Source organism: Somniosus microcephalus, chromosome 32 (assembly GCF_052327205.1).
Source record: "Somniosus microcephalus isolate GS21.2 chromosome 32, FLI_Smic_1.0, whole genome shotgun sequence".
Classification (NCBI taxonomy): Eukaryota; Metazoa; Chordata; class Chondrichthyes; order Squaliformes; family Somniosidae; genus Somniosus; species Somniosus microcephalus.
The window spans coordinates 8037458-8286389 of NC_141018.1; the positions used below are offsets into that span (position 1 = coordinate 8037458).

A 248932-nucleotide genomic window follows, 5' to 3' on the forward strand; every position below is an offset into this window, starting at 1 on the left:
CCTTGCAATGACTGGAGGAGGAACAGCTACCCTTGCAACATTGACCGTGCTGAGGAGGCAGCAAATGAGATTGTTGGAGGTGGCGAGGACATGGAATTGGGCGATGGAGAGACAGGCACACCAGAGGAAGCTGGTGACATAATAGATTTTCATCCCTCTCAGAAAGCAATGCAATATGTACATAGAGAATCGCTTTGTATCATCTGCTCAAAAGGATGTATCTGCTACATCAAATTCAGATGTCTAATTCAAGCCTTTACTCTCCCACAGGACCATCGTGCGCCCCCCTCCCCACGATCCAGAACGAAGACCCGGACATCTCCTCAGAGGAAGCTGAAGCCTCTGAGGGAGCAGCGTCACGAGGACTCAGCGCACCCAGCACCAGCGCTGCAACACACACCTCGGTGGTGCCAGTGTGAGTTAGAGTAGTGTTGCCACCTGGTCTATCACAGCGCACAAGTGAGCATCAGCAGATACTGGAGACAGCGACAGCTGTGGAGAGTCCTCCTCGGAGGTCGCAGGACTCTCCTAGCTCTGTTGAGCTGCATGCAGACGCTGTGCCTCTGATCCAGAAATAGAGCGGTTCGTGAAATACAGGAACAAGTGCAGGTGTCTCTGGAAGGGTTTGCCTCCAGGGTTAGTGCGAGTGTGGAGAGAATGGAGGAGTCCATCTCTAACATCAGTGCTGCCGTGGTGGAGGCAATGGCGCATGAACGCACCACCATGGATAGGATGGCAACCTCAGTGGAAAGGATGGCTACGGCCATGAAGGAAATAAGTCGCCAGAGTCAGGAAAACATGGTGACTATTCAGAATAGAATGACATCTCTGGAGGAGCGATGGGCAGCTATTGAGCAGAGAGACCAGAGCTTCATGGACGTCCTTTTGAGGACTGCCAGTGCAGATACAGGTCCTCATGGCCTACCTGAAGTGCAGCAAGGTGCTCTCCTGCCACTTGCCAGCAGTGAGGTGCGGCTGACCCACGAGAGGGATGTTGTCGGCAGGACAGGACAGAAGTGTGGGCTCCTCTCAAAGCGCTCACGCGACCATGCCACTACAGATACTCACTTTGCAGAGACAACTGAGATGGTCGTTTCAGCCCCTGCACAGTCGTAGGAAGAGCAGACTGTTGGAAGAACCCTCCCAGGCTCCCAAACTCAGAGGACGCCCGCCAAAGGCGTCTAAGCAGGCGCAGCATCCTAGTCAGCAAGGTGCCTCTACATCTGCTGAAGCCACAGGGGAAGCACCACATAGAAGCAAGTGTAAGAGAAAGATTAAGCACCAAGGGGACTCACTTGGGTGATGTTTCTTTTTTTTCCTGACTGTTGTTGGTATATTTTGTCATGTGTTAAAGATAAATTTTGTCAAACAGTCGATTATGTGGCCTGTGTGTTCTGGGAAATTGCAAAAGCGCATTGAGGGCTCAGGGCGACTTACATTTGTAATGCTGATGGTAAAAGTGATAGGAAATAAGAGGGTCTAGCAGAGATGACGTTGGACAAGTGTCGACTGCAATAACAGAGCCATATGGTGGCCACCTATGGTCGAAGAGTAAGCTTATGGTAGTGTGGCATGGCAGTGTGCATACCCTGCTTGACGGGCAGCAGTGAACTGGAGGGATGCTGCCTTGGTCACAACAGGGCATGCAAGGCTCCCCTCGTCCTCCTCCTACTCTTCTTCCCAGGAATTTATGTGGTGAGCCATGCGGCTGCTACTCCCAATTATGAGGACTAGGATGAGGGGGCATAAATGTTTCCCATCCCCTTGCTATAGATTTCATTTGCGGTAACAATCTTGCAAGCGCAGTCGAAGTGGCCTGAAATAATTCCATTCATGACACACTGCAGATGGGTGCCAGCTTGAACAGTCAGAAGGTCAGTAGATGTGCAAAATGTTATCCCATACCTACGCCAGCAAAGTTGTTGCATTTGAATGTCAGCCATGTTTCAGAGGCGCTTTTAAAGCGCTCCACCAATGCATACAAATCATGTCCTCCAGCAACTCGTCTCCTTGAACCTGGCCTGTTTCTGACTAGTCGGGAAACAGGAGCCAGAAGCAGGAAAATGGGAAACCACAATGAAAATAGGATTAGCAAGGCAGTTATCAGGCTGTTAACTGCCTTAACTACCTGTCCCACCGGTTGGAGACGGGTCAGTTCGGGAGCAGCTAAACACTCAGGAAAATCGGGTGGGAGCGGGATGGGTGTCTGAAGCCATTTTTCACAATTTTCCCAACAGAGCCGCCTCCAAAGGGCTATTAAAATCGAGCCCATGATCTTAAAAGGTATACTAGATAGTAATTGGTATGGACAAGGTTAATCTGGAATACTACTTTATGCAAGTAGGACAAGGGGACTCGCGTTCAAACTTGCAAAATGTAATTTCAGGACTGTTATCAGGTGGTTCTTTACACAGAGTGATCAACACTTGGAGTTGACTCCAGGGAGAATAGTGGAGACAAAAACCCTGGAATCATTTAAGCAACAACTAGATGCAGCAACAGAGAGTGGGGGAGTGCAGGATTGTACTGAATGGATGAATTAAGATGGGCCGAATGGCCTTCCTCCTGTGATACGATGACATTTTTGTAGACCAACAGCAGGCAGAATGCTCAGTCTGTGTGTAGAGACAGCAATGCAGGTTTCTGCTTGTTGGAAAGTACAGGCCACCCTCAAATGAATAAGATTCACAACTTTCAAATCGGAACTGTGCAGGACTGGACACATGATTGTTTCTGTTGACATTGGTGCTATAGAATCCGCCCTGCACAGTAAATATGACAGATTCCACAACACTGGAAGCTCCAGGCACAGAAAGGCTTCTTCTAGAAACCACTAGTACAGATGGAGTATCAATTATATAATATTCAAATAAATAAATAAATGCGCTTTTTAAAAACTGTTTTATAAATGTTTATGTACGCTACATATTTTATACCCACTGCACTGTATACAAAGAATGCATGACTACAATAGCTGGAAGCCTGTGGATAACCCTGTCGGCTTAGGCTGTTAACATGTTGAGGATCCTTACTGTAAAAATCAGTTAGGCCTAATTGCCAAGCCATCATTGTTTTCTTTCAACTTCCTTGAATATCCTATATCTAGACTTGACTATTCCAACGCTCCCCTGGCTGGCCGCCACGTTCTACCCTCCATAAACTTGAGGTCCTCCAAAACTCGGCTGCCTGTGTCCTAACTCACACCAAGTCCCGTTCACCCATCACCCCTGTGCTCGCTGACCTACATTGACTCCTGGTCAAGCAACGCCTCGATTTCAAAATTCTCATCCTCGTTTTCAAATCCCTCCATGGCCTTGCCCCTCCCTATCTCTGTAATCTCCTTCAGCCCCACAACCCCTCCGAGATATCTACACTCCTCAAATTCTGCCCTCTTGAGCATCGGGAGTGCGGGCCGGCTGGGGCTTGGAGAGCGCGGCTCTCGGCCGGGGGGGGGGGGGGGGGGGCTCGGAGAGCGCGGCTCTCGGCCGGGGGGGGGGGGGCGGGGCTCGGAGAGCGCGGCTCTCGGCCGGGGGGGGGGGGGGGGGGGGGGGGGGAAAGAGAGCTGGGCTCTCGGCAGTGCGGGGTGGTGCGGCAGGGTTACCACGGCAACCGGGCGTGGCCGTGCCTGTCTCTCAGCCTCAAGCCCTCCCTTCCTTCCTCCCTCCCGCCCCCGCCCTCCCTCCCCCCCCTTCCCTTCCCCCCCCGCCCTCCCTTCCACCCCCCCACGCCCTCCCCTCCCTTCCCTTCCCCCCCGCCCTCCCTTCCTTCCCCCCACCCGCGCTCTCTCTCTACCCCCCAGTCGCTCTCTCTCTTCCCCCCCCCCAGTCGCTCTCTCTCTCTTCCAACAACAACATGCCCTCGAAAAAGCCTCGGCACCGCCGGGCACTTCAGCTTATTTAATAGAAGAGTGTCATACAGGAAACTTTCTTTTATCCGGGACCGACGTGGTGCCGGTTCATCAAAAATACCAGATAACCGAAAGCTATAGTAAAAGATACGGAGAGCTGAGAGCTCCGTATAAAGCAACAAACCCTGTTGCTTAGCAACTGGTTCAGAACAATGGCCACAAGTTCCAAGCGTCTCTGTAGCTTAGCAACAGCTGTAGCCACACCCTTGCACAGCAACAGATCGAGGAAGGCAAGTAGAATATGAAGTAAAACTTACCTGAACCTACTCCTGAATTTTGCCAGTTAACCAAGATTTCCGGTTATTTAATTAATTCAACTTTATTGTCATCGCACAAGTACATGAACAACGAAATGTGATCTTGCAAGCTCCCATGACTGGGAGAAGCAAAGCCGCTGCGTCAGTGCGCGCCGCCATTCCATTTCCACCATTCCTCCTGTCCGACAATCTTTAGCCCACCGCCTGGGCCTGCTCACCAGCCGCTCCTCCCGTGGCCTTCTCACCAACCGCCCCTCCTCGGGGCTCCTTCCGTGACCTTCTGCACCTGGTCTTCCCTGATGGTCACCCCTCCAGGTACTAACCAGGCCTGGCTCTGCTTAGCTTCCAAGCCTTGCCAGTGACCCTGTCCCTAGTCCCAGGAACAGGGCTGCCGGTAAATCGAAAGTTTCCTGTATTTGTATTTCACATCTAAGTCTTTGAAGACAGAGGGCACATGTAGAAAAATAGAATTCCCCCTCCGATGCTATGAAGAAATTCTAACAGTCCTCAAACCGTAAGTTTTTCTTTACAACTGGCACAAATTGGCACTGGGAATCAACATAATAAGCAAGTGGTAAAGTGGCAGTTGTCAGGTCGTACTATTAAGCGTTTCAATGAGACCAAAAGTCAGTTACAGGGCTCATGGTCAAAGTTTTCAAAATGGTAGCCATGAATCACACCTCCTGCAACAAATCCTTGTTCAGTTTTTTTCTGGCCAGGTTACAAGTGTATTCACTGGTGACATTTCAGAACTTTAAACAGCCACATAAAAGCCCAATAAACAAGCCTATTGCGAAAAGTGTGCAGAAATAGAACAAGTGTAAAGCTACCTGTGCAAGTGTGGAACAAGAGATCGGTTTTAGTCTGCGTGGAATTTGAACTGCTCTGAAATACCAGTTGAGCTGTTAGTCAAAGAGTAAGGTGCAAAGACGTTTACAAAAACTAGGCTAAAGGGCTCAAGTGTAACAGCTGCTACACAGTGTATTTGGTGGACAAGCACGTACTTCCCCAGCCAAAAATCCCTCACGTTTAAGTCACTGGATATGCAAACTAGTTAGCAGTTGAGTCAACCACAGAGTCTTTACCACAATAAGGGAAATAACCTTACTGCATATCCAAGGGATGAACACATTTTCTGTGGAAGTATGATTTTTATTTATGGGAAGATTTCACAAGATGACAGTGTAAAGACGTGCCTGGCCTGGTTTCTGACCTGTCCTTTGATCGAGCAAACAATTAAAAGAAACTTCAAGAACACATTTGAGTTTCCAGTTGCATTGTGCAGCACAGTAGGGCACTCAAAGTTGTTAATATTTACAAATGCATGACTATGCTAATTTGGACGAGTCTATAGGGCCCAAGGAACTAAGTATTGATTGGATTAAATGGATTACTGTGGATGTAATTGCTAAATCCAAAGGGCAATCTTTTCTATCTGCTCCTTTGTTATCTTTGTGAAACTGCTAAATACCAAGTTTCTTGTATAGCTGGTACAGGAAGAACATAATAGATTAAAGGGCATTTGTAAATACTTCCAAATAAGACCATTTAAATCATGGTTGCATACAGCAAATAGCATTTTTTGTTGCTGATGCAGTATTTCATTGGATGGCTCAATCAGAAGCCATTTGCTTGTCAAACCGCATCACCAAGGCAGCAGAGGGGAGAAGAGAGCGTGCACGATCAAGAGCAAAACCTGAGCACAATACACAAACTCCTGCTGTAGGTGCGAGCCAGAGGAGGACAGGCACAGGCTAGTGGGGATGCCCACACTATAGCCTGCCAATCATAAATCATATCCACTTGGATAATGTGTTGGACAGTGACCACTGCCCACAGAAACCGTACCCAAATAAAAGGGAGTTTTTTTCTCCTGGTCTCAGTTTCACATCTCATCACCTTGAACATGCTCACAATCTCAATCTCGGTTCCCTCACTGGCTTTGCTACAGATAACCAACTGCCTGTTGTTGGCTGGTTCAGCTAGACTTCTGAAATAACTTGCAAGCTTTGTCCACAAATGACCGCCTGATCAGCACACAGGTTTTTTTTCCAAATGACCTGCAAGAAAGATAGTTACTTTTCAAAAAGTTCTAATCAAACTACAATGCAGAGGAACATTACAGAACATAGGAAGGATGTTTTCCTTTTCAGAGACCGAAAAAAGGAAATGAAACATTTTGTCCGTCACAGGACAGTTACATCTACGTAACTGGGATTCCCTGAAGATTCTTTTTTTAATTCCCCGACAGGATGACAAATTCTCATGACCACCCTTCATGACAACTCTTCAAAACACACTCTCAAAATTGTCAGACTGCTTGTCCAACATCCAGTACTGGATAAGTAGAAATTTCCTCCAACTAAATTTTGGGAAGACCAAAGCCATTGGCCCGTATTTTCCCGATCGGAGGCTTCCTGCGTGCGGAGGCCTCCGATCTGGAAAAAATCTACGAACTTACTTGAGGGCTTCCGAGGTGCATATACTTCCACTCCTGGGCCTCTCCAAACTCGAAATGCGCAGGGCCCACATATCCCAGAGGCGCAGGCGGTTCGCAAGCCTCCCTGGGATCACGTGGGCCATGGGAGCCAATAGGAGAAGGGAATCTCCCTTCATACACTTGACAGATAGACCTGTCAAATATATGAATGGAGATCACCCCAAAAACACAAACATTAAATACATTTTTTTAAACCATCACATTTTTTAAATGAGTTGAAATTACAATAAATTAAATATTTTAAACAAAAATTTAATTTTATGAAAAAAATAATTAAAGTTTTTAACAGGGCTAAAAATAAACTTACCTTCTTTTAAAAAGTATTTTAAAACTATAAATGAGTGAGAATTTTTTAAAACATTTTTTCAACTCTTACGCTGGTAAAAGCAGGCCTTACGCAGGCTTTTACCAGGCGTAAGATTTCTAAGGGTTTTCTGCGGGCGGAGGTTCTCCAGAAAGCGGAACTATCTGCCCGCAGAGGCCCTTCTCCAAGGCAGGCGCCCGATCGGGCGAGAGGATTCCTGACAGATCGGAAATACAGGTTTTCAGCGCATGCCTGAAACCGGCATTTCCAATGTCGCTACAGGTGTGTGTGTGTACACAGCCCGTACACACTGGAATATACGGCCCAATAGCTTCGGTCCGCACTCCATTGTCTTTCGGTCCCCGCCAAAAATTCTGTTCCCTAGCCAACGGCATGCCTCGCCCTGGCATCTGTGTGATGCTGAACCAGACTGTTCGCAAGTTTGGTGTCATATCTGGCCCAGAGATGAGCTGCCAACCACATATCCACGCCATCACCAAGACCACCCACTTCCACCTGCGTAATATCACCCGACTCCACCCCTGCCTCAGCTCATCCGCTGCTGAAACCCTCACCCATGCCTTTGTTACCTCCAGACTTGACTATTCCACAGCTCTCCGGGCCGGCCTCATCATCCACCCTCCATAAATTTGAGCTCATCCAAAACTCTGCTGTCCGTGTCCTAACTCGCACCAAGTCCCGTTCGCCCATCACCCCCTGTGCTCGCTGCCCCGTGTCCTAACTCGCACCGAGTCCCGTTCACACATCACCCCTGCGCTCGCTGACCTACAGTAGCTCCCGGTCCAGCAATGCCTCGATTTTAAATCCTCATCCCTCCATGGGCTCGCCCCTTCCTATCTCTGTAATCTCCTCCAGCCCTACAACCCTCAGATCTCTGTGCTTCTCCAATTCTGGCCTCGTGCATCTCCTATTTTAATCGCTTCACCGTTAACAACCATGCTTTCAGCAGCCTAGGCCCCAAGCTCTGAAATTCCCTCCCTGAGCCTCTCCACCTCTCTCTCTCCTCCTTTAAGATGCTCTTAAATCCTACCTCTATCTGTCCTAATATCTCCTTATGTGGCTCGGTGTCAAATTTTATTTGTCATCGCTCCTGTGAAGAGCCTTGAGATGTTTTACTACGTTAAAGGCACTATATAAATGCAATTTGTTGTTATCAGATCAATTGGAAATACACAAAAGATTTACCAAAAGCAGTCAATATCATAAATCCAAAAATATCAATAATTCATGAGTGTTTCAGCTACAAGTCAACAGTAATTTATTTTCACACAATTGGTTAATATTTAGCACATCTATAGCTTTATTGGAAAACATTTCCATCTGCTACGGCTGAGTCAGTGTGGATTTAATTTTGTTAGATTTCTTACAATATGACTGGATCACTTCGTGCAGTAGGCCCAACTCGCACATCTACATCATGGTGTTTCTCACTGGTGTGAAACATCAGCACTCAGGCCTGAAATTATATCATCCACCACAATATATTGAGTTACAGATACCAGAATTGCTTTCCTACTCTACTGCAGGCCAGATAAAGCATCTATAGAATGCAACTTTAAAATCTGCACCAACAGAGAGCTCAAATTTAACATCAGTTTCAACTTAGGAAACTCAGGGAGCAGGGAAAAGGTCTCAATTGAATTCCCTTCCACATTTGAGCTCTTGATCGCCAACGTTGGTCTGCACAGCTGATGAGTGGAAGTTAGGAAAATGGGAGGAGAAAACATATATAAAAATCCACATACAAGATTGTAGAGTTAGGTAGTAAGGGCATGCCCCTCATTTCAGTTACACATTTGGGAAGTGGATGTAAAATTCAATCCAAAATACACTCCAACACTTCCTGTTGAATGTTTCTCTCCCGTCTCCCCTCTTGCCCTTTCAGAGCTCATCTTGTCAATGAGACCGACCTCCTGCTCTCTCGACCCTATTCCTACTAAATTGCTGACCACCCAACTTCCCTTCCTGGCTCCCACGTTAGCGGATATCGTTAACGGTTCTCTCCCCTCAGGTATTGTCTCCTTCTCCTTCAAATCTGCCGTCATCACCTCTCCTCAAAAAAACAAGCCCTTGACCGCTCCGTCCTTGCAAACTATTGCCCCATCTCCAACCTCCCTTTCCTCTCCAAAGTCCTTGAACGTGTTGTCGCCTCCCAAATCCGTGCCCATCTTTCCCAGAACTCCTTGTTTGAATCCCTCCAAATCAGGCTTCCGCCCCGCCACAGTACCGAAACGGCTCTTACCAAGGTCACAAATGACATCCTAACTGACTGCGACAAAGGTAAACGATCCTTTCTCGACCGGTCTGCAGCCTTTGACACGGTTCAACGGCTCTCCACCACCGCCCAGCTGGGCGCGACTGCACTCGCCTGGTTCCATTCCTATCTTTCCAATATTAGCCAGAGAATCACTTGCAACAGCTTCTCTCCCCGCTCCTGCTCCATCACCTCTGGTGTCCCCCAAGGATCTATCCGTGGCCCCCTCCTATTTCTCACCTACATGCTGCCCCTTGGTGACATCATCCGGCGTCACATGAACGCTGATCATACCCAGCTCTACTTCTCCTCCACCGTCTCTATACTATCAAGACTGCTTATCCGACATCCAGCACTGGATGAATAGAAATTTCCTCCAATTAAATATCGGGAAGACCGAAGCCAGTGTCTTCCGTTCATGCCACAGATTCCATTCCCTTTCCACTGATTCAATCCCTCTCCCTGGTAACTGTCTAAGGCTGACCAAGTCTGTTCGCAACCTTGGTGTCATATTTGATCATGAAATGAGCTTCCTACCTCATATCCGTTCTATCACTAAGACCTTCCATTTCCACCTTTGTAATATTGCCAGTCTTCGCCCCTACCTCAACTTATCTGCTGCTGAAACCCTCATCCATGCCTTGATCACCTCTAGATTTGACTATTCCAACGCACTCCTGGCCGGCCTCCCTAGTCCTACCCTCCATAAACTCTGCCGCCCATGTGCTAACTCACACCAAGTCCCGTTCACCCCATCTCTCCAGTGCTTGCGGACCTACAGTCGCTCCCAGTTATGCAACGCCTCGATTTTAAAACTCTTGTTTTCAAACCCCTGCATGGCCTCGCCCCTCCTTATTTCTCGAATCTCCTCCAGCCCAATAATCCCCCTAGATCTCTGCGCTCTGCCAATTCTGGCCTTTTGAACATCCCTGATTTTCATCGCTCCACCATTGGCGGGCATGCCTTCAGCTGCCTAGGTCCTAAGCTCTGGAATTGTCTCCCTAAATCTCTCCGCCTCTCCACTTCTCTCTCCTCCTTTAAGACGTTCCTTAAAACTTACCTATTCGACCAAGCTTTTGGTCATCTGTCCCAACATCTCCTTATATGGCTTGGTGTCAAATTTGATTAACACTCTTGTGAAGCGCCGTGGGACGTTTTATTACGTTAAAGGCGCTGTATAAATACAAGTTGTTGTTGTTGTTCCCAATGAGTCTCAAAGCTAGAAATGTAAACTCAGACCACAACAAAGTTACTGAGTGTTTTGGGTATTCTGCTACCTCTAATTTATCTCCTTTATTCTCTCTGTAGATGACGACCTATATGGCAGCAAATATCCCTGGAGTGAGGTCAAGCTGCATCTTAGTCACCTGCATTAAAATCAAACATCATGTTTGTTTAAATATATACTTCACACCACAGCTGTAGTGCAAATCTTTCAGTACTAACGTGATATTCTCACGAGGGAGACAAACTAAACATTTGAGACAGTTCCTCTCTCTTCACTTGTGGATTCAGCATGTTCTGACTCCCATCTGTTTCCCATTCACAAATTCGTCAAAAATGTTTTTGGAGAATTTTCATAGTGCAAAGCAACATCCACTTGTGTGTATTTATGGCGGGCACCTAAACGTTTTACACAGTCAAACAACAAATTGGGGTCAACTTTTATTACACCCCGAAGAGAAGCAATTCAGCTACATTTACCTTTTCTCATTACCCATAAAATCAAATTAGAGCACAACGCCCATCAAGTTTCTGAACGCTACATAGTGCAGCACATTCCCTCTCCAGGGAGAGGGGAGGAAAGGGCTTTTACTTCCATAAGTTAATCAAAGTGACAGGAACTCTACTTGCTCTACTACACGAGCTAATCATATTCCGCATATTGCTGCTTTTGTAAATGGTGTTTTAATAATCAGAAAATCTCACTGTGCCAAAAGAGAATTGTCATCTTCCTGCTCAAAGACTATCACAAATAAAGCTACAATATTCTGAGGAAGATTCCCCCAGGAGCGGATTTGATAAGGGCAGCCGACATCAGAAGGATCCCAGTATGATTCCCAGAGACAGCTGATTGCGGGTAGAGTGGCAGTCAGGGTGGGGGTGTGGAACTGTCAGGTTTGCCAACTCGAGCATTATCTTGTAAGAAGGGAATCAGCCTCAGCTTTGAGGTCCCCTACAGTTGAATAGGCTGCAGACAATCACCGTCTAGGTTCTAAGTACGCAAGCGCGCCCCACAGAACTCGATGCCTTCGTGAGGGGAGAGAGATGCAGAAAATTAGTAAGTTGAAGAAAATCCTTTGAATATAAAGTTAACTTATTTCTGGGTCGTTCAAGTCGAATTGGCTCATCAATCCAAAGCCAAGAACTAATTCAGCCAGTTATTACCCTTGGGTTTTAAAAAAAACCACAAGCTTATGAATAATGTAACTTGAAATCAAGCTCCCCGAGGGCTGCATGACCTGTCTGCGTTGACTGGGGATCAAACCCTGGGCCCTTCTGATCTGCATGGCTCAGGACCACACGAGTGATTCTACAGTTGGCTCCACGCCCTGGGTTAGGACAGAAAACAAAATTGCGGACGGATCCGAGCACTACTGGAAAATGTGCGCGCGCACACGTCAAGCAAGGACAGGATTGGGCTGGGTTGCAATGCTTCCTGTGGTTAAATGGCCTGGTGTGACACACTGTCTCGGTTGATAAAACCACTGACGTGCTGCTACCTGTGGAGCCCCATCCAGAGAGTCAGTGCTTTCAGGTCAGGTGGGGAAGAGAGCTGAAAGGGCAAGAAAAACTCTTTTTAATAGACCTAAAACACTTATTAGCTGCATATTAATACTTAACATCTCTGCTTACCTTCAGAAAAGCATTAATTTATGAACGGTTTATTTTACTTATAAGCATGCACAGACCACATGCAATATTGATTTCGACTTCAAGTACAGGAAACTTTGGTTTATCCAGAGGTTGTGTGTCCGGAATACTCGATCTAACGGCAAAAATCAGGAGCCGTTTTCTATATGTTTTTTTAGTTCTCGTTGCTTTTTTTTCCCCCCCAGTCAAGCAGTGCAAGATCTGTAGCTATAGCAACAGCTTCAGCTACAGATGCTTGCAGCTGCAGCCGACTGTTTTGAAGCTGTTGCTAAGCAACAGGGTTTGTTGATTCACACGGAGCTTCTCAGTTCTGTATGTTTAAACATTAACTCTGGTATGTCCGGCACTTTTGACGTTACAGCACCAGCTCGGTCCCGTCAGTGCCGGATATCAGAGTTTCCTGTATAAACTACAATCACAACATACAAACATTTCAAATCTAAACATTACATTAGAGTCAAGATCATATACAGCAGTAATTCTAGTGACACTAGTACTGAACATCCTGTACATTGAGACATAACTACATCACAGAGCTGCTGAAGATACCGACTGCCATACAGAAAAGCACATCAGAGAAAGTGCGGTCAGGTGTTCTGGGGAATTTACACTAGCCCCATATAAGAATTCCTTAAATCACCTGCTTTTTCCATAAATTAACTTATTTCATCTAAAATCTTTCACAATTTGTCAGATTTTATCAGTCATTTAACTCGTTTATACAGAAGCCTTTGTAGATTGAGTCAAATGTACTCGCTAAAATGCGGTCACAGACAAAACACCATGGTCAAAACCAAGCTATTCTAAAAGATATTGTATAAGCTTTCCTGGACGGTGCGGAAATGGTTGCATCCTTCTGTTACTGAACACATTTCCTTTTTATAAACATTATAAACTCAAGCCAATGTTACGGACAGAACTCAATTTCTGGCCACTTTACATAAATAGGACAATAAACTGCGTGCAAATAGATGTGTTGATAAAACTATCCAAAGGTTTTACTCCCCAACAAAACTCCTAGGTTTTGGTAATGACTTCCGCCACCATGTCACACAACACAAGCAACGAAGCTCAACACTTCAGGCTCGAACTCATGCAGCTTTGTTACAATCCTGAAAGAAACTTGCACTTGTGCTGTGTCCTTATTGTAGTGAACATGGCACGGTGCTGCACAGGACAGTGCCGGGAGGTGAAGGAAGTAAAGAAAACTTTGAAGACTCAGAGGGATAGGGAAGATGGCTGAAGGCATGGTCAGAGGCAGGTTTTCAGGTGGATTTTGGAAGAGAGAAGAAATATAGCAAGACAGAGGGATTCAGGAAGAGAATCCCAGGATACAGGTCCATAATTGAAGATTTAACAGCAACTTGCATTTATATATCGCCTTTAGTAAAACGTCCCACGGCGCTTCACAGGAGCGTTATCAAACAGAATGGGACACCGAGCCGCAGAAGGAGATATTAGGACAGGTGACCAAAAGCCTGGTCAAAGAGGTAAGTTTTAAGGAGCATCTTAAAGGAGGAGAGAGGCAGAGGTTTATGGAGAAAATTCCAGAGCTCAAGGCCTAGGCAGCTGAAAGGACGGCCACCAATGATAGAGTGAAGAAAATCGGGGATGCGCAAGAGGCCAGAATTTGAGTGCAGAGATCCAAGGGTTGTAGGACTGGAGGAGGCTACATAGATAGGGAGAGGCGAGGCCATAGAGGGATTTGAAATTGGAAATGAGAATTTTTCAAGGCATTGCCAGACCAGGAGCCAAGCATAGGGGTGACGTCTGAACAGGATTTGGTGCGAGTTAGGATACGGACAGCAGAGGTTAGGATGAGTTCAAGTTTATGCAAGGTGGGAGGGCAGCCGGGAGAGCATTGAACCATCACTGATGATAGCAACAGAAGGGAGGGGTAGAACGTACAATAAGCTGCAGGTGGAGCATAGGAGGGATTGGTTGCAGAGATAGGGAGACAAGGAACAGAAGATGAGGATTCTGAAATTGATGCACTGGGAGATGAAGAGCTGGTGAAGAGGGGAACAATAGGCAAGTGGCTCTAAGCATGGGATAGAATGCTAGTAGCAAAGTTTTTGCTGCCTGTGTGTGCTATATAAATGCAAGTTGTTGTTGTTGTTGGAATCCCAGTGAGAGTGCTAGGGAAGTTGAGCAAAGCGAAGGTGGCGTAGATGAGAGTTTCAGTGGTGGCAGGGCGAGATACCGACAAGAGGCAGTGAGGTGATGTATGTGGAAATAGGCTGTTATGATAATGCAGCAATGAGGTTGTGCCGCTGTGGCTTCAGCCTCAGGGCAGGGGGGAAATGGAACCAGGCGCAAGGGTGCCGAGTTCCCAGCAGGAACTGGACAGGAGGACCTCAGTCTTCTCAGGGTTCAGCTGGAGAAAGTTTTGGCTGTTCCACAACTGTCAGACGGTAACAGTCACTGGGGTAGATGGAACTGGGTGTAACTCGCATACCTAATGGAAGCTGACCACCATACTTTCAGGGCTATTAGTAAAATATTTCTCCGACAGGAGTGGAATTTGGTACAGAGCATGTGCATCCCCTTTCTCCCTAAAAATCAGTAACTTTACGCATGTAATTTTTCAGCTTGGCTCAGTGGGAGCACTCTCACATTGGGAGTCAAAACAGAGCGGGGTCAAGCGCCACTCCAAGACTTGGTTTACTATCAGGGGCAGTACCAAGGCACTGTCAGTTGGACGAGTTGTTAAACCGAGGTCCTGTCTATCTGTTTGCGTGGATGCAAGAGATCACATGACAGTTTTTCAAAGCAGACAGGGTGCCCTGGAGGTTGAAAATAGGGCAGTAGTTGAAGCACAGAGGTTCGAGGATGGCTTGGTCAGTAATCAAAACCCGAGCAGTGGCGAAGCTGCACATGATGGTTGTGGGCATATTAAGGGAAGCTGGTGTAGAGAGACCTCGAGCGAGGTCAGAAAAGTGCAGAAGTTAACAGGACTTTAGGTAAAGCTTGAAGTCACTTAGGACGAGGAGTCACTTGGTTGAGAGGAGAAGAATAGGGAAGGTAGGGAACATAGAATGGCCATTATAACTTTGAATAGTAACAGAATTCTGGTTACAATTTAAATCCAACAAAAAGTCAGAATATCAAAATTCTACTAAATTTAGAATTTCACACTGTAATCTTAACAAAAATAGTGCCAATCGAACCATACAAAACCCATTTCTACATTACACAAAAGGAAAACAGCCCTGTGGAGCTCAGTGGGTCTGTTCACCAGGGGGGGGGGGGGGGGGGGGGGTGGCACTAATTTATGCAACTCATCTTCAATTCCTGGTCTAGTTCAAGTTAACCAAGCCCAGCTAGGGCAGAAGTTGCTCTTAGCATCTCCACATTCACATGGACAAAAGCAGACTCGGCCCACTGATCTTCATTACTCATGATCATATGAAGAAGTCACTTGGGCAAGGTTCTCCAAGGACGCCGACGCCTACACAATCAAAAGTTGTAACTTTCAGGATGATAGAGGGGGAAATCCCAAGTATATTAAATATAATGCTCTACCAGTCACTGCTATATTAGAGTTCTTTGAAGAATAAAATAAACCCAAGTCACAAGAATCACAATTGTAGTAAGTCGAGTTTGTCTTTCTTGCAACATTATCACTTAAAACAAACACATATTACAAATGAACTCAGTCTATACAGGCAACACCCCAGCAAGGAGCAGATTCTCCTGCCAGACACAACAACAGTGTTTCACGTCAGTGAAGAATATCATCTTTCTATTTGCTATGGATAACAAGAGATTGGAGGAAAGCATCATGTTCTGGCAAATAGCAAAATGTCACTACAATCAGCAATTCATTCAATATTAAATATGTGGGAATTAAAATGAATGTCAAAAAACGCATGAATCAGAAAGTGAGTCACGGTGCAGTTTTACTGCACATGGTGACGAGCAGATTGGCTGTGTGCAAGTCATACAGACAGGAGTTGCACAGCGACTTGGCTGGGTTGTTTTTGAAGCTAGTTGCAAGCCCCAGGAAGTGTAAATCCAGTCAACATCTCTTAACTCAAGTTATGAGGTTTTTTTGCATCAAAAGCAAATCTGAAACATCAAGAGTATGCGGAATGGTTGACTTGCGGACTACAAGGGGAAACAACTGCCTGTAACCATAAGTTGCTGGCACTGCTTCAACTGATCTGTATTTAGTCATGACAATATTCAATAGATGTCCTTCTGTACAACCATACTCTGAATTTGGAGACAGAGTGTAGCCTGGATTTGGAGTTTGAAACCCCAGCTTTACTGCTCCCACTCGAATGTGCCACTCTCCCTGGAGTTACACTCAGTCTATACGGGCAATACCCTAGTCACTGATGTTGCCGCCAATGAGAAAACAGAAAAGTGTCAGCATAACTGTAGCCTCATTCTATTCGCTTCTGCATCAAGATGAAGGACTGAGATTTCAAATGATAATCTGATCCACTGAACAGCTAAAATAAGCACCCAGTTAAATCCCTCCTCATGCTATGCTTGTAAAAGTATACAAGTAGAGACCGCACAAGCATACTGACCTTGACGTGAAGCTGTATTTCACTATTGTTAATACCAGACATGAAGTTACCACTTTACACAGGGTGTTACACAGGCATGGATAGTGGGAAAGGTACAAATACAGGATCAACAAGACTCTAAAGAGAAAACACGGAGCTATTATACTGCAGTATGGTGGAAGGATCTAATTTGTGTACTTGAGATAACTACAGGATCAGATATGGGCTCTTCATTCAATTTTGGTCTCCCCTCTCCTCCCACTAGCTGAGCCGTGGGCAGTCTTGGAGGTTTTAGCTATGAAGATGGACTGGTGCTTTTACCTGGCCTGTCCCTTTAACACCACTGCTCAGGTACTTTCTGTGGGGAAGCAGTTTAAATAGGTCACTTGCAGGCTGATTGCTATTGTTATGAGGAAAGTTTCTCTAGATTGGAAGCTATTTGTAAATCCCTTGATTCACCTCTTGGGAAGAGGCCAGGTTATAACGGTCAGATTGACGTTATTGCTCTCCAAAAAGATTGTTCAATTGTGATTTATGATGAATATCATTAAGGCAGTTTCAAGTGTCACACAAATTTTTCACCCATGACACACTGACACCGGAGGTACAGCAGATGCAGACTAGATTTTCATATATACAAATCAGATAGAAAGAGCCATTAGAAATTTACATACACGGTTATTCAACCCTTTGTGTTTGGGCCACAGCAATCCAAAACGAATCCCACTGCCCTGCTTGCTCTCCATAGCTCTGCATCTTCCTCTGCCTCAAGTCTATAGATCAAATTCCAACAAACCTTCAGAAATCCCCTGAACAGCTCAACAGAAACTAACCAAGCAGCACTGATCAAGATCTCTAAACCTCATGCCAAACATTTTACAAGTGTAGAAGCTGAATTCTAACATTGACAAATTCAACCTGGCTAATGTTAAAAATGCGATCGCAAAAACACTATGCTAATTCTAAAGAGAATGGATCGACATTCAACAGAGCACAACATTTTCACCCCCTTTATAAAATTTGGTGGCAAGTTTAAGATCACAAGTACTGAACTGGCATACCATTAAACTAGAATCTTTGGCCCACACTATAACTATGATGAAGGGATCACCCTCCATTGTAGAATGCATGACTAAATTGTTTGATTTACACTCACTATACCCCAACACTTGAGTGTTTTCCCCACATTGGTCTAATTTAGTTTGGGGGACGCCCATGACATCAAGTTTTCATTTTCCCAAAACAACTATTTTTAAAACGTCTCTATAACTTTAAGTAAAAGTATATATAATTTAATGCAGTGGACTTTATTTTTTGGGGTTGTATTCATATTTCTCATGTTCAGCATCACGGACCACTCTTGTAAACGAGCTTTCACTCCTTACTAACACATACAACGTCTAGTAATGTTGAACAAAATACTGTATTTAGCTTGTTGGAATTGCCATGAGCACTCAACATCCTAGACTACAATAGGAAAATAACAGACAATGGCATCGTCTGTAAACCGTGACGCAGGTTTATTAAAAGTAACAAGTAAGCAGTAGCAAAAGACAATATAACAGCTTGCATACTTTTACACTAACTTACACTTCCTCAGTAGGTGCAAACATAGCATGCATACTGATAGAAAACCTGAATCTGTGTCCACAACACAACCAGAGGGTCTAGTCAACAACTTGTATTTATGTAGCGCCTTTAACACAGTAAAACATCCCAAGGCACTTCACAGGAGCGCACCGAGCCACATGATGATGATGTTAGGGCAGATGGCCAAAAGCTTGGTCAAAGAGAGAGGTTTTAAAGGAGCATCTTAAAAGGAGGAAAGAGAGGTCATGGCAGAGCTTAGGACCTCGGCAGCTGAAGGCACGGCCGCCAATGGTGGAGCGATTATAATCGGGGATGCTCAAGAGACCAGATTTGGTGGAGCGCAGATATCTCGGAGGGTTCTAGGGCTGGAGGAGATTACAGAGATGGGGAGGGGCGATGCCTTGGAGGGATTTGAATACAAGGATGATCATTTTAAATGTCAGACTAAGGAAGTGTCTAACCCCTAGAAAAATGCAAGAAGACTGTCTATTATATAGTTTGTAACATCCAACGTTCAACCAGGTACAAAAGAAATTAAATACATCTGTCTCATCCTTGCACCAGCCTGTCAAATATCCGCAAGATTTAAAACACAGGGGATGTTTGCCTGGTGGGGTATTCTTTGGAGTTAAAACCTGGAATATATATAGGAAAACCAAAGATAACATCTCAGTAATCTGCCTGAACAAACACAGATAATTTATTGATACCGCTGGCATGAGATTTCCAAAATTGCCTCATCAAAAAACAAAACTGGCTGCAGCCCGCATACTAACTAATAGAATCAAATCTAGTCAGCTAGTCAGAAAATTTATTCAGACTCGATGGGCACTCCATAGAACAAAGGAAGCAGGTAAACCGGGTTTCAGTTAAAGCATTAGCATGGTAATGTCTTTCCGACTCATTTAACAGAATCTGAGTGGCTGCAGTGTATTCAGAATGGTTTTTGCAGTATGCAACAACAACGTGCAGTTATATAGCACCTTTAACGTAGCAAAACATCCCACAAGCACTTCACAGGAACGTTATCAAACAAAATTTGCCACATAAGGAGATATTAGGGCAGATAACCAAGAGCTTTGTCAAAAAGGTAGGTTTTAAGGAGCGTCTTAAAGGAGGAGAGAGAGGTAGAGAGGTTTAGGGAGGGAATTCCAGAGCTTAGGGCCCAGGCAGCTGAAGGCTCGGCTGCCAATGGTGGAGCGGTTAAAATCGCAAAGTTTACAAGCAACAACTCGCGATGGATGGATGCACAGCATATCTGTAGAGTAAAGCCAGGTTAACACTGCTATTAAGAAGATTTACTCAAAATGTTTGCCTGCCCTTTATTGATAACAGATTAGCTGTGTATGCTTGGCATTTGCTGTTTCAGATTTCCAGAATTTGCTTTTTTTTTTTTTAAAACTGCGAGACTTCCTTATGAACTGAAATGTGGCAAAACTCCCTTACCTATTTTGCAAAAAACATAAAAAATAACAAAGATTTTTCACTTAAATCTTTCAGTTATTAAATGTTGGGTTCTGTACAGGCCACTCGTGACTTTTGCCTGCGTATATTTTCACTTCCTGTTTTGTATGCATCACCACCATTTGTGTAGTGAAACAGACCAAGATATAATTAAATGTATAATTAAATTAACAGTCTGTGGAGAAACAATGGAAATATTCTGCAAGAGTGGAAGTAATTTACATCTTTTTAAAAAATTGGTTCAAAGCAGTGGGAATATTACAATGCTCTTTGGAATTCAATTTTCCCATTGCTGCCTCCCACCTCTATTCTCCCTCTTTCAGCCAGGAAGACAAGACTTCCCCAGCATCATCAATCCTCTGGGACAAGCCAAGCAGAGAGGACTGTTCATTGACGATAGGCCTCAATTTCTTCACTCATCCATCAAAATGCTAGTCTACCAGTTTATTTTAAAGTTGGGAGAGGATACCCAGGCTGAGAGGCAAGTCCAAATGTTAATTGGAGGTCAGCATAAAAAAAAAGTGGTAGAACGTGGGCACTCGCCTACAGGTTTCTACTAAACATGTTTCTGATCTTGTCCACAATATCTGGAGGGAAGCAGCGAGTGAAAAATAAGTTGAGCTGTCACATACAGTTCTTAAAGGCCAGCTACAAAGCACCATTGGCAGATATCTAGGGGGAGACGAGGTCACATAAGCCCTCAAAAAGCAATGCGGAGGAGGAAACAAATAAAGAACTGAAGTAAAACAGAACTTGAGTGATAATACCCAACAGACCAATCTATAGCTTTAGAATATTGGAAGGAATCAGATGGGCAAAATAAACAGAAAACACAGCTGTACGCTAGTATGAAGTAAAGAGCTGGAACACGAGAGTTTTAATATACTTCATGGCAATTTCTTTATAAAGTACCAATTAACAGACATTTTTGCATGGCCAATAATCCTTTTAGTGTTTGTTAATACAAAACAAATGGATAAAAAAAGTGCACACTCCATTACTTGAGCACTGAGTCATGTTTGCATATGACTGGATTTAATTATTTTCTCTTATGAGTGGCCAAGAGCCCAAGGAGAATAATAACTGGTGTAAACAACTGATGCATTCCTTCTCCGGACTGAGTTCTGTACAAAATGCATTGACCTAATAAACCTGGCACTTGGATACAACTCCCAAAAGGAAAGTTGCAACGGACTCCCAAAGTTGTCCAACACAAGGTGCTTGCCTGATTTAAACCGAACAGACCAAAACAAGGCCCAACCAACAACCTGATCCTTGAACAGTCCTAAGGCAAAGACAACCTACATGTAATTTAAGTTGCTGAGTGGCGTGGCTGGGTAACAGCGCTGACACAGGGCACTGACTGGCCTGACATCGATATGTGTTCGCAATCGTACATACACTGAGTAAACAATCTCAGCCCAGGCTGCTGAGCAGAGACCAGATGGTTTTTAACAGGGGAGAACAGAGAGTGGGACCCCAGGTCACTTGCACACATCATCCACCAGCTGAGAAAAATCTCAAGTGGATAGCCTCCCAGGCTGGGCATCCTCTCCCAACTTTAAAATCAACTACAAACTGGACTCTTTCAAATACCAAACAACTCTGGTTGGCCGTGATTGAAAGAGGGATACTTTAATCTTCAGAGGAGGAAAGAAAGACAAGTTTTCAGTTTAGCCAGCTTACCCGACTTAAATTACAACTTCGGACAACATTTGCAAGGAACTCCAATTATTGCTTGGCCAGCTACAGTATGTCGATTAACAATTCACAGGCGAGAGAGGAGAGATCTTGCAGATCATCATTTCCAGGTCTAAAACTGAGTATTTAGAACTTACATTAATCTAAATCTTTCACAATCAGAAGTCGCTTACTGCATGACAGTTAACATCACTAGAAGTCCCGCCTGAGTCCTCAATAGCTCAGAGCCCCCAATAGCTCAGCGAGTTATAGATACATAGAAGATAGGAGCAGGAGTAGGCCATTCGGCCCCTCGAGCCTGCTCCGCCATTCAATGAGATCATGGCTGATCATCCAAATTCAGTACCCTGTCCCTGCCTTCTCCCCATATCCCTTGATCCCTTTAGCCTTAAGAAATATATCCAACTCCTTCTTGAATATATTTAATGAATTGGCCTTCACTGCCTTCTGTGGTAGAAAATTCCACAGGTTCACCACTCTCTGGGTGAAGAAATTCCTCCTCATCTCAGTCCTAAATGGTTTACCCCTTATCCTTAGACTGTGACCCCTGGTTCTGGACTCCCCCACCATCAGGAACATCCTTCCTGCATCTAGTCTGTCTAGTCCTGTTAGAATTTTATAAGTTTCAATGAGATCCCCTCTCATTCTTCTAAACTCGAGCTAGTAAATGCCCAATCGGCCCAATCTCTCCTCATACGTCATTCCTGCCATCCCAGGTATCAGTCTGGTGAAGCTTCGCTGCACTCCCTCCATGGCAAGAACATCCTTCCTCAGATAAGGCAACCAAAACTGCACACAATACTCAAGGTGTGGTCTCACCAAGGCCCTGTACAACTGCAGCAAGACATCCTTGTTCTTTTACTCAAACCCTCTCGCTACAAAGGCCAACATACCATTTGCCTTCTTAACCGCCTGCTGCACCTGCATGCTTACCTTCAGCGATTGGTGCACAAGGACACCCAGGTCTCGTTGCACTTCCCCTTCGCCCAATCTATTGCCGTTCAGATAATAGTCTGCCTTCCTGTTTTTGCCACCAAAGTGGATAACCTCGCATTTATCCACATTATACTGCATCTGCCATGCTTCTGCCCAATCATCCAACCTGTCCAAATCATACTGGAGTTTCTCGGCATCCTCCTCACAGCACACACGCCCACCCAGCATTGTGTCGTCTGCAAACTTGGAGATATTACATCTAGTTCCCTCGTCTAGATCATTAATATATATTTTGAATAGCTGGGGTCCTAGGACCGATCCCTGCGGTACCCCACTAGTCACTGCCTGCCACTCGGAAAAAGAGCCGTTTATTCCAACTCTTTGCTTCCTGTCTGCCAACCAGTTCTTTATCCAAGTCAATACCTTGCCCCCAATCCCATGTGCCTTAACTTTACACGCCAATCTCTTATGCGAGACCTTATCGAAAGCCTTCTGAAAGTCCAAATACACCACATCCACTGGTTCTCCCTTACCTATTCTACCAGTTACATCCTCAAAACATTCCAGTAGATTAGTCAAGCAGGATTTACCTTTTGTAAATCCGTGTTGACTTTGTCCGATCCTGTCACTGTTTTCCAAGTGCTCTGCTATTACATCTTTTATAATGGACTCTAGCATTTTCCCCACTACCGATGTCAGGCTTACCGGTCTATAATTCCCCATTTTCTCTCTACCACCTTTTTTAAATAGTGGGGTTACATTAGCTACCCTCCAATCCATGGGAACTGTTCCAGAATCTATAGAATTTTGGAAGATGACCAGCAATGCATCTACTATTTCTAGGGCCACTTCCTTAAGTACCCTAGGATGTAGGTTATCAGGCCCTGGGGATTTATCGGCCTTCAATCCTGCCAATTTCCCTAACACCATTTCCCTACAAATACTGATTTCATTCAATTCCTCCCTCTCATTAAACCCTATTTTTCCCAACATCTCTGGGAGGTTATTTGTGTCCTCCTTTGTGAAGACAAAACCAAAAAGTATGTATTTAATTGGTTTGCCATTTCTTTGTTCCCCATTATAAATTCCCCTGATTCTGACTGCTGAATAACTGGTCTATGTGGCCCCACTGCCTTTAGAGAGGGAATACCCGGGGCTTCCCCTCCTGATCACTAATCTAATAACTCCTGCTGAAAACACGCCAACATCAAGTGAGAACAAGATCGGGGTCAGCTGTGATGTCCTCGTGTTCAACATAACCTGTCAGTGCCATCAAGGTTAATGTGAAGAATGCCCAGTTGGATAAAGTACCAGAGGAGGCTTGGTACCTGTAGAAACCCATTACAGTAAGGGGCCGAGTTCAGGAAGAGGGCAGAGAAATCTGGCTGGGGGAAAAAAAGCCACTCCTATAAATGGTGAATTAAGAGCATCACCCAAGAAATATATTGTGCAGCGGTGCTTATTGGCTTAACTAATTTTACCTATAGCATATTAGTACCAAAGTAAAACACTGATGCAATGTTTCATAAATATACAAACTAGCTGTAACTGACAGCATCAAGAAAAAATATACCTGTTGGAAAAAGGGGCCTAAATTTCAGAAGCATCTGCACATAATCAAAATGGGGTGGCGTCTAAATCCGGTGGAATAACAAGGAGTTTGAGTTGATAAAAATAAATTGGACAGCTTTACCATATATTACATTAAAAATCTCACATCGGCATGCATTTCCTCTGTTCACATTTGTAATGGAAACTGTCTATGTAAACTTGTCATGCTGTAATTACACCCACCCACCAGTGGTGGTGTAGTAACATCCCAGCACCTCAGTCCCGACTGCAGATAAACTCCCGTACGACAACCAACTCAATTTCTCTGGTTTCCAAAATTGCCAAGTTTTGATGCTTAACTATAAATATAAAATCAAATATTACATAAAAATAAAGACAGAAGGTGTGATTTTAAAATGGGGACTGAATCGCATCTGCTTGTTATAGTCAAATTATAGACTTCCCTCCAGCCCCACTTCATTTGAAGGCTACACTTGCTCCTCAATCCACAAGATATCAACCAGTAGTTTTTTTTAGAAATACACAGAAATACACAGAACAAGCAGATACGGTGGCATAGTGGTTAGCACTGTTGCCTCACAGCGCCAGGGACCCGGGTTCGAATCCGGCCTCGGGCGACTGTCTGTGTGGAGTTTGCACATTCTCCCCGTGTTTGCGTGGGTTTCCTCCGGGTGCTCCGGTTTCCTCCCACAATCCAAAGATGTGCGGGTTAGGTTGATTGGCTATGATAAATTGACCCTTAGTGTTAGGGGGATTAAATACGTGGGGTTACGGGGATAGGGTGGGATATGTGTTGGTGTAGGGGTTACGGGGATTGGGTGGGATATGTGTCGGTGCAGGCTCGATGGGCTGAAATGGCCTCTATCTGCACTGTGGGGTTTCTGTGATTCTGTGAAGTTCTGAATTCCACTTCCGCTTCATTTACACAGAATTACTGGTCTTAGTGTCGGCTGCAGCACGTGTGCATGACCTGCAACTCATTCTTCTGATCGTGTGGGAGCTCAGCAAGTGCATTTAGAGGGTGTGGAGAACGGTGTCTGCTTTCTCTTAACATTTTAAATTAACTGCAGGTAGTTTCAAAGGTTTTTTTTTTTTTAAATCAGCTTGATACAGCACTAGAGTTACACTACATACAACATCCAGTCAGGTCAAACCCATAAATTTACATTACAACTTTAGTGGCTGTGCAAAACCAAAACTACTTTGCATAAGCATGCTAGAGTTGAGTGTAAATGAACCGTAAAACAGATCTGTAGTGTGCAGCACATCTAGCTATAGAATCCATGGCTCAATGTTGCAGTTTAATCAGTACTCCTAACAAATATTAAATGGTGTTACAATAAACTGCAGGTGAAACTGCAGTCAAGCTAATATGCTTTAACGTATTTATTAACATTCTAAATTCATCACTTCAAAATGCTCTCACCACAATTACCTCAGGACCTCATCTCTCGACAAAGTGATGGGCATTTTTCACAGCTTAAGTGGACAAAGTATGAAAATTTTGTATATCTATTTCACTGCAATTGACTGGTAATGCACGCGCTCGCTTTGGCTTGAAGCAAGTGCTGTGTCTGTCTACAGGAAGTGCGTACTTTACATAAGACAACCAGAATCTAGTCCACTCCTGATTACCGAAGTCATTCTTGTGCTAAAAAAAATTACCAATAATTTTAATTGAGAATTGTAAATAGCCACAAAGTGGGAAATGAGTGCTAAAAATGTTTTAACAAACCAATTGAAATAAGCAACTTGGGATTAACGTAAATTCCTCTGTAGTTTGGTTTTGAGACAAACATCGTGATGAGTATAAAAGAGTATTTCCAGCATTTTCTGTTTTTATTTCATATTTCCAGCATCGGCAGTATTTTGCTTTTGTAAATTAGTGTTGTTGCTCATTTCAAGGTATTTCAAATTCTGGTCGTTACTTCTAAGTGTGTGCTCAAGTGTCAGACTTGTCTCAGTGCGAGTCTCAAGGTTGTGGGTTTACACCCCACTCGACAGACTTGAGCACATAGGACAAAACTGAAGTGTCAGCCTAGACGATCAGCGATTCTGTCTCTTGGATGGGATGTTAAACCAAGGTTTGCCCTCCAAGGTGGATGTAAAAGATCCCATGGAACTATTGTAAGAACAGATGGGGAGTTTTCCATTGTCCTTACTAACATTTATGCTTCAACCAACAACATTAATTTCTGCTGTGTGTAAATTGGCTGCCGCCTACTTTACAGCAGTGACTACCCTTCAAAATCTGCAGTTGAGGTACAAATCAGCCAGGATCTGATTGAATGGCAGAACAGTCTTGAGGACTAAATTATTTACTTCTGTGCCTATGTTGGGACGGCCTGAGGCCACGAAAGGCGCTCTATAAATGCAAGTTCACTTTAGTGTAACCATCAGGTGTAAAGAGGAGGGGATGGTCCCAATGCCACCATCAAACTGCCAGCGGCTGGGGTGGGGGGGAAACCGTGACAACAGCTGGGGTTGGGAGGGGTGGGGAACTATGAATACAGCGGGCCCTGGGGTGGGGGGGGGGGGGGGGGGGGAAGAGAGATGATAACAGGGGCCCCTGGGGTGGGGGGGGGGGGAGATGATAACAGCGGGCCCTGGGGTGGGGGGGGGATGATAACAGCGGGCCCTGGGGTGGGGGTAGGGGAGAGATGATAACAGCGGGCCCTGGGGTGGGGTGGGGAGATGATAACAGCGGGCCCTGGGGTTTTGGGGGGGGGGGGGGATGATAACAGCGGGCCCTGGGGTTTGGGGGGGGGGGGGGGGGGAGATGATAACAGCGGGTCCTGGGGTGGGGGAGATGATAACAGCGGGCCCTGGGGGGAAAGAGATGATAGCAGCGGGTCCTGGGGTGGAGGGGGGGGGGATGATAACAGCGGGCCCTGGGGTTTGGGGGGGGGGGGGGATGATAACAGCGGGTCCTGGGGTGGGGGGGGGGATGATAACAGCGGGCCCTGGGGTGGGGGGGGGGAAGAGATGATAACAGCGGGTCCTGGGGGGGGGAAAGAGAATGATAACAGCGGGCCCTGGGGGGCGATGATGATAACAGCGGGCCCTGGGGTTGGGAGGGGGATGATAACAGCGGGCCCTGGGGGGGGGGGGGGGGGGGGGGGGATGATGTTAACAGCGGGCCCTGGGGTGGGGTGGAGGGGAAACCATGACAACAGCAGGCCCCGGGCTGAATCCACTCACCTATGGTGGAGATGAAGGTGGTGTTGAAGGCGTCCTCCGAGAAGCGGAAGAGGAGGCAGGTTTTCCCGACGCCGCTGTCGCCGATCAGCAGCAGCTTGAAGAGGTAATCGTAGGTCTTGGCCATGTCGAGCCGGGCGGGCGGACTGTCGCTGCGCGGCGGCCCAACGGAAAGCCCGATCGCCCTGCGCGCGCACCCAGGGAGGAGGAGGGGGGCGGGGCGGCAGCATCGACGTCATCCCCAGTCCCCGCCACCTCTTTGGTCGGTGGCCGCCGTGACGCCAAGGCCGGGCGCTGCGCACTGCGCCTGCGTGGCTGCTGCCGCCGCTGCTGCTGCTGGGAGTTGTAGTCCTCCTCCTGCCCACCTCACTCCTTTACTCCCACCTGACCCCAGGGACCCCTTCTTGGGGGCAAAGGCTGCTTCCATTCTGTGCTTTGTTCCCCTCTGACTGCAATCAGCCCGCCTTTCGATCTATTTCGTTTCCTTTCCAGTTTTGAAAAAGGGCTTCGACCCGAAACGTCGACTAATTTCTCTCCACGGATGTTGCCTGACCTGCTGAGTTTTTCCAGCATTTTATGTTGTTATTTCGGATTTCCAGCACCTGCAGTATTTTGCTATCGCCTTTAATAAATGCTACCCAACCCTTTTAATTGAATCCATTGAATATGTAACATTTGGTTATAAAGTGGTCATTTTCTTTGCAAGAGTGGAGGCTGAGGGGAGATTTAATTGAAAGAAAGGAAGACTGGCATTTCTACAGCAGCTTTCACGACCATCGGACATCCCAAAGCGCTTGAATGAAGTACTTTTTGAAGTGTGGTCACTGTTGTAATGTGGGAAACGACAGCCAATTTGCGCACAGCAAGCTCCCACAAACAGCAATGTGATAATGACCGGATAATCTGTTTAAATGATGTTGGTTGAGGGATAAATATTGGCCAGGCAGTACTCCCCTGCTCTTTCAAATAGTGCCATGGGATCTTTTACGTCCACAAGCAGACGGGGCCCTCGGTTTAACATCTCATCCAAAAGAGTTGTATAAAATTATGAGAGGCCTAGATAGAGTGGATAGGAAGGACCTGTTTCCCTTAGCAGAGAGGTCAATAACCAGGGGGCATAGATTTAAAGTAATTAGTAGAAGGATTAGAGGGGAGTTGAGGAGAACTTTTTCACCCAGAGGGTGGAGGGGGGAACCATGACAACAGCAGGCCCTGGGGTGGGGAAACCATGACAACAGCAGGCCCTGAGGTCTGGAACTCGCTGCCTGAAAGGGTGGTAGAGGCAGAAACCCTCGTCACATTTACAAAGTACTCGGATATGCACTTGAAGTGCTGAAACCTACAGGGCTACGGACCAAGAGCTGGAAAGTGGGATTAGGCTGGATCGCTCTTTTTCGGCCAGCTCAGACACAATGGGCCGAATGGCCTCCTTCTGTGCCGTTAATCTCTTATGATTCTATGATCAGTAACCGAGTGTGTCCAGCCGTTCAGATCTCTGTTCATGTTTGCTCAGATAAGAATCAGCAAAGGCCCAGTTTCCACTTCAAGATATCCCGCAATAAGTTCCCAAACCAGAAAAAAATACTTGTTTGAGTAAAATACCTAAATATATATATATATGTCAAAACAACAGTTGTTAGATAACAGTTTAAATAAACTTTAAAAACAGATCTGAAAAACAAAAGTGTTTCTTTGAGAGAAACCGAGGTAAAATGGGCAGAGTGCAAGTTTGAACAGAGTAAACTAGATTAGGTGATGTTAAACTTATAAAAGCCTGGCCTCTGTAGGAGGAAGGAAATTCAAAGGGAGGTGAGGCATTGATTTGAGCTCTTAGGAAAGAATGAGTTGACGTAGGATTCTTGACTTATGGCCAATTAAATGACATGAGATGGTTTAATCAAAGGTCATCAAGTTACGAATATTACAAAATTAAGTTGTGAGTGAACTGAAATCATTTAGATAGTGAACCAAGGCTGCAAGCTCTGCCACGTCAAATAGATATGGAAGATGATAGCTGTTCTGTGCCACTGCACAGTGCCACAGTCTCCCTTAACCACCCCCCACTCCCCCCCCCGCCGCCCACCATGTCCCCTGTGGTTGGTTGGTTGATGTGTCTGCAGGTGAGTGAGTGAGACTGGATCTCTGCGCTCCTCCAACTCTGGCCTCTTGTCCATCCCTAACTCACTTCACTCCACCATTGGCGGCCGTGCCTTCAGCTGCCGAGGTCCCAAGCTCTGGAATTCCCTCCCTCAGCGTCTCTGCCTCCCTCTCCACCTTTAAGACTCTCCTCAAACGCTACCTCACCTTTCCTAATATCTTCTTCTTAGACTTGCAGCTGTCAATCATTCTGCCAGTGCCATTTACACTTCATCTAGAGCCATCTTTTGTTTCTTACTTGTCCCATCACCATCTCCTTTTGCCTTGCGCCATCATCCCTTTTGTCATTTAATCTCTCCTGCCTTCCATCCCATCACAGACCTTCCCTTTTGTTCTTCCCGCCCCTCCCCCTTTCCCTGCCCCTGCACTTGCTTAAAATTCTGTTCCATTTCCTGCTTTTTCCAGTTCTGACGAAGGGTCATTGACCTGAAACATTAACTCTCTTTCTCTCTCCACAGATGCTGCCTGACCTGCTGAGTATTTCCAGCATTTTCTGTTTTTATGCCATTAATTTCCGTCTGGTTACACTCCTGTGAAGCACCTTGGGACGTTTTCTTACATTAAAGGCAGTATATGAATGCAAGTTGTTGTTGGATGTATGCCAGAGTTGAGGAGGGCTGGCACTGAATGTTTCTGGCCCCTCTTCTAGATTCCTCAGCAGAACCGCATTAAGAATTCTTAGGACGCAGAGCACCAAGAATGTTCAGCCCCCCGCACCCTCCTGCCCCCCGCCCCCCACACCACACAACACAACACTCTCACCCCCCCCCCCTCACCGTTAAAGCTTTCAGCAGGTTTCGTGTCCACACTTGACAAGCTGAAATCTTGGGGAGTACCATTATCTGTTGCCAAGCTCATCCCTACGCTATCTTCAGTGACTGTTATTTTCACAGGTGAAGTGTACAGTGAAGGAGATGCCACGGTCACCTGTCCTGCTCAAAGATTCTGACCCCACCTTCCCGTCACTGGGAGCACGTGCTGGCCGCGTGGTGCAGGTTCGGCCAGTCTCCTTAGTACCAAGTTCTGGGAATTCCCTCAGGTAACTAAAAAACCAGCAGGGTACAAGGTGTTCAGGAAAGATAGGGAAGGACAAAAGGGAGGTGGGCAGTGCTGATTAAGGAAGATTTGTAGTGTTAGAAAGGGAGGATGTTCTTGAGGGGACAAGGACAGAATCCATTTGGTTAGAGTTGAGGAGCAAAAAGGGTATGATCACACTACTGGGGGTATTCTACAGGCCTCCTATAGGCTGCACTGTCGGAGGTGCCGTCTTTCGGATGAGGTGTTTAACTGAGGCCCTGTCTGCTCTCTCAGATGGACATAAAAGATCCCATGGCACTATTCGAAGAAGAGCAGGGGAGTTCTCCCCGGTGTCCTGGCCAATATTTATCCCTCAACCAACATAACAAAGACAGATTATCTGGTCATTAACACATTGCTGTTTGTGGGAGCTTGCTGTGCGCAAATGGGCTGCCACGTTTCCCACATTACAACAGTGACTACACTTCAAGTAGTACTTCGTTGGCTGTAAAGCACTTTGAGACGTCTGGTGCTCGTGAAAGGCGCTATATAAATGCAGGGGGGAAATTTGGCTGACTTGCACCTCCCATTAGAACCCTAAGAGGGCGCTAACGGGGCGCAAAGCAACCAGCGCCTGGGCGCGGCGCCGCTAATGCCTCCCACGAAATTCTGCGGGAGGTTAGTGGCGGCACTAACCGTTAGCACACCACGGCGCTGCGCCTCCGTTGATGACGTCATCGCCGTGCGCAGCGCCCCACTTGCGCCCCGGCCACGTTCTTCGGTAGCGCCCCCTGACTTTCCACCGGACGCTATGTCCAACTGGGTCATGGGGCCTACCTGCAGCCGGGGCGGCGCAAATTTAAGGGGAGGTGCCGGGCGGCCATTTTTGTTACTGGCCACCTGCCAGCACCTGCCCCCGTTGCCGTCCCTGGCCTCCTGTGCAGCCCGCCCATGGGGTACCGGCTGCACTTCGTGAGCCCGGCACTTCTCTTGAGTGCCGGGCTCTTTTGCCGGCACTCCGATCCCGAATGGCCCAGCTGGGTTCCGGGTCGCGCTGCGCTGGGCCCCTCCACTTTAATAAGGGGAGGAAGGCCTGCAGTACCACAGCGCAACGTGCCGCAGCGTGTGGCACTGCTGCACATAGCGCCGCAATATTCACTCGCAGCGCCCCAAGAAGGAGGTGGGGTGCTTCCAGTGAATTTCGGGCGCGGGGGCGCTAACTTTTTTGGGGCGCTAAACCCAGCGAAGTTAGCGACCCAATTTTGCCCCCCCAAGTCTTTCTTTGTCTTTCTCTAAATAGTGAGAGGGAGGTAGAGGAGCAAATCTGCAGGGAAATCGCAGAGACATGCAAGAGCTATAGAGTGGTGATATTGGGGGACTTTAATTACCCAAATATCAATTGGGGTAATGCTAGGGTAAAGGGAAAGGAGGGGGAGGAATTTCTGAAATGTGTTCAGGAGAATTTCCTTGACCAGCATGTTCTTGGCCCAACGAGGAAGGAGGCATTGCTGGATCTGGTGCTGGGGAATGAGGTGGGCCAGGTCGACCAAGTGTCTGTGGGAGAACACTTGGGTACGAGTGATCATCGTATCATAAGATTTAGATTAGCAATGGAGAGGAGCAAGGAACAATCTAGAGTGGAACTTCTAAACTGGAATAGGGCTAACTTCAATGGGATGCGAAAGGATCTAGCCAGGGTAAAATGGAACCAAAGTCTGACAGGAAAAACTGTAATGGAACAATGGGCGATCTTAAGGAGGAGATATTCCAAGTGCAGGCTAGGTACATTCCAACAAGAGGGAAGGGTAAGGGAACCAAAGCAAGGGTTCCTTGGATGACGAGGGAGATAGAGAAGATGATGAAACAAAAAAAGAGGGTGTATGATGCATGTCAGGTGAATTCTTCAAGGGAGAACCAGACCTAATACAATAAGTTGAGAGGGGAAGTGAAGATGAAAATAAGTTTGGCAAAGAGAGAATATGAGAGTAGAATGGTGGTTAACATAAAAGGGAACCCAAAAATCTTCTACCGGCATGTAAACAATAAGCGTGTAGTAAGAGGCGGGGTGGGGCCTATTAGGGACAAAGAATGTGATATATGCTTAGAGGCGCAGGGCAAGGCCAGAATACTCAATGAGTACTTTGTATCGGTGTTTACCAAGGAGGTGGATGCTGACAAAATATCGGTAGCAGTGGAAAAGGTAGAAGCAATGGAAGGGGTGAAAATTGATAGACAGGATGTACTAGAAAGGCTGGGTATGCTTAGAGTGGACAAGTTGCCTGGTCCAGATGGCTTGCATCCCAGGTTACTAAGGGAATTGGGGGAGGAGATAACGGAAGGGCTTGCCATAATTTTCCAATCTTCCCTAGATGCAGGGGAGGTGCCTGAGGATTGGAAAGTGGCAAATATGACACCATTGTTCAAAAAAGGGTGTAAGGACAATCCTAGTAACTACAGGCCAGTCAGTTTAACATCAGTGCTGGGTAAAGTTTTAGAAACAATAATCAAGGAAAAAATTAACGGGCACTTGGAGAGGTTTAAGCTAATTAAGGAGAGCCAACACGGATTTGTAAAAGGCAGATCATGTTTGACTAATCTAATTGAATTTTTTGATGAAGTAATAGGGAGGATTGATGAAGGGAATGCAATGGATGTTGTCTACATGGATTTTAAGAAGGCATTTGACAAAGTAACACATAGAAGGCTGGTTAATAAAATTGTGGCTCATGGAATAGGTGGGTCAGTGGCAGCTTGGATAAGGAATTGGCTCAAGGACAGAAAACAGCAAATTGTGGTAAATGGCTGTTTTTCAGACTGGAGGATGTAGACAGTGGTGTTCCCCAAGGGTCAGTGCTGGGGCCACTGCTTTTTTTGATATATAAATGACCTGGATATTGGAACACAGAGTAGAATTTCTAAATTTGCCGATGACGCCAAACTTGGGGGTGTGGCAAACAATGATGATGATACCAATCGACTGCAGCAGGACATAGAAAGGCTAGCGGAATGGGCAGACAAGTGGCAGATGGAATTTAATACAGAGAAGTCTGAGGTGATGCATTTTGGCAGAAGGAACAGGGAGAGGCAATATACACTTACTGGCACAGTTTTAAAGAGTGTGCAGGGACAGAGGGACCTGGGAGTTAATGTGCATAGGTCCCTGAAGGTGGCGGGACATAGTGAGAGAGTGGTTAGTAAAGCATATGGGGGAAAAAATTCGATTGCTTTGCGCCTCCCGTTAGTCTTAGGGCGCTAACGGGGCACAAAGCAACTAGCGCCCGGGCGTGGCGCCGCCAACACCTCCCACAAAATTCAGCGGGAGGTTAGCGGCAGCAGTAACCGTTAGTGCCCTAAGACTAACAGTTTTAAAGAGTGTGCAGGGACAGAGGGACCGAATTTTTCCCCCCCATATGCTTTGCTAACCACTCTCTCAATATGTCCTGCCACCTTCAGGGACCTAGACACATTAACTCCCAGGTCCCTCTATCCCTGCACACACCCCGGCCGCGACTTTCGGTAGCGCCCCCTGACTTACCGCCGGACGCTATGTCCGACGGGGTCAGGGGCCCTACCTGCGGCTGGGACAGCGCTAATTAAAGGCGAGGTGCCGCGCGGCCATTTTTGTTGCTGGCCGCCTACCAGCACCTGCCCCTGCTGCCGTCCCCGGCCTCCTGACCAACCCCCCGCCTTCCCCCCCCCGCGGAGTGCCGGCTGTGTTCCGTGAGCCTGGCACTCCTCTTGAGTGCCGGGCTCTTTTGCCGACACTCCGATCCTTGGTGTTCCAGCTGGGCCCCAGGTTGCGCTGCGCAAGGCCCCTTCCCTTTTAGAAGGGGAGGAAGGCCTGCAGTACCGCGGCACATAGTGCCACGATATTCACTCGCAGTGCCCCAAGAGGGAGGCGGGGCGCTTCCAGTAGTGACCCGCTTCCTCCTTGGGGCACTACCGATGAATTTCGGCAGTGGGTGTGCTAATTGTTTCGGGGAGCTAAAAGTAGCGCCCCGGCAAAGTTAGCACCCCAAAGGGGGCGCGACTCAATTTTTCCCTCATGGGATCTTGGGCTTCATAAATAGAGGTATTGAGTACAAAAGTAGAGAAGTTATGCTGAACCTTTATAAAGCGCTGGTTAGGCCACAACTGGAGTATTGCGTCCAGTTCTGGTCACCACACTTTAGGAAGGATGTGAAGGCCCTTGAGAGGGTGCAGAGGAGATTTACCAGAATGGTTCCGGGGATGGGGGATCTTAGCTACAAGGACAGGTTGGAGAAGCTGGATTTGTTTTCATTCGAGCAAAGGAGATTGAGGTGTGATTTGATAGAGGTGTACAAGATTATGATGGGTTTGGATAGACTAGACAGGGAAAGGCTGTTCCCGCTAGTTGATGGCACAAGGACTAGGGGACACAGATTTAAGCCGTAAACTCGAGGAACAGCACCTCATCTTCCGATTAGGCACTTTACAGCTTTCAATATCGATTTCAACAATTTCAGATCATAACCTCGGCCCCTATTACATTTTGACTTATATTTTTTATCCACACCTTTGTTTTGGCCCTTTCCACCCCCCCGCCTTTCTTTTTTTTCTCTCTCCCACATGGCAGCTGTCTCCCATTCTGCCAGCGCATTTCACACCTAATCTAGAGCCGTCTTTTGTCTCCACTAGTCCGATCACCATCTCGTCTCGTTTTGAATACCTCTTAATGTCTCTTCACTTCTCTTTTGTTCTCTCCCAGCCTGGCCTCTTAATCTATTTCATTTCCTGTGCTTCTTTAGTCTTGGCAAAGGGTTTTCACCCGAAACGTTGACTCTATTTTCTCTCCACGGATGTTGCCTGGCCTGCTGAGTTTTTCCAGCATTTTCTGTTGTTATTTTGACACAGGGGGGATGTGAGGAAAAACTTTTTTACGCAGCGAGTGGTGAGGACCTGGAACTCGCTGCCGACGGAAGTGGTGGAAGCGGAGACACTCAATGTTTTCAAGGGGAGGCTGGATAGGCACTTGAGGGAAATAAACTTGCAGGGCTACGGGGATAGAGCGGGGGAATGGGACTGACTGGATTGCTCTACAGAGCCGGCATGGACTCGATGGGCCGAATGGCCTCCTTCTGTGCCGTTATGACTCTAGTACATAGCCGCTCCATCATCAAGACCGCCTACTTCCACCTCCGTAACATCGCCCGTCTCCGCCCCTGCCTCAGCCCATCTGCTGCTGAAACCCTCGTCCATGCCTTTGTTACCCCTAGACTCGACTATTCCAATGCTGTCTTAGTCAGCCTCCCACCTTGCACCCTCCGTAAACTTCAGCTCATCCAGAACTCTGCCCGTATCCTGACTGCACCTTCCTGTTCGCCCATCTCCCCTGTGCTCGCTGACCTACACTGGCTCCCAGTTAATCAACGCCTCGATTTTAAAATTCTCATCCTTGTTTTCAAATCCCTCCATGGCCTCGCCCCTCCCTATCTATCTATGTAAACTACTCCAGCCCCACAACGCTCCGAGATCTCTGCGCTCCTCCAATTCTGACCTTTTGAGCATCCCTGATTTTAATCGCTCCACCATTGGTGGCCGTGCCTTCAGCCCTAAGCTCTGGAATTCCCTCCCTAAACCTCTCCGCCTCTCCGCCTCTCTTTCCTCCTTTAAGACGCTCCTTAAAACCTACCTCTTTTGGTCACCTGCCCTAATATCTCCTTTTGTGGCTCGGTGTCAAATTTTGTTTGATCATCGCCCCTGTGAAGCGCCGTGGGACGTTTTACTACGGTAAAGGCGCTGGCCCAGAGTTTCCGCTGCTTTCTGCTGGTTTTCAGCACAATCTGGGTGAAATCGGCCAAACCAGCGCAAAAAGATTGTGGAATTTTAAACACAAGTCGCGTCAAGCGTAAGTCGGGTTTCCACGATCTTTAACGCTGGTTTAAAGAAACATTGCACTCGAAGCCAGCCCTGCCCACAAAACTGGCCACGCCCAGAGATTGAAGTAATGAGCATGGCAGGTTTCCGCTGATTGCAAATGTTCAAGGAGGTTCTTCAAACTGAGCTCGTATTTTTAGGTGCACAGGCACTAGAATTCTGTCAGGACTGGACAGACTAGATGCAGGAAGGATGTTCCCGATGGTCGGGGAGTCCAGAACCAGGGGTCACAGTCTAAGGATAAGGGGTAAGCTATTTAGGACTGAAATGAGGAGGAATTTCTTCACCCAGAGAGTGGTGAACCTGTGGAATTCTCTGCCACAGAGGGCGGTGGAGGCCAGTTCATTAAATATATTCAAGAAAGAGTTGGATATATTTCTTAAGGCTAAAGGGATATGGGGAGAAGGCAGGGACAGGGTACTGAATTTGGATGATCAGCCATGATCTCATTGAATGACGGAGCAGGCTCGAAGGGCCGAATGGCCTACTCCTGCTCCTATCTTCTATGTTTCTATGTTTCTATGTTAAGGCATGTTTTAAAACTTTTAATTAACTTAGGAACGGACTAGTATACACCAATGAAACTAGTAAATGGTTCAGTATAGTCTTTTTAAGTTATTTTCAGTGATTCAAAATCAGGTTACGCACAAGTGGTGGACTAGACACACTGGGGGAAAAATTGAGTTGCACCCCCTTTGGGGCACTAACTTTGCAGGGGCGCTACATTTAACCTTAAAAAAATTATCACCCCCGCGGCCGCTACTGGAAGCGCCCCGCCTCCCCCTTGGGGCACTGCGAGGGAATATCATGTCACGGTGTGCCGCAGCGCCACGCACTGATGCACGTCACGCCATGGTACTGCAGGCCTTCCTCCCCTTCTTAAAGGGGAGGGGCCTTGTGCAGCACAACCCGGGGCCCAGCTGGGTCACCAGAGAACGGAGTGCTGGCAAAAGAGCCCGGCATTCAAGAGAAGTGCCGGGCTCACGGAGCAGGGGGGCGGTTCAGGAGGCCCATCTTCAACCTCCCTTTCCTCTCCAAAGCCCTTGAGCATGCACTCGCCTGGTTCCATTCTTATCTATCTAATCGTAGCCGGAAAATCACCTACAACAGCTTCTCTTCCCACTCATAGAAACATAGAAGATAGGAGCAGGAGTAGGCCATTCGGCCCTTCGAGCCTGCTCCGCCATTCAATGAGATCATGGCTGATCATCCAAATTCAGTATCCTGTCCCTGCCTTCTCCCCATATCCCTTGATCCCTTTAGCCTTAAGAAATATATCCAACTCTTTTTTGAATATATTTAATGAACTGGCCTCCACCGCCCTCTGTGGCAGAGAATTCCACAGGTTCACCACTCTCTGGGTGAAGAAATTCCTCCTCATTTCAGTCCTAAATGGCTTACCCCTTATCCTTAGAATATGACCCCTGGTTCTGGACTCCCCGGCCATCATAAACATCCTTCCTGCATCTAGTCTGTCCAGGCCTGACAGAATTTTATAGGTTTCGATGAGATCCCCTCTCAATCTTCTAAACTCCAGTGAGTATAATCCCAATCGACACAATCTCTCCTCATACGTCATTCCTGCCATCCCAGGTATCAGCCTGGTGAATCTTCGCTGCACTCCTTCCATGGCAAGAATGTCCTTCCTCAGGTAAGGCGACCAAAACTGCACACAATACTCAAGGTGCGGTCTCACCAAGGCCCTGTACAACTGTAGCAAGACATCCTTGTTCCTGTACTCGAACCCTCTTGCAACGAAGGCCAACATACCATTTGCCTTCTTAACCGCCTGCTGCACCTGCATGCTTACCTTCAGCGACTGGTGCACAAGAACACCCAGGTCTCTTTGCACTTCCCCTTCTCCCAATCTATTGCCATTCAAATAATAATCTGCCTTCCTGTATTTGCCACCAAAGTGGATAACCTCACATTTATCCACATTATAGTGCATTTGCCATGTTTCTGCCCAATCACCCAATCTGTCCAAATCGTACTGGAGTTTCACGACATCCTCCTCACAGCTTACCCTCCCACCCAGCTTTGTGTCGTCTGCAAATTTGGAGATATTACATCCAATTCCCTCGTCCAGATCATTAATATATATTGTTAACAGCTGGGGTCCAAGGACCGATCCTTGCGGTACCTCACTAGTCACTGCCTGCCACTCGGAAAACGACCCGTTTATTCCAACTCTTTGCTTTCTGTCCGCCAACCAGTTCTCTATCCAAGTCAATACCTTGCCCCCAATCCCATGTGCCTTAATTTTGCACGCTAATCTCTTATGTGGGACCTTATCAAAAGCCTTCTGAAAGTCCAAATACACCACATCCACTGGTTCTCCCTTATCTATTTTACCAGTTACATCCGCAAAAAATTCCAGTAGATTAGTCAAGCATGATTTACCTTTTGTAAATCCATGTTGACTTTGTCCGATCCTGTCATTGCTTACCAAGTGCTCTGCTATTACATCTATTATAATAGATTCTAGCATTTTCCCCACTACCGATGTCAGGCTTACCGGTCTATAATTCCCCGCTTTTTCTCTACCACCTTTTTTGAATAGTGGGGTAACATTAGCTACCCTCCAATCCATGGGTACTGTTCCAGAGTCTATCGAGTTCTGGAAGATGACCAGCAATGCATCTACTATTTCTGGGGCCACTTCCTTAAGTACCCTGGGATGTAGATTATCAGGCCCTGGGGATTTATCGGCCTTCAGTCCCATCAATTTTCCTAACACCATTTCCCTACAAATACTGATTTCTTTCAGTTCCACCCTTTCATCAGACCCTATGTTCCCCGCCATCTCTGGGAGGTTATTTGTGTCCTCCTTTGTGAAGACAGAACCAAAGTATGAATTTAGTTGGTCAGCCATTTCTTTGTTTCCCATTATAAATTCCCCTGATTCTGACTGTAAGGTACCTACGCTTGACTTCACCAATCTTTTTCTCTTCACATATCTATAAAAGCTTTTACAGTTAGTTTTTATGTTCCCTGAAAGCTTACTCTCATATTCTATTTTCCCTTTCTTAATTAATCCCTTTGTCCTCCTTTGTTGAATCCTAAACTGCTCCCAATCCTCAGGATTATTGCTTTTTCTGGCAAATTTATATGTCCTCTCCTTGGATCTTATGCTATCCCTAATTTCCCTTGTTAGCCACGGTTGAGTCACCTTTTTTGTTTTATTTTTATGCCAAACTGGGATGAACAAATTCTGTAGTTCATCCATTCAGTCTTTGAATGTTTGCCATTGCCTATCCACCGTCAACCCTTTGAGTGCCATTCCCCAATCAATCCTACCCAACTCGCTCCTCAGACCATCGTAGTTTCCTTTATTTAAATTGAGGACCCTAGTCTCTGAGTCAACTGCTTCATTCTCCATCTTAATGAAGAATTCGATCATATTATAATCGCTCAGACCCAAGGGGCCTTGTACAACAAGATTGCGAATTAATCCTTTCTCGTTACATAATACCCAGTCTAAGATGGCCTGATCTCTGGTTGGTTCCTCGACATATTGGTCCAGGAAACCATCCCGTACACACTCGAGGAATTCCTCCTCCACAGTGTTGTTACTAATTTGTTTGGCCCAATCTATATGTAGATTAAAGTCACCCATGATGACTGCTGTGCCCTTATTGCACGCTTCTTTAATTTCCCTTTTAATGCCATCCCCAACCTCTGCCTTACTGTTGAGAGGTCTATATACCACTCCCACTAATGTTTTTTTGCCCTTAGTATTTCTCAATTCCACCCATACAGATTCCACATCATCAGAGCTAATATCCTTCATTACAGTTGTATTAATCCCTTCTTTAACCAGTAATGCTACCCCACCTCCCTTTCCTTTTTGCCTATCTTTCCTGAATATCGAATACCCCTGGATGTTGAGTTCCCAGTCTTGGCCATCCTTGAGCCACGTTTCCGTAATCCCAACCAAATCATATTTGTTTACCTCTATTTGCGCAGCCAATTCGTCCACCTTATTACAAATGCTCCTCGCATTAAGACACAAAGGCCTAGAAATTCATTGTAGCCACTTTTGGGGCGTTAAAGTCGGGTGGCCGCTAAAGTTTGCGCCCGCCACCAAATCGAGGCCACTTCTGCGATATTCATTAGCTTCGCCCTAAGAGTTTGCTCGAGTGCTAAAACTGGTGCTGGACGCCTCTCTTTAGGCGCTAAGCCGGAGGTGCTGAGCGAGAGCGCCCAGGCCGGGCGCAGCGCAGGTGCGGCCATCTCGTGATTGACAGCAGACACCCTGGCGCCGGCCAGCTATTAAGGGGGAAGGGTCGACTTTGTCTGCTGCCACGCCCTGGATAGTGGAGCGCTCCAGCTAGGCCTGAACACTGCTGCTGGACCCAAATAGCGCCTGAAGCCATGCAGAGGGCCCGTGAACGAGCGCAGCGCTTCTCAGAGCGTGATCTGAGTGTGCTGGTTGGTGGTGTGGAGAAGAGGCGCCATATTTTGTACACGGACAATGGCAGGAAGGCGCCGGTCCGCGCCTACCGGAGAGCCTGGAGGCATGTCGCCAGCAAGGTGTCAGCCAACAGCGAGGTCCCCAGGACCGGTGTCCAATGCCGCAAAAACTTTAATGACCTCACGCGGATTGTCAGGGTGAGTACCCTTTCCAGTGACCTCCTCATCCTTGCATGTGCACCTCACATTATGGGCAAAGGGACCTGAAAGCCCTAATGGCCAGCCCTCATCCAGCAGCTATGGGACAGGCATGAACATCAATTGCACATTCTGCACTTAACACACTGGCCAAGCTATTCCACCATGGGAGGCAGTGCACACAAGATCAGGGCGACACACTGGCCAGGCTATTCCACCATGGGAGGCAGTGCACACAAGATCAGGGTGACACACTGGCCAGGCTATTCCACCATGGGAGGCAGTGCACACAAGATCAGGGCGACACACTGGCCAGGCTATTCCACCATGGGAGGCAGTGCACACAAGATCAGGGCGACACACTGGCCAGGCTATTCCACCATGGGAGGCAGTGCACACAAGATCAGGGCGACACACTGTACTTAGAGGCCGTCCTTTCTCTTGCAGGCCAAGCTGGCTAATAATAGGAAGAGCCGGACTGCGACCGGGGGAGGCCGACCCCAGATCCAGCCGCTCACCGAGCTTCAACATCGCGTGGAGCGCATCATGGGTGCCCGGGTGATTGGCCCCGTTGCATGTGGAGATGCCGACCCTGTTCTGGGCACCAATGGTAAGGACATCAACGTTTGGACCTCTCTCGTCCCACTTGCGCATCAGATCTACATCCTTTGCCACTGTCCGACCAATGCGCTGAATGCCACCACTCGTGCATCCCTCGCTGACGCCCTCTCCTCACTCTAAAGCTACTCTTGTGCCTTCCTGCTTTCAGATGGTGAGGAGGAGGTCCCTGAACTTGCCAGTGACAGCCCCTCAGAGGAGGAGGAGGAGGAGGAGCAAGAGGAAGGCGGCCCATCAGGGGAACCCTCAGCCGTGGCAACCCATGCCAATGTAGGGGACACGTCTTCCCTGGAGGGGAGCGTCGCGGAAGTGTCAGAGGGGAGGGGAGCTCATGGGACCTGCGGCCTGCAGAAACGCGGGAGGGGGGTGCCAGCTCGGCAGCATTCTCCCCAGAGGGGGAAAGGGTCGGAGGGGAGTCCAATTGCTGGGCCCAGCGGCCTCCAGCAACGCAGGAAGGGTCGGCCAGCTCGGCGGCCTTCTCCCCAGAGGGAGAGTCCGGCCTCCAGTCCGGAGATGGTCTTCGCCGAGGAGATGGAACGCCTCGAGGACTTGTCCGCGGACTTGGAGCGCCGGCACACGGAGCTCATGGGGGTAGTGGCACGGTTGCCTGAGGCCATCGAGTCCCTCTCTCAGAGTGTCACCGACGTCGGGGCCTCACAGGCCATCAGTTTGGCGGAATTCGGGGCAGAGCAGGCAGCGAGTCGGGCGGCATTCGGGGCAGATCAGGCAGCGAGTCGTGCGGCATTCGGGGCAGCTCAGGCAGCGAGTGGGCAGCTGATCAGTGGTGCCGTGCAGTCACTGGGTGCTCTGATGAGGTCACTGAACAGGTCAACACGGGCACTCACTGCTGCCACACTCGCTGTGTCAGCCAGGCATCGCCAGGGCACCCGGCGCGCTGCAGCAGCACAGCGGTCTGTCCCTCGGCAGATTGGTGCGCATGCTGCAGTGCTGGCCCGGGCGAGTGCCAGTGTCTCAGGCGACCAGCGAGCGCCTGCCATCCGCCAGCTTGCCCCCATTCCTCCAGCCGCCACTGCCACTCCCCCAGTGGAGCTGCCAGGAGCTGCTGCAGCAACTGATGCTGGCCAGCCACAGCTGCAGCAATCAACAGCCGCCCGCTCGACGGCCAGACCTCGACTAGGCCGACCCCCAAGGGCATCTGCCGTCACGACATGTGCCCCTCTGGAGCCTGCCCCCAGCCTTGCAGCAGCCAATGGCCTTACTTTGAGGAGGAGCAGCAGGGCGGGCAGGGGCCACACAAAGATGGCCAAGGCATCGCCCTAGCGGGCCAAAAAGTCGAATGTGTGGCCAGTTGTGTTTGTTTTTTGAGGCCGAGAATTGGATGTTTGTTTTTTGAGGCCGAGAATTGGATGTTTGTTTTTTGAAGGCCGAGGATGTGATGTTTGTTTTTTACGAAGTCCGAGGATGACGGCCATTTTAGTTGCACTGTTTTGTTAATCCTCTCCAGGTTGTGGGAGCGAGTAATGTGTTTGAGTGTTTTTTGGGGGTTTCGTCTGTTTTTGGTTTTCATGTGGGAAGGGCCCTGAGTTTGTACAATAAAGCATTTTATTTATTAACATTGTCCATGTTTGATCTTTGAAGTGTTTGTTGCCTTAACCGGCTGAGGGCTTGCGGAGCGGCTGCAATCATGTTCTTTCATTGGCACAAGCCATTCCCTGACAGGGGGCCTAGAAGTGACGTTCAATAAGCCGCCGACGGGCGGCCCTTGGACCTTGTGCCTCCCTCCTGGGCTGGTGCTCCTCGTCCTCCTCCTCCTCATGCTCCTCCTGCTCCTCCTCCTGAGGTGGGGGTCCAACGTGAGGTGGCAGTGCCTGAGTCCTGCGGATAGCCAGGTTGTGCAGCATGCAGCAAACAACGACGAATTGGGAGACTCGATCCTGCGAATACTGGAGGGCTCCCCCGGAGCGATCGAGACAGCGGAACCGTTGCTTGAGGACGCCGATTGTTTGTTCTATGATGTTCCTAGTCGCTTGATGGCTCTCGTTGTATGCCTCTTCAGCAGGGGTCGTGGGCGCGCGGAGCGGGGTCATGAGCCAGGTACACAAAGGATAGCCTTTGTCCCCGATAAGCCATCCTCTTGGGGGAGGCTGTGCCTGGAACATGTCAGCCACAGTTGTCTGTCGCAGGATAAAGGCATCGTGGCTGCTGCCTGGAAAGCGGGCATTGACAGCTAGGATGTGCTGCCTGTGGTCACACACCAGCTGTACGTTGAGGGAATGGTAGCCCTTCCGGTTGCGGTAATCCTCGGCATGCTCCAGAGGTGCCCGCAAAGCCACATGCGTGCAGTCAATGGCGCCCTGCACCATGGGGAAGCCCGCTATTCTTGCAAATCCCACTGCACGCTGCTGCTGCTTGTCCAGGGTCATGGGGAAGGAGATGAATTGATGTCTCCTTCTGAAAAGGGCTTCGGTCACCTGGCGGATGCAGCAATGCACGGCGAACTGGGAGATGTTAGCGATGTCCCCAGCAGCGGATTGGAAGGAGCCGGTGGCATAGAAGTTGAGAGCCACCGTCACCTTCACTGCCACCGACAGAGACGTCCTGCGCATCAGCTGTGGCTGCAGATCTCTCTGAAGCAGCTGGCAGATGTCTGCAACCACCTCCCTTCTGAATCGCAGCCTCCTTACACACATCACGGCAGACATGGTCAGATAGGAGGACTGCTGGCGGTATACCCTGGGTGGGTAAGGCCTCAGTTGGCGACGCCTGTTGCCCCCTCTGCGTCTAGCCAGGGCTGCCACTCTCTCACGGCGTCTGTAAGCCCTTCTGGCATAAGGCTGAAAGTCAGCGTTGGCACCCAATGCAGCCCCCATTATATGCTGGCAAACAATGAGCTCTCAATGAAGGCAAAGATAATTGCTAAGCTCTGGCCTGAGCCAAAAATACCTGTCCTAGTGTTGGTCCAAACCAGTAAGCTCTCCTCCTTGGTCTCTCTCCAAAAAACCGTTGCACAAGAGTGAATGCTGCAAAATGGCTGGCCTTTATAGTGCAGGGTAAGTGCCCTTTAATTAGCACTCCCCGCGGCCCGCCTCGGCTGTGTACCGTTCCACTTCACAGTCGTTAGGGCTGCCCGGCGCACAATGGGCCGGCGCGAGTGAAGTTCCGGTTTGGGGCGCACAAAGGGCGTTGCACTAGTAAATGACGTCATGATCTGCGCGCGCAGCAGGGTGCGCGCTAAGACTTTGCGCCGGCGCTAAATGTGTACTGAAGTTGGGGTGAGGCGCAGATCGCGCTGCGCCCGGGCGCTAAGCGCCTAGCGCTCGAGATCTACTCCTCCTAAGGCGCTAATGGCTGGCGCGCCCAACTGAATTTCTAGGCCAAAGCCTTCAGGCTTGTTTTTTTAACGCTCTTAGACCTATTAGAATTATTATTTACTGTGACCACATTTGATTTAAACCGTTGATTTCTCTGACTGCCACTTTTGTTTTTCTCCTTCCTATCTTTTGCTTTTATCCCTGTTTCCCTTTCTTCTGTCTCCCTGCTCAGGTTCCCAACCCCCTGCCATTTTAGTTTAAACCCCCCCGAACAGTGCTAGCAAACCTCCCCGCAAGGATATTTGTCCCGCTCTGGTTCAGGTGCAACCCGTCCGACTTGTACAAGTCCCACCTTCCCCAGAAGCAGGCCCAGTGATCCAGGAAACTAAAGCCCTCCCTCCTGCACCAACTCTTTAGCCACGCATTCATCTGCTCTATCCTCCTATTCCTATACTCACTAGAACGTGGGACCGGGAGTAATCCAGAGATTACAACCTTTGAGGTCCTGCTCTTTAATCTGCTACCTAGCTCCCTAAATTCTTGCTGCAGGACCTCATCCTCTTCCTACCCATGTCATTGGTCCCAATATGAACCACGACCTCTGACCGTTCACCCTTCCCCTTCAGAATGCCCTGCAGCCTTTCAGTGACATCCTTGACCCTGGCACCAGGGAGGCAACAAACCTCCCGCATCGTTACCTCTGGGGTCCCCCAAGGATCTATCCTTGGCCCCCTCCTATTTCTCATCTACATGTTGCCCCTTGGTGACATCATCCGAAAACACAGTGTCAGTTTTCACATGTACGCTGACGACACCCAGCTCTACATCACCACCTCTTCTCTCGATCCCTCCACGGTCTCTAAATTGTCAGACTGTTTGTTCGACATCCAGTTCTGGATGAGTAAAAGTTTTCTCCAATTAAATATTGGGAAGACTGAAGCCATTGTTTTCGGTCCCCACCACAAACTCCGTTCCCTAGCCACTGACTCCATCCCTCTCCCTAAATCTGTCTGAGGCTGAACCACACTGTTCGCAACCTTGGTGTCATATTTGACCCTGAAATGAGCTTCTGACCACATATCCGCTGCATAACAAAGGCCGCCTATTTCCACCTCCGTAACATCGCCCGTCTCCACCCTTGCCTCAGCTCATCCGCTGCTGAAACCCTCATCCATGCCTTTGTTACCTCTAGACTTGACTATTCCAACGCACTCCTGGCTGGCCTCCCACATTCTACCCTACGGAAACCTGAGCTCATCCAAAACTCGGCTGCCCGTGTCCTAACTCGCACCAAGGCCCGTTCACCCATCACCCCTGTGCTCGCTGACCTACATTGGCTCCCAGTTAAGCAGCACCTCGATTTCAAAATTCTCATCCTTGTTTTCAAATCTCTCCATGGCCTCGCCCCTCCCTATCTCTGTAACCTCCTCCAGCCCCACAACTCCCAGTGATATCTGCGCTCCTCTAATTCTGCCCTCTTGACAATCCCCGATTATAATTGCTCAACCTTTGGTGGCTGTGCCTTCTGTTGCCGAGGCCCTAAGCTCTGGAATTCCCTCCCTAAACCTCTCCACCTCTCTACTTCTCTTTCCTCCTTTAAGACACTCCTTAAAACCTACCTCATTGACCAAGCTTTTGGTCACCTGCCCTAATTTCTCTTTATTGGCTGGAACCAATGTCCTAGGGGGAGTGTTTGCTAGTGCTCTGGGGGCGGGTTTAAACTAAAATGGCAGGGGGTTGGGAACCTGAGCAGGGGGATAGAGGAAAGGGAAACAAGGATAAAAGAAAAAGATAGGAAGGAGAAAAACAAAAGTGGCAGTCAGAGAAATCAACGGTTTAAATCAAACGTGACCACAGTAAATAATACTTCTAATAGGTTTAAGAGCGTTAAAAAAACAAGCCTGAAGGCTTTGTCTCTTAATGCGAGGAGCATTCGTAATAAGGTGGATGAATTGGCTGCGCAAATAGAGGTAAACGAATATGATTTGGTTGGGATTACGGAAACGTGGCTCAAGGATGGCCAAGGCTGGGAACTCAACATCCAGGGGTATTCGATATTCAGGAAAGATAGGCAAAAAGGAAAGGGAGGCGGGGTAGCATTACTGGTTAAAGAAGGGATCAACACAATTGTAAGGAAGGATATTAGCTCTGATGATGTGGAATCTGTATGGGTAGAATGAGAAACACTAAGAGGCAGAAAACGTTAGTGGGAGTGGTATATAGACCTCCAAACAGTAATGCGGAGGTTGGGGATGGCATTAAAAGGGAAATTAAAGAAGCGTGCAATAAAGGCACAGCAGTCATCATGGGTGACTTTAATCTACATATAGATTGGGCTAACCAAATTAGTAACAATACGGTGGAGGAGGAATTCCTGGAGTGTTTACGGGATGGTTTCCTGGACCAATATGTCGAGGAACCAACCAGAGATCAGGCCATCTTAGACTGGGTATTATGTAATGAGAAAGGATTAATTAGCAATCTTGTTGTACGAGGCCCCTTGGGTCGGAGCGATCATAATATGATCGAATTCTTCATTAAGATGGAGAATGAAGTAGTTGACTCAGAGACTAGGGTCCTAAATTTAAATAAAGGTAAACTACGATGGTCTGAGGAGCGAGTTGGGTAGGATTGATTGGGGAATGGCACTCAAAGGGTTGACGGTGGATAGGCAATGGCAAACATTCAAAGGCCGAATGGATGAACTACAGAATTTGTTCATCCCAGTTTGGCATAAAAATAAAACAAAAAAGGTGACTCAACTGTGGCTAACAAGGGAAATTAGGGATAGCATAAGATCCAAGGAGACGACATATAAATTTGCCAGAAAAAGCAATAATCCTGAGGATTGGGAGCAGTTTAGGATTCAACAAAGGAGGGCAAAGGGATTAATTAAGAAGGGGAAAATAGAATATGAGAGTAAGCTTTCAGGGAACATAAAAACTGACTGTAAAAGCTTTTATAGATATGTGAAGAGAAAAAGATTGGTGAAGTCAAGCGTAGGTCCCTTGCAGTCAGAATCAGGGGAATTTATAGTGGGGAACAAAGAAATGGCTGACCAACTAAATACATATTTTGGTTCTGTCTTCACAAAGGAGGACACAAATAACCTCCCAGAGATGCCGGGGAACATAGGGTCTGATGAAAGGGTGGAACTGAATGAAATCAGTATTTGTAGGGAAATGGTGTTAGGGAAATTGATGGGACTGAAGGCCGATAAATCCCCAGGGCCTGATAATTTACATCCCAGGGTACTTAAGGAAGTGGCCCCAGAAATAGTAGATGCATTGCTGGTCATCTTCCAGAACTCGATCGACTCTGGAACGGTACCCATGGATTGGAGAGTAGCTAATGTTACCCCACTATTCAAAAAAGGTGGTAGAGAAAAAGCGGGGAATTATAAACCGGTAAGCCTGATATCGGTAGTGGGGAAAATGCTAGAGTCCATTATAAAAGATGTAATAGCAGAGCACTTGGAAAGCAGTGACAGGATCGGACAAAGTCAACATGGATTTACAAAAGGTAAATCGTGCTTGACCAACCTACTGGAATTTTTTGAAGATGTAACTGGTAAAATAGATAAGGGAGAACCAGTGGATGTGGCATATTTGGACTTTCAGAAGGTTTTTGATAAGGTCCCGCATAAGAGATTAGCGTGCAAAATTAAGGCACATGGGATTGGGGGCAAGGTATTGACTTGGATAGAGAACTGGTTGGCTGATAGAAAGCAAAGAGTTGGAATAAACGGGTCGTTTTCCGAGTGGCAGGCAGTGACTAGTGGAGTACCGCAAGGATCAGTCCTAGGACCCCAGCTGTTCACAATATATATTAATGATCTGGACGAGGGAATTGGATGTAATATCTCCAAATTTGCAGACGACACAAAGCTGGGTGGGAGGGTAAGCTGTGAGGAGGATGTCGTGAAACTCCAGTACGATTTGGACAGATTGGGTGATTGGGCAGAAACATGGCAAATGCACTATAATGTGGATAAATGTGAGGTTATCCACTTTGGTGGCAAAAACAGGAAGACAGACTATTATTTGAATGGCAATAGATTGGGAGAAGGGGAAGTGCAGAGAGACCTGGGTGTTCTTGTGCACCAGTCGCTGAAGGTAAGCATGCAGGTGCAGCAGGCGGTTAAGAAGGCAAATGGTATGTTGGCCTTTGTAGCGAGAGGGTTCGAGTACAGGAACAAGGATGTCTTGCTGCAGTTGTACAGGGCCTTGGTGAGACCGCACCTTCAGTATTGTGTGCAGTTTTGGTCGCCTTATCTGAGGAAGGACGTTCTTGCCATGGAGGGTGTGCAGCGAAGATTCACCAGGCTGATACCTGGGATGGCAGGAATGACGTATGAGGAGAGATTGTGTCGATTGGGCTTATACTCACTGGAGTTTAGAAGATTGAGAGGGGATCTCATCGAAACCTATAAAATTCTGTCAGGCCTGGACAGACTAGATGCAGGAAGGATGTTCCCGATGGTCGGGGAGTCCAGAACCAGGGGTCACAGTCTAAGGATAAGGGGTAAGCCATTTAGGAGAGAGATGAGGAGGAATTTCTTCACCCAGAGAGTGGTGAACCTGTGGAATTCTCTATCACAGAAGGCAGTAGAGGCCAATTCATTAAATATATTCAAGAAGGAGTTGGATATATTTCTTAAGGCTAAAGGGATCAAGGGATATGGGGAGAAAGCAGGGACAGGGTACTGAATTTGGATGATCAGCCATGATCTCATTGAATGGCGGAACAGGCTCGCGGGGCTGAATGGCCTACTCCTGCTCCTATCTTCTCTGTTTCTATATGGCTCGGCGTCAAATTCTTTTGTCTTATAATACTCCTGTGCAGCGTCTTGCGACATTTTACTGTGTTAAAGGCGCTATATAAATACAAGTTGTTGTTGTTGCTGTATCCCTATTCCCCAGTTGCACTGAAAATTTAAATTAGCTGCTTCGACATGCCGCAAAGGACAAGATGTGACTTGATGTCAACTTTTGACAACAGGCCTGTCCGACTGAAAGAAAGATTTACATTTCTATAGCGCCTTTCACAACCTCAGGACATCCAAAAGCGTTTTACAGCCAATGAAGTACTTTTGAAGTGTAGTCACTGTTGTAATGTAGGAAATGCGGCACCCAATCTGCGCACAGCAAGCTCCCACAAAAAGCAATGTGATAATGACCAGATCATGGGGGAAATATTGAGTTGTGCCCCCTTTGGGGTGCTAACTTCGCAGGGGCGCTACCTTTAGAGCCCCGAAAAAATTAGTGCCCCTGCAGCCAAAAGTCATCGGTAGCACCCCAAGAGGGAAGCGGGGCACTACTGGAAGCGCCCTGCCTCCCTTTTGGGGCGCTGCGAGGAAATATCGCGTTGCTACATGCTGCAGCGCCACGCTCTGCGGCACATCGCACCGTGGTACTGCAGGCCTTCCTCCCCTTCTTAAAGGTGAGGGGCCTTGCGCAGCGCGACCCGGGGCCCAGCTGGACCACTAGGGATCGGAGTGCTGGCAAAAGAGCCCGGCGCTCAAGAGAAGTGTTGGGCTCACGGAGCGCAGCCGGCACTCCGCGGGGGGGGGCAGGTCAGGAGGCCGGGGACTGAAACGAGGGCAGGTGCTGGCAGGCGGCCAGCAACAAATATGGCCGCCCGGCACCTGGCCTTTAATTAGCGGCGCCCCGGCTGCAGGTAGACGCCCTGACCCTGTTGGACATAGCGTCCGGCAGTAAGTCAGGGGGCGCTACCGAAGATCGCGGCCGGGGCGCTGCGCACAGCGATCATGTCATCGTCGGCGGTGCAGCGCCACATGGCGCTAACAGTTACCGCCGCCGCTAGCCTCCTGCTGAATTTCACAGGAGGCGTTAGTGGCGCCGCGCCCGGGCGCTAGTTGTTTTGCACCCCGTTAGCGCCCTCTTATGGCACTAATGGGAGGTGCAAAGCAACGGAATTTTCCCCCCCCCATGTGTTTTAGTGACGTTGGTTGCGGGATAAATATTGGCCCAGGACACCGGGGAGAACTCCCATGCTCTTCAATTAGTGTCAATGGCGGCCACCTGAGAGGGCAGACAGAGGCTCGGTTTAACATCTCATCCAAAGGACGATATTTCGGACAGTGCAACATTCCTTCAGTACGGCACTGGAGTGTCAGCCAAACAATCAGGGCGGCTTGTTTCATGGCAAACTTCCAACAACTGCGTATGTGGTGAGACAACAACAACTCGCATTATACAGCGCCTTTAACATAGTAAAACGTCCCAAAGCCTGTCACAGGAGCGTTATCAAACAATATTTGACACTTGACGTAAAAAGACTACTAAGCACTTGGTTTGAGTATAAAACAAGGCTTTAATCAACTGTTTCACAACCATGAGATTCTAGTTACATCACTAGTTCCTGGTTACAGAAACATCCTGAGCAAGCTGGGCCCACGCCCGAATATTTATACTCCTTGGACGGCGCCACCAGCTGGCCGCCCAGTGTTACTTCATGAGTCATGATAAGATTCATGACACCACTGAGCCACGTAAGAGATATCAGGGCAGATGACAAAAAATTTGGTCAGCGGTAGGTTTCAAAAATTGTCTGAAAGGAGGAAAGAGAGGTACCTTATATTTATGGCCCCTAGTTCTGGTTTCGCCCGCAAGTGGAAACATCTTCTCTACGTTTACCCCATCAAACCCTTTCAGAATCTAGAGCTTCGGGCCCAGGCAGCTGAAGGCACTGCCACCATTGGTGGAGCGATTGTATTGCGGATCCGCAAGAGGTCAGAATTGGAGGAGCGCAGATATTACGAAGTTACTAAGTATTACACAATATTTACAGCACAGAAACAGGCCGTTCAGCCCAACTGGTCTGTGCCGGTGTTTATGCTCCACACGAGCCTCCTCCCGCCCCTCTTCATCTCACCCTGCCAACATAAACTTCTATTCCATTCTCCCTCATTTGCTTAACCTGCTTCCCCTTCAATGAATCTATGCTATTTGCCTCAACCACTCTCTGTGGTAGCGAGTTCCACATTCTCACCATTCTCTGGGCAAAGAATTTTCTCCTGAAATGCCTATTGGATTTATTAGTGACTATTGTAAGGGGTTTTCTCCGATACTGGTCCCCCGTTACACACAGTTCTTGGACGTCAGGATTTATAAGAACAAAATACACATGGCACAGGGTTTTGGCTCAACCTTTGATTCATTCGTTTATTGAACACACACACAATTACCTCCCAAGTATAAATCCCTACAACTAATATTAGACTAACAACCCCAAAATACAAACCCCTACGCAAGGGTCATTTGCATCGACACATTAAACCTATCCGTGATTTGACTGTTACATATAAAGTTACCCAGACTCAATCACAAAACCCTTATTGTGATCTGATGGAAACTTACAAACTTGCTCAGACTCGATCACAAAAGCCCCCTCTGACTGAAACATACAATCACCACTCCCGATCGGCTGTCTCCTGGAGTTGATTGTAGGCCTGAATCCTTCTGCTCGCTGTTCTTGCTTTAGCTCCCGACGCCGTCTCTCTTCGAAGTGGCTTTTTAAAACCAAACCAACTTGCACTATCTTGAAACACATTTCCTGTCCCCTCCTGTGCACATGATGGCCGTATCAAAATTTGTGACTGTCTCTAGCAGAGAACTCTTGATGGCTAATTGTACCTCGTATTGTCCATTGATTACTTGGGCACTGACTGTCTGTATTGATTTGATTTAATTTAATTTGAATTAATTAAAGGGTAAATCATGGCAGCACAGCTCAGCCCCGTGGCATGCTCCTCCTGCACTATGTGGGAAATCAGGGACATTTCCTGTGTCCCTGACGACCATGTGTGCGGGAAGTGTATCCAGCTGCAGCTACTGGCAGACCGCATTGCGGCGCTGGAGCTGCGAATGGATATATACTGGAGCATTCGCGATGCTGAGGACATCGTGGATAGCACGTTTAGGGAGTTGGTCACACCACAGGTAAAGGCTGCACAGGCAGGAAGGGAATGGGTGACCGCCAGGCAGAGTAGTAGTGCAGGGGTCTGCTGTAGCCATCTCCCTCTCAAACAGATATACCGCTTTGGATATTGTTGGGGGAGATGGCTTATCGGGGGAAGGCAGCAGTAGCCAACTTCCTGGCACCATGGATGGTTCTGCTGTACAGGACGGGAGGAAAAAGAGCGGGAGAGCTATAGTGATAGGGGATTCTATTGTAAGGGGAATAGATAGGCGTTTCTGCGGCCGCAAACGAGACTCCAGGATGGTATGATGCCTCCCTGGTGCAAGGGTCAATGATGTCTCGGGGCAGCTGCAGGGAATTCTGGAGGGGGAGGGTGAACAACCAGCTGTCGTGGTGCATATAGGTATCAACAATATAGGTAAAAAATGGGATGAGGTCCTAAAAGCTGAATATAGGGAGTTAGGAGGTAAATTAAAAAATAGGACCTCAAAGGTAGTAATCTCAGGCTTGCTACCAATGCCACGTGCTAGTCAGAGTAGAAATAGAAGGATACTTCAGCTGAATATGTGGCTAGAGGAATGGTGCAAGGGGGAGGGATTCAAATTCCTGGGACATTGGAACCGGTTCTGGGGAGGTGGGAACAGTACAAACTGGACGGTTTGCACCTGGGCAGGACCGGGACGGATGTCCTAGGGGGGGTGTTTGCTAGTGCTGTTGGGGAGGGTTTAAACTAAAATGGCAGGGGGTTGGGAACCTGTGCAGGGAGACAGAGGAAAGGGAAGCAAGGATAGAAGCAAAAGACAGGAAGGAGAAAAGCAAAAGTGGAAGGCAGAGAAATCAAGTGTGTAAATCAAACAGGGCCACAGTAAATAATCATTCTAAAAGGACTAAGAGTGTTAAAAAAACAAGCTTGAAGGCTTTGTGTCTTAATGCGAGGAGCATTCGTAATAAGGTGGATGAATTCGCTGCACAAATAGATGTAAACGGATTTGGGATTACGGAGACATGGCTCCAGGGTGACCAAGGCTGGGAATTCAACATCCAGGGGTATTCAATATTCAGGAAGGACAGGCAAAAAGGAAAAGGAGGTGGGGTAGCATTGCTGGTTAAAGAGGAGATTAACACAATAGTAAGGAAGGATATTAGCTCTGATGATGTGGAATCTGTATGGGTAGAGCTGAGAAATACCAAGGGGCAGAAAACGTTAGTGGGAGTTGTATACAGACCCCCAAACAGTAATGCTGAGGTGGGGATGGCATTAAACAGGAAATTAGAGACACGTGCAATAAGGGCACAGCAGTTATCATGGGTGACTTCAATCTACATATAGACTGGGCTAACCAAATTAGTAACAATACTGTGGAGGAGGAATTCCTAGACTGTATACGGGATGGTTTCCTGGACCAATATGTCGAGGAACCAACGAGAGATCAGGCCATCTTAGACTGGGTATTATGTAATGAGAAAGGATTGATTAGCAATCTTGTTATGCGAGGCCCCTTGGGGAGGAGCGATCAGAATATGATAGAATTCTTCATTAAGATGGAGAGTGAAAGTTGACGCAAAGACTAGGGTCCTGAATTTAAATAAAGGAAACTACGATGGTATGAGGCGTGAGTTGGCTAGGTTGGATTGGGGAATGTTACTTAAAGGGTTGACGGTGGATAGGCAATGGCAAACATTTAAAGATCGCATGGATGAACTACAGAATTTGTTCATCCCTGTCTGGCATAAAAATAAAACAAAAAAGGTGGCGCAACCGTGGCTAACAAGGGAAATTAGGGATAGCATAAGATCCAAGGAGAGGACATATAAATTGGCCAGAAAAAGCAGTAAACCTAAGGATTGGGAGCAGATTAGGATTTAGCAAAGCAGGACAAAAGGATTAATTAAGAGGGGGAAAATAGAGTATGAGAGTAAGCTTCCAGGGAACATAAAAACTGACTGTAAAAGCTTCTATAGATATGTGAAGAGAAAAAGATTGGTGAAGTCAAACGTAGGTCCCTTGCAGTCAGAATCAGGGGAATTTATAATGGGGAACAAAGAAATGGCTGACCAATTAAATACATACTTTGGTTCAGTCTTCACAAAGGAGGACACAAATAATCTCCCAGAGATGTCGGGAAACATAAGGTCTGATGAGAGGGAGGAACTGAAATTTGTAACCAGTGTAATTGGAATATTTAGTGGAATTTGACCCCAACCAACCCAGCCATTTTCCCTCATGGAGGTATGTAGCTATCCCGTCAGTGCCCCGTGCTCTACCTCCCTGTGTTACGGTGGGCCCGGCTCCTCCCATACACCCGTAAGTACATGACATCTCGATGTCGCCTCACTCCATCTGTCCTGATCTGATCAGGATTACCGACAGGCCCAGCCACAGAGTGCATTCCATCCTGCGTCCTCCGTTCGACTCGCCTCTGCAAATAAAAGAAAAGAAAAATAGCACCGCTCTGTGAGAGGTCTTCCCGCCACAGGTCAAACTTAGGTTATATCCATATTGTACATACTGCGATTGCTGCAATCACCGCGTCCCTTTTACCTGACTGTCCGGTTGGGACCTCTTGCGGCTCGGGGTCGGTGTCCGAGGAGGGGTCCAAGGCACCCTAGGTCGGGGTGTTCGACTACTCCTCCTCACCGCTCCGCGCTCTGGGTTTTCGTCATCATCCCACAACATGGGAGGAAAACCTACATTGGTCAAACTCATGATCGTTCCCTGGGTCCTCAGGTTTGTCTGAGGCAACCGCCCCCCATAGACAGTGGTTTCTCATATCCACGATCACCTAGTGGGCCAGCATAAAATCAGCTCCGAGGACCCCCGCGCCGGGCTGATCCTATTGCATCAGTACGCATTCCCACTTACTGACAAGGGGTCCTAACCCTATAGACAAAGGTTTCGATACCGCCCCAGTCTGCTCATTCCCTGTGAAACCCACTAACTTAAACGGGACCCTGCTCGACCATGGAGAAGTGGTCTGGTTTGGCGAGTGAACCATCATGCTGGAAGCTCCGGTGTCCAGTAGATACTTTCCCTGAACGGCCTCTACCCTGATATCTACACAAGGTCTGCCCCACCTATGGGTGAGTGGGCACAGGTACTCGGGCTGGGTGGGTCCTAGTCATGGGAGAAGTGGGGGCGCACTGGGCTTTTCACTGCATACGGCAGCGTCCCGCTTTCCCTGGTCTTTGCCCATAACCTGCCGTAACGCGGTCACTAGAAGTTCCACCGGGTCGTCTACCCTCTCCTTCTCCGCCTCTACTACCCGCGGTTTTGACCCTGAGGGACGCCCGTATACTGGTTTTGCTAACTTGCACTCCCTGTCCCAGTGTCCCATTCTCCCACAGTTAAAGCACGCCAGGATCTGTCCACCTTACCCCCCTCCTGCATCCATTCTTTTCTACCATCCACACTTCCCTTCATCTCGTGCACTTTTCCCTTTTATTTATTCTCCTCCCTTCGGTCGGATTTAAAAGCCAGAGTCAGTTTCCTTAACACACCTGGCTCTGTATTATTAACATCCTTGGAGTCGAACCATGGTTCCGCCCTTGCCCTGATCCGTGGCAGGCTGTTAGTCACTAGGGCCCTCAGCCAACGATTCCTGGGAGCCCCTAACAACTCTGCTCGGGCTAGATTTCCCCCCGTCGCTTTCAGATACACGGGCCACAACCTGTCTGCGAATGCATCCGGTGCCTCGCCAGCCAGCTGTCTGGTCTGCTCGACCTGCAAGAACGGGCTGCCCTGGCTATGTCCCAGCGCCATTAACATTTTGTCCTTTACCCCGTCCAGGGTACCCCTCCTAACGTAGCGGCTGCCGACAAACCCTGGTACAGCTTCCCATCTAGATAGAACAGTATCAGCCTTTTCCGTTCGTCGCCGTCACAATTATTGATCCCTCCTATCTGCTCTACATTGGCAAAATGAACAGAGGCATCCCCTCCGTGCTTCAGTCTGGGCACACTGGCCAGCAATTCCTGCAACTGAAGGGACGTATAGGGAAGCACATAATGGGCCGGATATTCCGATCCCTATGGGTGGGTACGCGCTGTGTACCCACCCGTAGGGACATTGGAAATGCCGGTTTTAGGCATGCGCTGGAAACTGGCATTTCCAATCTGTCAAGAAAGCTCTTGATGGATCCTCCGGCTGCCCGGGAGCAGGGCCTCTGTGGGGGGAGAGTTCCGTTTGTTGGAGACCCTCCGCCCGCAGAAAACACTTACAATTCTTGCGCCTTTAAAGCAGGCGTAAGGCCTACTTTTACCAGGATAAGAGTTGAAAAAAGTTTTTAAAAATTTTTCCACTGATTTATCATTTAAAAATACTTTAAAAAAAGGTAAGTTTATTTTTAGCCCTGTAAAAAACTTTAATTATTTTTTTCAAAAATTTTAAGTTTTGTTTAAAATAATTAATTTATTGGACTTTCAAGTCATTTTAAAAATGTGATTTAAAAAAAAAATGTATTTAAAGTTTTACTATGTTTTGGGGGTGATCTCCATTCATATTTTCCTGTCAAATGTATGAAGGGAGATTCCCTTCTGTGATTGGCTCCCATGGCCCACGTGATCCCAGGGACGCTAGCGAACTACCTGCGTCTCTGGGATACGTGGGCCCTGCGCACCGGCAGTTTGGAGAGGCCCAGCACCGGAATTGTGCGCCTCCCGGTGTAATGATATCAGCAAATAGTGATGGTATTTGCCTGTTTGATTATTTATGCCTTACCAGCAGAGGGCATGTGAGAGACAGTTTAGTTTCGTTTTAGATGGATCTCTAAGATGGTGTCTCCTGTAAAACTGTTAACATGCTTGAAGACACTTTAGATTAAAAGACATATTCTTTCATCAATGTGTCGTCATTGAACCCACATAGAAAACGATACACCCGGGAGCCCTCAGGTAAGGGCGCAGATTTTTCCTCCGCCTGCGGGAGGCCTGCGATCGGAATATCTGGGCCAATCACTCTGCAATGGCCCCTGACCGCCGCCTTGTGGGGGTGGACCGAACTTGTGCTGTCGCCGGGGACACATCGGTCTCGGTGGTCCCTGTGCTTCGGGAGTCGGTCGAACCTCTCTATACTGGATCCCATCATCGGGCTCCTTTTCCTCCTCATCCCAGCCTACCCCAACTTTCCCTGGTGTCATGAGACTCACCATACCCCTGGCCCTGGATAATGCTAGGGTCAACTTACAGATTTTATCATTACAGGGCCCATGATCGGCCTCTTCATGTACCCGGTTTTTGACTACCCTGTATGCCGCCTTTATATCTTTGAACTGCTCCTCAGCCTTATCGGCTCTCTCTGAGTTCCTATTACCTTCCTCACGCTGAGCCTGACACTGCCTTCTACTTTCGGTGACCTGACATTGCAGGTACTCGAACGTGGTTCTAGCGGTTTCTTCCTGTGCTTTTCTCTTCTGCCTTTCAAAGCTCAAATCTTCTGTCAGCCGGTTCACTGCGGCCTCTCTCTCTCCTGCCCTATTTTCTGATTCCTCTTTCTCTTTTCCCAAACGATCAACTTTCTCTGTGAGCATCTGAATTTGTTTCTGCATACATATTAGCCAAATCGCCGTTTCCTTTGATTTCTTATGTACGCTACTACCCGTCCACTCTTCTGCTTTCTCATACGGACTGTCAGAGTGTAACATTTCCCACACCCAGTGCTCAGAAATGTTTACTTTCCCAAACACATACGAGGATATCCTATCCTCCATCGCGGTTTTCTTACACTTAACCCTGTCCATAATTTTGTTCTAAATCTTGAAGTCCTGCCACGGTCGCCAGATTCTGTAAGGGGTTTTCTCCAATACTGGTCCCTTGTTACACACAGTTCTTGGGCTTCAGGATCTATAAGAACAAAATACACACGGCACGGGGTTTTGGCTCAACCTTTGATTTGTTCATTTATTGAACACACACACAATTACCTCCCTAGTATAAATCCCTACGATTAATATTAGACTAACAACCGCAAAATACAAACCCCTACACAAGGGTTATTTGCATCGACACAATATGACACAGTTAAACCCGTCCGCGATTTGACTGTTACACATAAAGTTACCCAGACTCAATCACCAAACCCTTATTGTGATCTGACAGAAACTTACAAACTTGCTCAGACTCAATCACAAAAGCCCCCTCTGACTGAAACATACAATCACCACTCCCGATCGGCTGTCTCCTGGAGTTGATTGTAGGCCCGAATCCTTCTGCTTGCTGTTCTTGCTTTAGCTCCCGAAGCCGTCTCTCTTCGAAGTGGCTTTTTAAAAACCAAACCAACTTGCACTATCTTGAAACACATTTCCTGTCCCCTCCTGTGCACACGATCGGCGTATCAAAATGTGTGAATGTCTCTAGCAGAGAACTCTTGATGGCTAATTGTCCCTCGTATTGTCCATTGATTACTTGGGCACCGACTGTCTGTATTGAGGTCCTTTCTGACAATGCAACCTTCCCAAGGTGACTGCATATGCTAATTGTTGCTTTCTGTTAGCATTTGTATTCAAATGATTCAAGGCCCGTCCCATTGTCTGGGTCTGCACTGATACCAGCTGTAATGTATGTTATTAAATGAGTATTATGGTACTGTTAATCTAAAAGGGGAGGAATTGTAATGTATGTAATGTATATATACCTTAAGGGAGAGAACTATTTTTTACAGCTCCTGTATACTGTAGTACCGGCAGTGACCACACCTGTATATAAACCCTGAGTAGTGATCTGTACAGTTAGTTCTAGAGCAACCCTCATTCAGTAAACACCTGTTGAATCGTTCCCTGCAGTCTGTTGTCTGATTATTGAAGGACACAACATTAAGATACACGGATATAACATTGGTGACGAGGCAGATTCGAACCTACCTGCAACTCTGCATCACCTCCCAGGGATTCGCTCCTGGAGAACAGTGGAAGAAGGTCGAGTCCAGAAGCACGGGCGTCAACCACGGGCAACCGCCCAGTCATCCAGCGGAGATTTGAGCATCGCAGGGGAGGCTGTCGAGAGCCAGGCTTGGCTTTCCAGTCACAGTGGTCCAGCGAAACGGGCTGGCAACAGGTACTGCACAGACCCTTCCCGGACAGCGGCGGGCTAGAGCCAGACCGAGCGGCACAGAAAAAGGCCGAGCAGCGTCAACGGGGGAGAGAGACGAGAGAGAGCAGAGCGCAGCTGGTGTTCAAGGGCCGAGCAGCGTCAACGGGGGAGAGAGGCGCGCAGGAAAACGCGAGGTGCTACCATTGCCACGAGGACCACAGAGAGTGGCGTTGGCAGCAGCGCAGGAGCAGCGCGCGAAACCCACAGGGCATCGCCATTTGCCACGAGGACCGCCGAGAGCAGCGTTGGCAGCAGCGCGGGAGATGCCATTTTAAGCCGCAGCGGGGAAGAAAGGAAAGCGCGGGAGACGCCATTTTAAGCCAGTCTAACCACACCCAAAAATGCCGAAGAGTGGCAGTATCACAGCGTTCGACAATGAAGTCGAAGATTGGACGAAATATCTCGAACGCATAGAAGTATACTGCAAGGCGAATGAAGTGCCAGATGACAAGAAAGTGCTGGTATTGTTGAATTCAATGGGTGCAAAAACGTATGGCTTACTACGAAACCTAGTAACCCCAGAGAAGCCAGTAGAAAAGGATTTTGAAAACATAGTGTCAATCCTACAGGACCACTTAAACCCCACACCGCTGCTGATAGCAGAAAGATTTAAGTTTCTCAAAAGGAACCAGCATAAAGATGAAAGTAATGCTGAGTATTTAACGGAACTGCGCAAGCTATCGAAACACTGCCAGTTTGGAACGGGACTAGCAGATACTTTAAGGGACAAGTTTGTGTGTGGGCTTCAAAGTGAAGGAACCCAGAAACAGCTTCTATCAGAAAAGGATCTTACGCTGGACAAGGCTTTCAGCATTGCAGTATCACACGAAGCAGCAGCACGAGGCACTGCAGAGATACAACGGAGACGCAAGAATATGGCACAAATGAAATGTCATACGGAACAGTGAAGTGCTATCGCTGCGGCAGAACAACACACGACCATAATGATTGCTGGTTCAAGGACAAAGTGTGCAGACAGTGTGGAAAAGTAGGACACATAGCAAGAGTCTGCAGGTCGGGAAAGAAAACCAGCAGCAAGAAATCTCCACAGGAGAAGTACAAGAAGGTACATAAGGTGACAGAGAGTAGTTCAGACGAACAGAAGAGTGATACAGACTCCGGAAGAAAGGAGCTGGGTTGTCTGAAACTACATAATGTGATCAAAACAGAGGATCACCAAACTGGGTCACGCTCAAGATAGCAGGAGTCCAAGTGAAAATGGAATTGGACACAGGATCAGCCCTAACAGTCATAAACCGAAGGGACTACAAGCAGCTATTCTCACATATACCCTTAAGAGATACAGAGATTGTCTTGAAGACGTACACGGGGCAAAAAGTCTACCCCAAAGGAAAAATAAGGGTGAACGTTATATATAACGGCAAGGAAACACCAAAAATGGACCTATATGTATTGCCAGATGGAGGACCACCACTACTAGGACATGAATGGATCCGGAAGATACAGCTAGATTGGCATTCCATACAAGCACTGACTGTAGATGCCAAAAAGGATGACGACGTCACACCTGGACGACTGTCAAAAATGCTAACAAACGCACAAGAAGTGTTCCAGCAGGGACTCGGAACACTAAAAGGCATAACAGCGATGATCAAAATAGAGGAAAATGCAAGCCCAAAGTTTTTTAAGGCCAGACCGGTACCTTATGCGATCCGCCCAGCCGTCGAAGCAGAGCTGGAAGGTTTGGAACGTTCAGGGGTACTGTCCAAAGTGGACTGGAGCGAGTGGGCTACACCCATCGTTCCTGTAATGAAGAGGTCGTTGAGTAATACGCCTAGGGAACCAAAGAAGGTTCGCATCTGTGGGGACTTTAAGGTGACAGTGAACCCAATCCTTCACACTGTACAATATCCGCTTCCGCGGATTGAAGATATTTTCGCCTCGCTATCTGGAGGGAAACGCTTCACTAAGATTGATCTGGCCCAGGCGTACCTGCAAATGGAGGTAGAAGAAGCCTCGAAACAGTACCTCACGATCAACACTCATAAAGGTCTCTACCAATACAACCGGCTGGTGTTCGGGGTAGCATCAGCTCCGGCTATTTGGCAAAGGGCAATGGAACAAGTCCTGCAAGGGATTCCAGGGACCCAGTGTTATTTGGACGACATCCTGGTCACGGGCGAAAATGACAGTGATCACCTCGCCAACCTGGAGCAGGTGCTCACCAGATTGAAGGAATATGGGCTCCGAGCTAATCACCACAAATGCGAGATTTTCCAGAAGCAGATCTTGTATTGTGGCCACGTTATTGATAAAGAGGGGTTACATAAGTCCCCTGAAAAGATTGAGGCAGTAGTCAAGGCTCCAGCACCGGAAAATGTGTCACAACTGAGGTCGTTCCTCGGGCTGGTGAACTACTACCATAAGTTCTTGCCGAATTTGTCTACCGTACTACACCCACTGAACACCCTACTGCAAACGGGGGTACCATGGAAGTGGAGTGATGAATGTAAATGAGCTTTCCAGAAGAGCAAAGCATTGATCACATCAAAAGAGGTGTTGGCTCATTTCAACCCAACACTACCAATTCGGTTGGCGTGTGATGCATCACCCTATGGCATTGGAGCGGGGCTGTCGCACAAATTCCCGGACGGCTCGGAGCGGCCAGTAGCCTTTGCGTCTCGGTCACTAACCTCAGCCGAGCGTAACTACGCCCAGATTGACAGGGAGGCCCTCAGCCTAGTGTGGGGAGTGAAAAAGTTCAATCACTATCTGCACGGGCAGAAGTTCACCTTGCTGACTGACCACCAACCACTTGTCTCCATCTTTAATCCAAAGAAGGGCGTTCCGGTGATGACTGCGCAACGGCTACAAAGATGGTCCCTTTTTCTAGGGGCGCACCAATATGAAATCAAGTATAAGGGCACGAAACAGCATGGAAACGCTGATGGGCTATCACGCCTGCCACTGCCTACTGCGGATTAAGCACCAGCAGTGGATCCTGTCGAAATATTTCATTCGACTATAATTAAATGCTTGCCAGTAACTAACGCTGCTATAGAGAAGGAGACCCGAAATGACCCGACACTGTCTCGGGTATATGATTTGACGGTGAAGGGATGGCCAGCACATGGCGACTCACTGTTGCCAGCATTCTCATCCAGAAGAGAACAGCTGTCAGTATGCCAGGGGACCTTGGATGTGTGGATCCCGAGTGGTAATTCCACCCAAGTTAAGGGAGAGAGTGGTCAATGAGCTTCATGAAGGTCATCTGGGAGGGGCGAAAATGAAAAGCCTTGCTAGGGCTTATGTGTGGTGGCCGGGGATCGATCAGCAAATCGAGGACCTGACAAAGAGCTGCTCAGGATGCCAGAAGGTCCAAAATGCACCACCACATGCCCCTCTACACCCATGGGAGTGGCCCTCATCTCCATGGCAATGGGTGCATATTGATTTTGCTGGTCCATTCATGGACTCAATGTTTTTAATAGCCGTGGATGCGCACTCGAAATGGCCTGAGGTGATCAAAATGTCCTCCACCACCACCACGGAGAAAACTATTGCAGTCCTACGGACCATTTTTGCCAGGAACGGCTTGCCAGAGCAGATTTGCTCTGATAACGGACCACAGTTTGTGTCCGAACAGTTTCGAAGATTTATGAAAAGGAATGGGGTAAGGCATTACACATCCGCCCCGTATCATCCAGCCACAAATGGATTGGCTGAGAGGTTCGTACAAACCTTTAAAAAAGCAATAAAGGCCATGTGCGATGACAACATTCCATTGCAGCATAAGGTGGACAATTTCCTGTTAGCCTGCAGAAATGCGACACATGCAGTCACCAACCAGGCCCCAGCCATGATGTTCTTTAACCGAAGGTTGAGATCTCGTCTGGATTTGCTCAGACCAAATGTACGAAGAGATGTTGAGAGTAAGCAATTCCAGCACATCAATGAAAAGCCGACAAGGAGCTTCAATGTAGGGCAACCAGTCTTGGCCCGCGACTACCGAACAGAGAAATGGCAACCAGGAACGATATTGTGGTAAACCACTGTTTGTATTCCACTGTGTACATGCCTGGACATGCCTCGGCTGACTCCTCCCACAAGTCCTAGTATAAAGGTGACTGCTCCCCAGCCCTTTGTATTTCTGGACCGGTCGACCACTCGAGGCAGACCTTCATTCTTTTGTTAATAAAAGCCTTTAGTTACTCTCTTAACTCTCAGTCTTTTATGAGTAATTGATAGCGCATCAATTTTATTAACAAAATTTTTATAATGGAGAAGATCCTCACACCAGCATGCCTGGACTTAGATCATCGGGAGGCGGACTCATCCACCAAGTTTACTCACTGGCTTAAGTGTTTCGAAAAATTCCTGACCGCCTCCGCAGCAATCAAATCGGACGAGGACAAACTGGATGTCCTGACCTCCAAAGTGAACCACCGAGTGTACTCGGTCATCCAAGACGCGACCTCGTACGCAGACGCTATCAAGCTCCTCAAGGACCAGTACACGCGCCCAGTGAACGAAGTGTACGCCAGGCACCTTCTGGGGAGTCGTAAACAACAACCTGGGGAATCGACCGTGGAATACCTTCAGGCACTGTCTGTGCTTGGCCGGGCCTGTGGTTGTAAGGATGTAAAGGCCGCCGTGTACACAGAGGAACTTATCCGGGACGCTTTTGTAGCGGGCCACAGATCCAATTACACCCGACAGCGACTGTTGGAGCAGAGTGACCTCGACCTCAACAAGGCCTCTGAACTCGCACTATCATTGGATGCAGCCTACCGGGGCATGGATGCCTACTCCTCTGCACCGTGGACGCCGCGGGGAATGACAGCCTGGGACACGGTAGGACCGCCTCATAGCGCCGTGCCACACCAGCCACACCCCGCAAACGGCCCAACTACCGCAGCAGTGTCCCAAGGCCAGACAGCAGTGCCCCAAGGCCAGAAATGCTACTTCTGTGGCCAGGCAAAACACCCCAGAGCGCGCTGCCCGGCGAAAAACGCGATCTGCTCGGGCTGCGGGAAGAAGGGACACTACGCTAACGTCTGCAGGGCCAAAGCCACCCCGAACCCCAGCAGCGCCGCGTGTGGGCCATGCGGGCCGCCATCTTGGGCCTCCCCGGCCATGTGCGAACCACCGGTACAGCAGCCATTTTGGACGCCTCCAGCCACATGGGGATCATGGACGCCGCCATCTTGGACGACAGCCGGAACGCAGCAGGCCCCCAACACCGCCTCATCTGATACCCGCAGCGACACACCGACCCCTACGCTGGCATCTGTTACACTGGACCAAGCGAGACCGCACCAGCTGGCCAGTTCCACAATGGACATTAAGGTAAATGGCCACGATACAATCTGCCTTTTTGACTCTGGGAGCACGGAGAGCTTCATCCACCCCGACACGGTGCGGCGTTGCTCTCTCCCAGTCCTGCCTGCGCACCAGCGGATTTCTATGGCCTCCGAGTCCCAGTCGGCGGACATCGGCGGCTACTGCGTACTGACACTCGTAGTAGACGGGACCGTGTACAATCATTTTAAACTTCTGGTCCTGCCCGACCTCTGCGCTGCCGTCCTGCTGGGGTTAGATTTTCAGTGCCACCTTAAAAGTGTTACGATGGCGTACGGTGGACCCCTACCCCCACTCACAGTCCGCAGCCAGCAGCTCCCAAATTGCCCGCCGCGCACCAGGTGCAACCTCTCCACACTCAGAGTCACCCCCCCCCCACTGTTTGCTAACCTCACCCCCGACTGTAAGCCCATCGCCACAAAGAGCAGGCGATACAGTGCCGGGGACAGGGTTTTCATTAAAACCGAAGTGGAGCGGCTCCTGAAGGAAGGGATTATTGAGGGCAGCACCAGCCCCTGGCGAGCCCAGGTTGTGGTCGTTAAGACCGGCGAGAAGCAGCGCCTGGTCATCGACTACAGCCAGACAATAAATCGCTACACCCTGCTGGACGCCTACCCACTCCCCCGCATAGCTGATATGGTCAACCAGATCGCGCAGTACCGCGTCTTCTCGACCATTGACCTGAAATCAGCGTACCACCAGCTCCCTATCCGCCCTGAGGACCGCCAGTATACTGCCTTTGAGGCAAACGGCCGCCTCTACCACTTCCTTAGGGCTCCCTTTGGCGTCACCAACGGGGTCTCCGTCTTCCAAAGGGAGATGGACCGGATGGTAGATCAAAATGCGTTGCAGGCCACTTTTCCATATCTGGACAATGTGACCATCTGCGGCCGTGACTTGCAGGACCATGACGCAAACCTCGAAAAATTCCTCCGCACCGCCCAACTCCTGAACCTGACATATAACAAGGAGAAGTGCATATTCCGCACAAACCGCCTCGCCATCCTTGGCTGTGTTGTGGAACACGGAGTCATCGGCCCCGACCCCGACCGGATGCGTCCCCTTATGGAACTCCCACTGCCGCACTGCCTCAAGGCCCTGAAGAGGTGCCTAGGGTTTTTCTCCTATTATGCCCAGTGGGTCCCCTACTATGCGGACAAGGCCCATCCGCTGATCAAGTCCACCTCTTTTCCCTTGACGGCAGAGGCCCGCTTAGCCTTCCACCGTATCAAGGAAGACATTGCCAAAGCCACCATGCACGCAGTGGACGAATCCATCCCCTTCCAGGTGGAAAGCGACGCGTCCGACTTTGCCCTGGCCGCTACCCTCAATCAGGCGGGGAGACCCGTGGCCTTCTTTTCACGAACCCTCCAAGGCCCGGAGACCAGACACTCCGCTGTTGAGAAGGAGGCCCAGGCGATTGTGGAGGCTGTGCGTCATTGGAGGCACTACCTGGCCGGAAAACGATTTACCCTGCTCACTGACCAACGTTCAGTTGCTTTCATGTTTAACAACAAGCAGAGGGGCAAAATCAAAAATGACAAGATCTTGAGGTGGAGAATCGAACTTTCCACCTACAATTACGAGATCTTGTACCGGCCCGGGAAGCTCAATGAACCCCCGGATGCGCTATCGCGTGGCACCTGCGCCAGCGCGCAGATCGATAGACTGCGGGCCCTCCACAATGACCTCTGCCACCCGGGGGTCACCAGGTTCTTCCACTTCATCAAGGCCCGCAACCTGCCTTACTCTATTGAGGAGGTCAGGACCATGACCAGGAACTGCCAAGTCTGCGCTGAGTGCAAACCGCACTTTTATAGACCAGACAGGGCCCACCTGATAAAAGCCACTCGCCCCTTCGAGCGCCTGAGCGTTGATTTTAAAGGGCCTCTCCCCTCCTCCGACCACAATGTGTACTTCCTCAATATTATTGATGAGTACTCCCGTTTCCCGTTCGCCATCCCCTGCCCGGACATGACCAGTGCCACGGTCATTAAATGTCTGAACGACCTCTTCACCCTGTTCGGTTTCCCCAGCTATATCCATAGCGACTGGGGCTCATCGTTTATGAGCGACGAACTCCGTCAGTACCTGCTAACTAGGGGTATTGCCACAAGCAGGACCACCAGTTACAACCCCCGGGGGAACGGACAGGTGGAAAGAGAAAATGCGACAGTTTGGAAGGCCGCCCTGCTAGCCTTAAAGTCTAGGGGCCTTCCAACCTCCCGCTGGCAGGATGTGCTCCCCGATGCGCTCCACTCTATTCGGTCACTGCTCTGCACTGCCACTAACGCCACCCCTCATGAGAAAATGTTTGTCTTCCCAAGGAAGTCCACATCGGGGACATCGCTACCGCCATGGCTGACGTCCCCAGGGCCGGTCCTACTGAGAAGGCACGTGAGGACCCATAAAACGGACCCCCTGGTCGAGAGGGTCGACCTCCTCCACGCCAACCCCCAGTATGCTTACATTGCATACCCGGACGGGCGGGAGGACACAGTCTCCATAAGAGACCTTGCACCCTCGGGGGCCGCAGTAACCCACTACTCACTACCACCCCCCCCCCACGATCTGATATCCAGCCCCAGCAGACGGCAGGCCTGGGCCCCGCGACCCGCTCGACATCTACGAGGACGACACGCCTGTGCCACAGCCCACGCAGGACTCGACGCCGGAAGCTCCACTACCCCTGCCGTCGCCACGCCGATCACAGCGGCAGACAAGACCTCCGGAGAGACTCCAATACACTAACTTTTAATACACTTCACCCCGCCGGACTCAATTTTAAACAAGGGGTGAATGTGGTAAACCACTGTTTGTATTCCACTGTGTACATGCCTGGACATGCCTCGGCTGACTCCTCCCACAAGTCCTAGTATAAAGGTGACTGCTCCCCAGCCCTTTGTATTTCTGGACCGGTCGACCACTCGAGGCAGACCTTCATTCTTTTGTTAATAAAAGCCTTTAGTTACTCTCTTAACTCTCAGTCTTTTATGAGTAATTGATAGCGCATCAATTTTATTAACAAAATTTTTATAATGGAGAAGATCCTCACACCAGCATGCCTGGACTTAGATCATCGGGAGGCGGACTCATCCACCAAGTTTACTCACTGGCTTAAGTGTTTCGAAAAATTCCTGACCGCCTCCGCAGCAATCAAATCGGACGAGGACAAACTGGATGTCCTGACCTCCAAAGTGAACCACCGAGTGTACTCGGTCATCCAAGACGCGACCTCGTACGCAGACGCTATCAAGCTCCTCAAGGACCAGTACACGCGCCCAGTGAACGAAGTGTACGCCAGGCACCTTCTGGGGAGTCGTAAACAACAACCTGGGGAATCGACCGTGGAATACCTTCAGGCACTGTCTGTGCTTGGCCGGGCCTGTGGTTGTAAGGATGTAAAGGCCGCCGTGTACACAGAGGAACTTATCCGGGACGCTTTTGTAGCGGGCCACAGATCCAATTACACCCGACAGCGACTGTTGGAGCAGAGTGACCTCGACCTCAACAAGGCCTCTGAACTCGCACTATCATTGGATGCAGCCTACCGGGGCATGGATGCCTACTCCTCTGCACCGTGGACGCCGCGGGGAATGACAGCCTGGGACACGGTAGGACCGCCTCATAGCGCCGTGCCACACCAGCCACACCCCGCAAACGGCCCAACTACCGCAGCAGTGTCCCAAGGCCAGACAGCAGTGCCCCAAGGCCAGAAATGCTACTTCTGTGGCCAGGCAAAACACCCCAGAGCGCGCTGCCCGGCGAAAAACGCGATCTGCTCGGGCTGCGGGAAGAAGGGACACTACGCTAACGTCTGCAGGGCCAAAGCCACCCCGAACCCCAGCAGCGCCGCGTGTGGGCCATGCGGGCCGCCATCTTGGGCCTCCCCGGCCATGTGCGAACCACCGGTACAGCAGCCATTTTGGACGCCTCCAGCCACATGGGGATCATGGACGCCGCCATCTTGGACGACAGCCGGAACGCAGCAGGCCCCCAACACCGCCTCATCTGATACCCGCAGCGACACACCGACCCCTACGCTGGCATCTGTTACACTGGACCAAGCGAGACCGCACCAGCTGGCCAGTTCCACAATGGACATTAAGGTAAATGGCCACGATACAATCTGCCTTTTTGACTCTGGGAGCACGGAGAGCTTCATCCACCCCGACACGGTGCGGCGTTGCTCTCTCCCAGTCCTGCCTGCGCACCAGCGGATTTCTATGGCCTCCGAGTCCCAGTCGGCGGACATCGGCGGCTACTGCGTACTGACACTCGTAGTAGACGGGACCGTGTACAATCATTTTAAACTTCTGGTCCTGCCCGACCTCTGCGCTGCCGTCCTGCTGGGGTTAGATTTTCAGTGCCACCTTAAAAGTGTTACGATGGCGTACGGTGGACCCCTACCCCCACTCACAGTCCGCAGCCAGCAGCTCCCAAATTGCCCGCCGCGCACCAGGTGCAACCTCTCCACACTCAGAGTCACCCCCCCCCCACTGTTTGCTAACCTCACCCCCGACTGTAAGCCCATCGCCACAAAGAGCAGGCGATACAGTGCCGGGGACAGGGTTTTCATTAAAACCGAAGTGGAGCGGCTCCTGAAGGAAGGGATTATTGAGGGCAGCACCAGCCCCTGGCGAGCCCAGGTTGTGGTCGTTAAGACCGGCGAGAAGCAGCGCCTGGTCATCGACTACAGCCAGACAATAAATCGCTACACCCTGCTGGACGCCTACCCACTCCCCCGCATAGCTGATATGGTCAACCAGATCGCGCAGTACCGCGTCTTCTCGACCATTGACCTGAAATCAGCGTACCACCAGCTCCCTATCCGCCCTGAGGACCGCCAGTATACTGCCTTTGAGGCAAACGGCCGCCTCTACCACTTCCTTAGGGCTCCCTTTGGCGTCACCAACGGGGTCTCCGTCTTCCAAAGGGAGATGGACCGGATGGTAGATCAAAATGCGTTGCAGGCCACTTTTCCATATCTGGACAATGTGACCATCTGCGGCCGTGACTTGCAGGACCATGACGCAAACCTCGAAAAATTCCTCCGCACCGCCCAACTCCTGAACCTGACATATAACAAGGAGAAGTGCATATTCCGCACAAACCGCCTCGCCATCCTTGGCTGTGTTGTGGAACACGGAGTCATCGGCCCCGACCCCGACCGGATGCGTCCCCTTATGGAACTCCCACTGCCGCACTGCCTCAAGGCCCTGAAGAGGTGCCTAGGGTTTTTCTCCTATTATGCCCAGTGGGTCCCCTACTATGCGGACAAGGCCCATCCGCTGATCAAGTCCACCTCTTTTCCCTTGACGGCAGAGGCCCGCTTAGCCTTCCACCGTATCAAGGAAGACATTGCCAAAGCCACCATGCACGCAGTGGACGAATCCATCCCCTTCCAGGTGGAAAGCGACGCGTCCGACTTTGCCCTGGCCGCTACCCTCAATCAGGCGGGGAGACCCGTGGCCTTCTTTTCACGAACCCTCCAAGGCCCGGAGACCAGACACTCCGCTGTTGAGAAGGAGGCCCAGGCGATTGTGGAGGCTGTGCGTCATTGGAGGCACTACCTGGCCGGAAAACGATTTACCCTGCTCACTGACCAACGTTCAGTTGCTTTCATGTTTAACAACAAGCAGAGGGGCAAAATCAAAAATGACAAGATCTTGAGGTGGAGAATCGAACTTTCCACCTACAATTACGAGATCTTGTACCGGCCCGGGAAGCTCAATGAACCCCCGGATGCGCTATCGCGTGGCACCTGCGCCAGCGCGCAGATCGATAGACTGCGGGCCCTCCACAATGACCTCTGCCACCCGGGGGTCACCAGGTTCTTCCACTTCATCAAGGCCCGCAACCTGCCTTACTCTATTGAGGAGGTCAGGACCATGACCAGGAACTGCCAAGTCTGCGCTGAGTGCAAACCGCACTTTTATAGACCAGACAGGGCCCACCTGATAAAAGCCACTCGCCCCTTCGAGCGCCTGAGCGTTGATTTTAAAGGGCCTCTCCCCTCCTCCGACCACAATGTGTACTTCCTCAATATTATTGATGAGTACTCCCGTTTCCCGTTCGCCATCCCCTGCCCGGACATGACCAGTGCCACGGTCATTAAATGTCTGAACGACCTCTTCACCCTGTTCGGTTTCCCCAGCTATATCCATAGCGACTGGGGCTCATCGTTTATGAGCGACGAACTCCGTCAGTACCTGCTAACTAGGGGTATTGCCACAAGCAGGACCACCAGTTACAACCCCCGGGGGAACGGACAGGTGGAAAGAGAAAATGCGACAGTTTGGAAGGCCGCCCTGCTAGCCTTAAAGTCTAGGGGCCTTCCAACCTCCCGCTGGCAGGATGTGCTCCCCGATGCGCTCCACTCTATTCGGTCACTGCTCTGCACTGCCACTAACGCCACCCCTCATGAGAAAATGTTTGTCTTCCCAAGGAAGTCCACATCGGGGACATCGCTACCGCCATGGCTGACGTCCCCAGGGCCGGTCCTACTGAGAAGGCACGTGAGGACCCATAAAACGGACCCCCTGGTCGAGAGGGTCGACCTCCTCCACGCCAACCCCCAGTATGCTTACATTGCATACCCGGACGGGCGGGAGGACACAGTCTCCATAAGAGACCTTGCACCCTCGGGGGCCGCAGTAACCCACTACTCACTACCACCCCCCCCCCACGATCTGATATCCAGCCCCAGCAGACGGCAGGCCTGGGCCCCGCGACCCGCTCGACATCTACGAGGACGACACGCCTGTGCCACAGCCCACGCAGGACTCGACGCCGGAAGCTCCACTACCCCTGCCGTCGCCACGCCGATCACAGCGGCAGACAAGACCTCCGGAGAGACTCCAATACACTAACTTTTAATACACTTCACCCCGCCGGACTCAATTTTAAACAAGGGGTGAATGTGGTAAACCACTGTTTGTATTCCACTGTGTACATGCCTGGACATGCCTCGGCTGACTCCTCCCACAAGTCCTAGTATAAAGGTGACTGCTCCCCAGCCCTTTGTATTTCTGGACCGGTCGACCACTCGAGGCAGACCTTCATTCTTTTGTTAATAAAAGCCTTTAGTTACTCTCTTAACTCTCAGTCTTTTATGAGTAATTGATAGCGCATCAGATATGCACACGGCAGGGACCACTAATGTACACAGTGGATGTTGGGGAGAACACTGTGAGACGCCATGCTGACCAGATCCTCGAGTCACAGGAACGAGTCAACCCCATGTCTCGGCCATACGTACCTGGTGAGGAACCCGACGTACAGGTCGCATCTACCTCAGAAACAATAGTATTGGAAGCTGATGAATCAACTGACGACAGGGTGCTAGAATCGCCTCCGCACCAAGAGCGAGACACTCGGGAAAGGCGTTATCCAGAAAGAATCAGGAAACCTCCCCAGAGACTGAATATATGAATGGACTATTTTCATATAACATTGTATATTAAAAATGTTAATTGTTAAATGAGTATTATGGTACTGTTAATCTAAAAGGGGAGGAATTGTAATGTATGTAATGTATATATACCTTAAGGGAGAGAACTACTTTTTACAGCTCCTGTATACTGTAGTACTGGCAGTGACCACACCTGTATATAAACCCTGAGTAGTGATCTGTACAGTTAGTTCTAGAGTAACCCTCATTCAGTAAACACCTGTTGATCGTTCCCTGCAGTCTGTTGTCTGATTATTGAAGGACACAACATTAAGATACACGGATCTAACACCAGCTTTTCCTGGAGCCATGGTGCGCTTCTTTAACAATGTAACCCCTTAAGGTAAATGAATATGCGAATGTTCTTATATCTTCCCTAGACAAAGAACCTTCGTAAAGCAATTCGGCTGCAATGTCTGAATTAACCCTTTATTGCCCAGCTCTTTTTGCAGGCTGTACAGTTCTGAGTTTTTATATTTCATAGTCCAATATTTACCGTTGGGAGGGAGGAACGGATCCTACACTATCTTATATTTATGGCCCTTAGTCTGGTCTCTCCGCAAGTGGAAACATCTTCTCTATGTCTACTCTATCAAACCATTTCAGAGTCTTAAAAACCTCGATCAGGTCACCCCTCAGGCTTCTCTTTTCTAGAAACAAGAGACCCAGCCTGTTCAAGTTTTCCTGATGGGTGCAACCTCTCAGTTCTGGTATCATTCTAGTTAATCTTTTTTGCACCTTCTCCAGTGCCTATATATGCTTTTTATAATATGGAGACCAGAACTGCGCAGCGTGCTCCAAGTGTGGTCTAACCAAGGTTCTATACAAGTTTAACTTCTCTGCTTTTCAATTTAGAAATGAACCCCAGTGCTTGGTTTGCTTTTTGTGGCCTGCGGTCTGCACCGAGCCGGATTAAACCAAGTGGACTTCAACAGAGTGTTTTATTTGGGAATTTGGAAAGAGTGGGAATTCGGAGAAGAGGGGAAAGAAGTTGTTGCATTTTTGCCTCCACTACTTGTAGTGCTTTGTGTTACAGGTAGATATTTAATTTCGGTAACCTTAACTTAATCTAGAACAAGTAAGTAGTCAGGAAATTACACTGTAAACTAAGTTACCGAATTAAAAATTTAATTAAATTTAATTAAATAAAACAAGGTCACACAGGGATGGCAGTGCAGGTGGTGTGCCGCACCTGTAGCATGTGGGAGCTTGTGGAGAGCATTGTGATCCCGGACAACCACGTTTGCAGTAAGTGCCTGCATCTTGAGGAACTTCAGCTCAGAGTTTTTGAGCTGGAGTCTGAGGTGCAGACATTGTGGGGCATCAGGGATGGGGAGAGTTACCTGGACACTTTGATCCAGGAGGCAGTCACACCCCTTGGGTTAGGCAGTGGTACAGGTCTGGTTAGTGGTCAGGGACAGGAGGGTGTGACTGCAACTCGGGTAGGTAAGGGGACCCCAGGTGCAGTGCTGGAGGAGACTCAGCCTTTGCCCTTGTCCAACAGGTATGAGGTTCTTGCTGCCTGTGTGGATGAGGGAAAAGCCTGCAGGATGGATGAGCAAGCTGACCATGGTACAGGAGGCCATTCAAGTGGGGGGAGTGAAAGGGAATGTAGTTGTGGTGGGGGACAGTATAGTCAGGGGGATAGATACTGTTCTCTGTAGCCTCGACCGAGAGTTCTGAAGGTTGTGTTGCCTGCCCGGTGCCAGGATTAAAGACATTTCCTCGCAGCTGGAGAAGAACTTGGAGTGGGAGGGGGAGGATCCAGTTGTCATGGTCCACGTAGGAACCAACGACATAGGTAGAACTAGGAATGAGATTCTGCTGAGGGAGTTTGAGGAGCTAGGATTCAAATTAAAAAGCAGAACCTCAAAGGTAATAATCTCTGGATTGTTACTTGCCCACGTGCAAATTGGCACAAGGACAAACAGATTAGAGGTTTAAATGTGTAACATTTGCATATTGAATTATCATTGGCCCGCAGGCATCTGTAAGGAATACCTATTATATTCACATGTGATCACATGCTGAGTTGTCATTGGCCTGCAGGCATCTGTAAGGACTACTATTGTTTGGAAGACCCAAGCTAGGGGTCCTAACGCCATCTTTTCCCGATGGTGCTGTATGAATAAGATCACAGACCTAATGCTTATTAAAGAGTTCAACTGTAATACTCTGTTGTCCTGCAATTTATTAGTTTTATACTAAGTGTGTAAAACAAGACATGGCATCAGAAGTGGGATTTAAAATGGACATCGTTGGAGCTCCCTTACCTCGAATGAATTGGGAATCTTTGAATTTACATAGAGAATGGCGCAAGTTCAAGCAACACGTGGAGTTGATATTCTCGGGTCCGCTGAAAAGCAAAGGGGAGGAAGAAAGATGCAGCTACCTACTCCTGTGAATCGGAGAAAAAGGGAGAGACATTTTTAACACATGGTCTCTCACCGCGGATGAAGCAAAGGTACTGAAAAGTTATTTTGGCCGTTTTGAATCATGTGTGATGCCCAAGACAAATACGATATTCGCTAGGTACAAGTTTCAGGAGAAAGTACAAGGAGCTAGTGAGTCGTTTGAACAGTTCGTGACTGAGTTAAAACTGCTGGTAAAAGACTGTGAATATGCAGATAAAGATGAGATGGTCAGAGGCCGCATCGTGTTTGGAATACATTCAGCTAAAGTGAGAGAGAAACTTTTGAATGTTGGGTCCGGGCTAACGCTGGACAAAGCTATGGACATAGCTAGATCGCACGAGATAGCCCAAGCACAGTTGAAAACCATAACTGGCGCCACGAGCAGCTCGAGTGAACAGACAGTGCACGCAGTTAATAGACACACACCAAAGAACACCGCCCAGAGAGCGTGTTTCAGAACAGAAAGAACAAAGAGAGTTCTAAAAATGAGCGACACAGACATAAAACGCTTCAAAAACTGTGGATATTGTGGAAACAAGATGCATGGGGAAAAGGAGCATTGCCCTGCCAAAGGAAGGCAATGTGCTAAATGTGGTAAATGGAACCACTTTGCTAAAGTTTGCAGGACTGTTTTTGGAAGAGCAGTACACACAGTGAGTGACAGCCAAATGCCAGATAGAGAGCCAAATGCGGAGGAACTGTTTATTGATTCTGTGTCACAGAAAAAACAGATTTCAGAGACTGAGCAAGCCTTTGCCGATATTGAGATAGGAAAACAGGGCAAAGAGCTTAAGTTTAAACTAGACACTGGAGCTCAGGTTAATGTAATTCCTCTGAGTATCACAGCTTGAAGGATGAGTGTGAGCTACAGCCCACCTCACGCAGACTGACCAGCTATGGGGGTGAGCAGCTCATTGTAAAAGGCACATGCGTGATGAAATGCAAGTACAAAGAAAGCGACATGATGTTGGACTTTTACATCGTTGACACTCGAGCACCTCCAGTGCTAGGTCTAAAGGCATGTTTAGACATGGACCTCGTCAAGCTAGTGCTATCATTGACAGCACCAGTTGAGAAGCAGACAGTCATGGAGGAGTTTGCTGACGTTTTCAAAGGAATCGGACTATTCCCAGGTGAATGCACTATTCACCTTGACCCAGCAGCAACCCCTGTGGTTTGCCCACCGAGAAGGATACCCCTTGCTCTACGTAGTCGCCTGAAGGAGGAGCTGCAGAGCATGGAGAATACAGAAATCATCGTCCAGGAAACAGAACCGACAGAGTGGGTCAACACGTTAGTAATGGTTGAGAAACCACGTACAGGCAAGCTCAGAGTCTGTCTCGACCCTAGAGATTTGAACAAGGCTATCAAACGCCCTCACTACCCTCTACCAACGCTAGATGACATCACACCCAAGCTAGTGGGAGCACGTTACTTCAGTGTAATGGACGCACGATCAGGATACTGGACTATCAAGCTCACGGAAGAGTCATCTAAGCTAACAACGTTCAACACACCATTTGGACGCTACCAATTTCTGCGTTTACCATTTGGTCTTATCTCAGCTCAGGATGAATTCCAGCGGAAGATCGACGAAACCTATGAAGGCCTCGATGGAGTAGTCGCAATCGTAGACGACATCCTCATCTATGGCAGGAATAGAGAGGAACATGACAGGAACCTTCGTGCGATGCTACAAAGATCACGGGAGAAAGGTATCCGGCTCAACCCCGAGAAAAGCATAATCGGATCCACCGAGATCAGTTATTTCGGGCATCGCCTCTCAACTGATGGCATTAAGCCAGATCCAGAGAAAATCTCCGCCATCAAGAAGATGGAGCCGCCGAAGAATCGCGCAGAGCTAGAGACAGTACTAGGCATGGTTACCTACTTAGCCAAGTTTGCCCCGAGCATCTCCGAAATCAACGCACCCATGCGTCAGTTGCTCAAACAATCCAATGAGTTCCTGTGGGACAAACAACATGACACAGCATTTCAGAAAATGAAAGACCTAATCACCAGAGAACCAGGACCAGTTCTTGCCTACTTCGACCCCAACAAAGAGCTCAGACTACAAGTGGACACATCAAAGTATGGACTAGTCGCAGTATTACTGCAAGAAGGAAAGCCCATCAGCTACGCTTCCAGATCTCTCTCAGACAGTGAAATCAACTATGCTCAAATCGAGAAAGAGCTATATGCAATTCTGTTTGGATGTAAGCGTTTCCACCAGTACGTCTATGGCCGACAAGTCATTGTGGAATCCGACCACAAGCCCCTCGAGTCAATCATGAGGAAATCACTAGCCACAGCCCCACCAAGGCTACAGAGAATGATCCTTCAGCTACAGAAGTACGACTTCACAATAATTCACCGTCCAGGCAAAGACATTCCTGTCGCAGACACGCTCTCCAGAAAGTCTCTTAGCTACCAGGACAGCAGCCTCAGTGAAGGCATGGATGTGCAGATGCACATGGTGTACAACAGCTTACCTGTGAGTGACTCAAAACTGAAGGAGATCCGAGCAGGAACAGAGAAAGATGCACAACTCACACTGCTGAGCAAAGTCATACATGAAGGATGGCCTGAGGAAAGGAGGAAATGCCCTCAGAGCATATCTGAATTCTGGAACCATAGAGGCGAACTGTCACAAATCAACAGAATCGTCTTCAATGGGGAGAAAATCATCATTCCTACCAGTCTCAGAGAAGAGATGTTGACAAAAATTCATGCTGGACATATGGGCATGGAAAAATGCAAACAAAGAACATAAGAACATAAGAAATAGGAGCAGGAGTAGGCCAATCGGCCCCTCGAGCCTGCTCCGCCATTCAATAAGATCATGGCTGATCTGATCCTAACCGCCAATCCACTATGACAGGACTATCTCCTGAATCGAACAGCATTAGACACACGAAAACAGGAGCAGGATCAGGCTACACGGCCCCTGGGCCCGCTCCGCTACCCACAGGGCCATGACCTATCCGAACCTAGACTCATGTCCAAATTCCTGCCCGCTCCCCGTAACCCTTAATTCCCTTTTCTACTAGGAAACTGTCTATTTCTGTTTTAAATTTATGTAATGATGTAGCTTCGACAGCTTTTTGGGGCAGCATATTCCATGGACCTACCACCCTCTGAGTGAAGTAGTTCCTCCTCATCTCAGTTTTGAAAGAGCAGCCCCTTATTCTAAGACTATGCCCCCTAGTTCTAGTTTCACCCATCATCTGGAACATCCTCCCTGCATCCACCCGATCCAACCCCTTCATAATCTTATATGTTTCAATAAGATCGCCTCTCATTCTTCTGAACTCCAATGAGTAGAGTCCCAATCTACTCAACCTCTCCTCATATGTCCATCCCCTCATCCCCGGGATTAATCGAGTGAACCTTCTTTGTACTGACTCGAGAGCAAGTATGTCCTTTCTTAAGTATGGACACCAAAACTGTATGCAGTATTCCAGGTGCGGTCTCACCAATACTTTGTACAACTGAAGCAATACCTCCCTATTTTTATATTCTATCCCCCTAGCAATGAAAGCCAACATTCCATTGGCCTTCTTAATCACTTGCTGCACCTGCATACTAACCTTTTGAGTTTCGTGCACCAGGACCCCCAGGTCCCTTTGTACTTCAGTACTTTCAAGTTTCTTGCCATTAAGATAAAGAGCACGTGACATTATGTTTTGGCCCGGAATGTGCAAACACATTGAGGACATTGTCGGAAAATGTTCCATTTGTCTAGAACGCCGCCCATCAAATGTCAAAGAGCCCATGATACCTCACCATATCCCAGACAGGCCCTGGCAGGTCGCGGCAACGGATCTGTTCACGTGGAACAACGAGGACTACATAATGACTGTTGATTACTACAGCAGATTTTTTGAACTGGACAAGCTTCACAGCACCACATCTGCAACTGTGATCCACAAGCTAAAGGCAGCCTTTGCCAGGCATGGCATTGTAGAGACTTTAGTCTCAGACAATGGCCCCCAATACAAATCAAAAGAGTTCGAGTCGTTTGCCAAGGCATGGGATTTCACACGTCACATCAAGCCCACATTACCCTCAAAGTAATGGCCTTGCTGAAAAAACTGTCCAGATTGCAAAAACACTCATGGACAAAGCCAAAGCGGACAAAAGAGACCCCTACATCAGTCTCCTTGAGTACTGCAACGCTCCGGTTGACAACTTCAAGTCACCAGCACAGCTGTTGATGAGCCGCAGACTTCGCTCAATCCTTCCAAGCACCAACCAGCAGCTGCAGCCAGAGGTCATCAGCTGCAAGCAAGTGCATGCAAAACATGTACAGAGACAGCAACACCAAAAGAGATACTATGACAGGTCAGCTAGACTACTGCCGCCGCTGCACAATGGAGAATCCGTCAGAATCCAGGAGCATGACTACTGGAAGCCAGCAGTCGTCATCCAGCCAGCTGACACTGAGCGATCGTATCACGTCCGCACCCCAGAAGGACAGGTGTACCGCCGCAATCGCAGGCACCTCCTGAACACCAAAGAACAACACCGTCATTCCGACGAGAGGATCAGTTCAACAGAGTGTGATGAACAGAGCAACACACAAAACACATCATACTTACCTGAACCTAAACCTGAACTGGAATTGTTGACCGATTCAGGAGCATGCTCAGTTCCATACCACACAAGGTCGGGATGAGAGGTCAAGCCTAGAGTTATCCTTGACTTGTGAACTGTCAAAGGGTGTAGGCGGATCGCTGCCCTAAAAAAAAACTGTACATCGTTATTGAAACGTTGAGATGTTTTCAGTGCTAGTTAAATGCTGAGTTTACTTATATATTTATGCTACCAAGAACATTATGTAGAAGAAAGGTTTAAAAGTAATGCATAACATTTTTCTTTTAAAAGAAAGGGGATGTAACATTTGCATATTGAATTATCATTGGCCCGCAGGCATCTGTAAGGAATACCTATTATATTCACGTGATCACATGCTGAGTTGTCATTGGCCTGCAGGCATCTGTAAGGACTACTATTGTTTGGAAGACCCAGGCTAGGGGTCCTAACGCCATCTTTTCCCCATGGTGCTGTATGAGTAAGATCACAGACCTAATGCTTATTAAAGAGTTAAACTGTAATACTCTGTTGTCCTGCAATTTATTAGTTTTATACTAAGTGTGTAAAACAAGACAAAATGCGTGGCTCAAAGAGTGGTGTGGGAGGAAGGGGTTTCAGTTCATGGGGCACTGGCACCAGTACTGGGGAAAGAGGGAGCTGTTCCATTGGGACGGGCTCCATTAAACCAGGCTGGAACCAGTGTTCTGGCAAACCGAATAACTAGAGCAGTAGACAGGGCTTTAAACTAACGAAGGGGTGGGTGGGAGGATTCAGGAAAGAGTAAATTTAAAAGCAGTGAGAGAAATGTCAAGACTCGAGAGCAGAGTAGAGTTCTGAGTAAAAATAAGCAGAGTGGGTCAGGAAGGGACAGAGAGAGTAACAAAGGTAATAAGGCATCAGTGACTAAGGTGACATCAGGGGAAAATAGAAATAAGTCAAAGCTAAAGGCACCATATCTGAATGCATGAAGCATTCGCAAAAAATAGATGAATTAATAGCGCAGATAGAAATTAACAGGTTTGATCTAATAGCCATAATGGAGACATGGTTGCAAAGTGCCCAAGGTTGGGAACTAAATATTCCAGGATACTTAACTTTTAGAAGAGAGAGGCAAAATGGAAAAGGAGGAGGGGTAGCCCTGATAATAAAGGATGGGATAAAGACAGTAGAGAGAAAGGATCTTAGCTCTGAAAATCAAGAAGTAGAATCAGTTTGGGTGGAGCTAAGAAACAGCAAGGGGCAGAAAACATTGGTGGGAGTTGTTTATAGGCCCCAAAACAGTAGTTGTAATGTAGGGCAGAGTATAAATCAGGAAATTAGAGGCGCATGTAACAAGGGTAATACAGTGATCATGGGGGACTTTAATCTACATATAGACTGGGCAAACCAAATTTGCAGTAATAGTGTGGAGGACGAATTCATGGAATGTATGCAAGATAGCTTCCTAGATCAGTATGTTGAGGAACCATATAGGGAACAGGCTATTTTAGATTTAGTATTCTGCATTGAGAAAGGGTTAATTAATAAGAACATAAGAAATAGGAGCAGGAGTCGGCCATTTGGCCCCTCGAGCCTGCTCCGTCATTCAATAAGATCATGGCTGATCTGATCTTGGCCTCCACTCCACTTTTCTGACTATTCCCCATAACCCTCGACTCCCCTTTAGTTCAAATGTCTGTCTATCTCCACCTTGAATATATTCAGTGACTCCGCCTCCACAGCTCTCTGGGGTAGAGAATTCCAATGATTCACGACCGTCAGAGAAGAATTTCCTCCTCATCTCCGTCTTAAATGGGCGACCCCTTATTCTGAAACTATGCCCCCTAGTTCTAGATTCCCCCACAAGAAACAGTTTGGCATAAAAATAAAACAAAAAAGGTGACTCAACTGTGGCTAACAAGGGAAATTAGGGATAGCATAAGATCCAAGGAGAGGACATATAAATTGGGCAGAAAAAGCAGTAAACCTGAGGATTGGGAGCAGTTTAGGATTCAACAAAGGAGGACAAAGGGATTAATTAAGAGGGGGAAAATAGAATATGAGAGTAAGCTTTCAGGGAACATAAAAACTGACTGTAAAAGCTTTTATAGATATGTGAAGAGAAAAAGATTGGTGAAGTCAAGCGTAGGTCCCTTGCAGTCAGAATCAGGGGAATTTATAATGGGGAACAAAGAAATGGCTGACCAATTAAATACATACTTTGGTTCTGTCTTCACAAAGGAGGACACAAATAACCTCCCAGAGATGTCAGGGAACATAGGGTCTAATGAAAGGGAGGAACTGAAAGAAATCAGTATTTGTAGGGAAATGGTGTTAGGGAAATTGACGGGATTGAAGGCTGATAAATCCCCAGGGCCTGATAATCTACATCCTAGGGTACTTAAGGAAGTGGCCCTATAAATAATAGATGCATTGCTGGTCATCTTCCAAAATTCGGTAGACTCTGGAACAGTACCCATGGATTAGAGGGTAGCTAATGTTACCCCACTATTCAAAAAAGGTGGTAGAGAGAAAACAGGGAATTACAGACCGGTAAGCCTGACATCGGTAGTGGGGAAAATGCTAGAGTCTATTATAAAAGATGTAATAGCAGAGCACTTGGAAAACAGTGACCGGATCAGACAAAGTCAACATGGATTTACAAAGGGTATATCATGCTTGACTAATCTACTGGAATTTTTTGAGGATGTAACTGGTAAAATAGATAAGGGAGAACCAGTGGATGTGGTGTATTTAGACTTTCAAAAGGCGTTCGATAAGGTCCCACATAAGAGATTAGCGTGTAAAGTTAAGGCACATGGGATTGGGGGCAAGGTATTGACTTGGATAGAGAACTGGTTGACAGATAGAAAGCAAAGAGTTGGAATAGGGTCTTTTTCCAAGTGGCAGGCAGTGACTAGCGGGGTACCGCAGGGATCGGTCCTTGGACCCCAGCTATTCACAATATATATTAATGATCTAGACGAGGGAACTAGATGTAATATCTCCAAGTTTGCAGACGACACAAAGCTGGGTGGGCATGTGTGCTGTGAGGAGGATGCAGAGAAACTCCAGTATGATTTGGACAGATTGGGTGATTGGGCAGAAGCATGGCAGATGCAATATAACGTGGATAAATGCGAGGTTATCCATTTTGGTGTCAAAAACAGAAAGGCAGATTATTATCTGAATGGCAATAGATTGGGAGAAGGGGAAGTGCAACGAGACCTGGGTGTCCTTGTGCACCAGTCGCTGAAGGTAAGCATGCAGGTGCAGCAGGCGGTTAAGAAGGCAAATGGTATGTTGGCCTTTGTAGCGAGAGGGTTTGAGTACAGGAGCAAGGATGTCTTGCTGCAGTTGTACAGGGCCTTGGTGAGACCACATCTTGAGTATTGTGTGCAGTTTTGGTCGCCTTATAATAATAATAATAATAATTCAACTTTATTGTCATTGTACAATGCACAAGTACATGAACAATGAAATGTAATCTTGCAAGCTCCCATGAGTCCAGTACAAATAACATTAACATTAAATATAAATAGCACCGTCCTGGGAGAAGCAAAGCCGCTGCGTCTGTGCGCGCCGCCATTCCATTTCCACCATTCCTCCTGTCCGACAATCTTCAGCCCAACGCCCGGGCCTGCTCACCAGCCGCCCCTCCCGGGGCTCCTTTCGTGACCTTCTCACCAACCGCCCCTCCTCGGGGCTCTTTCCGTGACCTTCTGCACCTGGTCTTCCCTGATGGTCACCCCTACCAGGTACTAACCAGGCCTGGCTCTGCTTAGCTTCCAAGCCTTGCCAGTGACCCTGTCCCTAGTCCCAGGAAGTCTGAGGAAGGATGTTCTTGCCATGGAGGGAGTGCAGCGAAGATTCACCAGACTGATACCTGGGATGGCAGGAATGACGTATGAGGAGAGATTGGGTCGATTGGGCTTATACTCGCTGGAGTTTAGAAGAATGAGAGGGGATCTCATTGAAACTTATAAAATTCTAAAAGGACTAGACAGACTAGATGCGGGAAGGATGTTCCCGATGGTCGGGGAGTCCAGAACCAGGAGTCACAGTCTAAGGATAAGGGGTAAGCCATTTAGGACAGGGATGAGGAGGAATTTCTTCACCCAGAGAGTGGTGAACCTGTGGAATTCTCTGCCACAGAAGGCCGTAGAGGCCAATTCATTAAATATATTCAAGAAGGAGTTAGATATATTTCTTAAGGCTAAAGGGATCAAGGGATATGGAGAGAAGGCAGGAACAGGGTACTGAATTTGGATGATCAGCCATGGTCTCATTGAATGGCGGAGCAGGCTCGAGGGGCCGAATGGCTTACTCCTGCTCCTATCTTCTATGTTTCTATGTTAACATCCTCCCTGCATCTAGCCTGTCAATCCCCCTCAGAATCTTATACGTTTCAATAAGATCACCTCTCATTCTTTTAAACTCCAATGAGTATAGGCCCAACCTGCTCAACCTTTCTTCATAAGACAACCTCTTTGTTATAAATCTCATCATTCATCAAGAAACTACTCATGAAATAACGCTGGACGGCCAGCTGGTGGCGCCGTCCGAGGAGTATAAATACTCGGGCGTGGGCCCAGCTTCCCAGGGACATTTTGTAAGACAAGGAACTAGTGAAGTACAACTAGACCTCCATGTTCTGAAACAAGTTGATTAAAGCCTTGCTTTATACTCAAACCAAGTGTGTAGTGAGTTTTATTACGTCACCCTTCATCTCAGGAATCAACCTAGTGAACCTTCTCTGAACTGCCTCCAATGCAAGGCTATTCCTTGTTAAATAAGGTGACCAAAACTGTACGCAGTACTCCAGGTGTGGCCTCACCAGTGCCCTGTACAGTTGTAGCAAGACTTCCCTACTTTTATACTCTATCCCCCTTCCACTATGGCAGCATGGTGGCATAGTGGTTAGCACTGTTACCTCACAGTGCCAGGGACCCGGGTTCGAATCCGGCCTCGGGTGACTGTCTGTGTGGAGTTTGCACATTCTCCCCGTGTTTGCGTAGGTTTCCTCCGGGTGCTCCGGTTTCCTCCCACAGTCCAAAGATGTGCGGGTTAGGATGATTGGCTATGATAAATTGACCCTTAATGTTAGGGGGATTAAATACGTGGGGTTACGGGGATAGGGTGGGGTAGGGGTTAAGGGGATCGGATGGGATATGTGTCGGTGCAGTCTCGATGGGCCGAAATGGCCTCTATCTGCACTGTGGGGTTTCTGTGATTTCTGTGATCTGTGATAAGGAACAACATTTCATTTGCCTTCTTAATTACTTGTTGTACCTGCATGCTAACTTATTGTGTTTCATGTAAGAGGGCCCCCAGATCTCTCTGTACCACAGCATTTTGTAGTCTCCCTCCATTTAAATAATAATTTGCTTTTTTATTCTTCCTATCAAAGTGGATAACCCCACATTTTCCCACATTATACTTCATCTGCCAAATTTTTGCCAATCACTTAACCTGTCTATATCCCTTTGCAGACTCTGTGTCCTGTTCACAACTTGCTTTCCCACCTATCTTTGTATCATCAGCAAATTTGGCTACAGTACACCTTGTAGTAAAGGGGCTTTTAGGGAAGAGTGACCATAATATGATAGAATTTTATATTGAGTTTGAAAGTAATTTAATTAAATCCAAAACTAAGGTCTTAAATCTAAACAAAGCAAACTACGTAGGTATTAGGAGCGAGTTGGCTAAGGTAGATTGGGAAACTACATTAAAAGGTATGACGGTAGATAAGAAATGGCTAGCAGTTAAAGAATGAATACATAACGTACAACAAATATACATTCCTTTAAGGTACAAAAGCCCCACAGGAAAAGTGGTCCAACAGTGGCTAACAAGAGAAGTTAAAGATAGTATTAGATCAAAGGAAGAGGCTTATAATGTTGCAAAAAGAGCAGTAAGCCTGAGGATTGGGAGGATTTTAGAATTCAGCAAAGAAATTGATAAAGAAAGAGAAAATAGAATATGAGAATAAACTAGTGAAAGACATAAAACAGACTGTAAAACTTCTATAGGTAGGTAAAAAGGAAAAGATTAACAAAAGTAAATGTGGGTCCCTTACAGGCTGAGACAGGAGAAATTATAATGGGGAATAAGGAAATGGCAGAGAAATTAAATAAATATTTTGTGTCTGTCTTAACATAGATAGAAACATAGAAGATAGGAGCAGGAGTCGGCCATTCGGCCCCTCGAGCCTGCTCTGCCATTCAATGTGATCATGGCTGATCATCTAAATTCAGTACCCTGTCCCTGCCTTCTCCCCATATCCCTTGATCCCTTTAGCCTTAAGAAATATGTCCAACTCCTTCTTGAATATATTTAATGAATTGGCCTCTACTGCCTTCTGTGGTAGAGAATTCCACAGGTTCACCACTCTCTGGGTGAAGAAATTCCTCATTTCTGTCCTAAATGGCCTACCCCTTATCCTTAGACTGTGACCCCTGGTTCTGGAAGAACGGAAGAAGACACAAAAAACTTCCTGGAAAAAGCGGAGAACTGAGGCTCTAGCAAGAATGAGGAACTGAAAGAAATTAGTAAAAAAATAGTACTGGAGAAATTAATGGGACTGAAAGCCGGAAAAATCCCCTGGACCTGATGGCCTACATCCTAGGGTTTTGAAAGAGGTGGATATAGAGATAGTGGATGCATTGGTTGTCATTTTCCAAAATTCCATAGATTCTGGAATGGTTTCCACGGATTGGAAGGTAGCAAATGTAACCCCACTATTTAAGGAGGGAGAGAGAAAACGGGGAACTACAGACCAGTTACCCTGACATCAGTAGTAGGGAAAAATGCTCGAATCTATTATTAAGGATGTGGTAACAGGACACTTAGAAAATAATAATAGGATTGGGCCGAGTCAACACGGATTTATGAAAGGGAAATCGTGTTTGACAAATCTATTAGAGTTTTTTGAGGTTGTAACTAGCAGAATAGATAAGGGGGGACCAGTGGATGTGGTGTATTTGGATTTTCAGAAGGCATTCGATAAGGTGCCACACAAGAGGTTATTAAATAAAATTAGGGCTCATGGGATTGGGGGTAATATACCAGCATGGATTGAGGATTGGTTAACGGACAGAAAACAGAGAGTAGGAATAAACGGGTCATTTTCGGGTTGGCAGGCTGTAGTGAGGTACTGCAAGGATCAGTGCTTGGGCCTCAGTTATTCACAATCTACATTAATGATTTAGATGAGGGGACCAAATGCAATATATCCAAGTTTGCTGATGATCCAAAGCTGGGTGGGAATGCAAGTTGTGAGGAGGATGCAAGGAGGCTTCAAGGGGATACAGACAGGCTAAGTGAGTGGGCAAGAACATGGCCAATGGAATATAATGTGGAGAAATGTGAAGTTATCGACTTTGGTAGGAAAAATAGAAAAGCAGAGTATTTTTTAAATGGTGAGAGATTGGGAAATGTTGGTGTTCAGAGGGACCTGGGGTGTCCTTGTACACGAATCACTGAAAATTAACATGCAGGTACAGCAAGCAATTAGGAAAGCAAATGGTATGTTGGCCTTTATTACAAGAGGATTTGAGTATAAGAGTAAAGATGTCTTACTGCAATTATTTAGGGCCCTGGTGAGACCACACCTGGAGTATTGTGTACAGTTTTGGTCTCCTTACCTAAGGAAGGATATACTTGCCATAGAGGGAGTGCAACGAAGGTTCACGAGACTAGTTCCTGGGATGGGGGATTGTTCTATGAGGAGAGATTGAGTAGACTGGGCCTATATTCTCTAGAGTTTAGAAGAATGAGAGGTGATCTCATTGAAACATACAAAATTTTTACAGGGCTTGACAGGGTAGATGCAGGGAGGATGTTTCCCCTGGCTGGGAGTCTAGAACCAGGGGTCACAGTCTCAGAATAAGGGGACGGCCATTTAGGACTGAGATGAGGAGAAATTTCTTCACTCAGAGGGTGGTGAATCTTTGGAATTCTCTACCCCAGAGGGCTGTGGAGGCTCAGTCCTTGAGTATATTCAAGACAGAGAGCGATAGATTTTTGAATATTAAGGGAATCAAGGGATATGGGGATAGTGCAGGAAAGTGGAGATGAAGTCAAAGATGAACCATGATCTTATTGAATGGTGAAGCAGCCTCGAAGGGCCAAATGGCCGACTCCTGCTCCTAATTCTTATGTTCTTATTTACCTGTGTCACTACTTTTAGTGATTTGTGAGTCTGTACCCCCCGATCCCTCTGCTCCTCTACCCAATTTAGATGCTTATTTTCCAAGGAATTTGTGGCCTTCATATTCTTCCTACCAAGATGTACTACCTCACACTTATCTATATTGAAATTCATTTGCCAATTATATGCTCATTCTGCAAGTTTATTAATGTCTCCCTGTATTTTGTCGCAGTCCTCTCTATTAACTAAAACCCCCAATTTTGAAATTGTACTTCTGATTCCCGAGTCCAAATCGTTAATGTAAATGGTGAACAACAGTGTTCCCAGCGCCGATCCCTGTGGAACACCACTTCCCACCATTTGCCAATCTGAGTAACTACACTTAAGCCCTACTCTCTGTTTTCTGTTTTGTCATCAGCTTGCTGTCCATTCTGCTACTTGTCCCCTGACTTCACACATTCTGACCGTAGTCATGACTCTACTATGCAGTACCTTATCGAAGGTTTTTTAGAAATCCAAATATATTACTTCTACTGCATTACCCTTATCCACCCTTTCTGTGACTCAGATCCCAGAGGCTTGTGGGGCTGGAGGAGATTACAGAGATAGGGAGGGGTAAGGCTATGGAGGGCTTTGAAAACAAGGATGAGAATTTTAAAATCGAGGAGTTGCTGGAACAGGAGCCAATGTAGGTCAGTGACCACAGGGGTAATGGGTGAACGGGCCTTGGTGCGAGTTAGGACACGGGCAGCAGAGCTTTGGATGAGCTCTAGTTTAAGTAGGGTGGAAGATGGGAGGCTGGCCCGGTAAACATTGGAATAGTTGGTCTAAAGGTAACAGAAGCATGGATGAGGATTTCAGCAGCAAATGAGCTGAGGCAGGGGTGGAGACAGCTGATGTTACCGAGGTGGAAATAGGCGGTCTTAGTGATGGCACTGATATGGTCGGAAGCTCATCTCTGGGTCAAATAGGACACCAAGGTTGCGAACTGTCTGGTTCAGCCTCAGACAGATGCTCGGGAGAGGGATGGAGTCAGTGGCTAGGGAATGGAGTTTGTTGGCGGGGCCCGAAGGGAATGGCTTCAGTCTTCCCAATATTTAGTTGGAGGAAATTTCTACTTATCCAGAACTGGATGTCGGACAAGCAGCCTGACAATTTAGAGACTGTGTAGGGTTCGACAGAGGTAATGTCACTGGGCTAGTGGTCCAGAGGCCTGGACTAATGATCCAGAGACGTGAGTTCAAATCCCACCACGGCAGCTGGGGAATTTAAATTCAGTTAATTAAATAAATCTGGAATAAAAAACTAGCATCAGTAATGGTAACCATGAAACTGTCGGATTGTTGTAAAAACCCACCTGGTTCACTAATGTCCTTTAGGGAAGGAAATCTGCCGTCCTTACCCGGTCTGGCCGATATGTGACTCCAGACCCACAGCAATGTGGTTGACTCTTAACTGCCCTCTGAAATGGCCCAGCCAGTCACTCAGTTGTAACAAACCGCTACAAAACAAAATAGTAAGAATGAAACCGGACGGACCGCCCGGCATCGACCTCGGCACCAGTCACGGACACGGCAATGGCACACCCAGCCCAGTCAACCCTGCAAAGTCCTCTGCAACAACACCTGGGGACTTGTGCCAAAATTGGGAGAGCTGTCCCACAGACTAGTCAAGCAACAGCCTGACATAGTCATACTCACAGAATCATACCTTTCAGCCAATGTCCCGAACTCCTCCATCACCATCCCTGGGCATGTCCTGTCCCACAGGCAAGACAGACCCACCAGGGGTGGCAGCATAGTGTTATACAGTCGGGAAGGAGTGGCCCTGGGAGTCCTCAACATTGACTTCAGACCCCATGAAGTCTCATGGCTTCAGGTCAAGCATGGGCAAGGAAACCTCCTGCTGATTACCACCTACCGCCCTCCCTCAGCTGATGAATCAGTACTCCGCCATGTTGAACACCACTTGGAAGAAGCACTGAGAGTAGCAAGGGCACAGAATGTACTCTGGGTGGGGGACTTCAATGTCCATCACCAAGAGTGGTTCAGTAGCACCACTACTGACCGAGCTGGCCGAGTCCTGAAGGATATATCTGCCAGTCTGGGCCTGCGACAGGTGGTGAGAGAACCAACACGAGGGAAAAACCTACTTGACCTTGTCCTCACCAATCTACCTGTCGCAGATGCATCTGTCCATGACAGTATTGGTAGCAGTGACCACCGCACAATCATTGTGGAGACGAAGTCCTGTCTTCACACTGAGGACACCCTCCATCGTGTTGTGTGGCACTACCACCGTGCTAAATGGGATAGATTCAGAACAGATCTAGCAGCTCAAAACTGGGCATTCATGAGGCGCTGTGGGCCATCAGCAACAGCAGAATTGTATTCCACCACAATCTGTAACCTCATGGCCCGGCATATCCCTCACTCTACCATTACCACCAAGCCAGGGGACCAACCCTGGTTCAATAAGGAGTGTAGAAGACCATGCCAGGAGCAGCACCAGGCGCACCTAAAACTGAGGTGCCAACCTGGGGAAGCTGCAACGCAGGACTACATGCATGCTAAAAAGCGGAAGCAGCATGCTATAGACAGGGCTAAGTGATCCCACAATCAATGGATCAGATCAAAGCTCTGCAGTCCTGCCACATCCAGTCGTGAATGGTGGTGGACCATTAAACAACTAACGGGAGGAGGAGGCTCCATGAATATCCCCATCCTCAATGATGGTGGAGCCCAGCACGTGAGTGCAAAAGACAAGGCTGAAGCGTTTGCAACCATCTTCAGCCAGAAGTGCCGAGTGGATGATCCATATCGGCCTACTCCTGAGGTCCCCACCATCACAGAAGCCAGTCTTCAGCCAATTCAATTCACTCCACGTGATATCAAGAAACGGCTGAGCGCACTGGATACAGCAAAGGCTAGGGGCCCCGACAACATCCCGGCTATCGTGCTGATGACTTGTACTCCAGAACTAGCCGCGCCTCTAGCCAAGCTGTTCCAGTACAGCTACAACACTGGCATCTATCCGACAATGTGGAAAACTCTCCAGGTATGACCTATTCACAAAAAGCAGGACAAATCCAATCCGGCCAATTACTATCCCATCAGTCTACTCTCAATCATCAGCAAAGTGATGGAAGGTGTCATCGACAATGCTATCAAGCGGCACTTACTCACCAATAATCTGCTCACAGATGCCCAGTTTGGGTTCCGCCAAGACCACTCGGCTCCTGACCTCATTACAGCCTTGGTCCAAACATGGACAAAGGAGCTGAATTCCAGAGGTGAGGTGAGAGTGACTGCCCTTGACATCAAGGCAGCATTTGACCGAGTGTGGCATCAAGGAGCCCTAGTAAAACTGAAGTCAATGGGAATTGGGGGGGAAAATGCTCCACTGGCTGGAGTCATACCTAGCACAAAGGAAGATGGTTGTGGTGGTTGAAGGTCAATTATCACAGCCCCAGGACATCGCTGCAGGAGTTCCTCAGGGCAGTGTCCTCGGCCCAACCATCTTCAGCTGCTTCATCAATGACCTTCCCTCCAACATAAGATCAGAAATGGGGATGTTCGCTGATGACTGCACAGTGTTCAGCACCATTCACAACTCCTCAGATAATAAGCATGCAACAAGACCTGGACAACGTTCAGGCTTGGGCTGATAAGTGGCAGGTAACATTCGCGCCACAGAAGTGCCAGGCAATGACTATCTCCAGCAAGCGAGAGTCTAACCACCTCCCCTTGACATTCAACGGCATTACCATCGCTGAATCCCCCACCATCAACATCCTGGGGGGTCACCATTGACCAGAAACTTAACTGGACCAGCCACATAAATACTGTGGCAACAAGAGCAGGTCAGAGGCTAGGTATTCTGCGGCGAGTGTCTCACCTCCTGACTCCCCAAAACCTTTCCACCATATACAAGGCATAAGTCAGGAATGTGATGGAATACTCTCCACTTGCCTGGATGAGTGCAGCTCCAACAACACTCAAGAAGTTTGACTCCATCCAGGACAAAGCAGCCCGCTTGATTGACACCACATCCACCACCTTTAACATTCACTCCCTCCACCACTGGCGCACCGTGTCTGCAGTGTGTACCATCTACACGATGCACTGCAGCAACTCGCCAAGGCTTCTTCGGCAGCACCTCCCAAACCCGCGACCTCTACCACCTAGAAGGACAAGGGCAGCAGACGCGTGGGAACACCACCACCTCCAAGTTCCCCTCCAAGTCACACAACATCCTGACTTGGAAGTATATCGCCGTTCCTTCATCGTCGCTGGGTCAAAATCCTGGAACTCCCTCCCTAACAGCACTGTGGACGTACCTTCACCACACGGACTGCAGCGGTTCAAGAAGGCGGATCACCACCTTCTCAAGGGCAATTAGGGATGGGCAATAAATGCTGGCCTTGCCAGCGACGCCCACATCCCAGAAACAAATAAAAAAAAGTCGTGGTGAGGTAGAGCTGGGTGTCATCAGCGTACATGTGGAACCTGGTGTGTTTTCGGATGATGTCGCCGAGGGGCAGCATGTTGATGAGAAATAGGAGGGGGCCAAGGATAGATCCTTGGGGGGACACTAGTGCGGGAGTGGGAAGAGAAGCCATTGCTGGTGATTCTCTGGCTACGACTGGATAGATAAGAATGAATCAGGTGAGGGCAGTCCCGCCCAGCTGGATGACGGTGGAGAGGCGTTGGCGGCGGATTGTGCCAAGGCTGCAGACACGTCGAGAAGGACGAGGAGGGACAGTTTACCATGGTCACAGTCACATAGAATGATATTGGTGACTTTGATGAGGGCGGTTCCAGTACTGTGGCAGGGGCGGAAAGCTGATTGGAGGGGGATTCAAACACGGAGTTGTGGTGTAGATGGGCACGGATTTGGGAGGTTACAACACGTTCAAGGACTTTGAAGAGGAAAGGGAGGTTGGAGATGGAGACAGGAATTACTATTGGAAGAAGAGCAGGTGGAAAGATTCATATTAGGAATCAAGACAAGGAAGAGAAAGCAGAACATGAGCGGATTGGCATGTAGGGGAGACGGGCACGGCACCTCCGATATATTGCTCCCAACTCACTGTGACTGCAGCGGTCTTTCGGAATCCTGACTGATTTAGTTATTATCTAACATCCAGCTGTCTTAGTCCTGTTGTTTTCCTATCATAACATACACAGTTACTAACATGGACTGAAGCTCAACATATTGTGTTTCGGAATCTAATAAACTTGATATATTTGGCTCCCCTTTTCCAAACATATTTTAATACTTTGAAACTTTTTTGGTCCAATCATATTTTTGAAATCAACTAATAATCACAGATCAATTTTGACCGCAAGGTAATGCAATTCTTGTTACAGAGCAAGCATTAAAGTTATAAAAGGCTCTTCAAAAAAAAGGCTTCGCATTATAGTCAGGGAACTAGATGGGTCCACGTCTACACCCTCCCCTCGCTCGCCTCAGAGTCAGAAGGTTGTGGGTTCAAATCCCACTCCTGAGACTTGAGCACATAATCCAGACTGGCACTCCAGCGCAGTACTGAGGGAGTGCTGCACTGTTGGAGGTGCCGTCTTTCGGATGAGACGTTAAACTCTCAGGCGAGTGTAAAAGATCTCTCGGCACTACTTCAGAGATGGGGAGTTCTCCCCGGTGTCCTAGCCAATATTTATCCGTTAACCAACATCACTAAAACAGATTATCTGGTCATTATCACATTGCTGTTTGTGGGAGCTTGCTGTGCACAAATTGGCAGTCACGTTTCCCACATTACAACAGCGACTACACTTCAAAAAAAGTACTTCATTGGCTGTGAAGCGCTTCGGGACCTCCGGTGGTCGTGAAAGGCACTGTAACTTGTGTGTTAACCCAACTCCGAGACACCGGTGTTAGGAAAACACGCTGAAACACAAGACATTCAGTGGCCGACCAATTCTGGCCAGGAACTTTCTTCAACGAGAGGTGACGGCCCAGGAGACACTGGCATTCTCACTCCCCCCACGCACATTGCCGAGTGTGGTAGAGGAAGCGGAAGTTCCACGTGTTGTACATCCAAGTCCCTGGGTTGTGGAAGGGGGAAGGACAAGCGCTGACTGCGATCTTTCGAGAGAGAGTTTACTCGGTGCGAACGCCGTCTGCCAACATGCCTGTAAGTTGGCGCTGGGCGCCGGCACTTGTTACATTTCACTGGTTACATTTCCACTCGCTACATTTCATGTCTGTTTCAGACACACTGTAACCCGCGCCGCTCCCAAGCACCGAGTCACTCGGGGGGACATGTTGGGCCAGGCCTTGCTTTACCATCGGGGCGGAAAAAAAAGGCTTCTTGCAAAGATTCTCAATCAGCAATCTGGGGCGAAAGCTGGAACTGGTGCTTCTCCACCCCCTGTTTGTTTTTAGCGAAGTGGAAGCCGGCACAAGTTGAGGGAAATCTGGAGTTAAAGCACGTGTCAATACGAAAGTGAAATAGTTCAGCTTGTGAGCGACGCCACAAGCCGGGACTCTCTCCTCGCCTTGTTTTGTGAATGATTCTAGAAGCAACCGGGAAAGTTTGGGCTGTTGAGAGGTGACAGATTTCTAAACCCCCCAAAATTAACATCAACCAAACCCAAATGTTAATAAATTCTGTAATATCGTAAAACGTGTACTCCAGACGGTGCAACAGGCCCTCATTACTGCACAGAAGCGTCAGCCTAGATTAATGTGCTTAAATCTCAGTACATTTTCTGTGGCTCAGTCGGTAGTGCCCTTGTCTCTGAGTCAGATGGTTATGGGTTCAAGCCCCACTCCAGAGACTTGAGCACAAAATCTAGGCGGACACTCCAGTGGAGTGCTGCACTGTCGGAGGTGCCGTCTTTCGGATGAGACGTTAAACCGAGGCCCCGTCTGCCCCCTCAGGTGGACGTAAAAGATCCCCTGGCACTATTCTGATCAAGAGCAGGGGAGTTATCCCCGGTGTCCTGGACAATATTTTATCCCTCAGTCAACATAACAAAAACACATTATCTGGTCATCATCACATTGCTGTTTGTGGGAGCTTGCTGTGTGCAAATTGGCTGCCGCGTTTCCTACATTACAACAGTGACTACACTTCAAAATTGGCTGTAAAGTGCTTTGGGACGTCCTGAGGTTGTGAAAGGGGCTATATAAATGCAAGTCTTTTTACAATGTGTACTGGAGACAGTGCAGACACACCCGGCCTGACGCAGTCAATAATAGAACATGTTTTGGAAATCCCTGAAAACTCCCTCCAGGCACCGACGATGGATTGTTTACAGAAATGAGCCCGCCCAGATCGGCACATTTCCAGTTAACAGATTTTATTTCTGATCTTTTCTCAAACACAAGCTGAGTTTTAAAAAAAACATTGCATTTATTTTGCACCTTCTCTGGACATCAGGTAGCGATTTGCAACCAACGGATTGCGTTTTGAAGTGCAGTCACTGCCTGCCGCGTTTGCCCGCGTAACCACAATCTGTGTCCAGCAAGATCCCACTAAAGCAGCTAGTCTGTCTGCGGCGGTGGTGGATGAGGGGGAATGTATTTTGATGTGGTGACCACGGCTGATCGCCATTGATTATTTTCTTTAGGGAGAGCGATGCTAAACCAATGTGTGTCACCGTTGGGACTGTTGTAGTGCCCCGTGCCCCTGCCCGCCCGCCCTCATACATTGACTTTGGAGTGGGAGCAGCGCAGATTTACCAGAATGATACCGGGGCTAAAAGGGTTAAATTACGAGGACAGGTTGCACAGACTGGGCTTGTGTTCCCTCGAGTATAGACGATTCAGGGGCGATCTAATCGAGGTGTTTAAGATGATTAAAGGAGTTGACAGGGTCGATCGAGAGAAACTATTTCCTCTGGTGGGGGGAGTCCAGAACAAGGGGCAGAACCTTAAAATTAGAGTCAGGCCGTTCAGGGGCGATGTCAGGAAGCACCTCTTCACACAAAGGGGAGTGGGAATCTGGAACACTCTCCTCCAAAAAGCTGTTGAGGCTGGGGGTCAATTGAAAATTTCAAAACTGAGGTTAATAGATTTTTTTTTAATGTAAAGGTATTAAGAGTTAGGGAAACAAGGCAGAAGGATGGGGTTAAGATACAGATCAGCTGTGATCTAATTGAATGGTGGAACAGGTTCGATGGGCTGAATGGCCTCCTGTTCCTATGTAACAGGTTCGATGGACTGAATGGCCTCCTCCTGTTCCTATGTAACCGGTTTGATGGGCTGAATGGCCTCCCCCTGTTCCTATGTAACAGGTTCGATGGGCTGAATGGCCTCCTCCTGTTCCTGTGTAACAGGTTCAATGGGCTGAATGGCCTCCTCCTGTTCCTATGTAACAGGTTCGAGAGGCTGAATGGCCTCCTCCTGTTCCTGTGTAACAGGTTCGATGGGCTGAATGGCCTCCCCCTGTTCCTGTGTAACAGGTTCAATGGGCTGAATGGCCTCCTCCTGTTCCTGTGTAACAGGTTCAATGGGCTGAATGGCCTCCTCCTGTTCCTATGTATTCTCGCGCTGGTGTAAGTTACTGCGAGAACTACTGAAGGCAACTTGCAAGACAGCCACTGTGCACGTGACTGCGTGTGTGCACGGCTGCTGATTGGAAATCTACTCCCATCACTTCTATTTATATCGAGGCTGCAGCTGCCATGCCAGTGTGACGAGGTCTCGCTTCACACCCAGGCTGGGGCTGCAGTGTAAAGGTGGCCAGATTCCAGAGTCTGGGCCTGAACTGACAGCAGAACAAAGTGGAGCGAAACTCCCTATGGGATTAGGCGGCGGGAGGGGGGCGGACGCACTGGAGTCAGCTTGGGCCTTCGGCCTCGCTCTGACACTGAGTGTGGACGCACTGTCCCTCCGGCATTATTGAGTTCATATAAATAGGGTCCTTGTGTCTGTCAGGACGCCAGAGAGTCATGTATGAAATGGCCAAATCGTGACCTAAAATAACTGCTGTGCCATCTTCCCCGTTAACCCTGTTTCTGCATCGCTTTCCCTTTCACTGTAAGGCATTTTCACTTTTGAGCAGTAAGGTTAAAATGATCTTTAAAATGTCTTTTTTATTTACATCTTGCAGTTGGCCAGAGATTTGCTGAACCCGTCTCCCGAAGCAGAGCGGAGGCAGCACAAGAAAAAGCGCCTGGTACAGAGCCCCAACTCTTATTTCATGGACGTCAAGTGCCCAGGTACGGCCCCCGGGCGTTCACACTGCTCGCGGGGCGGGGGGAGGTCGAAATCATAGTCTCCTCGCTACAACCCTCCCTCTCCCCCTCCCCTTGCTACATTCTGCCCGATGTGCTCTTCTAGGTCCAGTACACAAGACAACGGGAAATAAATGCTGAAGCTCCAATTTCTTTTCACATGGAGTCGTTGAGGCGAATAGCGGGGAAGCTAAACAACAACAACAACTTGTATTTATATAGCGTCTTTAACGTAGATAAACACGAGGGAGAAAGGAATAGGTGGTTCTGCTGATAGGGTGAGATGAAGAGGGGTGGGAGGAGGCTGGTGTGGAGCAGAAACCCCGGCACGGACCAGGTGGGCCGAATGGCCTGGTTCTGTGCACTACATTCTATGTAATTGTATGCACAATACCTACACAAGGTGCATTTTCTGTTAACTGTTTTAGGCATCCTTCTGACGACTCTCGCCCTGCTTACTTTCCAATGAAGATGTCGACCAGTGTGGTGGCATTTAGATTATATTAAATAGTACAGGAAACTCTCGATTTACTGGCACCTAAATAACCGGAAATCTCCGTTAACCGGCAAAATTCAGGAGTAGGTTTAGGTAAGTTTTACCTCATATTAGTGGCAGTTCCCGGATCTGTGGCTGTGTAATCGGGGTTCCTACAGCTGTTGCTAAGCAACAGGGACGCTTGGATCTTGTGGCCGGGGTTCCTGCACCTGTTGCTAAGCAACAGGGAAGCCTAGATTTGTTGCTGTGTACGGCGCTTTCGTACCTTTTACAATACCTCTCTGTAATCCGGACTTTTTGATAAACCGGCACCACGCCGGTCCCGTCGGTGCCGGATATAAAAAAGTTTCCTGTATAAGGTATTATATTCTACTTTGCCCAAACCCAAACTCTGCTGCTGTTCCTAGGCTTTTTGTTTGATACACTGCATCGAAGAACCTGCACGTGTGTCGCTCGTTAGCACATCTCTGGACTTTCCAAAGCACTTCGCCTATATTGACTTCCAAATGCAGTGGCTGTTGCTGTCTGAGGAAACGGTTGCTTAGTTACCCTTTTTATTTGCTCTTAGGATTTGGACAACACCAGGATTTATTGGCCAACCCTCGTTGCACAGAGGGCATTTAAGCGTTAACTGCATCGTGTGGGACTGGAGTCAGACCAGGCAGGGGTGGCGGGTTCCCTTCCCTGTAGGGCCGTAGGAACAGGAGGAGGCCACTCAGCCCCTCGGGCCTGTTCTGCCATTCAGTGAGATCAGGGCTGATCGCCACCTCAACTCCATTTGCCCGCCATTGCTCCACATCCCTTACCCGACAAAAACAACCTCAGTCTTGAAAGCTCCAGTTATCCCACAGCCTGTTGGGAGGGGGCGAGAGTTCCAAGTTTCTATCATGCTTTGTGTGGAAAAAGTGCTTCCTGACTTCATAGTTCCAGCAGTGAGCCAGTTGGCGTTGTCTGACCATCCGTTCACTTTCCTGGTCTTTTTTCTGGTGTTAACCCACAAATGATCAGATTTTATTGAACTTGGATGTGAAGGCACAGCCACTTGAGTTGCTAGTCCAGCACCATAACCACAAAGCTACCAAAGTACAGGAAACTTTCTGGTATCCGGCACGGACGGGACCGACGTGGTGCCGGTCCATCAACAATGCCGGATAACCGAACGCTATAGTAAAAGATACGGAGCTCAGAGCTCCGTATAAAGCAACAAACCCGACGGCTTCAAAACAATCGGCACAAGTTGCAAGCGTCTCTGTAGCTTAGCAACAGCTTCAGCTACACCCTTGCACAGCCACAAATGGAGTAAAAAAAGTAACTAAAAGTAAAAAAAGTTACCTGAACCGACTCCTGAATTTTGCCAGTGGATAGAGCGTTCCGGTTATTTAGTGGCCGGTTAATCGAAAGTTTCCTGTATTGAGATAATAACTCGTTCAATGAAGAATGCATTGATGTGGTTTTTAAAAAGTAGTTGACAATATAACTGCGATTCTTAAGACTTGTACAGTAAAGCTGTCTGGTGGAAACCTTACCGTTGACTAATATTTTCAGGGAATGAGAGGAGCCAGGAGCGTAAAAAGTAGCTTGTAGCTAGCGGTATACGAGAGTGGTTTAGCCATGTGCTTCAATCAGTGCGCAGCCTACGTCCATTGAAACTAATCCAAAATCTTCGGTCAGAGTGGAGTTGCATAAGAACTGGAGTCGGCCATTCAGCCCCTCGAGCCTGTTCCGCCCTTCATTAGACCGTGGCTGATCTGTACCTCAACTCCATGTACCTTTGCCCCATATCCCTGGATACCCCTAACAGACAAAAATCTGTCGCTCACCCTTGACATTTTCGACTGAACCCCAGCATCCACAGCCTTTTTGGGGGGAGAGTTCCAGATTTCCACCACCCTTTGTATGAAGAAGTGCTTCCTGACATCACCCCTGAGCAGCCTGGCTCTTAATTTGAGGGTTATGTCCCCTTGTTCTTGATGTCCCCCAGTGGTGGAAATAGTTCCCCAGCATCTACCCGATCAATTCCGTTTTATCATTTTATAAACACCTCGGTCAGATCACCCCTTAGCCGTCTAAACTGAAGGGAATGCAAACCAAGGTTATGCAACCTCGTCTCATAATTCAACCCTGGCTTAGTGGTGATAAGGGACCAGCTGGGGACGGCTTTTATAGCTATGGACTTTCAACCTGGATTAAGATAAAAAGCTGCATAAATGCTCAAATGTGTCATGTGGGTATGTTTGTGTGAAAAAGTCAGTTCGTCAGGCATTGTTACAGACAACATAGCAAACCATAAACTGAAACACTCCAGGTTCACCTGAAGCACTAATCACCACTGCACATGGCCAGGTCGCGTGTGTAACAGCACTTCACGTTTCGGATAACCTTAAAATTTGCTGGATATAAGTAGAGTGACGTTATTTAAATATCACATCACCTGCTAGATGGGAATTTTTATACTGAAGTAATAATACAATTATATAGGGCCTTGGTGAGACCACACCTGGAGTATTGTGTACAGTTTTGGTCTCCTTACCTAAGGAAGGATATACTTGCCATAGAGGGGGTGCAACGAAGGTTCACCAGACTGGTTCCTGGGATGGGGGGATTGTCCTATGAGGAGAGATTGAGTAGACTAGGCCTATATTCTCTAGAGTTTAGAACAATGAGGTGATCTCATTGAAACATATAAAATTCTTACAGGGCTTGACAGGGTAGATGCAGGGAGGATGTTTCCCCTGGCTGGGGAGTCTAGAACCAGTGGTCACAATCTCAGAATAAGGGGTCGGCCATTTAGGACTGAGATGAGGAGAAATTTCTTCACTCAGAGGGTGGTGAATCTTTGGAATTCTCTACCCCAGAGGGCTGTGGAGGCTCAGTCATTGGGTATATTCAAGACAGATCAATAGATTTTTGAATATTAAAGGAATCAAGGGATATGGGGATAGTGCAGGAAAGTGGAGATGAGGTCGAAGATCAGCCATGATCTAATTAAATGGTGGAACAGGCTCGAGGGGCCGAATGGCCGACGACTCCTATTTCCTATGTTAAGTTCTTAATGTCTGCTTCAAGACCCTCAACACGGCAACTGTTAATTTGTTTTAAGCGATTGGAGTCAGTAGCCTTCTCGCTAAGTGAGCTGTCTTGGGGACCTGTAACTCCAGCCCTGATCCAGATTTTAAATAGGGAGAGAGCCTTAAACTTGAGAGAGGACACACAGCACATGGCTGTGATACACTTAAAGGATATGTGAGAACCCTACCATGTGATCTATGGGCAGTAAAATTGGGATATGACTCTTGTGGTCATTGAGGTACAAGACCCATAAACCGTTCCTGTTCTGTGGGTCTCGTACAGCTCTGTGGCAGGGGTTTATACTCCACCTACCAGACCAGCAGTATAAATGTAATATTCCCCTCCAGTCCCCGTGTGATGTGGGACAAAACCCCCTAACACATAACTGACCACACATGCGTTGCTCACAGCACAGGCAGTGAAATTCCCTGGATTCGGTTCAGGTTTTGCTGTCAACATAGGACATGTTTGGAACCGGTCCAGATTTAAAGCGGCACTGCTCCAGTACAGCTAGTTACGTACGAATGATTCAGAGGGTACGGGAGCATGGTGGTTATTTCACTGGACTAGTAATCCAGAGAGCGCAAGTTCAAATCCCACCCTGCTCGACAGAGAATTTGAATTCAGATTAAAAAATCGGTAAATTAAAAAGCTGGTATCAGTAAGAGTGACCGTGAAGCTGTCGGATTGTTGTAAAAATCTTGTTTTTTTTAAGAAAACTGAATCACTAATGTCATTTTAGGGCAGGAAATCTTGCCTGGTCTGGGCCTGTACGTGACTCCAGTCCCATGCCAACGTGCTTGACTCCTATAAGAACATAAGAAATAGGAGCAGGAATAGGCCACTTGGCCCCTCGAGCCTGCTCCGCCATTCAATAAGATCATGGCTGATCTTGGGCTCAAAGCCACTTCCCTGCCTGCTCCCTATAACCCTTCACTCCCTTATCTTGCAAAAATCTGTCTATCTCCACCTTAAATGTATTTAATGACCCAGCCTCCACGGCTCACTGGGGCAGAGAATTCCACAGATTTACGACCCTCTGAGAGAAGAAATTCCTCCTTATCTCAGTTCTAAAAGAACGACTCTTTATTCTGAAACTATGCCCTCGAGTTCTAGATTTCCCCACGAGGGGAAACATCCTCTCTGCATCTACCTTGTCGAGCCCCCTCAGTATCTTATATGTTTCAATAAGACCACCCCTCATCTAAATTCTAATTTAGGCCCAACCTTTCCTCATAAGTCAACCCCCTCATCTCTGGAATTAACCGAGTGAATCGTCTCTGAACTGCCTCCAATGCAAGTATATCCTTCCTTAAATAAGGACTCCTAACTGCCCTTTGAAGTGGCCCAGCAAACCGCTCAGTTGCAGAAGGCCCACCTCCAACCACCTTCTCTGGGATCTCCCTAACAGCACTGTGGGAGCACCTTCGCCACACGGACTGCAGCGGTTCAAGAAGGCGGCTCACCACCACCTTCTCAAGGGCAACTAGGGATGGGCAATAAATGCTGGCTTTGTCAGCGATGCCCACATCCCATAAACAAATTAAAAAAAAAACTAGGGATGGACAATAAATGCCGAGAGTGAATACAGGAAACTCTCGATTTACCGGCACCCAAACAACCGGAAATCTCTGTTAACCGGCAAAATTCAGGAGTAGGTTCAATTAAGTTTTTTTTCATATTAGTGGCCGTTTCTTGATTCTTGGCTGTGGAATCGGGGGTTCCTGCACTTGTTGCTAAGCAACAGGTACGCTTGGTCTGTGGTCGGGCTTCTTGCAGCTGTTGCTAAGCAACAGGGAAGCCTGGTTTGTTGCTGTGTACGGAACTCTCGTACCTTTTAACTATATCTCTCTGTAATCCGGACTTTTTGATAAACCGGCACCACGCCGGTCCCGTCGGTGCCGGATAATAAAGAGTTTCCTGTAGATAAATATTGGGACAAATGCAAAATACTGCGGATGCTGGAAATCTGAAATAAAAACAGAAAATGCTGGAAATACTCAGCGGGTCAGGCAGCATCTGTGGAGAGAGAAACAGAGTTAATGTTTCAGGTCGATGACCCTTCGTCAGAACTGGAAAAAGCTGGAGATGGAACAGATTTTTAAGCAAGGACAGGGAAAGGGGAGGGGGGAAAAAACAAAAGGGAAGGTCTGTGATAGGATGGAAGGCAGGAGAGATTAGGAGACAAAAGGGATGTTGGTGCAAGGCAAAAGGGGATGGTAATGGGAATAAATATTGGGCATTGATCTTTAACACCCTTGTAACTAGTTTACACCACAGAGATAATGCAGCAAACCACGTTAACATTTTATTTGGCAAATACATGAAATTCGGGATGTTTTTCTCCTCCTTATGCTTCGGCATTAGGAAACCAAGTTTTTAAAGAGATGGGTTATCAGACAGAAAACACACTGGTTTAAAAAGTGCGAGAGTTATTCAAAGCCTGAATGGAATAAAGGCTCCTTCCGCCGAGATTGAATTTCCCAGTTCGCGCTGTGTGTTGTTCAGTATCGACACAGTCTTTGCAAACTCACAGACATTCTTTAACGTCAGGTGTTTTGAGCCAATACCCACATAGCAACCAAGGAGAGATCAGCTGCCTTTAGGGGAGGGGCAAACAGCAGAATGTTTTTTTATCGAGGCCTTGGATTCAAGCGCAGAATCCAGCTGTCTAATTTTTTCGCCACTGGTCTCCAAATTGATTCATGGTCATTGACGCAACTGAATTCTGGGCAAATCCATTGCTCTGGAGTTTGATAGAGTCACTTATTGAACAGTCACTGGATTCGCCAGGAAGCTGACATCCTTTATAGTCAACAGGGGGACTTGGCTTCAAATAAATTCATGCAGGGAGTTGGCTGTTTTCCCTACTCCGATACTGTTACGTGTGAACTCGGTTTTTAAAAAAAGGCACAGGCTACAAATAGGCGTCAGTTATCGTATCAGGACAAGAAAGAAAGACTTGCATTTCACGCCCTCAGGACGTCTCAAAGCGCTTTACACCCAATGAAGTACTTTTTGAAGTATAGTCGCTGTATAGAGGGTTGTGAATCTTTGGAATTCTCTGCCCCAGAGGGCTGTGGACGCTGAGTCTTTGAGTATATTCAAGGCTGAGATTTTTGGACTCTCGGGGAATCAAGGGATATGGGGAGCAGGCGGGAAAGTGGAGTTGAGGTCAAAGATCAGCCATGATCTTATTGAATGGCGGAGCAGGCTCGAGGGGCCGAATGGCCGACTAATTCTTACGTTGTAATGTAGGAAACGCGGCAGCCAATTTGCGCACAGCAAGGTCCCGCAAACAGCAATGTGATAGTGACCAGATAATCTGTTGATTGAGGGATAAATATTGGCCAGAACACCAGGGAGAACTCCCCTGCTCTTCTTCGAAATAGTGCCGCGGGATCTATTGCATCCACCCAAGGGGGCAATCGGGGACTCGGTTTAACATCTCATCTGAAAGACGGCTCCTCCGACAGTGCAGCACACCCTCAGCACTGCACTGGAGTGTCCGCCTAGATTTTGTGCTCAAGTCTCTGGAGTGGGACTTGAACCCGCGACCTTCTGACTCAGAGGCGAGGGTGCTGCCCACTGAGCCACGACTGCGGTGTTTTCTCACTTTTTGTCGTCTGATGCCCGCTATCACCAAAACAATGACCGCATCTGTGTGTTTTCTTTTCTTTTCCCAGGCTGCTACAAGATCACGACAGTGTTCAGTCACGCTCAAACCGTGGTGCTGTGTGTCGGCTGTTCCACCGTTCTCTGCCAGCCCACCGGTGGAAAGGCCAGGCTCACAGAAGGTAGGCGGGGAAAGTTTGGGACAGGCTGCTTTTTAACGGAGCTGCTGCTCTTTCTCCCAGTCAAAGCCGCTTAGGGTTCTGAGTGAGCCTGACAACAACAACTTGTATTTATATAGCGCCTTTAATGTAGTAAAACTTCCCACGGCGCTTCACAGAAGCGTCAACCAGACAGAAATGTCACACCGAGCCGCATAAGGAGATATTAGGACAGGTGACCAAAAGCTGGGTCAGAGAGGCAGCTTTTAAGGAATGTCAAAGAAGGAGAGAGAGGTGAGCGGCAGAGAGGTTTAGGGAGAGAACTCCAGAGTCTGGGGCCCAGGCAGCTGAAGGCACGGCCACCAATGGTGGAGCGATTAAAATCAGGGATGAACAAGAGGCCAGAATTGGAGGAGCGCAGATATCTCGGAGGGGTGTAGGGCTGGAGGAGGTTACAGAGATAGGGAGGGTTGTAGGGCTGGAGGAGGCTACAGAGACGGGCAGGGTTGTAGGGCTGGAGGAGGTTACAGCGATAGGGAGGGTTGTAGGGCTGGAGGAGGTTACAGCGATAGGGAGGGTTGTAGGGACTGGAGGAGGTTACAGAGATAGGGAGGGTTGTAGGGCTGGAGGAGGTTACAGAGATAGGGAGGGTTGTAGGGGCTGGAGGAGGTTACAGAGATTGGGAGGGTTGTAGGGACTGGAGGAAGTTACAGAGATAGGGAGGGTTGTAGGGGCTGGAGGAGGTTACAGAGATAGGGAGGGTTGTAGGGACTGGAGGAGGTTACAGAGATAGGGAGGGGTGTAGGGACTGGAGGAGGTTACAGAGATAGGGAGGGTTGTAGGGGCTGGAGGAGGTTACAGAGATAGGGTTGTAGGGGCTGGAGGAGGTTACAGAGATGGGGAGGGTTGTAGGGCTGGAGGAGGTTACAGAGATGGGGAGGGTTGTAGGGGCTGGAGGATTTACAGAGATAGGGAGGGTTGTAGGGACTGGAGGAGGTTACAGAGATAGGGAGGGGTGTAGGGACTGGAGGAGGTTACAGAGATAGGGAGGGTTGTAGGGGCTGGAGGAGGTTACAGAGATAGGGAGGGTTGTAGGGGCTGGAGGAGGTTACAGAGATAGGGTTGTAGGGGCTGGAGGAGGTTACAGAGATGGGGAGGGTTGTAGGGCTGGAGGAGGTTACAGAGATGGGGAGGGTTGTAGGGACTGGAGGAGGTTACAGAGATGGGGAGGGTTGTAGGGACTGGAGGAGGTTACAGAGATAGGGAGGGTTGTAGGGCTGGAGGAGGTTACAGAGATAGGGAGGGTTGTAGGGGCTGGAGGAGGTTACAGAGATAGGGAGGCTTGTAGGGGCTGGAGGAGGTTACAGAGTAAGGGAGGGTTGGAGGAGGTTTCAGAGTAAGGGAGGGTTGGAGGAGGTTACAGAGATAGGGTGGGTTGTAGGGGCTGGAGGAGGTTACAGGGTTAGGGAGGGTGTAGGGCTGGAGGAGGTTACAGGTAAGGAGGGTTGTAGGGCTGGAGGAGGTTAAGGATAGGGAGAGTAGGGCTGGAGGAGGTTACAGAGATAGGGAGGGTTGTAGGGGCTGGAGGAGGTTACAGAGATAGGGTTGTAGGGGCTGGAGGAGGTTACAGGGTTAGGGAGGGTTGTAGGGGCTGGAGGAGGTTACAGAGATAGGGAGGGTTGTAGGGGCTGGAGGAGTTTACAGAGATAGGGAGGGTGTAGGGCTGGAGGAGGTTACAGATAGGGAGGGGTGTAGGGCTGGAGGAGGTTACAGGGTTAGGGAGGGTTTTAGGGGCTGGAGGAGGTTACAGAGATAGGGAGGGTTGTAGGGCTGCACGAGGTTAGAAATAGGGAGGGTTGTAGGGCTGGAGGAGGTTACAGAGATAGGGAGGGTTGTAGGGGCTGGAGGAGGTTACAGAGATAGGGAGGGTTGTAGGGGGTGGAGGAGGTTACAGAGATAGGGAGGGTTATAGGGGCTGGAGGAGGTTACAGAGATGGGGAGGGTGTAGGGCTAGAGGAGGTTACAGAAATAGGGTTGTAGGGCTGGAGGAGGTTACAGATAGGGAGGGTTGTAGGGCTGGAGGAGGTTACAGAGATAGGGAGGGTGCAGGGCTAGAGGAGGTTACAGAGATAGGATTGTGGGGCTGGAGGAGATTACAGAGATAGGGAGGGTTGTGGGGCTGGAGGAGGTTACAGAGATAGGGAGGGTTATTGGGCTGGAGGAGTTTACAGAGATAGGGAGGGTGTAGGGCTGGAGGAGGTTACAGATAGGGAGTAGGGAGGGATGTAGGGCTGGAGGAGGTTACAGAGGTAGGGAGGGCTGTAGGGTCTGGAGGAGGTTACAGAGCTAGGGAGGGTTGCAGGGTCTGGAGGAGGTTACAGAGATAGGGAGGGTTGTAGGACTGGAGGAGGTTACAGAGATAGGGAGGGTTGTAGGGGCTGGAGGAGGTTACAGCGATAGGGAGGGTTGTAGGGCTGGAGGAGGTTACAGAGATGGGCAGGGTTGGAGGAGATTAGAGATAGGGAGGGTGCAGGGCTCGATGAGTTTAGAGATAGGGAGGGTTGTAGGGCTGGACGAGGTTAGAAATAGGGAGGGTTGTAGGGCTGGAGGAGGTTACAGAGATAGGGTTGTAGGGGCTGGAGGAGGTTACAGTGATAGGGAGAGTTATAGTGGCTGGAGGAGGTTACAGAGATAGGGAGGGTTGTAGGGCTGGAGGAGGTTACAGTGATGGGGAGGGTTGTAGGGCTGGAGGAGGTTACAGAGATGGGGCGGGTGTAGGGCTAGAGGAGGTTACAGAGATAGGGAGGGTTGTAGGGCTGGAGGAGGTTACAGTGATGGGGAGGGTGTAGGGCTGGAGGAGGTTACAGAGATGGGGCGGGTGTAGGGCTAGAGGAGGTTACAGAGATAGGGTTGTAGGGCTGGAGGAGGTTACAGAGATAGGGAGGGTGCAGGGCTGGATGAGGTTAGAGATAGGGAGGGTTGTAGGGGCTGGAGGAGGTTACAGAGATAGGGAGGGTTGTAGGGGCTGGGGCAGGTTAAAGAGGTAGGGAGGGTTGTCGGAGGTTACAGAGATAGGAAGTCTTGTAGGGGCTGGAGGAGGTTACAGAGATAGGGAGGGTGTAGGGCTAGAGGAGGTTACAGAGATAGGGTTGTAAGGGCTGGAGGAGGTTACAGAGATAGTGAGGGTTGTGGGGCTGGAGGAGGTTACAGAGATAGGGAGGGTGTAGGGCTGGAGGAGGTTACAGGTAGGGAGGGATGTAGGGCTGGAGGAGGTTACAGAGGTAGGGAGGGTGGTAGAGGCTGGAGGAGGTTACAGAGATAGGGAGGGCTGGAGGAGGTTACAGAGATAGGAAGTCTTGTAGGGGCTAGAGGAGGTTACAGAGATAGGGTTGTAAGGGCTGGAGGAGGTTACAGAGATAGTGAGGGTTGTGGGGCTGGAGGAGGTTAGAGATAGGGAGGGTGTAGGGCTGGAGGAGGTTACAGAGATAGGGAGGGTTGGGACTGGAGGAGGTTACAGAGATAGGGAGGGCTGGAGGAGGTTACAGTTAGGGAGGGTTGTCGGGCTGGAGGAGGTTACAGAGATAGGGAGGGTTGTAGGACGAGGAGGTTACAGAGATAGGGAGGGTTATAGGGCTGGAGGAGGTTACAGAGATAGGGAGGGTTGTAGGGCTGGAGGAGGTTACAGAGATAGGGAGGGTGCAGGGCTGGATGAGGTTAGATAGGGAGGGTTGTAGGGGCTGGAGGAGGTTACAGAGATGGGGAGGGTTGTAGGGGCTAGAGGAGGTTACAGAGATAGGGTTGTAAGGGCTGGAGGAGGTTACAGAGATAGGGAGGGTTGTGGGGCTGGAGGAGGTTACAGAGATAGGGAGGGTTGTGGGGCTGGAGGAGGTTACAGAGATAGGGAGGGTTATTGGGCTGGAGGAGTTTACAGAGATAGGGAGTGTGTAGGGCTGGAGGAGGTTACAGATAGGGAGGGGTGTAGGGCTGGAGGAGGTTACAGAGGTAGGGAGGGCTGTAGGGTCTGGAGGAGGTTACAGAGATAGGGAGGGTTGCAGGGTCTGGAGGAGGTTACAGAGATAGGGAGGGTTGTAGGGGCTGGAGGAGGTTACAGGAATGGGCAGGGTTGTAGGGCTGGAGGAGGTTACAGAGATAGGGAGGGTGTAGGGCTAGAGGGGGTTACAGAGATTGGGAGAGTGTAGGGCTGGAGGAGGTTACAGAGATAGGGAGGCTTGTAGGGTCTGGAGGAGGTTACAGAGTAAGGGAGGGTTGGAGGAGGTCTCAGAGATAGGGAGGGTTGCAGGGCTCGATGAGGGTTGTAGGAGATTACAGAGATAGGGAGGGTTGTAGGGTTGGCGGAGGTTACAGAGATAGGGATGGTTGTAGGGCTCAACGAGGTTAGAGATAGGGAGGAGATCTGCAGTTACACTTGCATTCCTAATGCTGGATGAGTTTTGATCTAAGCGGTTTGGAGAAAAATTTCCAAGATTTCTTTCTCCCAAATTGGCCCTGGTTTTTATGTTTTTGTCGCCTCTCCCAGGAGATCACGTGTCTTTTGGGTGGGGTGAGGAGTGCGTGTATTGTGAGGCACAAGGTTCGTCATCGTGAGAGACAGGCTGGATGGACCAGAGGGTCTTTACCTGTCTGTCATTGTTTGTATGTCCGTATGGTCACTTTTCCTAATAGTACAAGCCTCTGGCCATAACTGATCAGAGACTTGTGCAGTGAAGGTCTCCATAGTTCCCAATGGAGCCGGCACAGATTGCTGTATCTTTTTAATGCAGAGTCTCGGAGCGACTGACTGAGCCACAGCGTGAATCGGCACCCCTGGCGCACCGTGGCTGCAGTGTGCACCATCGACAAGATGCACTGCAGCAACCGCCACCTCCAAGTTCCCCTCCAAGTCACACATCAGCCTGACTTGGAAATATATCGCCATTCCGTCATCATCGCTGGGTCAAAATCCTGGAACTCCGTAACAGCACTGTGGGAGTACCTTCATCACACGGACTGCAGCGGTTCAAGATGGAGGTTCACCACCACCTTCTCCAGGGCAATTAGGGATGGGCAATAAATGCTGGCCACATCCTGTGAATGAATTTTTAAAAAGGGATAAGCAAGAACTTCCTTTAAACTGTCTCATCCCTTTCAGCTTCCCTTTTTGTGAAGTGAACAAAGACTTGGCCCCCGTGCAATCTCTGCGCCCCCCATGCTGACCCGACCTCCGTGACCCCCCGCCCCCCGTGCTGACCCAACCTCCGTGACCCCCGCCCCCATGCTGACCCGACCTCCGTGACCCCCGCCCCCCATGCTGACCCAACCTCCGTGACCCCCGCCCCCCATGCTGACCCGACCTCCGTGACCCCCGCCCCCATGCTGACCTGACCTCCGTGACCCCGCCCCCATGCTGACCCGACCTGTGACCCCGCCCCCATGCTGACCCGACCTCCGTGACCCCCGCCCCCGTGCTGACCCGACCTCCGTGACCCCCCGCCCCCGTGCTAACCCGATCTCCGTGACCCCCGCCCCGTGCTGACCCGACCTCCGTGACCCCCGTGCTGACCCGACCTCCGTGACCCCCGCACCCCGTGCTGATCCGACCTCCGTGACCCCCACCCCCGTGCTGACCCGACCTCCGTGACCCCCGCCCCCATGCTGACCCAACCTCCGTGACCCCCGCCCCCATGCTGACCCGACCTCCGTGACCCCCGCCCCCCATGCTGACCCGACCTCCGTGACCCCCGCCCCCCATGCTGACCCGACCTCCGTGACCCCCGCCCCATGCTGACCTGACCTCCGTGACCCCGCCCCCATGCTGACCCGACCTGTGACCCCTCCCCCATGCTGACCCGACCTCCGTGACCCCCGCCCCCGTGCTGACCCGACCTCCGTGACCCCCCGCCCCCGTGCTGACCCGATCTCCGTGACCCCCGCCCCCGTGCTGACCCGACCTCCGTGACCCCCGTGCTGACCCGACCTCCGTGACCCCCGCACCCCGTGCTGATCCGACCTCCGTGACCCCCACCCCCATGCTAACCCGACCTCCGTGACCCCCGTGCTGACCCGACCTCCGTGTGTCGGCTCACTGGATTCCAGTGTCGCTGGGCCGCAGTCTGAGCTGGTGAAGCTAAGTGAAAGAAGACGGCCGGTAAAGTGTGTGAGGCTCGGCGAGAGCGAGACTGCGAGCAGCTGGTGGCTGTTCTTTCAGACAGTGTACGAGCAGAGATGGGCTGGTGTGGGCGGTGGAACAGTTGAGCTTATAATTCGATCGGTTAGGTTCAGACAAACCTTTGGTCCCTTTGATCTCATTGTTTGCAGAGCACCACAACATCTTCCCCTCGCGGGTGAAAGATTGTATCGCGCAGGCTATGTGCTGTGAGCATTGGTCTAAGTCAGTTTCGCGCGAAGGTCATGTCAGCAGCTTCCTAAACCAGAGTTAGCCACTTATATAGAACTTACAGCATAGAAACAGGCCATTCCGCCCACCTGGTCTCCCCCACCCTGCCCCCCCTCCCCCTCAGCCTATGTACAGACACGGAATTGATCTTAACCACTGTTCCCACTTTCTCGGACGGCAGGTGCTGGTAATGGAGGATTGCTGCACCAGAGCCACTGGGAGTGGAGGAGGTGTGGGTTGGTGCTTGGGGTGGGGATTCCCTATCGGTACATGGCCGGTAGGGTGGTCCGCACCCCTGGGGTCTCCCCACCGTTCTCCGCCACACTCCCGGGTCACGAGAGCCTTCTCCTCTGCCTGATTTTCTGTGCTTCCCTCTCCCTCTGCTGTCCTGCTGTCACCATTTACACCTCCTCTAGACCCATCTTTTGTTTCTGTACCTGTTCCATTACCATCTCCTTTTGCCTTGCATCAACACCCCTTTCACCATTTAATCTCTCCTCCCTCCCACCCTATCACAGATCCTTTTGTTCTTTCCTCTGGCTTAAAATTGCTTAAAACCGGTTGCATCTCTAACTTTTTCCAGTTCTGATGAAAAGTAATTGACCTGAAACGTTAACTCTGTCTCTCTCTCCACAGATGTTGCCTGGCCGGTTGAACATATCCAGCATGTTCAGTTGTATTTCCAATTCCCCGAAGTATTTTGTAATGAATCTGTATTGTGTTTTCTTTAGGCTGCTCGTTCCGGAGAAAGCAGCACTGAGCGTCGACAGGAGGGTGGTCTGGGCCACGTGACTGCATTGATTTCCAATGAACACCACCCCCGGGATACAGAGCCTGGTATTTCATTGATTGCAATGAATGTGATTGTACATTGCTGTTGATTTCAAGTGCATTTACAGTGTTTCACTGTTGTGTATCCACAATATCTAACTAATAAAATCGGAACTGTGTTCAAAATCCGGTCTGTGAGGTGGAAATCATCACTGTGCAAAGTCCTTACATTTTCAATTAAGGCTTGCCATTTCAGTCATGACTCTTACTCGTTCATGGGATGTGGGCGTCGCTGGCAAAGACAGCAACTCGCCAAGGCTTCTTCGGCAGCACCTCCCAAACCCGCGACCTCTTCCACCTAGAAGGACAAGGGCAGCAGGCGCATGGGAACACCGCCCCCTCCAAGTCACACACCATCCTGACCTGGAAGTATATCGGCCGTTCCTTCATCGTCGCTGGGTCAAAATCCTGGAACTCCCTCCCTAACAGCACTGTGGGAGCACCTTCACCACACGGACTGCAGCGGTTCAAGAAGGCGGCTCACCACCACCTTCGAGAGGGCAACTAGGGATGGGCAATCAATGCTGGCCTTGCCAGCGATGCCCACATCCCATGAAATGCCCATCCCTAGCTGCCCTGAGAAGGTGGTGGTGAGCCGCCGCCTTGAACTGCTTGTAGCGGTTCGATACACTGAGGGCTTGCTAGGCCACGTTAGAGGGCAGTTAAGAGTCAACCACGCCGATGTGGGATCTGAGTCACACAAGTGTAAGGACGGCAGGTTTCCTTCCCTAAAGGACATTAGTGAAACCGGTTAGATTTTTACAAACTCCGACGGCCTCGTGGCCACTTTTACAGATTTTTTTTAACTGCAGTCAAATTCTCGACGTGCCCGTGGTGGGATTTGAACCCACGTTCTCTGATTAATTCAGGTTTCACGGCTCACTGGTCTGGTGCCATAACCACTGTGCTGCTGTACCCGTAATGTGATGTGCTGGTCGGATTAGATTGGAACACAGCCTGTGTTGTACAAGTTCTAATACAAATCTGACCTTTCTAAATAATTCACGTATAATTACTAGAACCAAGTCCCAGCCACTGGTGAAACTTCACGGCTACTTTCAAGCTATTGAAGTCGGTGCTTTTTGTGCACATACGAGACGAGAGTAAGTCCATCTCCAGACGACGTCCCGCTCCTTCGCGCCACTTGTCAAATTCCGGCCACAGGAGCTGGCCTGAGTTCTGTCTCGATCAGCACCGTAACTCGGGAGAAGCCTCGGGCGCTGATGGGATCAGATTTCGGTCTCGTCAGCACATACAGGACAGACGGTTTCATCCCGAGGTCTATGTCTTTAAGATAAATCTTCGTGGGTCAGCCGGGGCTCGAAGGTCGTGGGCTCCAGCCCCGTTCCAGAGACTTGAGCACAGAACCCGGGCTGGCACTCCCAGTGCAGGACTGTCGGAGAAAGTGAGGCTGCGTCTGCCCTCTCGGGTGGACGTGAAAGATCCCTTTTATCATTTTAAACACCTGATCAGATCACCCCTCCACCTCCTGTATGCAATGGAATCCAAGCCTAGTTAATGTAAGGTGCGGTATCATTCGTTACACGGGACTCCTGTCTACAGCCCATGAAGATGTAAGGTGACATGAATCAGTCATTCATGAAAGAATTATGAAATAATACTGAGCGGCCTACGGGTGGCGCTGTCCAGGGAGAGTATAAATACTCGGGCACGGGCCCAGCTTGCGCAGGACATTCTTAACAAGAACTAGTGAAGGACACAACTAGACCGCCATGTTGTAAAACAGTTGATTAAAGCTTAGTTTAACGCTTAGACCAAGTGCCTAGTAGTTTTCTTACGTCATAAGGTGTGGTATCATTCGTTACACGGGGCTCCTGTCTACAGCCCATGAAGAAGTAAGGTGCGGTATCATTCGTTACACGGGGCTCCTGTCTACAGCCCATGAAGATGTAAGTGCGGTATCATTCGTTACACGGGGCTCCTGTCTACAGCCCATGAAGATGTAAGTGCGGTATCATTCGTTACACGGGGCTCCTGTCTACAGCCCATGAAGATGTACGGTGACATGAATCAGTCATTCATGAAAGAAAGAATTATGAAATAATACTGAGCGGCCTACGGGTGGCGCTGTCCAGGGAGAGTATAAATACTCGGGCACGGGCCCAGCTTGCGCAGGACATTCTTAACAAGAACTAGTGAAGGACACAACTAGACCTCCATGTTGTAAAACAGTTGATTAAAGCTTAGTTTAACGCTTAGACCAAGTGCCTAGTAGTTTTCTTACATCAAAAGGTGCAATATCATTCGTTATACGGGGCTCCTGTCTACAGCCCATGAAGATGTAAGGTGCAGTATCATTCGTTACACGGGGCTCCTGTCTACAGCCCATGAAGATGCTCCTGTAACAGTGGGAAGAGCAGAAGGAAACACTCCTTTGGTGCCTATTCTGTGCCAGAGATACTATCGGCAAAGATTAAACTCATCCTAAAGGTTGGTACCGTCACTGCCAGGGTAATTTTTCCAGGGCATTTCATTCCCTCAGAGACTGCTGGGAGTCCCAACCCAGCCGTGGAATTTTAATTGTAATAGTTGGGGCCATTAAAAAGGTGCAGCAGGCGGTTAAAAAGGCTATGTTGGCCTTCATAGCGAGAGGGTTCGAGTACAGGAACAAGGATGTCTTGCTGCAGTTGTACAGGGCCTTGGTGAGACCACACCTTGAGTATTGTGTGCAGTTTTGGTCGCCTTATATGAGGAAAGATGTTCTTGCCATGGAGGGAGTGCAGCGAAGATTCACCAGACTGATACCTGGGATGGCAGGAATGATGTATGAGGAGAGATTGGGTCGACTAGGTTTATACCCACTGGAGTTTAGAAGAATGAGGGGATCTCATTGAAACGTATAAAATTCTAACCGGACTGGACAGACTAGATGCAGGAAGGATGTTCCCAATGGTGGGGGAGTCCAGAACCAGGGGTCACAGTCTAAGGATAAGGGGTAAGCCATTTAGGACAGAGATGAGGAATTTCTTCACCCAGAGAGTGGTGAACCTGTGGAATTCTCTACCACAGAAGGCAGTTGAGGCCAATTCATTAAATATATTCAAGAAGGAGTTAGATATATTTCTTAAGGCTAAGGGGATCAAGGGGTATGGGGAGAAAGCAGGGACAGGGTACTGAATTTGGATGATCAGCCATGATCTCATTAAATGGCGGAGCAGGCTCGAAGGGCTGAATGGCCTACTCCTACTCCTATCTTCTATGTTTCTTTTAATTGGGCTCCCACTGATTCCATCAGTTCTGTCCTGCTCGGACTTGCTGTTGGCAGCGGGAACACCACCAGCCCAGGCATTAGCTTAAAATTCTCAACAGAATTGGGAAATTCCGAGAGTGACACCTGTCGAAAGAACCTGCCAATAACCAAGGCAAGAATCCAACCCTGACTTCATCGTGTATTTATTTATACTAAATATTTATATAAAATGTCACTATTTGAAGAGGAAGGACATTCTAAAAAGTAATCATCAAATCCTATGTCAGAAATGGAGATATGAATTCACCATGAAATGCTTTCTCTGGATAACTTCAAACTGTATCCAAGGGGAATACACGGTAACCAGGGGGACAGCACGGTAACCGAGGGGACAGCATGGGAACCGGGGGAACAGCACGGTAACCGGGGGGACAGCACGGTAACCGGGGGGGACAGCATGGTAACTGAGGGGATAGCACGGTAACCGGGTGAACAGCACTGTTACCGAGGGGATAGCACGGTAACCGGGTGAACAGCACTGTTACCGAGGGGATAGCACGGTAACCGGGTTAGACTTAGACACCAGGAGGTTTACAAGCATCTGTTTTTCTAACATTGTGACAATATTGTACAACACACTTCCCATTTAAGAGTGTCAGATAGTTGAAGGCTTTAATGATTGGTGAAGGTAAATGTTTTGTGGTTTAGACAGAAAAAATGATCTTAGAGTGGCATTCCCAAACGCCGGGAATCCCAGGCAATAACCGAGTATGGGGAGAGCAGGAATATGGTATGGAGATAGAGGATCAGCCACGATCATATTGAATGGCGGAGCAGGCTCGAAGGGCCGACTCCTGCCCCTATTCTATGTTTTCTATAAAAACAGAAGCTGGCGTTAACCAGCGGTTCTGGCAGTGGTGTTTCAGTAGCTGCATTTATTGTTCGGTTCCTTCATTTATTTAAAATACAGTTCACACTTGTTTTACAACACTGCTGCAAAGTGCTGAAAATCATTTTTTGCAGATTATCTGGGAAAGTTTAAAAAAGTTGCTTTGTAAAATCAGTCAACCCGATCGGGCTGAACTGGGCGTAGAAAAGTCTCATCACCTGTTGGCCGCTCGCAGGAACTGTTCCAAGTCAGTGGGGGGTTGCCAACTCTCCAGGATTGCCCTGGAGTCTCCAGGAATTAAAGGTTAATCCCCTGGACACTGCTGTGAGCAACACCCGGGAGAAAATAACGTTCGTTTAATTTTCTTTGAACATTTTACTTTATTAGTTATAAAAATTTTGGTGATGGAAAAAAGGTGGTTTGGAGGCGAGAGATCGTATGATGAAGCCTCCAGGAATAGGTCCACCAAGAGTTGGCAACCCTACAAGTCAGTGCAGGCCGCACCCCTGCCCCGGAGGTATTTGGTTGCAGGCGGAAGCTCTTGCTGTCTGAAGTGTTTCCCGAGCCCTTCGCTCGGTCAGCCGGCCGGGGTCGGGCCGTCGGGGTCAGAGGTCGGAGTGGAGGGTTCGGCTCGCCTGACCTTGTCGAACTCCAACGCGATTTTCAGAGCGGTGGCGTTGAGGCCGACGGACTGCAGGTTGCAGAGAATGGCGACCACTACTCCCCGCGGAGGGAGCCCCGCCTCCGCGGGCCCAGCGCCGACGCCCGGGGGGTCCTCGGGGAGGACCAGCAGGACGCTGCTGGCGCCCACCGACCCGCCCGTGTGGGTGAGGTAGTGCCTCCGGCGCCGGCACTGCCCGCACTCCTGCCCCTGCTCCACCACGCCCCAGCCCATGGCGTACCCGCCGTCCCTGTCCCAGCTCAGCTCGGTGTTTTCCACCGGGCTCCAGATCATCCTGATGGTGGCCGGCCTGAGGTAGCCTGGGAGCAGCGTGTGATGGTCATCCGGCAGCCGCTCGGCCTGGTAGCTGTACAACATGGCGCTGCCAAATCTCAGGAGGTCGCGCACCGTGGAGAGGAATCCCCCGCCGGCCCACTTGTACGAGCTGTCCACATACGGGCAGTTCACCAGACGCCCCTTCTTATTGTAAACGTAGTACCTGTCGTAGGGCAAAAAATGGAGAAGGTTCAATCACCTGGATAAAAAGAACTACCATTTCTACAGCCCCTTTCCCAGAGCGCTTTACAGCCAATGAAGTATATTTGAAATAACAACAGAAAATGCTGGAAAAACTCAGCAGGCCAGGCAACATCCGTGGAGAGAAAATAGAGTCAACGTTTCGGGTCAAAACCCTTTGTCAAGACTGAAAAAGCACAGGGAATGAAATAGATTGAAAGGCCAGGCTGGGAGAGAACAAAAGAGAAGTGAAGAGACATTAAGAGGTATTCAAAACGAGACGAGATGGTGATAGGACTAGTGGAGACAAAAGACGGCTCTAGATTAGGTGTGAAATGCGCTGGCAGAATGGGAGACAGCTGCCATGTGGGAGAGAGAAAAAAAAGGAAAGGGGGGGGGGGGGGGAGGGAAAAACCAAAACAAAGGGGTGGATAAAATATAAGTAAAAATGTAATAGGGGCCGAGGTTATGATCTGAAATTGTTGAACTCGATATTGAGTCCGGAAGGCTGTAAAGTGCCTAATCAGAAGATGAGGTGCTGTTCCTCGAGCTTACGCTGAGCTTCCGTGGAACAATGCAAGAGGCCGAGTACAGTGAGGTCTGAGTGGGAATGGGGCGGTGAATTAAAATGACAGGCGACCGGAAGCTCGGGGTCACCCTTACGGACAAGTATATTTGAAGTGTGGTCACTGTTGCAATGTAGGAAACACGGCAGCCAATTTGCGCACAGCAAGCTCCCACAAACAGCAATCTGATAATGACCAGATAATCTGTTTTAGTGATGTTGGTTGAGGGATAAATATTGGCCCCAGGACACCGGGGAGAACTCCCCTGGTAGGGGGAGGGGTAACAAGGCCTGGGTGGGAGCCTTGGCACCTCCGGCAGTCCCAACCACTGACCAAGGCTGATATACAATACTTGCCAGGTGGTAGGTTTTAAGTTTGATGAGGAAGCACAGAGAGTTCCAGAAGCTTCATTGCTGCTTGTTACAGTGATGAGACATTTTTGTCAGACCCATTAAGATGGCGTCAGCCGTGACTCTTGTCTCTGTGTCAGAAGGTTGTAGGTTCAAAGCCCACTTCAGCACATAATCCAGGCTGACACTCTGGTGCTGCACTGTCGGAGGTGCCATCTTTCGGATAAGACGTTAAACTGAGGCCCCGTCTGCTCTCTCAGGTGGACGTAAAAGATCCCACGGCACTATTCGAAGAAGAGCAGGGGAGTTCTCCCCGGTGTCCTGGCCAATATTTATCCCTCAACCAACATCACTGAATCAGATTATCTGGTCATTATCACATTGCTGTTTGTGGAATCTTGCTGTGTACAAATTGCCTGCTGTGTTTCCTACAACAGTGATTACACTCCAAAAAGTACTTAATTGGCTGTAAAGCACTTTGGGGCATCCTGAGGTTGCCAAAGGCGCTATATAAATGCAAGTATTTCCTTTTTACATATCAGGATTTGGAGAAGGTTACGAGGCCCCATGTGATTCTCCGTGGGGATACAGGCAGCCCCTGTATCCTCCTCCTCCCTTCCTGGGCCTTTGTTCACTGAGTCCCTGCACAGGTACCAGCTGCTGAAACATTTCTGGCCCTCGCCTTCCACCCACCATTAAACACTGGAGACCAAGGTTAAACCGAGGCCCTCGCACCCAGCGTGTGCACAGTGCGAGGGCTGGAGATACAGCACAGGCACACTGGGTGTCTACAGCCCGGCTTATCTCTCCATGACTTCCTTTGGTCAAAGGCTGGGTGTGTGTCAGGAGTGGGAATGCCTGGTGCTCCTGTGTCAGGAGTGGGAATGCCTGGTGCTCGTGTATCAGGAGTGGGAATGCCTGGTGCTCCTGTATCAGGAGTGGGAATGCCTGGTGCTCCTGTGTGAGGAGTGGGAATGCCTGGTGCTCGTGTGTCGGGAGTGGGAATGCCTGGTGCTCCTGTGTGAGGAGTGGGAATGCCTGGTGCTCCTGTATCAGGAGGGGGAATGCCTGGTGCTCCTGTATCAGGAGTGGGAATGCCTGGTGCTCCTGTGTCAGCAGTGGGAATGCCTGGTGCTCCTGTATCAGGGGTGGGAATGCCTGGTGCTCCTGTATCAGGAGTGGGAATGCCTGGTGCTCGTGTGTGAGGAGTGGGAATGCCTGGTGCTCGTGTGTCAGCAGTGGGAATGCCTGGTGCTCGTGTGTGAGGAGTGGGAATGCCTGGTGCTCGTGTGTGAGGAGTGGGAATGCCTGGTGCTCCTGTATCAGGAGTGGGAATGCCTGGTGCTCCTGTATCAGGAGTGGGAATGCCTGGTGCTCCTGTATCAGGAGTGGGAATGCCTGGTGCTCCTGTATCAGGAGTGGGAATGCCTGGTGCTCCTGTGTCAGCAGTGGGAATGCCTGGTGCTCCTGTATCAGGAGTGGGAATGCCTGGTGCTCCTGTGTCAGCAGTGGGAATGCCTGGTGCTCCTGTATCAGGAGTGGGAATGCCTGGTGCTCGTGTATCAGGAGTGGGAATGCCTGGTGCTCCTGTATCAGGAGTGGGAATGCCTGGTGCTCCTGTGTCAGCAGTGGGAATGCCTGGTGCTCCTGTGTGAGGAGTGGGAATGCCTGGTGCTCCTGTATCGGGAGTGGGAATGCCTGGTGCTCCTGTGTCAGCAGTGGGAATGCCTGGTGCTCCTGTGTGAGGAGTGGGAATGCCTGGTGCTCCTGTGTCAGGAGTGGGAATGCCTGGTGCTCCTGTATCAGGAGTGGGAATGCCTGGTGCTCCTGTATCAGGAGTGGGAATGCCTGGTGCTCGTGTATCAGGAGTGGGAATGCCTGGTGCTCCTGTATCAGGAGTGGGAATGGAATGCCTGGTGCTCCTGTATCAGGAGGGGGAATGCCTGGTGCTCGTGTGTGAGGAGTGGGAATGCCTGGTGCTCCTGTATCAGGAGTGGGAATGCCTGGTGCTCCTGTATCAGGAGTGGGAATGCCTGGTGCTCGTGTGTGAGGAGTGGGAATGCCTGGTGCTCGTGTATCAGGAGTGGGAATGCCTGGTGCTCGTGTGTCAGGAGTGGGAATGCCTGGTGCTCGTGTATCAGGAGTGGGAATGCCTGGTGCTCCTGTGTGAGGAGTGGGAATGCCTGGTGCTTCTGTATCAGGAGTGGGAATGCCTGGTGCTCCTGTATCAGGAGTGGGAATGCCTGGTGCTCCTGTGTCAGGAGGGGAATGCCTGGTGCTCCTGTATCAGGAGGGGGAATGCCTGGTGCTCCTGTATCAGGAGTGGGAATGCCTGGTGCTCCTGTGTCAGGAGTGGGAATGCCTGGTGCTCCTGTGTCAGGAGTGGGAATGCCTGGTGCTCCTGTATCAGGAGTGGGAATGCCTGGTGCTCCTGTGTCAGGCGTGGGAATGCCTGGTGCTCCTGTGTCAGGAGTGGGAATGCCTGGTGCTCGTGTGTGAGAGTGGGAATGCCTGGTGCTCCTGTATCAGGAGTGGGAATGCCTGGTGCTCGTGTATCAGGAGTGGGAATGCCTGGTGCTCGTGTGTCAGCAGTGGGAATGCCTGGTGCTCGTGTGTCAGGAGTGCGAATGCCTGGTGCTCCTGTATCAGGAGTGGGAATGCCTGGTGCTCCTGTATCAGGAGTGGGAATGCCTGGTGCTCCTGTATCAGGAGTGGGAATGCCTGGTGCTCCTGTGTCAGGAGTGGGAATGCCTGGTGCTCCTGTGTCAGGAGTGGGAATGCCTGGTGCTCGTGTGTGAGGAGTGGGAATGCCTGGTGCTCGTGTGTCGGGAGTGGGAATGCCTGGTGCTCGTGTGTCAGCAGTGGAATGCCTGGTGCTCCTGTATCAGGAGGGGGAATGCCTGGTGCTCCTGTGTCAGGAGTGGGAATGCCTGGTGCTCCTGTATCAGGAGTGGGAATGCCTGGTGCCCCTGTATCAGGAGCGGGAATGCCTGGTGCCCCTGTATCAGGAGTGGGAATGCCTGGTGCTCCTGTATCAGAGTGGGAATGCCTGGTGCCCCTGTATCAGGAGTGGGAATGCCTGGTGCCCCTGTATCAGGAGTGGGAATGCCTGGTGCTCGTGTGTGAGGAGTGGGAATGCCTGGTGCTACCTGTATCAGGAGTGGGAATGCCTGGTGCTCCTGTATCAGGAGTGGGAATGCCTGGTGCTCCTGTATCAGGAGTGGAATGCCTGGTGCTCCTGTATCAGGAGTGGGAATGCCTGGTGCTCCTGTATCAGGAGTGGGAATGCCTGGTGCTCCTGTATCAGGAGTGGGAATGCCTGGTGCTCCTGTATCAGGAGTGGGAATGCCTGGTGCTCGTGTGTGAGGAGTGGGAATGCCTGGTACTCCTGTATCAGGAGTGGGAATGCCTGGTGCTCGTGTGTCAGCAGTGGGAATGCCTGGTGCTCCTGTATCAGGAGTGGGAATGCCTGGTGCTCCTGTATCAGGAGTGGGAATGCCTGGTGCTCCTGTGTGAGGAGTGGGAATGCCTGGTGCTCCTGTGTCAGCAGTGGGAATGCCTGGTGCTCCTGTGTCAGGAGTGGGAATGCCTGGTGCTCCTGTGTCAGCAGTGGGAATGCCTGGTGCTCCTGTATCAGGAGTGGGAATGCCTGGTGCTCATGTGTCAGGAGTGGGAATGCCTGGTGCTCCTGTGTCAGCAGTGGGAATGCCTGGTGCTCGTGTGAGGGGAGTGGGAATGCCTGGTGCTCCTGTATCAGGAGTGGGAATGCCTGGTGCTCCTGTATCAGGAGTGGGAATGCTGGTGCTCGTGTGTGAGGAGTGGGAATGCCTGGTGCCCCTGTATCAGGAGTGGGAATGCCTGGTGCTCGTGTGTGAGGAGTGGGAATGCCTGGTGCTCCTGTATCAGGAGTGGGAATGCCTGGTGCTCCTGTATCAGGAGTGGGAATGCCTGGTGCTCCTGTATCAGGAGTGGGAATGCCTGGTGCCCCTGTATCAGGAGTGGGAATGCCTGGTGCTCGTGTGAGGGGAGTGGGAATGCCTGGTGCTCCTGTATCAGGAGTGGGAATGCCTGGTGCTCATGTGTGAGGAGTGGGAATGCCTGGTGCTCGTGTGTGAGGAGTGGGAATGCCTGGTGCTCGTATGTGAGGAGTGGGAATGCCTGGTGCTCCTGTATCAGGAGTGGGAATGCCTGGTGCTCGTGTGTGAGGAGTGGGAATGACTGGTGCCCCTGTATCAGGAGTGGGAATGCCTGGTGCTCGTGTGTCAGGAGGGGGAATCTCTGGTGCTCCTGTGTCGGGAGTGGGAATGCCTGGTGCTCCTGTGTCGGGAGTGGGAATGCCTGGTGCTCCTGTATCAGGAGTGGGAATGCCTGGTGCTCGTGTGTGAGGAGTGGGAATGCCTGGTGCTCGTGTGTGAGGAGTGGGAATGCCTGGTGCTCCTGTGTCAGGAGTGGGAATGCCTGGTGCTCCTGTGTCAGGAGTGGGAATGCCTGGTGCTCCTGTATCAGGAGTGGGAATGCCTGGTGCTCCTGTGTCGGGAGTGGGAATGCCTGGTGCTCCTGTGTCGGGAGTGGGAATGCCTGGTGCTCCTGTATCAGGAGTGGGAATGCCTGGTGCTCGTGTGTGAGGAGTGGGAATGCCTGGTGCTCGTGTGTCAGGAGTGGGAATGCCTGGTGCTCGTGTGTGAGGAGTGGGAATGCCTGGTGCTCCTGTATCAGGAGTGGGAATGCCTGGTGCTCCTGTGTCGGGAGTGGGAATGCCTGGTGCTCCTGTATCAGGAGTGGGAATGCCTGGTGCTCGTGTGTCAGGAGTGGGAATGCCTGGTGCTCGTGTGTCAGGAGTGGGAATGCCTGGTGCTCCTGTATCAGGAGTGGGAATGCCTGGTGCTCGTGTGTCAGGAGGGGGAATGCCTGGTGCTCCTGTATCAGGAGTGGGAATGCCTGGTGCTCATGTGTCAGGAGTGGGAATGCCTGGTGCTCCTGTGTCGGGAGTGGGAATGCCTGGTGCTCGTGTGAAACCCACTCACTCACCACCTCCAGGGCACTGAGAATATATCACATTACAGCTTTCACCCAGCAACACCAAAAACTGCCCCCCCGACCTGGTTACCCCTCCCCTCCCCTGCCCAGGCCTGGTTACCCCCCTGCCCCACCCAGGCCTGGTTACCCCTCCCCCTCCCCTGCCCAGGCCTGGTTACCCCTCCCTCCCAGGCCTGGTTACCCCTCCCCCTCCCAGGCCTGGTTACCCCTCCCTCCCCCTCCCAGGCCTGGTTACCCCTCCCCTCCCCCTCCCAGGCCTGGTTACCCCTCCCCTCCCCCTCCAGGCCTGGTTACCCCTCCCCTCCCCTCCCCCCCCCCCCCCTGCCCAGGCCTGGTTACCCCTCCCTCTCCCCCGCCCAGGCCTGGTTACCCCTCCCCTGCGCAGGCCTGGTTACCCCTCCCCCACCCAGGCCTGGTTACCCCTTCCCTCCCCCTCCCCCGCCCAGGCCTGGTTACCCTTCCCCTTCCCGCCCAGGCCTGGTTACCCCCCTCCCCCGCCCAGGCCTGGTTACCCTTCCCCTTCCCGCCCAGGCCTGGTTACCCCCTCCCCCGCCCAGGCCTGGTTACCACCCCCTCCCCTCCCCCTCCCAGGCCTGGTTACCCCTCCTCTCCCCCTCCCAGGCCTGGTTACCACTCCCCCACCCAGGCCTGGTTACCTCTCCCCCCCAGGCCTGGTTACCCCTCCCCCTCCCAGGCCTGGTTACCCCTCCCCTCCCTGCCCAGGCCTGGTTACCTCTCCCCTCCCCCTCCCTGCCCAGGCCTGGTTACCCCTCCCCCTCCCCGCCCAGGCCTGGTTACCCCTCCCTCCCCGCCCAGGCCTGGTTACCCCTCCCCCTCCCCGCCCAGGCCTGGTTACCCCTCCCCTCCCTGCCCAGGCCTGGTTACCCCTCCCCTCCCTGCCCAGGCCTGGTTACCCCTCCCCCTCCCCGCCCAGGCCTGGTTACCCCTCCCCTCCCCCTCCCTGCCCAGGCCTGGTTACCGCTCCCCCCCCCTCCCAGGCCTGGTTTACCCCTCCCCCCCCCTCCAGGCCTGGTTACCCCCTCCCCTCCCCCCCCCCTCCCAGGCCTGGTTACCCCCCCTCCCCCGCCCAGGCCTGGTTACCCCCCCCCTCCCCCGCCCAGGCCTGGTTACCCCTCCCCTCCCAGGCCTGGTTACCCCTCCCCTCCCCCTCCCCGCCCAGGCCTGGTTACCCCCCTCCCCCCGCCCAGGCCTGGTTACCCTTCCCCTTCCCGCCCAGGCCTGGTTACCCCCTCCCCCGCCCAGGCCTGGTTACCACCCCCTCCCCTCCCCCTCCCAGGCCTGGTTACCCCTCCTCTCCCCCTCCCAGGCCTGGTTACCACTCCCCCACCCAGGCCTGGTTACCTCTCCCCCCCAGGCCTGGTTACCCCTCCCCCTCCCAGGCCTGGTTACCCCTCCCCTCCCTGCCAGGCCTGGTTACCTCTCCCCTCCCCCTCCCTGCCCAGGCCTGGTTACCCCTCCCCCTCCCCGCCCAGGCCTGGTTACCCCTCCCCTCCCCGCCCAGGCCTGGTTACCCCTCCCCCTCCCCGCCCAGGCCTGGTTACCCCTCCCCTCCCTGCCAGGCCTGGTTACCCCTCCCCTCCCTGCCCAGGCCTGGTTACCCCTCCCCCTCCCCGCCCAGGCCTGGTTACCCCTCCCCTCCCCCTCCCTGCCCAGGCCTGGTTACCGCTCCCCCCCCCTCCCAGGCCTGGTTACCCCTCCCCCCCCCTCCCGGCCTGGTTACCCCTCCCCTCCCCCCCCCCTCCCAGGCCTGGTTACCCCCCCTCCCCCGCCCAGGCCTGGTTACCCCCCCCCTCCCCCGCCCAGGCCTGGTTACCCCTCCCCTCCCAGGCCTGGTTACCCCTCCCCTCCCCCTCCCCGCCCAGGCCTGGTTACCCCTCCCCTCTCCCTCCCGGGATGGTATGGCGAGGTGAGGGATGGACCAGCCAATGCCGTCCCAGCCCCTTCCCCAATCATTCACCCCAGCTCCACAGAGAAGCGGGAGGAGGCGCTATAGAAAATACAATTTCTTTCTTTCTCTTTATTGTTAATTTATTTACTCAGTCAAGTTCCCACAGTTACATAGTTCCCCCCGTCTCTGCACCTGCTCAGTATCTGTTACATCTCCAGCTTTTTCCAGTTCTGATGAAGGGTCCCAGACCTGAAACGTTAACTCTGTTTTTCTCTCCACGGATGCTGCCTGGCCTGCTGAGTTTTTCCAGAATCTTCTGTTGTTATTTCAGATTTCCAGCATCCGCAGTATTTTGCTATTGTATTAGTGTTTGGTTCACTGCCATCCCTCTTCTAGGAATGCCCACCTTGAAGAAGTTCTGCTCTTCTCTCCGACGTGATTTCCGTTTGTCTCTTCAAACTTGTTCAAACTTGTTCATCTTCATTGTTTTCAGTTTCCCTTCTCGGTTTTGATCAGGTATCTGCCAAGACTCGGTTTCACAGCCACATCTCTTTCCTCAGTAACAGTCTCCGGTTCCGAGTTATTCCACGTGGATTCCAACTAAACTTCCACCCTTCGTGTTTCGGATCCACCCAGGTTTACAAATATCTCCTCGATATTCATCGTTCCTCGAACTACTGCTCTCGCCGCATCTTGAGATCCACGCTCAACGCCATGCGCCGCCACATGAACAACCTCGACCTCTCTCTTCAGCAGCACTGACACACTCTATCTCAAAGCTGTCTGGCTCCACAGTTCCATTTCATCTGTCGATTCATCCGACGCTTCAACAAAAAACTTTTTTTCTTCCTTTCTGATGTCAAGGATCGCAAGCTTCATCAACTCGTGGACACCAACGCCCCTCCGGAACCTTCTTCCCTGTCACTTTCCTCTGATCCCATCCCTTCTTCCAATCTCACCCCCTGCCGTGTTTTCACTATCCCCTCTGACCTTCCCCTCTCTGACCCCAAACGATCAGTTCTCAGCAAAGGCCTGAACTTCATCCCCTTACGCCCCCATCTCAATGAATTTCGAGCTCGGCACGATGCTGAGTTCTTTTTCCATCGCCGTGCCCACTTCTTTGGCCAGGAGTCTTCCCCCCTGGCATGGCTGACCCTTTCTCCCGCTTTCAGAATTCCCGTTCTACCTGGACCCCTCCCCCTGGCCTCTTACACTCTCTAGATCTTTTCATTGCTAACTGCCGCCGCGACATCGGCCGTCTCCATTTCTCTGCTCCCCTCTCTCACTCCAACCTAACTCCCTCTGAACTTGCAGCACTCCATTCTCTCTGATCCAACCCTAACATTATCATTAAACCTGCTGATAAGGGTGGTGCTGTTGTTGTTTGGCGAACCGACCTCTACCATGCGGAAGCTGAATGCCAACTCTCCGACACCTCCTCCTACCTCCGCCTGGACCATGACCCCAGTAGCAAACATCAAGCCATTGTTTCCAAGACTGTCACTGACCTCATCTCCTCTGGAGATCTTCCCTCCATGGCCGCCAACCTCAGAGTCCCCCAACCCCGCACAGCCCGCTTCTACCTCCTTCCCAAGATCCACAAACAGGACTGCCCTGGTAGACCCATCGTTTCGGCCTGTTCTTGCCCCACGGAACTTATCTCTTCCTATCTCGACTCTATTTTTTCTCCCCTTGTCCAGGCTCTTCCCACCTACATTCGCGACTCTTCTGACGCCCTCCGCCACTTTAATAGTTTCCAGCTTCCTGGCCCCAACCGTCTCCTTTTCACTATGGACGTACAATCCCTCCACACCTCCATCCCCCACCAGGATGGCCTGAGGGCGCTCCGCTTCTTCCTTGAACAGAGGCCCGACCAGTCCCCATCCACCACCACCCTCCTCCGCCTGGCTGAACTTGTTCTCACATTGAACAACTTCTCCTCTGACTCCACTCATTTCCTCCAAATCAAAGGTGTTGCTATGGGTACCCGCATGGGTCCTAGCTATGCCTGCCTGTTCATGGGACATGTGGAACATTCTTTGTTCCAGTCCTACTCAGGTCCCCTCCCTCACCTCTTTTTTCGGTACATCGATGACTGTATTGGTGCCGTTTCCTGCTCTCGCCCTGAACTAGATAAATTCATTCACTTTACTTCCAATTTCCACCCTTCCCTCACCTTCACATGGTCCATCTCCGACTCTTCCCTTCCTTCCTTGACTTCTCCGTCTCCATTTCTGGCGATTGGCTTTCGACAAACATCCACTACAAGCCCACCAACTCCCACAGCTACCTGGACTACACTTCCTCCCACCCCGCTTCCTGAAAACACTCTCTTCCATTCTCCCAGTTTCTCCGTCTCCGCCGCGTCTGTTCTGACGATGCCACCTTCCATTCCAGTGCTTCCGACATGTCTTCCTTTTTCCTCAACCGAGGATTCCCCTCTACCGTGGTTGACACGGCCCTCAACCGTGTCCGTTCTATTTCCCGCACTTCTGCTCTCACCCCTCCCTCCCTCCCAGAACCACGATAGGGTTCCCCTTGTCCTCACCTTTCACCCCACCAGCCTCCACATTCAACAGATCATCCTCTGCCATTTCCGCCACCTCCAACGTGATCCCACCACCAAACACATCTTCCCCTCACCTCCCCTTTCAGCATTCCGAAGGGACCGCTCCCTCCGCGACACCCTGGTCCACTCCTCAATCACCTCTAACACCCCTTCCCCTCCCCACGGCACCTTCCCGTGTAAGCGCAGGAGATGCAACACATGCCCTTTTACCTCCTCCCTTCCCACTGTCCAGGGCCCCAAACACCCCTTCCAGGTGAAACAGCGATTTACTTGTACTTCTTGCAATTTAATATACTGTATTCGCTGCTCACGATGTGGTCTCCTCTACATTGGGGAAACCAAACGCAGATTGGGCGACCGCTTTGCGGAACACCTCCGTTCAGTCCGTACGGGTGACCCTGAGCTTCCGGTCGCCTGTCACTTTAATTCTCCGCTTCACTCCCACTCTGATCTCTCTGTCCTCGGGCTATTACATTGTTCCAATGAAGCTCAACGTAAGCTCGAGGAACAGCACCTCATCTTTCGATTGGGCACTTTGCAGCCTGCCGGACTCAACATTGAGTTCAACAATTTCAGATAATTATCCCTGCCCCCATTTTTCATGCAGTATGATTTTTGCCATTCCCATTTGCAACATTTTATCTTTCCTATCTCTTACAAAAGTACAGGATGTTCTTTCAATTCCTTCCTCCCCTCCTAAACCCCCCCCCCACCTGTCTCTGCACCTGCTTAATATCTGTTACATCTCCAGCTTTTTCCAGTTCTGATGAAGGGTCCCGGACCTGAAACGTTAACTCTGTTTCTCTCTCCACGGATGCTGCCTGGCCTGCTGAGTATTTCCAGCATTTTCTGTTGTTATTTCCCATAGTTACTGTATGTCTTTAGCCCAAACTGATTCCTTTGCTGTCCCCTAGTGGCTTCATAGAGAAACTGAGCCACTATTGATACCAATGCTGAACCCTCGTTAGGCTTGGAGCTAACGTTAGTGTTACAACAGGTTATCATTGTAAATGCCCATTACAGTGCTGCCCGCAGGGGGAAAATATAAGGGCATTCCCACGGGGATTCTCCCGATCGACTGCCATAATTTTGTTGGAAACCCCGGCGAAGCAGCAGTTACGCCAGGAGATTGACCACAGATATTTTGCCCCAAAGCGAGCAAAGCTTCACTGTGAGGATCTCCCCGTGCGATCGACGTAGACAGCTCGGAGATACAAGCCAGCGAGCATTAACCTTGGCAAACCATTGGTGGCTCCACTGGTTGTCTACTCCCATCGATTCGAGTCCATTTACCTGCAGTGTGTTTACTGCAAGGTTTAAAAATCCTCAGTTAAACTGCTGTTAAAAAGATCTTTTTTAACGTTCTATTATTGCCCAGCCTGTACTCACAGTAAACAGTGAGTTTAAACATATTGGATCCACCAGCATTTCCCATCAACTCCAAATAAATCCCAGGACTGGCGGACTAGGTGTTGATTAATCCCAGCGTGATCTTAAATCTGTTGTAACCGTTGAACCAGCCTCAGGTCTCAACCCTCTTGAAAGAATTTGATGCTGAAGATTAGGTTCCGAGTAACAGGATGTCACCCATGATGCTGTCACTTACTTGGTGAGCGTACAGCTCAGACCCGATTATCAGAGTGACGGCTAGGGCCAATTCGGCACAGGAGGAGGCCATTCGGCCCATCGTGCCTGTGCCGGCTCTTTGAACGAGCTCTCCAATTTAGCCCCACTCCCCCCTGCTCTTTCCCCACAGCCCTGCAAATTTTTCCTTTTCAAGCATTTATCCAATTCCTTTTTGAAAATTTACGATTGCTACCACAAGGAGTAGTCGAGGCCCAGGAAATGTATTAGTAATTGTAAGGTTTCATTAGTACTAGTTTACTAGCAGTAATAAATCTTATTAGGTGTAGTAGGGTTTATTAATTAAAAATTAATGAATTGAGACTCAATAAAAATGGCAGAACAGGTGATGTGTTGCGACTGCAGTATGTGAGAGTTCCTGGACGCCAGTGTGATCCAGACGAACACGTCTGTGATAAGTGTCTGTGGCTTGAGGAGCTTCAGCTCAGAGTTGATGAGCTGGAGGCCGAGCTGCGGACTCTGCGATGCATCAGGGAGGGGGGAGAGTTACCTGGACACTTTATTCCAGGAGGCAGTCACGCCCCTTAGGATAGGGTCTTCTGATTTGGTCAGTGGTCAGGGACAGGAGGATGTGACTGCGAGTGAGGCAGGTATGGGGACCCAGGAGGTGGAGGAGCCTCAGCCTTTGCAATTGTCCAACAGGTTTGAGGTTCTTGCGGCCTGTATGGATGAAAGCGGTGGCTGCAGGATGGATGAGCAAACTGACCATGGCACTGAGGTACAGGAAGCCATTCAAGCGGGGGGAGTTAATAGGAATGTAGTGGTAATTGGGGACAGCATAGTCAGGGGGATAGATACAGTCGCCACTCCCCAAGAAGTCACTTGTGAGGGTGGTGTACAGGCCCCCTAACAGTAACCACATGGTAGGATGGAGTATAAAGGAAGAAATAATGGGAGCTTGTCAGAAGGGTACGGCAATAATCATGGGGGATTTTAACCTGCATATCGACTGGAAAAATCAGATGGGCAAAGGTAGCATAGATGAGGAGTTCATGGAATGTTTTCGGGAGTTTCTTACAACAGCACGTTCTGGAGCCAACCAGAGAGCAGGCTATACTAGACCTGGTATTGTGCAATGAGATAGGATTAATTAATGACCTCATAGTGAAGGCGCCCCTAGGTAGCAGCGATCATAATATGATTGGATTTTACATTCAGTTTGAGAGAGAGAAGTGTGGGTCCAAGACTAGTATTTTAAACTTAAATAAGGGCAATTATGAGGGCATGAAAGCAGAGCTAGCTAAAGTGAACTGGCAAATTAGGTTAAGGGATAGGTCAATAGAGTTGCAGTGGCAGACATTTAAGGGGATACAGTATTTCAAAATACACAGAATATATACATTCCAACAAGAAAGAAAAATTCCAAGGGGAGGACCCACCATCCGTGGTTAACTAAAAAAGTTAAAGATAGTATTAAACTTAAAGAAAAAGCATATAATTGCACAAAGATGGGTGGCAGGTCAGAAGATTGGACAGAATATAAAAAACAGCAAAGAATGACTAAAAGATTAATAAGGAGAGAAAAATTAGAGTACGAGAGAAAGCTGGCTAGAAATATAAAAACAGATGGTAAGAGTTTCTGTAGGTATTTAAAAAAGAAAAGAGTTAACAAAGTGAGCGTTGGTCCTATAAAAAGTGAGTCTGGAGAATTAATAATGGAAAATAAGGAGATGGCAGTTGAATTGAACAGGTATTTTGCATCGGTCTTCTCTATAGAGGATACAAGTAACATCCCAGAAATAGCTGTAAATCAGGAAATGGAAGGGAGAGAGGAACTCAAGAAAATTATAATCACCAGGGAAGTGGTACTGAGCAAATTGTTGGAGCTGTGGGCTGACAAGTCCCCGGGTCCTGATGGACTTCATCCTAGGGTCTTAAAAGAAGTGACTAGTGAGGTAGTTGATGCATTCGTTTTAATTTTCCAAAATTCCCTAGATTCGGGGAAGGTTCCATTAGATTGGAAAATAGCGAATGTAACTCCTTTATTTAAAAAGGGAGGGAGACAGAAAGCAGGAAACTACAGGCCAGTTAGCTTAACATCTGTCATAGGGAAGATGTTAGAAGCTATTATTAAAGACGTTATAGCAGGGCACTTAGAAAAGTTCAAAGTAATCAGGCAGAGTCAACATGGTTTTGTGAAAGGGAAATCATGTTTAACCAATTTATTGGAGTTCTTTGAGGAAGTAACATGTGCTGTGGATAAAGGGGAACCGGTGGAAGTACAGTACTTAGATTTCCAGAAGGCATTTGATAAGGTGCCACATAAGAACATAAGAAATAGGAGCAGGAGTAGGCCAATCGGCCCCTCGAGCTTGCTCCGCCATTCAATAAGATCATGGCTGATCTGATCCTAACCGCCAATCTACTATCACAGAACCATCTCCTGAATCTAACAGAATTAGACACACGAAATAGGAGCAGGATCAGGCTACACGGCCCCTGGGCCCGCTCCGCTACCCACAGGGCCATGACCGATCCGAACCTAGACTCATGTCCAAATCAAAGGTTAATGCGGAAAATAAAAGCTCATGGTGTAGGGGGTAACATATTGGCATGGATAGAAGATTGGCTAGCTAACAGGAAACAGAGAGTAGGCATAAATGGGTCATTTTCTGATTGGCAAGATGTAACGAGTGGTGTGCCACAGGGATCAGTGCTGGGGCCTCAACTTTTTACAATTTATATAAATGACTTGGATGAAGGGACCGAAGGTATGGTTGCTAAATTTGCTGATGACACAAAGATAGGTAGGAAAGTAAATTGTGAAGAGGACATAAGGAGGCTACAAAGAGATATAGATAGGTCAAGTGAGTGGGCAAAGATCTGGCAAATGAAGTATAATGTGGGAAAATGTGAAGTTGTCCATTTTGGCAGGAAGAATAAAAAAGAAGCATATTATCTAAATGGTGAGAGATTGCAGAACTCTGAGATGCAGAGGGATCTGGGTGTCCTAGTGCATGAATCGCCAAAGGTTACTGTACAGGTACAGCAAGTAATTAGGAAAGCTAATAGAATGTTATCGTTTATTACGAGGGGAATTGAATACAAAAGTAGGGAGGTTATGCTTCAGTTATACAGGGCATTGGTGAGACCACATCTGGAGTACTGTGTACAGTATTGGTCTCCTTATTTAAGGAAGGATGTAAATGCGTTGGAAGCAGTTCAGAGAAGGTTTACTAGACTAATACCTGGAATGGACGGGTTGTCTTACGAGGAAAGGTTGGACAGGCTAGGCTTGTATCCGCTGGAGTTTAGAAGAGTAAGAGGTGACTTGATTGAAACATATAAGATCCTGAGGGGTCTGGACAGGGTGGATGTGGAGAGGATGTTTCCTCTTGTGGGAGAATCTAGAACTAGGGGTCACTGTTTAAAAATAAGGGGTCGCCCATTTAAGACAGAGATGAGGAGAAATATTTTCTCAGAGGGTGGTGAGTCTTTGGAACTCTCTTCCTCAGAGGGCGGTGGAAGCAGAGTCTTTGAATATTTTTAAGGCAGAGGTCGATAGATTCTTGGTAACCAAGGGGGTGAAAGGTTATCGGGGGTAGGCGGGAATGTGGAGTAATCGGATCAGCCATGATCTTATTGAATGGCGGAGCAGGCTCGAGGGGCCGAGTGGCCGACTCCTGCTCCTAATTCGTATGTTCGTATGAATGGCAAAAATGCGGCCAATGGCCCAACTGGTCTATCCCGGTGTTGATGCTTCATATGAGCCTCCTCCCACCCCTCTTCATCTCTCCCCATCAGCATATCCTCCTATTCCTTTCTCCCTCATGTACTTATCTAGCTTCCCTTTCAATGCATTTTTCTCAGCTTCAAATATTTATCCAATTTTCCCTTTACAGATTCAATGGGCCGGATATTCCGACCCCCACGGGTGTGTGCGAGGTGTGTGCGGGGCGTGTACGCACCCGTAGGGGCCGCGCGAGTGCCGGGTTTAGGCCTGCGAAGTGCAGGCGCTGAAACCCGGCTCTTGTGATCTGTGGAGAATCCTCTCGACAGATCATCGCCTGCCTGGGAGAAGGGCCTCCGCGGGGGGAGAGTTCCGCTTTCTGCACAACCTCCGCCCGCTGAAAACCTTTCGAAATCTTACACCCGGTAAAAGCGTAAGGCCTGCTATTACCAGCACAAGAGTTAAAAAAAAAAAAACATTTTTTTCACTCATTTATAATTAAAAAATACTTTTAAAAAAGGTAAGTTTCTTTTTAGCCCCGTAAAAAAACTTGAATTATTTTTTCCAAAAAATTAAATTTGTTTAAAATATTTAATTTAATGTAATTCTAACTAATTTTAAATATGTGATGTTTTTTAAAAATGTATTTTGCGAACCGCCTGCGCCCCTGGGGATACCTGGGCCTCTGCACATTTCGTAGAGCAGAGGCCCAGGATCGCAAGTCTCGGGACCTATGGAGCCGGCAGGTAAGTGCGTAGATTATTTCCGATCGGAGGCATCTGCCTGCAGGAAGCCTCTGATCGGAAAATCCGGCCCAATGTCTACCTCAACCACTCCCTGTGGCAAACCATTCCAGGCTTCAACAACCCACTGCATTGAAGAAATTGCTCCTAACCTCTCTCTTCACTCTCTTAGTAATCATTTCAAATTGATCACCCCCCAACCCCCAACTCATCACTGACTCCCCAAACAGAGGAAACAGTCTTTCCCTATTCATCAAAATTCTTCGTAAGTTTCAAAACCCCGACTAAATCTCCTTTAGCTTTCTCTGCGCCGGTGGAAATATTTGCAGTATTCTAAAGCTCCCATGAACTATAGCTCCCATTCCTGGTGAACCTGTAAAAGCTGTAACGACGTGAGGACCAATCTCGAACCAGCAGAGCACAGCTGCGAGGTGGAAAAGGTCAAGCAGAGAAGGCCAAAGGCCAAAGGCCAGGAAGGACCTCCCAGCGGGACCTTTTATTTTGGGGCCTAGCTTTTCAGGCCTCGGCCGCTGCCCGTGTATTTTCTGGGCAAACTGTGGAAAGTTTCAGGTCTGAATAATTTTTTGAGGGCTTGATGAGTTAGTAATAATTAATCACACAGCATGAGGCTCCAACAAACCTCAGCACCATCTGGACACTAATAAAATGCAGTCTGTGTGATCCTGGCCCCCTTTGTGCTCATCCCGGCATTCTGCCAGCAGGTCTGATCATAAAATTGCTCCAAAATATCTACAATAGTGGCGGGGCTGGAAGATGTCACTCCATCGGGGGGCCGCTGAGATTTATATAAACCATGCGAGAGAAACTTCAACAGCCGGCAGAGTCCCCCCAAAAATGGTGACGCACCCCATAACTCTCCTGAAATAACTTTACATCATCGGTTTATAGAGCCTGCAAAATGCCCCCCCCGAAGTCGTGTTCAATCTGCAGAGGCGGTGGAGTTTGTAAGTCATGTGACAAGAAAGGAAGAAAAAGAAAGAGAGAGAGAAAGAAGAGGGAAAGAAAGAAAGAGGTCAAGAAGGAAAGACCTTTCACGCGCCCAGGATGTCCCAAGATGCTTTACAGCCAATGAAGTACTTTTTGAAGTGTAGTCACTGTTGTGACACCGAACAGCGTGCTCTCTGTTACATCACCTCCAGTTCCCACGTTACTTTGGATGTTCTTCCCATTGCCTTTTTCAGTCTCCCCACTTCAAAGGCTTCCTGCCGGTGCGGCCCTGTAACTACCTGGGAGGTGGTGTCCAGGTGGAATACTGCCTGATTTTCCTCCCGTCCCTCATGTTGGACGTGTCCGAGTGTCTGCTCAGCTCTGATCGGAGTCACCACATGGGGTGATGTAGAAACAAACCTACACCCATCCCTCTGTGACACGGGGCACTGGAGTACACTGTCCCCACACAGGGACATTTTTAACCCTAACTAGTAATAACATGCAGCATATGTAACTAAATGTAAATATAAATATACCAAGACAGGCACACGCGCACGGACACAACAACAACTTGCATTTACATAGTGCCTTTGACATAGTAAATACATCCCAAGGTGCTTCACAGGAGCGTTATCAAACAAAATTTGACACCGAGCCATGTAAGGAGATATTAGGACAGGCTTGGTGAAAGAGGCAGGTTTTAAGGAGCGTCTTGAAGGAGGAGATGCTGCAATGATTAGGTCCCACCAGCAGGGGATGCTGTGTGACAGCATGGTGGGAGACGCTGATCTCCATTCGCAATACAAGCAATGTACAGGCAATTGGGTTTCATTACTAAAGGGTACATTAAAGTCATTGAAATCCCGCAAATTACTCTCGGGTTAACATTAGTTACACCTGTGCTATAATTTCAAATCGGCAGCGTGCATGAGCGCAAAGAAAGGACAAACTTGAAAGAACTAATTGGATAGCTCTTTCAGAGAGCTGGCACAGGCACGATGGGCCAAATGGCCTCCTACCCTGCTGTATGATTCTATCAACTTGCATTTCTATAGCGCCTTTCACACCCTCAGGATGTCCCAAAGCGCTTTACAGCCAATGAAGTACTTTTTGAAGTGTAGTCAGTGTTGTAATGTAGGAAACGTGGGAGCCAATTTGCGCACAGCAAGCTCCCACAAACAGCACTGTGATAATGACCAGATAATCTGTTTTTAGTGATGTTGATTGAGGGATAAACATTGACCAGGACACCGGGGAGAACGCCCCTGCTCTTCTTCGAAATAGTGCCGCGGGATCTTTTACGCCCACTTGAGAGAGCAGACGGGGCCTCGGGTTAACGTCTCATCCGAAAGACGGCACCTCCGACAGTGCAGCACTCCCTCAGCACTGCATTAAAATGTCAGTCTGGATTATGTGCTCAAGTCTCTGGAGTGGGGCTTGAACCCACAGCCTTCTGACTCAGATGCGAGAGTGCTGCCCACTGAGCCACAGCCGATACCTAAATGCTCCAAATACAGTGCCCGTGTTGCAGGCCACATTGGGGGGGTGATTACCTGGTGGATGCTCCCAGCCAGTGAGGCTCTGCACCGGGAGATCACATTCACAAGATTTGCTTGCCAATGTTAAGCTCAAAGGAATCTAAAGTAGAGTTTCCACCATGGTCCGGAAGCGGGATTTGTACCTTCAGGAAGGGAGGGCGCCGCTCCCAACCTCCTCCCCCCTTCTCCCGCTCCAAGCCCCCTCCCCCGCTCCCAGCCCCCTCCCTCAGCACCCCCTCGCTCCCAGCCCCCTCCCCCGCTCCCGGCCCCTTCCCCCGCTCCCGGCCCCTTCCCCCGCTCCCGGCCCTCTCCCCCGCTCCCTCCCCCGCTCCCAGCCCCCTCCCTCAGCACCCCCTTGCTCCCAGCCTCCTCCCCCGCTCCCAGCCCCCAGCCCCCTCCCTTGCTCCCAGCCCCCTCCCCCAGCACCCCCTCGCTCCCAGCCCTCTCCCTGCTCCCAGCCCCCTCGCTCCCAGCCCCCTCCCCCAGCCCCCTCCCTTGCTCCCAGCCCCCTCCCCCAGCACCCCCTCGCTCCCAGCCTTCTCCCTGCTCCCAGCCCCCTCGCTCCCAGCCCCCTCCCCCAGCACCCTCCCCCGCTCCCAGCACCCTCCCCCGCTCCCCTCCCTCGCTCCCAGCCCCCTCCCCCGCTCCCAGCGCCCTCCCTCAGCACCCCCTCGCTCCCAGCCCCCTCCCCCGCTCCCGGCCCCTTCCCCTGCTCCCAGCCCCCTCCCCCGCTCCCGGCCCCTTCCCCTGCTCCCGGCCCCTTCCCCCGCTCCCGGCCCCTTCCCCCGCTCCCGGCCCTCTCCCCCGCTCCCGGCCCCTTCCCCCGCTCCCGGCCCTCTCCCCCGCTCCCGGCCCTCTCCTCCGCTCCCGGCCCTCTCCTCCGCTCCCTCCCCCGCTCCCAGCCCCCTCCCCCTGCAACCCCTTGCTCCCAGCCCCCTCCCCCACTCCCAGCCCCCTCCCCCAGCACCCCCTCGCTCCCAGCCCCCTCCCTTGCTCCCAGCCCCCTCCCCAGCCCTCTCCCTGCTCCCAGCCCCCTCGCTCCCAGCCCCCTCCCCCAGCACCCTCCCCCGCTCCCAGCACCCTCCCCCGCTCCCCTCCCTCGCTCCCAGCCTCCTACTCCGCTCCCTCCCCCGCTCCCCTCCCTTGCTCCCAGCCTCCTCCTCCGCTCCCTCCCCCTCACCCAGCTGCTCGCTCAGGTTGAGCTGAATAGTGTGACACTGAGCACAATTTGAAATACTAAGGGGAAAAAAACATTAGTGGGAGTGGTATATAGACCTCCAAACAGTAAGGCGGAGGTTGGGGATGGCATTAAAAGGGAAATTAAAGAAGCGTGCAATAAGGGCACAGCAGTCATCATGGGTGACTTTAATCTACATATAGATTGGGCCAACCAAATTAGTAACAATACTGTGGAGGAGGAATTCCTGGAGTGTTTACGGGATGGTTTCCTGGACCAATATGTCGAGGAACTAACCAGAGATCAGGCCATCTTAGACTGGGTATTATGTAACGAGAAAGGATTAATTAGCAATCTTGTTGTACGAGGCCCCTTGGGTCGGAGCGAGCATAATATGCTCGAATTCTTCATTAAGATGGAGAATGAAGTAGTTGACTCAGAGACAAGGGTCCTCAATTTAAATAAAAGAAACTACGATGGTCTGAGGAGCGAGTTGGGTAGGATTGAGTGGGGAATGGCGCTCAAAGGGTTGACGGTGGATAGGCAATGGCAAACATTCAAAGACCGAATGGATGAGCTACAGAATTTGTTCATCCCAGTTTGGCATAAAAATAAAACAAAAAAGGTGACTCAACCGTGGCTAACAAGGGAAATTAGGGATAGCATAAGATCCAAGGGGAGGACATATAAATTGGCTAGAAAAAGCAATAATCCTGAGGATTGGGAGCAGTTTAGGAGTCAACAAAGGAGGACAAAGGGATTAATTAAGAAAGGGAAAATAGAATATGAGAGTAAGCTTGCAGGGAACATAAAAACTGACTGTAAAAGCTTTTATAGATATGTGAAGAGAAAAAGATTAGTGAAGTCAAGCGTAGGTCCCTTACAGTCAGAATCAGGGGAATTTATAATGGGAAACAAGGAAATGGCAGACCAACTAAATACATACTTTGGTTCTGTCTTCACAAAGGAGGACGCAAATAACCTCCCAGAGATGCCGGGGAACATAGGGTCTGATGAAAGAGAGGAACTGAAAGAAATCAGTATTTGTAGGAAAATGGTGTTCGGAAATTTGATGGGACTGAAGGCCGATAAATCCCCAGGGCCTGATGGTCTACATCCCAGGGTACTTAAGGAAGTGGCCCTAGAGATAGTAGATGCATTACTGGTCATCTTCCAGAACTCGATAGACTCTGGAACGGTACCCATGGAATGGAGGGTAGCTAATGTTACCCCACTATTCAAAAAAGGTGGTAGAGAAAAAGCGGGGAATTATAGACCGGTAAGCCTGACATCGGTAGTGGGGAAAATGCTAGAGTCTATTATAAAAGATGTAATAGCAGAGCACTTGGAAAGCAGTGACAGGATCGGACAAAGTCAACATGGATTTACAAAAAGGTAAATCATGCTTGACTAATCTACTGGAATTATTTGAGGATGTAACTGGTAAAATAGATAAGGGAGAACCAGTGGATGTGGTGTATTTGGACTTTCAGAAGGCTTTCGATAAGGTCCCACACAAGAGATTAGCGTGCAAAATTAAGGCACATGGGATTGGGGGCAAGGTATTGACTTGGATAGAGAACTGGTTGGCGGACAGAAAGCAAAGAGTTGGAATAAACGGGTCGTTTTCCGAGTGGCAGGCAGTGACTAGTGGGGTACCGCAAGGATCAGTCCTAGGACCCCAGCTGTTCACAATATATATTAATGATCTGGACGAGGGAATTGGATGTAATATCTCCAAATTTGCAGACAACACAAAGCTGGGTGGGAGGGTAAGCTGTGAGGAGGATGTCGTGAAACTCCAGCACGATTTGGACAGGTTGGGTGATTGGGCAGAAACATGGCAAATGCACTATAATGTGGATAAATGTGAGGTTATCCACTTTGGTGGCAAAAACAGGAAGGCAGATTATTATTTGAATGGCAATAGATTGGGAGAAGGGGAAGTGCAAAGAGACCTGGGTGTCCTTGTGCACCAGTCGCTGAAGGTAAGCATGCAGGTGCAGCAGGCGGTTAAGAAGGCAAATGGTATGTTGGCCTTCGTAGCAAGAGGGTTCGAGTACAGGAACAAGGATGTCTTGCTACAGTTATACAGGGCCTTGGTGAGACCGCACCTTGAGTATTGTGTGCAGTTTTGGTCACCTTACCTGAGGAAGGACGTTCTTGCCATGGAGGGAGTGCAGCGAAGATTCACCAGGCTGATACCTGGGATGGCAGGAATGACGTATGAGGAGAGATTGTGTCGATTGGGCTTATACTCACTGGAGTTTAGAAGATTGAGAGGGGATCTCATCGAAACCTATAAAATTCTGTCAGGTCTGGACAGACTAGATGCAGGAAGGATGTTTCTGATGGCCGGGGAGTCCAGAACCAGGGGTCATAGTCTAAGGATAAGGGGTAAGCCATTTAGGACTGAAATGAGGAGGAATTTCTTCACCCAGAGAGTGGTGAACCTGTGGAATTCTCTGCCACAGAGGGCGGTGGAGGCCAGTTCATTAAATATATTCAAGAAAGAGTTGGATATATTTCTTGAGGCTAAAGGGATCAAGGGATATGGGGAAAAGGCAGGGACAGGGTACTGAATTTGGATGATCAGCCATGATCACATTGAATGGCGGAGCAGGCTCGAAGGACCGAATGGCCTATCCTGCTCCTATCTTCTATGTTTCTATGTTAACCCTTACACCATATCAGCATTTTACCTTACCTCCACTGCCACTAAAACCTCATCCGCCTCTTCGTAATCTCCAGCGGTCTCCTACACCACTCCAACTCTACCCCATATCTTATCCCAATCACCTTTCATCCCATCCTCATGTCCCTCCATATGCTCAACTCCCAACACATTGAATTCAAAATTAATTGGATCTATAAATCCCAACCTGGCCTCACCCCAGCCAACTCTACAGCCCTTTGTGCCAGCCCATGCCCGCCAATCTCCAACTCTAACTTCCTTGGCATTCCACCCTCCTTCTCTTGCCCTTCCGCTGGCTGAGCCTTCAGTCTTCTTGCCCCTGCTCTCAAGGTCTATCCCTGGTGTCCCTCACATTGCCTCCTCTGTCCCCACTTTCAGAAATCTCCACCTTCCCAGCTCACCTTAAGATCACCTCCCCTAATGCTTCGCTTACTGCTCAGCATCATTCTCCTCGCTGTGTGACGCTCGCTACGCTAACAGTGCTATAACAACACAAGAGGGCACTGAGCAGGAAAAAGATAGACTCATAGAGTAGTACAGCACAGAAGGAGGCCACTCGGCCCATCGAGTCTGCGCCGGCTCTTTCGAAGAACAATCCAGTCAGTCCCACTCCCCCGCTCTTTCCCCATATCCCTGCAATTTTTTCTCCTTCAAGTATTTATCCAATTCCCTTTTGAAGGCTGCTATTGAATCTGTGCATTCAAAATCCAAACCGCTCGTTGTGTAAAAACGGTTTTTCCTCATCTCGCCTCTGGTTCTTTTGCCAATCACCTTAAATCTGTGCCCTCTGGTTATCGACTCTTCAGCCATTGCCCCCTGAACCAGCATAAACCCAGTACCTGATGGCTCGTGAGTCTGTGGGATGTAGCGACAATCGAAATATGAAATCACATCAAACCAAAATGCAGTTTTTGTTCAAAAACACTGCTGTAATGAGGTATATTAAAACCAGTCATTAACTAGATGAGCTTCTATGGTGTTGCAGGGATGAAATTTTTTTTTTTTTTTTTTTTTTTTTTTAATTGTTTCTATTGTCAAAAATTGTCTAAAAGTGCCCCTATTTCTTCCTGTACCAGTCTCTTCACTTGTCTCCCACTCTTTACTTTCCCATCTCTCTCTCTCTCTCTCTGGACATCTCTCACATTTTCTCTCAGGTTATCTCTGCGTCTCTTCACTTCTCCATGATTCTTTTCCTCACTCTCTCTCTCTCTCTGTCTCTCTGCAAGTAGATGAATGATTCCAAAAATTATAAATTTGTTACATAAATACCTGACTGATGAACAATTCCAATATTATGAACGCAAACTGATTAAGGATAAACGGCCAGAAAGCAGCCCTGAGGTTCTGGCCCATGGAGTGGAGCACAACTGGTGTGTTCAGGAGATCGAGGAGATGTGACACTGAGGCCAATAGAGAATGGGACGGTCGGGGGTTGACACTGGGAGGTTGGGGACATTTGAAATGGGTGGTAACTGGGGAGGGTGGAGCCGGTGAAGTGGGACTCAGTATTTGGGACCACTCCGAGCGGGAGTGGGATCTGGGAGCACGTTAATGCGAGTGCAAGCTGTTGGTGCAAACAGAAGATGGGATGGGTAAGTGTAGAGATACATAGTGGGCGCGTGAGGAACTGTCATGGTAGCTGTAAGCCACAGTAGTTATGACATTACATAGAATCACAGCACAGAAACAGGCCATTCAGCCCAACTGGTCTATGCCGGTGTTTCTGCTCCACACGAGCCTCCTCCCACCATAATTCATCTCACCCTATCAGCATATCCTTCTATTCCTTTCCCCATCATGTACTTGTCCAGTTTCCCCTTAAAGGATCTATGCTAATTGTGTCAACCACTCCCTGTGGTAGCGAGTCCCACATTCTCACCACTCTCTGGGTAAAGAAGTTTCTCCTGAATTCCCTATTGGATTTATTAGTGACTATCTTATATTTATGGCCCCTAGTTTTGGACTCCCCCACAAGAGGAAACATCGCTGCGTTTGCCCTATCAAACACCGTCATAATTTTAAAGGCCTCTATCAGGTCTCCCCTCAGCCTTCTCTTTTCTGGAGAAAAGAGCCCCAGCCTGTTCAATCTTTCCTGATAGTTATAACATATTGTGGTAGAATGTGAATGGTCACTTTTGTGATTCAATCAATCAATCACAAGTTACATAACTGAGATGGTGCCAAGATGTGATTGCCTGAAGGACAGTGGTCTCTGGGATATGACTATGGATCTGCCCTTACCTCAGCCTCGTCTGTATCGCCACCCCTATCCACACCTTCACTGTCTTTAAATTTGACTTGAGTTGACTTATAGGGCTAGAAATTCGTCTCCTCAGTGCCACACGTTAGCGCCATAAAATGGCACTAAAACGCCGGCCGCCGCTCTTTCGCCAACTGGTGGCGGGTCCCGCGGCGGCCACTGTTTTCGTCCCTGGAGAAAAAAAAGCGGCGTGGTGACATCAATCAGCGTGCGACGCCGACTTAACGCCACGACTCTGAACTTCGACCCTAGTGCTTAATTCAGCGCTGGGTCCTAAGCACGCCAGGTAAACCTGACATGGAAGCAGGCTGACAGTGGCAATATTAGCACCTCTTAAAGTGACGCACAAATCATTCAGCTAAGTTTGGATTTAAGCGTTTGCACTGTTTTTTTTGTTGATTTTATTGAAGTAGTGGCTTGCTGCAATAGGTGTTAAATGTTTTTTTAAGTGTGTAGGGAGTGCTGCTAGATGCTTGCAAGGTCTCGGATGGTAAAGGAAGGCCTCTGAGAAGACAGAAAATGTTGCAAATACTCAGCAGGTCAGGCCACATCTGTGAAGAGAGAAACAGAGTTCACATCTCAGGTCGAGATGCTGCCTGAGCAGCTGAGTATTTCCAGCATTTTATGCTGGCATTTCAGATTTACAGCATCTGCTCCCAGAGGGCCGAGGAAGACACAGAAGAGGAAGAAGCTGAAGAGGAGGAAGCAGACGGAAGGATGCATCCCAGACAGCCTCTTTGTGGCTGGGATATCTGGGATGGAATCACCTGCCTGTGATCCCAGTGACCACAACCCCAATTCCCTATTCAATATTAGTCCCACACCTTACCTTCCCTCTTGTTACTGACCATCACAGCGTCCTCTTGGCCACAATGCTGAAATAAAAGCCACCACAAAGCAAACCTCCCAATCCAACTTTATATATCTATCCATCCAATGTGACATCAAGAAATCAACTCATCACCCTTATGCATTCTCTTAGTGACTGTCTTGTGTGTGCCTTTGCCTATCGTACTGATGTCACACAGCGCTACCCCAGTGGCTGCAGCATGGCTGGTGGAAGGCTGCTGACTTTCAGTGGGGGACACTGCAAATGGCCTTGCAGGATGACCTTGGAAGAGCTGGTGGCTGGGAGTGTCAAATCAAGTGACAGTGTTTCTTCTTCTTCACTTTCCTCTCCCTCTTCTTGGTCACCCACTGCCTGGGCAGGCTGCATTTCTTGGGTGTGTGAAATGAGGAAGGCACAAGGGTGGAGTTGTGTTGAGGGGAGGGCGGGAAAGCAAGAGGTGCATACCAGACGGAGGATAACGCAAGTCTTTCCTTCTTTTCACACTCAGTAATCACTGCACTTCAAAGCAATTCATTGTCTGACATATGGTGGCATGTTTCCGATAAATGTGAGTTAATTCGTTATTTCCCATTATCATTTTCTGCTCACCCCATTTTAAGCATTGTCCAAATGAGGGTGAGGGAAAGGCTTGGAGTCACACCTCCAACCACCTTACAGTGGCTCAAATCTAGACATGAAGAGTAAGAGCTGTTATACGCATATTCTACACACACCAGCAAATCCAAACAGCAGTCTTTCACACACTCTACCAACGGCTTGCTCCTGTCTAACTGTATATAATGAGGTCTGATTAAGAACTGAGGAAGGGGGAAATGATGACAGATGTCTCCTCGCAAAGGAGGAAGTATTTACAACAGGAACTCTCAGGAAATGCTTTGTCTCTTAAACAGCAGCTTGCATCTCAAGTAAGATGTTAATTACAGCGACTCTCTTCAGAGTCTACACGAATATCCGGATACTAGTAATACTAAAAGAAGAATTGGCACAAATACGGCTCCAGATCACACTCTCCCCAAGATGTTTCACAGTCAACAGTGACTACACTTCCAAAGTAATTGGCTGTAAAGCGCTTTGGGATGTCTTGAGGTTGTTAAAGGCATTAAACAAAGGCAAGTCTTTCTTTAGTCACTGTTGTTTGCAACGCCTCGATTTCAAAATTCTCATCCTTGTTTTCAAATCCCTCTATGGCCTCGCCCCTCCCTATCTCTGTAACCTCCTCCAGCCCCACAACCCTCTGAGATATCTGCACTCCTCTAATTCTGGCCTCTTGCGCATCCCCGATTTTAATCGCTCCACCATTGGCGGCCGTGCCTTCAGCTGCCGAGGCCCTAAGCTCTGGAATTCCCTCCCTAAACCGCTCCGCCTTTCTTTCCTCCTTTAAGATGCTCCTTAAAACCGACATCTGCCCTAATATCTCTTTATGTGGCTCGGTGTCAAGTTTTGTTTGATAATTGCTCCTGTGAAGCGCCTTGGGACGTTTTTCTACGTTAACGGCGCTATATAAATGCAAGTTGTTGTTATGCAGGCAAGTAATTTGCGCACAGCAAGATCTCACAAACTGCTAAATGACCAGTTAACCTACTCTCTGGCAGAAGTGTTGGCCGGGGGTGCGATGCTGCCCAGGACTCTATATACTACGTTGGTAGACACAGAGAGAAGAAAAATACTAGGTCGCCAGAGCGGTAAGTGATCTTGAATTTCACTGGCAACGATTTAGCTGTTCTATAACCTGAATTCCTGGAAAATCTTGCAAAGAAGCTTTCTCCAAACTAGTTGAAGTTGCAGGAACAGTGAATCGACCTGTACACACTGTTGGGAAACTCTGATGGGAATGAATGGAAACAGATGGAAGATATTAACTTTGAGCTGATTTATATCCAGGAATGCAAGTTCAAGGGGATGTGGATTCAGCAGCAGCTTATCAACCAAACAACTCTCTTGAACCATCACTCACATTTTACGTTGTGGCTACGTATGACATTTACGTCCGTGGCCCATTCCTAACCTCTTGCTATTTATTGTGTTGGTGACCATTATAAATTTCCGCTGTGTAGTTCTACGTGCTCCTGTCAAGGGTTCTGAAGATGCCAAGCGATGCATGTGTACAATTCAGCACATTAACTGCGGAACAATTCAGGATTTACCGAAAAGATAACACCTTCTGACAGGTTCTTGTTACTATTAAAGGGACTGACAAGTTCTGGAAACCCTTGTCGCCAAGTTAAGTGGATCGAGCTCCTCTGGGATATTTCCCAGTGTCAGGAACACATGTGCATACCAACCTGGTAAAACGTCCAAGAAAGGGTCAATGAGGGAAGGACTGGCAACAAAAGGCTACATGCAATTGTCGGGCCAGTTAGAAAACCTCCGGGAGATGGGGAACTGCAACTAAAAGTGGTCACAGCCAGGAAAATGTACGATCCCATGTTCTTACACACCAGAGGCCGAGGTGGTGTCAGGGACTGGTGTGTGCGCCGATCACCAAAGAGTCCACGCAGTGCCTTCCCTTCTAGATGATGTTCTCTACCACAAACATAACTAACATGAAGCTTAACTTACAGTAAGTTGGAAAAATGCACCATTATCTAGGCTGATACCTAGAAGTGTCAGCCTTGGCTCAGATGGTAGCACTGTTGCCTCTGAGCCAGAAGGTGGTGGGTGACAGTTGAAGAACAAAATCTAGGCCAACATTTCAATGCAGTACTGCGGGAGTGCTGCACTGTCTGAAGTGCCGTCTTTCGGATGAGACATTAAACTGTTTGGATTGGCGTAAAAGATCCCATGGCACTAGAAGAGCACGAGAGTTCTCCCGGTGTCCAGGCCAACATTTATACCTCAACCAAAATCACCAAAAACAGATTAACTGGTCACTTATCACACTGCTCTTTGCGGGACCTTGCTGTTGGCCAACAACACAACAGTGACCACGCTTCAAAAGTTCTTCATCGGCTATGAAGCGCCTTGGGACATCCCGAGGATGTGAAAGGCGCTATAGAAATGCATGTTCTTTCTTTCTTTCAGTATCTATATGAATCAATATTTGGTTGCAAAACAGAACATTCAGATGCCAGGTTACTTCCCTGCGCATCACAGACCCCCCTGCTTGTTGAGTGAATGGAAGCCACGCTATCAGGTTGCCTATTGGCATCTTTACCTCCGTGTGAGTGCAGCCAATCACACCCAAGAACCTTGGGACCCCAACAACTGCATAAAATGGTTGCGGTTTTGTATCATTCTATGATTATCTGTAGAAATCGATGAACTCGTCATCCTCCCAGGTCAAAAAAGTGCCACACTGAAGCGGATCAGTGACAACATTCCCAACTGGTTGCATATTGTCCCTTGTGGAACACCACTCACCCCACCTTTTCCCTCTGGGGATCTTGCTATTCCTCAGCTCAATCCAAAGGACTCTGATTGGAACACTTCTCTGGTGCGACCCTCACACTCCTGCGCTACCATATTATCTCTAATTAACACCACTACCTTTCCTTCCTGAACGTTTTATACCCCAGGTAATTGGTAACCTTTCTGGCTCCTTATTCCCTCTGCAGCTGTAGCGTACAGCCCCTGCTCAGTTGCCTGGTCTATTCTTGGGCCTCTCCCCTCCCCATACTATTAAACGAGGAGCCGCACTGCCCTCCCCAGAGGAGAAACAGGAGGCAGAACACAATCCGTTGGCAATATGAAAATTGCTGGAGTGTTGATTTGAAGACTGAGGAGATGACCACCTCCACTAGGGGACCTTACCTGGCTCGGTTGTATATGATTGGCTCATATTCATCCGGCACGGTTCTGAGCATGTCAAGATCCCGGAACAGTTTCGCCATCAACTGTAAGAAGTTCTGCTCAGAAGCCCTTTCCACCACAGCACTGAGAAGGGTCCAGGCATGTGTCGAATACAGGAACTGACTTCCTTTAAAACACGAGAGAGGAAAGTGACGTTAGAATTTTCAGCCAAACAATCTGCAGCAGGAACAACGTAGCTTCCAGAGACACGTCCAACACGGGGATTTCTGTGCACAAACCGGATTCATGTATTCTATTGCAAAATTAGTCCAAATTAAGGAATGTATATCTCTTACCCAGATTCCCAGATCGATTCAACAGTCTAACAAGAAAAACAAATCAAACCTAACTATACAGTGGAATACAGACCTGTCTATATACGGTGGATTACGGACCTGTCTATATATGGTGGATTACGGACCTGTCTATATACGGTGGATTACGGGCCTGTCTATATACAGTGGATTACAGACCTGTCTATATACGGTGGATTACAGACCTGTCTATATACGGTGGATTACAGACCTGTCTATATACGGCGGATTACAGACCTGTCTATATATGGTGGATGATAGGCCTGTCTATATACGGTGGATTACAGACCTGTCTATATACAGTGCATTACAGACCTGTCTATATACAGTGGATTACAGACCTGTCTATATACGGTGGATTACAGACCTGTCTATATACGATGGATTACAGACCTGTCTATATATGGTGGATTACAGACCTGTCTATATACAGTGGATTACAGACCTGTCTATATACGGTGGATGATAGACCTGTCTATATACGGTGGATTACAGACCTGTCTATATACAGTGCATTACAGACCTGTCTATATACAGTGGATTACAGACCTGTCTATATACGGTGGATTACAGACCTGTCTATATACGGTGGATTACAGACCTGTCTATATACGGTGGATTACAGACCTGTCTATATACAGTGGATTACAGACCTGTCTATATACGGTGGATTACAGACCTGTCTATATACGGTGGATTACAGACCTGTCTATATACGGTGGATTACAGACCTGTCTATATACGGTGGATTACAGACCTGTCTATATACGGTGGATTACAGACCTGTCTATATACGGTGGATTACAGACCTGTCTATATACGGTGGATTACAGACCTGTCTATATACAGTGGATTACAGACCTGTCTATATACAGTGGATTACAGACCTGTCTATATACGGTGGATTACAGACCTGTCTATATACGGTGGATTACAGACCTGTCTATATACGGTGGATTACAGACCTGTCTATATACGGTGGATTACAGACCTGTCTATATACGGTGGATTACAGACCTGTCTATATACGGTGGATTACGGGCCTGTCTATATACAGTGGATTACAGACCTGTCTATATACGGTGGATTACGGGCCTGTCTATATACAGTGGATTACAGACCTGTCTATATATGGTGGATTACGGACCTGTCTATATACGGTGGATTACGGGCCTGTCTATATACAGTGGATTACAGACCTGTCTATATACGGTGGATTACAGACCTGTCTATATACGGTGGATTACAGACCTGTCTATATACGGCGGATTACAGACCTGTCTATATATGGTGGATGATAGGCCTGTCTATATACGGTGGATTACAGACCTGTCTATATACAGTGCATTACAGACCTGTCTATATACAGTGGATTACAGACCTGTCTATATACGGTGGATTACAGACCTGTCTATATACGATGGATTACAGACCTGTCTATATATGGTGGATTACAGACCTGTCTATATACGGTGGATGATAGACCTGTCTATATACGGTGGATTACAGACCTGTCTATATACAGTGCATTACAGACCTGTCTATATACAGTGGATTACAGACCTGTCTATATACGGTGGATTACAGACCTGTCTATATACGGTGGATTACAGACCTGTCTATATACGGTGGATTACAGACCTGTCTATATACAGTGGATTACAGACCTGTCTATATACGGTGGATTACAGACCTGTCTATATACGGTGGATTACAGACCTGTCTATATACGGTGGATTACAGACCTGTCTATATACGGTGGATTACAGACCTGTCTATATACGGTGGATTACAGACCTGTCTATATACGGTGGATTACAGACCTGTCTATATACGGTGGATTACAGACCTGTCTATATACAGTGGATTACAGACCTGTCTATATACAGTGGATTACAGACCTGTCTATATAAAGTGGATTACAGACCTGTCTATATACGGTGGATTACGGACCTGTCTACATACGGTGGATTACGGACCTGTCTATATACGGTGGATTACAGACCGGTCTATATACGGCGGATTACAGACCTGTCTATATACGGTGGATAATAGACCTGTCTATATACGGTGGATTACAGACCTGTCTATATACGGTGGATTACAGACCGGTCTATATACGGTGGATTACAGACCTGTCTATATACAGTGGATTACAGACCTGTCTATATACGGTGGATTATAGACCTGTCTATATACGATGGATTACAGACCTGTCTATATATGGTGGATTACAGACCTGTCTATATACGGTGGATTATAGACCTGTCTATATACGGTGGATTATAGACCTGTCTATATACGGTGGATTATAGACCTGTCTATATACGGTGGATTATAGACCTGTCTATATACGGTGGATTACAGACCTGTCTATATACGGTGGATTATAGACCTGTCTATATACGGTGGATTATAGACCTGTCTATATACGGTGGATTATAGACCTGTCTATATACGGTGGATTATAGACCTGTCTATATACGGTGGATTATAGACCTGTCTATATACGGTGGATTATAGACCTGTCTATATACAGTGGTTTACAGACCTGTCTATATACAGTGGATTACAGACCTGTCTATATACGGTGGATTATACGGTGGATTACAGACCTGTCTATATACGGTGGATTACAGACCTGTCTATATACGGTGCATTACAGACCTGTCTATATACGGTGGATTATAGACCTGTCTATATACGGTGGATTATAGACCTGTCTATATACGGTGGATTACAGACCTGTCTATATACGGTGGATTATAGACCTGTCTATATACGGTGGATTATAGACCTGTCTATATACGGTGGATTACGGACCTGTCTATATACGGTGGATTACAGACCTGTCTATATACGGTGGATTACAGACCTGTCTATATACGGTGGATTACAGACCTGTCTATATACGGTGGATTACAGACCTGTCTATATATGGTGGATGATAGGCCTGTCTATATACGGTGGATTACAGACCTGTCTATATACAGTGCATTACAGACCTGTCTATATACAGTGGATTACAGACCTGTCTATATACGGTGGATTACAGACCTGTCTATATACGATGGATTACAGACCTGTCTATATATGGTGGATTACAGACCTGTCTATATACGGTGGATGATAGACCTGTCTATATACGGTGGATTACGGACCTGTCTATATATGGTGGATTACGGACCTGTCTATATACGGTGGATTACGGGCCTGTCTATATACGGTGGATTACGGGCTGTCTATATACAGTGGATTACAGACCTGTCTATATACGGTGGATTACAGACCTGTCTATATACGGTGGATTACAGACCTGTCTATATACGGCGGATTACAGACCTGTCTATATATGGTGGATGATAGGCCTGTCTATATACGGTGGATTACAGACCTGTCTATATACAGTGCATTACAGACCTGTCTATATACAGTGGATTACAGACCTGTCTATATACGGTGGATTACAGACCTGTCTATATACGATGGATTACAGACCTGTCTATATATGGTGGATTACAGACCTGTCTATATACGGTGGATGATAGACCTGTCTATATACGGTGGATTACAGACCTGTCTATATACAGTGCATTACAGACCTGTCTATATACAGTGGATTACAGACCTGTCTATATACGGTGGATTACAGACCTGTCTATATACGGTGGATTACAGACCTGTCTATATACGGTGGATTACAGACCTGTCTATATACAGTGGATTACAGACCTGTCTATATACGGTGGATTACAGACCTGTCTATATACGGTGGATTACAGACCTGTCTATATACGGTGGATTACAGACCTGTCTATATACGGTGGATTACAGACCTGTCTATATACGGTGGATTACAGACCTGTCTATATACGGTGGATTACAGACCTGTCTATATACGGTGGATTACAGACCTGTCTATATACAGTGGATTACAGACCTGTCTATATACAGTGGATTACAGACCTGTCTATATACGGTGGATTACAGACCTGTCTATATACGGTGGATTACAGACCTGTCTATATACGGTGGATTACAGACCTGTCTATATACGGTGGATTACAGACCTGTCTATATACGGTGGATTACAGACCTGTCTATATACGGTGGATTACGGGCCTGTCTATATACAGTGGATTACAGACCTGTCTATATACGGTGGATTACGGGCCTGTCTATATACAGTGGATTACAGACCTGTCTATATATGGTGGATTACGGACCTGTCTATATACGGTGGATTACGGGCCTGTCTATATACAGTGGATTACAGACCTGTCTATATACGGTGGATTACAGACCTGTCTATATACGAGTGGATTACAGACCTGTCTAATATACGGCGGATTACAGACCTGTCTATATATGGTGGATGATAGGCCTGTCTATATACGGTGGATTACAGACCTGTCTATATACAGTGCATTACAGACCTGTCTATATACAGTGGATTACAGACCTGTCTATATACGGTGGATTACAGACCTGTCTATATACGATGGATTACAGACCTGTCTATATATGGTGGATTACAGACCTGTCTATATACGGTGGATGATAGACCTGTCTATATACGGTGGATTACAGACCTGTCTATATACAGTGCATTACAGACCTGTCTATATACAGTGGATTACAGACCTGTCTATATACGGTGGATTACAGACCTGTCTATATACGGTGGATTACAGACCTGTCTATATACGGTGGATTACAGACCTGTCTATATACAGTGGATTACAGACCTGTCTATATACGGTGGATTACAGACCTGTCTATATACGGTGGATTACAGACCTGTCTATATACGGTGGATTACAGACCTGTCTATATACGGTGGATTACAGACCTGTCTATATACGGTGGATTACAGACCTGTCTATATACGGTGGATTACAGACCTGTCTATATACGGTGGATTACAGACCTGTCTATATACAGTGGATTACAGACCTGTCTATATACAGTGGATTACAGACCTGTCTATATAAAGTGGATTACAGACCTGTCTATATACGGTGGATTACGGACCTGTCTACATACGGTGGATTACGGACCTGTCTATATACGGTGGATTACAGACCGGTCTATATACGGCGGATTACAGACCTGTCTATATACGGTGGATAATAGACCTGTCTATATACGGTGGATTACAGACCTGTCTATATACGGTGGATTACAGACCGGTCTATATACGGTGGATTACAGACCTGTCTATATACAGTGGATTACAGACCTGTCCTATATACGGTGGATTATAGACCTGTCTATATACGATGGATACAGACCTGTCTATATATGGTGGATTACAGACCTGTCTATATACGGTGGATTATAGACCTGTCTATATACGGTGGATTATAGACCTGTCTATATACGGTGGATTATAGACCTGTCTATATACGGTGGATTATAGACCTGTCTATATACGGTGGATTACAGACCTGTCTATATACGGTGGATTATAGACCTGTCTATATACGGTGGATTATAGACCGGTCTATATACGGTGGATTATAGACCTGTCTATATACGGTGGATTATAGACCTGTCTATATACGGTGGATTATAGACCTGTCTATATACGGTGGATTATAGACCTGTCTATATACAGTGGTTTACAGACCTGTCTATATACAGTGGATTACAGACCTGTCTATATACGGTGGATTATACGGTGGATTACAGACCTGTCTATATACGGTGGATTACAGACCTGTCTATATACGGTGCATTACAGACCTGTCTATATACGGTGGATTATAGACCTGTCTATATACGGTGGATTATAGACCTGTCTATATACGGTGGATTACAGACCTGTCTATATACGGTGGATTATAGACCTGTCTATATACGGTGGATTATAGACCTGTCTATATACGGTGGATTACGGACCTGTCTATATACGGTGGATTACAGACCTGTCTATATACGGTGGATTACAGACCTGTCTATATACGGTGGATTACAGACCTGTCTATATACGGTGGATTACGGACCTGTCTATATACGGTGGATTACAGACCTGTCTATATACGGTGGATTACAGACCTGTCTATATACTGTGGATTACAGACCTGTCTATATACGGTGGATTATAGACCTGTCTATATACGGTGGATTATAGACCTGTCTATATACGGTGGATTACAGACCTGTCTATATACGGTGGATTACAGACCTGTCTATATACGGTGGATTACAGACCTGTCTATATACGGTGGATTACAGACCTGTCTATATACGGTGGATTACAGACCTGTCTATATACGGTGGATTATAGACCTGTCTATATACGGTGGATTATAGACCTGTTTATATAGGTAGGGTTACGGACCTGTCTATATACGGTGGATTATAGACCTGTCTATATACGGTGGATTACAGACCTGTCTATATACGGTGGATTACAGACCTGTCTATATACGGTGGATTACAGACCTGTCTATATACGGTGGATTATAGACCTGTCTATATACGGTGGATTATAGACCTGTCTATATACGGTGGATTATAGACCTGTCTATATACGGTGGATTACAGACCTGTCTATATACGGTGGATTACAGACCTGTCTATATACGGTGGATTATAGACCTGTCTATATACGGTGGATTATAGACCTGTCTATATACGGTGGATTATAGACCTGTTTATATAGGTAGGGTTACGGACCTGTCTATATACGGTGGATTACAGACCTGTCTATATACGGTGGATTACAGACCTGTCTATATACGGTGGATTATAGACCTGTCTATATACGGTGGATTATAGACCTGTTTATATAGGTAGGGTTACGGACCTGTCTATATACGGTGGATTATGGACCTGTCTATATACGGTGGATTATAGACCTGTCTATATACGGTGGATTATAGACCTGTCTATATACGGTGGATTATAGACCTGTCTATATACGGTGGATTATAGACCTGTCTATATACGGTGGATTACAGACCTGTCTATATACGGTGGATTATAGACCTGTCTATATACGGTGGATTATAGACCTGTCTATATACGGTGGATTACAGACCTGTCTATATACGGTGGATTATAGACCTGTCTATATACGGTGGATTATAGGCCTGTCTATATACGGTGGATTATAGACCTGTCTATATACGGTGGATTATAGACCTATTGGTTTCAACAGTCAATTAGGAACAAATATTAAATTATTATAGAATGTCTCACTGAATTTCTAAGTGATCAGTCACTGGTTACTCTTCCATACATTCCTGTTACTGTTCTGCTGTTTGTCTGCTCAGCATGATCTCATGCCCATAACTCCCCACACGGCGAGACCCCACCCTCAGCCACACAGCGAGAGGGAGACCTTTCATTTTATACAGAACGGGACTGAGAGTAGATCCAGGATGTTGAACCTGGGCACCTGCAGAGAAGTCTGAGTGGAGGCCTGGGCGCCTTTTTCCTGTCTGGGGAACATGTGCAACATCCACACTTTTGACAGTGTGCTTTAAGGAGGTTCCCTGGATAGTGTTGTGAGCAGCGCTGAGCCAGGTTCGATCCCTGGTCTCTACTCAGTCAGCTGACTTCAACCAGGGGCAGGAGTTGGGATGTTGGCCGTGGCTCAGTGGGCAGCACCCTCGCCTCTGAGTCAGAAGGTCGTGGGTTCAAGTCCCACTCCAGAGACTTGAGCACAAAATCTAGGCTGACACTCCCGGTGCAGTACTGAGGGAGGGCCGCACTGTCGGAGGTGCCGTCTTTCGGATGAGACGTTAAACCGAGGCCCCGCCTATCCTCTCAGATGGATGTGAAAGATCCCACGGCCACTATTCAAAGAGCAGGGGAGTTCTCCCCAACATTTATCCGTTAACCAACATCACTAAAGCAGATTATCTGGTCATTATCACATTGCTGTTTGTGGGAGCTTGCTGTGCACAAATTGGCTGCTGTGTTTCCCACATTACAACAGTGACTACACTTCAAAAAATACTTCATTGGCTGTAAGATGCTTTGGGACGTCCTGAGGTCGTGGAAGGCGCTACAGAAATGCAAGTCTTTCTTTTCCAATTAGTCACCGTGACCTGGGCTAGGAAGAAAGGAAGCACTACACCAGCCTGGGTTGCTGCTCCTGATCACCATCCACTGACCCCTGATGGGTACAAGAACACAAATGGACTTGGGTGCGATGCTCTCCACAGCTGAATAGCTTTCTGATGCTCACTGTTTGGGCTCACACAAGAAGAATGGCCACTTGGGCAGGAAAGGACTGGGGGGTGGGGGGGGGGAGGACGGTGGAAGGGGAGAAAATAGGAAAACAAAAGTAATAATGACAGATGCTGGGACATGATCTTAAGGCTGTAATTGTTCAAGTGGAGAATCTGGAGGGAAGGGAGGTCAAACTAAGGTTATAAAGCTGCTCATATTCTATGTTTTGATGAGGCAATCGGAACTCCTTGACCAGTTTCCAATCGGGCAATCACGCCCCAGTATTCTGTTTTTTCGGCAGTAAACATTTTAAGGATATTAAAGTATATTATTACTGTTAACACCATTTTAATTAAAGCATAGAATTCAGCTCTATACTCGGTATAAATCAAGAGCATGCTGTCATTAATTTTACCAGGTTTGAAAATCAAGGGATCATTCGCGAAGAGTTTCAGCGATTTCGAAACACTCTGAAACTTTTCTTTGATGTAGTATTCCTCGTGCTCAAACTCCCTCTTGTTCTGGAGGGCTTTGTTGCTTTTCCCTGAGGTTTCATCGTCGTTACTTCCTGATTTGGGGCTTTTGTCCCGTTTCCTGCTGTCACCCTCCCTTCTCGGCTCCGGGCCCTCCAATTTCTCTTGTTGCTTCTCCATGGGTCTCTTATCTTTAATGCCTTGATCAGAAGCTTCGGGCTCTGCCTCCTCTTTAACCAGCCTTCGTGCCTTCTTGTCTTTTTCCTTTTGTTCCTGTACCTTCTTAACATCCTTCTCGTAGTGCCGAATGCCACTCAGGTGAGACAGTAACAGCCTTGTAGTTATCGCCACCTATTGCAAGACATATAATGGTGTTGTTAAAAGGCAAACCTAGTTTTTAAACCAACTATACAATACATTAATGATCCTACATCTGAGTGCGCATACTGTTGTCACGTATTTGTATCAACATGTTCCATTAAATTTCAATGACCACATTTATAATGGAAATTGCCTATGTAAACTCGTCACGCTGTAATTACACCTTCCTGCCACTGGTAGCGCTGTTGCACCTCAATTTTGTGTCTCCCAGCTCCTCAGCCGGTACTGTAGAGAAACACCTATGTTCCAACCAGCACTACTTCCCAAATTGCCGTCAGATTTGCCATTTAAGTGTAAATAATTTCAAATCAAAGTATTATCTAAGACGAAGGGGAGAGAGGAGTGGGGAGAGGGGGAGAGGGGAGGGGGGAGAGAGGAGTGGGGAGGGGGGAGAGAGGAGTGGGGAGAGGGGGAGAGAGGAGTGGGGAGGGGGGAGTGGGGAGGGGGGGAGAGAGGAGTGGGGAGAGGGGAGTGGGGAGGGGGGAGAGAGGAGTGGGGAGAGGGGGAGAGAGGAGTGGGGAGGGGGGAGGGAGGAGTGGGGATGGGGGAGGGAGGAGTGGGGAGAGGGGGAGAGAGGAGGGGGGAGGGAGGAGTGGGGAGGGGGGAGAGAGGAGTGGGGAGGGAGGAGTGGGGAGGGGGGAGAGGAGTGGGGAGAGGGGGAGGGAGGAGTGGGGATGGGGGAAGAATGTGATCCAGATGGTAAGACCCCACTCCCTTTATACCCGCACCACGTTCTCCCTCTCCTCCCCCAAGACCTGGTTCATTTCTTGAAAAGCCCGGTGCTTGTGTGTGGCAAGTGACATCATTGGACTGGACAAAATCCGGAGGTCATGGCACTGTCACTATTCACTTCATACCCAATAAACCTGTTAACAATCCGTGACCCACACACAATGCCCCATCTATGGGGGAGAAGGCCAAGAACCTGGCTGGGGGGGGGGGGCAGAGAGGAGGTCAGGAATTGTTGGGAGGGGAAAGGTCAGAAACACGGGGGTGGGGGCGAGGGGGAAGTTTAGGAAGTTGTCGGGGGCGGGGTGGTCAAGAACTTGTTTGGGGGGTTGAAGAAGGTCTTAACCCATGAGGGTGAGTCTTGTCTGTTCTATGTGAGCTCTGTGCTCTCTGGAGCCTGGCAGTCAGAATGTCTCGAATTGCACCTTGCAAAGTACTTGATTACTTAGGCAGGCAGAATCTAATTACACGTTCCAGATAAACTGCTGGGTGTGTCGTCCTCCAAACGGACCAATCAGAAATCTGGCGTCGGGAAAAAAACACAACCCAAAAAAATGCAAGTTTATTTTTATTGCATCACAGCCGAACCACATAAGAACATAAGAAATAGGAGCAGGAGTCGGCCATTTGGCCCCTCGAGCCTGCTCCACCATTCAATAAGATCATGGCTGATCTTCTACCTCAACCCCACTTTCCCGCACTATCCCCATATCCCTTGATTCCCTTAATATCCAAAAATCTATCGATCTCTGTCTTGAATATACTCAACGACTGAGCCTCCTCAGCCCTCTGTGGTAGAGAATTCCAAAGATTCACCACCCTCTGAGTGAAGAAAGTTCTCCTCATCTCAGTCCTAAATGGCCATCCCCTTATTCTGAGACTGTGACCCCTGGTTCTAGACTCCCCAGCCAGGGGAAACATCCTCCCTGCATCTACCCTGTCAAGTCCTGTAAGAATTTTGTATGTTTCAATGAGATCACCTCTCATTCTTCTGAACTCCAGAGAGTATAGGCCACATTCTGTCCTTACACACAGACTCCCAGCAAGGGGTGCCGGACAGCGATCAGATGCAGCGATTTTCCTCTTCCCTGATCAATGGATGTTGAGGCCAACTGTGGAGATCCTGCTGCTGCCCAGGCTGGGACCAAGGAGTCAAACCTTCAGGGACTGCAGGACTCAGTTATTCACTGGATAAAGTCCCCGAGCCATCCGGGGAGCTTGTAGTAGGTTTTCAACTGAACTGAAATTGTGCAGGTGACTTTAGTAGTTTACTTGGCCTACTTAAACATACTTAAAAGGGAAATCGTGTTTGGCAAATCTGTTAGATTTTTTTGAGGATGTAACTAGCAGGGTAGATAAAGGGGAGCCAGTAGATGTAGTATATTTGGATTTCCATAAAGCATTTGATAAGGTGCCACACAAGAGGTTATTACACAAGATTAGGGCTCATGGGATTGGGGGTAATATATCAGCATGGATTGAGGATTGGTTAACGGACTGAAAATACAGAGTAGGAATAAACTGGTCATTTTCGGTTTGGCAGATTGTAACTAGTGGGGTGCCGCAAGGATCAGTGCTTGGGCCTCAGCTATTTACAATCTATATCAATGACTTCGATGAGGGGACCGAGTGTAATGTATCCAAGTTTGCTGATGATACAAAGCTAGGTGGGAAAGTGAGCTGTGAAGAGGACACAAGGAAGCTGCAAAGGGATATAGACAGGTTAAGTGAGTGGGCAAGAACGTGGCAGATGGAGCATAATGTGGGGAAATGTGAAGTTATCCACTTTGGTAGGAAAAATAGAAAAGCAGAGTGAGAGACTGGGAAATGTTGGTATTCAGAGAGACCTGGGTGTCCTTGTACACGAATCACAGAAAGTTAAGAACATAAGAAATTAACATTCAGGTAGAGCAAGCAATTAGGAAAGCAAATGTTATGTTATACTCCAATCCTTTTGTAATAAAGGCTAAGAGTAAAGACGTCTTACTGTAATTATATAGGGCCCTGGTGAGACCACACCTGGAGTATTGTGTACAGTTTTGGTCTCCTTACCTAAGGAAGGATATACTTGCCATAGAGGGAGTGCAACGAAGGTTCACCAGACTGGTTCCTGGGATGGGGGATTGTCCTATGAGGAGAGATTGAGTAGACTAGGCCTATATTCTCTAGAGTTTAGAAGAATGAGAGGTGATCTCATTGAAACGTATAAAATTCTTAAGGGGCTTGATAGGGTAGATGCAGGGAGGATGTTTCCCCTGGCTGGGGAGTTTAAAACTAGGGGTCTCAGGATAAGGGGTCAGCCATTTAGGGCTGAGATGAGGAGAAATTTCTTCACTCAGAGGGTTGTGACTCTTTGGCATTTTCTACCCCAGAGGGCTGTGGCTACTCAGTCATTGAGTATATTCAAGGCTGAGATCGATAGATTTTTAGACTCTAGGGGAATCAAGGGATATGGGGATCGGGCGGGAAGGTGGAGTTGAGGTCGATGATCAGCCATGATCTTATTGAATGGTGGAGCAGGCTCGAGGGGCCGAATGGCCTACTCCTGCTCCTAATGCTTATGTTCTTATTTGTTCCTGGGATGTAGGCGACACAAACAATGCAGTATTTATTGTTCATCCTTAGTTGCTCTGAGGATGGTTAAGGCTGGAGGAATGGGTAGGCCCGACTAGGTAAGGATGACAGATTCCCTTCACCGGTTCATTAGTGTTTGGTGAAACATCCGGCAGCTTAGACGATCATTTTCTGGTGCCAGTCCAAAAATGACCAGATTTCTTCAATTCAGTTTCACCACTTCCCGTGGTGAGACTTGACCTCACGATCTCTGGGTTGCTAATCCAGTGCCACAACAGCAACAACAACTTACATTTAAATGGCGCCTTTAACGTAGCAAAACATCCCATAGTGCTTCACAGGAGCGTTATCAAACAAAATTTGACACCGAACCACATAAGGAGATCTTAGGACAGGCGCTTGATCAACGAGATAGGGGTTTTAAGGAGCATCTTGAAGGAGGAGGTAGAGAATTCCAGAGCTTATGGCTTCGGCAGCTGAAGGCTCAGCCACCAATGGTGGAGCGATTAAAATCGGGGTTGCGCAAGAGACCAGAATTGGAGGAGGGCAGATATCTCGGCGGGGGGGGTTTGTAGGGTAGGGCTGGAGGAGGTTGCAGAGATAGGGAGAGGCGAGGCCATGAAGGCATTTGAAAACAAGGATGAGAATTTTTAGTTTGAGGCATTGCCAGATTGGGAGCCGATATAGGCCAGTGAACAGAGGGGTGCTGGGCGAACGAGACTTGGTACGGGCAGCAGAGTTTTAGTTGAGCTAAAGCTTACGGAGGGTGCATGGTGGGTGGTCGCCCAGGAGAGCATTAACCAGTATGTTGCTGTGGGAAGGAGCTGACCCTGATATTAGTCAGGATCACACGCTTTCCAACTGCAATCCTTGGACCCTAAGGGATCTATGAAAAGTTTCAGGTTTCGGTATTCTCGTCTGCATTAGCTGGCTGACTTACATGTTATCTCTGCTGCTGTCTTCCTGTGGGATGCTGACTCTATTTTGGAGGTTACACAAGGGATCCCTGGGGTTCGTCAATATTTTTAGCTCATTCCTGGGAACGTGTTAGTATTTACAGGAGTCTCTGGCAACTTGCCAGTATTTTCAGGGGCTCCATGGGAATGTGTCAATATTTACACTGGGTCCCTGGGAATATGTCAGTATTTGCAGGGAATTTCCAGAATGTGTCAATATCAGGCCATTCGGCCCAACTGGTCTATGCTGGCGTTTATTCTCCACACGAGCCTCCTCCCACTCTAATTACCTCCTCCTGCCCTCCCCCCCCCCATGCCTCTATTCCCTATGGCATGCATCAAGCCTCCCCTTCAGTGCATCAATGCTCCTCGCTTCAACCCCTCCACGTGGCAGCGAGTTCCACGTACTTCTCACCACTCTTTCTTTATTTGGTCCGTTAGTGACTATCTTATGTTTCTGCCCCCTTGTTCTGGACTCACCCACAAGTGGAAGCAGTTTCTCCACATCCACCCCTTCATTATTTTAAAGACCTCTATCAGGTCTTCCCTTTGTCTTCTCTTTTCCAGGTGAAAGATCCGCAGCCTGGTCAGTCTTCCTGCTAATTGCATCCTCTCAATTCTAGTACCATCATGTTTCAATATCCTTTTTCTAATATGTAGACCAGAACTACATACAGTACTCCAAAGGTTCTATGTACGAACAATAACGGACAGGTAAAGACCCTCTGGTCCATCCAGACTGTCTCACACAATTGCGATACCTTGTGTATCACAATATATACACTCTCCACCCCACCCCAAACCATGTGATTTCCTGGGAGAGGCAAAAACACAAAAAAAAACAGGCCAATTTGGGGGAAAGAAATCTGGGCAATTCCTCTCCGACCCATCTAGGTGATCGAAACTAGTCCAGTATGTAAATTTAACATTATCTCTCTGCTTTTGTATTCTATTCCTCTAGAAATGAACCCCAGTACTATGTTTTTAATCTTTATGGCCTTATCAACTTACGTTACTACTTTTAGTATTGTATCTGTATTTCCAGATCTCTTTGCTCCTCTACCGCATTTAGTTTTATAGAATCATAGAATGGTTACAGCAAGGAAGGCGGCCATTCGGCCCGTGCCAGCTCTCAGCTAGTCCCACTCCCCCGCCCTTTCCCCGTAGCCCTGCAAAAAATTTTCTTTCAATGGAATCTTGGCTTTTATTGCAAGGGGGATGGATGGAGTATAAAAACAGGGAAGTCTTGCTGCAGTTATACAGGGTATTGGTGAGGCCACACCTGGAATACTGCATGCAGTTTTGGTTTCCATATTTAAGAAAAGATATACTTGCTCTCGGGGCGGTTCAGAGATGGTTCACTCGGTTGATTCCAGAGATGAGGGGGTTGACGTATGAGGAAAGGTTGAGTAGGTTGGGCCTCTACTCATTGGAGTTCAGAAGAATGAGAGGCGATCTTATCGAAACATATAAGATTGTGAGGGGGCTTGATCGGGTGGATGCGGTGAGGATGTTTCCACTGATGGGTGAGATTAGAACTAGGGGGCATAATCTTAGAATAAGGGGCTGCCCTTTCAAAACTGAGATGAGGAGAAACTTCTTCACTCAGAGGGTAGTAAATCTATGGAATTTGCTACCTCAGAGAGCTGTGGAAGCTGCAACATTAAATAAATTTAAAATGGAGATAGACATTTTCCTAGCAGATAAGGGAATTAGGGGTTACGGGGAGAGGGCGGGGAAGTGGACGTGAGTCTAGGTTCAGATCAGCCATGATCCTATTGAATGGCGGAGCAGGCCCGGGGGGCCGTATGGCCTACTCCTGCTCCTACTTCTTATGTTCTTACGTTCTTATACTTATTCAACTCCCTTTTGAAAGCTGTGATTGAGTCTGCCTCCACCACCCTTTCAGGCAGTGCATTCCAGATCGTAACCACTCGCTGCGTAAAATGTTTTTTCTTGCGTCACCTTTGGTTCTTTTGCCAATCACCTCAAATCTGTGTCCTCTGGTTCTCGACCCCTCTGCCAATGGGAACAGTTTCTCTCTCTCTACTCTGTCCAGACCCCTCATGATTTTGAACACCTCGATCTAATCTCCTCTCAATCTTCTCTGCTCCAAGGAGAACAACCCCAGCTTCTCCAGTCTATCAACGTAACTGAAGTCCCTCATTCCTGGAATCATTCTCGTAAATCTTTTCTGTACCCTCTCTAAGGCCTTCACATCCTTCCGGAGTGCAACGCTCAGAATTGGACACAGTACTCTAGTTGGGGCCGAACCAGTGTTTTACACAGGTTCATCATAATTTCCACACTTTGTACTCTATACCTCTATTGATGAAACCCAGGATCCCGTGAGCCTTTTTAACTGCTTTCTCAACCTGCCTTGCCACCTTCAACGATTTGTGCACACATACCCCCAGGTCTCTCTGTTCGTGCACCCCCTTTAGTTTATATTTCCTCTCCTCATTCTTTCTACCAAAATGTATCACTTCACACTTTTCTGCGTTAAATTTCATCTGCCACGTGTCCGCCCATTTCACCAGCCTGCCTATGTCCTCCTGAAGTCTATCACTCTCCTCCTCACTGTTCACTACACTTCCAAGTTTTGTGTCATCTGCAAATTTTGAAATTGTGCCCTGTACACCCACGTCCAAGTTTCTTACCTTCCAAGCAAAAGTGGCCTCCTTATTCCTCCTACCAAAATGAACCACTTCACATTTCACTATATTGAATTTTATTTGCCATTTATCCACACGTTTTGCAAGCCTGTTTTTATGTCTTCCTTTTATGTCTTCCTGTATTTTGGCACAGTCTTGATTAACTATACCCGCCACCCCCCTACCCCCCCAGCAATTTGGTATTATCTGCAAATTTCGACATCATACCTCCAATTTCTGAGTCCAAATGATTGATGTCTATGGTGAACACCAGTGGTCCAAGCACTGACCCCTGCGGGACACCGCTTCCCACTTTCTGCCAGTCCAAGAAACTTCCCTCAACTCCCCCGCTCTGTTTTCTGTTTTGTAGCCATCTGTCAATCCATTCTGTTACCTGACCCCTGACTCCACTCCCAATTCCCCAAGGATCAGCCCTGGCCCTGTGGTCACACTCTCACCTCGGAGTCAGAAGGTTGTGGGTTCAAGCCCCAACCCAGAGACTGAAGCACCTAACCTAGGCCTAGCACTTAAATGAACTGCCGAGAGAGAGAGTGCCACATTGTCAGAGGTGCTGTCTTTTGGATGATATGTTCAACTGCGACCCCGTTCAGGTGGATGAGAAAGATCCCATGGCGCTATTCTAAGGAGAGCAGGGTAGCTCCCTCAGTGCCCTGGCCAACATTTATACCTCAATCAACACCACCAAAAAAGCGATCAGTTATCTCATTGCTATTTGTAGGATCTTGCTGTGTGCAAATTGACTGCCACGTTTCCTACATTACAGCAGTGACTACACTTCAAAAAGTACTTCCTTGGTTGTGAACCAATTTGGGACGTCCTGAGGTCGTGAATTTGCGCTATAAATGCAAGTTCTTTCTTCACACATCTGGTAGGAGGATACCTGAGTCAGGACCGATCTGCCCGAGCCACACACCACCGTTAAATCTAAAGGAAGAGCTAGCATTTATATAGCGCCTTTTGCATTCTCAGGGCGTCGCAAAGCATTGCTCAGCCAATGAGGTACCTTTACAGTGTTGTCGCTGTTGTAATGTAGAGAAATCTAGCCCACAAGGTTCAGTAAATGTGGGAGGACTGCTCCTAGTGGCAGCCTTACCCATGCCATCAACAGGAAGCCGATTGGGAGTTGCCAGGAAGCAGCGTGAAATGGGTGGAATAACCTTAACCCTGGGCTCGTTTCCTGTAGCACGGCAGTGGTGTAGGATGCACCCATCGACCTGCTATTTAGCTACCAGTTTGAACAATAGGAAACTAATAATTAGCCTAAGCTGCTTTGTGCGAGAGTCATACTCTCACTCAGGGCTCCGTGAGCATGACAAACGTTCCGTTTAAAGATTATTTAAATGGAGAGAGACTACAGAATGCGGCGGTACAGAGTGATTTGGGTGTCCTTGTACATGAGGACACAAAAAGTTAACATGCAGGTGCAGCAAGTAATTAGGAAGGCAAATGGAATGTTGGCCTTTATTTCAAGGGGGATGGAGTATAAAAGTAGGGAAGTCTTGCTACAACTGTACAGGGCACTGGTGAGACCACACCTGGAGTACTGCATACAGTTTTGGTCCCCTTATTTAAGGGGGGATATACTTGCATTGGAGGCAAGTACTTGGATGTGCACTTGGGATGCTCTAACCTGCAGGGCTACGGACCTAGAGCTGGGAAGTGGGATTAGGCTGGACAGCTCTTTGTTGGCTGGCGTGGACACAATGGGCCAAAATGGCCTCCTTCCGTGCTGTAACTTTTTAATGATTCTATGAGGCAGTTCAGAGAAGGTTCACGAAGTTGATTCCTGGAATGGAAGGGTTGTCTTATGAGGAAAGGTTGAGCAAGTTGGGCCTATACTCATTGGCGTTTAGAAGAATGAGAGGTGAACATATTGAAACATATAAGATTCTGTGGGGGTTGGATAGTGACATGAATCGGTCATTCATGAAAGAAAGACTTGTGAAGTGATGCTGAGCAGCCTGCGGGTGGTGCTGCCCAGGGAGAGTATAAATACTCGGGCACGGGCCCAGCTTGCGCAGGGACATTCTTAACAGGAACTAGTGAAGGACACAACTAGACCTCCATGTTGTAAAACAGTTGATTAAAGCTTTGTTTAACGCTTAGACCAACTGCCTAGTAGTTTTCTTACGTCAGATAGGATAGGTGCTGAGAGGATGTTACCCCTCGTGGGGGAATCTAGAACGAGGGGTCATAGTCTCAGAACAATGGGTCGCCCATTTAAGACGGAGATGAGGAGGAATTTCTTCACTCAGAGGGTCATGAATCTTTGGAATTCTTTACCCCAGAGAGCTGTGGAGGCGGAGTCATTGAATATATTCAAGGCTGAGATAGACAGATTTTTGAGCAACAGGGGAGTCAAGGGTTATGGGGAGCGGGCAGGAAAGTGGAGTTGAGGCCAAAATCGGACCAGCCGTGATCTCATTAAATGGCGGAGCAGGCTCGAGGGGCCGAATGGCCTGCTCCTGCTCCTATTTCTTATGTTCTTATTTAGGATTTACGTGATGCCGGCTAAAATGATGGGAATAATTTCTTGACCTGAATGAAACTGGGATGTGACCGAGCTCCTGGTGAGTTCTAAGAGTTGGAGCTGTCAGAATGCCAAATCAAACATGGCGGGCCTACAAAGAGGGCTTGCGGTTCACCAAACTCTGAGCCAAAACCGATTGCAAACAGCAGTGCAGCTTCCCACGTAAACAGCTTAAACTTGCACTTTCAAAGAAACGACCGCTGATAAACGAACACAAATAGGTTATGAAGCAGACCAACACAAACCCCAACATAAATAGGTTTTGTATCAACGTCACCAAATGCTGGAGATGGCGTAATTCCAGAATGTGACAGGAGAACGGGACAGGACTAACTTACCTCGTCGAACACAAACATTTTCTACTCTGTCCTGGAAGCTCTGTTCGTGGCTGTCCTACAGGAACTAATTGAAATATCCCCCATTAGGGATCTAACATTTGTTGGGGTGTTTTTTGTGTCCTTACCGCCCTGTTTGCGCTTAAAAAAAAGCATGGCAGTTTAACCAAACTAAACGGGTACAGTACAAGTGCTGACTCACCGCCGCGGTCCAGCCCCTTCTGATTTGCGGGCGGACCTCGATCCTGGCCCATTGGACACAGCCGGAGACCAAGTCAACATTTAAGAACAGGTTAGATAGACGGCTGAAGGAAAAGGGAATAAAGGGACGTGAGAACAAGGGTTTAGGACTGCTGCTCACGTGAAGGTTAAACACCAACGCGGACTGGTTGGGCCGAATGGCCTGTTTCCATGAGGTAATCCTGTCCTGCTTTCTCAAATTTGATTTGAGCGATTTCACTCGTGAATCACACTGCACGGTGCGTCAATACAAACCGAAACCCCTTCAAACCAACACAAAGTGTATAACGTAACTGGCCAAAAACTGTCAAACATGAAGACATCTGCTGGGGCTTTGGAAAGGTGTTGTGAAACGTTCTTACTTTCTCTCCTTCGTACTCTTTTTCTGGAAATTCCGGCACATATTTCTGCACAGGGGCATCGAAATCCAGCTTTCCATCTTCCCACAGCTTGGCAATGGCCGTTGTAGTAAGGGGTTTGCTGATACTGGCGATTCGCATGACTGTCTCCGGCTTACACAACACCCGGTTTTCCACATCTGCGTATCCAAGTCCTTAAAGCAAGTCAGAATGATAAATGAAAGCCTGTTCAGGAATACTTCACAACAAAGACATGGACAACATCCAGGCTTGGGCTGATAAGCGGCAGGTTACATTCACGCCACATAAGTGCCAGGCAATGACTATCTCCAACAAGAGAGATTCTAACCACCGCCCCATGACATTCAACGGCATTACCATCGCCGAATCTCCCACCATCGACATCCTGGGGTCACCACTGACCATAAACCTAACTGGACCAGCCACATAAATACAGTGGCTGCAAGAGCAGGTCAGAGGCTGGGTATTCTATAGCGAGTGTCTCACCTCCTGACTCCCCAAATCCTTTCCACCATCTACAAGGCACAAGTCAGGAGTGTGATGGGATACTCTCCTCCTGCATGGATGAGTGCAGCTCCAACAACACTCAAGAAGCTCGACACAATCCAGGAGAAAGGTGTTAGATCCATGTGTTAATGGAGACATGGAATGCAGGAGTTGATTTAACAAGTGTTTACTGAACAAAGTCTGGAGGTGAACTAACAACACAAGATGCTACACAGGCTTATATACCCGAGTGGTCACTACTGGTACTACAGTATACAAGGGCTTCAAAAACATAGTTCCTCTTAAAGGTACATACACTACAATTCCTCCCCTTTTAGATAAATAGTACATAACATTTTAAGTAATCATTAAATAACATTTTTACAAGAACAATAATACACACATTTGCTGAAGTTAATCAATTACAAATTCAGTCTCTCTGGAGGCTTCCTGACTCGGTCCGGTGGTGTAGTAGGTTCTTTTGGCAAGGTCGATTCGGCTTCAATGCTAGTGTTGGGTTCATCTGGTTCCAGTATCACCGGATCGGAGGTAGATACTATGGGTATCTCTGCTTCATCACTAGGCGTATAGAGTTGTGGTGTAGGTTGTCCTTTTTCGGATGACTATGATCTGGTCAGCATGGCGCCTTATTATGCTTTCTCCAATGTCCACGGTATACATCAGCGGTCCTAGTCGTGTGCAAATAGTTCCAGGCTGCCATTTCTCTGTACGGTAGTCCCGGGCCAAAACTGGTTGACCTATCTGGAAGGTTCTAGTTGGCCTTTCATTCATGCTTTGAAATTGCCGGTTCTCTACGTCCCTTCTGACGTTTAGCTTGACCAAATCCAGCCGGCATCTTAGTCTTCTATTGAAAAACATCATGGCGGGGGTTTGGTTTGTAACCACATGTGTTGCATTCCTGTACGCAAACAAGAAGTTATCTACCTTATGTTGTAGATTTATGTCTTCATTACCCATGGCCTTTATGGCCTTCTTGAAGGTCTGGACAAACCTTTCAGCCAATCCATTGGTGGCGGGATGGTATGGGGCGGACGTGTAGTGCTTAACCCCATTGTTTTTTAAGAACTTCCTGAATTCTTCGGATACAAATTGCGGTCCATTATCAGAACAGATCTGTTCAGGCAGCCCATTCCTGGCGAATACGGTCCTTAATACTGTGATGGTTTTTTCCGTGGTAGTGGAGGACATCTTTATTACCTCCGGCCACTTGGAGTGTGCATCCACCGCGATTAAGAACATTGAGTCCATAAATGGACCAGCAAAGTCGATATGTACCCTTTGCCATGGAGATGAGGGCCACTCCCATGGATGTAGAGGGGCTTGTGGTGGGGCGTTTTGGACCTTCTGGCATCCTAGACAGCTCTTGGTCATTTCTTCGATGTCTCCATCGATACCTGGCCACCACACAAACGCTCTGGCTAAGTTCTTCATTTTCACTCTGTGATAAAAATGATAACTTCCGGGAAGTTATGTCATCACTTCCTGTGAACTATGAACTGTGTACATACCTCACTTCCTGTCATATGTCACTTCCTGTTGGACTGGTATAAATACTGGTCTGTTCAGTATTGTAAGAGGCTTCTACCAGAGGCATGGTAAAGACCTCTCTTGTGTATATAGTGTGTTTATAAGTTACTTAAAGCTTACTTTAAAGTTACTTGATGGTAAGTCTCCTTTTTCTTACATCACACTCCACCCAGATGCCCCTTGTGAAGCTCCTTTAGCACTTTATCCTTGAGATTGGGTGGAATCACCACTCTGGATCCACACATCAAGGTTCCTCGGCACACTGACAGCTGTTCTCTTCTTTGCGAGAATGCTGGCAACAGTGGTTCGCCATGTGCTGGCCATCCCTTCACCGTTAAATCGTAGACTCGTGAGAGAGTCGGGTCATTTCGCGTTTCCTTTTCAATGGTAGAATTTGTCACCGGTAGACATTCCACTATGGTCGAGTGGAATATCTCCACTGGGTCCACTGTAGGCGCCTCTTCCACCGTTGGCAACGGTAGGCGCGATAACCCGTCAGCATTCCCATGCTGTTTTGTTCCTTTGTACTCTATGTCATATTGGTGTGCCCCTAGGAAAAGGGACCACCTCTGTAGCCTTTGCGCTGTCATAATGGGAACGCCCTTTTTAGGGTTGAATATGGAGACGAGGGGTTGATGGTCAGTCAACAAGGTAAACTTTTGTCCGTGTAGGTAATGGTTGAATTTCTTCACCCCCCACACCAGGCTGAGTGCCTCCCTGTCGATCTGGGCATAGTTACGCTCAGCTGAGTTCAATGAGCGTGACGCAAAAGCTATCAGCCGCTCCGAGCCATCAGGGAATCTATGCGATAATACCGCTCCCACGCCGTAAGGGGATGCATCGCACGCCAGTCTGATTGGCAGTGATGGGTTGTAATGAGCCAACACTTCCCTGGACGTGATCAAGCCTTTGCATTTATGGAAGGCACGTTTACAGTCTTCGCTCCATTTCCAAACTACTCCCGTTTGTAGCAGTGCGTTAAGCGGGTGCAGAACCGTCGACAAGTTTAGTAAAAATTTATGATAGTAAGACATTTTCAGGCGCTGGGGCCTTTACGACCGCTTCAATTTTTTCAGGTGACTTATGCAACCCTTCTTCGTTAATGACATGGCCACAATATGATATTTGTTTCTGGAAAAATTCGCATTTGGGGCGATTTGCTCGTAGGCCCCGTTCTCTCAGCCTCGTGAGCACCTGCTCCAAGTTGGCAAGGTGCTCGTTGTCGTTTTCTCCTGTTACAAGGATGTCGTCTAGGTAGCATTGAGTCCCCGGAATCCCTTGCAGGACTTGCTCCATAGCTCTTTGCCAGATAGCCGGAGCTGATGCCACTCCGAAAACCAGTCGATTGTACTGGTACAGGCCTTTGTGTGTGTTTATCATGAGATACTTTTTAGAGGCCTCCTCAACCTCCATCTGTAGATATGCCTGTGCTAAGTCAATTTTGGTGAAATGTTTCCCTCCGGATAGTGAGGCGAAAATATCTTCTATCCTCGGAAGAGGATACTGTACCGTGTGAAGAACCGGGTTTACAGTCACCTTGAAGTCCCCACAGATGCGAACTTTTCTCTGTTCTTCAGATTTATCATTATTCAACGTTTTCTTCATGACCGGGATGATGGGTGTTGCCCACTCGCTCCAATCTACCTTGGATAACACGCCTGCTTTTTCCAAATTCTCCAGCTCTGCCTCGACGGCTGGCCGAATTGCGTATGGCACCGGCCTTGCCTTAAAAAACTTGGGAATTGCCGCATCTTCCACTTTTATTGAGGCGGTGGCGCCTTTCAGGGTTCCTAGTTCCTGTTGAAACACTTCTTTGGCGTTAGCCAAGATTTCTTTTAATCGTCCAGGTATGACGTCATCATCGTTTTTTTTCTTACTGGTCACCGTCAGTGCCTGAATGGAGTGCCAGTCTAAACGTATCTTTCTGATCCATTCACGTCCCAACAACGGTGGACCACCATCTTGCAGAACGTATAAATACAACTTCTGTATTTCCTTGCCGTTGTATACAACAGGTACCCTTATTTTCCCTCTGGGGTATACTTTCTGCCCCGTATATGTCTTCAAGACAATGGATGTGTCTTTCAAAGGTATATGCGGAAATAGCTGCTCGTAATCCCGTCGACTCATGACGGTCAGAGCTGATCCTGTATCTAGCTCCATTTTGACTGGGGACCCCGCTATCATGAGGGTAACCCAAATGGTCTGGTAATCTTCTTTGGCAATTACATTATGTAATTTGAGACAGCTTAGTCTCTTGTTTCCGGAGTCGCTATCGCTCTTCTGGTCTTCGGAGCTACTGTCCGTCATCATTTGTACCTTTCTGTACTTTTCCTTATTGACCTTTTTACTGTCAGCGGATTTCTTTCCAGATCTGCATACACGTGCAATGTGTCCCATCTTTCCGCATTACCTGCATGCTTTGTCCTTGAACCAGCAGTCCTTCTGGTCATGGGTGGATCTGCCGCAGCGATAACATCTCTCGAAACCCCGTGTCATTTCATGGGTGCCGAAGTCCTGTGGCTTTTGCTGTATCTCTGCAGCTCCTCTTGCTGCTGCTTCGTATGATACAGCCACACTGAAAGCCTTGTCCAGTGTCAAATCTTTCTCAGAAAGTAGTCTTTTCTGTGTTCCTTCGCTTAGGAGACCGCAGACGAATTTGTCTCGTAGAGAATCGGCCAGTCCTGCCCCGAATTGGCAGTGCTTTGACAGCTTTCGTAATTCGGTGAGGTAATCAGCGTTACTTTCATTCTTGTGCTGATTCCTCCTGAAGAATTTGAATCGTTTCGCTATCAGCAGCGGTGTTGGGTTTAAGTGCTCCTGTAAGGTATCAACAATCTCCTTAAAATTCTTGTCCATCGGTTTGGCTGGAGTGATCAAGTTTCGTAACAGCCCGTATGTCCTTGCGCCCATCAGATTTAGAAGTACCGATGCCTTTTTATCATCCGCTACTTCATTCGCCTTGCAATATACCTCCACTCTTTCCACATATGTGGTCCAACCTTCTATATCACTATCGAAAGCAGTAATATTGCCAGTCTTCGGCATCTTGAAAATCTAAAATGGCGCTTCCTGCGCTTTTCTTTCTTCCCCGCCGAGTTAAGATGGCGCCTCCCGTGCTTTCCCGCCGCTGCCGCTGCTGCCAACGCTGTTCTCCGCGGTTCCCGTTGCGACCTGCAGCTTTTCGCGGTATTTCTATTTTTTTTATATATCGCTTCAATAGTTTCTCCGTTACTTGGAGAACCGTTACCGTCGTGGAGCAGACCCTCTGGGACTTTCACCTCCCTCTGCTCGGTCCGAACGCCGACCTGCTTTGCAGCACCGGCCGCGCCCTGAGTGCTCCACCCTCTCTCTCTCTTTGCTTCTGCTTCCCGACTCGCTGCCCGGCCCCGTTGCAGAGCCACCCGATCGAGCTCTAGCCCGCCGCAGCCCAGGAAGGATCAGTGCACTACCTGCCACCAGCCCGTTTAGCTGGGGAAACCACAGACTGGAGACCAAGCCTGGCCCTCGTTTTCGAGTTATTTTTTTTTTTCTTGCTTCTGGCTTCGACCTTCGTCTGAGGAATCGATCCCCTTGAGGTGCTGCCGAATTGCAGGTAAGTTCATTTCTAACTCGTCGCCACTGTTAGATCCGTGTGTTAATGGAGACACGGAATGCAGGAGTTGATTTAACAAGTATTTACTGAACAAAGTCTGGAGGTGAACTAACAACACAAGACGCTACACAGGCTTATATACCCGAGTGGTCACTACTGGTACTACAGTATACAAGGGCTTCAAAAACATAGTTCCTCTTAAAGGTACATACACTACAAAAGGAGCCTGCTTGATTGGCACCCCATCCACCACCTTAAACATTCACTCCCTCCACCACCGCCGTACCGTGGCTACAGTGTGTACCATCTACAAGATGCACTGCAGCAACTCGCCAAGGCTTCTTTGACAGCACCTCCCAAACCCGCAACCTCTACTACCTAGAAGGACAAGGGCAGCAAGCGCATGGGAACACCATCACCTGCAAGTTCCCCTCCAAGTCACACACCATCCTGACTTGGACATATATCGCTGTTCCTTCATCGTCACTGGGTCAAAATCCTGGAACTCTTTACCTAACAGCACTGTGGGAGTCTGCCCTCTCAAGTTGACGTAAAAGATCCCATGGCACTATTCGAAGAAGAGCAGGAGGGTTCTCCCGAGTATCTTGGGCAACATTCATCCCTCAACCAATACAACTAAATACAACTAAATAAGCACTCCCTCAGTACTGCACTGGCGTGTCAGCCTAGATTTTTGTGCTCAAGTCTCTGGAGTGGGACTTGAACCCACAACCTTCTGACTCGGAGCTAGAGCTGACACTCACTGACACTGAGAACATCTGACTGTGACTGTCACACATGTAATTATCAATCAGGAGGCAATACAAACCTTCAGACCATACTTCCTTTCCATCCACAGCAACACCAACTACTATCCCAGGGGCACCCACTTCATCCTACAGGATAAAACACAAAATCAACTATTATTGAGAAAAGGCCCAGGGTCATTAGTGGCTGTAATAGTAGCAAAATCTGCACCACAGTTAATCAACTACTGTAATGTGAACAATCAAAGTTCATTACATCAACAAAATTAGATCCATCCCCCATAAATAAATAATTCAGATGTGAAGTTGTATTAAACCGCCAGAGTCCCAAAAAAGTCTTGTGCTGTTGTTTCCAGAACAAGATGTCTACAATGGCTTCTTGGGAAAAGCCACCTGGTGATCTAGCTCCAAGTTATACAGACCATGAGATCCTCCGTGCCGAGCTAGCTCCTCTCATCTGGGGCATCAATTGGGTGTCAGCCTGGTCCCATGGTAACACTCTCTCCTCTGAGTCAGTAGGCCGTGGGTTCAAGCCCCCACTCCAGAGACTTGAGCACAGTCGCGGCTGACGCTTTCAGTGCAGTACTGAGGGCGTGCGGCACTTTTGGAGGTGCTGTCTTTTGGATGAGATGTTAAACCAAGGTCCCATGGGCCTGCTCAGGTGGAACATAGGAACAGGAGCAGGTCATTCAGCCCCTCGAGCTTGTTCTGCCATTCAGTTATAACATGGCTGATCTGTACCTCAACTCCATTTTCCCGCCTTTGCTCTTTACAGGTATTTACTTAGCTAAAATCTATTGATCTCGGTCTTAAAAATTTCAAATGACCCAGCATCCACAACCTTTTGGGACAGCTAGAGCCAGATTTCCACTACCCTTTGTGTGAAAAACTGCTTCCTGATTTCACTCCTAAATAGCCTAGCTCTAATTATAAGATTATGCTATCTTGTTCTGGATTCCCTCACCAGAGCAAATAGTTTCTCTGTTGATTCCCCTAGTCATTTTAAATACCTTAAATGGATCACCCCTCAATCCTCTAAACTCAACGGAATATAAACCAAGTTTATGCAACCTGTCCTCATAATTTAACCCTTTGAGCCCATTCTGGTGAATCTGCACTGTACCCCTTGCAAGGCCAATATATTTTTCTTGAGCAAAAGCAAAATACTGCGGATGCTGTGGAAGCGCAGGAGATGCAACACCTGCCCTTTTACCTCCTCCCTGAGGATATGATTGTTCTATCTTTACTATTGCTATCAGCATTACTGGGCTATAGATGGGAGGTGCCAGGGTTAAGGACATCTCCTCTGGGCTGGAGAGAAACTTGGAGTGGGAGGGGAAGGATCCAGTTGTCGTGGTCCACGTAGGCACCAATGACATAGGTAGGACAAAGAAAGAGGTTCTGCTGAGAGAGTATGACCAGCTAGGGGCTAAATTAAAGAGCAGAACCACAAAGGTAATAATCTCTGGATTACGACCTGAGCCACGAGCGAATTTGCATAGGGTAAATAAGATCAGAGAAATGAACGAGTGGCTCAAAGACTGGTGTGGGAGAAATGGGTTTCAATTTGTGGGGTACTGGGATAAGAGGGAGCTGTTCCGTTTGGACGGGCTTCACTTGAACCATGCTGGGGCTAGAGTCCTGGTGAATCGAATAACTAGGGCTGTAGAGAGGGCTTTAAACTAAATAGTGGGGGGGGAGGATCCAGGTGAGTGGGAATTTAAAAAGTCATTGAGAAATGAGAAAGCAATAGAGCAGGATAAAGATTGGGGGAAATAATAACCAGAGTGTGACAGGAAGGGACAGAATGTTTAAAAATAAGAGTGCAACAGAAAATGGGGCTAAAACAAGGAGAAATGGTAAAAAGACAAAGTTTAAAGCTCTATATCTGAATGCACGCAGCATTCGTAACAAGATAGATGAGTTGACGGCACAGATACAAATGGGTATGATCTGATAACCATTACAGAGATGTGGTTGCAAGGCGACCAGGGCTGGGAACTGAATATTCCAGGGTATTTGACAATTCAGAAGGATAGACAGAAAGGAAAGGGGGGTGGGGTGGCTTTGTTGGTAAAGGATGGGATCAGTGCAGTGGTGAGAAGTGATATTGGCTCAGAAGATCAAGATGTAGAATCGGTTTGGGTGGGGATAAAAAGTAATAAAGGGAAAATGTCTCTGGTGGGCGTAGTCTACAGGCCCCCGAAAAACAGCAATACTGTTGGACAGAGTATAAATCAACAAATAATGGAGGCCTGTAAAAAAGGTACGGTAATAATCATGGGTGATTTTAATCTCCATATTGATTGGACAAATCAAATTGGCCTTGGTAGCCTTGAGGAGGAATTCATAGAGTGCATCTGGGATGATTTCCTAGAACAGTATGTAATGGAACCAACCAGGGAGCAGGCTATCTTGGATCTGGTACTGTCTAATGAGACAGAATTAATAAATGATCTCATAGTAAAGGATCCTCTAGGAAACAGTGATCATAGCATGGTTGAATTTCAAATTCAGTTGGAGGGTGAGAAAGTCGTGTCTCAAACCAGTATCCTGATCTTAAACAAAGGCAATTACAATGGCATGAGGGCAGAACTGGCTAAAGTAGACTGCAAAAATAAATTAAAGGGTAAGACAGTTGAAATGCAGTAGTGGACATTTAAGGAGATATTTCATAACTCTCAACAAAAATATATTCCAGTGAGAAAGAAAGATTTTAAGAGAAGGGAGCATCATCCGTGGCTAACTAAGGAAGTAAAGGATGGTATCAAATTGAAAACGAAGGCATACAATATTGCCGAGATTGGTGGGAGACCAGAGGATTGGGAAACTTTTAAAAATCAGCAAAGGATGACTAAAAAAGTAATGAGAGAGAAGATGAATTATGAGAGTAAACTGGCAAGAAACATTAAAGATAGTAAGAGCTTCTACAGGTATATAAAAAGGAAGAGGGTAGCTAAAGTAAACGTTGGTCCCTTAGAGGATGAGACTGGGGAATTAATAATGGGGAACGGGGAAATGGCAGAGACTCTGAACAAATATTTCGTATCTGTCTTTACTGTAGAAGACACTAACAACATCCCAATAATGGATAATCAAGGGGTCACAGGGAGGGGAGAACTAAAGACAATCACCATCACTAAGGAAATAGTACTCGGTAAAATAATGGGACTAAAAGATGACAAGTCCCCTGGACCAGATGGCCTGCATCCCAGGGTCTGAAAAGAAGTGGCTGCAGAGATAGTGGATGCATCGGTTGTAATATGCCAAAATTCCCTGGACTCTGGAGAGGTCCCAGCGGATTGGAAAACTGCTAATGTAACACCCCTATTTAAGAAAGGAGGGAGACAGAAAGCAGGAAACTATAGACCAGTTAGCCTAACATCTGTCGTTGGGAAAATGCTGGAGTCATTAAGGAAGCAGTAGCAGGGCATTTGGAAAATCATAATGCAGTCAAGCAAAGTCAGCATAGTTTTATGAAAGGGAAATCATGTTTAACAAACTTGCTGGAGTTCTTTGAGGAGGTAACGAGCAGGGTGGACAAAGGTGAACCAGTGGATGTGGTGTATTTGGATTTCCAGAAGGCATTCGATAAGGTGCCACATAAAAGATTACTGCATAAGAGCTCACGGAATTGGGGGTAATATATTAGCATGGATAGAGAATTGGCTAACTAACAGAAAGCAGAGAGTCGGGATAAATGGGTCATTTTCCGGTTGGCAAACGGTAACTAGTGGGGTGCCACAGGGATCGGGGCTGGGGCTTCAACTATTTACAATCTATATTAATGACTTGGATGAAGGGACCGAGTGTAATGTAGCCAAGTTTGCGAATGATACAAAAATGGGTGGGAAAACAAGTTGTGCAGAGGACTCAAAGAATCTGCAAAGTGATATAGACAGGCTAAGTGAGTGGGCAAACATTTGGCAGATGGAGTATAATGTGGGAAAGTGCGAAGTTATACACTGTGGCAGGAAAAATAAAAAAGCAAATTATTTAAATGGAGAGAGATTACAAAATACTACAGTTCAGAGGGACCTGGGGGTCCCTTGTGCATGAAACACAAAAAGTTAGCATGCAGGTCCAGCAAGTACCGAAACGGCTCTCATCAAAGTCACAAATGACATGCTTTGTGACTGTGACAAAGGTAAGCTATCCCTCCTCGTCCTTCTCGACCTGTCTGCAGCCTTTGACACGGTTGACCACTCCATCCTCCTCCAACGCCTCTCCACCATCGTCCAGCTGGGCGGGACTGCACTCGCCTGGTTCATTCTTATCTATCTAATCGCAGCCAGAAAATCACCTGCAACGGCTTCTCTTCCCACTCCCGCATCGTTACCTCTGGGGTCCCCCCAGGATCTATCCTTGGCCCCCTCCTATTTCTCATCAATATGCTGCCCCTTGGCGACATCATCCAAAAACACGGCATCAATTTCCGCATGTACGCTGACGACACCCAGCTCTACCTCACTTCTTCTCTCGACCCCTCCACTGTCTCTAAATTGTCAGACTGCTTGTCCGACATCCAGTACTGGATGAGCAGAAATTTTCTCCAATTAAATATTGGGAAGACCGAAGCCATTGTCTTTGGGCCCTGCCACAAACTCCGTTCCCTAGCATCTGTCTGAGGTTGAACCACTGTTCGCAACCTTGATGTCATATTTGACCCTGAAATGAACTTCCGACATAGCCGTGGCATAATAAGACCGCCTATTTCTACCTCCGTAACATCGCCCGTCTCCACCCTTGCCTCAGCTCATCTGCTGCTGAAACCCTCATCCATACCTTTGTTACCTCTAGACTTGACTATTCCAACACACTCCTGGCCGGCCTCCCACATCCTAAGTAAACTTGAGGTGATCCAAAACTCGGCTGCCTGTGTCCTAACTCGCACCAAGTCCTGTTCACCCATCACCGCTGTGCTTGCTGACCTACATTGGCTCCCGGTTATGCAACGCCTCCATTTCAAAATTCTCATCCTTGATTTCAAATCCCTCCATGGCCTCGCCGTTCCCTATCTCTGTAATCTCCTTCAGCCCCACAACCCCCCGCCCCCAAAGATATCTGCGCTACTCAAATTCTGCCCTCTTGAGGATCCCCGATTATAATCGCTCAATCGTTGGTGGCCGTGCCTTCTGTTGCCTGGGCCCTAAGTTCTGGAACTAAACCTCTCTTTCCTCCTTTAAGCCGCTCCTTAAAACCTACCTCTTTGACCAAGCTTTTGGTCATGTGCCCTAATTTCTTATGTGGCTCGGTGTCAATTTTTTGTCCTATAACACTCCTGTGAAGCGCCTTGGGACGTTTTACTACGTTAAAGGTGCTATATAAATACAAGTTGTTGTTGTTTTTGAAACAAATCCCTCTTCCCTATAAACTTCATGCCTTTGCCACCAATTTCATCCCCATCCACAGTCTCAGCTTGAACCAAACTGCTTGCGATCTCAGCGTTCTATTTGACTCCAAGCTGAGCTTCAGATTCCATATTGTCTCCATCATAAAGCCCACCAACTGCGCGGCCCCACGCTCCAGAATTCCCTTCCTAACACCACAGCCCCTCCCCACACACACACAAACCCCATCCCTCTCCACCTTTAAAAGCTTCCTTAAAACCCACCTATTTGACTTAAGCTTCCTTTGGCTCACCATTCATTTTTCGATTACGCCTCTGTGAAGTGCCTTGAGACATTTTTCGATGTTAGCAAGTTGTTACACCTGGCTAGATGATGCTTTGCTGGAGCAGTGCTGATAGAACCAATTCAATCACTAGGATATTATAATAATTATGAATATATCATGGTGTTGAAAAAGATGGTCGATTTTTTAATTGTGTGCCAATCTTTTACTTTTTTTTATAGTTCCTGTAGAGCTGTATGAATATGGGTGTGTGGTGTGGAGCAGCTATGCAATTTGAGTAGCCATACAGCAGCACGTATAGAACTATATTCTGTTGTTCACCAGTAAAGGTTTGGCTTGCATTCTGCATGCTGGAGGTGTAGTTTGGACTGAAAACACACTATGAGCTTGAATCCGTCTTTTGGATGAGACGTTAAACCGAGGCCCTGTCTGCTCTCTCAGGTGGACACAAAACATCCCATGGCACTATTTCGAAGGAGAGCAGGGGAGTTCTCTCCTGTGTCCTGGGGCCAATATTTATCCCTCAACCAAAATCACTAAAACAGATGATCTGCTCATTATCACATTGCTGTTTGTGGGATCTTGCTGTGTGCAAATTGGCTGTCGCATTTCCTATATTACAACAGGACTACACTTCAAAAGTACTTAACTGGCTGTGAAAGGCGCTTTATAAATGCAAGTCTTTCTTTCTTTGAACTCTAATCCAGCCTTCTATCCCATTGTACTGAACTTAAAAGATGATAAACAATGGGAATAATTTGCTAGATAAGGGAGTAGAGTATTCCAAATGTTTATCACCCATTGAGTAATAACTTTTAGAATTTAAATTCATTTTTCACCATTTGAAATGTCATCTGGCCAGACTAGCTTTTAGTAATATTCTGGTTTCACTTTATCGCTACATACTTTAAGAATTTGATGACGTCTCCTCTTCACCTTCTCTCTAAACTGTATGGTTTTCAAAAAAATTCTCATCTTTCCTCTCCGCTCACCCTTTTTACACTTGTAATCTTGCTCGTTTCCGTGTAATGATACACAGGTCAGTGCTGCAGTAGATTAAATGAAGGGAGCCTTTATAGCAATTGTTACTTGGAGCTCCTGTTAGAAGGTGTCGAGGAAACCTCCTACCTATTCTCCTGTTAATCTCACTCTATTCTTAGCATTCTGTTGCCAGAATCACACAGGGAAATTGGCAAGTCTGGGAAATAGAGATACGCATGCGAAATATGAAGTCTGAGTGAAAGTAAAACTGTGTATCCAAAGCCAAAAGATATGATTTCATCTCCCCACACACTTCATTTCTCATTTCAAGTACGTTTTTAACAACTTTGGTCAATACAATTTTTTTTTGTGATTCTATTTTAGCACTGTACACTTAGTTTTAATTCACAGCTGTCGGGAGGCAAATGAAAACTACATGATAAAAGAAGCACATTTTTCCAGTGCATAAATTGACAGTGGCCTTAAGAAAAACTGGGCTGAAGCTTTTCAAAAGATGTATAGGTTTACAAAAGGAAAAATTAAACTGTCCTAACTTTAAGGCCTTTCATTTCTTTAAGTGTTATGAATCGCCCTCTATGTGCTTTTACCCATGTGATTTTCTGCAGCTTAAGCCTGAGGTCCTTGTGCACCAGTCGCTGAAGGTAAGCATGCAGGTGCAGCAGGCGGTTAAGAAGGCAAATGGTATGTTGGCCTTCATAGCGAGAGGATTCGAGCACAGGAACAAGGATGTCTTGCTGCAGTTGTACAGGGCCTTGGTGAGACCACACCTTGAGTATTATGTGCAGTTTTAGTCACCTTATCTGAGGAAGGATGTTCTTGCCATGGATGGAGTGCAGCGAAGATTCACCAGACTGATACCTGGGATGTCAGGAATGACGTATGAAGAGAGTTTGGGTCGATTGGGCTTATATTCGCGAGAGTTTAGAAGAATGAGAGGGGACCTCATTGAAACTTATAAAATTCTAACAGGACTGGACAGACTAGATGCAGGAAGGATGTTCCCGATGGCGGGTGAGTCCAGAACCAGGGGTCACAGTCTTAAGGATAAGGGGTAAGCCATTTAGGACAGAGATGAGGAGGAATTTCTTCACCCAGAGAGTGGTGAACCTGTGGAATTCTCTACATCAGAAGGCAGTTGAGGCCAACTTAAGAAATATATCTAACTCCTTGAATATATTTAATAAGGCTAAAGGGATCAAGGGATATGGGGAGAAAGCAGGGACAGGGTACTGAATTTGGATGATCAGCCATGATCTCATTAAATGGCGGAACAGGCTCGAGGGGCCGAATGGCCTACTCTTGCTCCTATCTTCTATGTTTCTTGTTGCTGAGAAAAACAGAAGTTGCCCAGGTCACTCGAGTACTGTACCTGCAGGAAAGTATAGCCCTGCAATACAGCACTGTTTCAATCAACTGGTACAACAATGAGGTATATTGCACAAATGTTTTCAAGGTCTTACTCAGGCCAATGACAGAGTGACCTCTGGCTTGGTGGCAGCGTTCCCGTCTGAGTCAGAAGGGTTGGGTTCGGACCTCACCCCAGATAGCCCCGACGAGCACCAGCTCTGAATACTGGGTTGACATCCAGCGGGGGTGCTTGCATCGATGGGTGCCCCCTCCCATCCCCATCATATAGGGTAGGTGGGGCTCTTTAGCCTTGGTTGCAGCCCACCTAGGAGGAGGTACTCCGAAGATTAAAACCGCGAGGAAGGCAACGGAAGTCACCTCAGCTCCTCTTCCCTAGTAAGTGGCTCATGAATCTCCCGTGTGAAACTGCAGTTAGGACCTGCCCTAGGGGCAGAACACAACGGACAAACTAATCCAGAACCTGTAAAGGAACATACTGTACTTTCTCGCTAAATATCTATTTTTCCCCCATTTCAATGTTATAGTAAATGTCAGTGTGGGGATCTAAACCAGTATCAAACATTTCTACATAGTGACCGACACACTTTTTGAATTTCATCATAAAATATCACTCTCGACATAGTTTATGATGTGGTTTAATGAGGAAAATAGGACTAAAGTTAACATCTGTTACACATATTTAATGATCAAACTTTACTTTTTCCACACTTGTTTGAATGAAAAGGATACCTGAAAGCCTAAAATGGTATCGTTATATGTTTGCAAACTATTACAGTATAGGCCTCTGATTGACAAAACAAATTGTACGCATGCCAAATACTCTTAGAAAAAATGAAACTAAATTAATGACACCAACTAGCTTGATGAAATTACAACTAGGAAAGCTATTTGTAACTTATTAACTGAAAGGCTGTATTTGCATATAGAGCTGTGTGACCAATAGTTCATCCATCGAGTTTGAATTGTGACTATAGTTGGGCTGGTTTGAACAAAAACAAGTCTGTTCTTACAACATGTTCCATATTACTGACATTCTAAGAATTTTTTATATCTAAATGGAGGCATCTCAATGCATCTTTACCAAGCACAAATAATTAAAAGTAAAGGTTACAATGAATTTCCAAAAATAATCAGCACATTGAATTGCTGTGCCTGATGACAGAGTTGGCAGTTATTAATGAAATACTCAGATTACTGTCATCTAATTTAAAGGGTCGTTTAAGTATTGTCTATAAAGTTCAAAATAAAATCAGTGTATAAAAGTATGCCTCATATGTTGTAACTGTGAATGTCCTTAAGTGCACTAACACCACATCTTGTTGAGCTCTTCTGCCGCAGCTTTGGAGGGAGGAGCTGTTAGGCAAGGTGGAGAGGAATAGTCCCTCGACTTCTTCTCCACTTGATTCAAAAGGCTCTTGTAGCCGGACAGCTCTTGCTCCAGCCCATTCTTAACCGTGACCAGAGTCTGAAAGTCGGCCGTGTGCGCCTCGATCTTCTTCTCCAGCGCCTTATTGTACTCCTTGATCCGGTTGATCTCCCGCTCCTTCTCCTGCAGGTGGCTCTTGTGCATCTCGTCCCGCAGCCGCAGGTCGGTCATGGTGCTGCGGTAGCACTCGGTCTCCTTCTTGATCTTCTGCAGGGGGATGCTGTTCTCCTCGAACTTGTGGCGGTAGCGCTGCAGCTCCTCCTTGTTGCGGCGGGCCATCTGCTCGTACTCCTGGCGCATGCTGCGCAGGGCCTGCTCCAGGTCCAGCGTGGTGTTCTCCACCTGGTCCAGGTTCTGCAGGTTGTCCAGCTTCTGCTGCCAGTAGATGCGCTCCTGGTCGCGCACCAGCCTGAGCTGGGCCAGCTGGGCCTCCAGCTGCCTGAACTGGCACTGGATCTTGTCCAGCACGGCGCCCGAGTCCTCGTATCGCTTCTTCAGGTCCTGGAAGTCGCGGTCGTACTCCCTCTTCAGCTGGCATTCCTTCTCCAGCCTGCACTTGAGCTTGTCCTTCTCCAGCTTGAGGAGCACCAGCTCGTTCTGGATCTCGTCCACCCTGGCCTGGAAGTCCTGGTAGTCCTTCTGGTAGACCTTCTCCACCGCGTTGAACTCCTCCTTCTCCAGCTTCTTGAGCTCGGCCAGCAGCTCCTTGTTCTTGCGCTGGAGGTTGATGACCGTGTTGTTGATGTACTTGGCGAAGCGCTCGTTCAGCTCCTTGATCTGCTCCTTGCCCTCTTGCATGCCGTCCTGCAGGTCCTTCTCCGACATCTCCGAGCTGGCCACCTCGGCCTGCCGCTCCTGACAGGGGCTGGCCGCCGCGCCCGGCGACGAGGTCCTGGAGGCCGAAAACATGTCTTCTCGGGGAGTGGTGAGGCGCCGGCGGGGATGGGATGGGGAGAGAGAGAAAGGGCCGAAGTCACACCGCAGCCCGCTGACCAGCTGACCCAGTGACCGCCGTTAGGCTGCTGCCAGAGCCGTTGGCCGGGGAACCCGCGGCGGGAAACATTCAAATCAAACCGCCCGCCCGCGCGGGGAGAGCCAACCGCCCGCCCGCCGGCCCGCGAGCTCCTCTCTCCACACACACTCTCTCCCTCCATCATCTCCACACCCGCCCGCCGGCCCGCGAGCTCCTCTCTCCACACACTCTCCCTCCATCATCTCCACACCCGCCCGCCGGCCCGCGAGCTCCTCTCTCCACACTCTCTCCCTCCATCATCTCCACACCCGCCCGCCGGCCCGCGAGCTCCTCTCTCCACACACTCTCCCTCCATCATCTCCACAACCGCCCGCGAGCTCCTCTCTCCACACACACTCTCTCCCTCCATCATCTCCACACCCGCCCGCCGGCCCGCGAGCGCCTCTCCCCGCACACTCTCCCTCCATCATCTCCACAACCGCCCGCGAGCTCCTCTCCCCGCCCGCCCTCCACTCACTCCCCCCATCATCTCCACACCCGCCCGCCGGCCCGCGAGCTCCTCTCCACTCACTCCCTCCATCATCTCCACGCCGGCCCGCGAGCTCCTCTCTCCACACACTCTCCCTCCATCATCTCCACAACCGCCCGCCAGCTCCTCTCTCCACACACACTCTCCATCCATCATCTCCACACCCGCCCTCTCTACTCTCTCCCTCCATCATCTCCACAACCGCCCGCCCGCTCCTCTCTCCACACACTCTCCGCACACACACTCTCTCCATCATCTCCACAACCGCCCTCTCACTCTCTCCACACACACTCTCCCTCCATCATCTCCACAACCGCCCTCTCACTCTCTCCACACACACTCTCCCTCCATCATCTCCACAACCGCCCTCTCACTCTCTCCACACACACTCTCCCTCCATCATCTCCACAACCGCCCTCTCACTCTCTCCACACACACTCTCCCTCCATCATCTCCACAACCGCCCTCTCACTCTCTCCACACACTCTCCCTCCATCATCTCCACAACCGCCCTCTCACTCTCTCCACACACTCTCCCTCCATCATCTCCACAACCGCCCGCCCGCCGCCCTTGGGACCGGCAACACGGCGCCCCACCCGCTCTCCACACACCCTCTCACTCACTCTCTCCCCACCCACCCTCTCACTCTCTCCCCACCCACCCTCTCACTCTCTCCCCACCCACCCTCTCACTCTCTCCCCACCCACCCTCTCACTCTCTCCCCACCCACCCTCTCACTCTCTCCCCACCCACCCTCTCACTCTCTCCCCACCCACCCTCTCACTCTCTTCCCCACCCACCCTCTCACTCTCTCCCCACCCACCCTCTCACTCTCTCCCCACCCACCCTCTCACTCTCCCTACCCACCCTCTCACTCTCCCTACCCACCCTCTCACTCTCCCTACCCACCCTCTCACTCTCCCTACCCACCCTCTCACTCTCCCTACCCACCCTCTCACTCTCCCTACCCACCCTCTCACTCTCCCTACCCACCCTCTCACTCTCCCTACCCACCCTCTCACTCTCCCTACCCACCCTCTCACTCTCCCTACCCACCCTCTCACTCTCCCTACCCACCCTCTCACTCTCCCTACCCACCCTCTCACTCTCCCTACCCACCCTCTCACTCTCCCTACCCACCCTCTCACTCTCCCTCTCTCCACACACACTCCATCCTCACTCTCTCCACACACACTCCATCCTCACTCTCTCCATCCTCTCCCCACCCGCCCTCTCACTCTCTCCACACACTCTCTCTATCCTCTCCCCACCCACCCTCTATCCTCTCCCCACCCGCCCTCTCACTCTCTCCACACACACTCTCTCCATCCTCTCCCCACCCACCCTCTCACTCTCTCCACACACTCTATCCTCTCCCCACCCGCCCTCTCACTCTCTCCACACACACTCTCTCCATCCTCTCCCCACCCACACTCTCACTCTCTCCACACACACTCTCTCTATCCTCTTCCCACCCACACTCTCACTCTCTCCACACACACTCTCTCTATCCTCTCCCCACCCACACTCTCACTCTCTCCACACACTCTCTCTATCCTCTCCCCACCCACACTCTCACTCTCTCCACACACTCTCTCTATCCTCTCCCCACCCACACTCACTCTCTCCACACACACTCTCCATCCTCTCCCCACCCACACTCTCACCACACACACTCTCTCCATCCTCTCCCCACCCGCCCTCTCACTCTCTCCACACACTCTCTCTATCCTCTCCCCACCCACACTCTCACTCTCTCCACACTCTCTCTATCCTCTCCCCACCCGCCCTCTCACTCTCTCCACACACTCTCTCTATCCTCTCCCCACCCACTCTCACTCTCTCCACACACTCTCTCTATCCTCTCCCCGCCCACACTCTCACTCTCTCCACACACACTCTCCATCCTCTCCCCACCCGCCCTCTCACTCTCTCCACACACTCTCTCCATCCTCTCCCCACCCACACTCTCACTCTCCATCCTCTCCCCACCCGCCCTCTCACTCTCTCCACACACTCTCTCTATCCTCTCCCCACCCGCCCTCTCACTCTCTCCACACACTCTCTCTATCCTCTCCCCACCCGCCCTCTCACACTCTCCACCCGCCCTCTCACTCTCTCCACACACTCTCTCTATCCTCTCCCCACCCGCCCTCTCACTCTCTCCCTCATCTCCCCAGACACTCACTCACAGTGAGTACAGGAGCAAGGATGTCTTGCTGCAGTTGTACAGGGCCTTGGTGAGACCACACCTTGAGTATTGTGTGCAGTTTTGGTCGCCTTATCTGAGGAAGGATGTTCTTGCCATGGAGGGAGTGCAACGAAGATTCACCAGATTGATACCTGGGATGGCAGGAATGACGTATGAGGAGAGATTGGGTCGATTAGGCTTATTTTCACTATAGTTTAGAAGAATGAGAGGGGATCTCATTGAAACTTATAAAATTCTAACAGGACTAGACAAACTAGATAGAGGAAGGATGTTCCCGATGGCGGGGGAGTCCAGAACCAGGGGTCACAGTCTAAGGATAAGGGGGGTAAGCCATTTAGGACAGAGATGAGGAGGAATTTCTTCACCCAGAGAGTGGTGAACCTGTGGAATTCTCTACCACAGAAGGCAGTGGAGGCCAATTCATTAAATATGTTCAAGAAGGAGTTGGATATATTTCTTAAGGCTAAAGGGATGAAGGGATATGGGGAGAAAGCAGGGACAGGGTGCTGAATTTGGATGATCAGCGATGATCTCATTAAATGGCGGAACAGGCTCGAGGGGCCGAATGGCCGACTCCTGCTCCTATCATCTATGTTTCTATGAGCCCCAGGGGTCAGACTGTGCTCTCTGTCCGTGAGCCCCAGGTGTCAAACTGTGCTCTCTGTCCGTGAGCCCCAGGGGTCAGACTGTGCTCTCTGTCCGTGAGCCCCAGGTGTCAAACTGTGCTCTCTGTCCGTGAGCCCCAGGGGTCAAACTGTGCTCTCTGTCCGGGAGCCCCAGGGGTCAGACTGTGCTCTCTGTCCGGGAGCCCCAGGGGTCAGACTGTGCTCTCTGTCCGGGAGCCCCAGGGGTCAGACTGTGCTCTCTGTCTGGGAGTCCCAGGGGTCAGACTGTGCTCTCTGTCCGGGAGCCCCAGGGGTCAGACTGTGCTCTCTGTCCATGAGCCCCAGGGGTCAGACTGTGCTCTCTGTCCGGGAGCCCCAGGGGTCAGACTGTGCTCTCTGTCCGTGAGCCCCAGGGGTCAGACTGTGCTCTCTGTCCCGAGCCCCAGGGGTCAGACTGTGCTCTCTGTCCGGGAGCCCCAGGGGTCAGACTGTGCTCTCTGTCCGGGAGCCCCAGGGGTCAGACTGTGCTCTCTGTCCGGGAGCCCCAGGGGTCAGACTGTGCTCTCTGTCCCGGAGCCCCAGGTGTCAGACTGTGCTCTCTGTCCCGGAGCCCCAGGGGTCAGACTGTGCTCTCTGTCTGGGAGACCCAGGGGTCAGACTGTGCTCTCTGTCCCGGAGACCCAGGGGTCAGACTGTGCTCTCTGTCCATGAGCCCCAGGGGTCAGACTGTGCTCTCTGTCCGTGAGCCCCAGGGGTCAAACTGTGCTCTCTGTCCGTGAGCCCCAGGGGTCAGACTGTGCTCTCTGTCCGTGAGCCCCAGGTGTCAAACTGTGCTCTCTGTCCGTGAGCCCCAGGGGTCAAACTGTGCTCTCTGTCCGGGAGCCCCAGGGGTCAGACTGTGCTCTCTGTCCGGGAGCCCCAGGGGTCAGACTGTGCTCTCTGTCCGGGAGCCCCAGGGGTCAGACTGTGCTCTCTGTCCGGGAGTCCCAGGGGTCAGACTGTGCTCTCTGTCCGGGAGCCCCAGGGGTCAGACTGTGCTCTCTGTCCATGAGCCCCAGGGGTCAGACTGTGCTCTCTGTCCGGGAGCCCCAGGGGTCAGACTGTGCTCTCTGTCCGTGAGCCCCAGGGGTCAGACTGTGCTCTCTGTCCCGAGCCCCAGGGGTCAGACTGTGCTCTCTGTCCGGGAGCCCCAGGGGTCAGACTGTGCTCTCTGTCCGGGAGCTCCAGGGGTCAGACTGTGCTCTCTGTCCCGGAGTCCCAGGGGTCACACTGTGCTCTCTGTCCCGGAGACCCAGGGGTCAGACTGTGCTCTCTGTCCGGGAGCCCCAGGGGTCAGACTGTGCTCTCTGTCCGGGGGCTCCAGGGGTCAGACTGTGCTCTCTGTCCGGGAGCCCCAGGGGTCAGACTGCGCTCTCTGTCCGGGGGCTCCAGGGGTCAGACTGTACTCTCTGTCCGGGAGCCCCAGGGGTCAGACTGTGCTCTCTGTCTGGGAGCCCCAGGGGTCAGACTGTGCTCTCTGTCCGGGAGTCCCAGGGGTCAGACTGTGCTCTCTGTCCGGGAGCCCCAGGGGTCAGACTGTGCTCTCTGTCCGGGAGCCCCATGGGTCAGACTGTGCTCTCTGTCCGGGAGACCCAGGGGTCAGACTGTGCTCTCTGTCCGTGAGTCCCAGGGGTCAGACTGTGCTCCCTGTCCGGGAGCCCCAGGGGTCAGACTGTGCTCTCTGTCCGGGAGACCCAGGGGTCAGACTGTGCTCTCTGTCCGTGAGTCCCAGGGGTCAGACTGTGCTCTCTGTCCGGGAGTCCCAGGGGTCAGACTGTGCTCTCTGTCCGGGAGACCCAGGGGTCAGACTGTGCTCTCTGTCCGTGAGTCCCAGGGGTCAGACTGTGCTCTCTGTCTGTGAGTCCCAGGGGTCAGACTGTGCTCTCTGTCCGGGAGCCCCAGGGGTCAGACTGTGCTCTCTGTCCCGGAGCCCCAGGGGTCAGACTGTGCTCTCTGTCCGGGAGCCCCAGGGGTCAGACTGTGCTCTCTGTCTGGGAGCCCCAGGGGTCAGACTGTGCTCTCTGTCCGGGAGTCCCAGGGGTCAGACTGTGCTCTCTGTCCGGGAGCCCCAGGGGTCAGACTGTGCTCTCTGTCCGGGAGCCCCATGGGTCAGACTGTGCTCTCTGTCCGGGAGACCCAGGGGTCAGACTGTGCTCTCTGTCCGTGAGTCCCAGGGGTCAGACTGTGCTCTCTGTCCGGGAGCCCCAGGGGTCAGACTGTGCTCTCTGTCCGGGAGACCCAGGGGTCAGACTGTGCTCTCTGTCCGGGAGTCCCAGGGGTCAGACTGTGCTCTCTGTCCGGGAGCCCCAGGGGTCAGACTGTGCTCTCTGTCCCGAGCCCCAGGGGTCAGACTGTGCTCTCTCTGTCTCGAGCCCCAGGGGTCAGACTGTGCTCTCTGTCCGTGAGCCCCAGAGGTCAGACTGTGCTCTCTGTCCTGAGCCCCAGGGGTCAGACTGTGCTCTCTGTCCGGGGGCCCCAGGGGTCAGACTGTGCTCTCTGTCCGGGAGCCCCAGGGGTCAGACTGTGCTCTCTGTCCGGGGGCTCCAGGGGTCAGACTGTGCTCTCTGTCCGGGAGCCCCAGGGGTCAGACTGTGCTCTCTGTCCCGAGTCCCAGGGGTCAGACTGTGCTCTCTGTCCATGAGCCCCAGGGGTCAGACTGTGCTCTCTGTCCCGGAGCCCCAGGGGTCAGACTGTGCTCTCTGTCCGGGAGCTCCAGGGGTCAGACTGTGCTCTCTGTCCGGGAGTCCCAGGGGTCAGACTGTGCTCTCTGTCCATGAGCCCCAGGGGTCAGACTGTGCTCTCTGTCCCGGAGTCCCAGGGGTCAGACTGTGCTCTCTCTGTCCGGGAGCCCCAGGGGTCAGACTGTGCTCTCTGTCCCGAGTCCCAGGGGTCAGACTGTGCTCTCTGTCCATGAGCCCCAGGGGTCAGACTGTGCTCTCTGTCCCGGAGCCCCAGGGGTCAGACTGCGCTCTCTGTCCGGGAGCTCCAGGGGTCAGACTGTGCTCTCTGTCCGGGAGTCCCAGGGGTCAGACTGTGCTCTCTGTCCGGGAGCTCCAGGGGTCAGACTGTGCTCTCTGTCCGTGAGCCCCAGGGGTCAGACTGTGCTCTCTGTCCGGGGGCTCCAGGGGTCAGACTGTGCTCTCTGTCCGGGAGCTCCAGGGGTCAGACTGTGCTCTCTGTCCCGGAGTCCCAGGGGTCAGACTGTGCTCTCTGTCCGGGAGCCCCAGGGGTCAGACTGTGCTCTCTGTCCCGGAGTCCCAGGGGTCAGACTGTGCTCTCTGTCCGGGAGCCCCAGGGGTCAGACTGTGCTCTCTGTCCGGGGGCTCCAGGGGTCAGACTGTGCTCTCTGTCCGGGGGCTCCAGGGGTCAGACTGTGCTCTCTGTCCCGGAGTCCCAGGGGTCAGACTGTGCTCTCTCTGTCCATGAGCCCCAGGGGTCAGAATGTGCTCTCTGTCCCGGAGTCCCAGGGGTCAGACTGTGCTCTCTGTCCGGGAGTCCCAGGGGTCAGAATGTGCTCTCTGTCCCGGAGTCCCAGGGGTCAGACTGTGCTCTCTGTCCGGGAGCCCCAGGGGTCAGACTGTGCTCTCTCTGTCCGGGGGCTCCAGGGGTCAGACTGTGCTCTCTGTCCGGGAGCTCCAGGGGTCAGACTGTGCTCTCTCTGTCCGGGGGCTCCAGGGGTCAGACTGTGCTCTCTGTCCGGGGGCTCCAGGGGTCAGACTGTGCTCTCTGTCCGGGGGCTCCAGGGGTCAGACTGTGCTCTCTCTGTCCCAGAGTCCCAGGGGTCAGACTGTGCGCTCTCTGTCCGGGAGCCCCAGGGGTCAGACTGTGCTCTCTGTCCCGGAGCCCCAGGGGTCAGACTGTGCGCTCTCTGTCCGGGAGCCCCAGGGGTCAGACTGTGCTCTCTGTCCGGGAGCCCCAGGTGTCAGACTGTGCTCTCTGTCCCGGAGTCCCAGGGGTCAGACTGTGCTCTCTGTCCCGAGTCCCAGGGGTCAGACTGTGCTCTCTGTCCGGGAGCCCCAGGGGTCAGACTGTGCTCTCTGTCCCGGAGCCCCAGGGGTCAGACTGTGCTCTCTGTCCCGGAGTCCCAGGGGTCAGACTGTGCTCTCTGTCCGTGAGCTCCAGGGGTCAGACTGTGCTCTCTGTCCGGGAGCCCCAGGGGTCAGACTGTGCTCTCTGTCCGGGAGCCCCAGGTGTCAGACTGTGCTCTCTGTCCCGCAGTCCCAGGGGTCAGACTGTGCTCTCTGTCCCGAGTCCCAGGGGTCAGACTGTGCTCTCTGTCCCGGAGTCACAGGGGTCAGACTGTGCTCTCTGTCCGGGAGCCCCAGGGGTCAGACTGTGCTCTCTGTCCCGGAGTCCCAGGGGTCAGACTGTGCTCTCTGTCCGGGAGCCCCAGGGGTCAGACTGTGCTCTCTGTCCGTGAGCCCCAGGGGTCAGACTGTGCTCTCTGTTCGGGAGCCCCAGGGGTCAGACTGTGCTCTCTGTCCGGGGGCTCCAGGGGTCAGACTGTGCTCTCTGCCTGTGAGCCCCAGGGGTCAGTCTGTGCTCTCTGTCCGGGGGCTCCAGGGGTCAGACTGTGCTCTCTGCCTGTGAGCCCCAGGGGTCAGTCTGTGCTCTCTGTCCGGGGGCTCCAGGGGTCAGACTGTGCTCTCTGTCCGTGAGCCCCAGGGGTCAGACTGTGCTCTCTGTCCGGGGGCTCCAGGGGTCAGACTGTGCTCTCTGTCCGGGAGCCCCAGGGGTCAGACTGTGCTCTCTGTCCGTGAGCCCCAGGGGTCAGACTGTGCTCTCTGTCCGGGGGCTCCAGGGGTCAGACTGTGCTCTCTGCCTGTGAGCCCCAGGGGTCAGTCTGTGCTCTCTGTCCGGGGGCTCCAGGGGTCAGACTGTGCTCTCTGCCTGTGAGCCCCAGGGGTCAGACTGTGCTCTCTGTCCGGGGGCTCCAGGGGTCAGACTGTGCTCTCTGTCCGGGAGCCCCAGGGGTCAGACTGTGCTCTCTGTCCGGGAGCCCCAGGGGTCAGACTGTGCTCTCTGTCCGGGAGTCCCAGGGGTCAGACTGTGCTCTCTGTCCGGGAGTCCCAGGGGTCAGACTGTGCTCTCTGTCCGGGGGCTCCAGGGGTCAGACTGTGCTCTCTGTCCCGGAGACCCAGGGTTCAGACTGTGCTCTCTGTCCCGGAGTCCCAGGGGTCAGACTGTGCTCTCTGTCCGGGAGCCCCAGGGGTCAAACTGTGCTCTCTGTCCGGGAGCCCCAGGGATCAGACTGTGCTCTCTGTCCGGGAGCCCCAGGGGTCAGACTGTGCTCTCTGTCCGGGAGCCCCAGGGGTCAGACTGTGCTCTCTGTCCGGGGGCTCCAGGGGTCAGACTGTGCTCTCTGTCCGGGAGTCCCAGGGGTCAGACTGTGCTCTCTGTCCCGGAGTCCCAGGGGTCAGACTGTGCTCTCTGTCCGGGAGCCGCAGGGGTCAGACTGTGCTCTCTGTCCGGGGGCTCCAGGGGTCAGACTGTGCTCTCTGTCCGGGGGCTCCAGGGGTCAGACTGTGCTCTCTGTCCGGGAGCCCCAGGGGTCAGACTGTGCTCTCTGTCCGGGGGCTCCAGGGGTCAGACTGTGCTCTCTGTCCCGGAGACCCAGGGGTCAGACTGTGCTCTCTGTCCCGGAGTCCCAGGGGTCAGACTGTGCTCTCTGTCCGGGAGCCCCAGGGGTCAAACTGTGCTCTCTGTCCGGGAGCCCCAGGGATCAGACTGTGCTCTCTGTCCGGGGGCTCCAGGGGTCAGACTGTGCTCTCTGTCCGGGGGCTCCAGGGGTCAGACTGTGCTCTCTGTCCGGGGGCTCCAGGGGTCAGACTGTGCTCTCTGTCCGGGGGCTCCAGGGGTCAGACTGTGCTCTCTGTCCGGGAGCCCCAGGGGGTCAGACTGTGCTCTCTGTCCGGGGGCTCCAGGGGTCAGACTGTGCTCTCTGTCCGGGAGCCCCAGGGGTCAGACTGTGCTCTCTGTCCGGGAGCCGCAGGGGTCAGACTGTGCTCTCTGTCCGGGGGCTCCAAGGGTCAGACTGTGCTCTCTGTCCGGGAGCCCCAGGGGTCAAACTGTGCTCTCTGTCCGGGAGCCCCAGGGGTCAGACTGTGCTCTCTGGCCGGGGGCTCCAGGGGTCAGACTGTTCTCGTGAATTTAGCCCATTAACATTCTTCACTCTTCTGCTCTTTTTCCCCTTGTACAGAATGAATTAATCACACAGATGGAATGCTTTTCCTGATTGAAACGGCGGCGGGGGGTGGGGGATTTCTGTGGGATCCTCCTGCGCGTCTGCTGTAACTGAAAACCTTGCGTGAACGCCACTTACCCGGTTTTCTGGGGTTTCTTCTACTCTTTTGTCGAAGTTCTAACGGATCAGCAGGCGAACACCCACGGAAACTCACCTCCAGACACTCTGACATCAGTTGAAAGGGAATTAGATGAGTGTTTGAACCCCAAAAATCCCAAGAAATTCTGGCATGGAACTGCTTAAGACCTCATTGACCAATGGCTAGGCATAGAAACTAGGGCCTCTCAGCCAACCCCTCCTACACAACCTGCTTGTTGTAGGCACCAAGGGAAAGCTGGCAGATGCCCAGAAACAACCAGTGGCAATAGTAACTGCCTGGACTGAAGTTTGCAACTCCCTGAAAATCCCTCATGGCCTATTGGTCCTTTCCCCAATCTGGTAAAAGGAAGAACTCCCAGAGGCATTTTACACCGGGCATGTCAGAGGCATCACCAGACTCGGTCAGCTCCTCGACAGGGGCCAGATTATTCCCATTCAGCCAATGGCAAGCAAATTCAACCAGCACAACCTATTCTGCCACCACCGCCAAATTAAACATTGGTTCCAAAACTCCACCACGCGTGAAAAACTCCTCGAGTTGACCCCGCTGGAATTGGATCTCCACTCCCCATAAGTGTAGCTCCACCTTCTCTACCACGAGTACGGATATAGATTTTTCTTTTACATTATTTTAATACAGAACAGCTGAAGTAGCAATTATGGTTAAACCACATGAGTAAGAATGAATTGGTTTAAACTATATGTTGCCAGATAAAATCTTTTGAACACAGTGACACCCCTGGAGAAAAGGCATAATTCACAAAGAGCAAACATAGAAAGCAAAGGTTGCTGAAGGACAAAACCTTCGACAATGTAGCCGGTTATTAAATCAGGATATTAACCAGGACATGATGCCTTTGCATTGTAGGTCTGATAACCCAAGGATAATAAAACACCCAACAAAGTTAACCTCAGCAAGAATTGGACAATGGAAGCTTGTTTTTAAAACGGTATAAAAAAGAGACACAAAGCTTCACTCAGTAGGAACGTTAACTACCTTCAAGGCAAAGTGCCATGAACAGCTTTGAATGAGCGATGCTCACGATTCCCGGGGTGGTGGCGGCAGAATAGGTCATGCTGGTTGAAGTGGAATTTTTCCTGGGAATTCTTTACACGTTACGTTTCTAGATGTAGGACTGCATGTACTGCTCTCTATGAAGTCTTAAGATTAATGAAACAATCATAAATGAATTTAATTCAGACATATTACTATCTAGCTTTTTGAATCTGTTATTAAAACGGATAAAGGAATTATCCGCCCAGCACTATGATTGGATCACTATTTCCTACATTACAACAGTGACGCCACTTCATTGGTTGTAAAGCGCTTTGAGACGTCCGGTGGTCGTGAAAGGTGCTATATAAATGCAAGTCTTTTCTTATTGCTTCTAGTTCAAAGGCGACAATACCCTGGGAGCAAGGCCTAGGTCACTGGATAACAGAGAAGTGTGGATACAAGCCCTTACAACTACTCAAAATGCTGGAAACACTCAGCAGGTCAGGCAGCGTCGAGGAGAGAGAAACAGAGTCAACGTTTCGAGTCGGGGACCCTTCGTCAGAACTGGAAACGGTTAGAGGAGAGAGATTTTTAAGCAGGGGCAGGAAGGAGTGGAGGAAAGAGCAAAGGGAAGGTCTGTGATAGGATGGAAGGCAGGAGAGATTGACTGACAAAAGGGATGATGGTGCGAGGCAAAAGGAGGTAATAGGACAAGTTAAGAAACAAAAGACGACTCTAGATGAGGTGCGAATGATGATGGAAGCATAATTAACAGCTACCATGTGAGAAAACAATAAACCATCTTGGGTGGCAGCCGTGGCTCAGTGGGCAGCACTCTCGCCTCTGAGTCAGAAGGCTGTGGGTTCAAGCCCCACTCCAGAGACGTGAGCACATAATCCAGACTGACATTTTAATGCAGTGCTGAGGGAGCGCTGCACTGTCGGAGGTGCCGTCTTTCAGATGAGACGTTAAACCGAGGCCCCGTCTGCTCTCTCAGGTGGACGTAAAAGATCCCATGGCACTATTCGAAAAAGAGCAGGGAATTCTCCCTAATAACAACAGAAAATGCTGGAAAAACTCAGCAGGTCAGGCAACATCCGTGGACAGAAATTTGAGTTGACGTTTCGGGTCGAACCTTTCTTCAAAACTGGAAAGAAAAGATGGATCGGAGGCAGGGCTGCGATCGGAGAAAACTTAATAAAAGAAACAAAAGTAAAAAAGAGACAATGAAAGGTGTTAGAAGCTAGACGAGATGGTAATAGGCTGAGATTGGGTGTAAAGTGTACTGGCAGGGCAAGGGATAGCTGCCAGGTGTGAGAGCGAAACAAAAGGAAAGGGGGGGGGGGGGAAAGGAGTGGAAAAATTACAAGAAAAAATGAAATAGGGGCCGAGGTTATGATCTGAAATTGTTGAACTCGATATTGAGTCCGGAAGGCTGCAGAGTGCCTAATCGGAAGATGAGGTGCTGTTCCTCGAGTTTACGTTGAGCTTCCATGGAACAATACAAGAGGCCAAGGATGGTGAGGTCCGAATGGGAATGGAGCGTTGAATTAAAATGACAGGCGACCGGAAGCTCGGGGTCACCCTTACGGACTGAACGGAGGTGTTCCGCAAAGCGGTCACCCAATCTGCGTTTGGTCTCCCCAATGTAGAGGAGACCGCATCGTGAGCAGCGAATACAGTATACTAGATTGCGAGAAGTACAAGTAAATCACTGTTTCACCTGGAAGGGGTGTTTGGGGCCCTGGACAGTGGGAAGGGGGGAGGTATAGGGGCAGGTGTTACATCTCCTCCGCTTGCACGGGAAGGTGCCGGGCGAAGGGGAAGGGCTGTTTGGGGTGATAGAGGAGTGGACTAGGGTGTCTCGGAGGGAGCGGTCCCTGCGGAATGCTGAAAGGGGAGGGGAAGGGAAGATACGTTTGGTGGTGGGATCACTTTGGAGGTAGCGGAAATGCCGGAGGATGATCCGTTGAATGTGGAGGCTGGTGGGGTGAAAGGTGAGGACAAGGGGAACCCTATCGTGGTTCCGGGAGGGAGGGGCAGGGGTGAGGGCAGAAGTGCGGGAGATAGAACTGACACGGTCGAGGGCAGTGTCAATCACGGTAGAGGGGAATCCTCGGTCCGGGTCCACAGTTCCATTTCATCCTTCGACTCATCCGATGCTTCAACAAAAAACTTTTCTTCTTCCTTTCCGATGTCAAGGATCGCAAGCTTCATCAACTCTTGGACACCAACGCCCCTCCGGAACCTTCTTCCCCTTCACTTTCCTCTGACCCCCCCTTCTCCCAATCTCACCCCCTGCCGTGTTTTCACTATCCCCTCTGACCTCCCACTCTCTGACCCTGAACGATCAGTCCTCAGCAAAGGCCTGAGCTTCATCCCCTTACGCCCCCACCTCAATGAATTTCGAACTCGGCACGATGTTGAGCTCTTTTTCCGCCGCCTTCGTCTCCGTGCCCACTTCTCTGGCCAGGAGTCTTCCCCCCCGCACAACTGACCCTTTCTCCCGCTTGTAGAATTCCCGTTCTACCTGGACCCCTCCCCCTGGCCTCTTACCCTCTCTAGATCTTTTCATTGCTAACTGCCGCCGTGACATTGGCCGTCTCCATTTCTCTGCTCCCCTCACTCACTCCAACCTACCTCCCTCTGAACTTGCAGCACTCCATTCTCTTAGATCCAACCCTGACATTGTCATTAAACCCGCTGACAAGGGTGGTGCTGTTGTTGTTTGGCGCACTGACCTTTACCTAGCGGAAGCTGAACGCCAACTCTCCGACACCTCCTCCTACCTCCCCCTGGACCATGACCCCACTACCGAACATCAAACCACCATTTCCAAGACTGTCACTGACCTCATCTCCTCTGGAGATCTTCCCCCCGCTGCCACCAACCTCATAGTTCCCCAACCCCGCACAGCCCGCTTCTACCTCCTTCCCAAGATCCACAAACAGGACTGCCCTGGTAGACCCATCGTTTCAGCCTGTTCTTGCCCCACGGAACTTATCTCTTCCTATCTTGACTCCATCTTTTCTCCCCTTGTCCAGTCTCTTCCCACCTACATCCGCGACTCTTTGGACGCCCTCCGCCACTTTAACAGTTTCCTGGCCCCAACCGCTTCCTTTTCACCATGGACGTACAATCCCTCTACACCTCCATCCCCCATCTGGATGGCCTGAGGGCGCTCCGCTTCTTCCTTGAAGAGAGGCCCGACCAGTCCCCATCCACCACCACCCTCCTTCGCCTGGCTGAACTTGTTCTCACATTGAACAACTTCTCCTTTAACTCCACTCATTTCCTCCAAATCAAAGGTGTTGCCATGGGTACCCACATGGGTCCTAGCTATGCCTGCCTTTTCGTGGGCTATGTGTAACAATCTTTGTTCCAGTCCTACTCGGGTCCCCTCCCTCACCTCTTTTTCCGATACATTGATGACTGTATCGGTGCCGTTTCCTGCTCTCGTCCCGAACTTGACAATTTCATTCACTTCGCCTCCAATTTCCACCCTTCCCTCACCTTCACATGGTCCATCTCTGACTCTTCCCTTCCCTTCCTCGACTTCTCCGTCTCCATCTCTGGGGATAGGTTATCGACCAATATTCACTACAAGCCAACTGACTCCCACAGCTACCTGGACTGCACTTCCTCCCACCCCGCTTCCTGTAAGGACTCTATTCCATTCTCCCAGTTTCTCCGCCTCCGCCGTATCTGCTCTGACGATGCCACCTTCCACACCAGTGCTTCAGACATGTCTTCCTTTTTCCGCAACCGAGGATTCCCCTCTACCGTGATTGACACTGCCCTCGACCGTGTCAGTTCTATCTCCTGCACTTCTGCCCTCACCCCTGCCCCTCCCTCCCGGAACCACGATAGGGTTCCCCTTATCCTCACCTTTCACCCCACCAGCCTCCACATTCAACGGATCATCCTCCGGCATTTCCGCTACCTCCAAAGTGATCCCACCACCAAACGTATCTTCCCCTCCCCTCCCCTTTCAGCATTCCGCAGGGACCGCTCCCTCCGAGACACCCTAGTCCACTCCTCTATCACCCCAAACAGCCCTTCCCCTTCGCCCGGCACCTTCCCGTGCAAGCGCAGGAGATGCAACACCTGCCCCTATACCTCCCCCCTTCCCACTGTCCAGAGCCCCAAACACCCCTTCCAGGTGAAACAGCGATTTACTTGTACTTCTCGCAATCTAGTATACTGTATTCGCTGCTCACGATGCGGTCTCCTCTACATTGGGGAGACCAAACGCAGATTGGGTGACCGCTTTGCGGAACACCTCCGTTCAGTCCGTAAGGGTGACCCCGAGCTTCCGGTCGCCTGTCATTTTAATTCACCGCTCCATTCCCACTCGGACCTCACCGTCCTTGGCCTCTTGTATTGTTCCACGGAAGCTCAACATAAACTCGAGGAACAGCACCTCATCTTCCAATTAGGCACTCTGCAGCCTTCCGGACTCAATATCGAGTTCAACAATTTCAGATCATAACCTCGGCCCCTATTTCATTTTTTCTTGTAATTTTTCCACTCCTTTCCGCACCCCCCCCCCCGGCCCCTTTCCTTTTGTTTCGCTCTCACACCTGGCAGCTATCCCTTGCCCTGCCAGTACACTTTACACCCAATCTCAGCCTATTACCATCTCGTCTAGCTTCTAACACCTTTCATTGTCTCTTTTTTACTTCTTTTGTTTCTTTTATTAAGTTTTGTCCGATCGCAGCCCTGCCTCCGATCCATCTTTTCTTTCCAGTTTTGAAGAAGGGTTCAACCCGAAACGTCAACTCAAATTTCTGTCCACGGATGTTGCCTGACCTGCTGAGTTTTTCCAGCATTTTCTGTTGTTATTTCGGATTTCCAACATCCGCAGTATTTTGCTATCGTACTAGGGAATTCTCCCTGATGTCCCGGCCAATATTTAACTCTCAATCAACATCACTAAAACAGACTAGCTGGTCATTACCTCATTGCTGTTTGTGGGACCTTGCTGTGCACAAATTGGCTGCCGCATTTCCTACATTACAACACTTCAAGTGACTACGCTTCAAAAAGTACTTAATTGGTTGTAAAGTGCTTTGGGACGTCCTGAGGTTGTGAAAGTCTCTGTATAAATGCAGGTTCTCTCTCACCTACAGCAGAACGAAGCAGAATAAACTCAGGCTGTCACAGAGCATGTTCCATCCCACACTTTGTCCACAAATTCCATGCCTCCATGGGGGGGGATAAATGTGGGAAAGGTTTGTGCCAGAGGGGTACTCTCTGCTGCATACATTCTGGTCCGACCCCACATTCAGCCTCTCCAGCAACCATCCGGTAAAATCACACAAAGCATAGCTGGACTCGCAATCCCTGCAGATCTGAGCCCATGCCGACCCACCAAAGAGCGAACTGCCCCCACCCCACAACAGACAGACCAGACTTGCCGTCACTGCTAGCTACAAGATGGCACATTCTCCTCCTTCCCGCCCCTGCACCCCCCCCATGATAAGGCATTACCCCCCCCCCCCACAACAAACATGTGGATGAAATATTTGTGAGCCAGCCAATCAAAGACGTAACCCACTTCACCCACACAGACCCAGATCAACCATTAAGAAAATCAATGGGAAACCTCTACCAGCTACCCTAGTATCCTAAATGTATATCGCCAAATACTGTGTGTGAAAAAATGTAGTCACTTCCTAAAGTATATATATATATATATATATATATTTATTAAGGAAAATAAATAAAAACAGGTATAAAAATAATGGTTTTCACAGGGAAATGGAGAGTGTCGAGGAATTCAAAACCCAAAACATGGGTCACTTCAATTATTCAATCACCATAAATATACTGTACATAACATCCCTGCTATTATAAAACAGTGTACCCTGTGACTTACTGTGATTAACACCGCTAGAGATCTACTATTGTATCTATCTATATAATGTTTTACAACTCTTTCATATACTTCTTGTACTTTCACTGAGGGACAACCTTAGGAGGTATTAGTGGTATTGATTTGAATTAAATTAATTTAAATTAATTAAAGGGTAAGTCATGGCAGGACAGCTCAGCCCCGTGGCATGCTCCTCCTGTGCTATGTGGGAAATCAGGGACACGTCCTGTGTCCCTGACGACCATGTGTGCGGGAAGTGTATCCAGCTGCAGCTACTGGCAGACCGCATTGTGGCGCTGGAGCTGCGAATGGATACATACTGGAGCATTCACGATGCTGAGGACATCATGGATAGCACATTTAGGGAGTTGGTCACACCGCAGGTAAAGGCTGCACAGGCAGGAAGGGAATGGGTGACCACCAGGCAGAGTAGTAGGCGCAGGCAGGTAGTGCCGGGGTCCCCTGTGGCCATCCCCCTCTCAAACAGATATACCACTTTGGATATTGTTGAGGGAGATGGCTTATCGGAGGAAGACAGCAGCAGCCAACTTCCTGGCACCGTGGGTGGTTCTGCTGCACAGGACAGGAGGAAAAAGAATGGGACAGCTATAGTAATAGGGGATTCTATTGTAAGGGGAATAGATAGGCGTTTCTGCGGCCGCAAACGAGACTCCAGGATGGTATGTTGCCTCCCTGGTGCAAGGGTCAAGGATGTCTCTGAGCAGCTGCAGAGCATTCTGGAGGGGGAGGGTGAGCAGCCAGTTGTCGTGGTGCATATGGGTACCAACGATATAGGTAAAAACTGGGACAAGGTCCTAAAAGCTGAATATAGGGAGTTAGGAGGTAAATTAAAAAATAGGACCTCAAAGTTAGTAATCTCAGGATTGCTACCAGTGCCACGTGCTAGTCAGAGTAGAAATAGAAGGATATTTCAGATGAATACGTGGCTGGAGGAATGGTGCAAGGGGGAGGGATTCAAATTCCTGGGACATTGGAACTGGTTCTGGGGGAGGTGGAACCGGTTCTGGGGGAGGTGGGACCAGTACAAACTGGACGGTTTGCACCTGGGCAGGACCGGGACCGATGTCCTAGGGGGAGTGTTTGCTAGTGCTGTTGGGGAGGGTTTAAACTAAAATGACAGGGGGTTGGGAACCTCTGCAGGGAGACAGAGGAAAGGGAAGCAAGGATAGAAACAAAAGACAGGAAGGAGAAAAGCAAAAGTGGAAGGCAGAGAAATCAAGGGTGTAAATCAAACAGGGCTACAGTAAATAATAATTCTAAAAGGACTAAGAGTGTTAAAAAAACAAGCCTGAAGGCTTTGTGTCTTAATGCAAGGAGCATTCGTAATAAGGTGGATGAATTAGCTGCGCAAATAGATGTAATCGGATATGATGTAATTGGAATTACGGAGACATGGCTCCAGGGTGACCAAGGCTGGCAATTCAACATCCAGGGGTATTCAATATTCAGGAAAGACAGGCAAAAAGGAAAAGGAGGTGGGGTAGCATTGCTGGTTAAAGAGGAGATTAACACAATAGTAAGGAAGGATATTAGCTCTGATGATGTGGAATCTGTATGGGTAGAGCTGAGAAGTACCATGGGGCAGAAAAAGTTAGTGGGAGTTGTATACAGACCCCCAAACAGTAATGCTGAGGTTGGGGATGGCATTAAATGGGAAATTAGAGACGCGTGCAATAAGGGTACGGCAGTTATCATGGGTGACTTTAATCTACATATAGATTGGGCTAACCAAATTAGTAACAATACTGTGGTGGAGGAATTCCTAGAGTGTATACGGGATGGTTTCCTGGACCAATATGTCGAGGAACCAACTAGAGATCAGGCCATTTTAGGACTGGGTATTATGTAATGAGAAAGGATTAATTAACAACCTTGTTGTGCAAGGCCCCTTGGGGAGGAGCGATCATAATATGATAGAATTCTTCATTAAGATGGAGAGTGAAGTAGTTGACTCAGAGACTAGGGTCCGGAATTTAAATAAAGGAAACTACGATGGTATGAGGCGGGAGTTGGCTAGGATGGATTGGGGAACGTTACTTAAAGGGTTTACGGTGGTTAGGCAATGGCAAACATTTAAAGATCGTATGGATGAACGACAGAATTTGTTCATCCCAGTTTGGCATAAAAATAAAACAAAAATGGTGACTCAACCGTGGCTAACAAGGGAAATTAGGGATAGCATAAGACCCAAGGAGAGGACATATAAATTGGCCAGAAAAAGCAGCAAAACTGAGGATTGGGAGCAGTTTAGGATTCAGCAAAGGAGGACAAAGGGATTAATTAAGAGGGGGAAAATAGAATATGAGAGTAAGCTTTCAGGGAACATAAAAACTGACTGTAAAAACTTCTATAGATATGTGAAGAGAAAAAGATTGGTGAAGTGAAGCGTAGGTCCCTTGCAGTCAGAATCAGGGGAATTTATAATGGGGAACAAAGAAATGGCTGACCAATTAAATACATATTTTGGTTCTGTCTTCACAAAGGAGGACACAAATAACCTTCCAGAGATTTCGGGCAAAATAGGGTCTAATGAGAGGGAGGAATTGAATGAAATCAGTATTTGTAGGGAAATGGTGTTAGGGAAATTGACGGGATTGAAGGCTGATAAATCCCCAGGGCCTGATAATCTACATCCTAGGGTACTTAAGGAAGTGGCCCTAGAAATAGTAGATGCATTGCTGGTCATCTTCCAAAATTCTATAGACTCTGGAATAGTTCCCATGGATTGGAGGGTAGCTAATGTAACCCCACTATTTAAAAAAGGTGGTAGAGAGAAAACGGGGAATTATAGACCAGTAAGCCTGACATTGGTAGTGGGGAAAATGCTAGAGTCCATTATAAAAGATATAATAGCAGAGCACTTGGAAAACAGTGACAGGATCGGATAAAGTCAACATGGATTTACAAAAGGTAATTCATGCTTGACTACTGATCTACTGGAATTTTATGAGGATGTAACTGGTAGAATAAATAAGGGAGAACCAGTGGATGTGGTGTATTTGGACTTTCAGAAGGCTTTCAATAAGGTCCCGCATAAGAGATTGGCGTGCAAAGTTAAGGCACATGGGATTGGGGATAAGGTACTGACTTAGATAGAGAACTGGTTGGCAGACAGGAAGCAAACAGTTGGAATAAACGGGTCTTTTTCCGAGTGGCAGGCAGTGACTAGTGGGGTACCACAGGGATCGGTGCTAGCACCCCAGCTATTCACAATATATATTAATGATCTAGACGAGGGAACTAGATGTAATATCTTCAAGTTTCCAAGTTTGCAGACGACACAAACCTGGGTGGGCATGTGTGCTGTGAGGAGGATGCAGAGAAACTCCAGTATGATTTGGACAGGTTGGGTGATTGGGCAGATGTAGTATAATGTGGATAAATGTAAGGTTATCCACTTTGGTGGCAAAAACAGGAAGGCAGATTATTATCTGAACGGCAGTAGATTGGGAGAAGGGGAAGTGCACCGAGACCTGGGTGTCCTTGTGCACCAGTCGCTGAAGGTAAGCATGCAGGTGCAGCAGGTGGTCAAGAAGGCAAATGGTATGTTGGCCTTCATAGCAAGAGGATTCGAGTACAGGAGCAAGGATGTCTTGCTGCAGTTGTATAGGGCCTCGGTGAGACCACACCTTGAGTATTGTGTGCAGTTTTGGTCACCTTATCTGAGGAAGGATGTTCTTGCCATGGAGGGAGTGCAGCGAAGATTCACCAGACTGATACCTGGGATGGCAGGAGTGACGTATGAAGAGAGATTGGGTCGATTGGGCTTATATTCACTAGCATTTAGAAGAATGAGAGGGGATCTCATTGAAACTTATAAAATTCTAACAGGACTAGACAGACTAGATGCAGGAAGGATGTTCCCGATGGCGGGATAAGGGGTAAGCCATTTAGGACGGAGATGAGGAGGAATTTCTTCACCCAGAGAGTGGTGAACCTGTGGAATTCTCTACCACAGAAGGCAGTTGAGGCCAACTTATTAAATATATTCAAGAAGGAGTTAGATATATTTCTTAACGCCAGAAGGATCAAGGGATATGGGGAGAAAGCAGGGACAGGGTACTGAATTTGGATGATCAGCCATGATCTCATTAAATGGCGGAACAGGCTCACGGGGCCGAATGGCCTACTCCTGCTCCTATCTTCTATGTGGTGGATGAGAGGATAGAGGAGAACAGCCGTAAGTAGAGGTGATGGTAATGGGACAGGGAGGTCGTGGTTGCAATAGGACCAAAGGAGTGATCAGAAAACAAAAGGAGGAAGGAATGGCAGGTGTTTAGGAGGAGGTACAACATGGGAAGCAATATAAAACGGGGTATGGGAAGGAGGGTAGCGGGGAGACAGCATAAGAGGTAAGCTCGGGGCATGCCGACTGGTGAAGTGGTTGGAAGGTGGTATGAACTGATGTTACAAGAGTGAGCTGCAAAACGATAGAGGAGACGACAACAACAATTTGCATTTATATAGCGCCTTTAATGTAGGAAAATGTCCCAAGGCGCATCACAGGAACATAGTCAGGGAACAATTGACACTGAGCCAAAGAAGGGGATATTAGGAGAAGTGGCTAAAAGCATCATCAAAGAGATGGGTTTTAAGCAGGGTCTTAAAAGGAGGAGAGAGAGAATTGGAGAGGTTTAGGGAGGAAATTCCAGAGGCTAGTGCCGAGATGGCTGAAGGCTGTCAATGGTGGGCGAAGGGAGTGGGGGGGGGTGCACGAGGCCAGAGCTGGAGGAACGGCGAGATCTCAGAGGGTTGTAGGGCTGGAGGAGGTTACAGAGATAGGGAGGGGTGAAGCTACAGATCCCTGGGGGACACCACTAGTCACATCCTGCCAATTGCAGTATCTACCCATTATTCCTACTACTGTACCTCCTAACCAGTTCCCTACCCATGTCAATAGGTTGCCTCCAATTCCATGTGTTCTTATTTTTGTTAACAGGCAGAGGCAGGCACAACACAAAGATACAAAAGACAGAGAGACACAAATCAGTAACAAAGATAACATAAAAGTAACAAAGAATTATAATCCATCATTAGCAATGCCACCAGCGAGCCACTATATTATGTATAGCATGCACTTGCTGCAAGTAGGAATCGCACTTCCTGTCACACTCCAGTACCCTCTGACTTAGTGTGAGCAATGCCACAGCATATCACTAGTAATCTAATAAAAGCAGCGCTTGTGCACATATTTCCTTTCACAGCATGACACGTGGGCAACCTGATTCTAAGCAAATTTCTGTAGCTGATTGGCTTATTTGCATTTCTTCCAACCATTTGCTTAAAAAATAAACAATAGTAATTTCCTCTCCTCACAACAGGAAATGTTGGAGTCAGTATATCCGTAGCCAATAACTTACAAAAAAAACCTTAACGATCACACAGAGGAGAAAAAGAAAGCCAGAGATTTCAACCTCGGCTCTCATTTGCAGCCCAAAGTACAATTAAAGAAAGGCTTGCATTTCTCCACCTCAGGACGTCCCAAAGCCCTTCACAGCCAATGAATTACCTTTGAAGTGTAGTTACTATTGTAATGTAGAAATTAAGCTGACTGACATTAACCACACCTTTGTTTTGGTTTCCCCCCCCCCCCCCCCGCCTTTCTTTTTTTCTCTCTCTCCCACATGGCAGCTGTCTCCCAGTCTGCCAAAACACTTCACACCTAATCTAGAGCCGTCTTTTGTCTCCACTAGTCCTATCACCATCTCATCTCGTTTTGAATACCTCTTAATGTCTCTTCACTTCACTTCTCTTTTGTTCTCTCCCAGCCTGGCCTTTCAATCTATTTCATTCCCTGTGCCTCTTTAGTCTTGACAAAGGGTTTTGACCCGAAACGTTGACTCTATTTTCTCTTCACGGATGTTGCCTGGCCTGCTGAGTTTTTCCAGCATTTTCTGTTGTTATTTTTGACATTAACCTGGACAGCACCACCCCCCACCCCCAAGAGAATTAAACGAATTAAACAGCGAGTTGTGGGGATCTGGAACGCTCGATCTGGAAAGGTGGTGGAAGCTGATTCCATGAATAATTTTAAAGGGAGTTGGACGGGTTCTGGAGGATGAGGAGCTCACCGGGTTACGGACAAACAGCGGGGGTGTGGGTCTGAGCACGACCGCTCTTTCAAAGAGCCAGCACCGGCACGGCAGGCCGAATGGCCTCCTGCTGTGCTGTATGTTTTCGATTCTATCTTAATTGTCCGAAGCTCTGATAATTCAACAATTAGACCTTGCGGTTGTAAAGAGACACAGCCTCACTTAGCAGTGGAATACATTGCCATTACATGGTGTAGCAGTCCTGTCATAAAACTGCACATCATTCAACTTAATGTGAGCAACACCGTGGGAAATCTGTAGAGAAAAACGTTTTGTGCCTGTATTGAATATTTTTAAAGTCTGCCCAATATAAAGGAGATCAGCATCTCGATGCTTCTTATTCCTCAGTCCGCCCAGCTGGTACTGTCAGTGCTTGTGTTCAGTTGAAAGTGAGAGGTTTCACAAACATTATGGAGACTGGATAGTACTACAGAATCACAGCGTAAAGAAATATCAGGGCCTAGGGAAGGAGGTGGGCAGCAGGCAGGACGAGATGAAGATTACAGGTAGTCAGAGGATTGAGAGAGACTGCCAGGCCTGTATGAGTGTGGCAGTTAGGGAAGACGTGGAGTCGAGCAACACTGGTAAGTCCGACAATGCAGAGCAACCAAGAGCAAGCTGGGTAACATCGACTAACCAGTATGATGTGTTACAGTCTTGAAGTACAGGAAACTTTGTGCTATCCGGCACCGACGGGACCGAGCTGTTGCCGTCCCATCAAAACTGCCGGACAAACCAGCGCTAATGTTGAAACACACGGGAGATTTTGAGCTCCGTATCTGGCAACAAACCCTGTTGCTTAGCAACAGCTTCTAAACAGTCGGCCGTACCTTGCAAGCGTCTCTGTAGCTTAGCAACAACTTCAGCGAGACCTTGCAGAGCCTGACTGGTGAAAAAAAAGCAACGAAAAGAAAAAAAAACTAACGAAACGGCTCCTGATTTTTGCTGGTGGCTCGAGCATTCCGGACAGTTAACCTCCGGATAAACCAAAGTTTCCTGTATTAAGTATTTTTTTAAATATCAATCGATCTCCCGTAAGTTAGAGAATAAGTTCTCTCTTTTATCTAGCTCTACTGTTTGTGTTGCTGTTCCTCTGTATCTAGAATTACATATAATTCCTCGTGGGGAATCTAGAACTAGGGGACATAATTTCAGAATAAGGGGGCACCCTTTTAAATTGGAAATGAGGAGGAATTTCTTCTCTCAGAGGGTCGTGAATCTTTGGAATTCTCTTCCCCAGAGAGCTGTGGAGGCTGGGTCATTGAATATATTTAAGGTGGAGATAGACAGATTTTTGAACGATAAGGGAGTCAAGGGTTATGGGGAGTGGGCAGGGAAGTGGAGTTGAGGCCAAGATCAGATCAGCCATGATCTTATTGAATGGCGGAGCAGGCTCGAGGGGCCGAATGACCTACTCCTGCTCCTATGTCTTATGTGCAGCACAGAAACAGGTCATTCGGCCCAACTGGTTCATGCTGGTGTTTATGCTCTACACGAGCCGCCGCCCAGCCCTGATCATCCTATCAGCATATCCTTCTATTCCTTTCTCCCTCATGTGCTTATCTATCTTCCCCTTGAATGCATCTACGCTGTTCGCCTCAACTACTCCCTGTGGTAGTGAGTTCCACATTCTCACCACCCTCTGAGTAAAGTGATTTCTCCTGAATTCCCTATTGGATTTATTAGGGACTATCTTATATATGACCAACGTTCCCTCTAAGCTGTGCGCAGTAATCTGCACGGTCCTGCGCAGGCTGCTCACAAGCTTTTCCATTTGAAATACCGCAAATGCGCAGAAATTTAAAGGAACCGCGCATCGAAATAAACAGGCCGCGCTCAACAAAGGCAATTTAGAGGGAACATTGTTTATGACCCCTAGTTTTGGATTCCCCCACAAGCGGAAACATTTTCTCTACGTCTATCCTATCAAGCCCCTTCATAATTTTAAAGACCTCTATTAGGTCGCCCCCCTCAGCCTACACATTTCTCGAGAAAAGAGCCCCGGCCTGTTCAGTCTTTTCCGACAGTTATAACCTCTTCAGTTCAGGTATCATCATTGTAAATGTGTTTTTCAACAATTCCAGTGCCTTTAAATCCAATTTTTAAAAAAATATGGAGACCAGAACTGTGCACTCCAAGTACGGTCTAACCAACTTTCTACACAATTTCAACATAACTTCTCCGCTTTTCAATTCTACCGCTCTAGAAATGGCCACAGTGCTTGGCTTGCACTTTTTATGGCTTTGTTTACCTGTGTTAGGTAGACCATACTTGGAATGATTTGTGTATCTGTACTCCTATATCTCTTTCCTCCTCTACCCCATTTAGACTGAATTTCCAAGGAGTATGTGGCCTCCTTATTTCTCCAACAAAATGCACCACCTCACACTGACCGATATTGAAGTTTATTTGCGGCCATTCTGCAACTTTATTAATGTCTTCTTGTAATTTGTTGCCGTCCTCTGTATTAACTGTAACCCCCAATTAGTGTCAGCTGGAAATTTTGAAATTGTACTTCTAATTCCCAAATCCAAATCGTTTATGTAAATGGTAAACAACAGTAGTCCCAGCACCGATCCCTGTGGAACACCACCTTCCGCCAGTGTGAGTAAATACCTTTAACCCCTACTCTCTGTTTTCCATTTGGTAGTCAGCTTATTATCCATTCTGATATTTGTCCCGATTCCACATGTTCTGACCATAGTCATGAGTCTACTATGCGGTACCTTATCAAAGACCTTTTGAAAATCCAAATATATTGCATCTACTACATTACCCTTATCTACTCTTTCTGTTACTCCTTCAAAAAATTCAGTAAGGTTGGCCAAGCATGACCTTCCCTCTTGGAATCTGTGCTGACTACTGTTTATTATATTTTTGTTTTCTAGATGTTTTTCTATTACATCTTTGAGTAAAGATTCCATTTCTTTTCTTACCATCAACGTTAAGCTAATTGGTCTATAGTTCCATCTCCCTTTTTAAATAATGATGAATAGCACTAGCTGTCTGCCAGTCCTCTGGAACTATTCCCTTTCTAGTGAATTTTTATAAATATACAATAGTGCTTCTGTTATCTCTTCCCTTGCTTCTTTTAATATGCACGGATACAATCCATCCGGACCAGGGGTTTGATCCTCTCCGAGTTTGACTAGTTTATCAATTATCTCCGCACCTTCTGTCTTTATATCATTTTTGCTCTCTTCTTCAACGTCATGCCCAGCATGTCAGTCTCCCTGGTAAGTACTGAGCTAAAGTATTTATTTAATATTTCCACCATTTCACTGTCATTACCTGTGAGTTGATCTTAGAACATAAGAAACAGGAGCAGGAGACGGCCAATCGGCCCCTCGAGCCTGCTCCGCCATTCAATAAGATCATGGCTGATCCAATCTTGTCCTCAACACCACTTTCCCACTCTCTCCCCATACCCCTCGACTCCCTTGTAGTTCAAATGTCTGTCAATCTCCGCCTTGAATATATTCACTGACTCCGCCTCCACAGCGCTCTGGGGTAGAGAATTCCACAGATTCACCACCCTCAGAGAAGAAATTCCTCCTCATCTCCGTCTTAAATGGGCGGTCCCTTATTCTGAAACTATGCCCCCTAGTTCTAGATACCCCCACGAGGGGAAACATCCTCTCAGCATTCACCTTGTCCAACCCCCTCAGAATCGTATATGTTTCAATAAGATCGCCTCTCATTCTTCTAAACTCCAATGAGTATAGGCCCAACCTGCTCAACCTTTCTTCATACGTCAACCCCTTCATCCCAGGAATCAACCTAGTGAACCTTCTCTGCACTGCCTCCAATGCAAGTACATCCTTCCTTAAATATGGAGACTTGTGCATCCCTTAGTGGCCTTGTCCCTACCCTGATTTTTCTTGTCTGTAGAATACTTTACTATTCTTTTTACATGTCTTGATAATTTAATTTCACAATTCCTCTTTGCCTTCCTAATTGTTTTTTTGACTTCTTTCCTAACCTCTTCGTAGTCCCTTTTATCACCCTCTCCTTTACTATCTATGTACTTAGTGTACGCCTTTTTCTTTAGTTTTGTTTTGCCCTTATATCTTTATTCATCCATGCAGTTTAATTATTAGTTGTTATATTTTATCAGAGAATCATAGAATGGTTACAGCACGGAAGGACGCCATTCGGGCTGTCGAGCCCGTGCTGACTCTCAGCTAGACCCACTCCCCCGCCCTTTCCCTGTAGCCCTGCAAATTTCTTTCCTTCAGCTACTTAACTAATTCTCGTTTGAAAGCCGTGATTGAGTCTGCCTCCACCACCCTTTCAGGCAGTGCATTCCAGATCCTAACCACTCTGCGTAAAAAAGTTTTTCTTACGTCGCCTTTGGTCCTTTTGCCAATTACCTTAAATCTGTGTCCTCTGGTTCTCGACCCTTCTGCCAATGGGAACAGTTTCTCTCTCTCTACTCTGTCCAGACCCTTCATGATTTTGAGCACCTCTATCAAATCTCCTCTCAATCTTCTCTGCTCCAAGGAGAACAACCCCAGCTTCTCCAGTCTATCCACGTAACTGAAGTCCCTCATTCCTGGAATCATTCTCGTAAATCTTTTCTGCACCTTCTCTAAGGCCTTCACATCCTTCCTAAAGTGTGGTGCCCCGAATTGGACACAGTACTCCAACCAGTGTTTTATACAGGTTCATCATAATGTCCACACTTTGTACTCTATACCTCTATTTATGAAGCCCAGGATCTCGTAAGCCTTTTTAACTGCTTTCTCAACCTGCCCTGCCACCTTCAACGATTTGTGCACACGTACCCCCAGGTCTCTCTGTTCGTGCACCCCCTTTAGGATTGTACCCTTTAGTTTATATTTCCTCTCCTCATTCTTTCTACCAAAATGTATCACTTCACACCTTTCTGTGTTAAGTTTCATCTGCCACGTGTCCGCCCATTCCACCAGCCTGTCTGTGTCTTCCTGAAGTCTATCACTCTCCTCCTCACTGTTCACTATACTTCCAAGTTTTGTCTCATCTGCAAATTGTGCCCTGTACACCCACGTCCAAGTCATTAATATATATCAAGAAAAGCAGTGGCCCTAAAACCGACCCAGTCCGAAAAACAACCGTTCACCACTACTCTCTGTTTCCTGTCACTTAGCCAATTTCGGATCCATGCTGCCACTGTCCCTTTTATTCCATAAGCTTCAACTTTGCTGACAAGCCTATTATTTTAGCAGAATCAATTTCTCCTGATCTCTATTGATTATCTTTTTAAGTATTTCCCACTGCTGTTCTAGCTCTTTTCTTCTGCTTCCCTCTCCCTAACGGTTTTTGCTTCTCTCTCCGTCTTTCTTTTCAGACGGGAGGTGCTGGGTGATAATGGCGTGCTGTGGCAGGGAAAGGGGCAGCGAATGACTGTAGGCTGTACGGCGGGGGGGGGGGGGGTCGCAGAGATAATGTAGCCTAAAGCAGCCCTCCTCCCTCTGTAACCTCTGCTTCCCCTCCACCCCATCATGTCTGCTACCCTTTTACCCTCCCACTATCCCCCATCCTACCACTCCCATCACTACGACTCGCTTCCCCTTTGAACTACCAGCTTAACCATTAGATCCTCCACCCCTCATTTTGCTGTCCTTCACCTCACCATTAACCACCCATCCTCTCTCCTCCCGAGCCCAAACCACTCCCATTCAAGGGCGGATGGCGAGAGGCAGGAGGCAACGCCACTATAATATATTAGAAATCTTGCAAGTGTGTGCACTTCCTACAAGTCCTAATCTTACTTCCTGATTCTAAATAATGACAATAGGAAATAAATGTGACAAACAGGAAGTCTAAAGAATTTATAGTATAGACAAATTATAGATAGATAAAATGCATCTTTTATATTTCTAGTTATTAATTTTGGCAAGTTTTGCTGGAATGCAGATTTCTGCAATGGAATCAATGGATGGCAGGAATGACGTATGAGGAGAGATTGGGTCGATTGGGCTTGTACTCGCTGGAGTTTAGAAGAATGAGAGGGGATCTCATTGAAACTTATAAAATTCTAACAGGACTAGACAGACTAGATGCAGGAAGGATGTTTCTGATGGCCGGGGAGTCCAGAACCAGGGGTCATAGTCTAAGGATAAGGGGTAAGCCATTTAGGACAGAGATGAGGAGGAATTTCTTCACCCAGAGAGTGGTGAACCTGTGGAATTCTCTACCACAGAAGGCAGTTGAGGCCAATTCATTAAATATATTGAAGAAGGAGTTGGATATATTTCTTAAGGCCAAAAGGATCAAGGGATATGGGGAGAAAGCAGGGACAGGGTACTGAATTTGGATGATCAGCCATGATCTCATTAAATGGCGGAACAGGCTCGCGGGGCCGAATGGCCTACTCCTCCTATCTTCTATGTTCTATGTTTCTATGAGGTGAATGAGAGGATAGAGGAGAACAGCCAGTAGTGGTAAGTAGAGGTGATGGTAATGGGACAGGGAGGTCGTGGTTGCAATAGGGAAGCAACGGGACCAAAGGAGTGATCAGAAAACAAAAGGAGAGGAAGGAATGGCAGGTGTTTAGGAGGAGGTACAACATGGGAAGCAATATAAAACGGGGTATGGGAAGGAGGGTAGCGGGGAGACAGCATAAGAGGTAAGCTCGGGGCATGCCGACTGGTGAAGTGGTTGGAAGGTGGTATGAACTGATGTTACAAGAGTGAGCTGCAAAACGATAGAGGAGACGACAACAACAATTTGCATTTATATAGCGCCTTTAATGTAGGAAAATGTCCCAAGGCGCATCACAGGAACATAGTCAGGGAACAATTGACACTGAGCCAAAGAAGGGGATATTAGGAGAAGTGGCTAAAAGCATAATCAAAGAGATGGGTTTTAAGCAGGGTCTTAAAAGGAGGAGAGAGAGAATTGGAGAGGTTTAGGGAGGAAATTCCAGAGGCTAGTGCCGAGATGGCTGAAGGCTGTCAATGGTGGGCGAAGGGAGTGGGGGGGGGGGGGTGCACGAGGCCAGAGCTGGAGGAACGCCGAGATCTCAGAGGGTTGTAGGGCTGGAGGAGGTTACAGAGATAGGGAGGGGTGAAGCTACAGATCCCTGGGGGACACCACGAGTCACATCCTGCCAATTGCAGTATCTACCCATTATTCCTACTACTGTACCTCCTAACCAGTTCCCTACCCATGTCAATAGGTTGCCTCCAATTCCATGTGTTCTTATTTTTGTTAACAGGCAGAGGCAGGCACAACACAAAGATACAAAAGACAGAGAGACACAAATCAGTAACAAAGATAACATAAAAGTAACAAAGAATTATAATCCATCATTAGCAATGCCACCAGCGAGCCACTATATTATGTATAGCATGCACTTCCTGTCACACTCCAGTACCCTCTGACTTAGTGTGAGCAATGCCACAGCATATCACTAGTAATCTAATAAAAGCAGCGCTTGTGCACATATTTCCTTTCACAGCATCACACGTGGGCAAGCTGATTCTAAGCAAATTTCTGTAGCTGATTGGCTTATTTGCATTTCTTCCAACCATTTGTTTAAAAAATAAATAGTAATTTCCCTTCCTCACAACAGAAAATGTTGGAGTCAGTATATCCGTAGCCAATAACTTACAAAGAAACCTTAACAATCACACAGAGGAGAAAAAGAAAGCCAGGGATTTCAACCTCGGCTCTCATTTGCAGCCCGAAGTACAATTAAAGAAAGGCTTGCATTTCTCCAGCACCGTTCACAACCTCAGGACGTCCCAAAGCCCTTCACAGCCAATGAATTACCTTTGAAGTGTAGTTACTATTGTAATGTAGAAATAAAGCTGACTGACATTAACCACACCTTTGTTTTGGTTTCCCCCCCCCCCTTTCTTTTTTTTCTCTCTCCCACATGGCAGCTGTCTCCCAGTCTGCCAAAACACTTCACACCTAATCTAGAGCCATCTTTTGTCTCCACTAGTCCTATCACCATCTCGTCTCGTTTTGAATACTTCTTAATGTCTCTTCACTTCTCTTTTGTTCTCTCCCAGCCTGGCCTCTTAATCTATTTCATTCCCTGTGCCTCTTTAGTCTTGACAAAGGGTTTTGACCCGAAACGTTGACTCTATTTTCTCTTCACGGATGTTGCCTGGCCTGCTGAGTTTTTCCAGCATTTTCTGTTGTTATTTTTGACATTAACCTGGACAGCACCACCCCCCACCCCCAAGAGAATTAAACGAATTAAACAGCGAGTTGTGGGGATCTGGAACGCTCGATCTGGAAAGGTGGTGGAAGCTGATTCCATGAATAATTTTAAAGGGAGTTGGACGGGTTCTGGAGGATGAGGAGCTCACCGGGTTACGGACAAACAGCGGGGGTGTGGGACTGAGCACGACCGCTCTTTCAAAGAGCAAGCACCGGCACGGCGGGCCGAATGGCCTCCTGCTGTGCTGTATGTTTTCGATTCTATCTTAATTGTCCGAAGCTCTGATAATTCAACAATTAGACCTTGTGGTTGTAAAGAGACACAGCCTCACTTAGCAGTGGAATACATTGCCATTACATGGTGTAGCAGTCCTGTCATAAAACTGCACATCATTCAACTTAATGTGAGCAACACCGTGGGAAATCTGTAGAGAAAAACGTTTTGTGCCTGTATTGAATATTTTTAAAGTCTGCCCAATATAAAGGAGATCAGCATCTCGATGCTTCTTATTCCTCAGTCCGCCCAGCTGGTACTGTCAGTGCTTGTGTTCAGTTGAAAGTGAGAGGTTTCACAAACATTATGGAGACTGGATAGTACTACAGAATCACAGCGTAAAGAAATATCAGGGCCTAGGGAAGGAGGTGGGCAGCAGGCAGGACGAGATGAAGATTACAGGTAGTCAGAGGATTGAGAGAGACTGCCAGGCCTGTATGAGTGTGGCAGTTAGGGAAGACGTGGAGTCGAGCAACACTGGTAAGTCCGACAATGCAGAGCAACCAAGAGCAAGCTGGGTAACATCGACTAACCAGTATGATGTGTTACAGTCTTGAAGTACAGGAAACTTTGTGCTATCCGGCACCGACGGGACCGAGCTGTTGCCGTCCCATCAAAACTGCCGGACAAACCAGCGCTAATGTTGAAACACACGGGAGATTTTGAGCTCCGTATCTGGCAACAAACCCTGTTGCTTAGCAACAGCTTCTAAACAGTCGGCCGTACCTTGCAAGCGTCTCTGTAGCTTAGCAACAACTTCAGCGAGACCTTGCAGAGCCTGACTGGTGAAAAAAAAGCAACGAAAAGAAAAAAAACCTAACGAAACGGCTCCTGATTTTTGCTGGTGGCTCGAGCATTCCGGACAGTTAACCTCCGGATAAACCAAAGTTTCCTGTATTAAGTATTTTTTTAAATATCAATCGATCTCCCGTAAGTTAGAGAATAAGTTCTCTCTTTTATCTAGCTCTACTGTTTGTGTTGCTGTTCCTCTGTATCTAGAATTACATATAATTCCTCGTGGGGAATCTAGAACTAGGGGACATAATTTCAGAATAAGGGGGCACCCTTTTAAATTGGAAATGAGGAGGAATTTCTTCTCTCAGAGGGTCGTGAATCTTTGGAATTCTCTTCCCCAGAGAGCTGTGGAGGCTGGGTCATTGAATATATTTAAGGTGGAGATAGACAGATTTTTGAACGATAAGGGAGTCAAGGGTTATGGGGAGTGGGCAGGGAAGTGGAGTTGAGGCCAAGATCAGATCAGCCATGATCTTATTGAATGGCGGAGCAGGCTCGAGGGGCCGAATGACCTACTCCTGCTCCTATGTCTTATGTGCAGCACAGAAACAGGTCATTCGGCCCAACTGGTTCATGCTGGTGTTTATGCTCTACACGAGCCGCCGCCCAGCCCTGATCATCCTATCAGCATATCCTTCTATTCCTTTCTCCCTCATGTGCTTATCTATCTTCCCCTTGAATGCATCTACGCTGTTCGCCTCAACTACTCCCTGTGGTAGTGAGTTCCACATTCTCACCACCCTCTGAGTAAAGTGATTTCTCCTGAATTCCCTATTGGATTTATTAGGGACTATCTTATATATGACCAACGTTCCCTCTAAGCTGTGCGCAGTAATCTGCACGGTCCTGCGCAGGCTGCTCACAAGCTTTTCCATTTGAAATACCGCAAATGCGCAGAAATTTAAAGGAACCGCGCATCGAAATAAACAGGCCGCGCTCAACAAAGGCAATTTAGAGGGAACATTGTTTATGACCCCTAGTTTTGGATTCCCCCACAAGCGGAAACATTTTCTCTACGTCTATCCTATCAAGCCCCTTCATAATTTTAAAGACCTCTATTAGGTCGCCCCCCTCAGCCTACACATTTCTCGAGAAAAGAGCCCCGGCCTGTTCAGTCTTTTCCGACAGTTATAACCTCTTCAGTTCAGGTATCATCATTGTAAATGTGTTTTTCAACAATTCCAGTGCCTTTAAATCCAATTTTTAAAAAAATATGGAGACCAGAACTGTGCACTCCAAGTACGGTCTAACCAACTTTCTACACAATTTCAACATAACTTCTCCGCTTTTCAATTCTACCGCTCTAGAAATGGCCACAGTGCTTGGCTTGCACTTTTTATGGCTTTGTTTACCTGTGTTAGGTAGACCATACTTGGAATGATTTGTGTATCTGTACTCCTATATCTCTTTCCTCCTCTACCCCATTTAGACTGAATTTCCAAGGAGTATGTGGCCTCCTTATTTCTCCAACAAAATGCACCACCTCACACTGACCGATATTGAAGTTTATTTGCGGCCATTCTGCAACTTTATTAATGTCTTCTTGTAATTTGTTGCCGTCCTCTGTATTAACTGTAACCCCCAATTAGTGTCAGCTGGAAATTTTGAAATTGTACTTCTAATTCCCAAATCCAAATCGTTTATGTAAATGGTAAACAACAGTAGTCCCAGCACCGATCCCTGTGGAACACCACCTTCCGCCAGTGTGAGTAAATACCTTTAACCCCTACTCTCTGTTTTCCATTTGGTAGTCAGCTTATTATCCATTCTGATATTTGTCCCGATTCCACATGTTCTGACCATAGTCATGAGTCTACTATGCGGTACCTTATCAAAGACCTTTTGAAAATCCAAATATATTGCATCTACTACATTACCCTTATCTACTCTTTCTGTTACTCCTTCAAAAAATTCAGTAAGGTTGGCCAAGCATGACCTTCCCTCTTGGAATCTGTGCTGACTACTGTTTATTATATTTTTGTTTTCTAGATGTTTTTCTATTACATCTTTGAGTAAAGATTCCATTTCTTTTCTTACCATCAACGTTAAGCTAATTGGTCTATAGTTCCATCTCCCTTTTTAAATAATGATGAATAGCACTAGCTGTCTGCCAGTCCTCTGGAACTATTCCCTTTCTAGTGAATTTTTATAAATATACAATAGTGCTTCTGTTATCTCTTCCCTTGCTTCTTTTAATATGCACGGATACAATCCATCCGGACCAGGGGTTTGATCCTCTCCGAGTTTGACTAGTTTATCAATTATCTCCGCACCTTCTGTCTTTATATCATTTTTGCTCTCTTCTTCAACGTCATGCCCAGCATGTCAGTCTCCCTGGTAAGTACTGAGCTAAAGTATTTATTTAATATTTCCACCATTTCACTGTCATTACCTGTGAGTTGATCTTAGAACATAAGAAACAGGAGCAGGAGACGGCCAATCGGCCCCTCGAGCCTGCTCCGCCATTCAATAAGATCATGGCTGATCCAATCTTGTCCTCAACACCACTTTCCCACTCTCTCCCCATACCCCTCGACTCCCTTGTAGTTCAAATGTCTGTCAATCTCCGCCTTGAATATATTCACTGACTCCGCCTCCACAGCGCTCTGGGGTAGAGAATTCCACAGATTCACCACCCTCAGAGAAGAAATTCCTCCTCATCTCCGTCTTAAATGGGCGGTCCCTTATTCTGAAACTATGCCCCCTAGTTCTAGATACCCCCACGAGGGGAAACATCCTCTCAGCATTCACCTTGTCCAACCCCCTCAGAATCGTATATGTTTCAATAAGATCGCCTCTCATTCTTCTAAACTCCAATGAGTATAGGCCCAACCTGCTCAACCTTTCTTCATACGTCAACCCCTTCATCCCAGGAATCAACCTAGTGAACCTTCTCTGCACTGCCTCCAATGCAAGTACATCCTTCCTTAAATATGGAGACTTGTGCATCCCTTAGTGGCCTTGTCCCTACCCTGATTTTTCTTGTCTGTAGAATACTTTACTATTCTTTTTACATGTCTTGATAATTTAATTTCACAATTCCTCTTTGCCTTCCTAATTGTTTTTTTGACTTCTTTCCTAACCTCTTCGTAGTCCCTTTTATCACCCTCTCCTTTACTATCTATGTACTTAGTGTACGCCTTTTTCTTTAGTTTTGTTTTGCCCTTATATCTTTATTCATCCATGCAGTTTAATTATTAGTTGTTATATTTTATCAGAGAATCATAGAATGGTTACAGCACGGAAGGACGCCATTCGGGCTGTCGAGCCCGTGCTGACTCTCAGCTAGACCCACTCCCCCGCCCTTTCCCTGTAGCCCTGCAAATTTCTTTCCTTCAGCTACTTAACTAATTCTCGTTTGAAAGCCGTGATTGAGTCTGCCTCCACCACCCTTTCAGGCAGTGCATTCCAGATCCTAACCACTCTGCGTAAAAAAGTTTTTCTTACGTCGCCTTTGGTCCTTTTGCCAATTACCTTAAATCTGTGTCCTCTGGTTCTCGACCCTTCTGCCAATGGGAACAGTTTCTCTCTCTCTACTCTGTCCAGACCCTTCATGATTTTGAGCACCTCTATCAAATCTCCTCTCAATCTTCTCTGCTCCAAGGAGAACAACCCCAGCTTCTCCAGTCTATCCACGTAACTGAAGTCCCTCATTCCTGGAATCATTCTCGTAAATCTTTTCTGCACCTTCTCTAAGGCCTTCACATCCTTCTCTAAAGTGTGGTGCCCCGAATTGGACACAGTACTCCAACCAGTGTTTTATACAGGTTCATCATAATGTCCACACTTTGTACTCTATACCTCTATTTATGAAGCCCAGGATCTCGTAAGCCTTTTTAACTGCTTTCTCAACTGCTGCCCTGCCACCTTCAACGATTTGTGCACACGTACCCCCAGGTCTCTCTGTTCGTGCACCCCCTTTAGGATTGTACCCTTTAGTTTATATTTCCTCTCCTCATTCTTTCTACCAGAAAATGTATCACTTCACACCTTTCTGTGTTAAGTTTCATCTGCCACGTGTCCGCCCATTCCACCAGCCTGTCTGTGTCTTCCTGAAGGTCTAATCACTCTCCTCCTCACTGTTCACCTTCCAAGTTTTGTCTCATCTGCAAATTGTGCCCTGTACACCCACGTCCAAGTCATTAATATATATCAAGAAAAGCAGTGGCCCTAAAACCGACCCAGTCCGAAAAACAACCGTTCACCACTACTCTCTGTTTCCTGTCACTTAGCCAATTTCGGATCCATGCTGCCACTGTCCCTTTTATTCCATAAGCTTCAACTTTGCTGACAAGCCTATTATTTTAGCAGAATCAATTTCTCCTGATCTCTATTGATTATCTTTTTAAGTATTTCCCACTGCTGTTCTAGCTCTTTTCTTCTGCTTCCCTCTCCCTAACGGTTTTTGCTTCTCTCTCCGTCTTTCTTTTCAGACGGGAGGTGCTGGGTGATAATGGCGTGCTGTGGCAGGGAAAGGGGCAGCGAATGACTGTAGGCTGTACGGCGGGGGGGGGGGGGGTCGCAGAGATAATGTAGCCTAAAGCAGCCCTCCTCCCTCTGTAACCTCTGCTTCCCCTCCACCCCATCATGTCTGCTACCCTTTTACCCTCCCACTATCCCCCATCCTACCACTCCCATCACTACGACTCGCTTCCCCTTTGAACTACCAGCTTAACCATTAGATCCTCCACCCCTCATTTTGCTGTCCTTCACCTCACCATTAACCACCCATCCTCTCTCCTCCCGAGCCCAAACCACTCCCATTCAAGGGCGGATGGCGAGAGGCAGGAGGCAACGCCACTATAATATATTAGAAATCTTGCAAGTGTGTGCACTTCCTACAAGTCCTAATCTTACTTCCTGATTCTAAATAATGACAATAGGAAATAAATGTGACAAACAGGAAGTCTAAAGAATTTATAGTATAGACAAATTATAGATAGATAAAATGCATCTTTTATATTTCTAGTTATTAATTTTGGCAAGTTTTGCTGGAATGCAGATTTCTGCAATGGAATCAATGGATGGCAGGAATGACGTATGAGGAGAGATTGGGTCGATTGGGCTTGTACTCGCTGGAGTTTAGAAGAATGAGAGGGGATCTCATTGAAACTTATAAAATTCTAACAGGACTAGACAGACTAGATGCAGGAAGGATGTTTCTGATGGCCGGGGAGTCCAGAACCAGGGGTCATAGTCTAAGGATAAGGGGTAAGCCATTTAGGACAGAGATGAGGAGGAATTTCTTCACCCAGAGAGTGGTGAACCTGTGGAATTCTCTACCACAGAAGGCAGTTGAGGCCAATTCATTAAATATATTGAAGAAGGAGTTGGATATATTTCTTAAGGCCAAAAGGATCAAGGGATATGGGGAGAAAGCAGGGACAGGGTACTGAATTTGGATGATCAGCCATGATCTCATTAAATGGCGGAACAGGCTCGCGGGGCCGAATGGCCTACTCCTCCTATCTTCTATGTTCTATGTTTCTATGAGGTGAATGAGAGGATAGAGGAGAACAGCCAGTAGTGGTAAGTAGAGGTGATGGTAATGGGACAGGGAGGTCGTGGTTGCAATAGGGAAGCAACGGGACCAAAGGAGTGATCAGAAAACAAAAGGAGAGGAAGGAATGGCAGGTGTTTAGGAGGAGGTACAACATGGGAAGCAATATAAAACGGGGTATGGGAAGGAGGGTAGCGGGGAGACAGCATAAGAGGTAAGCTCGGGGCATGCCGACTGGTGAAGTGGTTGGAAGGTGGTATGAACTGATGTTACAAGAGTGAGCTGCAAAACGATAGAGGAGACGACAACAACAATTTGCATTTATATAGCGCCTTTAATGTAGGAAAATGTCCCAAGGCGCATCACAGGAACATAGTCAGGGAACAATTGACACTGAGCCAAAGAAGGGGATATTAGGAGAAGTGGCTAAAAGCATAATCAAAGAGATGGGTTTTAAGCAGGGTCTTAAAAGGAGGAGAGAGAGAATTGGAGAGGTTTAGGGAGGAAATTCCAGAGGCTAGTGCCGAGATGGCTGAAGGCTGTCAATGGTGGGCGAAGGGAGTGGGGGGGGGGGGGTGCACGAGGCCAGAGCTGGAGGAACGCCGAGATCTCAGAGGGTTGTAGGGCTGGAGGAGGTTACAGAGATAGGGAGGGGTGAAGCTACAGATCCCTGGGGGACACCACGAGTCACATCCTGCCAATTGCAGTATCTACCCATTATTCCTACTACTGTACCTCCTAACCAGTTCCCTACCCATGTCAATAGGTTGCCTCCAATTCCATGTGTTCTTATTTTTGTTAACAGGCAGAGGCAGGCACAACACAAAGATACAAAAGACAGAGAGACACAAATCAGTAACAAAGATAACATAAAAGTAACAAAGAATTATAATCCATCATTAGCAATGCCACCAGCGAGCCACTATATTATGTATAGCATGCACTTCCTGTCACACTCCAGTACCCTCTGACTTAGTGTGAGCAATGCCACAGCATATCACTAGTAATCTAATAAAAGCAGCGCTTGTGCACATATTTCCTTTCACAGCATCACACGTGGGCAAGCTGATTCTAAGCAAATTTCTGTAGCTGATTGGCTTATTTGCATTTCTTCCAACCATTTGTTTAAAAAATAAATAGTAATTTCCCTTCCTCACAACAGAAAATGTTGGAGTCAGTATATCCGTAGCCAATAACTTACAAAGAAACCTTAACAATCACACAGAGGAGAAAAAGAAAGCCAGGGATTTCAACCTCGGCTCTCATTTGCAGCCCGAAGTACAATTAAAGAAAGGCTTGCATTTCTCCAGCACCGTTCACAACCTCAGGACGTCCCAAAGCCCTTCACAGCCAATGAATTACCTTTGAAGTGTAGTTACTATTGTAATGTAGAAATAAAGCTGACTGACATTAACCACACCTTTGTTTTGGTTTCCCCCCCCCCCTTTCTTTTTTTTCTCTCTCCCACATGGCAGCTGTCTCCCAGTCTGCCAAAACACTTCACACCTAATCTAGAGCCATCTTTTGTCTCCACTAGTCCTATCACCATCTCGTCTCGTTTTGAATACTTCTTAATGTCTCTTCACTTCTCTTTTGTTCTCTCCCAGCCTGGCCTCTTAATCTATTTCATTCCCTGTGCCTCTTTAGTCTTGACAAAGGGTTTTGACCCGAAACGTTGACTCTATTTTCTCTTCACGGATGTTGCCTGGCCTGCTGAGTTTTTCCAGCATTTTCTGTTGTTATTTTTGACATTAACCTGGACAGCACCACCCCCCACCCCCAAGAGAATTAAACGAATTAAACAGCGAGTTGTGGGGATCTGGAACGCTCGATCTGGAAAGGTGGTGGAAGCTGATTCCATGAATAATTTTAAAGGGAGTTGGACGGGTTCTGGAGGATGAGGAGCTCACCGGGTTACGGACAAACAGCGGGGGTGTGGGACTGAGCACGACCGCTCTTTCAAAGAGCAAGCACCGGCACGGCGGGCCGAATGGCCTCCTGCTGTGCTGTATGTTTTCGATTCTATCTTAATTGTCCGAAGCTCTGATAATTCAACAATTAGACCTTGTGGTTGTAAAGAGACACAGCCTCACTTAGCAGTGGAATACATTGCCATTACATGGTGTAGCAGTCCTGTCATAAAACTGCACATCATTCAACTTAATGTGAGCAACACCGTGGGAAATCTGTAGAGAAAAACGTTTTGTGCCTGTATTGAATATTTTTAAAGTCTGCCCAATATAAAGGAGATCAGCATCTCGATGCTTCTTATTCCTCAGTCCGCCCAGCTGGTACTGTCAGTGCTTGTGTTCAGTTGAAAGTGAGAGGTTTCACAAACATTATGGAGACTGGATAGTACTACAGAATCACAGCGTAAAGAAATATCAGGGCCTAGGGAAGGAGGTGGGCAGCAGGCAGGACGAGATGAAGATTACAGGTAGTCAGAGGATTGAGAGAGACTGCCAGGCCTGTATGAGTGTGGCAGTTAGGGAAGACGTGGAGTCGAGCAACACTGGTAAGTCCGACAATGCAGAGCAACCAAGAGCAAGCTGGGTAACATCGACTAACCAGTATGATGTGTTACAGTCTTGAAGTACAGGAAACTTTGTGCTATCCGGCACCGACGGGACCGAGCTGTTGCCGTCCCATCAAAACTGCCGGACAAACCAGCGCTAATGTTGAAACACACGGGAGATTTTGAGCTCCGTATCTGGCAACAAACCCTGTTGCTTAGCAACAGCTTCTAAACAGTCGGCCGTACCTTGCAAGCGTCTCTGTAGCTTAGCAACAACTTCAGCGAGACCTTGCAGAGCCTGACTGGTGAAAAAAAAGCAACGAAAAGAAAAAAAACCTAACGAAACGGCTCCTGATTTTTGCTGGTGGCTCGAGCATTCCGGACAGTTAACCTCCGGATAAACCAAAGTTTCCTGTATTAAGTATTTTTTTAAATATCAATCGATCTCCCGTAAGTTAGAGAATAAGTTCTCTCTTTTATCTAGCTCTACTGTTTGTGTTGCTGTTCCTCTGTATCTAGAATTACATATAATTCCTCGTGGGGAATCTAGAACTAGGGGACATAATTTCAGAATAAGGGGGCACCCTTTTAAATTGGAAATGAGGAGGAATTTCTTCTCTCAGAGGGTCGTGAATCTTTGGAATTCTCTTCCCCAGAGAGCTGTGGAGGCTGGGTCATTGAATATATTTAAGGTGGAGATAGACAGATTTTTGAACGATAAGGGAGTCAAGGGTTATGGGGAGTGGGCAGGGAAGTGGAGTTGAGGCCAAGATCAGATCAGCCATGATCTTATTGAATGGCGGAGCAGGCTCGAGGGGCCGAATGACCTACTCCTGCTCCTATGTCTTATGTGCAGCACAGAAACAGGTCATTCGGCCCAACTGGTTCATGCTGGTGTTTATGCTCTACACGAGCCGCCGCCCAGCCCTGATCATCCTATCAGCATATCCTTCTATTCCTTTCTCCCTCATGTGCTTATCTATCTTCCCCTTGAATGCATCTACGCTGTTCGCCTCAACTACTCCCTGTGGTAGTGAGTTCCACATTCTCACCACCCTCTGAGTAAAGTGATTTCTCCTGAATTCCCTATTGGATTTATTAGGGACTATCTTATATATGACCAACGTTCCCTCTAAGCTGTGCGCAGTAATCTGCACGGTCCTGCGCAGGCTGCTCACAAGCTTTTCCATTTGAAATACCGCAAATGCGCAGAAATTTAAAGGAACCGCGCATCGAAATAAACAGGCCGCGCTCAACAAAGGCAATTTAGAGGGAACATTGTTTATGACCCCTAGTTTTGGATTCCCCCACAAGCGGAAACATTTTCTCTACGTCTATCCTATCAAGCCCCTTCATAATTTTAAAGACCTCTATTAGGTCGCCCCCCTCAGCCTACACATTTCTCGAGAAAAGAGCCCCGGCCTGTTCAGTCTTTTCCGACAGTTATAACCTCTTCAGTTCAGGTATCATCATTGTAAATGTGTTTTTCAACAATTCCAGTGCCTTTAAATCCAATTTTTAAAAAAATATGGAGACCAGAACTGTGCACTCCAAGTACGGTCTAACCAACTTTCTACACAATTTCAACATAACTTCTCCGCTTTTCAATTCTACCGCTCTAGAAATGGCCACAGTGCTTGGCTTGCACTTTTTATGGCTTTGTTTACCTGTGTTAGGTAGACCATACTTGGAATGATTTGTGTATCTGTACTCCTATATCTCTTTCCTCCTCTACCCCATTTAGACTGAATTTCCAAGGAGTATGTGGCCTCCTTATTTCTCCAACAAAATGCACCACCTCACACTGACCGATATTGAAGTTTATTTGCGGCCATTCTGCAACTTTATTAATGTCTTCTTGTAATTTGTTGCCGTCCTCTGTATTAACTGTAACCCCCAATTAGTGTCAGCTGGAAATTTTGAAATTGTACTTCTAATTCCCAAATCCAAATCGTTTATGTAAATGGTAAACAACAGTAGTCCCAGCACCGATCCCTGTGGAACACCACCTTCCGCCAGTGTGAGTAAATACCTTTAACCCCTACTCTCTGTTTTCCATTTGGTAGTCAGCTTATTATCCATTCTGATATTTGTCCCGATTCCACATGTTCTGACCATAGTCATGAGTCTACTATGCGGTACCTTATCAAAGACCTTTTGAAAATCCAAATATATTGCATCTACTACATTACCCTTATCTACTCTTTCTGTTACTCCTTCAAAAAATTCAGTAAGGTTGGCCAAGCATGACCTTCCCTCTTGGAATCTGTGCTGACTACTGTTTATTATATTTTTGTTTTCTAGATGTTTTTCTATTACATCTTTGAGTAAAGATTCCATTTCTTTTCTTACCATCAACGTTAAGCTAATTGGTCTATAGTTCCATCTCCCTTTTTAAATAATGATGAATAGCACTAGCTGTCTGCCAGTCCTCTGGAACTATTCCCTTTCTAGTGAATTTTTATAAATATACAATAGTGCTTCTGTTATCTCTTCCCTTGCTTCTTTTAATATGCACGGATACAATCCATCCGGACCAGGGGTTTGATCCTCTCCGAGTTTGACTAGTTTATCAATTATCTCCGCACCTTCTGTCTTTATATCATTTTTGCTCTCTTCTTCAACGTCATGCCCAGCATGTCAGTCTCCCTGGTAAGTACTGAGCTAAAGTATTTATTTAATATTTCCACCATTTCACTGTCATTACCTGTGAGTTGATCTTAGAACATAAGAAACAGGAGCAGGAGACGGCCAATCGGCCCCTCGAGCCTGCTCCGCCATTCAATAAGATCATGGCTGATCCAATCTTGTCCTCAACACCACTTTCCCACTCTCTCCCCATACCCCTCGACTCCCTTGTAGTTCAAATGTCTGTCAATCTCCGCCTTGAATATATTCACTGACTCCGCCTCCACAGCGCTCTGGGGTAGAGAATTCCACAGATTCACCACCCTCAGAGAAGAAATTCCTCCTCATCTCCGTCTTAAATGGGCGGTCCCTTATTCTGAAACTATGCCCCCTAGTTCTAGATACCCCCACGAGGGGAAACATCCTCTCAGCATTCACCTTGTCCAACCCCCTCAGAATCGTATATGTTTCAATAAGATCGCCTCTCATTCTTCTAAACTCCAATGAGTATAGGCCCAACCTGCTCAACCTTTCTTCATACGTCAACCCCTTCATCCCAGGAATCAACCTAGTGAACCTTCTCTGCACTGCCTCCAATGCAAGTACATCCTTCCTTAAATATGGAGACTTGTGCATCCCTTAGTGGCCTTGTCCCTACCCTGATTTTTCTTGTCTGTAGAATACTTTACTATTCTTTTTACATGTCTTGATAATTTAATTTCACAATTCCTCTTTGCCTTCCTAATTGTTTTTTTGACTTCTTTCCTAACCTCTTCGTAGTCCCTTTTATCACCCTCTCCTTTACTATCTATGTACTTAGTGTACGCCTTTTTCTTTAGTTTTGTTTTGCCCTTATATCTTTATTCATCCATGCAGTTTAATTATTAGTTGTTATATTTTATCAGAGAATCATAGAATGGTTACAGCACGGAAGGACGCCATTCGGGCTGTCGAGCCCGTGCTGACTCTCAGCTAGACCCACTCCCCCGCCCTTTCCCTGTAGCCCTGCAAATTTCTTTCCTTCAGCTACTTAACTAATTCTCGTTTGAAAGCCGTGATTGAGTCTGCCTCCACCACCCTTTCAGGCAGTGCATTCCAGATCCTAACCACTCTGCGTAAAAAAGTTTTTCTTACGTCGCCTTTGGTCCTTTTGCCAATTACCTTAAATCTGTGTCCTCTGGTTCTCGACCCTTCTGCCAATGGGAACAGTTTCTCTCTCTCTACTCTGTCCAGACCCTTCATGATTTTGAGCACCTCTATCAAATCTCCTCTCAATCTTCTCTGCTCCAAGGAGAACAACCCCAGCTTCTCCAGTCTATCCACGTAACTGAAGTCCCTCATTCCTGGAATCATTCTCGTAAATCTTTTCTGCACCTTCTCTAAGGCCTTCACATCCTTCTCTAAAGTGTGGTGCCCCGAATTGGACACAGTACTCCAACCAGTGTTTTATACAGGTTCATCATAATGTCCACACTTTGTACTCTATACCTCTATTTATGAAGCCCAGGATCTCGTAAGCCTTTTTAACTGCTTTCTCAACTGCTGCCCTGCCACCTTCAACGATTTGTGCACACGTACCCCCAGGTCTCTCTGTTCGTGCACCCCCTTTAGGATTGTACCCTTTAGTTTATATTTCCTCTCCTCATTCTTTCTACCAGAAAATGTATCACTTCACACCTTTCTGTGTTAAGTTTCATCTGCCACGTGTCCGCCCATTCCACCAGCCTGTCTGTGTCTTCCTGAAGGTCTAATCACTCTCCTCCTCACTGTTCACCTTCCAAGTTTTGTCTCATCTGCAAATTGTGCCCTGTACACCCACGTCCAAGTCATTAATATATATCAAGAAAAGCAGTGGCCCTAAAACCGACCCAGTCCGAAAAACAACCGTTCACCACTACTCTCTGTTTCCTGTCACTTAGCCAATTTCGGATCCATGCTGCCACTGTCCCTTTTATTCCATAAGCTTCAACTTTGCTGACAAGCCTATTATTTTAGCAGAATCAATTTCTCCTGATCTCTATTGATTATCTTTTTAAGTATTTCCCACTGCTGTTCTAGCTCTTTTCTTCTGCTTCCCTCTCCCTAACGGTTTTTGCTTCTCTCTCCGTCTTTCTTTTCAGACGGGAGGTGCTGGGTGATAATGGCGTGCTGTGGCAGGGAAAGGGGCAGCGAATGACTGTAGGCTGTACGGCGGGGGGGGGGGGGGTCGCAGAGATAATGTAGCCTAAAGCAGCCCTCCTCCCTCTGTAACCTCTGCTTCCCCTCCACCCCATCATGTCTGCTACCCTTTTACCCTCCCACTATCCCCCATCCTACCACTCCCATCACTACGACTCGCTTCCCCTTTGAACTACCAGCTTAACCATTAGATCCTCCACCCCTCATTTTGCTGTCCTTCACCTCACCATTAACCACCCATCCTCTCTCCTCCCGAGCCCAAACCACTCCCATTCAAGGGCGGATGGCGAGAGGCAGGAGGCAACGCCACTATAATATATTAGAAATCTTGCAAGTGTGTGCACTTCCTACAAGTCCTAATCTTACTTCCTGATTCTAAATAATGACAATAGGAAATAAATGTGACAAACAGGAAGTCTAAAGAATTTATAGTATAGACAAATTATAGATAGATAAAATGCATCTTTTATATTTCTAGTTATTAATTTTGGCAAGTTTTGCTGGAATGCAGATTTCTGCAATGGAATCAATGGATGGCAGGAATGACGTATGAGGAGAGATTGGGTCGATTGGGCTTGTACTCGCTGGAGTTTAGAAGAATGAGAGGGGATCTCATTGAAACTTATAAAATTCTAACAGGACTAGACAGACTAGATGCAGGAAGGATGTTTCTGATGGCCGGGGAGTCCAGAACCAGGGGTCATAGTCTAAGGATAAGGGGTAAGCCATTTAGGACAGAGATGAGGAGGAATTTCTTCACCCAGAGAGTGGTGAACCTGTGGAATTCTCTACCACAGAAGGCAGTTGAGGCCAATTCATTAAATATATTGAAGAAGGAGTTGGATATATTTCTTAAGGCCAAAAGGATCAAGGGATATGGGGAGAAAGCAGGGACAGGGTACTGAATTTGGATGATCAGCCATGATCTCATTAAATGGCGGAACAGGCTCGCGGGGCCGAATGGCCTACTCCTCCTATCTTCTATGTTCTATGTTTCTATGAGGTGAATGAGAGGATAGAGGAGAACAGCCAGTAGTGGTAAGTAGAGGTGATGGTAATGGGACAGGGAGGTCGTGGTTGCAATAGGGAAGCAACGGGACCAAAGGAGTGATCAGAAAACAAAAGGAGAGGAAGGAATGGCAGGTGTTTAGGAGGAGGTACAACATGGGAAGCAATATAAAACGGGGTATGGGAAGGAGGGTAGCGGGGAGACAGCATAAGAGGTAAGCTCGGGGCATGCCGACTGGTGAAGTGGTTGGAAGGTGGTATGAACTGATGTTACAAGAGTGAGCTGCAAAACGATAGAGGAGACGACAACAACAATTTGCATTTATATAGCGCCTTTAATGTAGGAAAATGTCCCAAGGCGCATCACAGGAACATAGTCAGGGAACAATTGACACTGAGCCAAAGAAGGGGATATTAGGAGAAGTGGCTAAAAGCATAATCAAAGAGATGGGTTTTAAGCAGGGTCTTAAAAGGAGGAGAGAGAGAATTGGAGAGGTTTAGGGAGGAAATTCCAGAGGCTAGTGCCGAGATGGCTGAAGGCTGTCAATGGTGGGCGAAGGGAGTGGGGGGGGGGGGTGCACGAGGCCAGAGCTGGAGGAACGCCGAGATCTCAGAGGGTTGTAGGGCTGGAGGAGGTTACAGAGATAGGGAGGGGTGAAGCTACAGATCCCTGGGGGACACCACGAGTCACATCCTGCCAATTGCAGTATCTACCCATTATTCCTACTACTGTACCTCCTAACCAGTTCCCTACCCATGTCAATAGGTTGCCTCCAATTCCATGTGTTCTTATTTTTGTTAACAGGCAGAGGCAGGCACAACACAAAGATACAAAAGACAGAGAGACACAAATCAGTAACAAAGATAACATAAAAGTAACAAAGAATTATAATCCATCATTAGCAATGCCACCAGCGAGCCACTATATTATGTATAGCATGCACTTGCTGCAAGTAGGAATCGCACTTCCTGTCACACTCCAGTACCCTCTGACTTAGTGTGAGCAATGCCACAGCATATCACTAGTAATCTAATAAAAGCAGCGCTTGTGCACATATTTCCTTTCACAGCATCACACGTGGGCAAGCTGATTCTAAGCAAATTTCTGTAGCTGATTGGCTTATTTGCATTTCTTCCAACCATTTGTTTAAAAAATAAATAGTAATTTCCCTTCCTCACAACAGAAAATGTTGGAGTCAGTATATCCGTAGCCAATAACTTACAAAGAAACCTTAACAATCACACAGAGGAGAAAAAGAAAGCCAGGGATTTCAACCTCGGCTCTCATTTGCAGCCCGAAGTACAATTAAAGAAAGGCTTGCATTTCTCCAGCACCGTTCACAACCTCAGGACGTCCCAAAGCCCTTCACAGCCAATGAATTACCTTTGAAGTGTAGTTACTATTGTAATGTAGAAATAAAGCTGACTGACATTAACCACACCTTTGTTTTGGTTTCCCCCCCCCCCCCTTTCTTTTTTTTCTCTCTCCCACATGGCAGCTGTCTCCCAGTCTGCCAAAACACTTCACACCTAATCTAGAGCCATCTTTTGTCTCCACTAGTCCTATCACCATCTCGTCTCGTTTTGAATACTTCTTAATGTCTCTTCACTTCTCTTTTGTTCTCTCCCAGCCTGGCCTCTTAATCTATTTCATTCCCTGTGCCTCTTTAGTCTTGACAAAGGGTTTTGACCCGAAACGTTGACTCTATTTTCTCTTCACGGATGTTGCCTGGCCTGCTGAGTTTTTCCAGCATTTTCTGTTGTTATTTTTGACATTAACCTGGACAGCACCACCCCCCACCCCCAAGAGAATTAAACGAATTAAACAGCGAGTTGTGGGGATCTGGAACGCTCGATCTGGAAAGGTGGTGGAAGCTGATTCCATGAATAATTTTAAAGGGAGTTGGACGGGTTCTGGAGGATGAGGAGCTCACCGGGTTACGGACAAACAGCGGGGGTGTGGGACTGAGCACGACCGCTCTTTCAAAGAGCAAGCACCGGCACGGCGGGCCGAATGGCCTCCTGCTGTGCTGTATGTTTTCGATTCTATCTTAATTGTCCGAAGCTCTGATAATTCAACAATTAGACCTTGTGGTTGTAAAGAGACACAGCCTCACTTAGCAGTGGAATACATTGCCATTACATGGTGTAGCAGTCCTGTCATAAAACTGCACATCATTCAACTTAATGTGAGCAACACCATGGGAAATCTGTAGAGAAAAACGTTTTGTGCCTGTATTGAATATTTTTAAAGTCTGCCCAATATAAAGGAGATCAGCATCTCGATGCTTCTTATTCCTCAGTCCGCCCAGCTGGTACTGTCAGTGCTTGTGTTCAGTTGAAAGTGAGAGGTTTCACAAACATTATGGAGACTGGATAGTACTACAGAATCACAGCGTAAAGAAATATCAGGGCCTAGGGAAGGAGGTGGGCAGCAGGCAGGACGAGATGAAGATTACAGGTAGTCAGAGGATTGAGAGAGACTGCCAGGCCTGTATGAGTGTGGCAGTTAGGGAAGACGTGGAGTCGAGCAACACTGGTAAGTCCGACAATGCAGAGCAACCAAGAGCAAGCTGGGTAACATCGACTAACCAGTATGATGTGTTACAGTCTTGAAGTACAGGAAACTTTGTGCTATCCGGCACCGACGGGACCGAGCTGTTGCCGTCCCATCAAAACTGCCGGACAAACCAGCGCTAATGTTGAAACACACGGGAGATTTTGAGCTCCGTATCTGGCAACAAACCCTGTTGCTTAGCAACAGCTTCTAAACAGTCGGCCGTACCTTGCAAGCGTCTCTGTAGCTTAGCAACAACTTCAGCGAGACCTTGCAGAGCCTGACTGGTGAAAAAAAAGCAACGAAAAGAAAAAAAACCTAACGAAACGGCTCCTGATTTTTGCTGGTGGCTCGAGCATTCCGGACAGTTAACCTCCGGATAAACCAAAGTTTCCTGTATTAAGTATTTTTTTAAATATCAATCGATCTCCCGTAAGTTAGAGAATAAGTTCTCTCTTTTATCTAGCTCTACTGTTTGTGTTGCTGTTCCTCTGTATCTAGAATTACATATAATTCCTCGTGGGGAATCTAGAACTAGGGGACATAATTTCAGAATAAGGGGGCACCCTTTTAAATTGGAAATGAGGAGGAATTTCTTCTCTCAGAGGGTCGTGAATCTTTGGAATTCTCTTCCCCAGAGAGCTGTGGAGGCTGGGTCATTGAATATATTTAAGGTGGAGATAGACAGATTTTTGAACGATAAGGGAGTCAAGGGTTATGGGGAGTGGGCAGGGAAGTGGAGTTGAGGCCAAGATCAGATCAGCCATGATCTTATTGAATGGCGGAGCAGGCTCGAGGGGCCGAATGACCTACTCCTGCTCCTATGTCTTATGTGCAGCACAGAAACAGGTCATTCGGCCCAACTGGTTCATGCTGGTGTTTATGCTCTACACGAGCCGCCGCCCAGCCCTGATCATCCTATCAGCATATCCTTCTATTCCTTTCTCCCTCATGTGCTTATCTATCTTCCCCTTGAATGCATCTACGCTGTTCGCCTCAACTACTCCCTGTGGTAGTGAGTTCCACATTCTCACCACCCTCTGAGTAAAGTGATTTCTCCTGAATTCCCTATTGGATTTATTAGGGACTATCTTATATATGACCAACGTTCCCTCTAAGCTGTGCGCAGTAATCTGCACGGTCCTGCGCAGGCTGCTCACAAGCTTTTCCATTTGAAATACCGCAAATGCGCAGAAATTTAAAGGAACCGCGCATCGAAATAAACAGGCCGCGCTCAACAAAGGCAATTTAGAGGGAACATTGTTTATGACCCCTAGTTTTGGATTCCCCCACAAGCGGAAACATTTTCTCTACGTCTATCCTATCAAGCCCCTTCATAATTTTAAAGACCTCTATTAGGTCGCCCCCCTCAGCCTACACATTTCTCGAGAAAAGAGCCCCGGCCTGTTCAGTCTTTTCCGACAGTTATAACCTCTTCAGTTCAGGTATCATCATTGTAAATGTGTTTTTCAACAATTCCAGTGCCTTTAAATCCAATTTTTAAAAAAATATGGAGACCAGAACTGTGCACTCCAAGTACGGTCTAACCAACTTTCTACACAATTTCAACATAACTTCTCCGCTTTTCAATTCTACCGCTCTAGAAATGGCCACAGTGCTTGGCTTGCACTTTTTATGGCTTTGTTTACCTGTGTTAGGTAGACCATACTTGGAATGATTTGTGTATCTGTACTCCTATATCTCTTTCCTCCTCTACCCCATTTAGACTGAATTTCCAAGGAGTATGTGGCCTCCTTATTTCTCCAACAAAATGCACCACCTCACACTGACCGATATTGAAGTTTATTTGCGGCCATTCTGCAACTTTATTAATGTCTTCTTGTAATTTGTTGCCGTCCTCTGTATTAACTGTAACCCCCAATTAGTGTCAGCTGGAAATTTTGAAATTGTACTTCTAATTCCCAAATCCAAATCGTTTATGTAAATGGTAAACAACAGTAGTCCCAGCACCGATCCCTGTGGAACACCACCTTCCGCCAGTGTGAGTAAATACCTTTAACCCCTACTCTCTGTTTTCCATTTGGTAGTCAGCTTATTATCCATTCTGATATTTGTCCCGATTCCACATGTTCTGACCATAGTCATGAGTCTACTATGCGGTACCTTATCAAAGACCTTTTGAAAATCCAAATATATTGCATCTACTACATTACCCTTATCTACTCTTTCTGTTACTCCTTCAAAAAATTCAGTAAGGTTGGCCAAGCATGACCTTCCCTCTTGGAATCTGTGCTGACTACTGTTTATTATATTTTTGTTTTCTAGATGTTTTTCTATTACATCTTTGAGTAAAGATTCCATTTCTTTTCTTACCATCAACGTTAAGCTAATTGGTCTATAGTTCCATCTCCCTTTTTAAATAATGATGAATAGCACTAGCTGTCCGCCAGTCCTCTGGAACTATTCCCTTTCTAGTGAATTTTTATAAATATACAATAGTGCTTCTGTTATCTCTTCCCTTGCTTCTTTTAATATGCACGGATACAATCCATCCGGACCAGGGGTTTGATCCTCTCCGAGTTTGACTAGTTTATCAATTATCTCCGCACCTTCTGTCTTTATATCATTTTTGCTCTCTTCTTCAATGTCATGCCCAGCATGTCAGTCTCCCTGGTAAATACCGAGTTAAAGTATTTATTTAATATTTCCACCATTTCACTGTCATTACCTGTGAGTTGATCTTAGAACATAAGAAACAGGAGCAGGAGACGGCCAATCGGCCCCTCGAGCCTGCTCCGCCATTCAATAAGATCATGGCTGATCCAATCTTGTCCTCAACACCACTTTCCCGCTCTCTCCCCACACCCCTCGACTCCCTTGTAGTTCAAATGTCTGTCAATCTCCGCCTTGAATATATTCAGTGACTCCGCCTCCACAGCTCTCTGGGGTAGAGAATTCCACAGATTCACGACCCTCTGAGAGAAGAAATTCCTCCTCATCTCCGTCTTAAATGGGCGGTCCCTTATCCTGAAACTGTGCCCCCTAGTTCTAGATACCCCCACGAGGGGAAACATCCTCTCAGCATTCACCTTGTCCAACCCCCTCAGAATCGTATATGTTTCAATAAGATCGCCTCTCATTCTTCTAAACTCCAATGAGTACAGGCCCAACCTGCTCAACCTTTCTTCATACGTCAACCCCCTCATCTCAGGAATCAACCTAGTGAACCTTCTCTGCACTGCTTCCAATGCAAGTATATCCTTCCTTAAATATGGAGACTTGTGCATCCCTTAGTGGCTTTGTCTCTACCCTGATTTTTCTTGTCTGTAGAATACTTTACTATTCTTTTTACATGTCTTGATAATTTAATTTCACAATTCCTCTTTGTCTTCCTAATTGTTTTTTTTGACTTCTTTCCTAACCTCTTCGTAGTCCCTTTTATCACCCTCTCCCTTACTATCTATGTACTTAGTGTACGCCTTTTTCTTTAGTTTTGTTTTGCCCTTATATCTTTATTCATCCATGTAGTTTAATTATTAGTTGTTATATTTTATCAGAGAATCATAGAATGGTTACAGCACGGAAGGCCGCCATTCGGGCTGTCGAGCCCGTGCCGGCTCGCAGCTAGTCCCACTCCCCCGCCCTTTCCCCGTAGCCCTGCAAATTTCTTTCCTTCAGATACTTATCCAACTCCCTTTTGAAAGCAGTGATTGAGTCTGCCTCCACCACCCTTTCAGGCAGTGCATTCCAGATCCTAACCACGCTCTGTGTAATAAAGTTTTTCTTACGTCGCCTTTGGTCCTTTTGCCAATTACCTTAAATCTGTGTCCTCTGGTTCTCGACCCTTCTGCCAATGGGAACAGTTTCTCTCTCTCTACTCTGTCCAGACCCTTCATGATTTTGAGCACCTCTATCAAATCTCCTCTCAATCTTCTCTGCTCCAAGGAGAACAACCCCAGCTTCTCCAATCTATCCACGTAACTGAAGTCCCTCATTCCTGGAATCATTCTCGTAAATCTTTTCTGCACCTTCTCTAAGGCCTTCACATCCTTCCTAAAGTGTGGTGCCCAGAATTCGACACAGTACTCCAACCAGTGTTTTATACAGGTTCATCATAATGTCCACACTTTGTACTCTATACCTCTATTTATGAAGCCCAGGATCTCGTAAGCCTTTTTAACTGCTTTCTCAACCTGCCCTGCCACCTTCAACGATTTGTGCACATGTACCCCCAGGTCTCTCTGTTCGTGCACCCCCTTTAGGATTGTACCCTTTAGTTTATATTTCCTCTCCTCATTCTTTCTACCAAAATGTATCACTTCACACCTTTCTGTGTTAAGTTTCATCTGCTACATGTTCGCCCATTCCACCAGCCTGTCTATGTCTTCCTGAAGTCTATCACTCTCCTCCTCACTGTTCACTATACTTCCAAGTTTTGTCTCATCTGCAAATTGTGCCCTGTACACCCACGTCCAAGTCATTAATATATATCAAGAAAAGCAGTGGCCCTAAAACCGACCCAGTCCGAAAAACAACCGTTCACCACTACTCTCTGTTTCCTGTCACTTAGCCAATTTCAGATCCATGCTGCCACTGTCCCTTTTATTCCATAAGCTTCAACTTTGCTGACAAGCCTATTATTTTAGCAGAATCAATTTCTCCTGATCTCTATTGATTATCTTTTTAAGTATTTCCCACTGCTGTTCTAGCTCTTTTCTTCTGCTTCCCTCTCCCTAACGGTTTTTGCTTCTCTCTCCGTCTTTCTTTTCAGACGGGAGGTGCTGGGTGATAATGGCGTGCTGTGGCAGGGAAAGGGGCAGCGAATGACTGTAGGCTGTACGGCGGGGCGGGGGGGGGGGTCGCAGAGATAATGTAGCCTAAAGCAGCCCTCCTCCCTCTGTAACCTCTGCTTCCCCTCCACCCCATCATGTCTGCTACCCTTTTACCCTCCCACTATCCCCCATCCTACCACTCCCATCACTACGACTCGCTTCCCCTTTGAACTACCAGCTTAACCATTAGATCCTCCACCCCTCATTTTGCTGTCCTTCACCTCACCATTAACCACCCATCCTCTCTCCTCCCGAGCCCAAACCACTCCCATTCAAGGGCGGATGGCGAGAGGCAGGAGGCAACGCCACTATAATATATTAGAAATCTTGCAAGTGTGTGCACTTCCTACAAGTCCTAATCTTACTTCCTGATTCTAAATAATGACAATAGGAAATAAATGTGACAAACAGGAAGTCTAAAGAATTTATAGTATAGACAAATTATAGATGGATAAAATGCATCTTTTATATTTCTAGTTATTAATTTTGGCAAGTTTTGCTGGAATGCAGATTTCTGCAATGGGATCAATGGATGGCAGGAATGACGTATGAGGAGAGATTGGGTCGATTGGGCTTGTACTCGCTGGAGTTTAGAAGAATGAGAGGGGATCTCATTGAAACTTATAAAATTCTAACAGGACTAGACAGACTAGATGCAGGAAGGATGTTCTCGATGGCGGAGGAGTCCAGAACCAGGGGTCACAGTCTAAGGATAAGGGGTAAGCCATTTAGGACAGAGATGAGGAGGAATTTCTTCACCCAGAGAGTGGTGAACCTGTGGAATTCTCTACCACAGAAGGCAGTTGAGGCCAATTCATTAAATATGTTCAAGACGGAGTTAGATATATTTCTTAAGGCTAAAGGGATCAAGCGATATGGGGAGAAGGCAGGGACAGGGTACTGAATTTGGATGATCAGCCATGATCTCATTGAATGGCGGAGCAGGCTCAAGGGGCCGAATGGCCTACTCCTGCTCCTATCTTCTATGTTTCTAAATAAAACCGATCAAATTTGCAGTTGATGCCAGTGTGAGCAGTTCTGGGCACCACGCCTTAGGAAGGATATATTGGTCTTGGAAGGAGTGCAGCGTAGGTTTACCAGAATGATACCCGGACTCCAAGGGTTAAGTTACGAGGAGAGATTACACAAACTAGGGCTGTATTCCCTAGAATTTAGAAGATTAAGGGGTGATCTGATCGAAGTTTTCAGGATATTAAGGGGAACAGATAGGGTAGAGAGAGAGAAACTATTTCCGCTGGTTGGGGAGTCTCGGACTAGGGGGCAGAGTCTGAAAATTAGAGCCCGGCCTTTCAGGAGTGAAGTTGGGAAACACTTCTACACACAAAGGGTGGTAGAAGTTTGGAACTCTCTTCCGCAAACAGCAACTGTTGCTAGATCAATTGTTAATTTTAAAGCTGAGATTGATAGCTTTCTGTTAACCAAAAGTATTAAAGGATATGGGCCAAAGGCAGTATATGGAGTTAGGTGGCAGATCAGCCATGGTCTCATTGAATGGCGGAGCAGGCTCGAGGGGCAGAACGGCCTCCTCCCTGTTCCTGTGTAACAGGCTCGAGGGGCTGAATGACCTCCTCCTGTTCCTGTGTAACAGGCTCAAGGGGCTGAATGGGCTCCTCCTGTTCCTGTGTAACAGGCTCGAGAGGCTGAATGGCCTCCTCCTGTTCCTGTGTAAATGGTAGGCCACTGAGTAGTGTAGAGGAACAAAGGGACTTTGGAGTGCATGTGCACAGATCCCTGAAGGTAGCAGGCCAGGTAGATAAGGTGGTTAAGAAGGCATACGGAATGCTTGCCTTTATTAGCCGTGGCATAGAATATAAGAGCGGGGGGGGGGGTTATGCTTCAACTGTATAAAACACGAGTCAGGCCTCAGCTAGAGTACTGCGTGCAGTTCTGGTCACCACATTACAGGAAAGATGTGATTGCACTAGAGAGGGTACAGAGGAGATTTACAAGGATGTTGCCGGGAGTAGAGAATCTTAGCTATGAGGAAAGACTGGATAGGCTGGTCTGTTTTCCTTGGAACAGAGGAGGCTGAGGGGGGACCTTATTGAGGTGTATAAAATTATGAGGGGCCTAGATAAAGTGGATAGAAAGGACCTATTTCCCTTAGCAGAGGGGTCAAAAACCAGGGGGCACAGATTTAAAGTAATTGGTGGAAGGTTTAGAGGGGATTTGAGGGAAAATTTCTTCACCCAGAGGAAATTTTTTCACTGCCTGAAAGGGTGGTAGAGGCAGGAACCCTAACCACATTTAAAAAGTACTTGGATGTGCACTTGGGATGCTGTAACCTGCAGGGCTACGGACCAAGAGCTGGGAAGTGGGATTAGGCTGGATAGCTCTTTGTTGGTCGGCGCGGACACGATGGGCTGAAATGGCCTCCTTCCGTGCTGTAACTTTCTATGATGCTATGATTCTAACAGATAGTACGGAACCCTCTCCGTGATAACAGTACCTTTCACATTTTAGATGTATGTGCTTTCTATCGCTTTTCAATCAAACTTTCCTGTTGAATTATTTAAGTTTTCACCGATTCATAAAACAATCCACAATTCAAAAGCAGTAAATATTCAGAGTGCATCACGAGAGCAGGGTGTCGGCACATTCAAAAAAGGGAAAAAGTGCAAACAGAAATTTAAAAATAGCTCAGAAATTAATTAATATTCCTTTAGAACCAGCTGTAACTTTCTGTGATGCTATGCAACAGGCTCAAGGGGCTGAATGGCCTCCTCCTGTTGCTATGTAACAGGCTCGAGGGGCTGAATGGCCTCCTCCTGTTGCTGTGTAACAGGCTCGAGGGGCTGAATGGCCTCCTCCTGTTCCTGTGTAACAGGCTCGAGGGGCTGAATGGGCCTCCTCCTGTTGCTGTGTACCAGGCGCCAGGGGCTGAATGGCCTCCTCCTGTTCCTGTGTAACAGGCTCCAGGGGCTGAATGGCCTCCTCCTGTTGCTGTGTACCAGGCTCGAGGGGCTGAATGGCCTCCTCCTGTTGCTATGTACCAGGCTCGAGGGGCTGAATGGCCTCCTCCTGTTCCTGTGTACCAGGCTCGAGGGGCTGAATGGCCTCCTCCTGTTCCTGTGTACCAGGCTCGAGGGGCTGAATGGCCTCCTCCTGTTCCCGTGTACCAGGCTTGAGGGGCTGAATGGCCTCCTCCTGTTATGTACCAGGCTCGAGGGGCTGAATGGCCTCCTCCTGTTCCTGTGTACCAGGCTCGAGGGGCTAAATGGCCTCCTCCTGTTCCTGTGTACCAGGCTCGAGGGGCTGAATGGCCTCCTCCTGTTGCTGTGTACCAGGCTCGAGGGGCTGAATGGCCTCCTCCTGTTGCTGTGTACCAGGCTCGAGGGGCTGAATGGCCTCCTCCTGTTCCTGTGGTCCTAGTTTGGAAGGTGTTGAACCCCAAGGGTTGTGTTGTGTTGTGCCAGCCCAGTGCCAAGGGTCTGACGGTGCTGCTCACCTTGATTCTCCGCAACAGGTCGCGCCCACTTTCCTTGGCCGCTGGCAGGGCCCCGCTCGCCTCCTGCTGCCGCTCCTCCTCCGGCTGGCACCCGGACCGCGGCCTCCGGGAGCGGGCCCCGAGGCCCAGTGTGAGGGCCAAGCCCAGCCCGAACCCCAAGCCCAGCCCGAGGCGCCGGCCCGAGACCCAGGCCCCGGCCCGGGCCCAGCCGGCAAGCCGTCGCCGCGGCGCTCGCTGCAAACACCAAGCCGCCGCCGCCGCGCTCTCCCGGCCGGCCAGCCGCTTCCAGAAGCGGCGCAGGCAGCGGGACATGGCGCGGGAGAGGGTGGGAGGCCCGGCCCAAGCGGAGCAGCTCCAGCACAACTCAGCTCAGCCCAACCCTCCTCAACTAACCAGCATCAAGTGCTCCCCTCTCAGGGCAACTTTACCCAGACAAAGTCTCTTGGTGCAAACCCATACAGAGACCGACTTGCATTTATATAGCACCTTTCACGGCCTCGGGGCATCCCAAAGCACTTTACAACCAATTAAGTACCTTTTTTTTTGAAGTGTTGTAATGTAGGAAACTCGGCAGCCAATTTGCACACAGCAAGCTCCCACAAACGGCAGAGATAGTGAACTGATAATCTGTTTTTTGTGGTGTTGGTTGAGGGATAAATATTGGCCAAGACGCCAGGGAGAACTGCCCTGCTCTTCTTCGAAATCACACCCTGGGAGCTTTAATGTGGACAACCACTTGTGCGGGAAGTGTCGTCAGCTGCAGCAACTCGAGCTCCAGGTTTCGAAGCTTGAGCGGCGGCTGGAGTCACTGCGGTGCATCTGCGAGGCTGAGAGTTACGTGGATAGCATGTTTCTAGAGGTGGTCACCCCGCAGCTTAAGAGTATGCAGGCAGGGAGGGAATGGGTGACCGCCAGACAGAAGAGGAGGACTAAGCAGGTAGTGCAAGAGTCCCCGGAGTGCATCGCACTCTCCAACTAGTATTCTGTCGGAGTACTGGTGAGGGCGATGGTTCCTCTGAGGAGTGCAGCCCGAGTCAAGTCCACAGCACCACTGGCGGCTCAGCTGCGGGCGGAAAAAAGAGGGAGAGTGGAAGAATAATAGTAGTAGGGGATTCAATAGTTAAGGGAGCAGACAAGTGTTTCTGCGGCCGTAGACACAACTCCAGGATGGTATATTGCCTCCCCGGTGCCAGGGTCAAGGATGTCACTGAGTGGCTGCAAGACACTGAGGGAGGAGGGTGAACAGCCAGAGGTCGTTGTCCATATCGGTACCAACGACATAGGCAGAAAGAGGGATGAGTTCCTGCAGGCAGACTATAGGGAGCTAGGAAAGAGATTAAAAAGCAGGACCTCAAAAAGGTAGTAATCTCCAGATTACACCCGGTGCCACATGCTAGTGAGTACAGGAATAGGAGGATAGAACAGCTGAATGCGTGGCTGGAGAGATGGTGCAGGAAGGAGGGCTTTAGACTCCTGAGGCATTGGGACCATTTCTGGGGAAGGTGGGACCTGTACAAGCCGGACAGGTTACAGCTCAACAGAGCTGGGACCAATATTCTCGTGGGGAGGTTTGTTAGTGCTGTTGGGGAGGGTTTAAACTAGCTTGGCATGGGGATGGGCACCAGCATATAGGAGTAGAAAAGAGGAATAAGGTGCATAAAAGAGAGTGAGTGTGTTGGATAGTACTAGAGAAGATAGTACTAGAGGCAGTAGTAGTACCATATTATATAGGAGCAGACTAAGAAAGACTACGAAAAATTCAAAAATGGGATTAGAATGCATGTACGTAAACGCACAAAGTGTGGTGAATAAGGTTGGTGAGCTACAAGCACAATTAGCCGTGTGGCAATAATGGAAACGTGGCTTAAAAACGATGAGGACTGGGCACTTAATATTCAAGCGTACAAGGTATTCAGAAAAGATAGGGAAGGAAAAGAGGCGAGGTGGCAGTGCTGATTAAGGAAGACATTGTAGTGTTGGAAAGGGAGGGTGTTCTTGAGGGGACAAGGGCAGAATCCATTTGGTTAGAGTTGAGGAGCAAAAAAGGGTATGATCACACTATTGGGGGTATTCTATAGGCCTCCAAATAGTGAGAGGGTTGTAGAGGAGCAAATCTACAGGGAAATCGCAGAGATATGCAAGAGCTATAGAGTGGTGATATTGGGGGACTTTCATTACCCAAACATCGATCGGGATATTGCTAGGGTAAAGGGAAAGGAATTTCTGAAATGTGTTCAGGAGAATTTCCTTGACCAATATGTTCTTGGTCTACCTAGGAAGGAGGCATTGCTGGATCTGGTGCTGGGGAATGTGGGGGGCCAGGTCGACCAAGTGTCTGTGGGAGAACACTTGAGTACGAGTGATCATCGTATAAGATTTAGATTAGCAATGGAGAGGAGCAAAGAACAATCATGAATGGAATTTCTAAACTGGAATAGGGTTAACTTCAATGGGATGCGAAACATAGAAGATAGGAGCAGGAGTCGGCCATTCGGCCCCTCGAGCCTGCTCCGCCATTCAATGAGATCATGGCTGATCATCCAAATTCAGTACCCTGTCCCTGCTTTCTCCCCATATCCCTTTAGCCTCAAGAAATATCCAACTCCTTCTTGAATATATTTAATGAATTGGCCTCAACTGCCCTGTGTGGCAGAGAATTCCACAGGTTCGCCACTCTCTGGGTGAAGAAATTCCTCATCAGTCCTGTGGTAAACCACTGTCATACCTGTCTGTGTCTGTATGTGTATTCCACTAGGTACAGGTCTGGACATGCCTCGGCTGACTCCTCCCACTATTCCAGGTATATAAGTGACTACCTCCCAGTCCCTTAGTATTCTGGACGGGTCGACCACTCGAGACAAGACCTTCATTCTTTAGTTAATAAAAGCCTGATTGTTACTCGCTCAACTTCAGTCTTTTGAGTAATTGATGGCGCATCAAGTCCTAAATGGCTTACCCCTTATCCTTAGACTGTGACGCCTGGTTCTGGACTCCCCCGCCATCGGAAACATCCTTCCTGCATCTAGTCTGTCCAGTCCTGTCAGAATTTTATAAGTTTCAATGAGATCCCCTCTCATTCGTCTAAACTCTAGCGAATATAAGCCTAATCGACCCAATCTCTCCTCATACGACAATCCTGCCATCCCAGGTATGTCTGGTGAATCTTCGCTGCACTCTCTCCATGGCAAGAACATCCTTCCTCAGATAAGGTGACCAAAACTGCACACAATACTCAAGGTGTGGTCTCACCAAGGCCCTGTACAACTGCAGCAAGACATCCTTGCTCCTCTACTTGAATCCTCTCGCTATGAAGGCCAACATACCATTTGCCTTCTTAACCGCCTGCTGCACCTGCATGCTTACCTTCAGTGACTGGTGCACAAGGACACCCAGGTCTCGTTGCACTTCCCCTTTTCCCAATCTATTGCCGTTCAGATAATAATCTGTCTGCCTGTTTTTGCCACCGAAGTGGATAACCTCGCATTTATCCACATTATACTGCATCTGCCCAATCACCCAACCTGTCCAAATCATACTGGAGTTTCTCTGCATCCTCCTCACAGCACACAGCTTTGTGTTGTCTGCAAACTTGGAGATATTACACCTAGTTCCCTTGTCTAGATCATTTATATATATTGTGAATAGCTGGGGTCCTAGGACCGATCCCTGCGGTACCCCACTAGTCACTGCCTGCCACTCGGAAAGAGAGCGGTTTATACTTTGCTTCCTGTCTGCCAACCAGTTCTCTATCCAAGTCAGTACCTTGCCCCCAGTCCCATGTGTTTTAACTTTGCACGCTAATCTCTTATGCGGGACCTTATCGAAAGCCTTCTGAAAGTCCAAATACACCACATCCACTGGTTCTCCCTTATCTATTCTACCAGTTACATCCTCAAAAAATTCCAGTAGATTAGTCAAGCATGATTTACCTTTTGTAAATCCATGTTGACTTTGTCTGATCCTCTATTACATCTTTTATAATGGACTCTAGCATTTCCTCCACTACCAATGACAGGCTTAGCGGTCTATAATTCCCCGTTTTTTCTCTACCCCCCTTTTTAAATAGTGGGGTTACATTAGCTATCCTCCAATCCATGGGAACTGTTCCAGAGTCTATAGAATTTTGGAAGATGACCAGCAATGCATCTACTATTTTTAGGGCCACTTCCTTACGTACCCTAGGATGTAGATTCTCAGGCCCTGGGGATTTATCGGCCTTCAATCCCGTCAATTTCCCTACAAATACTGATTTCATTCAATTCCTCCCTCTCATTAGACCCTATGTTCCCCTAAATCTCTCGGAAGTTATTTGTGTGCTCCTTTGTGAAGACAGAACCAAAGTATGTATTTAATTGGTCTGCCATTTCTTTGTTCCCCATTATAAATTCCCCTGATTCTGACTGCAAGGGACCTACGCTTGGCTTCACCAATCTTTTTCTCTTCACATATCTATAGAAGCTTTTACAGTCAGTTTTTATGTTCCCTGAAAGCTTACTCTCAGTCTATTTCCCCCTTCTTAATTTGTCCTCCTTTGCTGAATCCTAAACTGCTTCCAATCCTCAGGTTTGCAGCTTTTTCTGGCCAACTTATATGTCCTCTCCTTGGATCTTATGCTATCCCTAATTTCCCTTGTTAGCCACAGTTGAGTCACCTTTTTTGTTTTATTTTTATGCCAAACAGGGATGAACAAATTCTGTAATTCATCCAGGTGATCTTTAAATGTTTGCCATTGCCTATCCACCATCAACCCTTTAAGTAACGTTCTCCAATCCATCCTAGCCAACTCGTACCTCATACCATCGTAGTTTCCTTTATTTAAATTCAGGACCCTAGTCTCTGAGTCAACTACTTCACTCTCCATTTTAATGAAGAATTCTATCATATGATCGCTGCTCCCCAAAGGGCCTCGCACAAGATTGCTAATTAATCCTCTCATTACATAATACCCAGTCTAAGATGGCCTGATCTCTAGTTGGTTCCTTAGCATATTGGTCCAGGAAACCAACCCATATACACTCTAGGAATTCCTCCTCCACAGTATTGTTACTAATTTGGTTAGCCCAATGTATATGTAGATTAAAGTCACCCATGATAACTGCTGTGTCCTTATTGCACGCGTCTCTAATTTCCCGTTTAATGCCATCCCCAACCTCCGCATTACTGTTTGGGGGTCTGTACACAACTCCCCCAAACATTTTCTGCCCCTTGGTATTTCTCAGCTCTGCCCATACAGATTCCACATCAGAGCTAATATCCTTCCTTACTATTGTGTTAATCTCCTCTTTAACCAGCAATGCTACCCCACCTCCTTTTCCCGTCCTGCCTGCATATTGAATACCCCTGGATGTTGAATTTCCAGCCTTGGTCACCCTGGAGCCATGTCGCTGTAATCCCAATTATATCATATCCGTTTACATCTATTTGCGCAGCTAATTCATCCACCATATTATGAATGCTCCTCGCATTAAAAGGCACAAAGCCTTCAGGCTTGTTTTTTTAAACACTTAGTCCTTTTAGAATTATTATTTACTGTGGCCTTGTTTGATTTACACCCTAGATTTCTCTGCCTTCCATTTTTGCTTTTCTCCTTCCTGTCTTTTGTTTCTATCCTTGCTTCCCTTTCCTCTGTCTCCTTACACAGGTTCCCAACCACCTGCCATTTTAGTTTAAACCCTCCCCAACAGCACTAGCAAACACTCCCCCTAAGACATTGGTTCTGGTCCTGCCCAGGTGCAAACCGTCCAGTTTGTACTGGTCCCACCTCCCCCAGAACCGGCTCCAATGTCCCAGGAATTTGAATAAAGATTTAGCCAGGGTAAAATAGAACCAAAGACTGACAGGAAAAACTGTAATGGAACAATGAGTGATCTTTAAAAAGATGTTGCAAGTACAGGCTAGGTACATTCCAACAAGAGGGAAGGGTAAGGGAACCAAAGCAAGGGCTCTTTGGATGACGAGGGAGATAGAGAAGATGATGAAACAAAAAGAGGGTGTATGATGCATGTCAGGTGAATTCTTCAAGAGAGAGCCAGACCAAATACAATAAGTTGAAGGGATGTGAAGATGAAGATACGATTGGCAGAGAGAGAATGAGAGTAGAATGGCGGTTAACATAAAAGGGAACCCAAAAATCTTCTACCGGCATGTAAACATTAAGCGGATAGTAAGAGGCGGGGTGGGGCCTATTAGAGACAAAGAAGGCGATATATGCTTAGAGGCGCAGGGCAAGGCTAGAATACTCGGAGTACTTTGTATCGGTGTTTACTAAGGACGTGGATGCTGACAAAATATCGGTAGCAGTGGAAAAGGTAGAAGCAATGGAAGGGGTGAAAATTGATACAGGATGTACTAGAAAGGCTGGGTGTGCTTAGAGTGGACAAGTCACCTGGTCCAGATGGCTTGCATCCCAGGTTGCTAAGGGAATTGGGGAAGGAGCTAGCGGAAGGGCTTGCCATAATTTTCCAATCTTCTAGATGCGGGAGAGGTGCCCGAGGATTGGAAAGTGGCAAATATGACACCATTGTTCAAGAAAAGGTGTAAGGACAATCCTAATAACTACAGGCCAGTCAGTTTATCAGTGGTGGGTAAAGTTTTAGAAACAATCAATAATCAAGGAAAAAATTAACAAGAGAGGTTTAAGCTAATTAGGGAGAGCCAACACAGGGATTTGTAAAAGGCAGATCGTGTTTGACTAAACTAATCGAATTTTTTGATGAAGTAACAGAGGATTGATGAAGGGAATGCAATTGATGTTGTCTACATGGATTTAAGGCGTTTGACAAAGTACCACATAGAAGGCTGGTTAACAAAATTGACCCACCTATTCCATGAGCCTCAATGACAGCTTGGATAAGGAATTGGCTCAAGGACAGAAAACAGCGAGTTGTGGTAAATGGCGGTTTTTCAAACTGGAAGATGGTAGACAGTGGTGTTCCCTAAGGGTCGGTGCTGGGAGAGATATATATAAAAAAATAAAATAAAATGATCTGGATATTGGAATACAGAATAGAATTTCTAAATTTGCCGATGACACCAAACTTGGGGGTGTGGCAAAGTGATGATACCAATTGACTGCAGCTGGACATAGAAAGGCTAGCAGAATGGGCAGATAGAATTTAGTACAGTGAAGTGTGAGGTGATGCATTTTGGCAGAAGGAACAGGGAGAGGCAATATACACTTAATGGCACAGTTTTAAAGAGTGTGCCAGGACAGAGGGACCTGGGAGTTAATGTGCATAGGTCCCTGAAGGTGGCAGGACATATTGAGAGAGTGGTTAGCAAAGCATATGGGATCTTGGGCTTCATAAATAGAGGTATTGAGTACAAAAGTAGAGAAGTTATGCTGAACCTTTATAAAGCACTGGTTAGGCCACAACTGGAATATTGCATCCAGTTCTGGTCACCACACTTTAGGAAGAATGTGAGGGCCCTTGAGAGGGTGCAGAGGAGATTTACCAGAATGGTTCCGGGGATGGGGAATCTTAGCTACAAGGACAGGTTGGAGAAGCTGGATTTGTTTTCATTAGAGCAAAGGAGGTTGAGGGGTGATTTGAGAGGTGTACAAGATTATGATGGGTTTGGATAGGCTAGACGGAGAAAGGCTGTTCCCACTAGTTGATGGTACAAGGACTCGGGGACACAGATTTAAGGTTTCGGGCAAGAGATAGGGGGGGGGGGGGGGGGGAAGGAAAAGGGAGGAACGTGAGGAAAAACTTTTTTACGCAGCGAGTGGTGAGGACCTGGAACTCGCTGCCGACGGAAGTGGTGGAAGCGGAGACACTCAATGTTTTCAAGGGGAGACTGGATAGGCACTTGAGGGAAATAAACTTGCAGGGCTACAGGGATAGAGCGGGGGAATGGGACTGACTGGATTGCTCTACAGAGAGCCGGCACGGACTCGATGGGCCGAATGGCCTTCTTCTGTGCCGTTATGACTATGACGTCCGCCTGAGAGGGCAGATGGCGGCCCTTGGTTTTACGTCTCATCTGAAAGACATGTCCCCACGGTGAACAAACCAAGACAAAAAGCCTTCATTTGGCAGTGGGGGGGTTGCCAGCCCTCCAGGATTGCCCCGGAGTCTCCAGGAATTGAAGATTAATGTTTGCTGTGCGCAAAAGCCCCGGGGGAAAAATCATAGGGGCATTAACTAAAGTTGTGCTTGCAAACATTTTTCTTTGCACACTTATTAATTATAAAAAATCAGACATTTGGGGGGGGGGGGGGGGGGGGGAAGGCTGTTTGCTTGATAGTGAAGAATTATCCCAGCTCGTAATGAAGAGACTATTCGCTTTCCAACGAGGGTGAGCGTGTTGGGTGACCCATGTGGGGACGAGGCGGTTGGAGAAGGGCAGTCATCTGATGACACCTCCGGGAATATGTTCAACTGGAGTTGGCAACCCTAACTGGCAGCAAGATCTCTGATCAAAAGGAAACTGGTTTTAACATATCTTTACATTAAAATAGGATAATGACCAGATAACCTGTTTTAGTGATGTTGGTTGAGGGATAAATATTGGCTGCGGGCGGGAATCAGAAGCCTCGTTAAAGTTGGCAGGGCCTGCGGTAAACCCGCCCCCCACCGCCTCCCTTGAGAAAATTCCAGCCCGTCTGCCACGGGGGTTCATACCCATGGTGAGCACCAATCCCAAAAAAACAAAATAGGTTTCCCTCTCCAAGTTTTTAAAGCAACAGCCTCTTTCAGAGAACACCAGGGTCCTCGAGCAAACATTTGCAGCCAACCTGACTAGTGGCAATGTGTGAATGAAGGGAGAACGTCTCCTCGCCGGTATCTAGTATGTGGCTGTACTGATGGTCCTCAAACTGAACCAAGGACAGAAGTAAAGGAACTGGCATAGTGGTGAGCCACAGTCTGAGCAGTCACCAGGTTAAAGCAATCACAAACCATTCTCACAAAACAAATACCGCGAGAGTTATTGAACAAATGAAAAACAGATCTGTTCGGTCACAAAGGAATCCTTCCACCCAACAAGGAACTTGAGCTCAGCAGCTGTGAAGCAAGTTCCCTCACGTAAGATGCCACAAGTACAGTTGACACCAGCCCCAGTGCGAGTGATACCAATGAGTGCTCACCTGCCTGGATAAAGGGATGACGTGCAGCAGTGGGTCATATTCTAAAAAGGTCAGGCTTTCCAAGAGGTGTCAGCCAGTGGCTCAGTGGGTAACTCTCTCGCCTCGGAGTCAGAAGGTCGTGGGTTCAAGTCCCACTCCAGGAGCTTCAGCACAATATTCAGGCTGACGTTTTTCATTCAGAGCGAGTGCTGCACTGTTGGGAGATGTCAAACCGAGGCCCCGTCTGCCCTCTCAGGAGGATGTTAAAGGTCCTACGGCACCATTTC

At 48.4% G+C, this 248932-nt stretch overlaps 4 protein-coding genes across 4 annotated transcripts in view; 1 reads left to right on the plus strand and 3 right to left on the minus strand.

Annotated features, from left to right (window-relative positions):
• Nucleotides 1-27298, minus strand: part of LOC147097255 (ras-related protein Rab-8B) — an 83272-nt gene extending 55974 nt beyond the window's left edge. Inside the window, exon 1 of the mRNA XM_085972056.1 lies at nucleotides 27102-27298. Coding sequence (XP_085828182.1) covers nucleotides 27102-27225 — 124 coding nt within the window. The 5' untranslated portion in view covers nucleotides 27226-27298. The remainder of the gene's footprint in view (nucleotides 1-27101) is intronic.
• A 66229-nt stretch (nucleotides 27299-93527) lies between these two features.
• LOC147097256 (small ribosomal subunit protein eS27-like) lies at nucleotides 93528-111512 on the plus strand. Its single transcript, XM_085972057.1, has 4 exons — nucleotides 93528-93774; nucleotides 96700-96808; nucleotides 104075-104185; nucleotides 111287-111512. The coding sequence occupies exons 1-4, from the start codon at nucleotides 93769-93771 to the stop codon at nucleotides 111313-111315; spliced, it is 255 nt and encodes an 84-aa protein (XP_085828183.1). The 5' UTR covers nucleotides 93528-93768; the 3' UTR covers nucleotides 111316-111512.
• A 4000-nt stretch (nucleotides 111513-115512) lies between these two features.
• Nucleotides 115513-240015, minus strand: lactb (lactamase, beta). Its single transcript, XM_085972059.1, has 6 exons — nucleotides 239576-240015; nucleotides 172644-172710; nucleotides 166168-166358; nucleotides 155328-155736; nucleotides 146373-146538; nucleotides 115513-116646 (listed from the first exon to the last, which is right to left on the minus strand). The coding sequence occupies exons 1-6, from the start codon at nucleotides 239885-239887 to the stop codon at nucleotides 116064-116066; spliced, it is 1728 nt and encodes a 575-aa protein (XP_085828185.1). The 5' UTR covers nucleotides 239888-240015; the 3' UTR covers nucleotides 115513-116063.
• LOC147097258 (desmin-like) lies at nucleotides 181205-183233 on the minus strand. The gene has a single exon (XM_085972058.1). The coding sequence runs from the start codon at nucleotides 182918-182920 to the stop codon at nucleotides 181889-181891; it is 1032 nt and encodes a 343-aa protein (XP_085828184.1). The 5' UTR covers nucleotides 182921-183233; the 3' UTR covers nucleotides 181205-181888.
• Nucleotides 240016-248932: the final 8917 nt, after the last annotated feature.

Excerpts from the sequence above, each read along its gene's own strand:
- LOC147097256 (XM_085972057.1), top strand. Across the intron at positions 96,809-104,074 it reads CATGGACGTCAAGTGCCCAG|GCTGCTACAAGATCACGACA; the intron begins GTACGGCCCCCG and ends TTCTTTTCCCAG. Across the intron at positions 104,186-111,286 it reads AAAGGCCAGGCTCACAGAAG|GCTGCTCGTTCCGGAGAAAG; the intron begins GTAGGCGGGGAA and ends TGTTTTCTTTAG.
- LOC147097258 (XM_085972058.1), bottom strand. The coding sequence starts at position 182,920 with ATGTTTTCGGCCTCCAGGACCTCGTCGCCGGGCGCGGCGGCCAGCCCC.
- lactb (XM_085972059.1), bottom strand. The coding sequence starts at position 239,887 with ATGTCCCGCTGCCTGCGCCGCTTCTGGAAGCGGCTGGCCGGCCGGGAG. Across the intron at positions 172,711-239,575 it reads ACCTGTTGCGGAGAATCAAG|GATGAAGTGGGTGCCCCTGG; the intron begins GTGAGCAGCACC and ends TTTATCCTGTAG. Across the intron at positions 116,647-146,372 it reads ATCATATACAACCGAGCCAG|GTACTACGTTTACAATAAGA; the intron begins GTAAGGTCCCCT and ends GCCCTACGACAG.